Raw genomic sequence first — 288,358 nt, 5'->3', positions numbered from 1 at the left:
ACTGTCACTGATCATAGCTCTCTGTGATCGGGAGCTATGATCAGTGATGTGTCACACACAGCCCCTCCCCCTAACAGTTAGAATCACTACCCAGGACACACTTAACCTCTTCCTAACCAGCTAGTGGTTAACACATTCACTGCCAGTGTCATTTTTACAGTAATCAGTGCAATTTTATAGCACTGATCGCTGTAAAAATGACAATGGTCCCAAAAATGTGTCAAAATTGTCCGACATGTCCACCATAATGTCGCAGTCCCAATAAAAAGCGCCGCCATTACTAGTAAAAAAAAAATAATAATAATATAAATAAATAATAAAAATTGTCGCTCTTTTTTTGTTTATGGCGCAAAAAATAAAAACTGCAGAGGTGATCGAATACCAACAAAAGAAAGCTCTATTTGTGGGTAAAAAAAGGATGTCAATTTTGTCTGGGATCCACATCACACGACTACGAAATAGTCAGTTAAAGTGACGCAGTGCCGAATCACAAAATGTGCTCTGGTCTTTGGCCAGCAAAATGGTCTGGGACTTAAATGGTTAAGGAGAACTCCAAGCCAGCATTTGATGGGCACAGTGGCAGCATTTGATGGGCAAAATGGTGACATTTGATGGCACAGTGGCTGCAATTGATGGCACAGTGGCTGCATATGATAGCACAATGGCTGCAATTGATGGCACAGTGGCTGCATTTGATGACACAGTGGCTGTGTTTGATGGCACGGTGGCTGTGTTTGAGAGCACAGTGGCTGTTTTTGATTGTACAGTGGCTGCAATTTATGAGCACAGGGGCTACGTTTGATGGGCACAGTGGCTGCATTTGATGGGCATAGTGGCTGTGTTTGATGGGCACAGTGGCTGCATTTGATGGCACAGTGGCTGCGTTTGATGGCACAGTGGCTTTGTTTCATGGACACAATGGCTGCGTTTGATGACACAGTGAGGCTGCAATTTATGGGGTTTTTTTTCTGAATTTTTCAGATTGTTTGCGCCCCCCAAACATTTTGAGCACCAGCCTCGACTGGTATTGAAGTGGTTAAGGGAACCCTATGACAGAATTAAGTAAAAAAATGGCATGGGTTCCCTCCCCAGTCCATACCAGGCCCTTTGGATTTGGCATAGATTTTAAGGGGAACTCCCAACCAAAATTGAAAAAACAAATGGCGTGGGGTCCCCCCAAAATCCACACCAGGTCCTTTGGGTTTGGCATAGATTTTAAGGGGAACTCCACCTCAATTTTTTAAAAAAATTGGCGTGGGACTCCCCCCAAAATACATACCAGACCCTTATCAAAGCAAGCAGGCCAGGACAGGAGGGGGGCCTCATCCCCACATCCCTTGCCTGGGTTGTGTGCCATCATAGGGTTAAGTCAGCGGGTGGCCCCACCCTTGCCTATATAACAGATGTCACAGCAAAAAGACAGCAGTCAACAGGACGCCTTCCATGGAGGTGGAGTATTTTCGTTTTTTTTTGTTGTTTGTTTGGGTCCTTTGAGTGGCGTGATTGAAGATGGATGGACATTGCTGGACACTTTTTTTTCTTTTTTAATAAAGAAATTGTCAAAAACTGTATTGTGGTTTTTACTTTTTGATACTTTTTCACATGGGAGGGGGGCGAAATCTGGGGGCCCTCTGGTTTAACATGGGGACAAGGGGCTTATTGAGGGCAAGTGACCTGGTATGGTTCAGGAGGGGGGGGGGGGTGCTGGCTCGTCCCCCTGCTTTTCTGGCCTGCCAGGCTGCTTGCTCAGATAAGGGTCTGTTATGAATTTTGGGGGCGACCCCATGCCATTTTTTTTTTAAATGTTGGCGTGGAGTTCCTCTTAATATCCATACCAGTCCCCCCACGCTGATTTTTTCCTCAATTTTTAATCTAAAGTATCTCACAAAAGTGAGTACACCCTCAAATTTTTGTAAATATTTTATTATATCTTTTCATGTGACAACACTGAAGAAATTACACTTTGCTACAATGTAAAGTAGTGAGTGTATAGCTTGTATAACAGTGTAAATTTGCTGTCCCTTCAAAATAACTCAACACACAGCCATTAATGTCTAAACCGCTGGAAACAAAAGTGAGTACACCCCTAAGTGAAAATGTCCAAAATTGGGCCCAAAGTGTCAATATTTTGTGTGGCCACCATTATTTTCCAGCACTGCCTTAACCCTATTGGGAATGGAGTTCACCAGAGCTTCACAGGTTGCCACTGGAGTCTTCTTCCACTCCTCCATGACGACATGACAGATCTGGTGGATGTTAGAGATCTTGTGCTCCTCCACCTTCCATTTGAGGATGCCTCACAGATGCTTAATAGGGTTTAGGTCTGGAGACATGCTTGGCCAGTCCATCACCTTTACCCTCAGCCTCTTTAGCAAGGCAGTGGTCATCTTGTAGGTGTGTTTGGGGTCGTTATCAAGTTGGAATACTGCCCTGCGGTCCAGTCTCCAGGGAGGAGACCATGCTTTGCTTCAGTATGTCACAGTGCATGTTTTGCATTCATGGACCCCTCAATGAACTGTAGCTCCCCAGTGTCGGCAGCACTCATGCAGCCCCAGACCATGACACTCCCACCACCATTCTTGACTGTAGGCAATACACATTGTCTTTGTACTCCTCACCTGGTTGCAGCCACACACGCTTGACACCATCTGAGCCAAATAAGTTTATCTTGGTCTCATCAGACCACAGGACATGGTTCCAGTAATCCATGTCCTTAGTCTGCTTGTCTTCAACAAACTGTTTGCGGGCTTTCTTTTTGTATCATCTATAGGAGAGGCTTTCTTCTGCGACAACAGCCATGCAGACCAATTTGATGCAGTGTGCGGCGTATGGTCTGAGCACCGACAGGCTGACCCCACACCCCTCCAACCTCTGCAGCAATGCTGCACTCATACATCTATTTCCCAAAGACAACCTCTGGATATGTCGCTGAGCACATGCACTCTAATCTCTTTGATCGACCATGGCGAGGCCTGACCTGAGTGGAATCTGTCCTGTTAAATAATTGTATGGTCTTGGCCATCGTGCTGCAGTTCCATTTCAGGGTCTGTAGAGTAAAAAAAAAAAATTTCAGATCCTCACAGAGTTCTTTTCTACAAGGTGCCATGTTGAACTTCCAGTGACCAGTATGAGAGAGTGAGAGCGATAACACCATATCTAACACACCTGCTCCCCATTCACACCTGACAACAATAACGAGTCACAAGACACCAGGGAGGGAAAATGGCTAATTGGATCCAATTTAGACAATTTCTTTTTTTTCTCAATCAAAGATTTTATTGAAAATAAGATCAGGTTTACAGTCAATGTCTGAATACATATATCATTGCAATCAAACTGTAAACAACAAAACATAACATATAAGTACATCTCCACTGTGTTCAGATTCTGTTAGCGGCTAGGTTGGGGTAAGGACACAATTGAAGACGTAAAGTAGTGTATGAAGTTTGGGGACAGTTGAGAACGATATGAAGGGTGTGGGGAGGGGGGGAGGTAGGGGGTAAGGAGAGGGGGGTGTGGGGTGTGATCATCCCATCGCTATCATTCATAACTCCATTAATTAGAAAGGTTCTATGTCTGCTTAAGCTTTGCTCCCACCGTGATAAGGGTCAACAGATGCTAAAAAGTTTAATCTCTAAGCGTGTGGAATTCAGGGGAGAGTGTGAAGATCAGCCATGGCTGCCATGTTTTAATAAAGTTCGTGCTATTTTCATGTTTGGTAGCCACAATCTCCTCCATCTTGTAAATGTATTGCACTCTGTCTAACCAGTCTGCAATGCTCGGTGTTTTGGTTGTTTTCCAATGTATTGGTATCAGTGTTTTGGCGGCCGTGAGTAAGTGTCTGGACAATGATTTTTTGTAGTGGCTTAGATTGGTGGGGACCAGATTGATCAAGCACATAGCCGCGTTCAATTCTAGGCGAGTTTCTGTTATGTGTTTTATCCAGGATTTGATCGCATCCCAATAGGCTTGTATTAGCGGGCATTCCCACCATATGTGCAGAAAGGTACCTTTGTGAGTCTTACATCTCCAGCACAAGTCTGAGGTGGAGGGAGACCATCTCCTGGTTTGCTGTGGCGTAATATACCATTGAGTTAAAATTTTGTAGGATATTTCCTGGTATTTGGAGCTTAAGGAGCACTTGTGTGCCAGCACGCATGCCTTATTCCATTGCTCCACAGATATGCTTGTCTGGAGATCATGTTCCCACTTTGTTTTGAATTTGTTTTTGTCAGCTTGTGATGCTTGAATTAGCAATGAGTATGCAAGAGATGTGGTGTTCATTATTGGTGATCTCTGTAGACATATATTCTCAATCCGAGTCAATGGGAGGCGGAATTGCTTTTTGTATTTGTTATTTACCAGGAAATCCTGCAATTGGATGTGGAACCAACTTCCAGGAAACAGCTCCCCCACCTCCTCGGTCAAAGTTTCGAATGACTTAACTTGTGTACCTGATATACATGTATGCACTAGGAAGTCTTGTGGTAGGTTATGGTGCAGGCCTGGAATGAAGTCGGGGTTATTCGCGAGTGGCGTCAGGGGGCCTGGGTTTGTTGCGATCTTTTGTGATTTTACCAGTGTTTGCCAGATATTTATTGTTGTTTCAATTAGTGGGTGATCTATAAGTTTGGGCTGTCTGGCATGAAACGACCATGGAAGGTAGAGGATGCCGCGTCCCGCCAAGTTGTTTTCTATTTGGACCCAATCCTTATTCAGGCCATGGCAATGCCAGTCTATAACTCTTGTGACATGGGTAGCCTGGTGGTACTTTTTGAAGTCGGGCAAACCTATACCCCCATCTCCTTTAGCCAGTGTTAAATGTCGGAATTGGATTCTAGGTTTCTTATCGGCCCACAAAAATCGCCTTTGAATTTGGTGTAATGTTTTAAAGAAGAGTTCCGGGATTTTAATTGGTAGGGCGTTAAATATATACAGAAGTTTAGGGAGTACCGTCATCTTTAAAATGGCGGCCCTCCCAAACCAGGAAAACATTTTTGCATTCCACTTAAGGAGGTCTCTTTTGATTGTGGCAAGTAGGGGTTTATAGTTTGCATCATATAATTTTTCAATGTCGCTGGATAAATTTATACCCAAATATTTAAGGGCGCCCCGTTCCCATTTATAGGGGTGATTGGTTTGTAAATTTTCAAGGAGGTTCTGTGGTAGGGTGAGGTTTAGGGCTTCCGATTTAGACTGGTTTATTTTAAAGTTGGATATGTATCCAAATGTTTGAAATACTTTGTGTAGGTTGGGTATCGAGACGTGAGGGTTGGTGAGAAAGAATAGGAGATCATCAGCATAAGCAGCAATTTTATATTCTCTATCCTTTAGTGTAAATCCCTGTATGTCCTTGTTTAGGTTAATAGTTCTAATTAAAGGTTCCAGGGTCAGAATAAAGAGAAGTGGTGACAGGGGGCAGCCTTGGCGTGTACCGTTATGAATGGATATGGGTTCTGAGAGAATATTGTTAATTTTGATTTTGGCCTGGGGGTTCCGATAGAGAGCTGAGATCCATGACAACATGTTTCCTCCAAGGCCAATGTGCGAGCATGTAGCCATCATGTACTCCCAGGAGACCCTATCAAAGGCCTTCTCGGCATCGGTAGAGAGCAGCATGCCCTTGGTGCCGGATTTGCGTGCAAAATGTATCAAGTTCAGGGCCTTAATGGTGTTGTCACGGGCCTCCCTCCCCGGCATGAACCCCACTTGTTCAGGGCCGATCATGTTCGCTAAAAGGGGTTTTAGTCTATTGGCTAGTATTTTGGCTAGGAGTTTTAGGTCTATGTTGAGGAGTGAGATGGGTCGAAAGTTTGCGCAGTCCGTGTGTTCTTTGTTGGGCTTAGGAATCACAGCTATGTGTGCCATGAGGAAGGATTGGGAGTCATGTTGGTTTTTTGCCAAGAAATTAAAGGCTGAACGGAGGGGCTTTATTAGGGCAGCAGTGTAAGTTTTATAATATTGTGATGTAAAGCCGTCGGGTCCGGGGCTCTTCCCTGTTTTCAGGTCTGCAATCGCGTTTGAGATTTCAGTGGCAGTTATGGGGTCCTCAAGTGCGTTTGTGTCCTCCACTGTCAGTGATGGGAGTCTGCTATTCCGTAGAAAATCATGTATATTATCCCGTTTCGTGTGCGTAAGGTGAGGCGGTCTGTGTTGGGCTGGAAGATTATACAGTTCAGAATAATAGTTATGGAATATACGTGCTATTTCTTCCGGGTTGTGTTTCAAAATGCCTTTCCTATCTTTTAACGCGTGGATATGGTTCGCCAGCGTGGCGTCTTTTAGAGCTTTGGCTAGTTGTTTACCCCTCTTGTCTAACAGGAGTCTTAGGGCGGTCCTGTGTTGAGTTAATTGACTTTCTACTTTGAGTGATTGGGATTGTTTGTGTTGCAATTCAAGGTTTGCTATTTGCTGGGAGAGTTTGTTAATTTCATTTTCCCTTTCCCTCTTTTTCCTGGCACCCCATTTAATAAGTTCGCCTCTAATTACAGATTTGTGTGCTTCCCAATTATTCAGAGGGGTTGTGTCAGTGTCAATGTTGTGAACAAAATAGGTGTTGATGGCGTGTAGTATGTCTTCTTTTATAATTGGATCAGTGAGTAGGTTGGAGTTCAGTCTCCAGTTAAATACAGACTTGCATGGCGCTTTTAGCTGGAGTGTAACTGCCGTAGGTGCATGGTCGGAGAGGGCCATAATGCCTATTTCCGCTGAGAGTAGGTTACCAAGGTCCCTTTGCGAAATTAATATCATATCTATTCTCGAATATTTTTTGTGTGGTGCGGAGAAAAAGGAATAGTCCCTGCCTGTGGGGTGCATGGATCTCCAAGAATCCACTAGTGTTAGTGATTGCAGGAGGGCTTTTATTTTTTGAGTGTTCTATACGGCACTTGCGTGTGTCCTGTGGAGGTGTCTTTCAGGGGTGCAAGAGGGACATTAAAGTCTCCTCCAAGGAGGATGCATCCTTCAGCAAACCATTTGAGTTCCCCTACGATTTTATCGCAGAAAGATATATGGGAGGTGTTAGGGAAGTAAACATTAGCGAAGGTTATAGGGGACCCTTCCCATGAGCCTTTGAGGAATAGGAAACGCCCCTCGGGATCGGCCAATTGTTGCTTCAGCACAAAGGGAGCGTCTTTGTGGAAGAGGGTGGATACTCCTTTAGTTTTGGCCAGGGAGTTGGTGGCGTGATATACTGTGGTAAAGGCGTTGTCAGTGAGCCTAGGAATATTACTGCTTTTAAAATGGGTTTCTTGTAGGAAGACAACTGAAGGTCGGGCTTTTTTAAGTTCCCTCAATAGTTTAGACCTCTTTTCAGGTACATTTAGACCGTTCACATTATGGGAGATAATGGTAGGAGCTTTTCCCAGGAAAGCGTACGCCATGGTGAAGGTGTGACTGCTAGCGTGATATGTTTTGAGGGGACACAGTAGTCAGCCAATATAATCTGGACCCACTGTTATCGTGAGGTGTAAACGGGTAGGGGTAGTGTAGAAGTAAGGGGGTGACTATGTAAATAGGGGGTAAGGGTAAGTAGGGGAGGGGGATGGAACAGGTAGGGTGGTTTGGTGGGGCAGATCGATCTGCCCACTTTGTGGAACTGGTCAGACCAGCGTCTGGCTCGTTCCAAAGTACGGTGGTACTTCCCCTGTTGGGGTAGTGGGAGGTGTATTAGCAGGTAGTGGTATGAGTTGCGCTGTGTAGCAGCGCAGTGTGATATTAGAAGTAGTTAACCCTATGGAAAGGTCCGGTGGGACCTGAGGACCAAAGAGTTCAGGCTGGGGGGGGGGGTTCCCCCATTGCGATTAGGGTGTCTGGGATTAGACGTAAGGCTAAGTTGGTAAAAAGTATTGGCTGCAGGTGGTATCGCTTGGGGTAATGACATTGCACATGGGCATTGCCCAAATTAACCGTTAATGTTAAGAAAAAACCGTTATCAACAGTACATAACCATGAAGAACGTATAAAATCACCTAAGGTAATGGACCTAAAAGAAAAATTATTATAACAAGCTCAGGCAGGAGTAATTCAGGTCAAAGGTGGTTGAGACATGCACATCTGCCAGCCTAGAATGGTATCATAACAGTCTGCAACCCGGAATGTAACAATAAACAGTAAGTAGTTTAACCTTTTAACAAACCAACGAACCCATTGAACCAATTGACCAGGAGTGTAGGCCCGAGATATACACTCAATACGGTGCAGCTGCAGTCCCGAGTATACATCTTAAGTCTCCACTAAGGCAGGATCAGAGTGGCCCGCATAAAGTTCAGGAAGCTGTAAGAGGAACCCGGTTGTCTGTGTCAGGTACATACCCTGCCAGGCTGCACCGGGGAGACAGCAGCTGGCGTGGCATTTGGTACTTACAGTTCAATTGGAAGCAGAAGACCAGGTGCGGTCGTAGGTCACTCTGACTAGTGGTATACTGCGTGTAATTTACACATGAGTGCAGTGTTCACATTAAAATTGTGCACATCGTCCGTAGGCAATCGGGTGGTCACAATGTTCAATGGATGGCAACAGAACACGGGTTGCAGGGACAGAACTTATGAGCAGCCCCATCAGGTCAATAGTCCCTTGCGTCTCTCCCTCTTGGGCTTCTGGCATTTCTGGAGGGGTACGGGGGCTCGAAACTGTTTCTGTCCGGATTCCTGCGGTGTCTACCAGGTTGGTAGGGCGACTGCGTATGTGACGGTCCCGGCGAGAATTGCGGATTGTTCACTTCTGGAGGTGGGCGGAACTCGGCATACCACTCTGGGAGCTCTACGGTGTCAATCTGAAGCTCATCACAAAATTTGTTGAGGTCCCCTGGTACTTTGAGTAAGTGTTGTTTCCCCAGGAAGTTTGCTTGAAGCGCGAACGGGAACTTCCATCTATAACTAATTCCTTTGTGCCGTAGTACTTCCAGGAGTGGCTTCAGGGCTCTCCTGTTTTTGAGTGTAATTGGCGACAGATCTTGGAAGAGTTGAATCACAGCGTCTTCATGTACTATCCGCTCTCTGGCCCTGGCCTTTTGAAGAATGTCTTCCTTCAGGCAGTAGTTGGGTAAACAGCAAATGATGTCCCTCGGGGGGTTTCCATCTTGTGCCCTAGGCCTGAGGGCCCTATGCGCCCTGTCAAAATCAATAGGGGATTGTTCCGGCCTTTCCATGAGGGTATTGAATATGGCTGTGAGAGTCGGCTTAATTTGTTCTTGGGGGACAGTCTCAGGTACTCCTCTAATTCTGATGTTATTTCTGCGTCCTCGATTGTCTAAATCTTCAATTTGTCGATTCATGTCAATCAGGTGTTGGGAATGTGTGGCTGCGATGTCATCCAATCTTATCAGGGCTCTGTCTCTTCTCTTCCCTGCCCGGTCGGTTATCGCCAGTTGTTCCGTTAGGCGTAGAATTTCGGTTTTAATGTCCGTTATGGCAGCTGTGAAGGAGCTTTTAATGTCGGCCGCAATGTCAGTCATGGCCGCATAGGTGAGCAGGTGGTCAGTCTTATTGGCCCCAGCAGTAGAGTCTTCAGAGGCAGGTAGAGAGACCGTCGTCCTCCATGTCTTCTATGATACCGTTGTCCTGCGGGGGCGTCTGTTTGGAATGTTTACCGCTGCCCGAGTATTTAAATTTGCTCAGGTTTGCGGATGATGGTTTGCTCTGCGGGGTCCCCAGAGAGCGCAGGGTATGGGTATGTGTACTTCTCCGTGAGTGCGTTGACATAGTCAAGATGATCCGTTTTCACTTCTCAGGTCCCCAGGTCACCAGGGTTGTTTTACATCAATAGCATATAGGCTATACACCAGGCCGCTGCCCCTATTGCCAGTTCTGAAAATATGTGGCAGGTTAGCAATGGAGGGGGGTGTATCCTATGTACAATCCTTACAGGTGTACTTTTGTATCCCGGTGAGCCAGGTCAGTCTATTGCAGGTGGGTTTAGGAGTGTGGTGAGTAAGCAGGGTGTAGCAATATGGCCGCTGGTGTTCTTTCAATAGGCCTGCTGGCTCTTGTTGTCCCACTGGTGGCTCTTGTTCCCCAAATGACCCAGGGCTTGTAGGGAGGGGTGACAGGGGGAACCGGGTGCTGGGCAACGTTGTCTGTGAGGGTGAGGGGGGTGAGATGGGCTCTGTATCACTTACTGTGTGCCCAGGTTGAAGGCCCAAGTCGTGGCTGGCTTTTCAGCGGGTCCTGGTTGTGTCCTGGGGCTCCTCAACAGCGGTCGTCGGGTGTTCAGGGTCTGCTGATGTGGGATGCCTGTAGCTCAGGTGCCCAGCGGTGGAGGTCCGGTCGGAACAGCCGGTTCATAGGCCCCAAGATGGCGCCTGTGGGAGTCTGCTGCGGCCTACTTCGTCTCTCCGGGTGTAGAGAGGGGCCTGTCGGCTACGCTCCACGCCTGTTCAGAGTCCCCTTTAGTTGGTGGGTCAATGTAATGCGGAGGCTCCGGTATTCGTTGGTGGCGTGTGGCGCGATGCGGCCTGCCCGTAGGCCGCAAGATGGCGCCCGGCCGTCCCTATGCCTCGCGGCGTTCCGCAGCTCCAAAGTCTTCCCGGCCTCCAGACGACCCCGTGGGGAGTCGTCCAATGGCCGGTACAGTAGCCCCGTATAGGATGGACGCTTGTCCCGGTCGTTCGAGCTCCGGATGGCGGCGGATAGCAATCACCGTCCCGGAGCTCTGTCTCTGCACGTCCGCACTCGTCCGCGGCTGGCCACGCCCCCCCTAGACAGTTTCACTCAGGGGTGTACTCACTTTTTTTGGCAGTGGTTTAGACATTAATGGCTGTGTGTTGAGTTATTTTGAGGTGAGCAAATTTACACTGTTATACAAGCTGTACACTCACTACTTTACATTGTAGCAAGGTGTCATTTCTTCAGTGTTGTCATATGAAAAGATATAATAAAATATTTACAAAAATGTGAGGGGTGTACTTACTTTTGTGAGAAACTGTATATTGCCGGGATCTGGCAATACATTACAGCCACGAGCAATTTGAAATTACATTGTTTCCTTTAGAAATGTTGTTTTGCTGCGGCACAGTAAAACACATCAGACAGATGCGCCACTTTACAAGCAGACTAAGGGGACCCCCAGCCATGATATTTAAAGGAATATTTTATTTTTATTGTTTCACTTTAAACATTATTAAAATCACTGCTCCTGAAAAAACATCAGTTTAAAAAACTTTTTTTATCATTGAAAAATGTCCTCCGGGGCAGTACCCAGGTCCCCAAACACTTTTCATGGCAATAACTTGCAAATAAGCCTTTCAAATTAACACTTTTGTTTTTTCATGTTCATGTCCCATAGGCTTTAATGGCGTTCCCATGTTTGCACACATTTTTTGACTGTTCACATGTTCTAGTGTGAACCAATTTGGGGGGTGTTCAGCTCATCACTACTTATCAGGACTAAGATGCAAGATTATCCCCTTCACGTCAAGCATACACATATATTTCGGCCTTGGCTTTCGGGGGTTATACCGGGAGGATGCCGACAGCTGCAGACATCAACCTGGTACAGTTTTTTAGAGCGGGCGATCGGCTTTCCAGGGATAATAACCAATGTGGAGAAACGCCACTTGATTGTTATCCTTGAGGAGCGGGAGTGGACAACCCCCCTCCCGCCGCCTCCCACCACTCTGACCAGGTCTCCCGTCCCACCAGGAGACCCGATCCGCGATCCGGTACTTCCGGCGTCTAGCCGCAGACTGGAACAAAGCTGTAAATGGCTTTGTTCCAATGTCCTGAATGTATTTTTTGTAATTTTTTTTAATTTTTTCAAAACACAATTTAATCATATAAAAATGAATAGAATAAATAATAATAATAATAAAAAAATTAAAGCGCCCGCGTCCCCGCGAGCTTGAGCAGCAAAAAAAACGTGGCAGTCACGTCCGAATATCTAAACGGTGTTCAAATAACACATGCGAGGTATCACCGTGATTGTCAGAGCGAGAGCAATAATTCTAGCACTACATAAAAAAACTTAAAGTGTCGTCTATGGAGATTTTTAGGTACTGTAGTTTGTCGCCATTCCACAAGTGTGTGCAATTATAAATCGTGACATGTTTGGTATCTATTTACTCTGTGTAACATCATCTTTCACATTATACAAAAAAATTGGGCTAACTTTACTGTTTCATTTTTTTAAAAATTCATCAAATTGTCCCTTTTCCCAAAAAGTTGTGTTTAAAACACTGCTGCACAAATACCGTGTGACATAAAATATTGTAACAATCGCCATTTTATTCTCTAGATTCTCTGCTAAAAAATATATATAATGTTTGGGGGTTCTAAGAAATTTTTCTAGCAAAAAATACAGGTTTTAACTTGTAAACACCACATCTCAGAAATAGGCTTAGGTATGAAAGGGCTATACTGAAAAGATGGATGAATAAATTGTCTATTAGTATATGGTGCCCTCTAGGGAAAGGAGATAACAAGAATGAGTCAATTACTTACAAATCAACTCATAGGCTGTGCTTCTGTATGGGAAAATTCAGTGGCATGGGATATGATGTCTCACCCAGGATTGCGGCAGGAGACCTCCCCCCCAAAAAAAAGGATCAAGGGGAACATATTATTATTATTATTCATTGTTATGCTATGCTTCTCAAAATCATGGATATTCTACATACAGTGGTGTGAAAAAGTGTTTGCCCCCTTCCTCATTTCCTGTTCCTTTGCATGTTTGTCACACTTAAGTGTTTCGGAACATCAAACCAATTTAAACAATAGTCAAGGACAACACAAGTAAACACAAAATGCAATTTGTAAATGAAGGTGTTTATTATTAAAGGTGAAAAAAATCCAAACCATCATGGCCCTGTGTGAAAAAGTGATTGCCCCCCTTGTTAAAACATACTATAACTGTGGTTGTCCACACCTGAGTTCAATTTCTCTAGCCACACCCAGGCCTGATTATTGCCACACCTGTTCACAATCAAGGCATTACTTAAATAGGAGCTGCTTGACACAGTAAGGTCCACCAGAAGATCCTTAAAAGCTACACATCATGCCGAGACCCAAAGAAATTCAGGAACAATTGAGAAAGAAAGTAATTGAGATCTATCAGTCTGGAAAGGGTTATGAAGCCATTTCCAAAGCTTTGGGAATCCAGCGAACCACAGTGAGAGCCATTATCCACAAATGGCGAAGACATGGAACAGTGGTGAACCTTCCCAGGAGTGTCCGGCCGCCCAAAATTACCCCAAGAGCGCAGCGACGACTCATCCAAGAGGTCACAAAAGACCCCACAACAACGTTCAAGGAACTGCAGGCCTCACTTGCCTCAGTTAAGGTCAGCGTTCATGCCTCCACCATCAGGAAAAGACTGGGCAAAAATGGCCTGCATGGCAGAGTTCCAAGGAGAAAACCACTGCTGAGCAAAAAGAACATCAAAGCTCGTCTCAATTTCTCCACAACACATCTTGATGATCCCCAAGACTTTTGGGACAACATTCTGTGGACCGATGAGACAAAAGTGGAACTCTTTGGAAGGTGTGTGTCCAAGTATATCTGGCGTAGAAGGAACACTGCATTTCATAAAAAGAACATTATACCAACAGTAAAATATGGTGGTGGTAGTGTGATGGTCTGGGGCTGTTTTGCTGCTTCAGGACCTGGAAGACTTGCCGTCATAAAAGGAACTATGAATTCTGCTGTCTACCAAGAGATCCTGAAGGAGAATGTCCGACCATCTGTTCGTGTACTCAAGCTGAAACGAACTTGGGTTCTGCAGCAGGACAATGATCCTAAACACACCAGCAAGTCCACCACCGAATGGCTGAAGAAACACAAAATGAAGACTTTGGAGTGGCCTAGCCAAAGTCCTGACCTGAATCCTATTGAGATGTTGTGGTATGACCTTAAAAAGGCTGTTCATGCTCGAAAACCCTCTAATGTAACTGAATTAGGACAATTCTGCAAAGATGAGTGGGCCAAAATTCCTCCAGGACGCTGTAAAAGCCTCATTGCACGTTATCGCAAACGCTTGGTTGCAGTTGTTGCTGCTAAGGGTGGCCCAACTAGTTATTAGGTTTAGGGGGCAATCACTTTTTCACACATGGCCATGATGGTTTGGATTTTTTTTCACCTTTAATAATAAACACCTTCAATTACAAATTGCATTTTGTGTTTACTTGTGTTGTCCTTGACTATTGTTTAAATTGGTTTGATGTTCCGAAACACTTAAGTGTGACAAACATGCAAAGGAACAGCAAATGAGGAAGGGGGCAAACACTTTTTCACACCACTGTATGTGATTGTGATGTCAAATTATATTAATCTTATTTATATATATATTTAATATATCATCATTTTCAATGACATGCCTCATGTAAAATCCCATCACTTTTCCATCTTTTCGTACTAACTCATTAGGGATGGAGGCACGCTATTGCTGGTCACGTCAGGTAACATTCATTTTTAGTTGTCCGTAAATTATTTTCTACCCTTAATCTTTAAAATGCATTAATCAGGTTTCGCTGGAAAGGAAAGTAAGGACCCTACTGAATTTATTACCTGGTATGTTCCATACCTTTTTCAGATTAGCTTCAGCATCCAGTTCTTTTCAAGACTGATGTTCTCAGTCCTCCAGAACATACAGTCCTATCTGGATGACGTAACTTTATATAGCCAAACTCTTGATCTTCACAATAGGTACCTTAAAATTGTTCTAAAGTGTATTCAATGTACGGGACAAAAGTTGAATCTTTCTAAATTCTGCTTTAGATTATCTCAACATAAGTCCATAAATCTATCCCCTAGTTTGTAGATGCTATAACTTTTGTGCAAACCAATCAAAATACACTTATTGTTTTTTTTTTTTTTTTACCAAAAACATGTAGCAGAATACATACTGGCCTAAATTGATGAAGAAATTAGATTTTTTTTTTTTAATTACCGGATGTGTTTTATAGCAGAAAGTAAAAAATATATATATTTTTTGGTCTTTTCTTATTTATAGAGCGAAAAATAAACACAGCAGAGGTGATCAAATACCGCCAAAAGAAACCTCTATGTGTGTCAAAAAAAGGAAATCAATTTTGTTTGGGTACAGTGCCGCATGACTGCACAATTGTCAGTTAAATTAAAGCAGTGCCATATAGCAAAAAATGGACTGGTCAAGAAGGGGGTAAAACCTTCCAGAGCTGAAGTGGTTAAAGATTATTGTTAAGATGAATGCACTAGGCTAGTGTGCCCTCTGTTTTGTTTTATGGTTTCAGTGTTCCTAGACTTCCCCAGCCTAATGAGGGCAGCAAGGCAAGACATATTCAGGAAAGCTAGAATGGCAATATAGAAAACTATCATTTCTGGGCCCACTCTCAAGCGCAGGAGAATTTCATTTTTACGATTTACTCAGAAGAACTTAGTTAAGGGCTATATTGTCCATGGATCTCATCATCTTTATAAGTACCAGAGGCTTATACAACTTAAACAAGAGAATCACCAAGGAATTGTAAGAACAAAGCAAAAACTACATTAACTATATTGGTGGCCAGGCATGGATGCTCAAGTAATAACTGACATTAATTTTTGCGTTACTTTTAGAGTCATAACAAATCTTCTGTCACCACTCCAGCCAGTGCCATTCCTTAATTATGCTTGGAGACACTTGCTATTGATAGTGTAGGTCCTTTCACAGAGGAAACTATAGACTGCCAATTTTCTACAGTAATAAGGGATAATTATAGTAAATGGCCAGAAAAGGCATTTATCTCATATATAACATCTGTGGCTATAATTACTGTATATTTCTCACTACAGTCTTCAGCCGGGAATATAAATCAAAGGAACATGTGAAAAAACCTGAGTAAAAACCTGGTTCAACTCACCCACCTCTGAAAAAATGAATAAAAGTGTTTTATATAGAAGAATGGTCATCCACTCACTGAGCTCATTTAAATGCAATATTGCATATCAAATATAAACTTTAAAATGGCACCACAATAACATATACCTGCAAACATACCTAAAAATATGCCAACCCGTGGTGGTAGAGGAAGTGGGAGGCGTCAGAACAAATATAAGAAACATGAAGAAGTAAACTCACAAAAACAGGAAGAGTATACTACTAGAGTGTGAATAATGCGACAGTGGTGGACTCAGGACGGGTACAACGGTATAGGCCTCTACCAAAAAATTATGTGGAGCCCCCCCGTAGGCACAGAAGCAGGTGATGCAGACAAGGACCTGTCACAACCGACTATCGTTATACGGGTACCTGATACATTAAATCAGTAATCAGAAGAAATATGATATGGATCAATATCTGAACTCAAGGGGGGACAGGACGAACTGAGCAGAAAAGCAAATTAACCGAACTGCCTTTCCACCAACCAGGTAGTGTGGGTCTGATACCCGTCACCCGACAGGACAGGCGCTGCTATTGGACGCCTAGCAAGAAGCAAGAAGAGAAACATGAAGGACATGGCTCGACGCTGCCTGACCTTCCACCAAGATGGGGTAAGTGGCGGTCAGACAGCGGGAGAGCGGGGGTCAAAGTGGCTGCATTTGATGGGGCACAATGGTGGCATTTGATGGGCGTGGTGCCAGCATTTGATGGGTGTGGTGGCAGCATTTGTTGGGCAGAATGGCATTTGATGGCCACAGTGGTCGCATTTGATGGGCAGAGTGGTCGCATTTAATGGCACAGTGGCTGCATTTGATGACACAGTGGCTACATTTGATGGGGCACAGTGGCTGCATTTAATGGTACTAGAGTATGAATAATGCGACAGTGGGGACTCGGGATGGGTACAACGGTATAGGCCCCTACCAAAAAAAATGATGTGGAGCCCCCCCCCCCATAGGCGCAGAAGCAGGCAATGCAGACAGGGGCCTGTCACAACCGACTACCATTATACGTGTACCTGATACATTAAATCAGTACTTCCCTGTCCCAATGTTTCAAAATACACAAATGTTGTCAAATCCCATAATGAAGAAATACGGTAGATCAAGGGGGGACGAACTGAGCAGGGGCAGCCAGGCCATTAAGGGCGCACAGGAGCCGCCCCCTCTCTCCAGCCACCCCCTCTATGTAGAATGGATAGATTCATGCATTGCTTGAATCTATCCATGGCCAACTCCATAGGCTCTAATAGGCTTCAAAAAAGGTGGACTCGGAGTGCAGAGCATTGCGCTCGGTGCCCACCCAGGTGTTTTAGAAAAGCAAATGAATATTTGCTTTTCTTACACTGAACCGTCTTTCCGTCAATCAGGTAGTGTGGGTCTAAAACCTGTCACCTGATTGGCTGAAAGGGCAGGCACTGTTTTCTATATGCCTAGTAGGAAGCAAGAAGAGACACATGGGGGACACAGCTCAGGTCTGCCTGACCTGCCACCAAGATGGGGTAAGTGGCTGCAAATAATGGTACAGTGGATGCATTTGATGGCACAGTGGCTGCATTTGATAGGGAACAGTGGCTGCATTTGATGGCACAGTGATGGCAATTGATGGCACAGTGGCTGCGTTTGATGGCACAGTGGTTGCAATTGATGGGCACAGTGGCTGCATTTGATGGCACAGTGGCTTCAATTGATGGCACAGTGGCTTCAATTGATGGCACAGTGGCTGGATTTGATGGCACAGTGGCTGCATTTGATGGGCACAATGGCTGTAATCGATGGGCACAGTGGCTGCATTTGATGGACACAGTGGCTGTATTTTATGGGCACAGTGAGGCTGCAATTGATGTGTTTTTTTCAGTATTTTTTAGAATTTTTCAGTTTGTTTGTGCCCCTTCAAATATTTTGAGCACAAGCTGCCACTGGAACTTGGGGCGATCAGTTTATCCACTCACAATCTAACTGGGGCAGCTTCACTATTAGTTGCAGCACTTTTACACTGAAGTTTGTGTATAAGCACCAGAACTTTATTCTTTGGATTCAAAGTACAATCACCCCGTGCACCTTAAGCCGCGTACACACGAGCGGACTGTCTGGCCTACTTAGTCCGTCTAAACACATTTCAGCGGACAGTCCACTCGTGTGTGGGCTTCAGCTGACTTTTTCAGCGTGCAGTCTGGCGGACTAAGTATTTCGGAATTTCCGTAATACTGTCCGTCATACTTTGGTTTCAGCGGACAATCCGCTCGTCAGTAGGCTAGTCGGACGGACTAAGTATGACGCATGCCCAGAAAGGATTTACAGGGCGGAAGCGCTCGGTCTTGTAAAACTAGTGTTCGTATTGAAGCTAGCATATTCGTTATGCTGCTAATTTTGTGTTTTTTTAATATAGCCCATTCTTTTCTTCTTCATAATGCAAGAAAAGTGAAGTAGCTTTGCTGCTTATATTCACACAGAGTTATCACAAATGTTTTTATTCATCCTCATCCTATGATTAATATTCCAATTTGAGAAAAATAGAAAAAAAAAAAAATATATATATATATATATATATATATATAATTTTATAATTTATCTATTACTATATATTTTTGGAACTACTATTGTCAGTTTAAAATAATTTTTTTTTTTTTTGTGGGGGGGGGTTTAAACAAGATGGACTTGCGTTTTTTTTGGCCAAGCAGACTATGTAAGTAGAGATAGATAGATAGATAGATAGATAGATAGATAGATAGATAGATAGATAGACACCCAAACCAGCATTTTAGCTTACACATGATTGAATGTTCAAAATCAGCAGAGCTTCCCCTCATTTCAAATGTTAGCCTCAAATTTTCAGCGACTGCACTTCCAAGTGCACTTGCAGTGCTTTAAAAATTGCACTTGAAGTTAGCATATTTATATTAACATGAACGTGTGTTTTGTAAATAACCCCCAGAGTCTTTTGACATGTACCTGCCTACTCACAAATAAACTCTGTTTTTTTAAGCCAAAATAACAAAAAAAAACATACAATATTTTTGGAAATAATAAATATTTATTTTTCATCTGTACAAAACAAAATCAAGAGGGAGGCAACACTGGAGACAATTTTGAAGTTTGTGAAGCCTTTTGTCCCCCAGGCACACATCAAGTGAGTGGCCACCAAAATTCAGAACCTGTGTAACATGAAAATAGGGAGCACAATATGGTCCTAGAATCCCAAAGACCAGGAACAGCAGCAGATGAGATCTATGTCCCCAGACTGTGGTACTACAACAGCCTGCGTCTTCTGTCAGAGCAGACTGAAGCCAGGCAGTCACTTCCGACTCTTCTGTCTAGCCTTCCCTCCACGCTTCGCTGGAGGCTGTGCCTCTGGTGGTGGACTTGTGGTAGGAGGAGGAGGAGGAGGATGAGGAGCAGTAGGGTCTGTGTTGTACAGTCTGGTGGTTGGTGTTAGCTCACCCTTCAGACCCCGTTGAATAGTGTAAAAAAAAATGGCTTCGCACAAGTTGCGCTGTGCCTTCTCCATTTCAAGAAACTTGCTTGCCAAATATGTAGCGTAGGCCTCCTCAGGATTGGGGGGTTTACTCAGCACTTGGGTGGCTTGGCGTATAAGCGCCAATGACTCCTCCTCTGTCTGCGTCATCCTCCTGGGCCTTTTGCTGGCTAGGCGGAGGGGAGGGACCTGACTTTCGGTCCGACTCCTGCTGGGCCCAGCTAGCTCCTGCGTGTGGCTGGTCTCCTCCTCCATACCACTGGTCCCGGCCTCCTCCTGGGTGAGCTCATCCTGTGTAAAAAATAAAGAAATAAATAAATAAAATATGTCTATATTTTGAAATCATCAATCACTGACAATTTTACAGTTCTCACTTGCAAATACATTTGTCTTGAAATACAAAAGGCTATCATTTTGACACCATCATTTTTCCATCAGTTCACCAAGATTTGAGCCACATTTGTGGAAACTACTGTATCCTTATATCTAATTTAATTTGTGATGAAATCCTAGATTTGGAAGCAATTCAAACATTGAACTTTACATCATTAATATTTGAGCAATCCTAACTTTAGAAACTAAAATATACCTGGCTCCAGCTGGGCGCATCAACTTCGTCCAGCAAGGAAGGGTCTGGATCTTCCAGGGATGGCTCACCTGAGGTGGAGGGAAGGGTGGAGGGAAGGGTAGACGGAAGAGTGGAAAGTGACTGCCTGGCTTCTGACGTGTCATCCAGAAAACGCAGCCTGTCATAATACCACAGCTTAGGTACATAGATCTGATCTGCTGCTGCTCCTGATGTTTGGGAGTCTAGGACCTTTTTGCGCTCCCGCCTATACACGTTATGCAGGTTCTGAATTTTGGAGCTCACAAAGTTAAGGTCTGCCTGGGGGAGTCGGGTTTTCACAAACGTCAAAATTGTCCCCAGTGTCTTCCTCCGGCCAGGACGGCTGGAATATTGTGGGTGCTTGGAATCCCACAGGCTCCTGTGCATCTCTAACATATCTATAAATGTGGAGAGGAAGGCCTCCTCCTTAAAGGCGTCTGGAGTGTGCTTTTGCATTTTGATTTCTGAAAAAAAAAAAAAACATAAATACTAATGTCAGACCAAATGCACACTATTTATATTGGGACAATGTAGGCGAGGCACACACTACACCCACACTACCCCCACACACACACTACCACACACACTACCCCCCCACACACACACTACCCCCCCACACACACACTACCCCCCCACACACACACACTACCCCCCCACACACACACACTACCCCCCCACACACACACTACCCCCCACACACACACTACCCCCCCATACACCCACCCCCACCCCCCCACACACACACTACCCCCCCATACACCCACCCCCACCCCCACACACACACTACCCCCCATACACCCACCCCCACACACACACTAAACCCCCATACACCCACCCCCACACTACCACACAAAACACCAACCCCACTCAACCACCAACCCACATAAAAATCAACTAACCATCCACAAGGTGAAATCCCACTATATACATTCCTAACGCAGGCCTAAAACCCTAGAAATAAAAAGATAACCATCTTACCGTCGCGTGTAGCACTCGCTGCTTCGGTTCGGACAAACGTACGGCGTTGCGGTAACGCTTTATATACAGCGCATGCGTTCAAGCTCCGCCTGTGTCGCCCACGTTGCCCGCCCCTGACGTTCCGTGTGACCGTATTTCCCCGCCCCTTTTACCCTCGTTCCGCTGTGAGAGATTGATAGATGAAAATGGCGGACGGAATTTCAGTGAGCAGCGCGGAGGAAAGCCCTGAACCCCATGCTTCCGGAGCAAGGAAGAGGTATAAGGCCACAAACATGGCCTTTGAAGAGATGGTGGAGATGGTGGATATACTGAGAAGGGAGGATTACGATGGGGAAAATGGCCCGTATCCCAAACCCAATATCAGAAAAAATGGCATCATGAATGTAGTTGTAGAAACTTTGGAAAGCAAATTTGGGGTCCGAAGAGCCAAAGATCAGCTCCGGAAACGATGGTCCGACATCAAATCCAGGGAGCCTGACCAATACCATAGAATCAAAAAGGCCCTGAAAAAAAGTGAGTACTCTGCGCTTATCGTGACGGTCGGACATAATCGTTCGTATAGGTATACGATATATTTGTAAATCTGGCGAATTTGATCGTTCATGTGGTTAATAGTCCATGTAATGAGTGAATATGCTCGTTTGTATATGTGGACGTAAATAGCATGAATTTGTATATGGTGTAAATTTATCTGGTGTTGGATTAGATTTTAATTAGTTATTAATGTTTTTTGTATTGTTCATGATAAACTGAATTGTCACACTCAGTTTAGGATATCTTTGTGTACATGTCTTTATAGCTGCAGCTGTTTCATAAATTTATTCAGTGTAATGTAGTCTAAATAAAAAAAAGAGATAGATAGATAGATAGATAGATAGATAGATAGATAGATAGATAGATAGATAGATAGATAGATAGATAGGTAGATAGATAGGTAGATAAAATGCTGGTTCAACATCTGGACTGGGAATCATTTAGTGTAGTTTGGGACATCATAGAACATTTTTTGACATAATCACACACAGGTACTCCAGGGGATGATTTGAGTGTGTCCGTCTGTGAAACTTAGACAAAAGATATAAAGTATCGCAGTTTGGTTAAAGGCTAGGTTCACACTGCTGCAATGTACGAGATCGAATGTGATTTGCACCGCACTGCAGTGCAAATCACATGTGATCTCTGTTTGATGCGATTTCAGCCATACATATAGTATGGCTGAATTCGCATCGCAATCGGGCCCAAACTTGTACATGGCCCTTTTTTTAGTCCACAGCAGAATCGGATCACATGGGTGTTCACACCATGTGGTCCGATTCCTGTCCGAGTTTAAAGATTGCACTGTGATATGAGAAATAATTTGGAGGTGTCAATAAAACTTTACACTGACACTCCCAGCAGGTCACATAGGGCAGTGTGAACTGCCTCCGGGAGGCATGCGATGCGTGAAACCACAGTAGATTTGCAGCGTTCGCACATCGCAGCAGTCTGAACACAGCCTAACTAAAAAAAATGTCATTTTAATGATGTATTAAACTAGGATCTTGTAATAACCAGCTAATAATTGTACACCGCTCCAAACCAATGTTTCATATTCCAATTTCTGAACTCAAATATCACTGTGCTTAAAAGTATACCTTTTTTTTTTTGTTTTTTTCATTCTCATAGGGAAACAAAGACTCAGACAAGAGGCGGAGCAGCCCAGGACCCCCCGACCTCACCAGCCTGATTGGGCAGTTAGCCCAAGCCCAGTGTCCGAGATGGAGCAGCCCAGCCCAGTGTCAGAGCTGGAGCAGCCCAGCCCAGTGTCAGAGCTGGAGCAGCCCAGCCCAGGGCTATATGTGGAGGAGGAAGAGGTGGTGGAGATACGCACCCCACAAAGTGAGTGTCTGACAACCCAGCTTAAGGTAAACAATTAATGGCTGTATATTTTAACAAATTTTTTATCTACACATGTTTTTAGGTGATGATCTGGTTGTGGAAGGACAAGCCGCGGAGCCATTTACCTCTGACAGTGCCCAGAGACTGATTGGTCAGATCATGGCCTGGAATGGCAAGATCGATCAGATGCAGAGCAAGATGATTAACATGCAACAAGAACTGGACACTATGAGGCAGGAAATGAAGAACATGATCGATGTTTTAGGGAGAATCTAAGCCCCTTTTCCCTAAAACGAAAGATCATGTTCTTCATTTCCTTGTAAAAAAGTTTTTAATGTTTTTAGAACATTGTTTTTAGAGGCCAAATTTTGAAGATGCACACGGTGTGTCAACATGTGCTATGTGCCATCAGAGGATCGCAATGTACGCATTTTGTGTTTGTAAACCCTTCCTCATTCTAGTATGTGAGAGGAAGGGATTGCACCCACCAAACACGTCCATTGATCACTCATGATGGTAGATGGCACATGTTGACATTACCAATTTTTGGTGTGCATCTTCAAAATTTGGCTTTACCCCTTGTTTTCTGTAAATAGTTAAAAATTCGATTTTATGTATTTTTTTAAATTTTATTTTATATATATATATATATAGATATATATATATTTATATGTTTACAAAAAAAAATGTTTACAAAAACAAAACAAAACAAAAAGAAAAATATCTAAAAAAGAGGCACTGGTTGGAATGTGCACTATTAAAAATTTAAAAAAAAGATGTGTGTGTGTGTGTGTGTCTACTTCTTTCAATACTCAATACCAGTTTGGGAAGTCATTTTGTGTTTTCTGTCACAAAGGGCCTTATTTACTATTGGCAAAAACCACTTTGCAATACAAATGCACTAGGACAGGAATATGCAATTAGTGGAAATCCAGCTGTTGCAGAACTACAAGTCCCATGAAGCATAGCAAGACTGACAGCCACAAGCATGAGACCCAGAGGCATGATTGACTTGTAGTTTTGCACCAGCTGGAGGTCGGCCAATTGCATATCCCTGAATTAGGAGAATGTAGGAGACAAGCACCGTGAAAAGCAAACAAGAACCAAACTTAAAAATTTGATCAGACAATACATATTTAAACAAAAATAAATTTTTATTGGTCAGCTGGCATTGGAATAGCCCCCCTACCATTAAAATAGGTGACATACCGGTCACGCACCTCACGTGCTGTTTGGTGGGCTAAGCCAGGATGGGCATGATCCAGCCCTGTGAGTTCAGGTAATATTAGTCTGGCCTCAGGCCCAATTGGTTGCAGGTACTGGTTTCCAGAAAGTTTGCGTAAAAAATTGTGCAAAATGCAGCAGCAAAGAATTAAATAGTTCAGTTTATACTCTGCTAAGTTGATTGCTGTCATAAACAGACGGAACCGGCTGGCAATAATACCAAAGGCATTCTCCACAACCCTTCTTGCTCTGGCCAGCCGGTAATTAAAAACACTCCTCTCCGGGGTGAGGGTCCTTTGGGGGAAGGGTTTCATCAGATGGTCACTCAGACCGAACGCTTCATCAGCAATAAAAACAAAAGGTAGACCCTCCACATTATCGGCATCTGGTGGCAAGTCCAGGCCACCAGTGATGAGACGGTGGCAGAACTCGGTCTGCCTAAACACTCCTCCGTCAGACATCCAGCCGTTCTTCCCCACATCCACATACAGAAAGTCACATTGTGCTGACACCACCGCCATTAACACCACACTATGGAACCCCTTATAATTCCAATATTAGGACCCCGAATGGGGTGGGGGCACAATCCTCACATGTTTCCCGTCGATCGCCCCTCCACAGTTGGGAAAGTCCCAACGGGCAGCGAATTGGAAAGCCACAGTCTGCCATTCCTGTGGCGTGGAAGGAAACTGGGGAGTCAAACACAGGAAAAAAAATAATTAGTCATTAAATCCAAACAATTCATAACAAAGAAAACTCAAAAACATTTTGGAACAACAGTTAAACAGAAATATTGAAAAAAAATTTCAGCAAAAAAAAAATAAAAAGACGGCCCAATTCACAGATTACTCAGCCCTCTGATGGACCAGGGGACATAAGTTAGGTGGGTGAGTGGGGTGGGGGCCTAATTAATGAGTATACAATCCCTGCAACCAATTTGAGTGGGGTGGGGGACTAATTAATGAGTATACAATCCCTGCAACCAATTTGAGTGGGGTGGGGGCCTAATTAATGAGTATACAATCCCTGCAACCAATTTGAGTGGGGTGGGGGACTAATTAATGAGTATACAATCCCTGCAACCGATTTGAGTGGGGTGGGGGCCTAATTAATGAGTATACAATCCCTGCAACCAATTTGAGTGGGGTGGGGGCCTAATTAATGAGTATACAATCCCTGCAACCAATTTGAGTGGGGTGAGGGCATAATTAATGAGTATACAATCCCTGCAACCAATTTTTAGTGGGGTGGGGGACTAATTAATGAGTATACAATCCCTGCAACCAATTTGAGTGGGGTGGGGGACTAATTAATGAGTATACAATCCCTGCAACCAATTTGAGTGGGGTGGGGGCCTAATTAATGGGTATACAATCCCTGCAACTAATTTGAGTGGGGTGGGGGACTAATTAATGAGTATACAATCCATATATATATATATATATATATATATATACATACACACAAAGGGTGTATACAAAGAGTATACAAAGGGTGGGGGGGGGGCAGTAAAACAGTACAATGGAGCTGACAATATGAATTAGAGAAAAACAGTCTCGGCTGTGGGTGTATAGGGGCCCAGGATTGCATGCTGGGGACGTTAGTGAAAGCAAATATGCACGTGGGACACAAAAAGGTAAAAAGCTCTAAAAAAAATGACACAAAAAAAAAAAAAAATACATAAAAAAAAAAAAAAATGCATGCATTCATATAAAGGGGACATTCACAGCATATTCCTGTCATGGATATTAAAAGTCATGATGAAATTAATACAAACATACAATGCATATAATGCAATATTAAAAGAACAAATTTACCTTCATATATTCCTTCTGCAGGACCCGAATAATGGCAGAACAGGTCTCTGGAATAATGATCCCCAGAGCCTGGGGGGAGATGCCTGTAGAGAACTTGAGGTCCTGAAGGCTTCTCCCTGTCGCCAAGTAGCGCAATGCGGCGACGAGCCTCTGCTCCGGAGTGATGGCTTGCCGCATGCAGGTATCCTGCCTGCTGATATAAGGGGTCAGCAAAGCCAGCAGACGGTGAAAAACGGGGTCCGTCATCCTGAGATAATTCCTGAAATCATCAGGATTATTCTCACGGATCTCACGGAGTAAAGGCATATGCGAGAATTGGTCACGCTGGCGCAACCAATTCTTTGTCCATGAACTCCTCCTCACCCTGTTCACAGACTGGGCTCGGGTCAAAGTATTAACCCTAACACCAAGCCCCAATATAGCACGAACTCGTTCCCGAGTACGTCCACTCTCCATGGCTTTGAAACGGTCGGCTGGACAAACAAGCTCAACTGAACGCACTGAAGAACAGCCAGACCTATGAAGAACGACCTGAAACCCAGAAACGAGCGGACCAGAAGCGCCTAACAACAGGTACCAACTGATCCACGCGTACCGAAAGACAGATACAAACCTCACAGGTAGACTGCGCCGCAGAAAACGGACAAATTAAGCTGAAGTCTGAAAAGCGTGAATCGTCTCTAACCAAACTTCTACTAACGCAAAGTCAGCAGAAGGAGCCCAAAGGGTGCTTTGCTGTGTCTTGGACTTCCTATTTCTAGTCCCGTCGTACGTGCTGTACGTCATCGCGCAAGCTTTCGGCGGACTGTTTGGCTATCCGTGTGTGGTCAAGTCCGTTCAGTGGAAAGTATGACGGACTGTCCGTCGGATTGTATGACGGACTAAGTTGGCCATACAGTCCGCTCGTGTGTACGCAGCTTTAGAATTTCCTTACATTATTTTTGTTGTTATTTTTCTAATTTGCCATTTTTGTGTAAACAGGCATGTATGAAAGCATAACATACAGAACACAGGAACTTACAAAGTTCAACTTTGAAAAGTGAAGACAATATCAGACACGAGTATATACAAACTGTGCTGATATTGCCTTCATCAGATGAGGTGTCACCCCTGTAAAAGCCAAATTTGGAAGATGCACACAAATTGAGAATCAAAGTAGCCAGTTTCCTCCTGATCCCATGGCTAATGTCAACATGTGCTATCTCCCATCATGGGGTATCAATGTAATTGTTTTGGGGGTGCAACCCCTTCATCTCAGCCACTTTAGTAGCAAAGAAGGGGTTACAAAACGCGTACATTGATCCCCCATGATGGGAGATAGCACATGTTGACACACTGTGTGCATCTTCCAAATTTGGCTTTTCTAAAAATATTAAAGTGTTATTGCAAAATTAAAATGGATGCTAGCTAAAATTTGGGTGTTTCAGATTCTCCCTAAAACATCAATGATGTTCTTCATTTTTTTACTGAACATCATTGATGTTTTTCTGGATATTCTCTAAATCGCGATTGCACCCCATTATCTCTCCAATGAGGATCTGGGCACTTTAACTGGTAAAATGTGATTCTTCTTCCACAACATCCACATCACCTAAAAATAAATAAAAAAAAACCACTGTGTATTATAAATATGCAGGCATACATTGATTAGCTTACCAGAATCTGTGGTCTCAGACACTTACCTGTTGTGGTGCCAATTTCGCCAATCTCTACAATCTCTCCTTCCTCCTCCTCCTCTGCTTCTGGTGTTGGTATTTCCCCTTCTTTGGGATGTGTGGGGTCCCTGGTGTCCTCAGACGTCCTGAGTCTTCTCTCCCCTATGAGAATGTAAAAAAGGAATACTTAGCACACAGATATTTGGGGCTGTTTTGCTGCTTCAGGACCTGGAAGACTTGCCGTGATAAAAGGAACTATGAATTCTGCTGTCTACCAAGAGATCCTGAAGGAGAATGTCCGACCATCTGTTCGTGTACTCAAGCTGAAACGAACTTGGGTTCTGCAGCAGGACAATGATCCTAAACACACCAGCAAGTCCACCACCGAATGGCTGAAGAAAAACAAAATGAAGACTTTGGAGTGGCCTAGCCAAAGTCCTGACCTGAATCCTATTGAGATGTTGTGGTATGACCTTAAAAAGGCCGTTCATGCTCGAAAACCCTCTAATGTAACTGAATTAGGACAATTCTGCAAAGATGAGTGGGCCAAAATTCCTCCAGGACGCTGTACAAGCCTCATTGCACGTTATCGCAAACGCTTGGTTGCAGTTGTTGCTGCTAAGGGTGGCCCAACCAGTTATTAGGTTTAGGGGGCAATCACTTTTTCACACAGGGCCATGATGGTTTGGATTTTTTTTCACCTTTAATAATAAACACCTTAATTTACAAATTGCATTTTGTGTTTACTTGTGTTGTCCTTGACTATTGTTTAAATTGGTTTAAAGTTCCGAAACACTTAAGTGTGACAAACATGCAAAGGAACAGGAAATGAGGAAGGGGGCAAACACTTTTTCACACCACTGTATATTGGGACAAGATTAGGAGAGTTTAGCCTGACATTAGGGTTTGTCTTGTGTTGTGTCTTGCAGATAAAATAATATGGATGGGTTTAACGACCCCAGCTTTCTCCCCTTGTTCATCGACAAGTACAGGGAGCTGCCCTGTCTGTGGCAAGCTACACATCCCCACTATAGCAACAAATTAAAGAGGCAGGCAACGATGGAGAAACTGCTGGAGTTTGTGAAGCTGGTGGTCCCCAGGGCAGACATCACCTATTTAAGAACGAAAATTGGTGGCCTGCGGAGTACATATCTGAGGGAGCACAAGAAAGTGCTGCAGTACCTGAAAACTGGAGCAGCAACAGGTGAAGTTTATGTCCCCAGGCTGTGGTACTATGAGAGTATGCATTTTCTGTCAGACCAGGCTAAGGTCAGGAAATCCCTCTCTACTCTTCCTTCCACGCTTCCTTCTACGCTTCATTCCACCCCTGCTGAGGCTTCCGACGCCCAACCTGGGCCTTCCAGATAGGAAGAACTGGAAGAGCCCAGCTTGAGCCAGGTATACTATTCTACATATTTTTGGAGTAAAAATGAATGATGTTAACTTGATTTTTGCTCACTAATTGCTGATTTTAGAAAGCGATTCATATATCAATAGACAGTAGTGGCCAAAATATTTGGGCCAAGAATGAAAAATGCTTGGCTCAGAATGATAGTCTTTTCTATTTGTTAACAATTTGCAACAGTCAAGAGCTGACAATTGTGTGTGTTTGATGAACCAAAAACTAAAACTATGTCCCCTTTTCATACACAGGAAGACCTCAGCCAAGAGGAGGGTGTGGAATGCGGCAGCCAGGAGGTGGCTGTGAAACGTGGCAGCCAGGAGGAGGCAGGGGTAAGTGGCAGCCAAGAGGTGGGCAAGCCTAGGAGCCTGACTGAATCACAAGTCCCTCCCCTCCGCCTTCCACCCAAAGGGGCCAGAAAGGGGGGGGAATGTGGAGGAGTCGGCTCCGAAGCTAATTGAGGAGGCTTCAGCGGCCCTCAAAGCCACCCCCACATATCAAGAGGTCTTTGCCGCCTTGGCTGCCTGCTAACTCCAGCAAATGGAGGAGGGGCAACACCTCATGTGTGAGGAGATAATTATCCAAACACTCAATAAGGGGTTGAAGGGCCAAATCCCACAAACAACATACTTGTGTGATTTGGACCATGCTCCTCCTCCTCCTCCTTGTGCCACACCTCCAGCACCACAGCCACAGCCTGGAAGGAAACGTGGAAGGAAGACCAGAGAGTGATGACATGGGTTCAGTCTGGTCTGACAGAAGATACAGGCTCTTGTATAACCACAACCTGGGGACATAGATGTCATCTGCTGCTGTTCCAGGTTTCTTGGAATTCAGGACTAGACTGTTCTCCCTCAGATATGTACTCCTCGGGCCACCAATTTTTGCGTTTAAATAGTTGATGTATGCCCTGGGGGCCAAAGGCTTCACTAATTTCCCCAGTTTCTCCATCGCTGCCTCCCTCTTTATTTGTTTATGACACCTAAGTAAAGGTTTTTTTTGGTCCAAGAAATACTTGCCTATGTGTTTTACTTCAAAAAGGACAGTTTATTTGTAGTAGGCAGGTACATTTCAAAAATACAAAGTCAAATTAATAACAAGGGGCACCAAACAACCTCCTAGAGATTAAAAAAGAAAACAATAAAATAAAAAGATAATAATGGTGTTGTGGTAAGTTGACACACAAAACACACACAAAAAATTATGAAGATGAGCAAAATGTCAAAAAAGGAGATCTCGATTAAAAAAACCAACAACAAAATTTAAACAAAAAAAAAAAAGATTGGGGAGATGTGATAAATTAAAACATTGTATTCATGAAATGAGGAAAAAGAATAAAGAAATACGTTTGGGAGAAGTGTGTGTGAATATGAGCAGAAAAACAACTTCATTCTTGTAGCATTATAAAGAAAAAGAGAATGCGCTGCATGAAACAATTTTTTAACATTGCAGTGTGACGAGTGTGCTATATCGAGCTATATATTGAAATTTATTCTGAGCATGCGTGGCACTTTGTCTGTCGAACTAGGCTACACATGATCGGAACTGACGCCCATCAGATCATGTTGTCGGAAAATTTTATATCCAGCCTTTAAACTTTGTTGGTCGGACATTCCGACAGAAAAAGTCTGATGGAGCCCACACACGGTTGGAATATCCAGACATTTTCCGTCGGATTTTCCAACCATGTGTGCAAAGAGTAAGAGATGTGATAGTTCTTTGGGAAGAATGACATGTGGAACAAGACAACGATATTTTGTCTTCACTGATGACTCCAACCGTTCTTAATTATGACTTTTTTTTTGTTGAATATGTCTATGGTGGTAAAAATTAGGAGGATGATATGGAGAATCAAAATGAGTGTTTTTGTATTTCAAAGGAGCAAGTGTCTGACTACAGGCCACAATTTGTTTTGTGTGAGTTTGAATCTTTCCTGAAAGAGGGAAATATTGTACATTGGAAATCTTCAGTTTATTACCCTAAGCAAATGTAGTAATTGACTGATTTGAGTTGAGTTGAGTTGACAGGAATCTTAATATAGCGCAGTCTTACCCCGAAGGGTCCCGATGTGCATAGCAAAGATCGTGGAAAGAAAGTTATTGTGTTTCCAGCGTGACAGTATCGCGCTGGTTCCCGGCGACAGGCTTCTCTAACCAGGGCGATGCCGTTGCACTGGCTGCAATAGGAAAATTTAATTTTCCTATAGCAGCCAGAGCGAGGCGATAATGTCGCCTCGCTCATGGAGTCTGCATGACTTTCTTGGCAGCATACCAGGCCCTTAGGTCCGGTAGGGATTTAAAGGGGAATCCCCTTCGCCGAAAAAAACGGCGCGGGGTCCCCCCCAAAATCCATACCAGACCCCTATCCGAGCACGCAGCCCAGCCGGCCAGAAAAGGGGGTGGGGAACAAGCGAGCGCCCCTCTCCTGAGCCGTAAGAGGCCGCGTGCCTTCAACATGGGAGGTGCCTTGGTGAAGGGGGGCTGCGTGGCCCCCCCACCCCAAAGCACCTTGTCCCCATGTTGATGAGGAGAAGGGCCTCTTCCCGACAACCCTGGCCGTTGGTTGTCGGGGTCTGCGGGCGGGGGGCTTATCGGAATCCGGGAGCCCCCTTTAATAAGGGGGCCCCGGGATCCCGGCCCCCCACCCTATGTGAATGAGTATGGGGTACAATGTACCCCTACCCATTCACCTGTGAAAAAAATTTACAAAAAAACACAACACACAAGGGTTAAAATAGTTCATTGCACATCTCCGGGGGTCTTCTGTCTTTGGGGGTCTTCTCGCTGGACTCCTCCGCTATCTTCTGCTAGCTCTTTTGCTAGCGGGGGAGCCCGGCTTTTATCTTCGTCGCCGCCCTCTTCTTCCGACTTCGGGGGTCTTGTCCCCCTCTTCGCTTCTTCTTCCAGCTCTTTTACTAGTGGTGACCCGGTCTTCTGCCACCGCCGCTGCCGCCTTCCATTCTTCTTCTGTGAAAAGTTTGGCCGTGCTGTTGGCTGTCTTCCTAATTCGCTCCCAGAAGTAGGTCTTTTTAGCCTCTCTAATGGACCTCTTATAGAGATAGAGGGCCACCAGATGCAGCTTTGTCAGCCTCCAGGAGGAACTTCTGCCAGCGTCTCTCCCTGGACAGAATCCGCTATTTGAGGAGCCTAAGCTCCTCGGTAAACCATTGCGGGCTCTTGCCCAGGGGACGGGGGTTAGATCTCATCCTACGGGGTGCTAACACATTGAGGACCCCTTCAACCGACTCCTGAAAAATACTCAGCTTCTCTACCGGGTCGCCCAGCTCAAAAAAGTGTTGGCTGGTTGATACCTGTAGCCACCAGGTTTCCGAATCTGTCTGGGCTGACTTTTGATAGATTGCTTGAGAAAACCTTGGGGCCAGAGCAATCTGGGATATGTGGAGGTTTCCCTTCCAGTAGGGCCAGACTAAAGGAAATAAACCTGTGGTTCGACCAGGTCAACTCCCTGGGCAGCGCACAGGTTGCCGACAATCCACTGAGCAGGAGCCAGTCCAACACATGACCAGCAGTATGGGTAGCTGCTGTCACATGTTGCCTATAGCCCAAAAGCAATAGTTCTTGGATAAGGGATTGGGTGGGGGAATCACTTAGATCCTCCGCCCAAAAGTTAAAATCACCCAAGATGCAGAAGCCCTTAAACACAATGGACATCTGTGAGGCCAAACTGAGAAACTCAAAAACAAAATCAAGTTTTAAAGCAGAGGGGGCGATAAATCAAGGCAAACCCATAAGTGAGCTTGCTGGCTACTTGAAAAGAAAAAAATAAATTCTCAAAAGATTTATGTATAGTGTTAAAGCGGGAGTCCGCCGTTTTTTTTTTTAAAGCCAGTAGCTACAAATACTGCAGCTGCTGACTTTTAAAATAGTGACACTTACCCGCCCAGCGCGCCCGCGATGTCTGCACCCGAAGCCGATCTCTCGATCGTCTCTCGGGTGCTGCCGCCACCATCTTGGGTATGGGAATTGGGAAGTGGAGCCTTTCGGCTTAATTTCCCGGTTCCCTACTGCGCATGCGCGAGTCGCGCTGCGCAATAAGGATGGTCCCCGCTGTCTCTGGGATCTGTGTGTTTCCCAGCAGGCAGCGGGGGACTTTCGAAAAGGGGCGTAGATTCTGCGGAAAGGGGCGTACCTTCTGCAGAATCTACGCCGGAAGTGGGTGCAGATACTTTAGGGTGGACCTCTGCTTTAAACTTCTCTGAAACTAATACTAAAAAATGTTTTTAAAAAAATCACAGCTACCCCCCCCCCCCCCCCCCTGCCAGTTAGGCAGTTACAATGAAATATTTTATACTGGGGAGGGACTACCTTGTCCAAGATAGAGGCTTTAAAATCTTGAAGCCAAGTCTCGATGAAATAAAGAAAATCCAGATCCTCATCCATAATAAGGGCCACGATATTAGCTGCATTGGCCACTGCTGACCTGCAGTTAAGAAGACCCCCTGTTAAGGAGGATTCAGGAAGGTTTCTTAATGGATGAGGAAGTGTATTGGAAGCATTGACCCGTGAAAGTGATCCGTGAGGAAGTAAAGTGTGTAGATTATAACCAGTGGCCTCAAGCTGAGGAATCACATTAATATGCAAGATACAATTAGTGTCATCAGATAATAAAAGTGATAGGGAAAGCAGGTCCTTTAAAACAGAGGCTGATCGTGCTATGGTTTTACCAAAGGGCCAGATCCACACCCAGCCATGTTGGCTACTGTTGTATCTAAAAAGTGCAATAAACACTATGCTAACAGGAAGTCTCAAAAACCAACCCAGGAGTGCTCATAAACATAGTAAAAGTGAACCCAGTCCCTTCAAATAGTTGCAATACTATACTATGCTACAATACTACATAATACACAGTGTGGCGAATCAATAAAACAAAAACAAACAGTTTGAATTGTGTGACAACCTATAAAGCAAATATAGTCTCTAGAAGCAACTGTGATCCTTATCAGCCGCCTGGTGCCCTCCTTCACAAGGACCTCACAGCCGTTGGGCCCCGCGAACTGCCGTAAATGGCCTTGTCTCCGAAGAGGTCGTCACGTGCCCGCTGCGCAGCAGCAGCCGACGGATGAAGGGCCAAGTCACGTGATCAAGCTGGTAGATGGCAGGTGCACCTACTCACAGAACAGAAGCATGCAGACTGAGCAGGGCTGTGCTGAGATTTGGGAGGATTTGGGAGGAGCTGTAAAGAATTTCTTTAGACTAGAAATCTTATGGGGAAATCTTACAGTTTTTATTTCAGAGATCTTACATGTCTATACAAGCATCACCAACTCAATTACTGTGGCAGAAAAACGTGTACAAAACTACAGGTTTCAGACATGCAATTCCTTCAAAGTCCGGTGCCTCTGAAAACATTAATTTCTCAGACTGATAAAAATCAACAGGATGTGTTTCTTCATTCAAGGTACTCTGGGTAATTCTGTGGCACATTTTGGTACTTGAATGGAATAATATATGTTTGCACCTCAAAAAGTTTTTGATGAAAAATCAACATGATAAAAGCAAGGCTTATACTGATCAGAAACATGGTGGAAGATAAGTACACTTTCTGCCTGGAACTCCTGCCTAGAGTTAAGAAACATGGCTTACTGAAACAGCAACACATATTCCTATCTGCTTGGAGTGACAATTAACATTTGAACTATCTGATGAAAGCAAATTGAATGCCATAGGCAGCAGGGCCAGATTAAGAACAGCATGGGCCTGGTGCTGAGGATTTTGGTGGGGCCTTTTATAAACAATAAATAAATAAAAATGCAAACTATTTTTTGTTATAACAAATTCAATTAAAGAGAGAGAGGGAGGATGAGAGAGAAAGGGGATGAAAGAGGTGTGAGGGGTAAGGGAGGGAGGATGAGAGAGAATGGGGGGGGGTGGTGAGAAAGAGAGGATGCACATGAGCATGTGTGGGAATGACATTAAAGCAGCCTGGCCAAGGCAAGTGACCAAAGGCACAGAACCTGGAAGGAAGACAGGGTGAAGATGGAAGTGCCCGGGCCCCGCCCGATTAATCACAGCACAACACTGGAGGGCTCAGTCTGACAATTTAAGTGTACCCTAATGTGCTAATATGCTGTGCATACTTGTACATTATGGCATAACCTACCCCAGGGCCTCTAAAAAGTAGTAATGTTAGAAAAGTTTACTACTGCTTTAATATCACAGGAGCCTCTCATGGGTCCCCTACTGACCCTGTGGCCATTGGCCATTGTGGCCATTGGGCAGTGCCTAAGTGCATAGTTGTCAACATTTCAAAAATAATTTCAGGGACACTTTTTTCTACAAGTGCTATATTAAGAGTAGCTGACATCCCCTGTGTTCCTCTATACATCACAATAGTATTACAAAATTAAATAAGTACTAATAATGGGGCAGAACAAATATGAGGACTGTGAGATTTCCTTTAGTTGAACTGACAAAAGTGCCCATTCTAGAGCTGGTAACATTGAGGATATTCAGTATAATTTTAAAGAACAGTTTTTGTGGGTAAGAGGCACAGGGGAGGAGTATAAGTGGTATAAAAGTGGGAAGTACTGTATGTGCAGGTGAGGGAGAGGAATATGGAGGGTCTAACGTGGGCACTATGTACAGGAGAGGAGTGTGGAGGGTATGGCAGAAGGCACTATGCACAGGAGAGGAGTGTGAGGGGTATGACAGTGGGCAGTATGCACAGCAGAGGAGTGTAGAGGGTATGACATTGGGAACTATGTATAGGAGAGGAGTGTGGAGGGTATGACAGTGAGTAGTATGTACAGGAGAGGAGTGTTGGAGGTATGACAGTGGGAACTATGTATAGGAGAGGAGTGTGGAGGGTATGACAGTGGGCACTATGTATAGGAGAGAAATGTTGGAGGTATGACAGTGGGCACTATGTATAGGAGAGGAGTGTGGAGGGTATGACAGTGAGTAGTATGTACAGGAGAGGAGTGTGGAGGGTATGACCGTGGGCACTATGTATAGGAGAGAAGTGTTGGAGGTATGACAGTGGGCACTATGTATAGGAGAGGAGTGTGGAGGGTATGATAGTGAGTAGTATGTACAGGAGAGGAGTGTGGAGGGTATGATGGTGGGCACTATGTATAGGAGAGGAGTGTGGAGGGTACGACAGTGGGCACTATGTACAGGAGAGAAGTGTATGACAGCGGGCACTATGTACAGGAGAGGAGAGTGTAGGATATGACGGTGAGTAGTATGTATAGGAGAGAAGTGTTGGAGGTATGACAGTGGGCACTATGTATAGGAGAGGAGTATGGAGGGTATGACGGTGAGTAGTATGTACAGGAGAGGAGTGTGGAGAGTATGACAGTGGGCACTATGTATAGGAGAGGAGGATGAAGTAATCTGGGAAGGAAAAATGTAAAGGTTTGTGGAAGGATGTTTAGGGGCTGCGTAGTTAAGTGGGTCATACAGGGATTGAAATTACATCATTTAAGCAGAGACCAGCCATAGTTGATCTATGTATGGGCTAGCTGGTTTTACACAAGTCAACCTATTAACCGACTTGAGGACAACCAGCCTGTCAGTTTTTCCCCAAAACAATCAGTGCTGCCAGCTATAGTTAGCAACACTAATCATTGTATTCACTGGCAGAACACAATAACACTGCAGGAGTGATTGCCCAATTCACAGCTCAGCAGGTGAGAGGGCAGGGCTCAAGTCCTGCGGGAACGCATTGGGAACGGAGTTCCTGTACTTTTTCCACAACAGGAACTCAGTTCCCGTTAGCAGCCATGTCCTGCAAGCAGGTGCCGACACAGCTCGCAATAGTAAGTGCTGCAGACCTGACCATTCAGGCATTGCCAGTAGGGGGCCCCATGACAGCTTCTGCTTCGATCTACCTGTCAATCACAGCTAGCTGACGGGTAGATCAGGTCTAGCTGACGGATAGATCAGGTCTAGGTCTAGGTGATAGGTAGATAAGGTCTTGGTCTAGATGACGGGTAGATAAGGTCTAGCTGATGGGTAGATCAGGTCTAGCTGACGGATAGATCAGGTCTAGGTCTAGGTGATGGGTAGATCAGGTCTTGGTCTAGATGACGGGTAGATCAGGTCTAGCTGACGGGTAGATCAGGTCTAGGTCTAGGTGATGGGTAGATCAGGTCTAGCTGATGGGTAGGTCAGGTCTAGCTGACGGGTAGATCAGCTATTCTGCTCATAGGACATGCAGGGAGAGAGGTGAGCTGAGGGAGGAACATCAGTTTGGGGTGGTAAGCTGAGCACAATACCTGGAAAAGTTTAATGCCAGGAGGGAAGCTTATGTGGAAATATGTGAAGGGTTCGAATAGCAGCGAGTGTGTGTTGGAGCTCATGCCGAGTTTGCAGCCCCCCAAGCTAACATACATCTCCTAAGCAGGAACACATCACTATCTCCCCAAGCATTCTCCCTAGATAATGTGCAGTTCATTTATGACCTTTCCATTTAACCCTGTGTTATCCAAACTCTGTTCAATGAAAAGTGTAAACTCACCTCATAAACACACTATATACAAAATAACATTCCCCAATAAAGATCAGAACATGATGTTCACATTTGCATGGAAGCACAATGGAATGAATGCTTATTATTCAGAGAATTACCGTATTTATGTTTATTGAGGATTGTTTTTTTTATGTACTAACAGTTAAGCTTCATACACACAATATGAAAATTGGATGAAAAATACCACTTTTGAAGTGTTCATGCATATGAGCGTATCATTTTTTATTTTTTTGGTGGGGGAGGGGATCTTGGGTGGGAGTTCCCACACTTTTTTCCCCAGGACTTGACCCCTGTGAGAGGGTGTGTGGGGACAGGCTGGGGAGAGATACTAGTCAGTAGGGATGGCCGAACTGTTCGCCCGGCGGTCGGTTTGCGGCAAATTTTGCCTGTTCGCGATTCGCCCGATTGGCGGACTATTGCCGCTGTTCGCCCGGCGGACTTATGTGTTTACAGTGTGAAAGAACTTTGACCCATGATGACACATCCATCATGGGGTACAGGACAGCCAATTGAGACATTTCAGCACATGGACAATTGGACATTCCACCTAACTTATAAATATACCCGATCCGGCGGCCATTTTACATTCTTTCTTCTGTCACTATAGGGAGAGGTTGCTGTGTGGAGCAGGGAGAGACTGCAGTGACACAAATCGCTAGCTATTAGGTCCACAAAAGTCATTTTAAGGACTGGTATGGTGTAGGTGTAGTACAGGATATAGGGTTGAGTGCACTGCTGTGCAAGTGATTGTTGCAGCAGCCTGTCTTTTGTCAGTGTAGAGAGGGACAGGATGCTGTGTGTAGCAGGGAGGGACAGTCAGTTTAATCATTAGCTGTTACTATTAGGTCCACAAAGGTCCTTTTCAGGACTGGTATGGTATAGGAGTAGGACAGTATATAGGGTTGTACACGTATAATATTCTTTCTTCCAATTATAGAAAGAATATTATACTTGTCTGCTGCCCTATTCTGCAGCAGTCCTTTATCAATATAGGGACTGAGGTACAGTCTGCTAATCCCTAGCTACTAGTTCCACAAAGGTCCTTAAGGACTTGTATAGGTCCACAATATATAGGGGTGTGGTGCACTACTGCTGACTGCTGCCCTATTCTGCAGCAGTCCTTTATCAGTATAGGGACTGAGGTATAGTCTGCTAATCACTAGCTACTAGTTCCACAAAGGTCCTTTTAAGGACTGGTATGGTATAGAGTAGTACAGTATATAGGGTTGAGTGAGGTACAGTCTGCTAATCACTAGCTACTAGTTCCACAAAGGTCCTTTTAAGGACTGGTATGGTATAGATTAGTACAGTATATAGGGTTGAGTGAGGTACAGTCTGCTAATCCCTAGCTACTAGTTCCACAAAGGTCCTTAAGGACTAGTATAGGTCCACAATATATAGGGTTGAGGTGCACTACTGCTGACTGCTGCCCTATTCGGCAGCAGTCCTTTATCAGTATAGGGACTGAGGTACAGTCTGCTAATCACTAGCTACTAGTTCCACAAAGGTCCTTTTAAGGACTGGTATGGTATAGAGTAGTACAGTATATAGGGTTGAGTGAGGTACAGTCTGCTAATCACTAGCTACTAGTTCCACAAAGGTCCTTTTAAGGACTGGTATGGTATAGAGTAGTACAGTATATAGGGTTGAGTGAGGTACAGTCTGCTAATCACTAGCTATTAGTTCCACAAAGGTCCTTTTAAGGACTGGTATGGTATAGATTAGTACAGTATATAGGGTTGAGTGAGGTACAGTCTGCTAATCCCTAGCTACTAGTTCCACAAAGGTCCTTAAGGACTGGTATAGGTCCACAATATATAGGGTTGAGGTGCACTACTGCTGACTGCTGCCCTATTCTGCAGCAGTCCTTTATCAGTGTAGGGACTGAGGTACAGTCTGCTAATCACTAGCTACTAGTTCCACAAAGGTCCTTTTAAGGACTGGTATGGTATAGATTAGTACAGTATATAGGGTTGAGTGAGGTACAGTCTGCTAATCCCTAGCTACTAGTTCCACAAAGGTCCTTAAGGACTGGTATAGGTCCACAATATATAGGGTTGAGGTGCACTACTGCTGACTGCTGCCCTATTCTGCAGCAGTCCTTTATCAGTGTAGGGACTGAGGTACAGTCTGCTAATCACTAGCTACTAGTTCCACAAAGGTCCTTATAAGGACTGGTATGGTATAGATTAGTACAGTATATAGGGTTGAGTGAGGTACAGTCTGCTAATCCCTAGCTACTAGTTCCACAAAGGTCCTTAAGGACTGGTATAGGTCCACAATATATAGGGTTGAGGTGCACTACTGCTGACTGCTGCCTTATTCTGCAGCAGTCCTTTATCAGTGTAGGGACTGAGGTACAGTCTGCTAATCACTAGCTACTAGTTCCACAAAGGTCCTTATAAGGACTGGTATGGTATAGCGTAGTACAGTATATAGGGTTCAGTGAGGTAGTCTGCTAATAACTCGCTACTAGTTCCACAAAGGTCCTTTTAAGGACTGGTATGTTATAGAGTAGTACAGTATATAGGGTTGAGTGAGGTGCAGTCTGCTAATCCCTAGCTACTAGTTCCACAAATGTCCTTAAGGACTGGTATAGGTTCACAATATATAGGGGTGTGGTGCACTACTGCTGACTGCTGCCCTATTCTGCAGCAGTCCTTTATCAGTATAGGGACTGAGGTACAGTCTGCCAATTACTAGCTACTAGTTCCACAAAGGTCCTTTTAAGGACTGGTATGGTATAGAGTAGTACAGTATATAGGGTTGAGTGAGGTACAGTCTGCTAATCACTAGCTACTAGTTCCACAAAGGTCCTTTTAAGGACTGGTATGGTATAGAGTAGTACAGTATATAGGGTTGAGTGAGGTACAGTCTGCTAATCACTAGCTACTAGTTCCACAAAGGTCCTTTTAAGGACTGGTATGGTATAGAGTAGTACAGTTTATAGGGTTGAGTGAGGTACAGTCTGCTAATCACTAGCTACTAGTTCCACAAGGGTCCTTTTAAGGACTGGTATGGTATAGAGTAGTACAATATATAGGGTTGAGTGAGGTGCAGTCTGCTAATCCCTAGCTACTAGTTCCACAAATGTCCTTAAGGACTGGTATAGGTTCACAATATATAGGGGTGTGGTGCACTACTGCTGACTGCTGCCCTATTCGGCAGCAGTCCTTTATCAGTATAGGGACTGAGGTACAGTCTGCTAATCACTAGCTACTAGTTCCACAAAGGTCCTTTTAAGGACTGGTATGGTATAGAGTAGTACAGTATATAGGGTTGAGTGAGGTACAGTCTGCTAATCACTAGCTACTAGTTCCACAAAGGTCCTTTTAAGGACTGGTATGGTATAGAGTAGTACAGTATATAGGGTTGAGTGAGGTACAGTCTGCTAATCACTAGCTACTAGTTCCACAAAGGTCCTTTTAAGGACTGGTATGGTATAGATTAGTACAGTATATAGGGTTGAGTGAGGTACAGTCTGCTAATCCCTAGCTACTAGTTCCACAAAGGTCCTTAAGGACTAGTATAGGTCCACAATATATAGGGTTGAGGTGCACTACTGCTGACTGCTGCCCTATTCTGCAGCAGTCCTTTATCAGTGTAGGGACTGAGGTACAGTCTGCTAATCACTAGCTACTAGTTCCACAAAGGTCCTTATAAGGACTGGTATGGTATAGATTAGTACAGTATATAGGGTTGAGTGAGGTACAGTCTGCTAATCCCTAGCTACTAGTTCCACAAAGGTCCTTAAGGACTGGTATAGGTCCACAATATATAGGGTTGAGGTGCACTACTGCTGACTGCTGCCCTATTCTGCAGCAGTCCTTTATCAGTGTAGGGACTGAGGTACAGTCTGCTAATCACTAGCTACTAGTTCCACAAAGGTCCTTATAAGGACTGGTATGGTATAGATTAGTACAGTATATAGGGTTGAGTGAGGTACAGTCTGCTAATCCCTAGCTACTAGTTCCACAAAGGTCCTTAAGGACTGGTATAGGTCCACGATATATAGGGTTGAGGTGCACTACTGCTGACTGCTGCCCTATTCTGCAGCAGTCCTTTATCAGTGTAGGGACTGAGGTACAGTCTGCTAATCACTAGCTACTAGTTCCACAAAGGTCCTTTTAAGGACTGGTATGGTATAGATTAGTACAGTATATAGGGTTGAGTGAGGTACAGTCTGCTAATCCCTAGCTACTAGTTCCACAAAGGTCCTTAAGGACTGGTATAGGTCCACAATATATAGGGTTGAGGTGCACTACTGCTGACTGCTGCCCTATTCTGCAGCAGTCCTTTATCAGTGTAGGGACTGAGGTACAGTCTGCTAATCACTAGCTACTAGTTCCACAAAGGTCCTTATAAGGACTGGTATGGTATAGATTAGTACAGTATATAGGGTTGAGTGAGGTACAGTCTGCTAATCCCTAGCTACTAGTTCCACAAAGGTCCTTAAGGACTGGTATAGGTCCACAATATATAGGGTTGAGGTGCACTACTGCTGACTGCTGCCTTATTCTGCAGCAGTCCTTTATCAGTGTAGGGACTGAGGTACAGTCTGCTAATCACTAGCTACTAGTTCCACAAAGGTCCTTATAAGGACTGGTATGGTATAGCGTAGTACAGTATATAGGGTTCAGTGAGGTACAGTCTGCTAATAACTCGCTACTAGTTCCACAAAGGTCCTTTTAAGGACTGGTATGTTATAGAGTAGTACAGTATATAGGGTTGAGTGAGGTGCAGTCTGCTAATCCCTAGCTACTAGTTCCACAAATGTCCTTAAGGACTGGTATAGGTTCACAATATATAGGGGTGTGGTGCACTACTGCTGACTGCTGCCCTATTCTGCAGCAGTCCTTTATCAGTATAGGGACTGAGGTACAGTCTGCCAATTACTAGCTACTAGTTCCACAAAGGTCCTTTTAAGGACTGGTATGGTATAGAGTAGTACAGTATATAGGGTTGAGTGAGGTACAGTCTGCTAATCACTAGCTACTAGTTCCACATAGGTCCTTTTAAGGACTGGTATGGTATAGAGTAGTACAGTATATAGGGTTGAGTGAGGTACAGTCTGCTAATCACTAGCTACTAGTTCCACAAAGGTCCTTTTAAGGACTGGTATGGTATAGAGTAGTACAGTTTATAGGGTTGAGTGAGGTACAGTCTGCTAATCACTAGCTACTAGTTCCACAAGGGTCCTTTTAAGGACTGGTATGGTATAGAGTAGTACAATATATAGGGTTGAGTGAGGTACAGTCTGCTAATCCCTAGCTACTAGTTCCACAAAGGTCCTTAAGGACTGGTATAGGTCCACAATATATAGGGTTGTGGTGCACTACTGCTGACTGCTGCCCTATTCTGCAGCAGTCCTTTATCAGTGTAGGGACTGAGGTACAGTCTGCTAATCACTAGCTACTAGTTCCACAAAGGTCCTTATGAGGACTGGTATGGTATAGAGTAGTACAGTATATATGGTTGAGTGAGGTACAGTCTGCTAATCACTAGTTACTAGTTCCACAAAGGTCCTTTTAAGGACTGGGATGGTATAGAGTAGTACAGTATATAGGGTTGAGTGAGGTGCAGTCTGCTAATCCCTTGCTACTAGTTCCACAAAGGTCCTTAAGGACTGGTATAGGTGTACTATTTGGTGTGCAGTATATAGTTGTGCAATACACGTATAAAATACTTGCACATATAGAAAGCATAGTATAGTGCGTTTCCACTGTGAAGCATTGTGACTTCTGAGCGGTTCTGCAGCGATACTACAAAAAGTGACAAATGCAATCCTAAAAAAAAGTATTGTAACTGGTGTGATAGACCAGTGGCCCCCAAAAACAACAGATTGAAGCGGGGTATTATATACCTTCTTCCACATACATACTGCACTTCTCTAGAGACTTTTGTCACAGGGTCATTTAAAAAATGACAGGCAGAGGAAGAGGCAGGCCCTTCCGCAGGGGTGGTAGGGGTAGGGCAGGAGCAACAGGCTTGAGCCAAAGTGGGAAATTGCAGAAGGTGCGTGCGATTACGTCAAAGGAAGCACCAGACTTGGTTGAGTGGCTCACTCAGCCTTACTCTTCTGCACCCTCCTCATCCTCTAGATCTGCACCCTCTTCTTCACTCTCTGCTATGTGCACCCCCAAAGACACTACTACCAACACCACCAGCACCACATACCTGCCGCTTGAATCACAGGAATTATTTTCCGATCCATATCAAGACATATCTGATGCGCAGCCACTCTTGGCATTGGATCAGGAAGAGGAGGTAGCAACAACCACCACTCAGCAGTCTGACGACAGTACCCAGATCAGCCCAAGGAGGAGGTTGGTCCCCGGTGTTGCTGCCTACTCCGAGATCTCTAATTATAGTGGTGGGGAAGGTGACGTCGATGATGACGTGTCTAGTAATGTCACGTGGGTGCCCACAAGAGAGGAAGAGGAGGGGAGTTCAGAGGGAGATATGGAACAGCAGATAGGGAGGAGAAGCAGGAATAACTTACATTGCACAGGAGGGACAAAGCAGACTGCTAATGTATCAGGAGCGAGGCATCGACCACGTACGGTCACATCTGACGCTCCCAGGACACCGGCACATGGCTCCGCAGTGTGGGCTTTTTTTAACGTGTCCGCTGCTGACAATAGTGTTGCCATATGCAATCTTTGCAGTCAACGCATAAGTCGCGGTAAGCCCAACACTCACCTAGGGACGACCGCCTTAAGAAGGCACATGAGCTGCCATCACCGAGCCCAGTGGGAGCAACGGAACACACAAAGCCACACCCCAGACTCTCACCATCCAGCCTTGTCTTCTACTTCTTCTCCTCTCTCCTCACTATTGTCCTCCACTCCACCTTCCATCACGCCAAGCTCACGTTTTTCTGCAAAAAGGCAGGCTTCCGTGGGCCAAATGTTTGAGCGTAAAAAAATTATGACGCCGGATAACCCTCTTGCCCAACGGTTGATGGCTGGCTTGTCAGAACTCATAGCCCGCCAACTACTGCCATATAAACTGGTGGACTCGGAGGCCTTTCGAAAATTTGTGGCCATTGGAACACCACAATGGAAGGTCCCAGGAAGGAAGTATTTCTCACAGAAGGGCATCCCAGAGCAATATGGCCATGTTCAGCGGCAAGTGAATGTATCTCTGGCACACAGTGTTGGTGCCAAGATACATCTGACCACAGACACGTGGTCTAGCAAACACGGGCGGGGAAGGTATATCACGTTTACTGCCCACTGGGTGAACCTTCTGACGGCCGTCAAGCATGTAACCCGTGGCACCCGTGTAGATTTGGTTTTACCGCCACGGATTGCATGCAGGCCTGGCTCTTCTTCTCCTCCTCCTCCTACTCCATCCTCCTCCCTCTCCTCCTCGGCTGACTCCTCCTTTTCCGCTGCTAGCGTCTCTTCCGCTGCGCCGCCCAAGCTCCCCAGAACCTATTCGACATGCCAGGTGAGACGTTGCCATGCTGTGCTGCGTCTGTTGTGCCTGAAAGCCAAGAGCCACACTGGCCTGGCACTCCTTTCAGCGTTGCGTTCACAGGCAGATCAGTGGCTAACACCGCTCAATTTGACAGTTGGTAAAGTGGTGTGTGACAACGGTGCCAATCTGCTTAGCGCATTGAAACAGGGCAAAATTACGCACGTGCCATGCATGGCACACGTCTTAAACTTGGTCGTGCAGCGATTCGTTGTCAAATACCCAGGACATTTTGCAACAGGCAAGGAAAATCTCGGCCCATTTCAGAAGATCTTACACGGCCATGGCTCGCCTTGCTGACATTCAGCGGTGACACAATCTGCCGGTCAGACGTCTTATTTGCGATTGCCCGACGCGATGGAACTCACCCTTCTATATGCTTGATAGGCTGCTCCAGCAGAAACGTGCAGTTAATGTCTACCTGTATGAGCTCTGCGGCAGAACAGGTTCTGGGAGCTGGGTTTTTTTTCACCGCGCCAGTGGCTGCTCATGCGCGACGCATGCAGACTTCTGCGGCCATTTGAGGAGATCACCAAACTGGTCATTCGCAGCCATGGCGCCATCAGTGACATGGTACCTTATGCCTTCTTTATGGAGCGTGCATTGCGTCGTGTCATTGATCAAGCTGTGGAGGAGCAGGAGCGGGAAGATGAGGAAGTCGCAATGCTGGATGAATTCCCAGGGGGGGCTACTCTATCTGAGACAAGTGAACAACAGGAGTCTGAAGAGGAGTCAGAGGAGGATGGTGCCAAGGCGGATGAGGAGGAGCAAGAAGAGCATGCTTTAAACCTTTCTGGGATCCCTGTTGTTGTGCGTGGATGGGGAGAGGAGAATGAAGAGGACGACATTATCCTGGATGATGAGCAGGAGCCAGGCCACCACACCGCTTCCAGTTTAGTGCAAATGGGGGCCTTCATGCTCCAGTGTTTTAACAGGGACCCCCGTATAAAAAGCATAAGGGTCAAGGACCAATACTGGGTGGCAACGTACTTAGACCCCCGGTACAAACACAAAATGGCGGAAATGTTACCGCCGTCACAGAGGGCTGTCAGAATGGAGCACTACCAGGCCTTGCTTCGAGAAATGCTGCATTCTGCTTTTGCGTGTGCTGGCAGAGGAGCAATTCCCACTCCCAGAGAAGGAGTACCAATCCAACAGCGCCTTCAAAAAGAGGCCAGTTTGAAGATGTGTTGGTGACTTCTGATATGAGGTCATTGTTTCAGCCGACCCATCGACAGGTGTCATCCGGATCCAGCATCAGGGAACGCCTAGACCGACAGGTGTCCGACTACATCGGGTTAACGGCCGATGTGGATGCTCTGAGAAGTGATGAACCCCTGGACTACTGGGTGGGCAGGCTTGACCTCTGGCCAGAGCTTGCCCAATTTGCAATCGAACTGTTGGCTTGCCCCTCGTCCAGTGTACTGTCCGAAAGGACGTTCAGCGCAGCAGGGGGGATCGTGACCGAAAAGCGTACTCGCCTAGCTCACGACAGTGTTAACTACCTCACATTTATAAAAATGAATGAGGCATGGATCTCGGAGGAATTCAACACATGTGACCAGTAGACCATGTATATCTCTATAAACAATTTTTTTAATCGAGCACACAGACCTTCTTTCTACATTTGGCTCACTTCCTTGTACAAAAATAGCACACCGTACTATAGGCCCATACCCTCCTGGTTGAAGAGGTTGAGCGGTGTCATATTTTTGGGGCCCAGCAGCAAGTTGCTGGTATCAATGCTGCTGTTGGTGCTCTCTATCTCGGTGCTGATGCCAGTTCTCTCTATCATGGTGCTGGTGTCAGTGCACTCTATCAGGGTGCTGGTGTCAGTCCACTCTATCACAGTGCAGGTGTCAGTGCTCTATATTACGGTGCTGGTGTCAGTGCTTTATATCACGGTGCTGATGTCAGTTCTCTCTATCACGGTGCTGGTGTCAGTGCACTCTATCACGGTGCAGGTGTCAGTGCACTCTATCACGGTGCTGGTGTCAGTGCTCTATATCACGGTGCTGGTGTCAGTGCTCTATATCACGGTGCTGGTGTCAGTGCTTTATGTCACGGTGCTGATGTCAGTGCTCTCTATCACGGTGCTGATGTCAGTTCTCTCTATCACGGTGCTGATGTCAGTTCTCTCTATCACAGTGCTGGTGTCAGTGCACTCTATCATGGTGCAGGTGTCAGTGCTCTATATCACGGTGCTGGTGTCAGTGCTTTATATCACGGTGCTGATGTCAGTTCTCTCTATCACGGTGCTGGTGTCATTGCACTCTATCACGGTGCAGGTGTCAGTGCACTCTATCATGGTGCTGGTATCAGTGCTCTATATCACGGTGCTGGTGTCAGTGCTCTATATCACGAATTGTCAGAATTTCACATATAAAAAAAGAATGCTTGTAGTTGTCGATCCCAGATTCACTTCATACATGTGTTATGTCAGTTGCCATGTGGTGGGACTATGTGTGCACAGCTAGTAATTATTTTGTGGCTGGAAATATGACCTGTAGGTTTGTAAAGTTCGCCTGCCATTGAAATCAATGGGGCTCGCCGCAAACTTTGCGGTTCGCGAACTTTCGGCCGGCGCTCGCGTTTCGCGTTCGCGAAATGTCCTGTTGGAAGTTCGTCCATCACTACTAGTCAGTCCCTGGGTAGGCACTGGTTAGTATCAGAGCCAGATACACACAGGTTACATACGCCATGATCGTTAGAGCGAGAGCAATAATTCTAGCACTAGACCTCCTCTGTAACTCTAAACATGTAACCTGTAAAAAAAATGTAAAGCATCACTTAGTATACCAAAAAATTGTGCTAACTTTAGTGTTTTTTTTATGAATGAAACAGTTTCTTTCCAAAAAAACGTTTGAAAAATTGCTGCGCAAATATCGTGTAACATAAAAAGTTGCAAAGACCACCATTTTATTCCATAGGGTGTCTGCTAAAATAATATATAATGCTTAAGGGTTCTGAGTAATTTTCTAGCATAAAAAAAAATGATGACTTTTACATGTAGGAGAGAAGTCTCAGAATGAGCCTAGGTGGCAAGGGGTTAATTATCATAAGTAATATACAAATAATTATTATAAGCACTGTGAGTTCATCCTCTCAGTCTGCTGCAGAGTGTTCCAGCTTGTATTTAAACTGGCCGCTCTGTATGCAGCTTATGACAGGCTTTGCAAGGAGCACCGTATATCTGGAACCATAGATAGTTAGATAAGATAGTAGCCCCATATTTTAACCAGTGCTGGAGTGTGTCTTTAGCTACCTACCCCCCAAATGTGGGGTCTCTGTGAGTCCTAATCGCCGAGTTACAATCCTCGAAGTCGATCTTTTTTTTTTTTTTTTTTTTTTTTTGGGCAAATGGGCCTATCTTGAGAAAGAGGCCTGGAGCTGCAGCTCCAATAGCCCATATGTTAATCCGGCCCTGATAGGCAGGACTTTTCAGAAATCTCATAAGATGAAGAATATTTTCCTATCCCCAATGATAACAACCAACCTGTTTAGGGTTCTAGATCACGCCAGACTGACTCACTCAGTTGAGAGTCTGGGAGTGGGTAATAGTGGGGGTGGGTTGGAAGTGTTCTCTCCTGATGATTCTGGCCCAACTTGACAGAAAGGTGGCGGTGAGCCCCTTTGGGAGGCTTGGGATGAGGTAGTTTCCGCATATACTCGTAAGTGTAGATAAAAGGAGCACCCAATATCCAATAAGTGAAAGTTGAATTTGTAATTGTTTTATTAAAAGTAGCAACAAATGATCAAGCCTGTGTGTTTCAGGGGAACAGAGACTCGCCCTTCTTCAGGGCTGTTGCTGTATGCTAAAAATATCCCAAATTAGTGTGTCTGTGACACCGAAATCGGAATAGTTGCTGTTTCATCTTAGCATACAGCAAGAGCCCTGAAGAAGGGGAGTCCCTGTTCCCCTGAAACGCAATGGCTTGATCATGTGTTACTGCTTTATAAAACGATTACAAATTCAACTTTCACTTTATTTCTCATTGGCTATCGGGTGCTCCTTTTACCTACACTTACATAGACATATTCGCAGAACCAGAAGGTCTGTGTTGACCAATGATAATGTGATGTTATTAAAATGCAAAGTACTGTTTTGTGATATAATTCTTTACATTTTAGTTGACTGTATTTTTCCACATTGAGGAACAAGATTTTTGTACTATGAGAGGAATATGTGATGTTCATACTTCTAGTCTGTGGATGTCACTATTTACAGTTCTTACATGTATTATTCTTTCAGTACTATGTACAAGTTTGTTTCACTTCCGGCTTCTGTTGATGCATGCCTGAACTTGTTAATAAAGTACGCTATAACTACTCTGCCTCCCAGACAACAGGGCACAACACCCCCTTACAAAATATACAGCGAGATTAGCAACAAGCATACCGCAGCACAGGTAAAGATCATATTGGTCCACACAAAAATTTGTTTCAGGATTTATAGCAATCACATTTATTTTTAAAGTGAGGTAGTTCATGCAGCCATAATTCTATGCACGAGTATATCCAACATAAACACAACTTGGGTCCACACCCGTCAAGGCAACTATGCCTGAGCCAGCCATACATGGTTTGAATCACCACTGATTCAGCAGAATGGGCAGGTTGAATGTATCAGGTTGAAGTTACAAGCCAGCTGGATTCCCTTGCAATTATTGTTAGCTAGCTATAGCTTCTAGCAATAATCACTGGTTTCTCCCAGCTGAGACAGCTCCCCCCCACCCCCCCCCCCCCCCCAAGGCCAGCCATAAAGGAAACAAATTTAATTCCTACTGCACAGACAGTGTTGACAGCAAAATCCCTTCCGCTGAACCATTGTGTTCTCCCGATGGGGGTGATTTTGGGGTGTTCCCGTTGGGAGAACATAGTGATTATTGCTACCAACTATAACAGCTGCTAGCAATAATTGCATTAAAACATCTGGCAGGCTGGTTGTACCCAAGTCGTTCGATCTATCAACTTGGTACATTCAGCCTGCCCATTCATGGTTGGAATCAACTATAGCTGGTTTCATTAATGAATTTCCTGTTTTAAGCCCAATCAGAATGGCATGGCGGCCAGGAAGCCCACCCTCTTTTCTTCCTGTCCAGAATGCAGCGCCGTCCAATAGCAAGATTCAGATACCCGTCATACCCACAACCTTCTACTAGCAATTTTACCAAATGACATTCCTAGGCTCTTTTTTAACTTGCAGTGGTGTCATCCATTGTGAATTGCAGTTCATAGGACTGTGAAAAAAGATCCTCAGGCAATCAGTAAGCAATGCTGCTGCCTCCTGATGCATTTTTTTTCTTTCTGTATTTTATTGCTGATCTCTTTTAAAGAAAAGAAGTATTACTGCACAGGTTATAATAATAAGTGAAATAAAACTGTTTGCAATGTCACAATAGAACCAATTGTGTAAAAAGATAAAAAAAAAAAAATTGCCATGCTAAATAAATAATATCCAGAAGTTAATCATTAACCACTTGCTTACTGGGCACTTAAACCCCCCTCATGCCCAGACCAATTTTCAGCTTTCAGCGCTGATGCACTTTGAATGACAATTGCGCGGACATACAACACTGTACCCAAATTAAATTTTTATCATTTTTTTCCCACAAATAGAGCTTTCTTTTGGTGGTATTTAATTACAGCTGGGAGTTTTATTTTTTGCTAAACAAACAAAAAAAGATGCAAAAAATAAAAACAAAACAGTTATAAAATTTTGCAAACAGGTAATTTTTCTCCTTCATTGAAGTGCGCTGATGAGGCGGTACTGATAGGCTGCACTGGTGGGCACTGATAGGCTGCATTGGTGGGCACTGATAGGCTGCACTGGTGGGCACTGATAGGCATAGTTAAGGCGGCACTAATAGGCACAGATAAGGCGGCACCGATGGGCACAGATAAGGCGGCACTGATGGGCAAAGATGGGCACAGATAAGATGGCACGGATGGGTGGCACATATGGGTGGCACGGATGGGTGGCACTAAGGGGCACTGATAGGTACCACTGATAGATGGGATTGATGGGCACTGATAGGTGGCACTGATAGGTGGCTCTGATAGGTGGCACTGCTGGGCACTGATGGGCGGCACTGCTGGGCACTGATGGGCACTGGTAGATGACACTGATGGGCACAGATATGTGGCACTGGGGTGCAGCACCTTTGTTGAGGCAGATTGTGGGCACTGCTGGGTGGCACTGTGGGCACTGCTGGGTGGCACTGCTAGGTGGCACTGTGGGCACTGCTGGGTGGCACTGTAGGCACTGCTGGGTGGCACTGCTGGGTGGCACTGTGGGCACTGCTGGGTGGCACTATGGGCACTGCTGGGTGGCACTGACAGGGGGGACACATTTTTTATTGATGTGGCACTGGCAGGGGGCAGGTAGGCACTAACCTAATGTCCCTAACTAATGTCCCGATCACGGCCGCCGGTGATCGGCTCTTTTGTTTTTCTCCTCGCGCTGTCAGCGCGAGGAGGAATAATAGCCGATTACCGGCTCCGTTGTATCACATGATCAGCTGTCATTGGCTGTCTCATAGACTCGCCGATCACAGAGCGCAACGTAGTCCCGGCAAAGGAGATCCGCGCTGTAGCCGTCATTCGGCTATAGCGCGGGTCTCAAGTGGTTAAACAATAGTCCATAAATTGCTTTAAACATTGAAGTGAAAAGTGAAAAATAAATAAAAGAAGTCTATTGAAGTAAAATCCAAACAAAAGTTATGGTTTAGGTGAGTATCCACCAGGTGCACCTCCACTGGGAAAATGAATAGGATATAGGCTTACCACCCCTCTAGACTCCACGCCATAGGAGTGTAGACAAGCGTTTGGAAAATGATGGCACTTAAAACGAATCCCTCTGTAGCTAACTACTACTGGAAAGGATGGTAATATGGCTGGCCAAACAAGTTCTGACATGAACTAGCCACACATCCGAGCTTGTATACAAGTAGTTTTTATCCTGGGAACCACTATTTTAACTGCTGATTATTTACTGGATTGATGCGTTTATCAACTTTTTCTCAAATTAAGGTGCTTTACGATTTTACTCTATGTGGACCCCTTTTTCTTCTTTATTTGGTCACGTCTGAGGAACACTGGGGGCTTGTTTGGCCAGCCATATTACCATCCTTTCCAGTCTAACTACTGAGGGATTCATTTTAAGTGCCAAGTCATTTTTCAAATGTTTGTCTAGACTCCTATAGTGTGATTTTTTTATGTATTCTTTCGTTTCTGGCCATGAGAAGTCTTGCTCTTATGAATTTTTTTGTACGAAAACCATACTAATGAAACGAAAATCAGAGGTTGAGTTCATATCTGACAAAAAATGTATAGTCTGCACATCCAGCTTTAATCTGATGAAAAAATGAAATTGGCTGTCGAAAGCACCATACTAAACGGTAAGATTTTTGAACGATTGGTAGTCATAACACACAATTGACGTCCGAAAATCAAAGCGTGTGTACAGGCCTTAAACCATCACTCTTGTTTGGATTTCACTTCAATGGACTTCTTTTATTTATTCATCACTATTCACTTCGATGTTCAAAGCACCTTATGAACTATTGTTTAATGATTAACTTCTGAATATTATTTATTTAGCCTGGCAATTTTTTATTTTGATCTTCAATTTAGCATTTTGGTTCTCTTACACTATATTGTCAAAAGTATTGAGACACCTATCTTGAGACGCACATGAGCTTAAATGACATCCCAGTCTAAAGCCTCATTGTTGGCCAATCGAGCATCTGATTTTTGTCAAAAGGGTGTGTGCAAGGATCTTGTCTTGCATACTAACGTTACCAAAATTGTAATTCGACAACATGAACGTAGTGACGTATTAGACGTACTATGAGACTATAAAGAGGAAGTTAATTTCTCAAGCACCAACCTTTGGGCTCCTTCTGCTAATTTCATGTTAGTAGAAGTTTGGTGAGTGTTGATTTGCGCTTTTTTGTTCATGCTTTTCAGTTTGTTTCTGAGCAACCGTTTGTCAACCAGCCATTTTGCCTAATTGGAGGAGAGAACATGTGAGTATTGGGCTAGGAGTTATTGCTTCGACCCAAGTCCAGTCCAGGAACAGGAGGAGTTCTTGGACCAAAAATTGGTTGCTTAATCGTGACCAATTATGTCACATGCCATTGCTGCTGGAGCTCCAGGAGAATAACCTGGATGATTTTCGGAATTATCTCCAGATGATGCACCCCTGCTTTCACCACCTCTTGGCATTAGTGACCCCCTATGTTAAGAAGCAGGACACATGTATGAGGCTTTCCATCACTCCAGAGCAAAGGCTCATAGCCACCTTGAAGTATTTGGCAATGGGGAGAAGTGTCCAGGACCTCACGTTTATTACTGGGATCTCCCTCCAGGCTCTGGAAGTCATTAATCCAGAGACCTGCTCAGCCATCATTCAAGTCCTGCAGATGGACTATATTGGGGTAAGTTTTTACCTTTAAGATCACATTCTATATATTTATGTTTGCTAATGTACTTTATTAATTTGTTGATTACATAATTTTTAATATTATAATATGCTGTGAATGTCATCTTTGTCCTCATGCATGCTGCAATCTTTTCCTGCTCCTTTTTTGACCTGCATGCATACTTCACTTTGGCCCTCACTGTGACTCGTGTCAGGGGATTTGACGTCCACAATGACAATGTATGTACTGGGTCCAGGAGACAGAACCCATGGCTCCAAAGAAACACCCTGGGTGAGCTGACGACACTCTCTTTCCTCTAAAAAGAAATACTACACCATTCATTAAGCCACCCCAAGTCCCATCTGTATCTAGCATCCATTTTGCTACATTAGTTGACCAACCTTTTACTTGGTCTGATGTCAATGCTTGCTCCTGACTAGTGGACTCCCCCATGCTGCACTCTGTTTTTCTTTTTCTATGAAGAATGCATAAAAAAGGGAAGGCAATGGCATTTTTCAGAGGGCAAACACTTGACAAGTGCCAACATTGAAAAAGTCCTGCAGTTGCCACCCACCCCTCTTGTCTCCTATGGGATATTGGATATACGAGGACCATCCTAGCATGCATGACTCTGTGTGACTGGCATCCCTGGGGCCTCTCCTCTACTCATGGCTACACTGGCAAGGCTGCATTATTGATCACTGATGAGCCAGGCAGCAACCAGAAAGTGTTCTTTACCCCTTAAGTTCTGCCCTAAGCCTATGACATTTGGCTCAACTAGAAACACCCCTGTTGGTGGCTAAGTGAGTGTGTTTGAAGTTGGCACTTACGTTTTTTGGGGGAAGATGGCCTTGTTGCCTCCCCTGTTGGGGTCTGAGCGAGGGTAGCCTCCCTTCATCCCTTGTGGTGGCTTAGCTGGAGCCTCCTTTTTTTGTGCCTCCATAAATACCCAAAAAAATGGAATGTCCAAAAAAATGACCAAATAAGAATGTTCATTTATGCTTTATATTTACCTTCATCTTTGGAATCTCAAGTCATACAAAGATTTTATAAAAGCTTATATAGAATTCTCTAGAGCTACTTGGAGAAAGAACATATACAGACAATTAATTTACACATATAAATATTGTTTAGATCCAAATGTTGCTTACTTTTTTTTTTTTAACGTATGTTTATTGGATATTCTCAATATACAGAAATGTAATCACATAACAATCACTTTTACATCTTAACAGCTTACAAGTTAGCACATTCCACTGTTTATGTGTAGGTAGCTCAATTGCATTACATCTTAATATAATAGAAAAAGGAACAACATCACTTGAAACATGTGAACTTTTTATTAACTCAATCTTAACTTACTGCTGAGAGTCAAACACTAGCGCACAGTGGTTTGTGTCTAATCTTTCCAGGTGCATTACTATCTTGGCTCCGGGCCCGGGTATGATCAGGTTGTTTTGAGAATGACAGGTATTCTACCTCCTCCCCTCTCACCCCTATAAGGTTCTAACTGTGAGAGGGGTGGGGGTACTGGCAGCCGATTATAGGCACTCGAATTCCCTGCCTATGCTATATTTTACAAGTTTCCGAAAAACAGGTCCGGCTTGAGCCGAAACCCTCTCCGGGTGGTACTGCTACTGGAAGAGAGTACTGTCAGTGGAGTAGCGTGCTCTTCAGAGGCTTGGGGTGGGGGAGGGAAAGAAAAGGGCGGTAAAATAAGGGGGGTTGTAGGTAAGGGGGCCTGATTAAATTTCCAATTACGGATGCTTACTTTTTTTTATGATCTGATGTATGTACTCTATCTGGTCTTCTATTTGGCGTTTGAGATCAGACCATCTTTTTCAGATTTGGTCCTTTGAACTTACACCGAAAATTTGCAATGCAAAACAGCAATGACCTTCTCCAAAATTATGTCCTTTTCGGCTGTTGGGCCTTTTGTAATTGCGCAGCTTGCAGTCGTAATTGTGCTTCCGCCACTACCACGGGGCTGGCAGCAATCTGCCAAATCTGCCATGTTTTCCCTCCTGAATGTTCCGCCATGTGTGTCGGTGTGAGGAGGAGAACATCTCGTTACCGCGGTTTGTTTACATTTAGGCTGCTTTCACACTGGGGCGGAAGCAGCGTCGGCGGTACAGCGCCGCTATTTTTAGTGACGCTTTACCGTCGTTTTAGCGGCGGTGTGCGGGCGCTAGTGGTGTGGTTTTAACCCCCGCTAGCGGCCGAAAAGGGGTTAAACCCACCCGCAAAGCGCCGCTGCAGCGGCGCTTTGCCGGCGGTATTGCCGCGGTGTCCCATTGATTTCAATGGGTAGGAGCGGTATAGGAGCGGTGAATACACCGCTCCTTCACCGCTGCAAAGATGCGGCTAGCAGGACTTTTTTCACCGTCCTGCCAGCGCATCGCTCCAGTGTGAAAGCCCTCCGGCTTTCACACTGGAGTTAAAGGGGCCGGTTTTTTTCAGGCGTTACACAGGCGCTATTTTTAGCGCTGTAACGCCTGAATACCGCCCCAGTGTGAAAGCAGCCTTAGTGATCAGCTGTGAAATGATCACAGCCGATCACGTGGTAAACAGCTGCCGGCCAATGGCTGTTTACCACTGTTGGTGATGAGCAGTGTTCACTGGAATTTAATAATTTCTAATAGCAGGATAATAAAGCTACCTCCTTGGTCAGTATGCAGGTGAACAACTTTATAAGCTAGAGATTTGTTTAGCAAGATGGCCACCCCCCTCGCATAACTAGAGTATGTAGCATGGAATGCTTGTCTCACCCAGGGCCTGCGCAAGGCAAGGATTTTATTTCCCAGGAGATGAGTCTCCTGGAGAAAAAGGACATGTGGTATATGATTATTCAGGTATTTAAACATCAACGCCCTTTTAACCTTATCATTAAGACCCCGAATGTTCCAAGACACCAGTCTCAAAGTAATGTACAGTGGTGTGAAAAAGTGTTTGCCCCCTTCCTCATTTCCTGTTCCTTTGCATGTTTGTCACACTTAAGTGTTTCGGAACATCAAACCAATTTAAACAATAGTCAAGGACAACACAAGTAAACACAAAATGCAATTTGTAAATGAAGGTGTTTATTATTAAAGGTGAAAAAAGATCCAAACCATCATGGCCCTGTGTGAAAAAGTGATTGCCCCCTAAACCTAATAACTGGTTGGGCCACCCTTAGCAGCAACAACTGCAACCAAGCGTTTGCGATAACGTGCAATGAGGCTTTTACAGCATCCTGGAGGAATTTTGGCCCACTCATCTTTGCAGAATTGTCCTAATTCAGTTACATTAGAGGGTTTTCGAGCATGAACGGCCTTTTTAAGGTCATACCACAACATCTCAATAGGATTCAGGTCAGGACTTTGGCTAGGCCACTCCAAAGTCTTCATTTTGTTTTTCTTCAGCCATTCGGTGGTGGACTTGCTGGTGTGTTTAGGATCATTGTCCTGCTGCAGAACCCAAGTTCGTTTCAGCTTGAGTACACGAACAGATGGTCGGACATTCTCCTTCAGGATCTCTTGGTAGACAGCAGAATTCATAGTTCCTTTTATCACGGCAAGTCTTCCAGGTCCTGAAGCAGCAAAACAGCCCCAGACCATCACACTACCACCACCATATTTTACTGTTGGTATAATGTTCTTTTTATGAAATGCAGTGTTCCTTCTACGCCAGATATACTTGGACACACACCTTCCAAAGAGTTCCACTTTTGTCTCATCGGTCCACAGAATGTTGTCCCAAAAGTCTTGGGGATCATCAAGATGTGTTGTGGAGAAATTGAGACGAGCTTTGATGTTCTTTTTGCTCAGCAGTGGTTTTCTCCTTGGAACTCTGCCATGCAGGCCATTTTTGCCCAGTCTTTTCCTGATGGTGGAGGCATGAACGCTGACCTTAACTGAGGCAAGTGAGGCCTGCAGTTCCTTGGACGTTGTTGTGGGGTCTTTTGTGACCTCTTGGATGAGTCGTCGCTGCGCTCTTGGGGTAATTTTGGGCGGCCGGCCACTCCTGGGAAGGTTCACCACTGTTCCATGTCTTCGCCATTTGTGGATAATGGCTCTCACTGTGGTTCGCTGGATTCCCAAAGCTTTGGAAATGGCTTTATAACCCTTTCCAGACTGATAGATCTCAATTACTTTCTTTCTCAATTGTTCCTGAATTTCTTTGGGTCTCGGCATGATGCGTAGCTTTTAAAGATCTTCTGGTGCACCTTACTGTGTCAAGCAGCTCCTATTTAAGTGATGCCTTGATTGTGAACAGGTGTGGCAATAATCAGGCCTGGGTGTGGCTAGAGAAATTGAACTCAGGTGTGGACAACCACAGTTATTGTATGTTTTAACAAGGGGGGCAATCACTTTTTCACACAGGGCCATGATGGTTTGGATTTTTTTTCACCTTTAATAATAAACACCTTCATTTACAAATTGCATTTTGTGTTTACTTGTGTTGTCCTTGACTATTGTTTAAATTGGTTTGATGTTCCGAAACACTTAAGTGTGACAAACATGCAAAGGAACAGGAAATGAGGAAGGGGCAAACACTTTTTCACACCACTGTACGTAATTAATAATATGTTATAGCATAGCAAACCTTACACAATATCCCCTTATCCTGCCAGTGAGCATGGTACATGTCAGTATAACATTCAAAACAGATGCAATACTCAGTGGATTCAGAGCGTACAGTGAAACAAGAAAAAAGAAAATTAAAACAGCAACAGAAAAAAAAGAACAAAAAAATAACCCACAACTCCCTACTGGCCATGAGTGCCCTAATTGGGAAAAAACAAAAAACAAATTGAGCACTAAAAAGAATGGCCAGTTTGATACCCAAAACCTAACCAACACTTAAGTCTCCAGACTTCTTAAACAAACAAAAAAGTTCAGAAGTAGCGGCCACTCCAAGCCGCTTGCGCCTCTTCAAGGCGAATAAAAACCTGTAATAAGGGGGAAGAACTAATATGTCCTTGAGTGTTCTCCATCTGAGGAGCTCCGAGATAAAAGGAAATGGAGAAGAGGACAAACCCTGAAAATAAAAAAAAAACGATGTGGAATCAGCAAGGGTCAGCTCGGACGCTGGCAGAGTACCTCAGTGGCGGTGGAGGTCAGTACATCATCCGCTAGGAGTAAGGGTGAGAGTACCCCCGCCCGCCAATTGGATAAGTAGTGTCCCGTGAGTTCCGCAACAACAATAGCAACAAGCTGCAAACAAAACAAGAGTCAGGGAGCCCACAGCAGGACAACATTTCAGGCAAGCAGTACCCCCCCGCCCTGTGGATAGCAGTAAAGGATTAACGTAGAGTGAGCAGCCAGTCATTTACTTCCTCAGGTGTTTCAAAGAACTTCACCGATCCATTGTAGGGCACCGGAAGGCGGCTGGGGTATAGAATACTGTATTTAATATCCTTTTCCCGTAGGCACCTGCGAACATCATTAAAGGACTTCCTCTTGCGCTGTAGGTCTGCCGAGAAATCCGGGAACAGGAGGATAGAGGAGTTGCCATATGGAAGTGAAGGGTGTTTGCGAGCTGCAGAAAGGATCCTGTCACGGTCCCTAAAATTCAAGAAGCGGACCAAAAAGGGACAAGGATGCGCCCCAGGGATATAACGACCGGTGGGAACACGGTGGGCACGCTCCACCACGTAAGTCTGGGATAGGTCCGTAAGAGACAGCAACTTCTTGAAGAATTCTTCCGCGAACTCTGCCGGCCAGTCACCCTCCTCCCCCTCCGGCAGACCCAAGACCCGCACATTGTTGCGTCTTGCTCTATTTTCAGCATCGTCGGATTTGGCGACCAGCAAGTGCACCGTGCGTTGTAGCTCCGCTATGGTGTTGGTATGCGCAGTAGTAAGATCCTCAGTGGCGGAGATCCTGGATTCTGATTCAGTCAATCTGCCCCTGATCTTATCCAGGTCATTTCGTATAAGGTTACATTCTTCTGCAAGACGTTCAATTCTCACCAGCATAGAGGTCTTACTTTGCTCAATAGCCGCCAAGATCACTGCAGTACTGCCCTGAGAGGGGAGGGGGGTGGCAAAGCCACATTCCCGGAGGACCCAGACTCCATTTCTAATTCAGCAAGCAGCAACTGCAGCCTCCCTATAAGAGAAGGATCTGGCTGCGCGTCTGGTAGGGGAGCCGAACAGCTCGGTGCAGAGGAGCTCTTAGGTCGGTGCTTGGGGCCCATGAGGAAAATATCCTCGCTAGTGTTCTCGGACCCCCACTCCCCACACTGTATGACCGCCACTAGGAGAACTCAGCTGAAAAGTCAATGCAACAGGGATCCAGGGAGCTGGATGGATGGCTGAAGTGAGGCAGAGTAAAAAAGCAGGCTTCCCCAGTGTATTGCAGACCTGCCCTTTCACAGAAGCAATTAGCAGCCAGCACATAAAGAGAAAAGGATCTTGATAGGGGACAGGATCTCTGCAGACATCACCCCTCCTCCCCAGCTTCTGGTCAGGAAAGTTCCCAGGCTTACAGGTGTGCTTAGGCCGCGCTAGGCCGCAACCGTCACAGCATCCACAGCGGCCTCACCGTTCCTCCAGTGGCTCCAAAGGGAAGCCCAGGGATGTAGGAGCCCCCTCTCCAGCCGCGATGACCCCCCGCCGGTCTCCGGGCCATGTGCGATGTCCCCACACCGGTCGGCCGCTTAGGAAAGTCCGGTCCGCGGCAGGCTTCACTAGGCCGCACTAGGCCTCGGCCCCGACCGACAGCTCCAGCGGCTCAGCGGGAAAGCAGGCCGCTCGTTAGGGCACAGGGAGGGTGAGGGATGATGCAGGGGGCCCCCTACCTAGTCCGCAGTCCACGGATGGCTCTCGAATCCCGTGCAGGCTGAAAAGATGGCGGCGGGGTGGGCAGAATGAGCGGTCCGATCACAGGCTCCCAGGGTCCAGACAGGCTGCCAAAATCACTCCGGATACTAAGCAGGGGTATGGGGGTCCCTCCGATGAGGAAAGTTCTCAGCAGGTGCCAGTAAAACAGGAGGATGGAGAAGGATTAAGATTCGGATGGCCGGAGCTCCTCACACAGACGTCTGCCTGCTCTCACATCTGGACACGCCCCCGCACATTCCCTGTTTAAATAGGAGACCGTCATATGATGCCCTCCCAGAACGAGAGCTGCGTCGCTTGGCCGTCATATGACGGCTGGCGCGCGGCAATCGGTTAAAAAAAGATGAGAATGAGCACTGCATTTCGACATTTCCTCAATTGCTGTGTCACAAATGTTAATTCTAGATTACGAATGGTAGTTTACAAGACCAAACTCTTCCCAGTATTTTTTTGATTCTGAGCATGCGTGATTGTACTTTCGACTTTTGTGTGACGATTTCTGTACTGACCATACAAAAATCAGATGTTGAGTTCACATCCGACAAAATTATTTACAGCCTGCACATCCAGCTTTTGTTTGACGAAAAAGTCAAATCGGCTGTCGAATGCACCGTACTAACGATCCAAAAATCCGCAGACAGCTCGTCTTACGAATGGTCCCCTCTGATTTCGGTATTGTGTGTACGAGGCCTAAGTCTGTAGAGTTCAATATTGAGTTGGCCCACCCTTTTCAGCTATAACAGCTTCAACAGCTTCAAGGCTGTCCACAAGGTTTAGGAGTGTGTCTATGGGAATGTTTGACCATTCTTCCAGAAGCGCATTTGTGAGGTCAGGAACTGATGTGGATGAGAAGGCCTGGCTCGTAGTCTCCACTTTAATTCATCCCAAACTTCTGTTCTGTTCTTTCGGGTTGTGGTTAGGACTCTGTGCAGGCCAGTCAAGTTCCTTCACCCCAAACTTGCTCATCCATGTCTTTATGGACCTGGCTTTGTACACAGGTGCACAGTCATGTTGAAACAGGAAGGGGCCACCCCCAAACCGTTCCCACAAAGTTGGGAGAATGAAATTGTCCAAAATGTCTTGGTATGCTGATGCCTTAAGATTTCCCTTCACTGGAACTAAGGGGCCAAGATCAACCCCTGAAAAACAACCCCACACCATAATCCCCCTCCATCAAATGATTTGGACTAGTGAATAAAGCAAGGTCCATAAAGACATGGATGAGCGAGTTTGGGGTGGAGGAACATGACTGGCCTGCACCTCAACCCGTAGAACACTTTTGGGATGAATTACAGTACATCACTGAGAGCCAGGCCTTCTTGTCCAACATTATTGCCTGACCTCACAAATGTGCTTCTGGAAGAATGGTGAAACATTCCCATAGACACACTCCTAAACCTCGTGGACAGCCTTCCCAGAAGAGTTGAAGCTGGTATAGCTGCAAAGGGTGTGGCTGCACTACTGCTGATCTCCTGAGCTCCAGTGAGGCCTACTGATCCAGGGAGCTTGATTACTCCCTATACCCAGAGTGGATGCAGGAATCTGGGGTGGACCCAGGGGAGGATCCCCCAGATGGCCAGAGTACCGGTCCTCCTATACCAGTGTTTGAGGACCTGGGAAATGGCCCAGCTAAAGGTGAAAGCCTGTCGGCCTACAGAAAGAAGGTCTGTGCTAGGATTGCGAGAATCGCCAAGGAGGAAGAGGCTTTGGCGAAGTTAAAGTTGGATTTCAAGCATAAAAAAATTGCAAATAACCGGCTTCACAGCTCTAAGAGAAGACAGATGCGGCCTGAGTTGATGGCTTTGGAGGCCAAAATAGAAAAACAGAGTCGGCTGGTGGCCACATTAAAAGAAACCAGCGGTGCTTTCAAGGAGAAGTATGGCAATGATGATCGCTTCCGTACAATGCGCAGAGGGGCCAAAGAGGCCAGTGGAGGGCAGGCATCACCAGAGTGTGAAGAACCAAGGTCAGTGCAAACCAAAAACATTTCTGTGGGCTTGGACTGTGTTTCTGGCCAGCATGCTGGAAAATCTTTGCTTCCTGTGCCAAGTATCAATATGCCGGCAGAAAATGGAGAAAGCTCTGGTGCACAAGCTGCAGGTGATCAGCAGTCAAATGTTTTGACTGGCAATATGTCATCAGGCCAAGGAAGTTCTGTGCCCTTCTCACCGCAGCAGGAGGCTATGGAGCAAGACGATCCATCTGAGCCTGTGAAGGGAACAGGTATGTTAAAGCTAATTTCAGAAATGGAATCACCTTTTGCATGGTTGCAAGTGTGCCATGTCTGAATCATCTGAGGATGAAGAAGAGGATAATGATGTCCCCCCAAAACCTTTGAAACATCAGATGACAGAAAAATCTGGTTTTGTTCATGACTTGCCTGTACAACATAATGGAGGTGTAGTTCCTATGGATGGTGCAGTAGAGGGCAGCGGAGAGCAAGCGCATCTCCTGGCTGAGACTTCCACCTGTGTACAGCCAGTCAGTGAAGGGTGTACAGACTCTGCTGTGAAGAGTGCTGATAAGGACATCTCCACTGTTGGTAACCCTTTAGTTACTGGTAATGAAGTAAGAATTACCAAGGGTAATGTAAATATTTCTTTGTCAGAAGTCTCTACTCCATCTGTTCCTGACAATAATGTTGTTACTGCTTTATCTAAAGTGGGGTCTGTAACTAAAAGTGATCTACAGGATGTTGCAAGGAGTGCGATTATTTCCTATGCTGCAGCGCTGGCTGCACCTGTCCCAAGGGTGAGTAGGGCCAGTTATTCTACAGTTGCTAGGGGTGATGTGAGTGAAGCTCCAGCTAATCTAACACCATCTGGTAGCTCCTTTAAATGCCGCAATGTGGTCCAATTGAGGTGGACTGGAGAAGGCCCCCCCCCCCCCCTCAAATAGGAGAGATGTGGTGGACCATATTCTGGGGATGGGATTCAAAGCGGAGGAGAATTTTGCACTTATCAGCCCGGTTGGGTCATATGAGTATGATCTCTCCTTTGTCAAGGCGGAAGGGTTAGATGTCTTTTGGGAGAGGTATGAACAGAGGTGGAAGGAGTCCCCAAGATGGGCAGGTTTGTCACCCAAAGTAATTTCTCGCCAGCCATTATATAAGAACGTCACCATTCTAGTACGCAATGAGTCCATTCCTGCTGCAGATCTGGTGGTGTGGTTGGGGAGATATGCGGATGTCCAAGCCCCCTTGAGGAAAGTTGTAGATGATAGGGGGATATGGACAGGAGGATGGACAGTGTTAGTAAAACTGCATGTCACGGGTAATGTTGTTAAGCACATCCCTTCGTCTGCCTTTATAGGTCGTGACAGGATTATTACCTTTTATGCAGGCCAACCAAAGCTGTGCCATCGCTGTGGGGAAAAGGGGCATTTTTCCAGTTCATGTTCTGTGCAGAAATGTTCCCTCTGTCAGGGCTCAGGGCATGTTGCAAAAGACTGCAATAGTATTCGTTGTAATCTTTGTAACAAGTTAGGTCACCCCTATAGCCTTTGCCCTGAAGCCCTCCATAATCAGCCGGAGGTTGTGGAAAAACTGCTAAGGATGGAGGAGGAGGAACGTGGGGGGCAGCAAGGGGTTGGTGGAACTGTTTTAGCTAGTCCTGAGGGCTCCCCCCAGGAGTCAGTTTCCCAACCTGAAGGTGTGACCCCTCTTGTGTCTGTTCCCCAGTCTGTGCTCCCTACTGTGTCGGTGTCTACTTCTGTTGTGTGTTCTTCCCCAGTGTTTCAGGTGCCCAGTGTTCCAAATGTAAATAAGTCATCCAGATTGGCTGAGGCTGCCAAAGGGGCAGATTCATGCAGATCTGAGGTGGCAGCTTCATCGGGGCCTTCCCTAAGGCAGCATAAGACCTCTAGTGGGGGTTCTAAGGTGAAGAAGGGGGAAGTTGTCACTGCTAATGATTTAGATGAGGTCTTTCAGGGTAATGTTTCAGGGGAGGAGGGAGATTGGACCAAGGTGGGGAGAAGGAGGAATAAGGTAGTCCTGACCTCTGCCTCCTCGGTTACCTCTTTAGAGGTAGATGACCTACCTCTGGGAAACAAGTTTGGGTCCTTATCTGAGGGGGAGGAGGAGTCTTCCGTGTCTCAGATGGAGGAGGATGAGGTAGAGTGTTCCTTAAAGAGATTAAGGTCTCCAGTAAGGGGGGAGGGAGCTCAGGCTAAGAAACGCCTACCTCAATCATCCTGATGGCAGTTCCCACTCTGATAAAGGTGGCAACGATTAATGTTGCCAGCATAAAATCTGTAAGGGCTCGTGATATGGCCTTATTTTTGCTCAGCGAGATGGATGCTGATATTTTATTTTTGCAAGAGACCCGGCTAAACAGCCTTGCCGATGTCCAACTGGCAAAGAGGGAGTGGAGGCGTGGGCCCTCCTTCTGGTCTCTTGCGGCTGAGCCTTACAGCGGAGTTGCAGTACTTTTTTCTGGCATGGTAACGTGTCGGCGGGTTATCGAGGTAGAGATTGGAAGGTGTATGATCCTGGACGTCTCTGTGAAGGGGCATGATCTGCGTTTAATAAATATTTATGGACCACAAACTAGATGGGAGAGGAAATGCCTCTTTACAAAGATTAAGCCTTTCCTTTTTACATCTCGGCAAGTTGTCTTTGGAGGTGATTTTAACACCGTTACTAGGCCCAAAGACAGGAAAGGCTCCACTGACAGTCTGAGATATGATAGCGTCTTTCTCAATACGATAGCCAAGGAAGCAGGTCTGGAAGATGCGCATATTAAGCGTTGCCCAGACAGCACGGGGTACACGTTTAAGCGAGGCAGTTGTGAGAGCAGGATAGATAGGTTTTTTTTTTAAGGGGGACTCTGCCTTTTCGGCTCCTGAGTGTCGTATGGGGGAGTTCTCTGATCACCTTTTGCTGTCTGTTATTCTCAATGCTTCAGATATACCACCTAAAGGAAAGGGTATTTGGAGGATGAATTCGGCTCTGCTGGATGATGAGGAGGTAAGACAATCGTTTGAGGCTTTTTTTCAGGCTCAGGTAACCATCCTGGATTTCTGCAGCAGTAAGTCGGAGTGGTGGGAGCTTGCCAAAAGCCGGATTAGTGGGTTTTTCAAGGCCATAGGAAAAAGGAAACAGCTTGGTAAGTACATTGCCTACCAGCAGCTGCGGAGAAAACTTGATCGCCTTGTCTCGAGTGGTGGAGATTCAGGGGCAATCTCTGAGGTGAAACTTCTCCTTAGGAAGTATCAGTATGACCGGCACGCTTCTTTGGTTCTGGAAAGGGACTATGGGAAATATCACTCGCCCGACCCTTATCAGAACTGCAAACAAAGCGCAGCAGTTAAGACGGTTGTTGGGCTAAGGGACAGTACGGCTCTTTGACAAAATCCAGGTCAGGGATCCTGGAGGTCTCAAGGTCTTTTTATGTAGATCTTCTGGGAGAGAAGTACCTCGATCGGGCAAGGATGTCGAGTTTTCTGGATTCTACACCAGGTCTGGGAAATAACATTCCGCTGGCAAGTTTGACAGGGGAAATCAAAGCAGAAGAGGTAGTCAAAGCTATAGATGGTCTGGCTATTAAGAAAACCCCGGGTCCAGATGGATTGACGGCTGAATTTTATAAGACATTCAAATCCAGCTTGGTACCTTATCTTGTGGAGGTATTTAATGGCTGTCTGCAGGAGGGTTCACTCCCTCCATCCATGAGACAATCTACTGTGATTCTGTTGTCAAAAGGCAAAGATCCCTCGATGATTGAGAATTGGCGCCCCATTAGCCTTCTCAATGTCGATAGAAAGATTCTGGCAAAGATAATTTTCTGGCGCTTGTCGTCAGTAGCAGACAAACTTCTTTCTCGTCAGCAGCACTGGTCGGTCCAGGGCAGAAGCACTTTTTCAGAGGTGTTAGCTGTCCAGGAGGCTCTGGAACATTGCAGGGCTGAAGGCTGGGGAAAGTATTTGCTGGCATTGGATTAGGCAAAGGCTTTTGATCGTGTCAATCATGAGTACCTCTGGCTTCTTCTTGACAAGTATGGCCTGGAGGGTGGGTTTATTGGATGGCTTAAGACTTTATACAGAGAGGCAGAGAGCTTCATGCTTGTTAGCGGTTGGGTTGGACGGCCCTTCAGGGTTGGATCGGGGGTGAGCCAGGGGTGTCCACTGAGCCCTTTGCTATACGTGTTCACAATCGACCCCTTCATCAGAAGGCTAGAGAGCGGACCATTGTGCGGGGTGCCGGTGGGCATTACTGGTGAGCCGCCCTTGAGGGTTGTAGCCTATGCTGATGACGTTTCTGTCTTTATCTCTGGGACAGAGGAGGCGCAAGAGGTTGTCTCAGTTATAGAGCAGTATTCTGAGGCATCAGGCTCCAAGGTCAACCATGATAAGAGTAAAGTTTTTTTGGATGAGCGAGGGAGGTGAGAGCTTTGCACTTCCGGACACCTTCCCCAGGCCTCAGCAGAAAGTTAAAGTATTAGGCATCGAGTTTGGCCCTGATGATTACAGTAAGTCAAATTGGGAAGCCAGGCTGAATGATGCTGATGTCAAGGTGAAATGCTGGAAGGGGTGGCGGCTCTCCTTGAGGGAAAGGGTGGACTTGATTAAGACCTACCTGATTCCTACCTTTCTGTATGTCAGCTTTGTTTGCATCTTGCCAGAATCCTGCTATACCAGAATTTATAGTTGTTTCTTCCAGTTATTATGGGGGAACAGGCTGAATCTTTTTGAAGCACAATTTTGGTAACATGCTAGCAGAGAGGCCACCTGGATGGGTAGGTATTTTCCAGATCTGGTTTAGACCTTTTCTGGACTGTTGGGAGAGTGGCGGCCCAGTGAAAAGCCTAAGGATCAAGCATGGTAAGCTCCCGGCTTATGTTGCCCCGTGCCTGAAAATTCTTAGACGGTGGCATGTGACAGCGGAGGATATCAGGTCTCTTCCTAGGAGACTCCTGGGTGAGAAGATCGTGGGTACTGTCTTTCATGCGCCACTGGCCTTAAGGGATTACCCAGGTAATATTATGAGGGAGGGTTTACGTTTAATAAATTCTGAGCGGATTCCCTTGAAATTTAGGGACCAGGCCTGGCTCGCTTTTCACGGTAGGCTCTATGTGAGGGGGAACGTGAAGTGCCGCTCTTTGGACAATCGTGGTTGTCCAAGAGCGGAGTGTCAGGGTGAGGTGGAAACCATGGACCACTTCTTGCTTCAGTGCCCTTTCAATATAGAAGTCTATAAAAAGGTGGGGAGGGCTCTGAATATTCCTTTCCTGCCTAGCATGTCTTATGCTGAGTGGGTGTATGGAGCATTGCAGAATCGCATGGGATTTGATTTGGACACTCTTTTTTTTAGTCAGCTTAGTAGTCCGATATTACACCTGGAATGCACGGTGTCAGGTATCCCTTCGGCAGAAAGTCCTTCCTGTTCCGGTGGTGGTGTGTGAGATTCTTGGTGAGGTAGGGAAAATTTGGGGTCTCAAGAAAGACAGATGGCGGCAAAGGGTCTGGATAAAGGCGTGGAGGAATATCAGGCCTGTAGCTGCTGTTTGTTGATCTCTGGGTGTTGGGTTCTTTCCCTGTTTTCTCTCTGTACACTCCCTTAGATTTTCAAAGTTAAACATATATTTTTTTTTTTTTTGAAGAAAGGCTACATACACATGATAATCTATGTTTCTTGGTCTGAATGGTAATCAAGTTGAGTAATGGGTATGTATGTGTGTATATGTATATATAATGTGTATGTGTATATATGGTATAATACAAAGATATTTCTCTTGGTTGGGAAAAACCTTTTTGTTTCCCATATTATAGGTTGAAGTAAGCCTTTATTATTATGTTTGGTCGTGTATACAAGATGTTATGCATATGTGTATATATATGTGTGTGTGTATATATATATGTGTATATATATAAAAAAAAAAGAAAATGTGTATATATAATATTTATTTATTTTTGTATAAAAAAGTTGAAATGTGTTTCTTGTTTGCAAGATTCTCAAAATAAAAAAAATTGCCAACTCAATATTGAACGCTACGGGAAAAGACTGGAATGCCATTAACGTTAACGTGCGTGTAAAGGCAGGCGTCACAATACTTTAGAAAATATAGTGTACATGGGAGAGATTGACTGGCAGTGCTGCCTGTCAAACTTGGCTTGTAGCGGAAAAATTGCAGCACTGGAATGCAAACGATGACAGCCACCATAATGTTTACCCACTCAAGAGGCACCAAGTCTTTTATGTAGGTGGGCAGTCGGGCAGCAGTAAAAACATGGATCAACCGTCTGTGTTACCACCCCCTTCATTGTCTGTGTGAAAGAAACCTAAAAACGGAATGTTTCTTATGGGGTGCTGTGCGTAGCTGATTGTATTTTTAGCATCAGAAATACTGTAACAAATGCAAATCTGTAAGTGTAGAAAAGTATGAATTCTGTGTTGTGTCATCTAAAAACAAGTGTTATATAACCCTATCACTTACAGTGTGCAACCTTAGCACTAAAACAGCCGGAATAAATACATGTTAACAGGTAAAGTCAATGCCAGTGCAGTTTGTTGAATGTGAAATTGTATACTCCAATTGCAGACACCTTTCCTGCTGTTAGATTCCATTATAAACTTTTTGCTTGCAGCAGAAAGTAAGCCAAATAAATCAAGAGCAATGTCTGCAATGCAAGCCCACGAGAATCTAGAGGATTGATTTTTGTGACAAACTGTATCGGGTTAGCATATATAATGTAATGAGGAAAACAGGAAGAGAATAGTAAATCCTGCTCTGCTTTACTCCATTATAGCTGCTATTTAATGTATGCCACTAATCACTATATATCATAGTTCTACCTGTCGAAGGCACCGCACAGGTTATATTTAGATACAGATGAGAAAGCCTTCGGTGCATAAAAATATAACATATAAAAATCTACAATATAATTGATGTAAACCCTAACTGAATGTCATTTAATTTGCTAAAGCACTGTGTACCAATGGCAACTGTCATTTAAAAATGAAATACCTGTTTTCACCTTTTTTACACATTTTCTTACATCTCGGCATGCTGCTCTCCTGCAGCTCTTTTTCAGCTTTTTTTTTTGTCTGTTTGACCATTCTGAAATTAAGTAGAAAACAAATAATCATTTCTGTCATTGATCTGATATTTACAATTTTGTTTATTGAGTTTTTGGTGCTAATTTGCAAAGCATTCAATAGAACAATAAAGCTGAACTTTGCTTAAAAAGGAAGCTCCGCTAATCATTTTTCTTCCTCTCTCCTCTCTTGCTATTGTATTATTTACAATTACAAATTTTTTTTGGTCAAGAGCAGGTACCTCATTTTGACAGCTCCCACTTCTACTCAATTTGCCTAGGTGAAGTTCACCTCCCCTGCCGTCAACCTCCTGGGGCATGTCACAGGTCCCAAGAAACTGCAGGACTATTGAGATACAGTGGGGAGCTGGCTGTGAAGCCACAAAAAAGTCAACAAGGCAGCCCCAGGGACCCAAAGACTGGCGAAGAACTGGCCCAGGTCAAGAAATACTTGGGTTGGTAGTAGGGTTGGACCGATACCACTTTTTTAAGACCCAGTACAAGTACCGATACTTTTTTTCAAGTACTTGCTGATACAGATTACCGATGCTTTGGTGAGATATTAGGAATCTTCTTAACAGACCCCTGCCATCTCCCTTTTGAGACACAGAAAGGGACTGGGGACAGAGATTCCACAGTCCCTTTCTCAGCAGCCTCAGCTGCACTGGAGATGAATGGACAGAAGACAGAGGTGCCTCTCCATTTATAAACTGAAGTATCCTAAACACAGTTTACGATGCTCAGTTATGAATGGACACATTTGGAATAGGAAGGAGCCGACAGATTTACTGGCTTCTTCCTCCGCTCTCCATCCTGAAAGATTGACAAAGAGAGGGGACAGGAGCGGAATACACGGAGGGGGGACAGGAGCCATGTACACGGAGGGGGGACAGGAGTGGAGTATACAGAGGGGGACAGGAGCGGAATATACAGAGGGGGGGCAGGAGAGGAGTACATAGAGGGGGACAGTAGCGGAAAACACGGAGGGGGGACCGGAGCAGAATACATGGGGAGAGGACAGAAGCGCAGTACATGGAGGGGGGACAGGAGTGGAATACACAGAGGGGGGCAGGAGTAGAGTATACAGAGGGGGGACAGGAGCAAAGTACAGAGAGGGGGACTGGAGGAGCCTGGAGGAGGACATAGAGGGGGACTGGAGGAACATACAGGGACAGTCAGGGGGTGATCGGTGCGGCGGTGAGGGGACGTTACAGGCACCAATCCACCTGTATAGATTTCAATAAAGCAACTGCAAGCCATGGAGGGGAGAGGAGGAGAAGCGGCTGTCAGCTACTTTATTGAAATCTATACAGGGGGATTGGTGCTTGTACCTCCCCCCCACCGCTGCACTGATCACCCCCTGACTGTCCAGGTCTCAGATAAAGCATTGGAGCATTTGCCCGAGTACAAGTACTCAAGCAAATACTCTGTATTGGCAACGATACCAATACTAGTATTGGTATCGGTGCAACTCTAGCTGGTAGGTGTCTTTTTCTTAAATCATGCAACTACAGTATTTGTAGCTGCTCAATCAAAAACATGTATATGCAGCGCTTGTGTGACCAATGCGTTTCACAAGATAGTGCGTCCTCAGGTGCCCCTGAGGCGCACTATCATGGGAAACGTGCTGGATGGAGCGTACTGCGTGATGTCATGTCATCACATCGGAGGTCAAGTGAAGGCTTTGATGTAAGTGTCAGCGATTCGTTTTAATGTTTTTTATCTGGTGTATCTGCAATATATGTATATGCTCTTGCTGCTGCTCGTAATAAATAGGACAACATTATATAGTGCTTTCTTTGCATAAGTCAGCATCTCTCCTGCTCTGTTCCTCCACGCTCACTGGAGCGATAAGCTGTGGAGAGGCGGGGAGCGCCCATCTCAGTGGCTCGCTGAGAAGTTGAGACTGCGATCAGTCAAGGCAGCTGGCGGATCCAGACTTCCTAAGTTGGGATGACGTGGTGCCTCGACTGCAGTGACGTCAGCGGAGAGCGGACTTCAGACTGCTCTCTGCTGAAAACGTATCACAGGAGTGCAAAACGAATTGCACTCCTGTGACCCTTAGGAGAAGCCCAGCCTAAAAAGCTCCGGCTGGACTTCTCCTTTAAGCTCCATTAGCTGCACATTCACATGGTGAGTGCACATTGCATATGGGTGAAGGCTGTTAATTGGTCAAGGTTATCAATTGTTTGGACAATTTTTCCTTGTGGCACTATAATCACAGGTTTAACTGTTTAGCCATAACATTGTTAGACTATATGGCTTTTTACTTGAGTTCTAGTTCATAAAAGGACGCAGTGATATTGGGACTGGCTGGAAGAAGTAAAAGTGGCTCCCAGTGTTTGTGATCTTATGCATTTATGTTGCACTTAAGTGGGCAGCCTGGATCTCTAGTAGTCCTGCTGTCTGGAACAATCATCCTTTTTGAGCACTCACTCTATGAACTTTATGAACTTCACTGCATATATATTTTTATATACTTTTTCACTATTTTTGGCAACTTTATGAATTCTAGCACATTATTTATTTTTCTAATTATGATATTTTTTTTCACAAGCGCTGCATATACAGTTTATGTTTTTGATTTACCACTGAAGGTTGAGTATATTCATGCCTTTCCGCATGCCAAGCAGCTGTTTTTGGGTATATAGCGATGACTTCTATTTGTTTTTCTGATTTGTAGCTGCTGAATTTTCATTTTGGAAACCTGACAAAAGCTCCTCTTTAAGCCTACTACTTGTTTTTAACATCAAATCAGGTAAATAAAAAAAGGAATTTTCCCTAAAGTAGAACTTTAATAAAAAAATGGGAACATTTGAATTTTTTTTAACTCAGAAGGGACATACAGATAGTTCAGAAAACACTAGCATAACATATACAAGATCCTGTTGTGCAATAAAACATACAAGTTCAGACCATGGTTTGTTAGCTTAAAAGTTTCCCACATGTAACTCACCATTATTAAATTCTGGAAACACATTTTTTGGAGTGCTGGTAGCTTCCTTCCTTGCTACTGGTTCTAAATGATGCCATCTATTGAAGTCGCTACAGAGAACTACTCTGAATCACATTTGGTCCAGTATCATCAGAACTATGCAACTCCACACAAGACTTTTGTCCTATGAGTTTATGGCCCATTCACTCCACTGCACTGTGGAAATGCACTAACACACATCATGTATGTTGGTGTATAGCAGTGGCATTTATTTTGAATGGTATCACAACAAATTTCCACCAAACACTTGACTTAAGGATTGTAGTGCGTTACCATGCATTGAAGTGTGCTGTTCAATAGCTCATTCAATTAAATGCACTAATGTTAATACACAATAGCACACATATGATAAATTCACCACAACTGAGCTGACCCACTGTGAATGGACCTTTACCAGGGTGGGCATCCTTTAGTGAATCATCTCTTTTATTGTGAAAAAACACATTCACTTCTACAATATGCAGAACATAGTGTAAATGTGAGGAGGTGCAGCGTGGTGCAGCAGCAGTAAATACTCCAGAGTCCAGTTGCAGAAACAGAACTGTATTGAAGTTAAGTTCAACAAAGCACAACTACCTGGTGGAAGGACAATCCAACCAGGCACATTCACAGAATGATGCAGCAAAGAGCATAGCAGTAGGTCTCGGGTGCATCAACAGCATTTGTCTTGAAAGGTGGAATGCAGCCTTGCCAGTCCGTGTCCAATTGGGGAGGCTTCTGTGATGGATGCTCTTTTCCTACTCATCTGGAGCAGCCTCTTCCTGCCACTAATTACTGTCCCTGACAGACGGGTGACCTGTCCCTACACTACCCACATGTGAAATGCAAACCAAGCCTGGGATCCAGTTTCTTAAATAGACTCTGCTTAACCCAAGATGGCCACCAGTCACATAGGGTGCCAGCATCCAATCAGACAGCTCCCCCCATTGACCAGGAAACCATAGAGGAATCATGTTCCTCTTAACTTCCTATCCCTTTGCAATGGCACTGCAGGTGAGCATCTTACATCTTAGCATGACCGCACTTACATACATTGAAAGATATTGGAATCCCAAATTTAACACGCCAGCCAATACATTTTGCTTTTCTTGCTTTAAATTAAAGTGTTGGCTAGATTTGCTTCCAGCTCATTTTCATAACCCTTTACAAAGTCACTGACTTTTGTCACTCAAGAACTTTGTCTCCTCACCCCTTACATTCTTCAACTCTTCCTCCTGTGGCAACAGTTGTATTTCTGTTGCTGAATTCTTAATATAAAATATTAAATCCACCAGGGAATGTAATAACTGCAGCTGGTCAACAGACCTCAGATATAGAGTTGTCCTATTCCTAAGTAAATATGAAAGATTTTAGGTGGATGGATCCTTAATTCCACTTGCTATGGTAACAGGCCTCTGTAGAATAAAGTTAATTGGACTCCTTATTAATAATACATGTTAATTTCTCATATTTTCATTTAGCCATTTAAAATGGAACTGTTCTGAAATATCTTTTCATGCAAATCACTAAAAAGGTGTTGTTTTTGATAAAAGGTACAGCATAGCTGTGCTACAGCAGGGAGCTTTCGTCTTTGTTGGTAAGCTAGCACCACCATGTGGTCACAACAGTCATTAACTTCCAGGTTTATCAAAATGTGTACTCTAGCACTATTACCATACCTTCCAACTTTTCCTTATTTGGGGGGCTGCACCTCTTTTGGTGCCAACTCCCTCTGTTCCTATTTCTTCCTCGGTTGTTGTTCCTTTGCTTGCCCTGGTGTAAGAATTGTTATACAAATTTACTATTTACCTATCAAGTGTATTACGGCACTAAACCTTTTATCTGCCCTTTAAATTGATCTATTTGTCAAAATAGCCAAAATAAAGGAAAGGTAATGTTAAAAAGGTTTAAACCAATACATTTTGCACAATAATCCTCATGGTCTGTGTTACCGGATAGGTGTTCCTTTTCCAAATACTTTGTACTATAATAGGTCCCTCTTTCCCATGTCAAAACTATGGGAGGTATGCTATTACCAATGTCCGTTTTCTACAACCCTGTACAGATTCACATGTGAAATCATTTGTATACTTCTTTTTATGGCCTCACTCACTGTTTTTCCATGTGTTTACACTCATTGAAAAATTGCAAGTAAGCCACAGAACCAATGTGGTCACAATCTGTCCTCAGACCCAAACGGCATATACATAACTCTAATGCCACGTACACACGAGCAGACTTTTTGACAGACTTGGTCTGGCGGACAATCCGACGGACTTTGCAGCTGAGGTCCGCCAGACTTTCAAACGAACTGACTTGGCCACACATGATCACTCCAAAAGTCCGACGGATTTGAACGTGATGATGTAGAAAAAGGAAGTTCATAGCCAGTAGCCAATAGCTGCCCTAGCATCGGTTTTAGTCTGAAGGACTAGCACACAGACAAAATAAAAGCCGAGTCCGGCAGACAAATTTGAAGCCAGTCTTATTACTAGGTCTGCTGGACTTTTGGGAAGAAAAAGTCAGCTAGAGCCCACACACACGATCGAATTGTCCGATGGACTCTGGTCCGTCGGAAAGTCTGATCGTGTGTACGCGGCATTAGCCCCATACACACTATCAGTTTTTCTGCTGAGTTTTTCCTTCAGATTTACCAAAACCATGTAGTAAAAGGGCCTGCCTGATTGCATGCACATTGAAACTCCTAATGCCGCGTACACACGATCAATCAATCGGGTGGAAAAGTCCGGCAAACTCAAGTCCGCCGGACAATCCCCCCGTGTGTAGCCTCCGGCATACTTTTTTTTTTACCCAAAAGTACTTAGAAAGTAGTTTTGCACTCCAATCTTCCTGCCGGACTTGCATTTCGGCAGACAATCCGGCCGTGCGTATGCCAGTCCTCCGTACTTTCGAAATGAACGGACTTTTCCCGCCCAGAGAAAGGTCCGCTCATTTTGAGCACGTCTCCAAGTAGGCGGGGCCCGCAAAGGATGCGTCGCTGGCCCCGCCACCTGGTATGGACTTAAAAGGGGAACCCCAACGCCGTACCAGGCCGCGTGCCCTCAACATTGTCCCCATATTGATGAGGACAAGGGCCTCTTCCCGACAACCCTGGCCGTTGGTTGTCGGGGTCTGCGGGCGGGGGGCTTATCGGAATCCAGGAGCCCCCTTTAATAAGGGGGCCTCCGGATACCGGCCCCCCACCCTATGTGGATGAGTATGGGGTAAAAAAAAAAGTATGGGGTAAAAAAAAAACAGGGTAAAAATAGTTTATTGCACAGCTCCGGGGGTCTTCCATCTGGCACGCGGCCTGGTATGGCTCAGGAGGGGGGACGCTCGCTCGCCCCCCCCTTTTTTGGCCGGCCGGGTAGTGTGCTCGGACAAGGGTCTGATGTGGACCTGGGGGGACCCCCACACCGTTTTTTTTCAGCGTTGGGGTTCCCCTTTAAGTCCATACCAGGTGACGGGGCCAGCGACGTCTCCTTCGCGGGCCCTGCCTACCTGTAGACGCGCTCGAAATGAGCGGACTTTCCTCCGCGTGTTGGCCGAGTCCGTTCATTTCAAAAGTACGGCGGATAGTACGGCGGACTTAGTACGCCGTATTAGTCCGCTGAAAAAGTGCCGTGTGTGGGCAAGTAGCCTGTTCGGAAAGTCGGACGGACAGTCTGGCGGGAAGTCCACCAGACTAAGTCTGCCGGATAGTCGGCTACGTGTGTATGCGGCATTAGGTTTGACCTCACATTATATGGTTTTAGTAAATCTGAAAGAAAAACTGATAGTGTGTATGGGGCTTAAGATACGGGAGGTGCTCAAAGGGTGTAACCTCATGCAACAGTACTATTCCCTGTACACTGCTAGGCACGCTTTGCACATATAAGCTTTCTAGTGATGACTATTAGTGTATGCTGTTAGGAGCTTATCATTGACATATTTATGTGGGTATATGTATCTGAACTAATGCTATTGCTGGCAAATTGCACATTTACACTGCAGCATAAAATAGAAAATAAAATAAAAGAGTGGCGTGTTTCCCAACTACCACTTGCAGTAAACCAGGGACGTGCGGTGAGATGAGTGGCTGATGAGGCACTGGCTAGTATCAGAGCCAGATACACACAGGTTACATACGCTGCAATTGTTAGAGCGAAAGCAATAATTCTAGCACTAGACCTCCTCTGTAACTCTAAACATGTAACCTATAAAAAAATTTAAAGCGCACCTATGGAGATTTATAAGTACTGAAGTTTGGCGCCATTCCATAAGTGTGTGCAATTTTAAACTGTGACATGTTAAGTATCTATTTACTCAGCGTAACATCATCTTTCACACTATACAAAAAAAATCGGGCTAACATTAGTGTTTTTTCATTTTTTTTATTCATGAAACAAAAAAAATGCGTTTAAAAAAATTGCTGCGCAAATATGGTGTGACATAAAAAGTTGCAACAACCACCATTTTATTCCCTAGAGTGTCTGCTAAAACAATATATATAATGTTTGGGGGTTCTGAGTAATTTTCTAGCAAAAGAATTATGATTTTTACATGTAGGATAGAAGTGTCAGAATTGGACTGGGTGGCAAGGGGTTAATTACCATAAGTATGTAATATACAAATAATTATTATATATTGTTTTTAAGGTAATTTACTATATTATCAAAATTTGTACTCAAGCAGGTAGCTTTAGTGGACAAATTACTGAAGTTTGAAGTTATAACTTCCAACCAGTAATTTCAAAGTAAATAGATAAATAATAAATTATTATGTTATAGCATATAGCACATAAATATATGATTTAGCTTGAATATAACAGTACCTTTTCAACTGAATCAGTTTCTCCCTCTTAAAGGGGAGGGCCACCCTGAAAAACAAAAATTTTTTAAAAATGACAAAAAATCGAAAAAAAAAAAAATGAAAAAAAATTTTTTTTTTTACTTACCAGAAATGCCTGTTGCTAGGCACTTTATCCTAATCTTCCTCTTCCTCCTCCGCGGAGATCTTCTGTCTTCTCTCTTCGTCGCGGCGTCTTCTGGGTAATGAGTCGCGCTGTGTTCTGGGAACTGTGTATTCCAGAACACAGCGCGTCCCATTCAGAAAGCACTGCGGGACTCGCGCATGCGCAGTAGCTGCGGGACTCGCGCATGCGCAGTAGGAAACGGGCAGTGAAGCCATAAGGCTCAGCTGCCTGTTTCCCTTACAAGGGATGGCGGCGCCGGGACCCGAGAGCCGAGGGACGGGTCGGCCTCGGGCGGCCGACATCGCGGGCGCCCTGGACAGGTGAGTGTGTTTATTAAGTCAGCAGCTGCAGTGTTTGCAGCTGCTGACTTTTTTTTTTTTTTTATAACCAGCCCTCCGCTTTAACTGTGTGAGAAAAACAGGGGACCAGGGGCGGCCGCCTAAGGCCTCGCAATCACAGCGGCCTCGCGCCTGCCTAATTTGCCTGTGATCTATACTAATGTTGGCACTGGTGGCTCCGCGTCCCATTGCCGGGAGGAACTGACCAATCGGGCACTGTCTGAGGGCCCCCTGGCCAAGCATGGAACATCCCAATCTGGTGGCAGCAGGTGCGGGGAGCGGGAGGGCAAAGACCTCTAGGTGCCAGCACCTGAATCCAGGTGCGATCTCAGCAAGACGTGGGTAGCCATAGGGCACACAGCTGCTGAGGTAGCTGGGCTGCTCCTTCAGTCCGCACTGCTCCCCCGTGACCTGACCACCAATTCAGTTCAGCATTCAGGGACAGGAACTACCCAGCAGCACAGCCCCATGACTGTGAAGGGGAAGGAGCTTCAATCGATCCGATCTTCTGATGCTGCCTGGCCATCCGGAAAGAAAGTGAGTGCCTAACAATGCAGCCCTTCTATGCTCCTGGATAGGAGGCATGGCGTGGCCACTGCATATAGAAGAATTGATCTTTCCATATTCCTCCTGCAGCTGCTAAATGTTTGCAGGGGGGGAGGAGACACTAGCATTCACCAGCTGCAGGAGGAATATGGAAAGATAATTTCTTCTATATGCAGCGGCCCCGCCGCCCCTCCTATCCAGCTTTTTTTACTGCCCCCGGCTCCGACCCCCACAATCTCCCCGGGCCCGACCCCTGTGCTCTCCACCCAGCCCCATTCTCTCGGTTCCCCTATGTGCTCCCTTGTTCTGCCCCGATGATCTTCTCTGGCCCCTCCTGTGCTCTCCACCCCACCCCATGCTCACGGTCCCCCCATGTGCTCCCTTGTTTTGCCCCCATGATCTTCTCTGGCCCCCCAGTGCTCTTCACCCCACCCCATGCTCTTTGTCCCCCATGGGCTTCCTTGCTCCGTCCCCATGATCTTCTCTACCCCGCTGTGCTCTCCACCCCACCCCATGTTCTCGTTCGCCCCATCTGCTCTCCGCCCCCAAGTGCTCTCCACCCCACCATGCTCTTAGGCCCCCCATCTGATTTCCGCCCCCATGCTTTCCACCTCACCGTGCTTTCCAGCTCCCCACACAGTGCTCTTCGGCTCCCCCAGTGGTCTCTGCCCCCCCATGTGCTCCCTGGCTCCCCTCCCTAGTGCTCTCCACCGCACCGTGCTCTACAGTTTCCCCCATGTGCTCCCTAGCTCAGCCCCTCTGTGCTCTCCACGCCACCATGCTCTCGGTCCCCCATGTGCTCTCTGGCTCCGCCCCATGATCTCCACCCTCCTGTGCTCTCCCCCCCACCATGCTCTCGGTCCCCCCACGTGCTCCCTTGTTCCACCTTCTATGATCTCCTCCAACTCCCCGTGCTCTCCAGCTCCCTCCCCAGTGCTCTCCACCCCACCATGCTCTCGGTCTCCCATCTGCTCTGCACCCCCCCGGTGCTCTCCACCCCACCAGGCTCTCAACCCCCATCTGCTCTCTGCCCCCCCCCCCCCATGCTCTCCACCTCCCCTTGCTTTTCACCCCCAGTGCTTTCTGCCCCATGTGTTCCCTGGCTCCCCCCAGTGCTTTTCACCGCACCGTGCTCTTCGGTACCCCATGTGCTCTCTGGCTTCCCTCCTTAGTGCTCTCCACCCCACCATGCTGTCTAGTTCCCCCATCTGCTCTCTGCCCCCCAGTGCTCTCCATCATCATTCTTTCTGTGCCTATAAGGAGGGGTGGTCTCCCTCCAGGCATAACTGCCCTTAATTTATCAATTTTTATATGTGCTCCTACTATGGAGGCTCTGGAAATTTAGCGTTAGGACTTCAGTATATATAGAGGTCCCTTGGTGTGGGCACTGTGGATTACACAAATATTTGCAAATGTGTGCAAACAAAACCCTGTTTTTAACGTAAACTGTTATGCCCCGTACACACGGTCGGACTTTCCAATAGAAAATGTGCGATCAGATCATGTTGTCGGGAAAAAAAAAGATCGTGTGTGGGCTCCATCTGACTTTTTCCGTTGGAATTTCCGACACACAAAGTTTGAGAGCTGGATTTCAAATTTTCCAACAACAAAATCCGATTGCGTAAATTCCGATCGTGTGTAGACAATTCTGACAGACAAAGTGCCACGAATGCTCAGAATAAATTACAAGAAGAAAGATATTGACTACTGGCCTCTTTATAGTCCCGATGTATGTGTTTTATGTCACTGAACGATCGGATTTTCTGACAACTTTGTGCGACCATGTGTATGCAAGACAAGTTTGGACCAAAATCCGTCTGAAAAATCTTACAGATTAGATTAGACAGGCCCAAATCAGGTGTTTTGCGGGCTGAACGGTAAGTGCGCTTTGAAATCCTTTGTTTGTTTGTAATGTGCATTGCCCTTCCATGTGCACCTTGCTGCAAAGGCCAGTTATAGATTGGGGTAGTTGGCACTTTTTTGTACAATCATAGATGGAAGACATGTTAAATGAGACTGCTAGAGATCACTGCTAGTACAAGCCATTTACAAATCAATACTTCCACATTAATGCTTCCTACAGACTCTTAACCACTTCATTACCGAGCTATAGTCACATGACGTCCACAGATGGGATCTCCCATCCTGGGCGGGCATCATATGATGTCCTCGGTTTTTTGCCGCTCAGGCGGTCCGCAGGAGCGGGTGGAAAAAAAATGAACTATTCAAAAGACTCATTATGCTTCATAGAATTTCAGGCTGTGTAAAAGTCACACACATGTGGTATCGCCATATTTGGGAGGAGTAGCAGAATGTATTTTGGCGTGTAATTGGAAGTTTCCATATGCTGTGTGTGAGAAATAACTTGTTATTATGACAATTTTGTGAAAACAAAAAAAATCGTAATTTTCCCTAGAATTGTGGGAAAAAATTACAACTTTAAAAAACTCCCCATGCCTCATATTGAATACCTTTTGACTGTCTACTTTTCAAAAAGGGGTCATTTGGGGGGTATTTGTACTTTCCTGACATTTCTGGGCCTCAAGTGCATCAGATGTGATCAGGTATGATCAATTTTCAATGATTTGCTTCATAGCTTGTAGACTCTATAACTTTCTTTTACAAAAGTTTTTATTATTAATTAACAAGTTTACATTCCAATACAATAGGCTTGCATTCGGATTACAGTACAGGTGTTTCACAGTATAGTGTAAATTAAAGCAGGCTGCTGCCTAAGTAAATGCCAACATTTCCTGTGCCTGGCGAACCCGGGTTTTCACGTGACTGCAACAGAAGCGTGTCGTACAATACATAGACAGCCCATAGTAATCATCTGCAGTAAATTGGTAAGACGAAAAAAAGAAGAGGGAGGGAAGAAGATGTTCTAAGAGTCAAGAGCTGATTAGAAGAGATTGTAGAATGAAAAGCAGGGCAGGAGTAGTGAGGGTCAAAAAAAATAAAAAAGAGAAAGAAGAGGAGTCGGGGATGAGAGGGGGGAAAGAGGGAAGAGAATGGGTTCACAGGGTGTGCCCAATCGGTTCTTACATTGACAATATAGCAACATCGAATCTAGGAGAATAATGGTATGTGATCCAGGGTTGCCAGACCCGTAGGAACTTGGCATGAGTGTCAGAAAGAACAGAAGACAATTTTTCATTGACCATAACATCATTCAGTCAGTTCTTGACTGCCTCAAAACTCAGGGCTGGGGTTCTCCATGCTCTAGCTATTGTCAACTTAGTCGCAGTAAAGAGATGTTGCGCCAGCTGTCGTTCTGGGTGTAATAGTTCAGTGATTGGTTTGCCAAGAAGTGCCTCGAACAGATCTCTTTTAAGATTTACTCGAAGTAGGGTACGGAGCAATGCATACACCCTGACCCATAGTCTGCACACCCGCGGGCACGTCCACCAAATATGGGCCATAGTGCCCTCTTGGGCACATTCCCTGAAACAGAGAGGGGAACAGGTTGGGACAAAGCGAGCCAGGCGCATCGGGGTATAATACCTGTTAGGAACTTCCCTTGTGATCAGTAAAAACTCCAGGTGTTCTGAGAAGCAGGCAATTTATTTCTGATGTGGCCCACAACAGAGAGACATGCTTACAGGACAAAAGCTGAAGAAAGATGTCTCCCAAAATAAAGTGTCCCGCCTCCTCATACCCCACAAGAATAACATCTCTATGCTTCTATTGGCTGAGGAAACATAAATAACGTTGTCATGGTACGAACTGGTACCTTTTATTCTTTTTAGCTATGTTTCCTGTACATTCTTAGGCTATCATATTTAGTTAAATCTAATGATTCTACAACTTACTATGGAGTTAATTAAGACAAAACAATACAATGAGTTAATACAATAATGTGCTCAGAAGTAAGCTTTTTAACAAATCAGTCTCAGGACTATTGTTTTTCTAATAGTCACACAATAAACTTTTAAAACTTTTCTAACATACCACCGGTACAATACCTTATTTGCATTTTCCAAAATTACTACGTTGCGCGAGCAGTTGGATATGGCAAGGGTCATTGCCTGCCAATCCTCCGGATCAAGCTTCTTCCCCAACTCTCTTTCCCACTGCAAATGATAAGACTGCACTGGAGGTCTCCTCTTAGAGATCAGAGCTGAGTATATCATAGATATCAGACCAGGAGAGCGGGGCCTGGATCTACAGATGCTCTTAAACGGTGTCAACCTGTATGGGAATGACGGATCTGTAGATACCTGAAATGCTCTCATAAAGGTATGTCATGTGACGAGCGTAAAACTTCAAATGATAAGATCCTAGTGGGAGTAAGCAAGGAGTGTACGTCCCCGAATCCATTCATGGTCCACCACTTGAATTGTGCTGGGTTATCAAGGCCCGGGGGAAAAAGTGTGCAACGAAGAAGTCGCAGAAATGGAAGATGGGGAGAAGCCAGCCCTGCCTAGTACTTCACCGAGTCCCAAACTCGTAGCGTGTGATTCATACAACGCCCTGTAATCTTAGGGCGGTGCATAGGTGGGAGCCATGGTAATGAAGAGATTGGGACAGGGTCAGTCTCAAGCAGATCAATAGTAGCCCATAGTGGGAGTTGATACGTCTCGTAGAGGTAAGAGAGCGGAGCAATGGTAGCAGCTGCGTAGTAGTCTCTTATATTCGGGACCGAGAGGCCCCCATTACTTCTGTTGGCGAACATGATTTGTTTATTAATACGGGGGCGAGACGATCCCCAGATGAATTGCAGGATCCTACGCGGATGGGTATTGAGGACATGTGAAGGAATTGGGATAGGAAGAACCCTAAAATAGTATAGTAGCTTTGGGAGATACGCCATTCTGGTGGCTGTTATTCTCCTGAACCATGAAAGAGGTAAGGAGGACCACGCTGACAACATATCCGTTAATTTTTTGAACAATGGTGGATAATTCGCCTGATATGTAGATGTGAGACGGATTCCCAAATAAGGCAAGGAGGAGACCCACTGGTAAGGAAAGGCCGACTGCAAGTCCGCCAGGAACTCCATAGAGAGGTTAGTCGACAGTGCCTTCGACTTTGATGAGTTAATCTGGAGTCCTGAGAGAGATGCAAAGGTCTGTAACAGTGTGTGTAAGTTTGGCAGGGAAGTTCTAGGAGAGGTGACAGAAAGAAGAATGTCATCAGCGAATAAGGAAATCTTATGGGGACAACCTGCTATTTCAATGCCCCTGATATCCGGATGAGCTCTTATTGCCTCCGCCAGAGGTTCCAGTGTCAACACAAAAAGAAGGGGTGACAGCGGACATCCCTGGCGGGTTCTCCTGCGGATATCAAAAATGGGGGATTCAAATCCGTAATATTTAATTTTTGCTCGGGGGGAATCATATAGGGCTGACATCCAAGTCATAAAAGAGGTCCCGAATCCATAGTGCCATAGGACAGACATGAGGTAGGGCCAAGATAAGGAGTCAAAGGCCTTATTTATATGGAGGGATAGAAGCATGGATTCCAGAGAGCGAGCGTGGGCTATATGTTGGAGTTGTACTATACATCGAATTGCATCGCCCGTCTGTCTCTGTGGCACAAAGCCAACCTGGTCTTTTTTTATCAAACGAGGGAGAAAAGAGTTTAGACGAGTCGCCAAAATTTTTGTCAGGAGTTTCATATCTACATTGATGAGCGAAATAGGCCTGAAATTGGCCCAAGATGAGTGGTCACGGTTCGGCTTAGGAATCATCACCACATTTGCTGTCAGAAGATCTGGGGTGAGAGGATAGCCGTTTTTCACCGAATTGTACATTGCTACCAGGTGAGGAGCTACTACCGATGCCAACTTCCTATAATAAAGCGCGGTGTACCCGTCAGGCCCAGGACGTTTTCCCACCTTAATTTCTTTTATTGCTTGTAGAACTTCGGAGAGCTGAATATCCCTATCCATGAGGGTAATGTGAGCCCCCGTTAAAGATGAGAGCGAAAGGCTCTCAAGGAAGTCCGCCGTACTCTGAGCAGCATTTCCCTCCGGCGCCGCGTACAGCTTCGCAAGACGAAACCCAAATTCCTCCAGGACATGTTTCAAACTTGTAGGGTGATTGGGTTTAATTTAGGGGCAAAGGTTCGGAGTCTGATGGCTAACATATGATTTGGCTTATTTGCTCTCATATACCATCTCTGACGGGACCAGCGTAGAACATGCTCAGCACCCTCAGTGAGGCACAGATCGAGCTCCAATCTGGCTAGTTCCAGCAACTTACGGTTGCCCGGGTGGGAGATTGCTTAAACTTCTCAGATAGTGACACCAATCGGGACTCAAGCTCTTTCTGTTTTGTCTCCCTAGCTTTCTTACGGGCCGAAGCCAGACCAATTATCCGACCCCGTAAATTTTCACGAAAGTAGTCCTCCGAAGCCTTAATAATTTCTTCTGTCACCCCTGCATGGGAAAGAAGTGAATCATTCATCACCCAGGGAGAAAATCTGGGTCTATCTAGGATAGAGTGGCAGACGACTAGCACTGGAGCGTGATCCGACCAAGGGACAGCCAAGATTGAGGCCGAAATCACTAACGGAAGGTGACGTCGAAGCATAAACATATGGTCTATCCTTGAGTGGACCTGATGGGGGTGAGAGTAATGGGTGTAGTCCCTGCCCTGAGGATGACACTCCCTCCACAGGTCAACTAGGTCATGTGTTTGCAAAGAGGACGTGAACTTTTTAGCCCCTGCCGACTGACCGTTTCTCTCGGGCGGGTGCTTATCTAGTTTGGGGTTTAATATGAGATTAGAGTCACCCGCAAGAAGGAGGGTGCCCTTGCAGTGGCACATAAGCAGGGCGCAGACATGGGTCAAGAAGGGCCCTGGATTCACATTCGGGGCATAGTACGTCAGTACGGTAACCTCCGTGTCATAAATGGTGCCTTGGAGCAGTAGGTACCTTCCATCAGGGTCTGCGATCTGTTTAGTGCAACTAAATGGAACAGATTTGCGAAAAGCCACGAGAACCCCCCTTTGCTTAGTTGGAGCATTTGCCAAAAATACCTGAGGGAACTGAGCATCAAAGTACCTAGGATGGGAGGTCTCAGAAAAATGCGTCTCCTGTAAACAAGCAATGTCATTATAGTGGTAATTGGGCTGTTATTAGGCGTGCAATCTACTATATACTATGATTTGTAGTTATGCTTTGGGTTCAACTTTCCTACTAAAGGTTTTATTCACTTGCAAATATAGCAGGCTCATTTATATATTTAGATGCCTCCGTAGATTCATTTAATAGATAAACCCCTCATAAAGTGTGCCTATATGAGCTCAAAAGCAGGCACCAAGAGAGAGATGATCTCTGTCTCCTGAATGTGAATAATAATAAGACAATAGTTATGGATTTTCAAAATACATGCTGTAAAACCCACCCACTCTTTTTTTTTCAAGCTCCAAAAAAGGTAAATGTGCCCAAACTACTGTGATATTAATGAATTGAAAATATCCGTTAATTCTTTTCTAACATTAAAAATCACATTAAGGCCCCTTTCACACTGGGGAGGTAAAGTGTTGCTATTTTTAGCGGCGCTTTACCGTCATTTTAGTGGCGGTATGCGGCCGCTAGCGGGGCGGTTTTAACCCCTGCTAGCTGCCGAAAAAGGGTTAAAACCGCCCGCTTAGCGCCGCTGCAGTGGCGCTTTGCCAGCGGTATAGCCGCGCTGCCCCATTGATTTCAATGGGTAGGAGCGGTTTAGGAGCGATGAATACACCACTCCTTCACCGCTCCAAAGATGCGGCTAGCAGGACTTTTTTCACTGTCCTGCCAGCGCACCGCACCTCCGTCTTTCACACTGGAGTGCTAACAAGCGCTGTAGCACCTGAAAACCGTCTCGGCGTGAAAGGGGCCTAAACCCAGACCTTAATAGTTTTGCACTTGGAAGCACATATACACTAAAATGTCAGATTTTAGCAAGGAAATCATTTTTAATAAGTCAAAGTCTCAGTGTACCCTTGCAGTGAAAATACTTTTTTTTTTAAATTTTGTAAACTACTTACATCTACAGTCATGTAGTAGAGATGTACAAAGGCAGTTAGAGCCGGTTCACACAGGGGGCGACACGACTTCCAGGACGACTTTGTGAGGCAACTTGGAGACGACTTGAACACGACATAAAGTCGTGTAGTAAGTCGCCCCAGGCGACGAGGCAACATCTGAAGAGCACAAGAGAAGAACAGAAGAACAGAAGATGGCGACCGGACCGCCTGTAAAAGAGCTAGACGAAGGCGCGTGGCCCGGCAAGAAGAACCGAAGAGGGGGACAAGACCCCCGAAGTCGGAAGAAGAGGGCAGCGGTGAAGAAGAAAGCCGGGCTCCTCCGCTAGCAAAAGAGCTAGCAGAAGATAGTGGAGGAGTCCGGCGAGAAGACCCCCGAAGACAGACAGAAGACCCCCGTAGCTGTGCAATAAACTATTTTAACCCTTGTGTGTTGTGTTTCTTTTTACTTTTTTTTTTTTTACAGGTGAATGGGTAGGGGTACATTGTACCCCATACTCATTCACATAGAGTGGGGGGCCAGTATCCGGGGCCCCCTTATTAAAGGGGGCTCCCGGATTCCGATAAGCCCCCCCCCCGCCCGCAGACCCAGACAACCAACGGCCAGGTTTGTCGGGAAGAGGCCCTTGTCCTCATCAACATGGGGACAAGGTGCTTTGGGGTGGGGGGGGCCACGCGGCCCCCCTTCCCCAAGGCACCCCCCCATGTTGAGGGCACGCGGCCTGGTACAGCTCGGGGGGGGGGGCGCTCGCTCGTCCCCACCCCCTTTCCTGGCCAGCCGGATAGCGTGCTCGGATAAGGGTCTGGTATGGATCTGGGGGGACCCCCACACCGTTTTTTCGGCGTAGGGGGTTCCCCTTAGAATCCATACCAGACCTAAGAGCCTGGTCTGCTCTCGGAGGGGGAACCCACGTCAAATTTTTTTCATAAATTGGACGTGGAGTTCCCCCATCAGAGCTGATAATTCCGTGAGAGTCGCCTCCGTATAGACGGAGATCCGACTTATAGGCGACCTCCATTGAAATCAACGGGTACCAGTCGCCTACAAGTCGGATTGAAGTAGTACAGGAACCTTTTCGGAAGTCGGAGCGACTTCAGTAGTGTGCATTAAGATGGCTCTCATTCACTTGCATTGATTTTTACATGTTGTCCGACCTGAGGCGACTAGGGGCAACCTGAAGTCACCTGTGTGAATCGGCTCTTATGTTTGAAGTTCAAACTGTGAGGTTGATTTGCTAAAATTGAAGAGTGCAAAATCCATTGCAGCTATGCATGGTAGCAAATCAGCTTCTAACTTTAGCTTGTTCAATTAAGCTTTGACAAAAAAAAAACTGAAAGTTGATTGGTTTCCATGCAGAGTTGCTCCAGATTTTACACTCTCCAGTTTTAGTAAATCAACTACTGTGTGATAACCATGGCTATTACCTTAGAAACAATGGACAATTGAGTGTAGTCATCAAGGGATAGGTAGTGTGTTTAGGTGAAATAATGAGAAAAAAAAATTATAACAATAAAAGGAATGCAGCTACCACATCAAAGGACTGGTAAGCTGCATTATATTCAAATTTTGCTTTGCTTTCAGATTAAAGATAGGCTTTAGGATGTTTCAAACTGTCCAAGATTATGCATTTACATGTATCCACTTCCTGACCGGCGCATGACGATGTACATTGGCAGAATGGCACGGGCAGGCAAATTCGCGTACAGGTATGTCCATTTGAAATTGCCGCCGTGCCATCGCGTGCGCGACCGCTGGTCGGGACCCACCTGAGTCCGGTCGCGGGTCCCGCAGACTCGATTGCTGTGGGGATACCCGCAATCGTCTCACGGGAAGGCTGAACGGGGAGATGCAGAAGTAAACAGCATCTCCCCGTTCTGCCTAGCAACAAGTGATTGGAGCAGAGATCAGTGTTCACTAACACACAGCCACGCCCCCACAGTTAGTAACACGCCCCTAGGACACACTTAACCCCTACACTGCCACCCCCTGGTTAACCCCTTCACTGTCAGTGTAATTTACACAGGAATCAGTGCATTTGTATAGCACTGATTGCTGTATAAATGGCAATGATCCCAAAAATGTCTAAAAAATGTCTGATGTTTCCGCCATTACTAGTAAAAAAAAAAATATTAATAAAAATTCCATAAAACTATCCCCTATTTTGTAAATGCTATACATTTTGCACAAACCAATCAATAATCGCTTATTGCGATTTTTTTACCAAAAATATGTAGAAGAATACGTATCGGCCTAAACTGAGGAAAATATTTTTGGGCAATATTTATTATAGCAAAAAGTAAAAAATAATGCGTTTTTTAAAAAAAAAATTCGCTGTTTTTTGTTTATAGTGCAAAAAATAAAAACCACAGAGGTGATCAAATAACACCAAAAGAAAGCTCTATTGGTGGAAAAAAAGGACGTCAATTTTGTTTGGGAGCCACGTCGCATGACCGCACAATTGTCAGTTAAAGTGACACAGTGCCAAATCGCAAAAAGTGGTCCTGTCTTAAGCCAGGAAAATGGTCCGGTCTGAAAGTGGATATACATCATCTGCAATCCAAAGCTTTTTTTTTTTTTCAATCTCTTTATTAACTTTCGGTATATCATATAAAATTCAAAAAAAGTCCAGACACACTTCTCGACCTTAGATCATGTGTTACAAAAATATGTTATTCCCCATCCCACTCCTCCCCCCCTCTCCTCTCTGGGCTTAGTTAATCCATTTCACGCCCTCATCTTTTCCTTATCTCTTTTCCTCTCCCCTTCATTATACACCCATCTTTTCAACTAAACGTATTGTGTGCTTATACTTATGACCCAAAGCTTTAAAGACAAATGCCTGTACATGTGGAAAATATCTTCCCCGAACTACGTGTGCATTTTCTTGCTATGAACCACTGAGATCTTTATAATCTTACAGACTGCTGCTGGAAAGGAATTACTTTTTAAACAGATATGTGATAAACAAGTAAAAGAGATTCTAGAGCAAAATTATATGCATGAGAATATGCATATTAAAAACAATTTTAACCAATATAATACCTGAGTGAGATCTGTAGAGCAGTGGTTATAAACTTAAAGCGGAGTTCCACCCTGAATTTTTTTCCATTAACAGACTCGTTTTAACCTATAAAGAAACACTTTGAGGAATTTTTTTTTAAAGTTACCAGAAATGCCCTGTTGCTATGTTGTCCTCCTAATCTGCCACTTCATGGTCCGTGGAGCTCCTTGTCACTTATGCTCCTGGGAAATGATGTGTCATCATTTCCCAGGAGTCTGTGGGCAGTACTGTGATCAAAAATTGCATTATTTCCTGACAGGAATGACGCGATTTACGGTGGATCACAGCACAGAGATGTGTTTATCTATGTTGCCATAACAACAGAGCAGGACCTTCCTTCGTCGCCGCCTGTTGGTATGGCAACTTTAGAAACAATTGGCGCTACGGCCGCTGGTGAATCGATCATGCCAACGCTTATCTAGGAAGAGCTATCGATTGGGCTTCACATGCCCACAATCATGACGGCAACGGCTACCACAGGAGGGAGAAAGTATAGCAAGGGGTTGTTTTTCAAAGTGATTTCTCAGTAAAAAAAAGCATGGACACATAAATGGATGGAGGAGTTTGCTTTGAACATTAAAAAAAGGAATTTTTGGTTTGTAGTGCTCAGATGCAGTGCAGTTCCACTTTAGGTAACACAGAAAAGGAAGTAGAGACTAGTTCAGAATGAACAATGGTTTAAAAAGTTAAATTAGAATCAAACAAAATTACAAACAAAACATTATATATGTTCTTCGTAAACTCTCTAAAATAATAATATAAAGAGATAGATATATAAAATATGTAAATTTTTAATTATATACAGTTACAGAATGTCACAAAGACTTGCAAAGTATGCACCAAGAGTGATGCAAGACATTGGAGAGCTTGAGTATGGAGAACGTCCTACAGTCCCATTTGGTGGCATTTCAATAAGCTCCACACATTTTGGGTACTGGTTTTTCTTTTGAGAAAATATTCTATTGGGAAATATAAGCAATTAGTTGATCTTCAACTATTAAATGCAGTTAAAAGTCTAACGTGAAGAACAGAGCTCCCTTCCAATAAGGTCTAGTTTAAAAAAAATGCAGAACAAAAATATGGAAAAACTTGGGGGTGCCATCCCTCCAAAGGGCCCGTTCTTCAGGGAAACCACATGTCATGGATTTGTTGCTATGGACTCTAGTTACTCTAGATGGATAATTAACTGGTCAGGTATGGGCAGCACCAGTTTCTTATGCTGCGTACACATGACCGGACTTTCCGGCAGACTAGGTCCGATGGAATCAGTCCATCGGACAATCCGATCGTGTGTGGGCTAATCCGATCATTTTTCATTTTAAAAATCCAACGGACCTAGAAATAGAACATGTTTCAAATCTGTCCGACTGACTCAATTCCTATCGGGAAAACCGTTCGTCTGTATCTTTTTAGTCCCGTCGTATGTCATCACGTTCAAAACTAACTGACTTTTTGATGCAAAATGAACAGACTTTAGTCCGTACGTGTGTGGGCAAGTACGTTCATTCAGAAGTCCATTGTAACTCCGTTGAAAGTCCATCGGGAAGACTGTCTGACCTTTTCTGCCGGAAAGTCCGGACGTGTGTACACCAATACCGATTACACACCAATACTTGTATTACCGTGTAATGATCAGACAACACAACCAACACAGCCAATCTGCCTAGCTTAAACACAAGTGTATGCAAAAAATTTTTACCATTTTTCTTTGAATGTAAGCTGTATACTTCACTATTTTGAAAAGTAAAATATAACATTAAGTTCAACAGGGAAGTGTCTTTACAGAAGAAGGAGATATATAAGCATAGACTCTTGGTGTAACTATGGTGTTTCGCAAGAACATAATACTGGGAGTTAAAACCATTTAAAGTGGTTGTAAACCCTTACAATCCACTTTTTGCTACAGGTAAGCCTATAATAAAGCTTACCTGTTGCTACCCCGGATATCTCCTAAAACAGTTTAGGAGATATCCCCTGTATCTGCATGTGCCGACATCAACGACATCATTGGCACATGCGCACTGAAGCAATGGCACACACGTGACGTTTGCTTCAGTGAGTGTGCCTTTACCGGCGGCTCTGGCACTAATGCGTGGGAGTGGCTTCATCACGGCTCCAGCCAATCACAGTGCTGGGGCCGCAATACCCGGAAATAACTCCAGGGAGAAATGTCGCCGGCCGGTGTACGGGCATCGCAGCGAGGGCTTCGATCTCAGGTAAGTATTACATAATGAGCTAGTGTGCTATGTCTTCCAGGTGTTAGTTTTTTTTTTTTTCAAAGTTGGTTTACAACCACTTTACTCTTCAGGTTAAGATGCGCTTAACAGGTGTGTTAAATTTGGTGTTATACTGGTCACTGGAAGTTCAGCATGGCACCTCATGCCAAAGAACTCTCTGAGGATCTGAAAAAAGAATTGTTGCTCTATATAAAGATGGCCTAAGCTATACGAATATTGCCAAGACCCTGAAACAGAGCTGCAGCACGATGGCCAAGACCATACAGTAGTTTAACAGGACAGGTTCCACTCAGAACAGGCCTTGCCATGGTCGACCAAAGAAGTTCAGTGCACGTGATCAGCTTCATATCCAGAGATTGTCTTTAGGAAGTAGACGTATGAGTGCTGCCAGCATTGCTCCAGAGGTTGAAGGGGTGGGGGGGTCAGCATGTCAGTGGGGGGTCAGAAGGGGTGGGGGGGTCAGCATGTCAGTGCTCAGACCATACGCCACACACTGCATCAAATTGGTCAGCATGGCTGCCATCCCAGAAGGAAGCCTCTTCTAAAGATGATGCACAAGAAAGCCTGCAAATAGTTTGCTGAAGACAAGCAGACTAAGGACATGGATTACTGAAACCATGTTCTGTGGTCTGATGAGACCAAGATGAACTTATTTGGTTCAGATGGTGTCAAGCGTGTGTGGCGGCATTCAGGTGAGGAGTACAAAGACAAGTGTGTCTTGCCTACAGTCTGGTGGTGGGAGTGTCATGGTCTGGGGCTGCATGAGTGCTGCCGGCAAAAGGGAGCTACAATTCATTGAAGGAACCATGAATTCCAACATGTACTGTGACATACTGAAGCAGAGCATGATCCCCTCCCTTTGGAGACTGCACCACGGGATAGTATTCCAACATGATAACACAACTCCAAGACGAACACTGCCCTGCTAAAGAAGCTGAGGGTAAAGGTGATGGACTGGTCAAGCATGTCTCCAGACCTAAACCCTATTGAGAATCTGTAGGGCATCCTCAAATGGAAGGTGGAGGAGTGCAAGGTCTCTAACATCCACCAGCTCCGTGATGTTATCATGGAAGATTGTAAGAGGACTCCAGTGGCAACCTGTGAAGCTCTGGTGAACTCCATGTCCAAGAGGGTTAAGGCAGTGCTGGAAAATAATGGTGGCCACACAAAATATTGACCCCTTGGGTCCAATTTGGACATTTTCACTTAGGGGTGTACTCACTTTTGTTTGCCAGTGGTTTAGACATGAATGGCTGTGTGTTGAGTTATTTTGAGGGGACAGCAAATTTACACTGTTATACAAACTCTACACTCACTCATTTACATTGTAACAGTGTTGTCACATAAAAAGAGATAATAAAATATTTACAAAAATGTGAGGGGTGTACTCACTTTTGAGAGATACTGTAGATAAGGATGTATATCCATCTGTCTTCTTGACTTCTGGAGTAGAGACAGAGGTCTGCTTTACTTCTTGAGAATCCCTCTCTGGTAAGTACTTTGTTCACTTTCTCATTCTACATCTACATTCTCATTCTACATCTACATTCTACAGATTGCTTAAAACCATAGATGCTCTTCTGTAGCTTACACACAAGGTTGTCTCCTTGCTCAAATACTGGTGGTTGCTCCATGTAGAGATCATCCTTATGTCCTGATATAGAAAAGCAGTTTTAATGTCTAGGTGTTTGACTTGCATGCCCTTCCCGGCTGGTTCAGGTATGCTGTGTGTTTTGACAATTTATGTCTCTTGCACAGGTTTGCTTTGGTTGACCTTTTCTTCTGGTTTGCTTGGCATTTTAATTTCACAGCTTTCAGGGATTTGTGTTTCTGACGTGGGAGTTTTCATTGGACAGCATACGTCACTGTGTATGAACTGCAGGGGGTAGGCAGTTTTTCTTTCGGGAGCCTAGGGAAGGGGAGCACATGCGACTTTTGCACCAATAAGGCATTTGCATTTCATGAGCTGTTTGCAAGGTGCTATTGTTAAATCTTCTGATAAACCTATTTTTATAATGTCCTGTATAGCTTCTGGGCTTCTGTGCACCAGCCGCCTGTGCCATAAGTGAATGCATTTTCTGTGTAGGTCATTAGAGACTATATTGGCTTGCTGGTCTATGGTGATGAGCCTGTATAGGTGATCATCCAGTTTTCCTTTTGCGAGGAATCGCTTATTATTGTGAATGGTGCATTCGTCATCCTGGAACTTAACTGTTATTTGTGGCTTGTCACACCTGAGTCTATGCACCAGCCACTTGATTTGCTGCTCTGTGTCACTTTAAAGGTGCCACTCCATGATGTGTCTTCAGGTTCCTATGTGATTGCTTCGACTCTTTCTTTTGTGAATAGCTCTAGCTTTCGCTGCTTGGCTTTCCAGATAGAACAGTCATTTTTCTCTGTTGTGTTTTGTGCCTTTGTACATCTTAAGAGCTTTGTGATCATGGTGCATATTTTCTTTCCTTCTGTCATAGTCATCGATTAATTTCCCTTTGACATATTCCAGTGTCAGCTCCTGCTTGGGTCTGGTTTCCAAAGCATTAATAAGAGCAGTATATTTCTCTGGAAGGCTGCAGAGGAGCAGGGCAACAATATGGTTATTTTTGATGTCCTCTCTGATGGTGCGTAGCTGCTCTGTGATCTCTAGTAGGGACGAGCCCGATGTTTGAGTCGAACGTAAGTTCGACTCGAACATCGGGTGTTTGTTCACCGAATAGCAAACAATTTGGGGTGTTCGTGGCAAATTCGAAAGCCGCGGAACACCCTTTAAAAGTCTATGGGAGAAATCAAAAGTGCTAATTTTAAAGGCTTATATGCATGGTATTGTCATAAAAAGTGTTGGGGACCGGGTCCTGCCCCAGGGGACATGCATCAAAGCAAAAAAAGTTTTAAAAATTGCAGTTTTTTCGGGAGCAGTGATTTTAATAATGCTTAAAGTGAACCAATAAAAGTGAAATAGTCCTTTAAATTTCGTACCTGGGGGGTGTCTATAGTATGCTTTATATATTTATATATATTTCTACAGGAAAAAAAGTAATTTAAAAGTACTGCTCGCAAATCGGGGGTGTTTGGCTGATCCCTAATCTATAGCATAGTTTTCACATAAAACAGTTTGCTGTTTAGACTTGAACGCTCATGCAGCTTTTGTAATGAAGTACCTATGGCTCTTTTCTCTGTTTTTATGTGGATAAGCTGGTCGTCTTCCACTAGTAAGCTTATGATCTATTTTCCTTGTTTATCCTTCCTATCCCAGACCCTATCTCCGTCTGTGGGTCTGTCTGTATTTACAACTTGCCAAAAGTCTTCCATGTTAAAAAAACATTTCCAGTTCAAACTTCCATAGCTGGCAATTGCCATTGTTCAGCTTTGCAATTGCAAACTTCACATCTGAACCACTTGTCATCTTTCAGTAGGTTGCATGCAGTACTCACTGATTCACTATACTCACTAAATGAAGTAACTGATAAATAATAACTAATATTATCTATCAATTTATATATTAATTTGTCTAGTCCCTATAGATTAGTTAATCTATTAACACTATGAGCACATGCTATCGTTACTATCACAATACTACAAAGTTACCTATGAAACCAAGCACACGGTCTAAGATCAATCAAATCTCATTTATTTCCCAAGGAAATAAGAAAGCTTATATATGGTATTATTAGAAATTATAAGAGTACATAGCATACAATCAGAGTACAATACAAGCAGTATACTTAGCACGTCCTCTGGCTGTCCTCATGATGGAGAAAGAGAGGAAGCTGACAAACACACCTCACCCATACTGCATCGCATTGCCCACCCCCCTTTGCTTGTGGACGAATCAGTGTCTCTGGGGTGTCTCCTCCCCAGGCTAAATATCTCTTACTGTTCTGCCATAATTGGCCTCTGAGGGGCAGTGTCTGTCCATGAATTGCAACTACTCCGACTGGGGTCACATCTTGGGTATCGATCTGCGGTGCTCCGCCTGCCTGTTAGGCTTGTTTTTGATACTCACAGACAGATCGGAGACAGCATTGTCATGCAGAGTGGCTCTCATAGATAAATGGGAGCCTCTAATTTGAAATCACAATAGAGGCTTAACTGGTTACATTCCCACCGGGGGAGGGCATTCTCCAGGACAGTGCACCATTGGGACTGAGAATCAATGAGTTCATACTTAATCCAACACTAAGTATCCTCTCCAGTGCCTGGACATGTAGTATCCTCTCCAATGCCTGGGTGCCTGGGCCCATAACCTATTAGCTGAGTATTGAAATCATGCTTTGGAAGCTTCTTTGATACAGAAAACGGCTTTACTTTTATGAAGAAATATATTACATGCCTTTATCATCATGGAGACAGACAGGAAGAGAACACAAACTAGTGCATTGAACTTAGACAATACATCCTGTTATATCATAGAACATAAGAACTATACACTATAATACCACAGTGCCACCTGCTGCATAGATAGGTATAATGCATATAGTATTGTCAGTTTATAAAAGAAAATGTACATGTTGTTGCTGTTTACATGTTGTTGTTCTTCCAACAAAGAGTGGGTCATGTTCAGCACTCTCTGGGTGAGAGCTTGAGACTACAGTGTCTGCAGGCTTCCACAAACAGGCTAATGCCTTGGAGGAATTGTGGTGTGGAGTTCTACTTAAAACGGCTTGTAAGTGCATTATTTGCCCCTAGGGGGGGGGGGGGGGCAACCTCCCAGCACCCAATGGGATGTGTTTTTCTGGTTGGATTAATCTTTTCTACTCTTGGTTGTTTTTCCTTTTTTACATTTCCCATGTTAAATTTAAAGCTAATTATCAGATAAAAGAAACAGAGTGGGCTTAGTAATAACATCCAAACATTACATACTCGTTTCTAATTAATACTGTGAAAAGCTGTATCAGATGTGTTTGTGAAAGACCGTAGGAGTAACTTTTACTGTAACTCACTTATGCTGAAAGAAAGATTACAATAAAAAATCCAGACTAGGTGCATGTCACATAACTCAGAGTTAACTGCCTTCTTTTTCCATCATTTGAGATTACAGTAAACATTATGATTTTATGCAAAAAAAAAAAAAAAAAGAATGTTGATTGTCTTATATTGGAGTGGGTTCACTTTGACGCATAAAAGTGTAGATGGGAGCACAGGTGTGTTAAAGCTTAGTTTGAAGCTATACTATGGCATGTTAACAGCTACAGTACTTCAGCAGCACAGTTGCTTAATGGTTCACACTTCTGCCTTGCAGTATCTGTATCTGATCTAGGAGCCCCCTTGTGAAAGGGGCTTCCAGATTCTGATAAGCCCCCTGCCTGCAGACCCTCACAACCATCACCCAGGGTTGGCAGGAAGAGGTCCTTGTTCTCATCAACATGGGAACAAGGTGCTTTGGGGTGGGGGGCAGAGCCATTCAGCTGTACCTACCCCCCCATGTTGAGGGCATGTGGCTTGGTATGGTTTAGGAGTAGGGGCGCTCAATTGTCCCCCCCCCCTCTTTCCTGACCTGCCAGGCTGCATGCTCGGATAAGTGTCTGGTATGGATTTTGGGGGGGGGGGGGGGGCCCACACTGTTTTTTATTTTTTTTTAATTCTCTATTGCCAGCATTGTTTTGTTTACATTTAAGCTGTCAGTGGGGAAGTCAGCTGACAGCTGATGACTCATCTGTTGTTAAGGACACGGCAGCCGGCTTCCTGGCCCGCTGCTATTCTTCACACAGAATTCAAATCAGTCGATCATTTTCAACCTCATCCGAATTCGAATCATTTTAAAAAAATGTTAATTCGTCACAAAAGGAATAAATTAAACAAAATTTTCCGAATTCCGAAACCACACTAAACAAATTCCAAAATGAAACTAAATTAGTAACATAATCACAAAAACGAAACTAAATTAAACCAATTTTTCCATTCTGCACTACTGGCCACCCTGTGACACTGCTCCATGGGGACTAGGATCTGGGGTCACCAAGCACCTACCCACAGCCTGGATCACTTTTGCATGTTAACCCTGAGCCTTCTGTAATGCCATCATGACCCTCACCCCCACAATGAGGGGTTCCTAGCGGGTTCTGTCCTTTTTAGGGTGCCAACCTACCTTTACAATCAGTGCCCACCTCCCCTCCCTTACCCTTCCAGTGGTTTCCATTGCTAGGAAGGGTGATCATGGTGAAAGCTCTAACATACACCTGTCAGTGGCAGCAATGAGCATAGCCAAAATCTGCCTTCCATGGGAAAATAATTATTAGGTAGGGAGAATGGCGACACTATATTCTACCGCACCAGGTGACACCAACCCTAGTGATGGCACTGCCTCGTGAAAACCTGCTGTTAGAGGACTCTACTAGCAGGTGATGTAGAGGAGAATGGCAAGAAGGTGGCCATTGTAAAAGAGGCAGGGGCTACGGACATTCCACAGAAGCTTGTCATGGCATGGAAAATTGTACAGAAGACAGTGAGGGAATGCAGACATTTTACAGAATATTATAAGATATACTACCCTCTCCATTCATCCCATCTCATTATTCTCAAGCATAACACCTGAACAAAGACAACTCTGACAAAGGAACCTATAAGATTCTGAGTCTATAAACACAAACTGCAAGTCAATAAAGGCAGGGCTTCTCCAGATGTCAGAAGCAAAGGTACATGCAGAAAGAGTTTAGAAGGCAGGCATATTAACTAAAGACTAGTACAAGACAGTTGCCCCAGCCTCTCGAGTAAGGTATTCATTAATCTTTTTCTCTGCTTTGAAACCACTGGGTATTAGGTGCTTATCCACTATAAAGAAAGTCCCGTAGCTGGCAGCCGCAGGGACGGCATGACATGTGCTGGACCGCACAGTCGCCATTTTAAGGGAGGTTAAGGGGGCCGATTTAAGAGGAGGGGTAGGTGGAGATAGTGAGCGGAGCCGCAGCGTAGTCCGTGTTAGCCTAGGGGGATGTAATCAGTCGGAGAGCGGAGGAGGAAGTGATCAGATGCACCCTCCCGCTCTGCATCCTCGTTCATGATTGTGACAATAGAGAGTCTCATGGCGCAGTTGCGCTCAGTGGTGGCTAGTCAAGGCGCTGCATGGCTATAGGACCAGATCATGGCCGTTGCGGCGGAGGGGAGCTCGGCGGCCAGTGGGGGATCGGAAGTGACACCTCGGGCGTGGCGATCCAGGGCGCCTGAGCGGTTCAGCCCAGATGCCGGCCCGGGGGGGCCCCAGCAAGCAGTGCAGGTTACACCCCGGAGGGAGATTGGACCAGCGGCTAGCAACACCTCGGCAGGAGACCCCAGCCACCACCCCGGCATGGGATCGGAGGAGCAGGTACGCCATGCGGAGTGGGGCAAGGAGGAGAGGCCAGGGAACAGCATTGGGGGAGCCAGGAACCTGACAGAGATCGGCGCCCCCCAGGTCGGCGCCAATGCATGGGACAGCTGAGGGGTGCAGGACGGGCTGAGCAGCAGCCAGCCCAGGCAGCGGGGGAAGGTTATATATATTACACTGGGCCTAAGTCCTACAAATGTCATGTATACAGAGCTATTTTTCCACACAGAACATAAAAACACTGTGCAGCACTGAAAGGACTGAAGGGGAGGAAAGATGAGGAGCCTACATCCACCTCAGCGCCAATGCATGGGGCGGCTGATGGGCGCAGGAGGGGCTGATGGCAGCAGCCAGCCCAGGCAGCGGGGGAAGGATTTTCAGTGGGCGGGGGACCAGGCTGCTGTCACCACCCCCAGTCCCAGGCAGCCCAGAGGCAGGCAGAGAGGATACAAGGAGGCCGGAGGGGTCACCACGGGGACAGAGGTGGTAAGGAGTCGGATTGACAGGAGGCGCAGGAGCCCTTCACCAAGGCCTGGGAGCGGGGCTGGCAGGAAGGGGAGCAGGGAATCTCGTTTTTTAGCACCGCAGACCCTTTTCCGATGGAGCAGGCACGTCTGAGAATCGCACTCCACGAATGTAGCTGGATGTCAACAGCGGAAGGTTCGAGGGCGAATTACCGGAGTCAGACGGAGGTGAAGACCAGGGTCGGTCGTCTGCGTTGGGTCCACGGGAGGCAGCTGTGAGGCTCTGTCCTGGGCAGCCCGGTGAGTGTAATCCTTCTATTTCAATTTCTTCCTTGTTACATGATTTGCTGGCACTGGGTAGTTCGCAGTGTTCAGATGCTGCGGGGGGACAGAGCTGTGGGGACGGTAGTTAACCCCCTGGTAGTGAGGGAGCAAGAAACAAGGATAGGGTAGGAAGGCCTGGGGGGCCTGTTGCTGGGGCTCAAGGAGCTAGTTCGGAGATTTGAACACGGGGCTGCAAGTGAGCCGGCGCAAGCATCGGCACAGGCGGCTGGGCCCGTCTCATCCACGGCTGGAGAGGGGACCGGGGTGCAGGCACCTGTGGCAAATTCAGAGAGGATAGCAGTCAACGTGATGCCGATAGCTGGCCCCCGGTCAACGGGGGTACGAGTAAGTCAGCGAATAAGAGCGCAGACTCTGTGCGGTTAGCAGATGCGGCGAACAGCGAGGTCTATGTCTACTTCGAGGGCCCTTTGGGTGCACATATAAAATCTGAGGTGAAGTAGAAGATATGGAAGGGTGAGTATATCGAAATCTTCACTTTATTGCCACTGGAGAAGTTCAACCTTGATAGGTTGCAGCCCGAAGAGAACAAGAAGGAGTATGAGGAGAAGTGTAGGTATAGGTTGATTCCTCGTACCTTTGCCAATTGGCTGCAAGTGTTTGCCATATTGGCAAGCGTCGTGGGAGAGAAGACTCCGGAGCACTGTTCGGCGCTGTTTGTATATTTGGAAGCCATCAGTGAAGCGCATAGGACATATGGAGGGACGGCATGACTCCAATACGATGAGCAATTCAGGCAGCGAATGGCAGTCCGACCGTCTCTTTGCTGGGACCATAAGGACATCAGCCTGTGGATGAAGCTGATGACGGCGGCACGGGCCCCTAACCAGTTTTTTCAGACGGGGGTCAGAGGTTCAGCAACCTCAGGGCAGCCAACCGAAAAACGATGCTGGCAGTTTAATGAGGGACCAAACTGCCGATTCAAGCACACATGTTCCGGCTGCGGGGGAATCTCATGCACTTGCCAAATGCTTTAAAAAAGGCAAATGGCGTCCCGGAGATCCTGTGAACAAGAGGGGCGACTCCGGTGCGGCTGGAAAGGATGTTGCCTTTCCTCAGTAGATACCGCAACCGGGTGGGAGCTAAATTGTTTGAGGCTGGGTTTACTTTGGGTTTCAAGATCCCTTGTTCGCTGACCTCTGTACCACACATGGCAAAAAATTTGAAGTCCGCTCTGCTGTACTCAGCAGTTGTCACAGAAAAATTGGGTAAAGAAGTTGCCTTGAGTCGCATGGCCGGCCCTTTTCGGGAGGCGCCTTTCCCAGACTTGGTGGTTTATCCGCTGGGGGTGGTGCCCAAGAAAGAGCCCAATAAGTTCAGATTGATCCATCGCCTGTTGTTCCCAAAAGGGGGTTCCGTTAACGATGTCATTGCTCCGGAGGAGTGCGTGGTGACTTACACTTCCTTCGATGCGACCATTGCGTGTTATGGCTGGGGGACGTTGATGGCAAAATTGGACATTGAATTGGCCTTCCGACTTTTGCCTGTGCACCCAGATAGTTTTCGACTACTGGGCTGCACATGGGAGGGGGGTTCTACGTTGACCGCTGATTTCCGATGGGTTGTTCGATTTTGTGTACCTGCTTTGAGCAGTTTAGCTCCTTCTTGGAGTGGGCTGTCCGAGATGTGTCGGGCATCAACTCAGTCATCCACTATCTGGACGACTTCCTATTTGTTGGCCCGGCAGGCACCAATGTCCACGCAGTTCTGTTGGGAACGCTGCAACATCTGGTGGAGCTCTTTGGCATCCCTTTGGCTCCGGGAAAAACAGAAGGGCACACGGAATGCATCAAATTTTTTGGAATCGTAACCGATATCCGTGAAGATGGAGTTCAGGTTGCCGTTGGACCGTCGGAGTGCGCAAATTGCAACTGCGTCAGTTGCAGTCGCTGCTAGGGAAGCTGAACTTCGCTTGTTGGATAATACCAATGTGGCGTGTGTTTTGCTGCCGGCTGGCAGCCCCTACTGTGGGCATCCGGGCTCCGACCCATTATGTGACTCTGAAACAGGACCATAGGGAGGACTTGAAGGTCTGGCAAGGGTTCTTGGAGTCCTTTAATGGCTGGGCCCTTTGGATGTCCGGTCCCATTAGTAAATGTGACCTGGAGTTATTTACGGATGCGGCGAGGTCCACAGATTTCAGGGCCTTCTTTAAAAGTCAATGGTGTGCAGTTAGCCATTGGAGTGGTCCAAGGCAGGGTTGTTGAAGAACCTTGTTCTTTTGGCGTTCTTCTCCATTGTAATGGCCATGGAGATTTGAGGGAAATCTTTTCGGAACCTGAAGGTGAGGTTTAATTGCGACAACTTAGGTGTTGTGAATGTGGTCAATCGGATGACGGCGGCCTCTGGGCCGGTTGTCAGGCCTTTACGGCATCTAGTATTGCAGTGTTTACAGGTGAATGCTTTCATCTATGCTGTGCACTTGCCGGGGGTTGACAACACGCTGGCTAACGCTCTGTCTCATTTTCAGTGGGACAGGTTCGGGGGACTGGCACCGGAGGCGGAGCGTCACGGGATTGACTGCCCTGCATGGTTGTGGAGCATAGCGCTGGAGTCGCAGCAAGGTGGATCGAGCAATCTCTGAGTAAGGCTACATGGACTGCCTACTCGAGGGTATGGCAGGAAAGGTCGGCTTGCCTAGAGGCGATCGGCATGGCTCCGGGCGATGCGGGCATGGCCCAAGTGATATTTTACTTTCTTAGTGGTGCTATGGAAAAGGGGGTATCGGCAGCCACAACTGATCGAAAACTGGCAGGGTTGGTGTTTTTATTCAAATGGCAGGGGCAACGGGATCACACAAAGGAATTTTGGTTGAGACAAACGGTGAAAGGCTACCGGAGAGCACAGAAGAGAAGGGATGGGAGACGCCTGGTCTCCTTTAGCTTACTTCGGGGCCTGTGCCCAGTAGTTGTGAATGTCTATAGTACAGCTTATGAACAAGCGCTATTCCGTGTGGCATTTGCCCTTGCTTTCTTCTGGATGTTCAGGATCAGTGAATTGTTCAGCCCGTCAAAACGCACCATAGGGGGTTTAGCGATGGGGGATGCGGAGCTAGGCTAGAATATGGTTAGAATCTGGATCTGGAGGTCTAAGCCCTTGTACACATGGTCGGAGATTCCGACGGAATGTGTCCTATCAGACCGTTTTGTCGGATATTCCGACTGTGTGTTGTCTCCATCGGACTGTTTCCGTCGGAATATCCGACGGACCGACTTTTCCAACTTGCTGGTAAAATTTTCAGACAAAATGCTCCAATCGGACATACTCTGATCATGTGTAGCCTACTCCGACGGACAAAGTGCCACACATGCTCAGATCAAATTCCTAGACCAAAGCTATTGGCTACTAGCCTGAATGTAGTCCCGTCCTAACGAAATAACGCCATCACGTTATGTACAATTGGATTTTCCGACAACTTTGTCCGACCGCGTGTAAGCAACAGTTTCAGATAAAATCCGTTGGACAAAATCCGTCAGATTTGGTTGCCGGAATGTCCGACCGTGTGTACAAGGGCTAAGACTGATCAAGAGGACAGGGGGTTACAGTTTGAGGTTATGAAGTGGGCCTCATGTGGATTCTGGGCCATTCGTACATTTTTTGGGGTGCGAAGAGAGCTGACATTTGGCCAAACAGCAGACAAATTTGCATACCCTGGCAGGAGGCACAGGTTCGGTGGATCGGGGTCCCGGGCATGCGATGGAACAGGGTGCTGCACGAAGTTCATAGATTTTCTCGCCTGGACAGGCCACCAAATGTTTTGCTACTACATGTGGGGGGAAATGACATGGGGGCCAGGTCGAGGAGGGACCTTATTAGGGATATTAAATGCGATTTCCTGAGGTTGAAGTCTGCTTAACCTGATATGGTAATGGTGTGGTCTGATATGGTGGGTAGGATGTCATGGAGATGTATTTTATCCGATAAAAAGGTGGACATGGCCAGGGTGAAGGTGAACAAAGAGGTGAGCGGGTTCTTCATTAGGAATGGGGGCCTGGCCATATGACATTGGGAATTGGAAGTAGAAACATGGTGGTATTTGAGGAGTGCCTTGGAAAAGTATTCGGCCCCCTTGAACTTTTCAACCTTTTGCCACATTTCAGGCTTCAAACATAAAGATATAAAATTTTAATTTTTTGTGAAGAATCACCAACAAGTGGGACACAATTGTGAAGTGGAACAAAATCTATTGGATATTTTAAACTTTTTTAGCAAATAAAAAACCGAAAAGTGGTGCGTGCTAAATTATTCGGCCCCTTTACTTTCAGTGCAGCAAACTCACTCCAGAAGTTCAGCGAGGATCTCTGAATGATCCAATGTTGTCCTAAACGACTGATGGTGATAAATAGAATCCACCTGTGTGTAATCAAGTCTCGGAATAAATGCACCTGCTCTGTTATAGTCTCAGGGTTCTGTTGAAAGCGCAGAGAGCATCATGAAGACCAAGGAACACACCAGGCAGGTCCGTAATACTGTTGTGGAGAAGTTTAAATCCGGATTTGGATACAAAAAGATTTCCCAAGCTTTAAACATCCCAAGGAGCACTGTGCAAGCGATCATTTTGAAATGGAAGGAGTATCAGACCACTGCAAATCTACCAAGACCTGGCCGTGCCTCTAAACTTTCAGCTCAGACAAGGAGAAGACTGATCAGAGATGCAGCCAAGAGGCCCATGATCACTCTGGATGAACTGCAGAGAACTACAGCTGAGGTGGGAGAGTCTGTCCATAGGACAACAATCAGTCGAACACTGCACAAATCTGGCCTTTATGGAAGAGTGGCAAGAAGAAAGCCATTTCTCAAAGATATCCATAAAAAGTCTCGTCTAAAGTTTGCCACAAGCCACCTGGGAGACACACCAAACATGTGGAAGAAGGTGCTCTGGTCAGATGAAACCAAAATCAAACTTTTTGCCCACAATGCAAAACGATATGTTTGGCGTTAAAGCAACACAGCTCATCACCCTCAACACACCATCCCCACTGTCAAACATGGTGGTGGCAGCATCATGGTTTGGGCCTGCTTTTCTTCAGCAGGGACAGGGAAGATGGTTAAAATTGAGGGGAAGATGTATGCAGCCAAATTCAGGACCATTCTGGATGAAAACCTGTTGGAGCCTGCAAAAGACCTGAAACTGGGATGGAGATTTATCTTCCAACAAGACAATGATCCCAAACATACAGCAAAATCTACAAAAGAATGGTTCACAAATAAACGTATCCAGGTGTTAGAATGGCCAAGTCAAAGTCCAGACCTGAATCCAATCGAGAATCTGTGGAAAGAGCTGAAAACTGCTGTTCACAAACCCTTTCCATCCAACCTCACTGAGCTCGAGCTGTTTTGCAAGGAAGAATGGGCAAGAATTTCAGTCTCTCGATGTGCAAAACTGATAGAGACATACCCCAAGCGACTTGCAGCTGTAATCGCAGCAAAAGGTGGCTCTACAAAGTATTAACACAAGGGGGCCGAATAATTTTGCACGCCCCACTTTTCATTTTTTTAGTTAAAAAAGTTTAAAAAATCCAATAGATTTCGTTCCACTTCACAATTGTGTCCCTCTTGTTAGTGATTCTTCACAAAAAAATAAAAATTTTATATCTTTATCCACTTGCCGACCGCTGCACGACGATGTACGTCGACAGAATGGCACGGGCAGGCATAAGGGCTTACATGTACGTCCTTGCCTGCCCGCGGGTCGGGGGCCCGATCGGGCCCCCGCCCGGTGCCTGCGGCGGTCGGTATTCGTTCGGGAGCGATCCCGGACGAGGGGACGGCCATTCATTCATGGCCACCCCCTCGCGATCGCTCCCGACGAATGAAAATGTCCGGTGACATCACTTCCTCTCCTGTAATGTAAACACAGGAGAGGAAGTGATGTATTCTCTCCTCCGTGTTGGTATTTTTCGTTCCGGCACCGAGGAGAGAGCATCGGTGAGTTGCACAAACACTACACTACACAGTAGAACATGCCAGGCACACTCACACCCCCCCTTTACCCCCCGATCACCCCCCAATTACCCCTGCCCCCCCAGTCACAGTGACACCAATTGCTTTTTTTTTTTTTTTTGCATTGGTGTCATTTGTGACTGTAATAACTGTTAGGGCAGTTAGAGTTAGCCCCCTTTAGTTCTAATGTGCCCCCCTAACCCCCCCAATAAAGGTTTAACCCCGTGATCACCCCCCCCTCGCCAGTGTCACTAAGGCTGGGTTCACATTGCAGCGGTTTATGAGAACGAATGTGATTTGCACCGCACTGCAGTGCAAATCACATCCGATCTCTGTGCGATTCGAGTTCAGCCATACAGATAGTATGGCTGAATTCGTGTCGCACCCGCCGCACCCGCCGCAAATTCGCACGGGACCCTTTTTTTGGCCCGCAGCAGAATCGGATCGCATGGGTGTTCACACCATGCGATCCGAGTTTGCAGATCGCACTGCGATATGCGAACTGATCTGGGGGTGTCATTAACATTTCACTGACACTCCCAGCAGTTCGCATAGGGCAGTGTGAACTGCCGCCGGGAGGCATACGATGCGGGAACCCGCCGCGGATTCATGGCGTTCCCGCATCGCTCCAGTGTGAACCCAGCCTAATAAGCGATCATTTTTCTGATCGCTGTATTAGTGTCACAGGTGACGCTAGTTAGGCAGGTAGGTATTTAGGTTCGCCGCAGCTTTTTATAGCGCCAGGGACCCCCATATACTACCGCATAAAGCCCCCTGATTTCCCCCTAGTTAACCCTTTCACCAGTGATCACCATATAACTGTTACAGGTGACGCTGGTTGGTTAGTTATTTTTTTATAGTTTCAGGGCACCCGCCATTTATTACCTAATAAAGGTTTAACCCCCTGATCACCCGGCAGGTGTCATTTGTGACTGTAATAACTGTTAAGGCAGTTAGGGTTAGCCCCCTTTAGTTCTAAGGTACCCCCCTAACCCCCCCAATAAAGGTTTAACCCCGTGATCACCCCCGTCGCCAGTGTCACTAAGGCTGGGTTCACATTGCAGCGGTTTATGAGAACGGATGTGATTCGCACCGCACTGCAGTGCAAATCACATCCGATCTCTGTGCGATTCGAGTTCAGCCATACAGATAGTATGGCTGAATTCATGTCGCAACCGCCGCAAACTCGCACGGGACCCTTTTTTTGGTCCGCAGCAGAATCGGATCGCATGGGTGTTCACACCATGCGATCCGAGTTTGCAGATCGCACTGCGATATGCGAACTGATCTGGGGGTGTCATTAACATTTCACTGACACTCCCAGCAGTTCGCATAGGGCAGTGTGAACTGCCATCGGGAGGCATGTGATGCGGGAACCCGCCGCGCATTCGTGGCGTTCCCACATCGCTCCAGTGTGAACCCAGCCTAATAAGCGATCGTTTTTCTGATCACTGTATTAGTGTCACAGGTGACGCTAGTTAGGCAGGTAGGTATTTAGGTTCGCCGCAGCTTTTTATAGCGCCAGGGACCCCCATATACTACCGCATAAAGCCCCCTGATTGCCCCCTAGTTAACCCTTTCACCAGTGATCACCATATAACTGTTACAGGTGACGCTGGTTGGTTAGTTATTTTTTTTATAGTTTCAGGGCACCCGCCATTTATTACCTAGTCTCACTAGTGTACCCCTAAATTTAGGGGTGTCTACTTTCCAAAATGGGGTCATTTGGGGGGGGTTTGTGCCATCTTGGCATTTTATGGCCTTCAAAACTGTAACGCCCTTAGAAAGCCTGAAGGCGGTGCTTGGTTTTCGGGGCCCCGTACGCGGCTAGGCTCCCAAAAAGTCCCACATATGTGGTATCCCCGTACTCAGGAGAAGCAGCAGAATTTATTTTGGGGTGTCATTTCACATATGCCCATGGCATGCGTGAGCAATATATCATTTAGTGACAACTTTGTGAAAAAAAAAAAAAAAAAAGTTTGTAATTTTCCCGCAACTTGTGGCAAAATATAAAATATTCCATGGACTCAACATGCCTCTCAGCAAATAGCTTGGGGTGTCTACTTTTTAAAATGGGGTCATTTGTGGGGGTTTTGTGCCATCTTGGCATTTTATGGCCTTCAAAACTGTAATAGGTAGTGAGGAGTGAAGTCAAATATTTACGCCCTTAGAAAACCTGAAGGCGGTTCTTGGTTTTTGGGGCCCCGTACGTGGCTAGGCTCCCAAAAAGTCCCACATATGTGGTATCCCCGTACTCAGGAGAAGCAGCAGAATTTATTTTGGGGTGTCATTTCACATATGCCCATAGCATGTGTGAGCAATATATCATTTAGTGACAACTTTGTGAAAAAAAAATAAAAAAAAATTAAAGTTTGTAATTTTCCCGCAACTTGTGGCAAAATATAAAATATTCCATGGACTCAAAATGCCTCTCAGCAAATAGCTTGGGGTGTCTACTTTCTAAAATGGGGTCATTTGTGGGGGTTTTGTGCCATCTTGGCATTTTATGGCCTTCAAAACTGTAATAGGCAGTGAGAAGTGAAATCAAAAATTTACGCCCTTAGAAAGCCTGAAGGCGGTGCTTGGTTTTCGGGGCCCCGTACGCGGCTAGGCTCCCAAAAAGTCCCACATATGTGGTATCGCCGTACTCAGGAGAAGCAGCAGAATTTATTTTGGGGTGTCATTTCACATATGCCCATAGCATGTGTGAGCAATATATCATTTAGTGACAACTTTGTGTAAAAAAAAAAAAAAAATTATTTTTTGTCATTATTCAATCGCTTGAGGCAAAAAAATAAAATATTCAATGGGCTCAACATGCCACTTATCAATTTCCTTAGGGTGTCTACTTTCCAAAATGGGGTCATTTGGGGGGGTTTTGTACTGCCCTGCCATTTTAGCACCTCAAGAAATGAGATAGGCAGTCGTAAACTAAAAGCTGCGTAAATTCCAGAAAACGTACCTTAGTTTGTAGATGTGACAACTTTTGCGCAAACCAATAAATATACAATTATTGACTTTTTTTTTACCAAAGACATGTGGCTGAATACATTTTGGCCTAAATGTATGACTAAAATTGAGTTTATTGGATTTTTCTAATAACAAAAAGTAGAAAATATCATTTTTTTTCAAAATTTGTGGTCTTTTTACGTTTATATCGCAAAAAATAAAAATCGCAGAGGCAATCAAATACCATCAAAAGAAAGCTCTATTTGTGGGAAGAAAAGGACGCAAATTTTGTTTGGGTACAACATTGCATGACCGCGCAATTACCAGTTAAAGCAGCGCAGTGCCAAATTGTAAAAAGACCTCTGGTCATTTACCAGCAAAATGGTCCGGTCTTAAAGTGGTTAAGTTTGAAGCATGAAATGTGGCAAAAGGTTGAAAAGTTAAAGGGGGACGAATACTTTCGCAAGGCACTGTAAATGATGTTGGGAGGGACCTGTGGGCGTTGGGACTTCAGGAAGGTATTCAGCGAGGGCGGCGCGTGTGGAGGTGCTAGAAAGGGTAAGGCTTTACCCCTTTCGGGCTGTGGCAGTTCTTGGGGTCGTTAGAAGAGGTGAAGTGATGTACAGGTAGAAAACACGTTGTACCCATCCATGGGATGGGGGTGGTTTGATGGTACTTCCGGGTTATGAGGGGTTAACCTGGAAGAGTTAAAAGAGGTAGGTCACTGCAATGGTTTGGGTATAGCCTCCGAGACAGGGGATTCCGTCTGGAGGTCAAGAGGTCAAAAGTTGGAAGTCGTTTGCAGTGACCAGTATGTTTGTTATGCTATTTACCCATGACCCATTACAAAGGCTGGGAATGTTTACAGTTATTAAAGTTATTTATGGAATTTTATTAAAGTATATTTTGTTAATAAATTAAGGCCGATTGGCCATTTACTCCAAATCTAGTCAAGTCGTTTGTGAATATGGGATGGGTTTGGAGAGAGTGTGCCGGTTATGGGGGAAGGTTATATACATTTTACTGGACCTAAGTCCTACAAATGTCATGTATACAGAGCTATTTTTCCACACAGAACATAGAAACACTGTGCAGCACTGAAAGGACTGAGGGGGAGGAAAGATGAGGAGCCTACATCCAACTCACAGTGATGTGGGCAAGCTGGCAGCAGAAACTGGAGAAACAGCAAGATTGATAGGCTTCCAAAATCACCAGGGGATAGGGTTTCTGGTAACCAGCAGCTTAGAATACTGCAAAAGATTCTGTTATGTAGCCAGATGCCGGCTACATTGCCTGTGTCATGGGGGGAGGGGGGGGGGGCATTTTACAACATCAGCCACAGTGAGGCTGTTCCCTCCAGTGCTCAGCTTAGACACTATGGGAGTTATTTACGAAAGGCAAATCCACTTTGCACTTTCAAGTGCCCTTGGAAGTGCAGTCACCCTAAATCTAAGGGGTAGAGCTGAAATGAGTGAAAGCTCTGCTGATTTTATCATCCAATCATGTGCAAGCTAAAATGCTGTTTTTTATTTTCCTTGCATGTCCCCCTCGGATCTACAGCGACTTTACTTCCAAGTGCACTTGCAGTGCAAAGTGAATTTTCCTTTCGTAAATAACCCCCTATATCTTCATATCCTGAATGCAGAGCGAGACCCGACAGAAGAGCAAAGGATCTTGGGGCATGTAGTCCAGAGAGCCATGTTTACACTGGGGATGGATTGACAGCCGACTGGAGGGAGAGAATAGAATGCTGGGAGAGGTGATATATACCTGCACTGAAGAGGAGTCGGCCTCTTGGGACCCCAGCCTTCAGCTGGGAACAGGGACCCAGACGCTCAGTAGGTTATGAGGAGTGCCGTGGTCTAGTCAGTGTCCTGGCAGGCCATGCTGGACATTTCTGTTTGCCCGTTTTTCCATCTGTCCTGTTTTGCACTGCTGGCCCATTTTGGATCCTTTACCCACAGCTCCCAGGTTGCACGTCTCCGGTGACTACCGGTGGGAATTTGGCATGCAGCATCCTGCATTTTTGTGAGTATGGATCCCTTCATTACTATGTTATATTTTTTAACAATTTTTACTTTATAGATTATGTCTATGCATCAACCCCTGAAGAGTGAGACTGAACTCACAAAACATGGGTCACCATAGATGCTATGACACACTTACCATGGACTATTTGCTTACTGTATGAAACCATGTAATGGATTTGTATATTTGGGCCAACTGTTTGGCATTATGACACCTTTTACCAGTTCTATTGCTGCCATATAGTCAATAAACCTATACTATGGTTTTATTACTGGCTGTGTGGCATTTCGCCTAAAGTCCCAATGTGCAAAATTCTGTATATGGACTTCCTATTCCCTTGAGCCTGGTATCATCTGAATTGGTGAGCTGGCAAAAAAAAGCCCACCCTCTATACACCCTAAGAGACGCTGCATGCAGACACCATAACCCACTTATTTTCACCAAAGTTTTAACAAGGAGACATTCTGCACATGCTATTTACAGTATTGGATGCCATTACACAGAGATCCTCTCTGGGCCTTTGTTAAGCTAGCTGAAGGCATTGGGCATCTTCAGGGCTTGTTCCCCATCCTCCTACTCCCCCCCCCCCCCCCCCCCACTCAAAGGACTTTGTGCATAATATTTACACACATTTACGGGGAAATCTTATCATTATTAAGTTCTATATCTTTGGTAATTTATTGTTTGATATGTAGTCACAAAGGTTGTGGGCCCTTGATACCAGGAGTTGTCGGGAGCAGTCTGATAAGAAAAAAGGTCTGTGGACAGAGACAGTCCTGACCCCTTCCTCCCACCCCCTGCTGGTGACATCATTACCTTTTCCGGTTCAAGCTGGACAGCATGAAGCTGGCTACTTCCTGGTGTTCCTGAATGTACAGCTATTCAGCACAACATGACACCAGAACGTCTCCCAGTTACCCGGATCATGCGAGGAGTCTGTGGGACATAGTAGAACTGCCAGGACTACATACTTATAATAAGCATTACTCCCACTTACAGTATCTCACAAAAGTTCGTACACCCCTCACATTTTTGTACATATTTTATAATATCTTTTCATGTGACAACACTGAATAAATTACACTTTTCTACAATGTAAAGTAGTGAGTGTACAGCTTGTGTAACAGTGTAAATTTGCTGTTCCCTCAAAATAACTTAACACACAGCCATTAATGTCTAACCCGCTGGCAACAAAAGTGAGTACACCCCTAACTGAAAATGTCCTAATTGGGCCCAAGTGTCAATATTTTGAGCAGGCATTAATATTTTCCATAACTGCCTTAACCCTCTTGGGCATGGAGTTCACTAGAGCTCCACAGGTTGCCACTGGAGTCTTCTTCCACTCCTCCATTCTGACTTTAGATTTAATTCAAATAAAGTAAACATAAATGTTAAAATATCTATTTTTTCGAAATACTTAAAAAATAAGTAAACTGGACAGAATACCGAAATATGTATTGGTTTTAGCATTGTCAGGTAGTAGCTAAGCTATAGGAATAATGGCTATACAGGTGACATTTCTGTTTTATTCTTCAACTCTTCTGGAAGAACCTGTTATCAGTAATTACCCAGAATGTATGGACCTGCACACCAGAGTGTACTTCTGTGCAGGTCTGTTACACTGATCAGAATGCAGCCTGTCTGCATTCCATGCATTGCACCTGCACTGATCTACACCTCAGGATGCCAATGGAGATCTGTGCAGGTCATATAGTCACCCACCTGTGAATGAGGTTCACTGTAAGGCTGGGTTCAGACTGTTGCGAATTGGATGTGGGTTTCCCCATCTCTTCACACATCTCTGGAGCGGCTCTGGTGCGAATTGCACAGGAGTCCTGTGCGTCTTATGGTCCATTTCAAATCCAAATTTAGCCAAGAATGCAGCATAGAAAACACAGCATTTTCCTGTGCGTGGAGAGCTGCAGGTGGGGTGTACAGCCAGCAATAGAAGTGAAAGGCTGTATGCTTCTATACTTGTGTAAACATTGATGCTTCTGTGCATCTCCATTTACCCAAGCCTGCATGTACAATGGAAGACATTTGTCAAAACTGGAGCAGCTAGAAACTGCAGCAGCTGTGCACCAATCAGCTTCTATCTTTCATTTTCAAAGATTACCTGACAAGCTGAAGATAGAAGCTGATTGGTTGTTACGCATAGCTGCTCCAGATTCTAGCTGTTTCAGTTTTGATTAATTCCTCCCAATAGATGTTTTGAACACAAAACTTCCATGAACAGGAAAATACGTTGTATGCTCAAGTGCGTGAAAAGGCTGATGTATATAAGCATTTGTGTTTACACAACTACAGGAGGCCTACAGCCATTATCTTCTATGGCTTGCTGTACACCCTACCTGTGGCTCCCTTGGCATTGTAAAACGCCATGCTTTTTAAAGTAGGCATATTTTATGCCTACAAACATCTGAGCACATGAAGCCTGAATTAAACAAAACTTTGGCTTTATTGAATAAAACAGTGAGATGCATAAATAAAACAGTGGGATGCATAATGGCGTGCCCTTATCAAAGATTCAATTTCAACAGCCTATCTACAGTATGCCATTATGGAAGCTTATCAGTTACTAAGTCTGCCAGAAAAATACAGATTGACCTCATAACAGATAAGATAAGTGGAAGTCCATGCAAAATCTAAAATTCCTGCATCTATAGACATCAGGGATCTAACAATAACCTCTCTATCCCTATAAAGAAATATTGAGTAATACATACCTTTTTGGAAGCCGATCTGACCCACTCCGACCAGATCTCCAGCACCGGAAACTCTTCAGAGGACACAGACGAAAACAGCTGTGAAATGAATGGGAAGTGACATCACCCATAGAGTTACTATGGGGCTTCCGTTGTCGTCCGTCTCCTCTGCACAGAGAAGCCGTGGCTGACAGCTCAGCTTGGGATCCGGTCAGAGCGGGTCAGATCAGCTTCCAAAAAGGTATGTATACTAATTTTTTCTTTACAGGGATAGATAGGTTGGTGTTAGATCCCTGATGTTTATAGAAGCAGGGATTTTAGATTTTGCATGGGCTTCCACTTTAACTGAAAAGACCTGAAACCTATAATGGTGAATACCGGGATTCATTGCCAACATTATTTTTGGCAAATTTGATCCCAATACATCATGCAGCATAGATCACACTGAACAATGAATTACTACGCTATACTCGGATGTCTTTTTAACAAAATAAATGTCTGTAAATAGAAGTATGGCTGTAAAAATGACAAGCCTGGCACGTGTTATTGTGCCATAAACCTTTATGAATATACAGAGAAGAGCTGTGTGCCATCCCTCAAAAGTACAAAGCATTGCTGTGATTGATGTCTGTGGCTTTGTACAACCTCTTACATTCATCTGGCAGACATTACCTGGTGCACAGAAGCTGAATTTGATTTGTCTGGTACATTGGGAGTTTATTATCTGTAACCAGCCCATCAAAACATTACATCTTTGAAGCAGTGCATACTCCAGCTACTAGCAGATGGAGAGACATAAACCCTAAATTGCAGACCTATTAAAAAAAATGACTTCTACCTGGAGGCTTTGTAAAACTTTGTTTTAAATGCATGCTTTGAATTAGATAAATATTTTCACATGGGGAATAAAGGATGAAAATATACGTTTTTTGTTATAGTATTTTGTTATATAACAAGTAATTTATCATCCATACTTACCCTTGTTATTGAACAGTTTGGAAATTTACTTTTACATTTACAGTAGAAGCATGAAAGGCAGTATGTTGGTTCAGTATCACATGAGGCTCAGTTTACAAAAAACATAATGTGTGCTGCAATTTTATTAGCATACGTTGTTTGCTTTTTTATGATTAAGAATTCATTTTTCATTTAACTAAATTCATCAGTCGAATCTACCACACACATTGAGGGGTGGTCATTAAAGCATTTGCCACACTTTACTGGCCGTTTGGTCCCTTAAAAAGTTCTGCTCTTAATTCATGAAAGCTTTGCAACAATTTCTGACATGTGTGACAGATTCCATTAGTTATTATGTGCGCCACTTTCACATTGTTTACTGCAGCAAATTCAAGAATAACTGTCAGTTCGCAGATAAGGAAATTAAAGGTAAAGGCAACTCTATGTTGGCATACAGAGACAGGACAGTTACAAAAGTGATTATTTATTATGCATAATAATATAATAATCAATTTTAAAAATATTGTATGATTGCATTGTTAATTAGCTTCATTGGTTACGAGGATGCAGGCTGCCAGTGTCTTAGCAACCAATGACGTGATGGCTGAAAACTGACAATGGGTGGATCCTGATAGGGAAAGGGTCTCTCGGAATCTCTTATAGGTCCACCTAATTTGTGACAGCAGTGAGTGAATTGGAATTCACCCTTGCCTCCCACTGTCAATAATAAGGAAGAAAGACCAGATGGGGAACCATTCTCTCAGAGTTCCCCATCAGGTCCACCTCTCTTGTGATTGATGTTGGACAAAAGTGGGCACATTCCATAGCCACTATTGGGCTGTCTGGCAGTTATGGAATCTGACCACTGCTGTCCGCTGTCAATCAAAAGGGAGGCAGATCTAAAGGGGAACCTAAAAGCTCAGCTCTTCACCCTCACACTGACAGGTGCAGTAGCTGAGCATTAAACAACACTGAGCCAGCTCTACACTTCAGGATTAAGGTCTGCTTTTAATGCCATTAAAAAAATAATGTCAGATCTTATTTAATGATAGATAAATAAGAATGGAACACCATTAATTTGTGTCTTTTACATCTGCCTAAAGTTCATTTTAAACTATAGTCTGCTCAGCAATACCAGTATTACTAGTGGGCGGGCCATTTCTAATTGTAAAATAATTGTAAATTAATTCCAAAGAGCTGGGAAATCCAAATAGAATTGCTAGGAAATAAAAATGATCACGTTGAATTGTCATATTTGCAAAAGTACATGCAGCCTCACGTATTTAATAGGAGTTCCTGTAATAATCCCGATTGCACTAGCTGAAATTCGGAGGACACATTTACAGTTTTTTAATTATTTTTACACTAACGTACACTAAATAAGAATGTTTCAGGATAACATGTTCCAAATGCCTCCACAAGTCAGATGTAATTTAGAGATTTCAGCCCTGTAAAAAAATCCCTGTTGTGATTAGAGTCTCAGCAGGGGTTGATATCAAAGTAAGGTTTGGAAGGGGATCACTTTACACTTTCTCATCTTACTGCTCTCCTGCAGACTCAGGCTGTGTTCTTCCAACACTGACCTGGAAAGAAGAGAAGTACAAAATCTACAGCTGCTGGTGGGAGACCAAGACAATGTACGAGCTTCATAGAGAGCACTTCTAATGACTGTCACTTTCTCCACTCCATTGCCTCTGACTTTGGCAGAAGAGGGTCAACTTTAACAGCCCCCAACAGTAAGGCCCAATTCACACCACTGGGTCTGTTTTTTTAAATAAATTTGCTATGTGACGGTTTCATGCATTTGCACAGCCATCACAAATAATCCTATATCATGTCTGTTTATTTCCTATGATTATCTGCTCTAGCTAGTAGCCATATTGTGGCAGTATTTTCTTGGGACTTGGTACTTAATCCCTTACACTGCCGCCCCAGGCACTTGCTAATAACTGACATTATATTAAGTTGTGCTTATATGATTCGTTCCTGCATTGTAGTATTCTCCTGGCATGCCAAATTATATTGTGAACCTGACAACTTTTTGATTGATGGCTAATGAGGCCAGTCAGACACAGGAGGTAGCCCCCACCACTCCACTTTAAAGGACTTGCAAATGGGGGGTTTTCAGGGGTATTTTAACAGGAATGTATTGACCAAGAGTTTTACATAGAAGCCCCAGGTAAGGAGCACATGACCTCAAAGGCTTCTGGACAACTGCAAATTGAAAGCGCATTTATTGAAAAACAATCTTATTTAACATTTTATATTCAACAGTTGCATTTGCAAGTCTTATGCCAATAAAATATGGGGTAGCCAACTAAGACAGTTTTACAAAGATCAACATAAGATTAAAGTGGATGCAAACTTCTCTATCGTTTTCAGCCAAGGAAGCTGCCATCTTTGCCTCTGTTTAACCTTCAACTGCTATGGTGCTGCACATGTGATTCGTTATGACACCAGCCATTGGATGGTTTGATAGTTTGACTGAGAGCACAGCCAATGTGCAGTTAGCATTCCCGGCATGCCTTTTTTGTTCAAATCCATGGGTTTGCTTCCACTTTAACTGCCTCCCACCTGCTGTATAGACAAATGACGAAGGGTGGGATCCCCTCTTGTTCTGAGACAACGTTATATGGCACTACCCAAATCTCACCATGTTCGCATGCCCCCGGCAGCATGGCAATTGAGGGTGTGCTGTGTCCCTGGTACATGGTGTGACCCTGATCTTGGTAAAGAGCAAATGATGCGGCTCGTTACCCATTTGATTGGCTGTGATTGGACACGGAAGTGGCATTAATCGGCTCTCCTTGCCTCACACTGACAGAGTGTGAGGAGAGGAGAGCTGATCAGCAGCATCTCCTCACAGGAGAGACCTGTACTGATCAACAGGGCACTGATTATCAGTGTCCTGATTATCAGTGCAGCCCAACAATGCCCAGCAGTGATGCCCACTGTTCCCATCAGTGACAACAATCTGTGCCCCTCAAATAGAGCTTTCTTTTGGTGGTATTTGATCCCCTCTGCGGTTTTTATTTTTTGCACTATAAACAAAAAAAGAGTGATCATTTTGAAAAAAAACTATATTTTTTACTTTCTGCTATAATAAATATCCCCAAAAATATATAAAAAAATGAATTTCTTCCTCAGTTTAGGCGAATATGTATTCTTATGCATATTTTTGGTAAAAAAAAATGCAATAAGTGTATATTGATTGGTTTGCGCAAAAGTTATTGCATCTACAAAATAGGGGATAGAATTATAGCATTTTTATTATTTTTTTTTTTTATTAGTAATGGAGGCGATCTGCAATTTTTTTATAGTAACTGCGACATTGCGGCAGACAGATCACACACTTTTGACACTTTTTTGGGACCATTGCCATTTATACAACGATCAGAGCTATACAAATGCACTGATTACTTTGTAAATGTCACTGGCAGGGAAGGAATTAAACACTAGTGTGTGATCAAGGGGTTAAGTGTGTTCCCTCAGCATGTTCTAACTGTAGGGGGGATTGGCTCATTAAAACATGACAGAGATCACTGCTCCCAATCACTGGGAGCAGTAGATCCCTGTCATGTTGCTAGGCAGAACAGGGAAAAGCCTTGTTTACATAGGCATCTCCCCATTCTGTCTCTCCGTGACACGATTGCGGGCCACTGGCAGACATCGAGTCCACGGGACCCACAGACACGCTCCCGCAGCAATGAAGGAGTGATGTACGGGTACGTCATTTTGCACACCCGTGCCACTTTGCCGATGTATAACGTCGTGAGCCAGTCTGCAAGTGGTTAAAAGCTCACGCACAATTAAGAAGTGGTCAGAGTCAGGTTTCATTCTGTTGCAGTGCTACTTTAGAATTTATAAATAAAGCTATATTCTTTAGTAAAATCATTCCATAATATGTCTCACTGTTCCTGTTCAATGCTGCCTTGTTGCGCCATATAATGGATAAATATCCAATGAGAGGTCCACACCACGTACAGCTGCTCATATAACTTTTGCTCTTGAGATAACGAGTTTTCTCCATTAATCAATCACTTTTTTATTGGTTTTTTTACATTTAAATATTCTCAAAAAACAAACAAAATATCAAATCTGTAATAAATAAGAATAGTTGCTTATTTGTGTCCATATCTTTCATTTGGATGTAGTTTGTTAAAAAGCTTCACACATTCAATCCACATTTGATTAACGGCCTGCTGGCATTTGTATCTGTTCAGGACTGGGCCACTATGGTTTTGAGCATGTGCAAACATCAGCGAAACATAGACCAACATCGACAAAAAATGTAAACCTGTTATGACTTTTTCTCTGTGGTCCAAATGATGAGTGTATTCTATGATTTCGCATTATACAGACATGCCATTGCAGTGGCGGCTGGTGAAGTTTTAGGATGGGGGGGCCAGACTCCACCCTTCCTTTTCACCCCTCGCTCTTGGTGAAATGTGGCGTGGTTTTAGTGAATAGTGGGCATGGCTCTAAGGTGGTGTGGTTGGCATCTGAGATGAACGAGGGATGGAGGGAGAGGGAGAGAGGGATGGAGGGACAGCAGGTCCAGATCCTACAAAACAATAGAAATATGTGTATTCCAGAAAGTTTAACAATCAGCAGATAAAGATATTCCAAACACCTGGTGTTAGCACCATGATTGAAGTGCATTATTTCTATTATTACATTGTAATATAAAATGAAATCATTCAACTCACCATAATGCAAAATCAGTGGGAGCTCTGAGCCTGTCACTAGCCACGTTGCCCGCCACCAGATGCCATCAGGTGCCCCCAGTGGAGTCCCTCCTTACATGAAGCCTGTGTCCCATCAACTGTAGCGTGTGCCACATCAATTGCAGCCTATGTCACATCAAATGCAGCCTGTGTCACTCAAATGCAGCCTGTGTCATACCAAATGCAGCCTGTGTCCCATAATATGCAGCCTGTGTCCCATAAAATGCATCCTTGCCTGTGTCCCACCAAATGCATCCTTGCCTGTGTCCCATCAAATGCAGCCTTGCCTGTGTCCCATCAAATGCAGCCTTGCCTGTGTCCCACCAAATGCAGTCTTGCCTGTGCCACATCAAATGCAGCCTTGCCTGTGTCACATCAAATGCAGCCTTGCCTGTGTCACATCAAATGCAGCCTTGCCTGTGTCACATCAAATGCAGCCTTGCCTGTGTCACATCAAATGCAGTCTTGCCTGTGTCACATCAAATGCAGCCTTGCCTGTGTCCCAAAAAATGCAGCATTGCCTGTGTCACATCAAACAACCCACCCGCCCCCCCCCGCTCCGTATCCATGGGAGCACATCGGTACTTACCTTGCTGTGTTGTCCTCTCCTGCGGTGTCTCCTTCCACTGGCAGTGGCGATGGAGGAGTCCGCTCCTCATACTTCCGGCTTTCTCTCTCTCAAGCGCAATGGGAGAGAGAAAATAGGAAGTGACATCTAACTCAGGTGTCAATCAAACCGCCCAGCTGTAGTTATATATACTACAAGCATCGGGCGGAAGCTACTTAGCGAATCGGAAAGCACCGCAAGGCGGGACAAAAGCCTGCAAATGAAGTGCCGCATCTGCAATCTCGTTATTGCATAGACGTGGCATTTCCCATAGTGCACTGTGTCCGGCATCCGAAAACAGTGCACTTAAGGACCTGTTTCCATATCTTTTTATTTTAAAGTGCCGGTTTGACCTTTATTTTTTTTGTGACTGCCTGGGGGGGGGGGGGTCCCTACGGATGGGCCGCCACTGTGCCATTGCCCACAACTACTAATTTTGGCAATATCAGGTTGGGATCATCTAACTGTTCTGGATGCTTTAGAACAATGGAATAAGTACTCCATCTACAGTAGCTTGGAAATTATCATTAAATCATTAGTAAATATTTTGCTTGTTGTATCCTTCTAGACTTTTCCACCTGTAGGAGTATTGGCTCCACGATGACCAAAGGACTTTTCAAACTGAGGAGTACTGGTCAGAAAGTAATTTCATTGTTTAATCCTTGCACTAGCCTCAATTGGAAAAAAATGTCTGTGAACGCTTCTTCTCACAAGTGCATTTTTTAGAGCAACTTGTGACATCCTATTGAGATTAGATGAGCTGCATACTTTGCACCCCTCTGAAAAACGATTCACGATGGAGATGTTGCCTATAATATGTTCCCCCCCCTCACCATCTGTTTTAACCCTGTAAATGCTGCACCCCCCCCCATCTGCAACTGTGTGCATTACAGTGGTGTGAAAAATGTTTGCCCCCTTCCTCATTTCCTGTTCCTTTGCATGTTTGTCACACTTAAGTGTTTCGGAACATCAAACCAATTTAAACAATAGTCAAGGACAACACAAGTAAACACAAAATGCAATTTGTAAATGAAGGTGTTTATTATTAAAGGTGAAAAAAAATCCAAACCATCATGGCCATGTGTGAAAAAGTGATTGCCCCCTAAACCTAATAACTGGTTGGGCCACCCTTAGCAGCAACAACTGCAACCAAGCGTTTGCGATAACGTGCAATGAGGCTTGTACAGCGTCCTGGAGGAATTTTGGCCCACTCATCTTTGCAGAATTGTCCTAATTCAGTTACATTAGAGGGTTTTCGAGCATGAACGGCCTTTTTATGGTCATACCACAACATCTCAATAGGATTCAGGTCAGGACTTTGGCTAGGCCACTCCAAAGTCTTCATTTTGTTTTTCTTCAGCCATTCGGTGGTGGACTTGCTGGTATGTTTAGGATCATTGTCCTGCTGCAGAACCCAAGTTCGTTTCAGCTTGAGTACATGAACAGATGGTCGGACATTCTCCTTCAGGATCTCTTGGTAGACAGCAGAATTCATAGTTCCTTTTATCACGGCAAGTCTTCCAGGTCCTGAAGCAGCAAAACAGCCCCAGACCATCACACTACCACCACCATATTTTACTGTTGGTATAATGTTCTTTTTATGAAATGCAGTGTTCCTTCTACGCCAGATATACTTGGACACACACCTTCCAAAGAGTTCCACTTTTGTCTCATCGGTCCACAGAATGTTGTCCCAAAAGTCTTGGGGATCATCAAGATGTGTTGTGGAGAAATTGAGACGAGCTTTGATGTTCTTTTTGCTCAGCAGTGGTTTTCTCCTTGGAACTCTGCCATGCAGGCCATTTTTGCCCAGTCTTTTCCTGATGGTGGAGGCATGAACGCTGACCTTAACTGAGGCAAGTGAGGCCTGCAGTTCCTTGGACGTTGTTGTGGGGTCTTTTGTGACCTCTTGGATGAGTCGTCGCTGCGCTCTTGGGGTAATTTTGGGCGGCCGGCCACTCCTGGGAAGGTTCACCACTGTTCCATGTCTTCGCCATTTGTGGATAATGGCTCTCACTGTGGTTCGCTTGATTCCCAAAGCTTTGGAAATGGCTTTATAACCCTTTCCAGACTGATAGATCTCAATTACTTTCTTTCTCAATTGTTCCTGAATTTCTTTGGGTCTCGGCATGATGTGTAGCTTTTAAGGATCTTCTGGTGGACCTTACTGTGTCAAGCAGCTCCTATTTAAGTGATGCCTTGATTGTGAACAGGTGTGGCAATAATCAGGCCTGGGTGTGGCTAAAGAAATTGAACTCAGGTGTGGACAACCACAGTTATAGTATGTTTTAACAAGGGGGGCAATCACTTTTTCACACAGGGCCATGATGGTTTGGATTTTTTTTTCACCTTTAATAATAAACACCTTCATTTACAAATTGCATTTTGTGTTTACTTGTGTTGTCCTTGACTATTGTTTAAATTGGTTTGATGTTCCAAAACACTTAAGTGTGACAAACATGCAAAGGAACAGGAAATGAGGAAGGGGCAAACACTTTTTCACACCACTGTATATGCAGTTGCAGGGGGTTGAGGCATGAACCCATTCACCCGAATGGGTCACATTCCACAGTAGTATACTATACCTCCATCTGTCTGCCTTTGCAGTTTAAGTAGGGTAGCGAAAGAGGAGTGGTCAAAATGCCCTTACTGGTTATTGCTAACTTAACAATGTTTAGTACAGTTAGTCATAAGGGTAAACTAACAAAGATAGAACACCAGAATAAGGATTTTGTTTTATTTAAAAAAAAAAAAAACTTTCAGCTATTTTCAGAGTCCAGTAAGAATTGAAAACTACAGTCACATGCAAAAAATAAAGATGCTCATTTTGGTTATTTGAATTAGCCCTACAGTCATTTACACCAAAGTCAAATATTGGTGAAGTCACAAGGATAATTCAAATCAATATTCATGTCAATGCATCTTGTCGATACAAGTACTCATCATTACCTACAAGGCTCAAAGATTAGTGATGTCCAATATAACGATGTAATCACTCAGGATCCTGTGTAACATTCCATCAGTGAGGCAATCTGGTAATGTCAACTCTGATGATTTAATCAGTGCTTGCCATCTGCTTGTTTTAATCTGGGCTAGGAGATGTAACAATGACAAAAACATTGTTCTTGCCAAGCTGTAAGACTTTAACCTTGGTAGGGTGAGGCTGGGGCCCTAACAAAAACCCAAACAGTTTCAAGCAGCTGATAGATGCTCCCACACCATCCAAATTTGTGAAATCAGTGCTTTCTGGTTTCTTATAAAAAAGCAGAGGAAAATTACTTAGTTGTCTATGTTGTCTTTTTAATGTATTTTTGGCCAGTGTAATGGTCATTTTTAAAACTTTGTGACTTAAATCACATATTTGTATGGTTGCTCAGAACTAGAGATGAGCCTGATGTTTGAGTCGAATGTAAGTTCGAGTCAGCAATTAAAAACATTATGGGGCGTTTGCAGGAAATCCGAGCTTCCGTGGAACTCCCCATAATGCACTGCGAGATTGCAGTGCATTAACGGTTGCTGATTGGCCAAAGCATGCATCTGACCTGCATGCTCTGCTGTGAGAGCCATGATTGGCCAAAGGCAGGGTGCGACTAAATGGATTTAAGACCACCATGTAATTTCACCTTAGGAGCCTTGACCAATTTTGGTTGTTTAGTGAGTATTAAGGCATTTGTATAATTCTTTATACTTATCCTCTACCTATGTAGAGGACCCTTTAAGGTAATAAATTCATCTTAAATAATTAAAAAAAAATGTTTTTTCCTCCCCTTACCCAGTTCATACCTACATGCATCTGACTCCTGACGATTGGTACAAAACCATGAAACGCGTAGAGTTAACATCTAATGGATGCATTCATTTCCTCATAAAATTATCAAATTTAATGTCTTGTTTACTATCTATATGTGGATATGGCTGTACTAATTATATTATATGCCTTTTGTATGATTTATTATTTTTATCAATTGTACCATCATGTCCAATGATTACTTATATTAAATAATTTTATATGAATATTACTATGTAAATCATGTGATTACGGTATTATTATATGTATTATAAATCTATTGGTATGGTTATGTCTCTTTGGAACATGGTTCAATATGACCTTAATATCTAGGCATTAGAAACAGCTTATTAATCATTGACCAGCCTCACTCAAAGTCCCATTCAAATTCAAACCTTTTTATATGAATAACAAATTAGAAGGACAAAACTATAAGTTTTCATACACTGGATAATTAGGGTTATGCAGGGAATAGTGACTTGGTTCACTGCCAACATCTATGGGTGATCCTGAATGGGAAGATAAGGGTGAAGAAACTGGGTGTGGCTGCACATGCATCCTTTGATAACCAGGATTAGATAGGTAAGGTGTATACAGCGGTGGGGGTCCTGCATAAGGGTTAATGGAAGGTGTGGTGTCATGGCACTGCTGACTGGGCATTGGTCTACTGAAAGAGCCACTAGGTGTATTAAAACCCATAGCTGTCAGGGCTGGCTTAGCCCTTCCTCCTCTGGGCTGGCCGCTCAGCTGTTGGCTATTGTCAGCTCTCTTCTCTCTCCACAGTTACCAGCTGTTTCTGATGATGCTTGTCTGGCCTGCCTATTTAAAGTCTTCCAGCTAATTTCTCCATTGCCTTCACGTTTGGTCACATCACTAGGAACCATCTCCTGCTGTTGTTTCAAGACTGGCTTGCGAACGTCCCTCCTGGCTTCTATCCTGCCTGCAGTTGCTCTCCTTGGATCCCTGACGTCTGGACTGGCTGATTACCCAACCTGGTTTATGAACTTTGGACTGGCTGACTATCTGGCTACTGGACTCTGGCTTGCTTGACTACGCTTTTTCATATTTTTATTTTAATTAATAAACAAGTGTGATTTGATTGTACTTCTGTCTCTGTCTGTTTCATGGTTCCTGACAATAGCCCATGGCTGAAATTTTGGATATGGGCGTTGCTCTTTGCAAGCGGACACGATATACGTTAAATAGGCAAGTATATCACCCCTAATCTCAGTGCGCTTATCTGGAGGAATCTCCCTGATTACACAAAGCAACATTCTCAAGAACATAACATCTGGGTCTGAGATGTTGAGGAATTCATCATCTTTGGCCTGGTTTTGTGATTAGCTTCTCATTTCTTCAATAATGCGGTTGAAATAATCCTCAAAAGGTGTCTCTTGTTGAGTAAGGCACGTTCGACGGGTGGATGAAATAGACCGGACTCTCCTATCTGTATTTGCCTGCAAATAGATCGAATATATAGATGATGCTTCTGATATTGAGGTCACACTTTAGTGAACAGCATATGATGCTTGTACAAATATTGAAGTTGTGTCAGCACCTGTTTAGAATAGATCAGACACAGGCACTTGTTTTAGCCCCAAAAACCTGATGTCACTGTATTAGCAGCAAGACCTCCAAAGCCAGAAGTACTAAAGTGGTACTTTGCCCAAAAAGTAAGCCGTTGTTTCTCTTCTAAAGAACATATGTACCAACACCAGCTGCCCTTTCAAGATGTAAGTAATAAGTTTTTTGTGGACAGAGATTGTGACGTTTTGAAAATACATACCTCAGGTTCTTGAGTGGATGGATGATATTCTTGGGATGAAACTGTCTCTGTGGTTTCTTGACTGGTGTCAGCGTCTCCTGATGGTGATGGTGACGAACTTTCACGCCTTGCGCTTGCTCTCGCAGGAACACTTGACACAGTTCTAGGTGACAATAACAACATTACAAGTTTAAAAAAAATAAACATGAATACTGTTATGTGTAAACTACATTCTCTATATGGAGCTGGGGGAACATTAAAAAGGGGGTTAGCCCATTCTAATCAATTGGACAGTGCGGCTATACTGGCCACAAAGAGTAAATTAACATAAATAATAGATATACTTACACGCGCATCTCGGTGGTGCACCTCAAAAATGACAAAGCCTCTGCATGGGGGTTAGGCCTGCGACGATTTGAGGGTGCTCCGCTTTTCTCCGCAGCCTTCTCTTCATTGACTCTTTTTTGTACCGGTCGTGAAGGGACCTCCAACACGTATAAACCTCCTTTCCTGCAATATATAAAAAACATAACACATGTTTGGAACAAAAGCCGAGAGAGATCTGCTCTCTCCCCCCCTCCCCCACCCACAAAACACTATAGGGAAGACCCCAACTATTTGATTTCCCATTCAATTTAGTTTGTTTGCAGCATTGCACAATTGTCAGTGATGCAGTGCTGTATTGCTATAAAATGGCCTGGTCCTTTAGGGGGTAAATCTTCAGCTTATGGCAAACAGCTATGATGTATGTGTACCCTGCTGCATAGACACAACAAACCTTGCACTCCCCTCGGTTATCCTGTTCAGTTGCAGACATCTCTTCCCAGGCATTCTGAGTCCCATAACTCCGGTCGGGCATGCACCAGTGCTATAATGGCCTCATGTGAGATGTATTTTGCCGCCTTCTCCCCTTTCCTCTATCCCTCTCCACTTCCTGTGTCATTTTCCCAGGTACACCTGCTGATTATGATGTGCTTCCGGGTTGTTTTTTTTCTCTTTCATGCTGCTATCCGCAGTTAACACAAAAGACTGCGACTACCTGCGGTTATGTGCATATAGCTGCGCTACATCGCACCTGGACGCATTCAATTCTATTTTTTCTATTCGCACCGAACCGCACGTAACAAAATCACAGCTAAACGCTGTGTGTGAATGGGGCCATAGGAAAGCATTGTGTGCTTTTAGCTGCGGTAGAAAATGAGAAAATCCGCAGCTAAAAGCATCATTCTATCTGTCCGTGTGAAAGGGGCCTAAGGCCCATATGACTTCTAGTTTATGATCTATGTTTATTTGGATGTTGGAGTAAAAAATAGTTTTCAACAATATTGTTTGGGTTCTACTCCTTTTGTATATCTTCTGATGTTACTTATCTTGGTGCTACTTAATAATTTTGGGATTGCACAAAGAATTTTCTATAATTCCATTATAAATCAGCAGCCCAGAACATTGAAAATTGGCACCTATGCTTGATTTTACCATCTGGTATTTCAAATGACATAGAGTGAAATGTTAACTATCTAATCTTTTAATTCCAATAACACATGAAAAGGGGAACCTCACAGTTTATCAAAAACATTTTTCATTCCATTTTTAATTTCCTGCAAATATACTCACATTGTAACTCCCTTGAAATTCCTTTGGAAATCCCCAATGTTAGTACGGTTTTAGCCAGATAATGGGAACAATTAACAAGAGTTAGGTGAAAAATGAAATCCTAAATTATCTTCAGGCCATAAATTCTTAGCTCATTGAAATGTCTAGCTGCATAGTAATGAAATATTTATACACAAAAGAAAATTGCCCATGGGACTTTAATGAGGCACAGCCACAAATATAAAATATACAAGGAATGTTATTACATAAAACAGATATTAAATACATACATTTTATTTGCTTTCCATTCCTGAAAGACAAAGCCATCTTTGTTTAGGTATTAGCTGGGGTAAGCCTCTACATCCTGGATTGAGATGACACAATCGAGTATTCCATAGTGCCTTGGAATACTTGGCTATGTACACACGTCTGACACAGATCAGTCCCAACCTTTCAACCTTGTGACATCTTTTGAAGATATCATTTGGCAGGCTGCACTAGGGGAGAAGTGATGAAGGAGAAACTTCCTCCTGTCTGCAGACAAATTACATCATTTTTGTATAGGCAAAGTCTCTTGAGTGGAGCTCAAGGACACTTTTTTTTTTTTAATGAAAAAAAATGTAATTATTTTCTGTACAATTTGGAATGCAATACATTTATTTATGCAGACTTGTAAAGTTGTTGAAAGGTCTCATGAAGTAAAACCCGGTAGGTTATAGGACGTGCTAGCAGTTACTATCAAAAATGAGTACAAGAAAATATCTCGATCTAATGAATACAAGTTAAAAATAGGTTAAGTATTTAAATAGCGGGAAAGAAGAAAAAGATCACACAAGGGTGAAGGAGACAAGAGACTGGAGGTGGGGAGGGAAGAGGAAATTTATCTGTTAAAGAAGATTTCGTGATGAATAAATGCATAAGTAATTTTGTATAAATGTGAAAACGAATAAAATGTTTATAAATAAAAAGAAATGAAAACCGTCACTTTAAGCTACATGTAAACATAGATACATAGACTCATGTTGTATTATTAGCAAAACTGGCTAAACCCTTTTCCATTCTTCTCAGTAATGTGGGTGAAAATGTTTTGCAATATATACTGTATGTTCTAATAAAGGGAAAAAGAACCTCAATTACATCTTGTAATGTGTACCATTATTACTGACATTGCTATGAAAAGTTGTCTTTTAGGTATTGCCTTAAACAAGCTCATAAATCTGCAATGTCCCAAATAGTGGGTGAACTTCGGGACGTTTTGCGAACGCGGCCAAAAGTTTGCGAACCGCAAAGTTTGCGTCGGACCCCATTGACTTTAATGGCAGGCGAATCTTAAAAACCTCCAGGTCATATTTTCAGCCACAAAATACTTACTTGCTGTGCACACATAGTCCCACAACATGGACACTGACATAACAAAAGTATTAAGTGAATCTGGGATCGATAACGACAAGCATTCTTTTTTTATCTGTGAAATTTTGACAATTCAGGAGCGCATGAAGGCCATGGAGGAGAGGCAAGGTCAGGGCAGGCTATGAAGGGGGTGCAGGAGATGATCAGTGCCACAGTCAGGGCCGCACAGTCCTGTGCCAGTGTCCCAGTGTGCCAACCTGTGCTTGATCCCCTCCCTCTGCCTGGCCCTTACCCCCACCTATGCAGGGCTCCACTGCGGTGGTCCGGAGGTGCCAGTCCAGTGCTGATTCTCAGCCATGGTGCTGGCACTGCCTGCTGATTGGCTTCTCCGCTGCTATCTCCCTCACTGTCTGAAACCAGCACCATGATAGAGACTGAGCACTGACACCAGCACCGTGATAGAGAGCACTGACACCAGCACTGTGATAGAGAGCACTGACACCAGCACCATGATAGAGAGCACTGACACCAGCACCGAGATAGAGAGCACTGACACCAGAACCGAGATAGAGAGCACTGACACCAGCACTGAGATAGAGAGCACTGACACCAGCACTGTGATAGAGAGCACTGACACCATCACCGTGATAGAGAGCACTGACACCAGCACCGAGATAGAGAGCACTGACACCACACCAGCACAGAGATAGAGAGCACTGACACCACACCAGCACAGAGATAGAGAGCACTGACACCACACCAGCACCGTGATAGAGAGCACTGACTGACACCAGCACCGTGATAGAGAGCACTGAGACCACACCAGCACTATAGAGAGCACTGAGACCACACCAGCACCGAGATAGAGAGCACTGAGACCACACCAGCACCGAGATAGAGAGCACTGAGACCACACCAGCACTATAGAGAGCACTGCGACCACACCAGCACCGAGATAGAGAGCACTGAGACCACACCAGCACCGAGATAGAGAGCACTGAGACCACACCAGCAACGAGATAGAGAGCACTGAGACCACACCAGCACTATAGAGAGCACTGAGACCACACCAGCACCGAGATAGAGAGCACTGAGACCACACCAGCACCGAGATAGAGAGCACTGAGACCACACCAGCACCGAGATAGAGAGCACTGACACCACACCAGCACCGAGACAGAGAGCACTGACAGCAGCACTGATACCAGCAACTCGCTGCGGGACCCAAAAATATGACATCGCTCAACCTCTTCAAACAGGAGGGTACATATAGTATGGTGTGCTTTTTTTGTACAAGGAAGTGAGCCAAAGGTAGAAAAAAGGTCTGTATGCTTGATTAAATAAATCGTTTATAGAGTTATGCATATACATGGTCTACTGGTCACATGTGTTGAATTCCTCCGAGATCCATGCCTCATTCATTTTTATAAATGTCAGGTAGTCAACACTGTCATGAGCTAGGCAAGTGCGCTTATCGGTCACGATCCCCCCTGCTGCGCTGAACATCTTTTCGGACAGGACACTGGACAAGGGGCAAGCCAACAGTTCCATTGCAAATTGGGCAAGCTCTGGCCAGAGGTCAAGCCTGCCCACCCAGTAGTCCAGGGGTTCATCACTCCTCAGAGTGTCCACATCGGCCGTTATCCCGATGCAGTCGGGCACCTGTCAGTCTAGGCGTTCCCTGATGCTGGATCCGGATGAGACCTGTCGATGGGTCGGCTGAAAGAATGACCTCATATCAGAAGTCACCAACACATCTTCAAACCACCCTCTTCTTGCAGGCACTGTTGGATTGGTACTCGCAACTCTTTCTCTTGGAGTGGGAATTCCTTCTCTGCCAGCGCACGCAAAAGCAGAATGCAGCAGTTGTCGAAGCAAGGTCTGTAAGTGCTCCATTCTGACAGCCCTCTGTGATGGTGGTAACATTTCCACCATTTTGTGTTTGTACCGGCGGTCTAAGTACATTGCCACCCAGTACTGGTCCTTGACCCTTATGCTTTTTATTCGGGGGTCCCTGTTAAAACACTGGAGCATGAAGGCCCCCATTTGCACTAAACTGGAACCGGTGTGGTGGCCTGGCTCCTGCTCATCATCCAGGATACTGTCTTCCTCCTCGTTCTCCTCTCCCCATCCATGCACAACATAAGGGATGCCAGAAAGGTTTAAAGCATGCTCTTCTTGCTCCTCCTCCCCATCCTCCTCTGACTCCTCTTCAGACTCCCGTTGACTTTTCTCAGATAGAGTAGCGCCCCCTGGGAATTCATCCAGCATTGCGACTTCCTCATCTTCCTGCTCCTGCTCCTCCACGGCTTGATCAATGACACGACGCAATGCACGCTCCATAAAGAAGGCATAAGGTACGATGTCACGGATTGCGCCATGGCTGTGACTGACCAGTTTGGTGATCTCATCAAATGGCCGCAGAAGTCTGCATGCGTCGCGCATGGGCAGCCACTGGTGCGGTGAAAAAAAAACAAGCTCCCAGAACATGTTCTGCCACAGAGTTCGTACAGGTAGTCGTCAACTGCACTTTCTGCTGGAGCAGCCTATCAAGCATGTAGAAGGTTGAGTTCCATCGCATTGGGCAATCGCAAATAAGACGTCTGACCGGCAGATTGTGTCGCCGCTGAATGTCAGCAAGGCGATCCATGGCCGTGTAAGATCTTCTGAAATGGGCCGAGATTTTCCTTGCCTGCTGCAAGATGTCCTGGACCCCAGGGTATTTGACAACTAATCACTGCACGACCAAGTTTAAGACATGTGCCATGCATGGCACATGCATAATTTTGCCCTGTTTCAATGCGCTAAGCAGATTGGCACCGTTGTCACACACCACTTTACCAACTGTCAAATTGAGCAGTGTTAGCCACTGATCCGCCTGTGAACGCAAAGCTGAAAGGAGTGCCGGGCCAGTGTGGCTCTTGGCTTCCAGGCAGACAGACGCAGCACAGCATGGCAACGTCTCACCTGGCATGTCGAATAAGTTCTGGGGAGATTGAGCGGCGCAGCGGAAGAGACGCTAGCAGCAGAAAAGGAGGAGTAAGCTGAGGAGGAGAGGGGGGAGGATGGAGTAGGAGGAGGAGAAGAAGAGGCAGGCCTGCATGCAATCTGTGGCGGTAAAACCAAATCTACACGGGTGCCACGGGTTACATGCTTGACGGCCATCAGAAGGTTCACCCAGTGGGTAGTAAAAGTGATATACCTTCCCTGCCCGTGTTTGCTAGACCACGTATCTGTGGTCAGATGTATCTTGGCACCAACACTGTGTGCCAGAGATACATTCACTTGCCGCTGAACATGGCCATATAGCTCTGGGATGCCCTTCTGTGAGAAATACTTCCTTCCTGGGACCTTCCATTGTGGTGTTCCAATGGCCACAAATTTTCAAAAGGCCTCCGAGTCCACCAGTTTATATGGCAGTAGTTGGTGGGCTATCAGTTCTGACAAGCCAGCCGTCAACCGTTGGGCAAGAGGGTCATCCGGCGTCATAATTTTTTTACGCTCGAACATTTAGCCCACGGAAGCCTGCCTTTTTACAGAAAAACGTGAGGATGGCATGATGGAAGATGGAGGACAAATGTGAGGAGAGAGGAGAAGTAGAAGACGAGGCTGGACGATGAGAGCCTGGAGTGTGGTTTTGTGTGTTCCGTTGCTCCCACTGGGCTCGGTGATGGCAGCTCATGTGCCTTCTTAAGGCGGTCGTCCCTAGGTGAGTGTTGGGCTTACCGCAACTTATGCGTTGACTGCAAAGGCTGCAGATGGCAACACTATTGTCAGCAGCGGACACGTTAAAAAAAGCTCACACTGCGGAGCCATGTGGCGGCGTCCTGGGAGCGCCAGATGTGACCTACATGGTTGATGCCTCGCTCCTGATAGATTAGTAGTCTGCTTTGTCTCTCCTGTGTAATCTAAGTTCTGCCTGCTTCTCCTCCCTATATGCTGGTCCATATCTCCCTCTGAACTCCCCTCCTCTTCCTCTCTTGTGGGCACCCACGTGACATCACTAGTCACGTCATCATCGACGTCACCTTCCCCACCGCTATAATTAGAGATCTCTGAGTAGGCAGCAACACCGGGGACCAACCTCCTCCTTGGGCTGATCTGGGTATGGTCGTCAGACTGCTGAGTGGTGGTTGTTGCTACCTCCTCTTCCTGATCCAATGCCAAGAGTGGCTGCGCATCGGCAATGTCTTGTGATGGAACGGAAAATAATTCCTGTGACTCAAGCGGAAGTTATATGGTGGTGGTGGTGTTGGTGGTAGTGTCTTTGGGGTGCACACAGCAGAGAGTGAAGAAGAGGGTGCAGATTGAGAGGATGAGGAGGGTACAGAAGAGTAAAGCTGAGTGAGCCATTCAACCAAGTCTGGTGCGTCCTTTGACATAATCGCAGTTGCCTTCTGCAAATTGCCACTTTGGCTCAAGTCTGTTGCTCCTGCCCTACCCCTACCATCCCTGCGGAGGAGCCTGCCTCTTCCTCTGCCTGTCATTTTTTAAATGACCCTGTGACAAAAGTCTCTAGAGAAGTGCAGTATGTGGTAAGGAAATTATACGTGTACAAGCCTATATACTGTACACCTATAAAAGGATCTTTGTGGACCTAGTAGCAAGTGATTTGCAGACTGTCCCTGCTCAGAACACCAAACTGTCCCTCAGTCCCTACACTGATAAAAGACAGCTGCAGAATCGGGCAGCAATCAGCTCAGCAGCACAGCAGTCAAGTATAATATGCTGAAAAATAGAAAAAATCTGCGCTTGGTAAAAAAAAAAAACAGATAAACAATCAGCAGCTGAACACCATAACCAGGATACTGGGCACAAAGAAAACAAAAGAAAAAAAGTGCAGCGCTGCACTTTGTTTCTTAAGTATAATAGGCTGTCTATATTTGAAAGAAAGTATAATATACATGTACAACCTATAAAAGGACCTTTGTGGACCTAGTAGCTAGTGATTTGCAGACTGTCCCTGCTCAGAACACCAAACAGCAGTCAGCAGTGCACCATAATATACTTTGTATATTTGAAAGAAAGTATATTATACGTGTACAATAGAGATGGCCTTGCGGTTCGCCCGGCGGTCGGTTCACAGCGAATTTTGCGCGTTCGCGATTCGCCAAACTGGCGGACTTCTGGTGCTGTTCGCCTGGCGGACATATGCGTTTACATTGTGAAAGAACTTTGACCCATGATGACACATCCATCATGGGGTACAGGACAGCCAATTGAGACATTTCAGCACATGGACAATTGGACATTCCCCCTACCTTATAAATAGACCTGATCTGGCGGCCATTTTACATTCTGTCTTTTATCAGTGTAGGGAAAGGTTGCTGTGTGGAGCAGGGACAGACTTTAGTGACACAAATCGCTAGCTATTAGGTCCACAAAAGTCCTTTTAAGGACTGGTATAGGTGTACAGTATATAGGGTTCTGGTGCACTGCTGTGCTGGTGATTGCTGAGTGCACTGCTGACTGATTCTGCAGCTGTCTTTTGTCAGTGTAGGGACAGGACACTGTGTGGAGCAGGGACAGTCAGTTTAATCATTAGCTATTACTATTAGGTCCACAAAGGTCCTTTTAAGGACTGGTATAGGTGTACAGTATATAGGGTGCTGGTGATTGCTGAGTGCACTGCTGCCCGATTCTGCAGCTGCCTTTTGTCAGTGTAGGGACTGAGGGACAGTCTGCAAATCACTAGCTACTAGGTCCACAAAGGTCCTTTTAAGGACTGGTATAGGTGTACAGTATATGGGGTTGTACACGTATAATCTACTTTCTTTCAAATATAGAAAGAATATTATACTTGACTGCTGCCCGATTCTGCAGCTGTCTTTTATCAGTGTAGGGACTGAGGGACAGTCTGCAAATCACTAGCTACTAGGTCCACAAAGGTCCTTTTAAGGACTGGTATAGGTGTACAGTATATAGGGTTCTGTTGCACTGCTGTGCTAGTGATTGCTGAGTGCACTGCTGACTGATTCTGCAGCTGTCTTTTGTCAGTGTAAGGGCAGGATGCTGTGTGGAGCAGGGACAGTCAGTTTAATCACTAGCTATTGCTATTACAGCACGAGATAGAGAGCACTGACACCAGCACCGTGATAGAGAGCACTGACACCAGCACCATGATAGAGAGCACTGACATCATGGATGTACTCCATGATGGATGTGTCATGGGTCAAAGTTCTTTACAATATAAACAAATATGGCCGCCGCAAACAGCGCCAGAAGTCCGGTTTGGCGAATCGCAAACGAGCAAAATTCGTCGCAAACCGACCACCGAGCGAACCGCAAGGCCATCTCTAGTCCCAAATAGCTAATCTCTAAATTTCCTATTTTTTTCTAAGTTTTCTATTAGATGTATTGTGTTATGCACAATACCTTGATTAGCAAAAAACTGGCAATGGATAGGTTCCTATTCATTACCATGTTCATTACTCACATACTGAAAAACATAGTAGAACAATACCACAAGAAGGAAACATGAAAACCGAGTTTGAATACTGTAGATTTTAAAAGTAGATGCATAGCAGTCATTCTGAACATCTACAGAATGCTCCTCCTCAACCATAGAGTCAGATACACTGGGCAAAAGTACACAATCTCCTGGGATATCATGGTGTTGCATCATCTTGAATGGTGATATACAGGCTACATTAGCACTTTCCTACACTTGAGGATAGGCATGTGCCACATACAGCCTACTATACAAGTGAATGGCTGTGCGTGGTCATACTCTTGTAAATGCCAATGCTTTTTTTTTTTTTTTTTGCATTAGCATTTACTAGCATTTACTGTGCATATGAACCCCTAAAAAAGTATGTAAGAAAATATAATTAAAAATTATGTTACATCTTACTTACATCGGTGGAAAAATATTGTTTATTGGCTGCTATGTATTTCTATGTTTATTTGCCAGTTCAATAAGCTTGATGGAATCTGTTATTGCTTCCAAACAAGCAAAAAGTTTCTATGGTTATCCAAGTACTGGAAGATACATCACATAGCTGCCAGTAATTGTGCTGATAAAGGATACAAGTATCCTCCTACCAAAAAATCAGACTGCGTGAAAAGACAAGGAGTATCTCAGCAAGCAGCTTCAAGCAGCTGATAAATGCTCCCACACCCATCCAAATTTGGGAAATCAGTGCTTCCTGGCGTCTCATAAAAAAAGGCAGAGGAAAATTACTTATTTGTCTTTGTTATGTATTTTTGGCCAGTGTAATGGTAATTTTAAAACTTTGTGACTTAATCACACATTTGTATGGTTTCTCAGAACTAGGGATGAGCCTGGTGTTCAAGTGGAATTTAAATTCCACTTGAACATTGGGTGTTTGCCCATTCGCCGAATTTAGAACATTATGGGGCGTTCGTGGGAAATTTGAGCTCCCGCGGAACGCGGCCGTACATAGTGTAATGAATGAGAGCAGCAAAATTACATTTCTAAAGGAAAAGTAATTTAAAACTGCTCGTGGCTGTAATGTATTGCCGGACATCAGCAATATACATACAAATCATTGAAAAAAACAGCATGTGTGTCCCCCCCCCACCCCCCAGTCCATTACCAGGCCCTTTGGGTCTGGTATGGATATTAAGGAGAACCTTGCGCCAAAATTGAAAAAAAATGACCCCCCCCAAAATCCATATCAGACCCTTATCCAAGCACACAACTGGCAGGCCACAGGAAAGGGGAGAGACAAAAGAGCGCCACCCCCCCCCTCCTGAACTGTACCAGGCCACATGCCCTCAATATGTGGAATGGGTATCGGATACATTGTACCCCTACACATTCACCAACAAAAGTGTCAAAAAAGTAAAACTGACAGGAGACAGTTTTGAATAATTCCTTTAAATAAAAACAAAAAGTGTCCCACAATGTCCATTCATCTTCAATAACAGCGCCGATGACCCGAGAAAAAAAAAAGAAGGAAAAACTCCACCTCCATGGGAGGCGCCCTACCGACTGCAGCCTTTTCATGATAACAGCTGTTATATAGCTGAGGGCGGGGCTACTCGGTGACATTACTGGGTGCCCCCTGCCCCTTTATGACATCATGTGACATCACATGACAGGCATGTCCAAAGGTTGGGTGCTTGAGTGGTTGAAGGAGAGCAAAGAGGTGTGTCCAGAGGTTAAGGATCAATACTTGAGAGTGTGTAGCAGATAAGAAGGGGAAATAGAGATGACAAACCTCTGGATTTTTAAGGTGTTGGGTATAGAAAATGTAATGAACAATTACACAATAGATACAATTTAATATTTATTACAAAAATAAAAAAGATGAGAACAATGCTTTATTCATATCCAAAATCAACTGTTCTATAGAAAGGCATATGAACAGACACAACATGTTTCGCTTTAAACAAAGCTTCCTCTGGAGATTCCGGTGTGTTGTGTTATATGCTATAGACAACAAAAAGATTGGAATAAGTACTCATGTTCATTTGTTTTGAAGCACAAAACAAAGTTTATCAACTACATTGGCATAAAATAAATATGCAAGTGTTCAAAGACAATATGATCAATATCATTGAATATCATTGGAAATGTATAGATATAAAGAAAGATGAACCTTACTCAGACTGCTATAGATCAATGTATAGCTTGAAATTTAAATTTCAAAGTACATGTCCCATATATGCACAGAATGCCCATTATAGAAATGACATCTAGTGTTTGCAAAAGGAATATGAACTGATGTCTGACTTCCTAAAAACAAGACAGGAAAAATATATATGTAATATAGTAAATGTATAAAACATCAGTTTATGATGTTGAGTTAAATACATCCCATGCAAACAATAATTCAGAGCAAAATTGTTGGGGTGGATTACCTTCATAAAGCTGGAAAAGATTGAATCAATTTGTAACTTGTTGTTCCTGCTGGTCAGAACTGATGTCCAGCATAACATGTCAATCCAAAAAGAGTGAATATCCAGCTGGAATGCAGTTCATACATATACAGCCAGATAGACTCAAGGCAAAATAAAGTAGTTCAAAGGCTGATGCTCCCAAAGGAAAATCTGAAATATAATAATAGAATAAAGAACACACTTACCAGGGTGAAGGATTGGGAGAGATGTTTCCTCTTCCTCTCACTGGATGCCTCTGACAGTGTGGCGGCGCATTGCCGCATTTATAGATTCCTTTCTTCCTGGCGGCATCTGACGTCACCGATGGGTTGCGGACATTATATAGAGATACCCGCGCATATGCGCCAAGGAGTGAGGCGGCGCATATACTACTACACTACTCTGGCACGTCATGCATATGGCCACCATTTTGGAAAATCTGATGCCCTTGTTAGATTAATATTTTTGGAAATAGCCAATGCTGGCAAAGGTGGGCAGCAACATTCATTTGCACACCCAACTCTGCCATGCAAAGGGACAAAATAATGATAGAGAGATCTTTAGCCTAATGGGCAGGACCGGGACTAATACCCCTTCCGCTTGAATCAGAGGTTGGGGATCTGCACATGAAACTGGATTAAGAAGGAGGGCGAAGAGGCCCTCCTTCTAAATCTGCTAGTCCATCTACCCTGTTTCCCCTAAAATAAGACCTAGTGTGATTGTCGGTGATAGCTACAATAAAAGCCCTACCCCCAAATAAATTTTGAGGAAACAGAGTAGGGCTTATTTGGGTGGTAGGGCTTATATTGCAGCCAACACTGACAATCACGCTAGGTCTTGTTTTAGGGGAAACAGGGTAACACCACCCTCTCCCTAGACTGATAATGGGGGAAAATGGTCGGTAAGCTGCAATATATTACATTTTCAATTTGGAATGTAATACTACTTAAAACAACAAGGTGCTCAAGCTTTAAAATTTGAATGGCCACTTTTTTAGGTATAATTTAATTGTACTTAATGTCTGCAATTTTAGGTTTGGCTGTCCTGATTCAAGCTTAACTCCAAGAAAACAGCTAAAAACACAGTTGAAATAAATATAAGGGAGAAGATTTACCTGGCAAAGGATTTGCATTTCTGTCAATTTGGTCCTAATATATAAGCAGGCCAAACATTATACAATTTTCCTGCTGATCCAGTCAAATTTTGATTCGTCTATTGCTGGCCTTACACAGTACAGTCCTGTTAGGGCAGGGCAGAAGACAATTACAGGTTTTATCATTTCCCCAGCCAGTGACACAGGGAAGTAAGGCACTGATGAGCCTATTCTCACTGTTACTCCTCTGTGAGCACATTCACTATTATCCTATGAGCACCACAGCACAACTGATTGGCTTTTTGTGCTACTTCGTCCTCTCTGAGTTCTGCTGTCCAGTAGACTGCAAGATCAAATCTAGGTAGTTACACTGCTTGCAGTTACAGAAAGTGTGTAATTACTTATTTATTAATAAAGAAAAGCATTGATTTCTGTCTTTTATACAGTATCTTTCTGGATTTCAGCTTTTAGCCAGAAAATGAATGCCAGCAATAAAGCTTTTTATACTATAAGGTCCAAATTACTTTTAGTTTATGATCTATGTGTATTTGGATGTTGGCGTAAAAAAGGGTTTTCAATCATTTTATTTGGGTTCTACTCTTTTTGTATATCTGCTGGTGTTAATTATCTTGGTGCTACTGTATATTTTTGGGATTGCACAAAGAATTCTCTATAATTCCATTATAAATCAGCAGCCCAAAACATTGAAAATTGGCACCTATGCTCATTTTTACCATCTAAATGACAGAGTGAAATGTTAACTAACTAATCTTTTAATTCTAATAACACATGAAAAGGGGAACCTCATAGTTTATCAAAAACATTTTTCATTCCATTTTTCATTTCCTGCAAATATGCTCTGTTCACATTGTCACTCCCTTGAAATTTCTTTGGAAATCCCCAATGTTAGGATGGTTTTAGCCAGATAATGGGAACAACTCTTTTAAGAGTTAGGTGAAAAATCAAATCCTAAATCACCTTTACAAACTGCAATGGCAAATTAAAAGCTACTCTCAGATTAGGCCATAAATGCTCAGCTCACTGAAATGTCTGACCACATAGTAAAGCAATATTCATACACAAAAGAAAATTGCCCATGGGACTTTACTGAGGCACAGCCACAAATATAAAATATACAAGAAATGTTATTACATAATACAGATATTACATACATTTAAAAACATATTTACCAAATATATGTGTACATGAATAACCATCAGTGAGCAAATCAAATGTTGAGTTCCAATGAAGTAGGCAATCTGCACTAACTCTTGCTACGCTTTTCACGAGATACAGATGGATATCTACAAGTAAAGACAAAATTAGGGCTGTTACTGATTAAAATGTTTGTGTTCGATTAAACGATTTATTTCTAATCGCTTAATCGACTAATTTTGATTAATTATAACGCACATACAGATCCAACTACTTTTAGCTCATCTCATTGCATTGCAACTCTGCATTAGTCAGTGCTAATTGTAGTATACACTATATACATTCACCCGACACTAGTTAGTTTCCACAATCCATGACTTAACTTCACAGTTCACACAAATATGTTTTAAATTCAAACTGCAGCACTGACGTAAGTAATTTTTTTTTCCACAGTAGCGTGACAATCCCTCCACCTCCGTTCTAAATATACACATTATGGCATGGACCCCTGTGCAAACAGGTGGTCATGCAAGTGGGTATCAAAAGGGTTAACACAGACCATAAAGTTCTCTCACGTCTCCTTAGATCTCAGCAAGGACGCCAGGTCATGGGTAGAAAGAAAAGATCTAAGTCCTCACCACTTAAGTATAAGATTACATTTTTGTGTTCAAACATAAACTACTCACATAAAGATGATAAAAACACAGCATGTAAAGCCGACAATCATGTTAGTTCTGTAGGACAGCAGCGGGTGACGTCATGTGTAGCTCCTCCTCCGTACGCGTTATGTTCAATCAGAACTTCAACGTCACCGGACTCCTCCCCCTTCCCTTTGTTAGCAGACGGAGGCACTTGGGGAAGGGGGGAGGAATCCAGTGACATCACCGGATCTCCAACGGAACTCCTTGAAGACCCGAAAGCCGGCGAAGAGGTGAGTACCGATCAAAAGAATTTTGATTGATCAAAAAAAATAATCGAGGCATTAATCTTTAATTTCCACAGCCCTAATGATAAGTGTTTAATGGGATAGGATATTCATTTTTTATATGATGATAAATATCTAATTGTTTACTTATATTTGGAGTCTACGTCCACAGTTGGTTGTGCAAACAAGGATTATGTTATTATGTTTATATGTGTATATATATATGTACATAGGCTTATGTATATATTCTTTGGAACATATCTGACTTTATGATGTACCTATTGCATAGACAACAACAGAGATCTGGTGGATCTCATATAAGAGTATACACACAGGATTGGGTCCTGCAAGGACGCTATGTTTCCCCTCTGTTTGGACTGTGGTCCCTTTAACCACTTCCCGACCAGCGAACGACGATGTACGTCGACAGAATGGCACGGGCAGGCATATTGGCGTACAGGTACGTCCAATATTCGATGCCGCCCTGCCATCGGAAGCGCGCCGCCGGCGGCGCGCTCCGCACTGGTCGGGACCCCCGTGAGTCCGGTCGCGGGACCCGCGGACTCGATCGCCGCGGGCATCCCCGCGATCGTCTCACGGAGCGGCCGAATGGAGGAAATGCTGTGTAAACAACATTTTCCCATTCTGCCTAGCAACTAGTGACGCTGATCTCTGCTCCATGTGATTGGAGCAGAGATCAGTGTACACTAAATGAAAGCCCAACCCCCCCACAGTTAGTAACACACCCCTAGGAACACTTAACCCCTACACTGCCACCCACTGGTTAACCCTTTCACTGCCAGTGTCATTTACACAGGAATCACTGCATTTATATAGCAGTGATTACTGTATAAATGACAATGGTCCCAAAAATGTGTCAAAAATGTCCGCTGGGTCCCCCACAATGTCGCAGTCACAATAAAAAACGCAGATCGCCGTCATTACTAGTAAAAAAAAAAATAATAAAAAATTATTAATAAAAATGCTATAAAACTATCCCTATTTTGTAAACGCTATAACTTTTGCGCAAACCAATCAATAATCGCTTATTGCGATTTTTTTTACCAAAAATATGTAGAAGAATACGTATCGGCCTAAACTGAGGGAAAAAAATGTTTTTTTATATATTTTTGGGGGATATTTATTATAACAAAAAGTAAAAAATAATGCGTTTTTTTCAAAATTGTAGCTCTATTTTTGTTTATAGCGCAAAAAATAAAAACCGCAGGGGTGATCAAATACCACCAAAAGAAAGCTCTATTTGTGGGAAAAAAAGGACGTCAATTTTGTTTGGGAGCCACGTCACACCACTGCGCAATTGTCAGTTAAAGCGACGCAGTGCCGAATCGCAAAAAGTGGTCTGGTCTTTGACCAGCAAATTGGTCCGGTCTGAAAGTGGTTAAGGGAACAAAAGTGGTTAACTCACCTGTCAGAGGAAGTGGGTTTAAAACAAGACAGGAAGTTGTACATGGGTGTGGAGGAGTGTAGAGAAGATGGTAGATGGTGTTTTGTGTTTGGTTTGGTTGGCAGCAACAAAAGTGGACAGCAGTGTCCGGCCTGGAAGCCTCCTGGCAGGGGAAGCTACCTGCAACAGAAATCAAGGACTGTTTGCTTGCGATAGCAATTCTGGACTTTGCAAGTCGGTGAAACTGAAATCTTTTTTGTTTGTTTTTGCTGCTATAAAGCTATTTAAGTTCAATAAACCTCCTTTTGTGTGACAAGCCTGTGTCCTGCGATCTAGCTGGTCCTCCGAACTTTACAAGTGGTGCTCGAATGCGGGCAGGACAAAGTAACAGGCGTTTTTCTTGCTATTTTTTTTGCATTGGATTTAAACTGACATTTAAAGGGACAATACAGTGAATTTATGTCCTGGGTTAAAGCCGCACAACTGCTGAAAGCTGAAACAATGGAGGAGCTAATTAAACAGCTGTCCTTGGCTAATATGCAAGCGCAGACTTGCCAGGAGGAAGCTAATCAGTGCTTAGCAACCCAGCTGGAGGTACAAAAAAACGCACCGCAATGAGGCGCTGGCTCTGCAGAAAGAAAATACTCGCCTGTTGTTGGCCCAGTTGGCAGCCCAGCAAGAGACCCAATAAGGGGTTATGCAGGCTCAGGTGGCTGCCTTAAAAGAAGCAGTGCAGCAGCTTTCTCAGGGCCGTGAACACTAAAGGCAGAAATACTGGCTCGGTTGGGGGTGACTACGGCTTTTCGGCCCAACGAGTGCACCAATGGAAGTTTCGTCCGGATCCGCCACCACGTTCTCAAATGCAAGACCTGGTGCAACTAGTAAAAAAATGGCTGCAGCCCAAAGTGTTGCCTGGCCCCCAAATTGTGGAGCGGGTCGCGCTGGACCGATACTTAAGGTCACTGCCAGACGACCTTCAATGGTGGGTCAGCCATGGAGACCCCAGAACTGTGAACCTCCTTGTCGAGATGGTGGAACGATATACAGTGGTGGAGGATCTGCTTGGCCCTACAAAGCATTAAGGGCCTAGTCCACCACGGCATTTCTGATCGATTGCCGCCCTTCGAAAGGACGTCCCCAGGAGCCCTGGATCCAACACCCCGGAAGCCCAAAAGTCACTCCCGTTACCCCCTCAGCGATCTGTTCCTGTTCAGAGAGGAGGGGATGTACAATGTTGGCGATGTCATGCCTGGGGCCATACTCGGGCCTACTGCCCATTGCAAGAAGAGCCCATGGAATGCAGGGTTCTTCGGAGGGGACCTTTTTATGCCCATAAAGCGTGTACAACACATCTTCACCTTGGAACAGGTTGTAGTAATAAATGGGGATCCCCAAGAGCCAGGTGCGAATGAGCGGTGGCCACACTTTGCAATATGTAATGAATTGCTTTACTGGGTTACCAAAGTGAGAGAAAATGTAGTAGAACAATTATTGGTACCCCAACAGCATAGACGCAAGGTTCTGGACCTGGCCCATGAGGATGTTTTAGGGGGATACCTGGGAGTTGAAAAGACGGAGGCACGGATCACCGACCGTTTTTTCTTGCCAGGCCTGAAAGCAGAGGTAAGGAGATACTGTACCTCTTGTCCCACCTGTCAGTTGACCACTCCGGAGACCCACTTCTGGAGCCCGTTGGTCCCTCTGCCCATAATTGAGGTCCCATTCGAGAGTATAGCCATGTTTATAGTGGGTCCCTTGGTAAAATCGGCTCGAGGTCACTCTTACATACTGGTGATCCTTGACTATGCCACTCGATATCCTGAGGCGCTACCCCTGCGGAATACCTCCTCTAAAGCTATTGCCTGGGAACTATTCCAGTTGTTTACACAGACTGGTTTTCCCAAAGAAATACTCACAGATCAGGGCATCCCATTTATGTCAAAGGTTATGGCTGATGTATGCAAACTGTATCGGATTAAACAGCTGCGCACATCGGTCTACCATCCCCAAACAGATGGATTGGTAGAACGTTTTAATAAGACCCATAAGTCTATGCTCAAGTGAGTGGTACAAAGGGATGGGAAAGACTGGGACTGCCTGTTACCAGCTCTCCTGTTTGTTATCCAGGAAGTGCCCCAGGCCTCCACTGGGTTTTCGCCCTTTGAATTGGTATATGGGCGGAGACCTCACGGACTACTGGACTTTGTTAAAGAAGAATGGGAAAGGGAACAAATTCAGCATAAGAGTGTTCTTGAATATGTCTCCCAAATGCAGGAACGGATCCAAAATGTGATGCCACTAGTTAAGGAATAATTACAAAAAGCCCAGGAGGCTCAACAACGGGTCTATAATAGGGCTGCCAAAATTAGGAACTTCCAAGTGGGGAATCGAGTAGCAGTGTTGATTCCCACTGTGGAAAGTAAATTCTTGGCCAGATAGCAAGGCCCTTTTGAGGTTGTAGAAAAAGTGGGAGAGGTAAATTATAGAGTCCACCAGCCGGGCAAGAGGAAACCCTATCAGATATATCATGTAAACTTCTTAAAGCCCTGGACAGACAGGGAACCTGTGACCTCCCTGGCTAGTGCAAAACTTGAGCCTCGAGTTGGGGTAGAGAGTGTCCAAGTAGCAAATACCCTGTCTAAAACCCAAAGTCAGCAGGCAAAGGAGTGCTTGCAGAGAAATAAATAAACATTTTCAGACTTGCCAGGGCTCACTAGTGTCATAGAGCATGATATTATCATGGAACCAGGAGTCAAAGTTTTTGTCCGGCCCTACGGCATCCCAGAGGCTCAAAGAAAGGCCATTTCAGAGGAAGTGAAGAAGATGTTAGACCTGGGGATTATTGAAGAATCGCAGAGTGAGTGGTCAAGCCCGATTGTGTTGGTACTGAAGCCCAACGGGACTCTGCGATTCTGCAATGATTTCCGGAAACTTAATGAAGTTTCACTGTTTGATGCCTACCCTATGCCCCGGGTAGATGAGCTTATTGAGAGACTAGGTCCAGCCAGGTATATCACTACATTAGACCTTACCAAGGGGTATTGGCAAATCCCGTTGACTAAGGCTGAAAGAGAGAAAAATGCTTTTTCTACCCCAGAGGGGAGTTTTCAGTACAAAAGAATGCCTTTTTGGATTGCAAACTGCTCCAGCCACCTTCCAGAGAGCAATGGATAAGATTGTACGACCTCACCGGGAGTATGCCTCAGTGTACTTGGACGATATAGTCATTTTTAGCAAAGACTGGGAATCACATTTGCCCAAAGTTCAAGCAGTGCTGGACTCTCTTTGGAAGGAGGGGTTTACAATAAATCCTGAAAAATGTGCTTTGGGAATGGAGGAGGTGAAATACCTGGGTTATATCATGGGTAGAGGGGTAGTGAAACCTCAGGTCAACAAGATAGAGGCTATACAGAATTGGCCCCGCCCCCTCACAAAAAAGCAGGTACCTGCATTCCTGGGCATGGTGGGATACTACAGGAGGTTTGTACCCAACTTTGCCATGTTGGCGGCTCCATTGACCGATCTGACAAAGGGTCGGAAATCAGTCTTGGTGGAGTGGAATGCAGACGCTTAGAAGGCTTTTTTTGGAGCTCAAGTTGGCACTGTGCCAACACCCTGTCCTGGTAGCACCCAATTTTTCAAAAGAGTTTGTTGTCCAGACTGATGCTTCCCGATGTAGGATTGGGAGCGGTGTTGTCACGGGTTATTAATGGTGAGGAACACTCGGTAGTCCTCCTCAGCAGGAAGTTGACACCAGCGGAGAAAAACGACACTATAATTGAACGAGAGTATCTGGCCATTAAGTGGGCTCTGGAATCCCTCAGATATTACCTTTTGGGGAGGAAGTTTAGGCTGGTTTCTGATCATGCCCCTTTGACATGGCTGAAACAAGGAAAAGGGACTAATGCCAGGGTTACTTGGTGGTTCCTGGCACTCCAGGAATTGAAATTTGTAGTGGAGCATAGGCCCGGGAGACTGCATCAAAATGCAGATGCCCTCTCCTGAGTCCATTGCTTGAGCTCCACTGTTGCCTCCACCTCCTTGGCGTTGGGGCACGAGGGGGGGGGGGGGTGCTATGTACAGGACGCCATGGCTGGGTCCTGGAAGGACGCTATGTTTCCCCTCTGTTTGGACAGTGGTCCCTTTAAGGGAACAAAAGTGGTTAACTCACCAGTCAGAGGAAGTGGGTTTAAAACAAGACAGGAAGTTGTATATGGGTGTGGAGGAGTGTAGAGGATATATACATATATACATATATATACAGATTTTTTTTTTAATTAATATTTTTTATTAAAGTTTACATTTTTATCAAGACAAATGACAGAAATTATGACTAAATAACAGATCAGTTACAGTATTTAGATACATAGATAATAGTATCCAAAAATAATAAAAAATATAATATAAAGAAAACCATATTAATTATCTCTATTATAATAGGGATAATAAAGATAACGATCAGGAGGTTATTAATACATCCATTGTGGAGACAATACACAAAAGTAATATAAATATTATCTTCATATATTTATATACTGCCAATTCAAGTAATTCAAAGAAGATGAACCTAAATATATTCCCGAACACCCCTATGGGTGCTAAACTGTGTTCGAGCTAGTAATACAAAACAAAGATTAAAATATTAGAGTGGGGTAAGTAATTTTTTAATTCAAGTTACCTAGGAACCAAGAACTCGTGCAGTGTTTTGGGGACTAGCCCATTTTAACCATGGCTGCCATATTTTATGAGTATGTTTTTTTTGTGAGGCAGAAGAGCTAGAATTGATTCATAAATGTAATGAGTTTGAGTCGATTCTATCACTTCTTTAATGGAAGGAGGATCGGGATTTTTCCAGTTCCTCGTTATACTGATCCTGGCTGACAGCAAAATATGTGTAAACACATTTCTAAACTGGATAGGATATCGATCAAGATCGATGGATAATAGAGCCAGTGAGGGATTTGGAGGAATGACTGTTTTGGTAATTTCAGACATAACTTGAAAGATTTATTCCCAATACTTCCCAAGTTTAGGGCATGTCCAAAATGTATGTAACATATCTCCAACATTTGTCGTCAAATGTGCCGTTGAATTTAGATATTTTCTCAGGAGTAAGATACCAGCGTTGAGTCAATTTAATGGATACTTCCCATAATGTAGAGCAGCATGTGGCTTTATATGTGGTGTTACAAGCTTTTTCCCATTGGTCAACTATATAGGTGTATCCTAAGTCTTCTTCCCATCTAATTAAAGGGATAGTCTTTGTAAACACACTTTTTTGTTGAAGAAGATTATAGAAAAGAGAGATCCTTTTTGTTGATGTATGGGGATCTTAAGGAAGGACCAAGCCGATTGGGGAACATTATAGGTCCATGATGGGAGGTTGGAAATGCAATTCTTAGTTCGGATGTAGAGGAATAAATCTGAATTTGGCAATTTAAATTTCTTTTGAAGTGTAGGAAATGGTTTGATCACCCCATTATCAAGTAGATCAGATAGATATTTAATTACCTTCTCTATCCATGGTGTAAATGAGGTTGTCTTCATGAAATTATGTAGAGTATTTAGTGGAATTTGGACTTTGGTAGGAAGAGGGTGTGAGGAAGTTAGATGCAGAAATCTAACCCAGGATTTAAGTGTTGCTAATATTGTTGGGAAGATGCGAGAAGGTACCTTGGCTCCAAGTGCCATGGAAGGAATCCATATTGATAGATTATTTCCTGGGATCTTAGCAGTTTCCATCTTCCCCCAAATTGTAGATGGAGGAGATAGAAACCATTCCTTAGACTGTGTGAGAACCGAGGCTAAATAATAATCTTGGAAATCCACATACCCTGTTCCCCCAGCTTGTGTCACAGATCAGATGCGGAGCTGATCTGTGTCTCACCTTTACTGCAGTGGGTCGGCTGGCATCTGTTGTCCACTGTCAGGTGTTCAGCTCTGTGCACTCGGCAGCTATGGGCGTCAACGCCCTTCACCTGTTGCCTGATATATGTTTCCTTCCTGCTACTTCCTGTCCAGCCCCTCATGTGCTTCTCTATTTAAATCCCTTCCTAACTTGCTGCCATTGCTTGAGCAACGTTTGTTCTGAAGCTCCCCTGTGTAACCTGTTTTACCTGACTTTTCGTGAACTGATCTTCTGTGTACCGACCCGACTTGTTCTGATTACGTTGTCTGCAGCTCGCCCTGACCTTGGCTCACTACCTGGCTTTCCTTGCTTCATCCATCCATCCTTGTCTACAGTGTCTTCTGGTACTTCCCTAGCGAGCAGGGTGAACCCGGAGGTCGTGACCTGGGGCCAGCACGCAGGTAAGTCGAAACCTTCGTGAAAGGGTCACTGGCGGAACACCGGCTGACTCTTAGATTCCACGCCCTGGGGGATCCCGTGTCACCTGCTTGCCTGTGGGTTCGCTGTAAGTAGTACCGTGACAGTTTGCTCAAGCCATGAGCGTCTCTGAGAATCGGCCATTGACCGACGATCCAATGCAACATCTAGTTCAGAGACTTAACTCCCAGCAAGCTAATCAAGAGCAAATAATGCTGGTTCTCCAAAATGTGTCAGTTGATTCCTCTCCTCTCCCAGGCCTACCTTCTGCTCCCAGTCTGGCCACAACTTTCATTAAGGAGATCTTTCGTCTTCATGGGATGCCTTCCCATATCGTCTCTGACAGAGGAGTTCAATTTACTGCCCGGTTTTGGAGAGCCTTGGCCAGCTCCTTTGGGATTAAATTGGATTTTTCATCTGCCTTTCATCCTCAGTCCAATGGGCAAACGGAACGTGTCAATCAAAATGTAGAACATTTTCTCAGTGCTTTCATTTCTGCTCACCAAGATGACTGGGTGGACCTTTTGCCCTGGGCAGAGTTTGCCTTAAACCATCACGCCAATGCCAGTTCTGGGAAATTTCCTTTCTTCACAGTTTATGGGCAGCATCCATCTGTTCCCTTTCCTGTTCCCATTTCTCCTGTGGTACCAGCAGCAGCCGAGACCCAAAGGTCCTTCAACTCAATCTGGAAAGAAGTCTCTTCATCTTGCTGCTTCCAGGCATAAAACGGCGGCAGTTCCTGCCTGGCGATAGAGTTTGGCTCTCTACCAATCACATCCGACTCCGGGTACCCTCGATGAAATTTGTTCCTCGCTTCATTGGTCCATTTCCTATTCTCCGCCAGATCAATTCAGTGGCTTTCAAGTTCTGTCTACCCTCTCATCTCAGGATATCCAACACCTTCCATGTCTCCCTGCTCCGGCCACTGGTCCTCAATCGCTTTTCTCACACTTCTTCTCACCCCGCTCCTGTGGCAGATACCTCGGATCAGTATGAGATTAAAGTAATATTGGACTCTAAGTACTCCCGGGGGAGGTTATTCTATCTCATTGATTGGAAAGGCTATGGTCCAGAGGAGAGGTCTTGGGTCCCTGCCACGGTTGTCTCTGCCCCACGTCTGGTGACCAGATTCCATCAGAAATTTCACTCCAAGCCAGCCCCCCGACGTGTAGGGAGGCCTCGTAAGGGGGGGGGACTGTCACAGATCAGCTGCGGAGCTGATCTGTGTCTCACCTTTACTGCAGTGGGTTGGCTGGCATCTGTTGTCCACTGTAAGGTTTTCAGCTCTGAGCACTCTGCAGCTATGGTCGTCGACGCCCTTCCCCTGCTGCCTGATATATGTTTCCTTCCTGCTACTTCCTTTCCAGCCCCTCATGTGCTTCTCTATTTAAATCCCTTCCTAACTTGCTACCATTGCTTGAGCAACATTTGTTCTGAAGCTCTCCTGTATAAACTGTTTTACCTGACTTCTCGTGAACTGATCTTCTGTGTACCGACCCGGCTTGTTCTGATTGCGTTGTCTGCAGCCCGCCCTGACCTTGGCTCACTACCTGGCTTTCCTTGCTTCATCCATCCTTGTCTACACTGTCTTTTGGTACTTCCCTAGCGAGCAGGGTGAACCCGGGGGTCGTGACCTGGGGTCAGCACGCAGCTAAGTCCAAACCTTCATGAGAGGGTCACTGGCGGAACACCGGCTGACTCTTATATTCCACGCCCTGGGGGATCCCGTGTCACCTGCTCGCCTGTGGGTTCGCTGTAAGTAGTACTGTGACAGCTTGATGTTTCTTCACTAAGTTTGAATGAGCACATCTAGATTTTTTTACCCTGCCAGATGAATCTAGAAAACTGAGTCTGAAGGGATTGCAAAAATTTTTACGGAATTGGAATCGGGAGAGTTCTAAAAAAATATCAAAGTTGTGGAAGGTGAAGCATTTTAAAAGTGGAATATAATTATATTGGAACAGTGTTTTACATGAATTTGATAATTGAATACCCAAATATTTAATTGGACTTTCAGTCCATGTATAAGCCCTTGTACACACGGTCGGAGATTCCGACGGAATGTGTCCTATCGGACCGTTTTGTCGGATATTCCGACTGTGTGTGGTCTGCATCGGACTGTTTCCATCTGAATATCCGGCGGACCAAGTTTTCCAACTTGTCGGTAAAATTTTCCGACAAAATGCTCCTATACTCCGAACATGTGTAGCCTACTCCGTTGGACAAAGTGCCACGCATGCTCAGATCAAATTCCTAGACCAAAGCTATTGGCTACTAGCCTGAACGTAGTCCCGTCGTAACGAAATGACGTCATCACGTTATGTACAACCGGATTTTCCGACAATTTAGTCCGACCGTGTGTATGCAACATCACTTCCAGACCTATTCCGGAATTAATCCATCGGAATTACTCCGACGGATTTGGTTGTCGGAATCTCCGATCGTGTGTACAAGGGCTAAGGGAATTTTAATTTAAGATGTTTAGTAGTATTTTCATCTATCCCCAAGTTCAATATACAAGATTTATTTGCGTTAAGCATGTAATAAGAAACTTTGCTGAACATATTTAGTGTTTCCTGAATTTCCGGTAAGGATTTCACAGGATCAGTAATCATAAGAACAACATCATCTGCAAAAAGGTTGATTTTATGTTCTTGTTCAGCAATGGTAACTCCTAGAATTTTTTTGTTGGACCTAATACTCTCAGCTAGGGGTTCAATAACAAGGTTAAAAATTAGGGGGGATAAGGGGCATCCTTGTCGTGTACCATTTGTTATTGGGAATGGAGGAGATAAAGAATCCGTAGTATACACTCGAGCTGAGGGGACAGAGTACAGGGCTAATATTGCTTTGTTGATTTGACCCGTTAAGCCAAATTTAGTCAGAACTGATGACAGATATCCCCAATGAACTCTATCAAACGTTTTTTCAGCGTCAAGCGACAGAAACAGGGATGGCGATTTGGTGAGTTCTACATGGTGTATTATATTTATCATTCTTCTAGTAGCATCCGATGCTTCTCTTTCTTTGGTGAAACCCGATTGATCTCTATGGATAAGAGAGGGTAACAAACTATCTAGTCTTTTGGCTATAAGTTTTGCATAAATTTTAACATATAAATTGAGTAAGGAAATTGGTCTAAAATTTTTAGGTGAAGATGGTTCCTTATCTGGTTTTGGAATAGTTACAACACGAGCATTCAGCATTTCATTGGGAAATGATGAAGAATTGGCTGCTAAATTATAAATGTCACATAGTATAGGTGCTAGAGTACTTTGAATTTTTTTTTAAATATTCCCCTGTAAAGCCATCTGGACCAGGTGATTTCAAGTTAGGAAGAATACGGATAGTTTGTAGAATTTCAGGGATAGTAAAGAGAGAATTGAGAAATTCTAATTGTTGTGGGGAAATAGATGGAAGTTTGACACTCTCCAAAAAGGTGTCAATCTCCTCCTGAGAAGGTTGATGGGTATCGCCATCGTTCTTAATGTTATATAAATCATTATAATATGAGCTAAATGCTTCAGCTATTGAAGAAGGCTTAAGCAATTTTTTATTAGTGTGAGGATGGTAGAGGAATGGAATTTTAGTCTTAGATCGATAACCTTTAATGCGTAATGCCATTGTTTTCCCTGCTTTGTTCCCTGTTGCATAAGTGGTAGCTCTGAATTTTTTATAGGATTTCTCATGTGTCTCTAGAAGTAGGGTTCTTAATTCATTACGTAACTGGAAAATTTGTGTTTTAATCAAAGGAGAAGGATCATTTTTATTGTATTTCTCAGCTTTGGCTATCTCCTTAGTAAGTTCATCCATTCTCTGAGTTCTCTTTCTTTTAGCTTTAGAACCTAATTGCATAAACACCCCTCTCATAACAGCTTTATGAGCATTCCATAATATCATTGGGTCAGATATAGACGTCGAATTAATTGAAAATAATTCAATAAGGTGTTGTTGGAGTGTTGTGGAGTAATTTTCATTTTGGAGAATATAGTTATTAGCTCTCCATATATATGAATTTGTTTGGGATGATGTGGTTGTTATAGACATGCTAATGGAAGCGTGATCCGACCACGTGGCCATATGTATATGGGAGGATGAAATCTTGTCAAGCAGCCATTTATCTGTCAAGAATAAGTCAATTCTGGAGTAGGTATTGTGCCGTGGTGACAAATATGTGTAATCCCTTTCATTAGCATGTCCACATCTCCACACATCAAATAAGTTGTTCGAAGTTATGAACTTATCAAGGGGAGAAGCATAGCGTTTGGACTTAGCAGAAGAATCCATATCATTGTTTGGAATCAAATTGGAATCTCCACATATCAGGAGGTGTCCTTTTTGAACTTTCTTCACCTCCTCTATAGTTTTTTTTTAATGAAATGCATTTCCTCATATTCGGAGCATAAATAGATACAAGGGTGTATTGAATATTGTTAATGGTACAAATCAAAAAAATATAGCGACCTTCAGGGTCAGTGATACAATTATATAATTGAAATGTAATAGTATCTCTAATAGCTATTAACACCCCTCTTTGTTTTTTAGAGAATTTTGTTTGAAAAATATGAGGAAAATGTTTATGTTGACATTTGGGAGATGTATCTTTAGCAAAATGTGTCTCTTGAACACATAATATGTCACAATTAAAGGATAAGGCAGACCTCCATATAGAGGTTCGTTTCGCTGGGTGAACCAGTCCCCTTGCATTTAGGGACAATATTTTGAAAGACATATTAATATATATCAAAATTAGATGTTACTATAATTCTATATATTCCTAAAAGAATATGCTCTAGTTTCTATAACGCTTAAACTAAATATCTAAGTATTTGTTATATGATCAGTTCACAGTTACTATTAAATCATGCACACAACAATGTAGATTTTTTTTTCAAACCTATGAAAAAACGAGTTATTACTCTATTAGTTGGGTATTTGGCAATATATATTGCAAGAGGAAAAAAAAAATGTAATTAATTTAAAAAAATAAATAAATAAAAAAAGGAGAGAAGAAAAAAAATAAAGTAAAGAAAAAAATATTTTCCAAGAGTCAGCAGTAATCCACTCAAAGGAATGCTGACCAAGATAGGGGGTGAAGTTCAAGTAGTAAGGTATTGAGCATCAAACCAGACCGTATATGTCAGTAATGCATATGAGTTAACAGGCAGGAGTAGTTCATTTGTATTTAATTCTATTTTGTTCACGTTTTTGCCCAAAGTGGAACAAATTTGGTTTTTCCTTCAAGGCAGGGATGTTATGTGGAAGATCAACTATAATACCCCATGTTTGGAGTAATTGCATGCCATCTTCAATGGTAGATATAGCAAAATGTTTCCCGTTGTAAGTGGTCAAGATAGTGGCTGGATGTCTCCATTTGTATGTGATCTTATGATTAGATAATGCATTTGTTACAGTTTTGAGCTGTCTTCTCATTTGTAGTGTAAATTGCGAGAGATCTGTGAATAATTGTATATCTGAGTATGGTGGTGGCAGAGTAGTTAGCACCCTCACTTTGGAGAGAATCTGCTCTTTAGATGGATCAAAATGAATTTGCAGAGTAACATCTCTGGGAATTGATTCTTCTAGATGTTTTGGTTTGGGAATTCTATGAATATGATCGATTGTAAGTTCAATCTGCGATAATTCTGGCAATAATGTAGAAAATAGTGTATTTGCATAGTTACGTAAGTTCATAGGTAGAACTGACTCTGGTATTCCTCTAATTTTAATGTTGTTTTGACGTGAGTGGTCCTCAAGATCTGCCAATTTCATCTTGACCCACATGGAATCATCTTTTTGTTCTGTACATGCATCCACTAGCTCATTCACTGTTTCAGTGCATTCCTCCATTTTGTTTTCAACGTATTGCAGTCTACCATCCATATGTTTCATATCAAGACAGAATTTATGAATCATGGAGGATAGATTAGATATAATAGATGATTGTAATGACACAAGCATTTCTTTCATAGTGGTATCTAGTATTGGCTGACCTGATGTTGGGAAAGCAGCTATAGATGTCTGTAATGAGGAAATAGCATTATCACTATGCAGAGCTGTGTTCACAGTATCAGCTGCCTGACAAGATGAATCCAGCTTCATTCGCGATTTTGCGGGTCCCTGAGATGTTGGGGATAGTTGAGAGGAGCCATTAGAATATGAGGATGATAATTCCTCATTCATTTCAGGTGGATGGCTATCAGAAAGGTTTGTGTGAGTTTTATTATTTTTCCTCACAGCTCCGACGGCGCCATCTTGGATTTTAGTCAGCTCACTGCTCTGTTTAAATGTAAATAATGACAGCTTTTTTGGTCCCCTTTCTTGTTCTCTTTTGCAAGAAATTATTGCCCCTACTGTCCCAGGAGTACTGCAGAGTATTTAGGTATGTTTTTAGAGGAGAATACCTGCCTGTCTTTTGCTGTTAAACGGCCGGCCGTGGAGAGCTCTAGGCTTAAGCAGCCATCTTCTTCAGCGCGCAAGCCACGCCCCCAAAAAAGATTTTTTTAAAAGAAAATGTTGGCTTACTGAAAAATGTGTCTATGTACAGTATAGTATGAACTCAGTACTTGGTCTGGGCTCCTTTTGCATGAATTAATGCATCAATGCAACATGGCATGGAGGCGATCAGCCTGTGGCACTGCTGAGGTGTTGTGGAAGCCCAGGTTGCTGTGAGTCCTTCAGCTCATCTGCATTGTTGGGTCTTCCTCCCTTCTCTATGGGGTTTAGGTCAGGTGTGTTTGCTTGCCAATTAAGCACAGTGATACCATAATCATTAAACCAGGCATTGGTACTTTTGGCAGTGGGGACAGGTGCCAAGTCCTGCTGGAAAATGAAATCAGCATTTCATTAAACCAGGCATTGGCACTTTTGGCAGTGGGGACAGGTGCCAAGTCCTGCTGGAAAATGAAATCAGCATTTCCATAAAGCTGGTCAGCAGAGGGCAGCCGACTTTGGACTTGATAAAAACACAGTGGACCAACACCAGCAGATGACATGGCTCCCCAAATTATCATGGACTGTGGAAAATGTTGCATTTCATTTGAAAATCAGGGTCCCATAGTCTGGAGGGAGAGTGGAGAGATACAGAATCCAAGTTGCATAAGGTCTAGTGTGAAGTTTCCCCAATCCGTGATGATTTGAGGAGCCATGTCATCTGCTGGTGTTGGTCCACTGTATAAAACCTTTTTTTTTTTTACTTATATAATATTCAAACTTTCTGAGATATTGAATTTTGCGTTTTCACTAGCTGTAAGCCGTAATCAGCAAAATTAAAAGAAAGAAATGCTTGAAATATATCACTCTATGTGTAACACATTTATATAATATATATGAATTTCACTTTATGAATTGAATCACTGAAATGTGTACACTGGTCTAAATCATTTGGTGGAGGGGGGATTATGGTGTGGGCTTATACCAAGACATTTTAAACAATGTCATGCTCTTTCCTGTTCCAACGTGACTACGCACAAGTGCACCTATTAAGGTCCATAAAGACATGGATGAGTGAGTTTGGGGTGGAGGAACTTGACTGGCCTTCACAGAGTCCTGACCTCAACCCAATATATAACACCTTTGAGATGAATTTAAGTGGAGACTGTGAGCCAGGCCTTCTCGTCCAACATGAGTGCCTGACCTCAAAAATGTGCTTCTGGAAGAATGGTCAAAAATTTCCCATAGACACACTCCTAAACCTTGTGAACAGCATTCCCAGAAGAGTTGAAGCTGTTATAGCTGCAAAGGATGGGCCAACTCAATACTGAACCCTACGGACTAAGACTGGGATGCCATTAAAGTTCATGTGCGTGTAAAGGCAGGTTTACTGATACTTTTGGTAATATAGTGTATATACAGTGTGTGTATGTGTGTGTGTATGTATATATATATATATGTGTGTGTGTGTGGCGCCGGGCTCCTGAAGAGCACGCACAATGTTTTTTGTAAATTTAGTTTTTCCTAAGACCATAGTTGGGTCTTAGGGTTAATTTCAGTAAATGATGGACTTGGCATCAGTTTAGCTGGACTTTACTATGTTCTGCCTGGTCATAGGTATAGGTATCACCTATGACAGACATTGAAACACAGTCTGGTTGGACACATTGGGTACCAATCTTTCTCTCGGAGCCAATCAGCGGGTGCGTTGTCTCGCTGTGTATTCTGGAGAGGGTACTTAAGGTGCTGAGATCACGTGGTTCGGGGTTCCGTTCCAGAAGTATGTTCTGACTCCGTGGCCCTGGTCCTCCTGACCAGCCCCCAGAGGCCCTCATGGCCTGGGTTGCGGATCCACCCATTTCCGAGTCTTGGGGCTGGCTAGCCCGAGGCACAGTAACTGGAAGGAGGGTTCCAAGGTGGTCCGGTGCCATCTCGGGTTTGGAGAGGCCCAGTAACTGAAAACGCAACACGGGGAGGATGCTTCAGCAGAGGGCCACGCCCGAGGCTGGCTGCTCGGTAAGAGCCTGGAAGCTAAGCTGAAAGTGGAAGTAAACTCCCCTATCGTTTTCAGCCAAGGAAGCTGCCATCTTTGCCTCTGTTTAATCTTCAACTGCTATGGTGCTGCACATGTGATTCGTTATGACACCAGCCATTGGATGGTTTGATAGTTCGGCTGAGAGCACAGCATACTGTATGTGCAGTTCGCATTCCCGGCATTCCTTTTTTTTTTTTAACTGTTTAAATTGATGGGTTTACTTCCACTTGAAAGGACACCAAGTGAATCCGCATTCCTACGGTATCGCCGGACAGGCTGCAAGATACTGGTACCGTAAGAGAGTTCCCAATTTCATCCTTCAGTTACAACTAAGTTCTGTGGCAGAGACTTTGCTAAGTTTAAATCACCTGTCGGCAGCTAAATTCACAAAAGAGGATTTATCCGATAGTTGAAATATCCAGTTGCGAATGGCTATTCCCTGGATTACTTAAAGAGAGACATTTCAAGTGTGAGCAGTTCCTGAGCATACCTGAGCTTCACTACCCATACCTTCTATTCCCTCCTGAGAGACTGTGTTCTGTTCAACGTTTTTTTGCAAATAAAAATTCCTAAAAGGATTCAAGTGTGGGTCTCTACAGTTGAGATGGCCTTATGGTTCGCCCAGAGGTCGCTTCGCGGCGAATTTTTCTCGTTCGTGATTCGCCAAACTGGCGGACTTCTGTTGCTGTTCGCGCGGTGGACATATGCATTTACATTGTGAAGAACTATGACCCATGACACATCCATCATGGGGTACAGGACAGCCAATTGAGACATTTCAGCACATGGACAATTGGACATACCCCCTACCTTATAAATAGACCTGATCTGGTGGCCATTTTACATTCTGTCTTTTGTCAGTGTAGGGAAAGGACACTGTGTGGAGCAGGGACAGTCAGTTTAATCACTAGCTAATAGCTATTACTATTAGGTCCACAAAAGTCCTTTTAAGGACTGGTATAGGTGTACAGTATATAGGGTTGTAACACACTAATATACTTTCTTTCAAATATAGAAAGTATATTATGGTGCACTGCTGTGCTGCTGAGTGCTGACCGATTCTGGAGCTCATGGAGAATTTAAAGCATAGCAAGGTAAAAGTAACAGGATCCCAGAGGTCTCCCTCTCACCCCCTTGACGAATAGATTTGTATATAGAGTATAAGTGCTTATTACACTTGCAAATGGTCATTAAGAGACACATTAATACATCTGCTTAACAATTACTATTTGTAAGCGTAATAAGCACTTATACTCTATATACAAATCTATTCGTCAAGGGGGTGAGAGGGAGACCTCTGGGATCCTGTTACTTTTACCTTGCTACGCTTTAAATTCTCCATGAGCTCCACAGCTCTGAATATTCTGACACTTTTGCCTATTGGACAGAGTGTCTGAAGCAATATGCATCTAGGGGCAGCTTGTCAGCCAAACCTCCTGAAGCAACCGACACTCAAATGCATCTGGGCATGTATCTGGGCAGCGTGCAGTGTCCGGTCCTCCTCCTGAGCAACCAAAGAGTAGTGATGGACGAACTTCCGACGGGACGTTTCGCGAACGCGAAACGCGAACGGGCACAAACGTTCGCGAAAACGACCGTTCGCCGCGGGCTCCATTGACTTCAATGGGAGGCGAATTTCGCAAACCTTTAGGTCGAATTTGCGGCCACGGGGTAATTATTAGGGGGTAGCACGCAGTCCCACCACCTGGACAATAGCATAATACATGTATGAGGTGAATTTGGGATCGATAACTACAAGCATTTTTTTTTTATTTGGGAAATTGTTCTGACAATTCAGGACTATGGAGCTAATGAAGGCAATGGAGGAGAGGGAAGGTCAGGGACCAGGGTAGGCAAACAAGAGGGTGCAGGAGATACAGAGCACTGACAGCAGCACCGTAATACAGAGCACTGACATCAGCACCGTGACATACAGCGCTGACAGCAGCTCCGTGACATACAGCGCTGACAGCAGCTCCGTGACATACAGCGCTGACAGCAGCTCCGTGACATACAGCGCTGACAGCAGCTCCGTGACATACAGCGCTGACAGCAGCTCCGTGACATACAGCGCTGACAGCAGCACCGTGACATACAGCGCTGACAGCAGCTCCGTGACATACAGCGCTGACAGCAGCTCCGTGACATACAGCGCTGACAGCAGCTCCGTGACATACAGCACTGACAGCAGCTCCGTGACATACAGCGCTGACAGCAGCTCCGTGACATACAGCGCTGACAGCAGCACCGTGACATACAGCGCTGACAGCAGCTCCGTGACATACAGCGCTGACAGCAGCTCCGTGACATACAGCGCTGACAGCAGCTCCGTGACATACAGCACTGACAGCAGCTCCGTGACATACAGCGCTGACAGCAGCTCCGTGACATACAGCGCTGACAGCAGCACCGTGACATACAGCGCTGACAGCAGCTCCGTGACATACAGCGCTGACAGCAGCTCCGTGACATACAGCGCTGACAGCAGCTCCGTGACATACAGCGCTGACAGCAGCTCCGTGACATACAGCGCTGACAGCAGCTCCGTGACATACAGCGCTGACAGCAGCTCCGTGACATACAGCGCTGACAGCAGCTCCGTGACATACAGCGCTGACAGCAGCTCCGTGACATACAGCGCTGACAGCAGCACCGTAAGCAGCCCCAGGAGGAAGTCAGCACAGCACAGGGATGGTGTGATCCCCTCATAATAAGAACCCCCAGGAGGAAGTCAGCACAGCACAGGGATGGTGGGAGCCCCTCATAATAAGAACCCCCAGGAGGAAGTCAGCACAGCACAGGGATGGTGGGAGCCCCTCATAATAAGAACACCCAGGAGGAAGTCAGCACAGCACAGGGATGGTGGGAACCCCTCATAATAAGCAGCCCCAGTAGAAATATGACACCGCTCAACCTCTTCAAAGAGGAGGGTAGGGGCATATAGTACGGTGTGCTTTTTTGGGTCAGGGAAGTGAGCCAAATGAATTAAGAAGGTCTGTGTGCTTGATTCCAAAAATTGTTTATAGACATATACATGGTCTACTGATCACATGTGTTGAATTCCTCCGAGATCCATGCCTCATTCATTTTTAGAAATGTGAGGTAGTTAACACTGTCGTGAGCTAGGCGAGTACGCTTATCGGTCACAATCCCCCCTGCTGCGCTGAACGTCCTTTCGGACAGGACACTGGATGAGGGGCAAGCCAACAGTTCGATTGCAAATTGGGCAAGCTCTGGCCAGAGGTCAAGCCTGCCCACCCAGTAGTCTAGGGGTTCATCACTCCTCAGAGCGTCCACATCGGCCGTTAACCCAATGTAGTCGGACACCTGACGGTCTAGGCGTTCCCTGATGCTGGATCCGGATGACACCTGTCGATGGGTCGGCTGAAAGAATGACCTCATATCCGAAGTCACCAACACATCTTCAAACCGGCCTCTTCTTGCAGGCGCTGTTGGATTGGTACCCGCAAATCCTTCTCTGGGAGTGGGAATTGCTCCTCTGCCAGCGCACGCAAAAGCAGAATGCAGCATTTCTCGAAGCAAGGCCTGGAAGTGCTGCATTCTGACAGCCCTCTGCGACGGCGGTAACATTTCCGCCATTTTGTGTTTGTACCGGGGATCTAAGTACGTTGCCACCCAGTACTGGTCCTTGACCCTCATGCTTTTTATACGGGGGTCCCTATTAAAACACTGGAGCATGAAGGCCCCCATTTGCACTCAAGCGGAAGGTATGTGGTGGTGGTGGTGTTGTTGGTGGTAGTGTCTTTGGGGGTGCACATAGCAGAGAGTGAAGAAGAGGGTGCAGATCGAGAGGATGAGGAGGGTGCAGAAGAATAAGGCTGAGTGAGCCACTCAACCAAGTCTGGTGCGTCCTTTAAAGTAATTGAACGCACCTTCTGCAACTTCCCACTTTGGCTCAAGGCTGTTGCTCCTGCCCTACCCCTACCACCCCTGCGGAAGGGCCTGCCTCTTCCTCTGCCTGTCATTTTTTAAATCACCCTGTGACAAAACTCTTAGTCCCTATACCGCTGAAGGACTGCTGCAGTATAGGGCAGCGGTCAGCAGTAGTGCACGTCAACCCTATGTATTGTGGACCGATAGCGGTCCTTACAGAACAGCAGACTGTACTGCACTCAGGCCTATGTACCGTAGCACCCTATACCAAGTTACCAGTCCTTATAAGAACTTTTGTGGACCAAGCAGGTTGTGTGTTAGTGATTAGCAGACTGTACGTCAGTCCCTATACCAATGAAGGACTGCTGCAGTATAGGGCAGCGGTCAGCAGTAGTGCACGTCAACCCTATGTATTGTGGACCGATAGCGGTCCTTACAGAACAGCAGACTGTACTGCACTCAGGCCTATGTACCGTAGCACCCTATACCAAGTTACCAGTCCTTATAAAAACTTTTGTGGACCAAGCAGGTTGTGTGTTAGTGATTAGCAGACTGTACGTCAGTCCCTATACCAATGAAGGACTGCTGCAGTATAGGGCAGCGGTCAGCAGTAGTGCACGTCAACCCTATGTATTGTGGACCGATAGCGGTCCTTACAGAACAGCAGACTGTACTGCACTCAGGCCTATGTACCGTAGCACCCTATACCAAGTTACCAGTCCTTATAAAAACTTTTGTGGACCAAGCAGGTTGTGTGTTAGTGATTAGCAGACTGTACGTCAGTCCCTATACCAATGAAGGACTGCTGCAGTATAGGGCAGCGGTCAGCAGTAGTGCACGGCAACCCTATGTATTGTGGACCGATAGCGGTCCTTACAGAACAGCAGACTGTAACGCACTCAGGCCTATGTACCGTAGCACCCTATACCAAGTTACCAGTCCTTATAAGAACTTTTGTGGACCAAGCAGGTTGTGTGTTAGTGATTAGCAGACTGTACGTCAGTCCCTATACCAATGAAGGACTGCTGCAGTATAGGGCAGCGGTCAGCAGTAGTGCACGTCAACCCTATGTATTGTGGACCGATAGCGGTCCTTACAGAACAGCAGACTGTACTGCACTCAGGCCTATGTACCGTAGCACCCTATACCAAGTTACCAGTCCTTATAAGAACTTTTGTGGACCAAGCAGGTTGTGTGTTAGTGATTAGCAGACTGTACGTCAGTCCCTATACCAATGAAGGACTGCTGCAGTATAGGGCAGCGGTCAGCAGTAGTGCACGTCAACCCTATGTATTGTGGACCGATAGCGGTCCTTACAGAACAGCAGACTGTACTGCACTCAGGCCTATGTACCGTAGCACCCTATACCAAGTTACCAGTCCTTATAAAAACTTTTGTGGACCAAGCAGGTTGTGTGTTAGTGATTAGCAGACTGTACGTCAGTCCCTATACCAATGAAGGACTGCTGCAGTATAGGGCAGCGGTCAGCAGTAGTGCACGTCAACCCTATGTATTGTGGACCGATAGCGGTCCTTACAGAACAGCAGACTGTACTGCACTCAGGCCTATGTACCGTAGCACCCTATACCAAGTTACCAGTCCTTATAAAAACTTTTGTGGACCAAGCAGGTTGTGTGTTAGTGATTAGCAGACTGTACGTCAGTCCCTATACCAATGAAGGACTGCTGCAGTATAGGGCAGCGGTCAGCAGTAGTGCACGTCAACCCTATGTATTGTGGACCGATAGCGGTCCTTACAGAACAGCAGACTGTACTGCACTCAGGCCTATGTACCGTAGCACCCTATACCAAGTTACCAGTCCTTATAAAAACTTTTGTGGACCAAGCAGGTTGTGTGTTAGTGATTAGCAGACTGTACGTCAGTCCCTATACCAATGAAGGACTGCTGCAGTATAGGGCAGCGGTCAGCAGTAGTGCACGGCAACCCTATGTATTGTGGACCGATAGCGGTCCTTACAGAACAGCAGACTGTAACGCACTCAGGCCTATGTACCGTAGCACCCTATACCAAGTTACCAGTCCTTATAAGAACTTTTGTGGACCAAGCAGGTTGTGTATTAGTGTTTAGCAGACTGTGCGTCAGTCCCTATACCGCTGAAGGACTGCTGCAGTATAGGGCAGCGGTCAGCAGTAGTGCACGGCAACCCTATGTATTGTGGACCGATAGCAGTCCTTACAGAACAGCAGACTGTACTGCACTCAGGCCTATGTACCGTAGCACCCTATACCAAGTTACCAGTCCTTATAAGAACTTTTGTGGACCAAGCAGGTTGTGTGTTAGTGTTTAGCAGACTGTGCGTCAGTCCCTATACCGCTGAAGGACTGCTGCAGTATAGGGCAGCGGTCAGCAGTAGTGCACGTCAACCCTATGTATTGTGGACCGATAGCGGTCCTTACAGAACAGCAGACTGTAACGCACTCAGGCCTATGTACCGTAGCACCCTATACCAAGTTACCAGTCCTTATAAGAACTTTTGTGGACCAAGCAGGTTGTGTATTAGTGTTTAGCAGACTGTGCGTCAGTCCCTATACCGCTGAAGGACTGCTGCAGTATAGGGCAGCGGTCAGCAGTAGTGCACGGCAACCCTATCTATTGTGGACCGATAGCGGTCCTTACAGAACAGCAGACTGTAACGCACTCAGGCCTATGTACCGTAGCACCCTATACCAAGTTACCAGTCCTTATAAGAACTTTTGTGGACCAAGCAGGTTGTGTGTTAGTGATTAGCAGACTGTACGTCAGTCCCTATACCAATGAAGGACTGCTGCAGTATAGGGCAGCGGTCAGCAGTAGTGCACGGCAACCCTATGTATTGTGGACCGATAGCGGTCCTTACAGAACAGCAGACTGTAACGCACTCAGGCCTATGTACCGTAGCACCCTATACCAAGTTACCAGTCCTTATAAGAACTTTTGTGGACCAAGCAGGTTGTGTATTAGTGTTTAGCAGACTGTGCGTCAGTCCCTATACCGCTGAAGGACTGCTGCAGTATAGGGCAGCGGTCAGCAGTAGTGCACGGCAACCCTATGTATTGTGGACCGATAGCAGTCCTTACAGAACAGCAGACTGTACTGCACTCAGGCCTATGTACCGTAGCACCCTATACCAAGTTACCAGTCCTTATAAGAACTTTTGTGGACCAAGCAGGTTGTGTGTTAGTGTTTAGCAGACTGTGCGTCAGTCCCTATACCGCTGAAGGACTGCTGCAGTATAGGGCAGCGGTCAGCAGTAGTGCACGTCAACCCTATGTATTGTGGACCGATAGCGGTCCTTACAGAACAGCAGACTGTAACGCACTCAGGCCTATGTACCGTAGCACCCTATACCAAGTTACCAGTCCTTATAAGAACTTTTGTGGACCAAGCAGGTTGTGTATTAGTGTTTAGCAGACTGTGCGTCAGTCCCTATACCGCTGAAGGACTGCTGCAGTATAGGGCAGCGGTCAGCAGTAGTGCACGGCAACCCTATCTATTGTGGACCGATAGCGGTCCTTACAGAACAGCAGACTGTACCGCACCCAAGCCTATGTACCGTAGCACCCTAGACAGACCAAGTTACCAGTCCTTATAAGAACTTTTGTGGAACAAGTGAGTTGTGAATGATTAGCAGACTGCAGCAGAAGGGCAGCAGTCAAGTATAATATTCTTTCTATATTTGGAAGAAAGAATATTATACGTGTACAAGCCTATTACCGTACCACTGATACCAGTCCTGAAAAGAACCTTTGTGGAACTAATAGTAACAGCAAGTCTTTAAAATTATCCTCACTGCCTGACACACTGCTTCCTGCCTGTCCCTATACAAATTGGCAAAAAAGAGTAGGCTGGAACGATTAGCTGGAACAGCTCTTTTGTGGACCTGATAGTAACAGCTAATGATGATGATGATGATGATGATGAAGAAAGACTAATCTGGCTGAGCTGTCCCTAAAATAGCAGCATACAGCGCTCTGTCCCTTTATCTAAACTGACAAAAGAAACTCAGGCTGCTGACCTAACACCTATACCAGTCCTGAAAAGAACTTTTGTGTACCAAATAGCTAGCGTTTTCTCTGTCCCTACTCCACACAGGATCCTTTCCCTACAGTGACAGAAGAAAGAATGTAAAATGGCCACCGGATCGGGTGTATTTATAGGTTAGGGGGAATGTCCAAGTGTCCATGAGCTGTCATGTCTCAATTGGTTGTCCTGTAACACATGATAAACGTGTCACGAAAGGTTAAAGTTCTTGTATACATTAAACACGTAAGTCCGCCGGGGCGAACGACGGAAAAAGGCGTTCGAACCCGCGGACGGCGAAAGTCGGAAATTCGCCGCGAAACGACCGCCGGGCGAACCGTTCGGCCATCACTACCAAAGAGGACAAATGCGCTTTGGCAGCTACCATCCGGTCCTCTTTATAACCCTTAACCTGCTTTGAGTCCGTAATAGGAGGGCAACTAAAAAAGTGGCCTCTACCTATCCCACTTTAACTGATATCAGTGAACTGTAGGGGCTAAATTCTATCATCGGTCTCCCTCTTACCTTGCCTTGGCTCAGGGCCCTGGAAGTTCTGCTTAAATCAGACACAGACACAAACTGGAACGAAGAGCAGAGACTTATTTATTTTGGGTTGTACAAGATCTTAAGTGCACAGGATGAGATGTGTTATTAATTATTTTCCACCAATAAGGGGTACATGTTTGGATGACATATTCCCTTTATAAAAAGGGAGAAGACCTCCTTATTAATTTACCCAATCATAGAGATACACATATTAGAACATATTATTTATTCATTATTCAAAGAATAGTCTTAAGCTCAAAATTTCTATCAGACAGCTTCCTTTAGCTGTCTCAGTACTAGGCTAATCTTGAATTTATAAGTTCCTCGTTTAACCACATACCGACCGGCGCAGGCTGATATACGTTGGCAGAATGGCACAGACAGGCAAATGGGAGTACAGGTACGTCCCTTTAAATTTGGCGCCGTGCCATCACGCCCGCGCGCCGGTTGGGACCTCCATAAGTCCAATCGTGGGTCCCGTGGACTAGATCGCCATGGGAATACCCGTGATCGTCTCATGAGGAGGAAGAACGGGGACATGCTAATGTAAACAAGCATCTCCCCGTTCTTCCTAGTGACAGTGTCACTGATCTCTGCTCCCTGTGATCAGAGCAGAGATCAGTGACATGTAATACACAGCCACACCCCCCCCACAGTTAGAAACACTCCCCAGGGCTCACTTAACCGCTACACTGCCACCTAGTGGTTAACCCCTTCATTGCCAGTGTCATGTACACAGGAATCAGTGCATTTGTATAGCCCAAAAATGTGTCAAAAATGTCTGATGTGTCTGCCATAATGTCGCAGTCACGATAAAAATCGTTGATCACCACTACTTAAAAAAAACAAATTATTAATAAAAATGCCATAAAATTATCCCCTATTTTGTAAATGCTATAACTTTTGCGCAAACCAATCAAGACTCAGTTATTGCAATTTTTTTTTACCAAAAATATGTAGAAGAATACGTTTCAGCCTAAACTGAGGAAAAAAACTTTTTTTATATATTTTGTGGGATATTTAATATAGCAAAATGTAAAAAATTAGTTATTTTTTCAAAATTGTGGCTCTTTTTTTATTTATTGCGTAAAAAATAAAAACTGCAGGGGTGATCAAATACCACCAAAAGAAAGCTCTATTTGTGGGAAAAAAAGGACATCAATTTTGTTTGGGAGCCACGAGGCACGACCGCGCAATTGTCGGTTAAAGCGACGCAGTGCCGAATCGCAAAAAGTGCTCTGGTCTTTGGCTTGCAAAATGATCCGGGGCTTAAGTGGTTAAGTTTCATTTTTACTAATACATATTTTCAAATATGCTTAGAACAAAGGAATGTGCTTAGAACAAACATCATCAAAAAAGACTCTTATGTAGCACTCTGCAACGTGAAATAATATTCATCATTGTATTAAACAACTATTTAACCCTTCAAAAGGAGTTTATTCCATAAAACAAGTTAACAAACTGCTTGTCCAGGGTGATGTAACCTTGAATTCAAGATCCAGTTTTGTATATCTTTATCCAATGCATTTTGAGGGCTGACCTGCTTTATCAAGGCCTGAGATCCTGTCAAATACTGTAACCACATGTACAAGATATGACAATCAATGTTTCATGTAGTAAAATCGCAAATGTATTTCTTTACACACAGCATCATCTTTTGTTATCAGAAAAAATGTACATATATTTTCTACATTCATTGCGACATTCCAGATAGCGGGGCAAATTATATTTCATGCTACAAATCAATATATTCTAAAAGGTATGTATCACAAAAATGTTGTCAGCAGACTGGTTGGTGGGTTGAGCTATGGAATGTTCTGTTTTTGTCTTTAATGCATTTTCCCTTCCATGTGCTCCTTGCTGGGAAGGCCATTTATAGGTGGAGGCAGGGGCCATTTGATTGTTACTGGTGTAAATATGGTTCGGGGACACACTGGGCTCTTTTGCTGCCAGTGTGCTACGTGCTGGGTGTCCAGTGTGCTCCTGTTCCTTTAAGGTAGATTGGGCTGCCTCCAGGCCCACCTGCCCCTCATCTACCCGTTGAATGCATGTGCTCCCACTGTGAAGATGCTCATAAATTCAGTAGTGTTTAGGACTGCAAGCATCCACAAGGTGCCATGAAGAAGCCTTGCAGCTTACGCATGCGTTTGTAAATGTGTGCTAAATAAACCCCTGTTTTTAACGCAGACTGTTGGACAGGTTAATTTGGTTGGTCAGCAGACTGTAGGAAAAGGAAATTGCTGCTCTAGGTGAGTGATGGGACCAAATAAGCTGGCTAATGGACTGGCCCCAAGGGTGCTAGCCACGGCTCGCCGGCCGTGCAATAGGATAAGAAGAAATGGATGGCTGCACTCCGAGGTATGTTAAGTTAAAAAAAAAAAACTGTAAAACACACATACACACATAATATCCCTTTTTCTGGCATTTCTGGGACGAGCTGTGATGGAAAAACGTCCGCACTTTCCTCCATGGATGGCGTGCGTTCCACGAGCTCACGTCGCTAACCAGAGGAACCGGATATTCTGCGAAGTAACGTGACCAGGCACTGCCTCCAACATACGTGTCATTTGTTTAACATCTTCAGGGGGACACCCCCCTGAAGACATCCCTGGTCAGGTTACTTCACAGGATATCCGGTTCCTCTGGTTAGTGGCGTGAGCGTGTGGAACGCAAGCCATCAGAAATGCCAGCAGCCCTAGTGTCGGGGGAAAAGGCACTTTTAGAAGTAAGGAGCCATTTGGCTTAACATTTTTTATAACTTTTAATAAAACTGTGTTACGCTATGGAGGCTCTCTATCTCTTTATCATATCCCATATTTGTCTGTGAGGAGGAAGGTCTTAACCATCTTCAGGTCATCATATGTGAGCAGGCACAATCCTACATAGGCGATTATTGACTATCTTTTTCAGTAAAGTAGTCAATAACATCTGGTAAGCAGAACTATATTACAGTCACTTTTGGGTGTCGATTACCTAGGCTGTGGTGAAGGATCACGTGGAAGGTGTTGGAGTCAGTCTTCTATTTTAAAGGCATATCGTCGCTTTGTGTATGGTGGAAAAACAATTACGCTTAAAGAATTTATACATTAGGACACTTTGGAATACATAGGACTTTATTTTTACTTTGTGTCACCAGGGTGTTATGCATGGACTTTTGTTGAAACATAAATATTCAATTATTATAATGGAGTCAATTATGGATCACTCTATAACTTATATTTGTTGAATAGTGGTAAAAATATTATTGATTAGGAGTGATAGAGGATTTAATCTGTTTAAGAAACATGCATGAGGAAGAAATGCAAAACAATATATATTTTTACACAAAACATGTGCAAAAACGCACAAAAATTGCACGAAGATGCATAAAAATTGCATAAAAAAGAAAAAAAGAAAAAAAAACGGAAAAAAGGTTGACCACAGAAGAGTCCGCAAAAAACTTCTGTGCTTGTCTGTGTTTTTTTGTGTTACTATTCTCAGCATGAAGTAATGAAGTCCTGATTGATCTAATAAAGTGTATAGTTGGGAGTGGTTTCAGATTCTCCGATGACGCCATCCTCACCTGTATTTAACATGAGGCTGGAGTCCTATTTAAGGGATGTCAGCGGAACATGTCAGGGTAATGAATAAGCGCGGCTGTCTACCTGTACCTGCTTTCTTGTCCTGTGGTGTAATTTATTATTTACAAATTATACATCCATTTTATCATACCTTGGAGTGCAGCCATCCATTTCTTCTTATCCTGCAGACTGGTTGGTTAGTTGAGCTACAGAATGTTCTGTTTTTGTCATATATCCCAAAATTACCTATATAATATTACATCAGAGAGTGGTGGCAAGTAGCCTGGGGAGCCCGTGGGGAACATCTCCAAAACTTCAAAAAAGGAAACATTCACATAGGAGCAAGGACAATACCATGTATCTGGATGTTGGAAATATATACTGTAGTGTTATAGTGCATCACATGGGGGCATAGACATTTTTTTTTTATATTTTTCATTCCATCCAATGTATTTGATAATTTACTCGGTTGGATAGGTATTTATCTTTCTATGTATATATGTGTATACGTGTAATGCCATTCCAATTCTCTTTCATTTATACAATCAATTATGTATGCAGGTGTGTGCACTACTATCTTAATCTCTTTTTTCATTGATAGGTGGCATCTGCCTGGCCCGTGTCTCCCCAGCTTATTATGGGGCAGAGGACACGTTCATTGGTTCACCCCGGGGTTGTTTTCGGACCACCCACATCCCATAACATGTGCGTCCCAGTTTCTGGAATGCACATGGTGCAATCAGAAGTAGCACAAATCCTTTACGCTTCGCTTCCAAGACATGCTTGCAGGCCGTGGAACACAATATTCATGACGATGGTGCAGCCCAGGGAAAGGGATTCGTCCACAGGCCGCGCGATAATCCCGACCTCTACCACTGGTGGATCCTCCCCAAGGAGATGTCCATGTATTCTCACAAACCTTAGTCTGATTTCTCTAGTTGTCTCTCAAGGGATGGTACTTCCTTAGGGTGCATTTTCATTCACACTCTACCCCCACACAGGACAAATTTTGACTATACTCACAGGAACTTAAGCAGCAGCGGGAGCCATTGGCAGCTGCTGTCAATCAAATGCTATGTGGAGGGAGCCAGGGGCTACGATGTGCTGTGTGTGTCTATGGACCAAGCCCACACAGCTGCCTCCATAGCAAGCTGTTTGTTATGGGGACAGACACAGAATGGACCCCATAAGAGGAGGTTCAGGGCCGCTACCATTACACAGAGAAGGTAAGTATAAGATGTGCATTTTAATTAAATAATTTGCCTTTGAAACACTTTAAAGAGGTCTGCTCACATAATTTATAATAAAAACATCTTTGCCATTCTGAAGCTTCCCTTCAACCACTTTTTATATTATTTTATATATACTGTGATTCTGTACTTGCCAAATATGCTGCAGAAATCTCCCTCCAATAAGTCTGGCTGCAGCCATTTTAACTGTGGGCAGCTGAAGCTGCTGCCTGTTCACTTCTTGGATTTACACAGACACACAGAGGCACACCTCCAGCTCTGCAGCCCTGCAGCTTTCATTGGCCCTCTTATGACTCACCCCCTCCCTTCCTGGCAAACTCTCAAAGGAGTGAGAGAGAGTGAGCTGTTCATGATGTCATAAGCCTAGGCTAATGATCAGACAAGAAACAGGAAGTGGACTGTATAAGGTATTTATTGGCAGAAAAAGAATGTTTTACTATCCAAAGTTAAAACAACAGGGCAGAAGATTTAATAGATGGAAAGTTGAAAAAATGACTGAAGGTCCGCTTTAAATATGATTTTGGTATATTGTAATGCAAGAATGAATCTTACTGTTTAGCTAATCTGAGTCCCTTTTCAGCCAGAGGTTTAACCATATCAGCAAAGATGCTGGCATTCTCCCCACTGGAATTTCCAAGAAGAAACCTTGCATGAATCCCCTACATAACAAAACAATTATGTTAAGAGCTATATAAATATCAGTATTTGTGAAGAAGTTATTAGAATTAAGTAAGCTAAACACAGTGGATGGTGAAGTAATATGCAAAATCTTGACTTGTTATGTAAAAATCCAGTAAAATCTAAAAAACTGCACTATCCTAAAAAAAAATTCAACTAATAAAAAAGGCTGCAATTTGAGAGGGATAAACACAGCAAACAATATAAATAACAAAATAAAACTGCGCCCGTATTGAGTCCAAACAGATCCGGCTGACCTGAAGGTAAATATCATCCAAATTGGGTATTAAACACAATGAATTTGAACCATTACAGAACAAAACGTGTGTTCAAATAGATGGCTGAATAGAAACACCTCTGTGATCCACACTTTGAATGTGAAGAACCACCAACACATGGGAAGCTGCTTACCAGAGGGCCAACCCACACCAGCATTCGGCTATAACCCAGCCACGGCCTCTGACATCTGGATAGAAGGTCCCAGGGATGCCTCTCAGATACTGCAGGGTACTAGGCTTTGTCCATAGAATGTACGGTCTGTGAAATCATACATCATATGGAAAAGAGGGGGACCATAGGGTAATTCCGTAATGCAGGACAATTTATTATAAAAAATATTGGTACTTACAAACATTACTAGATTAGAAGCATGTAAAAAATGCCCATAAAGAGACATTCCTCATTCAAATCAACGCGGTGACATCACTGCACGTCCTCCCAGATGCGTTTTGTCATACGCAGACGTTTTCAATGGGGATAGGGAGATACACTGACTCACCGCATTAAATAGAGCCAAGCCTTGTTCTGGCATACAAGGAAATGGGTAAATGGCGCCATATTAGTTATGGGAACAGCTGCCAATATCACATCAGATTAAAAACGATGCACTCTGGAAAGAAATAAACCTTAATCCAAGCATCCAAATTAGACCAAAACTTAAATTTGATACCATAACGACCCACAATCTGGATAGACCTCCAAATAAAGGAAAAAACAAAAACAAACACTGCATGTCCAGACTAAGAATAAACTTGGAACAAATGACCCCTAGTGGAGACAGTCTGGATTGCAGTTTAAAAAGAATTTTATAATAGTGAAAAACCCAAACAATAAAAAAATATATATATTGAAAGTATATATCCAAAAAATATTGTGTAGTTAATCAGTGAAAATATGTATTGTAAAAAAATAAACCCATACATTTTTTTTATTAAAGTGGACCTAATTCGATAATCTACAAAAAATCCATAAATAATTACTTAGTGTAATGTAATATCCTACCCAGGATAAAAATCAAATCAGAATTACATGAAATATATAATACCGTAAAAGCATCAATATTTTACAAAATATTATTTCTCCGTGATAATTAGTGTTAGGTGATAAATACTAGTAATAATATTGATTAGAAATATATAAAAAATATTAAAAAAAAGAAACAATAAATATATGAATGAAAAAAATTTTTAGGCCCATCCTTGCATGTCAAAAACAGGCATCAAGGCCCACAAATGCGTACCATTAACCCATATCATATAACAAAGTATGCAAAAAACTGTTTCTTAAGGCCATTCCTATATAGCCTAACATTCATCAAGGCATACAGATATAGCAATATCGCCTTATCAAGCATTATTGATGAAAGCGTTTACATCCGTGTCTATATTTAACCCATAGGGTGTATATGATTTTAAACGATGTATCCAAGCCATCTCTAACTTGGAGATTTCTCTCACCAATAAACTGCCCCTTCAGTTTGGCCTAAACTTATCTATACCTAAAGATAGGGTATTAGATGGATCTCTGTTGTGTGCTAGAAGATAGTGTTTAAACACAGAATGGTTTTTGAAACCCATTTTAATATTTGTAATATGCTCGTTAAGATGTGTTTGGAGGGGGTGTTTTGTCCGTCCCACATATTGCAGTCCACAAGGGCACTGCAACATGCATACCACCCCTACAGTATCACATGTAATACATGGTTTGATATTATACTGTTTATGGGTGGCCGTGGACGTAAAAGTAGTAGTCCTTCTTTGAGAACACGAATTCAAAGAACAGACCGACCCTACATCACCTACACTGGTAAAAACCAGTGAGCTGGTCAAAGAAACCCCTAATTTTGGCAGGAGGGTTTAGAACATTAGGGGCCACATGATTACGTAAAGAGGTTATGCCTTTAAAAATCACCCTAGGTTTCTCGGGTAAGATATTTTTCAAGACTACATCATTAGTGGCAATATGCCAGTGCTTATTGATTAAATGTTTGATACCTCTATGCTGTATTGAATACAAGGTAATGAAGGGGACCCCCAAAGTGAATTGATCCCCCCATTAGGCTCCCTTTCGACAAGTCGTTCTTCTCAGTGGCCAAAACAGTCTGCGGAGTGTCTCTAAGGGACTCACTTTGATAACCTTTTTCCAGGAAACAACCTCTCAATACTTCCGCCTGTGCCAAAACTCCTGGGGGATCTGAGCAGTTCCTCCAGAGCCTAAGATACTGGCTCTTAGGCACCGTCCCGAGCCAGCTTTGATGGCAGCTATCAACCAGGATTAATGAATTCTGGTCAGTAGCCTTGAAGAAGGTAGAGGTGACAAATTGGTTTCCTTTAAATCTAAGTAGTGAATCTCAGATTGACTAGCCTCATATTTAAGCTGTATGCCTCTCTGGTTATGATTAAGGGTCACCATAAAATCGACCAAATCACGATGATGGCCATCCCATAGGAGGAGAATGTCATCAATGTACCTAGCCCAAAGGGTAATTTGGGGAACACTCTGAAGATAGATGACATCCTCCTCCCACTTAGCCATAAATAAGTTGGCCAGGCTGGGGCCATATTTAGCCCCCATGGCAACTCCAGTAATTTGTTTGTAAAAACATACATCAAACCAAAAATAGTTTGAAGCTGCAGCAAACCTCAACAGAGACTCAACAGGGTTTATTTTTGACAATACATATTTTCACTGATTAACTACACAATATTTTTTGGATATATACTTTCAATATATATAAAAAAATTTATTGCTTGGGTTTTTCACTTATAAAATTATTTTTAAACTGCAATCCAGACTGTCCCCAATAGGGGTCATTTGATCCAAGTTTATTCTTAGTCTGGGCGTGCGGTATTTGTTTTTGTTTTTTCCTTTAACCACTTAACAACCGGCCCATAGCTGAATGACCACTACAGGGCGGTTGTTTAACTCTGAGAGGCCCTCATATGACGTCCTCCCAGAATTCCGCTCTCGCGTGCCCCCTGGGTCGCGCACTTGAGAGCATCACGGATCACAGTAAACGGCCGCTCGTAGCAGCCGTTTCCCACGTGATTGCTCCATCAAATGATGGAATGATCACTTGTAAACAAACCGGCGTCATGTTATGATGCCGGTTCCTCCCTCCCCTCTCTGTACCGATCGGTACAGCGGAGGGGGAAGAGATCGGTGTCAGCAGCGCTGTGGGCTGCATCTGCAGTGCCCACATCGTTGCTCACCAAAATGTAACCCCTCAATTCCCTGCCAATACTCTGCAATACCCTGCCAATACTCTGCAATACCCGCCAATACCCTGCCAATACTATGCAATACCCTGCCAATACTCTGCAATACCCTGCCAATACTCTGCAATAACCGCCAATACTCTGCAATAACCGCCAATACTATGCAATACCCTGCCAATACTCTGTAGTACCCTGCCAATACTCTGTAGTACCCTGCCAATACTCTGTAGTACCCTGCCAATACTCTGCAATACCCTGCCAATACTCTGCAATACCCTGCCAATACTCTGCAATAACCGCCAATACTCTGCAATAACCGCCAATACTATGCAATACCCTGCCAATACTCTGTAGTACCCTGCCAATACTCTGTAGTACCCTGCCAATACTCTGTAGTACCCTGCCAATACTCTGCAATACCCTGCCAATACTCTGCAATACCCTGCCAATACTTTGCAATACCCTGCCAATACTCTGCAATACCCTGCAATACCCAGACATACTCAGTGATACCCTGCAATACCTAGCCATAGATGTCCCCCCCGCCACCCTCTGGTGCTTCTACCGACTCGCCAATACGATCAAAGCCAGAATCTTTTTTTATTTTTTATTTCAGGCTTCCCAGCTTAGAGGTGAGATGTGGGGTCTTATTGACCCCATATCTCACTGTAAAGAGGACCTGTCATGCCATATTACTATTACAAGGGATGTTTACATCCCTTTTGGAAAATTGCTGCGCAAATACCATGCGAGATAAAAAGTTGCAACGACTACCATTGTATTCTCCAGGGTGTTTGCTAAAAAAACATATATAATGTTTTGGGGTTCTATGTAATTTTCTAGCAAATAAATGATGATTTTTACATGTAGGAAAGAAATGTCAGAATTGTCCTGGGTGCTCCAGAACGCCTGATGGGGCTCCTTGCATGTTGGGCCACTGTATGTGGCCACGCTGTGTAAAAGTCTCACACATGTGGTATTGCCATACTCGGGAGTAATAGCAGAATGTGTTTTGGGGTGTAATTTGTGGTATGCATATGCTGTGTGTGAGAAATAAACTGATAATATGACAATTTTGTGAAAAAAAAAAGTAAAAAAAATCTTGATTTTGCAAAGAATTGTGGGAAAAAATGACAACTTTCCACATACCTTGGAATGTCTTCTTTCCAAAAAAGGGTCATTTGGGGGTATTTGTACTTTTATGGCATGTTAGGGTCTCACGAATTGAAATAGGCCGTCAGTACTTCAGGTGTAATAAATTTTCAGATATCGGCACCATAGCTTGTGGGCTCTATAACTTTCACAAAAACCAAATAATATCCACCAATTTGTACTTATTTTTACAAAAGATATGTAGTGGTAAAAATTTTGGAAAAATTTATGAAGAAAAATTACTAATCTGCTAAATTTTATAACAGAAACAAAGAAAATTTTATTTTTTTACAGAATTTTCGGTCTTTTTTCTTTTATAGCACAAAAAATAAAAAACCCAGCGGTGATTAAATACCACCAAAAGAAAGCTCTATTTGGTTCTTCACATTCAAAGTGTGGATCACAGAGGTGTTTCTATTCAACCATCTATTTGGACACACGTTGTGTTCAGAGACTGTAATGTTTCAAATTCATTGTGTTTAATACCCAATTTGGATGATATTTACCTTCAGGTCAGCCGGATCTGATTGGACTCAATACGGACACAGTTTTTTTTTCTTATTTATATGTAAAAATCCAGCCTGACTCAGACCCTCCCACCTCCCTATCAGTCAATGAGATCTCTTGTAGAGCAATGAGGGGAGAGGGGAGAAGCTAGGCCAACTTTTAAGAGGAAAAGTCAAGAGTTGCATATATTTTCAGCTCACTATATATATATATATATATATATATATATATATATACTGATTCCAACAAGAAGATAAAACTTTACCTGGCAAAATGACAATACAGGCATACCCCACTTTTAAGTACACAATGGGGTTTATTTACTAAAGCTGAAAAGTGCAAAATCAGGCTCACTTCTGCATAGAATCCAATGAGCTTCTAACCCCAGTTTGTTCAATTAAGCTTTTGTAATAAAACCTGGAAGCTCATTGGTTTCTATGCAGAAGTGAACCTGATTTTGCACTTTTCAGCTTTAGTAAAAAAAAAACGCATTGTGTACTTAAAAGTGGGGTATGCCTGTATATTAAGACTTTGTCAATATATATTAATCCTTTTTAACAGTAAAAAAGTGCCAATCCTTTAACTTTTTTAATCACTCATGCCTACATGGCATAATTCTCAAAAACAGATTTAGAATCTGCTGACCATGGCAATTCAGAAACAAATGCATGCTTATGAGTGACTCATTCCCATCATGTCCATTAATCTGCATTAATGATGGCTGAACACCCACCATTTCGGTTTGCAACAGAACGTGTGAACAGGCAAAAAAATTTGTGTGAACACTGTTAAAGTCTATGGGACATGAACGTTAAAAATCAAAAGTGCTAATTTTAGGGGTTAATATGCAAGTTATTGTCATAAAAAGTGTTTGGGGACCTGGGTCCCGCCCCAGGGGACATATATCAATGCAAAAATAAGGGGGACCCCTACACCATTTAAAAAAAAATTGGCACAGGGTTCACCGTAATATTCATACCAGACCTGAAGGGCCTGGTATGGAATTTGGGGGGACCCCCACACAATTATTTTCTTTTTGGTTCTGGGTTCCCCTTAACGACCGCCGCATGCCATTGTACGTCAACACAATGGCATGTACAGGCACAAGCACGTACATGTACGTGCTTGCCTTCCAGTGGGTGGGGGGTCCGATCGAACCCCCTCCCGTTGGATGTGGCGGTCCGGTTCGCTTCGCTTCAGGAGCGATCCGGGATGAGGGGATGGCCGTTGGTTTCTGGCCATCCCCTCTCGATCGCTCCTGGCGAATGAGAAGCTTCCTCCCACTGTGTATTGTATACACAGGCAGGGAGGAAGTGATGTCATTCTCCTCGGGGGCGGTCTTATTGACCGGACTACGAGGAGAGGACACAGTAAGTCTGCACCAAACACTACACTGACACTAACTAACACACAGGCACACAACCCCCCCCCCCCCCGATCGCCCCCCGCCCCCTCCCCCCAGTCACAGTGTCACTGATTGCAGTGATCATTTATTTACTGATCACTGCATTCAGTGTCAGTTGTAAAAGTAAAAAGTGTCAGGGCAGTTAGTGCTAGGTCCAGGGTAGCCCATTACCACCCCCAATAAAGATGTAACCCCCTGATTGCCCTTAGAGTTAACCCTTTCACCCCCTTTGCCAGTGTCACTAAGCGATCATTTTTCTGATCGCTGCATTAGTGTCGCTAGTGTCGCTAGGTAGCTAGTTATTTTTTTAGGTTCACTGCCAGGTTTTTATAGCGCTAGGTACCCTGATATACTACCCAATAATGGTTTTAACCCCCTGATTGCCCCTAGTTAACCCTTTCACCCCCTTTTGCCAGTGTCACTAAGCGATAATTTTTCTGATCGCTGCATTAGTGTCGCTAGGTAGCTAGTTATTTTTTTAGGTTCACCGCCAGGTTTTTATAGCGCTGGGTACCCCGATATACTACTCAATAACGGTTTTAACCCCCTGATTGCCCTTAGAGTTAACCCTTTCACCCCCTTTTGCCAGTGTCACCAAGCGATAATTTTTCTGATCGCTGCATTAGTGTCGCTAGTGTCGCTAGGTAGCTAGTTATTTTTTTAGGTTCACCGCCAGGTTTTTATAGCGCTAGGTACCCCCATATGCTACCCAATAATGGTTTTAACCCCCTGATTGTCCCTAGTTAACCCTTTCACCCCCTTTTGCCAGTGTCACTAAGCGATCATTTTTCTGATCGCTGCATTAGTGTCACTAGTGTCGCTAGGTAGCTAGTTATTTTTTTAGGTTTACCGCCAGGTTTTTATAGCGCTAGGTACCCCCATATACTACCCAATAATGGTTTTAACCCCCTGATTGCCCCTAGTTAACCCTTTCACCAGCGATCACCGTATAAGTGTCACTGGTGACGCTGGTTAGCCAGTTAGTTATTTAGGTTCCCCGTCAGGTTTTTATATAGCGCCAGGGACCCCCATATACTACCTAATAAAAATTTGAACCCCCCTGATTGCCCCTAGTTAACCCTTTCACCAGTGATCACTGTATAAGTGTTACAGGTGACTCTAGTTAGTTAGTTTGCTTTTTATAGCATCAGGGCACCCACCATTTATTACCCAATAAAGGTTTAACCCCCTGATCACCCGGCGGGTGATATCAATTAGGTTTTAGTGTCAGATAGGGTCTGCGTCGCCCCAAGGCAGCGCTAGGCTAGTGCCAGTACCGCTAACACCCACACGCAAAGCATAAACCTCCCGTAGTGGTATAGAATCTGAACAGATCAATATCTGATCCGATCAGATCTATACTAGCAGTTTAGGGTTCCAAAAAAATGCATTGTTAGCGGGATCAGCCCAGATACCTGCTAGCACCTGCGTTTTGCCCCTCCGCCCAGCCCACCCAAGTGCAGTATCGATCGATCGCTGTCACTTACAAAACACTAAACGCATAACTGCAGCGTTCGCAGAGTCAGGCCTGATCCCTGCGATCGCTAACAGTTTTTTTTGGTAGCGTTTTATATTTAAATCCGGAAGGCAGTGCTTGGTTTTCGGGGTCCCGTACGTGGCTAGGCTCCCAAAAAGTCCCCCACATGTGGTATGCCTGTACTCGGGAGAAGCAGCAGAATTTATTTTTGGGTGTAATTTGACTTATGCCCATAGCATGTGTGAGCAATATATCATTTAGTGACAACTTTGTGCAAAAAAAAAAAAATTGTAATATTCCTGCAACTTCTGGCAAAATATAAAATATTTCATGGACTCAACATGCCTCTCAGTAAATATCTTGGGGTGTCTACTTTCCAAAATGGGGTCATTTGGGGGGGTTTTGTGTTATTTTGGCATTTTATGGCCTTCGAAACTGTGATAGGTAGTGAGGAGTGAAATCAAAAATTTGCACCCTTAGAAACCCTGAAGGCAGTGATTGGTTTTCGGGGTGCCGTACGCAGCTAGACTCCCAAAAAGTCCCACATATGTGGTATCCCCGTACTCAGGAGAAGCAGCAGAATATATTTTGGGGTGCAATTCCACATATAACTATGGCATGTGTGAGCAATATATCATTTAGTGACAACTTTTTGTAAACTTTTTTTTTTTTTGTGTCATTATTCAATCACTTGGGACAAAAAAAAAAATATTCAGTGGGCTCAACATGCCCCTCAGAAATTTCCTTGGGGTGTCTACTTTCCAAAATGGAGTCATTTGGGGGGGTTTGTACTGCCCTGCCATTTTAGCACCTCAAGAAATGAGATAGGCAGCCATAAATTAAAAGCTGTGTAAATTCCAGAAAATGTACTCTAGTTTGTAGACACTATAACTTTTGCGCAAACCAATAAATATACGCTTATTGACATTTTTTTTTACTAAAGACATGTGGCTGAATAAATTTTGCCCTAAATGTATGACTAAAATTGAGTTTATTCGATTTTTCTTACAACAAAAAGTAGAAAATATCTTTTTTTCTCAATATTTTCGGTCTTTTTCCATTTATATCGCAAAAAATTTAAATCACAGAGGCAATCAAATACCATCAAAAGAAAGCTCTATTTGTGGGAAGAAAAGGACGCAAATTTCGTTTGGCTACAACATTGCAATTACCAGTTAAAGCAGTGCAGTGCAAAATTGTAAAAAGACCTCTGGTCCTTAGGCTGAAAATTGGTCCGGGGCTGAAGTGGTTAATATTGATACCACACCCAAAGAGCCTGGTAATGGACTGGGGGGATCCCATGCTGTTTTTTTTCAATTACTTTTATCTGTATTGCTGGGACCAGACAATTCATTATAGCCGCAAGTAGTTTTTTAATGACTTTTTCCTTTAGAAATGTAATTTTGTGCAGGGACTGTTCTAAACATGGGAAAAATACGCCACTTTACAGGCATACTATAGACACCCCCCAGGCTACAAAATTTTACGGAATATTTAACTTTTATTCTTTCACTTTAAGCATTATTAAAATCACTGCTCCTGAAAAACTACCGTTTTTAAATTTAAAGGAATATTATCTCCACTATGGAGAGTGCGGTTGCATTAATCCATGGGGGGTTTTGTTAATTTTTCGATTATTAGTGAAGTTTATATGTTCATCGCAGATACTGGTTGACCATCATGTCGCCTGCTGTGTATACAATCATTATCCTTGCCAGTCTACTGATTAGTGCCGGTGGTGATGACTTCTTTTAGTAGCTTTTTAATAGTGCTTTGTAGTATTGTTCTTTTTTTGTTGTCCCTAAACACAATCCACTGTGATACAGCGGTTGCACTATGTGGAGACATTCCGACCATTTAGATGAGAATTAAAAAAGGTGCATGTTTACTATTAGTCAGAACGCTTTAGGCTTTATGTGCAGAGCACTTATGGCATTAATATAATGTTTTTCCCTCATCCAAAATGGCCCCCCATAGCCAGTCACCCACGATTCAGAACGAGGCTTAGTTTTGTGTATATTAAGCTGTGTGTCAGTATGCCACCTGTGCCCCATGACGACGCCAAAGATGTGAAGAAACGCGTCGGGAGGAGCGACGTACTGATGTCACCATGCGCTACGTCCCATTGTTTGTAAGTACGGGCGTGTATATTGTAGCCGGCCGCGTATATTTTTATCTTTTTCCTGTCTTTACGCCTATTTGGCGTTTTGTATTTTTAACATTTAAATTAAAAAAACAAGCGGGTTTTACCTATGGCTATTTTATAGATTTTTTTCTCCAAGCCACGTTTGCATCACCATGCATTAAGTTGCATACAAGCTTCCAGTGGAGGATTTGGTCTGTTGAAGTCCAGACCAGAAGATCCCCCCACAGATGCAGTGATCGATATTGGAACTCCACTGAGGAAAAGGCCATGGCTGTGTGTTAGCCACAGGCATTACTTGTCTGTGCAGCTGGTCACCTTGATTTCTTGGAATTGATCACAAGCCGATATCCTCACTATTTGTTCGAGATTGGAAGTCTGACTGATTGTCATTGGAATCTCTACTTAGGGTCACTGAACACTTATAGAGTTATACCAATTTATTTGTGGGACTTTTTTGAAGTTATATCTAAGCTATCATATACTAATATAGGTATAGAGCGCAACCATCTTAGTTTTTTATTTATATTTGTGTGTATTCCACTTTGTGTTGCAGCTTATTTGTAAGGTTTTTTCCAGCGCAGTTTTTTTCTTATTATTTCACTTTTATTGTTTCACGTTAAACATTATTAAAATCAGTGCTCCTGAAAAAACGTCAGTTTTTAAAACTTTTTTTTGCATTGATACATGTCCCCTGGGGCAGGACCCAGGTCCTCAAACACTTTTTATGACAATACCATGCATATAAGTCTTTAAAATTAGCACTTTAGATTTATTCTATAGACTTTTAAAGGGTGTTTCGCGGCTTTTGAATTTGCTGTGAACAATTGTTCGCTATTTGGCAAACACCGGATGTTTGAGTAGAACTTGCGTAAGACTCGAACTTTGGGCTCATCCCTAACCTGCATTGATCTGCATAGAACAAAAGCAGGCTCAATGTGAGAGTACATAGAAAGGATTTGTTTTTATGTGCCCTGTTCCCAACATAACACTGAGTTGGGGTGCACTGAATAAAAATGCAGCATGTCTAAAAAAAATTTGCAGTGCATGTCATGTCAGGTCACCTACTGTAGCGTAATTTTGTGACATTTCAAAAAAAGAATGGAAAACAGTGTGGTGCTTGGTAACAAAGCATAGCACCACCCATATCCCACACCAGTACGCCTTGTGTTGTATGATGCATAATGCGTGGGGGCTGGTTTGAATGGGCCCTTACTCTTCTAGAAACTAGTAACTTAACCACTTCAATACTGTGCACTTTCACATCCTCCCTACCCAGGCCAATTTTCAGCTTTCATGACTGTTGCACTTTAAATGACAACATGGTCATGCAACACTGTACTTATATGAAATTTGTATAGTTTTTTTTCCAAACAAATAGAGCTTTCTTTAACTGGCATTTAATTACCACCGTATTTTTTTATTTTTTGCTACATGAAAGAAAAAATACCAAAAAGTTTGAAAAAAAAATGGGTTTCTTCCTTTCTGTCATAAAAATTTGCAAATAAATCATCTTTCTTCATACAATTAGGCCAAACTGTATTCTGTATTCTGAAAGTAACCCAAATCAGTGTTTATTATTTAGTCTGTAGGTAAGTTAGTGAGTCCACAAACAATTGTATATAAAGATGATGCACAAGAAAGCCCTCAGTTTGCAGAAGACAAGCAGACTAAGGACATGGATTACTGGAACCATGTCCTGTGGGCTGATGAGACCAAGATAAACGTATTTGATTCAGATGGAGTAAAACATGTGTGGTGGCAAGGTGAGGTGAGGAGTACAAAGAAAAGCATGTCTTGCGTATTGTCAAGCAGCTGCCAACACTGGGGAGCTACAGTTCATTGAGGGAACCATGAATGCCAATATGTACTGTGACATACTGAAACAGAGCATGATCCCCTCCCTTCAGAGACTGGGCTGCAGGGCAGTATTCCAACATAACGACCCCAAACACACCTCCAAGACTAACACTGCCTTGCTAAAGATGCTGAGGGTAAAGGTGATGGACTGGCCAAGCGTGTTCCCAGACCTAAACCCTATTAGGCATCTGTGGGGCATCGTCAAACGGAAGGTGGAGGAGCGCTAGATCTCTAACATCTACCAGCTCCATGATGTCATCATGGAGTAATGGAAGGGGACTCCAGTGGCAACCGTGAAGCTCTGGTGGACTCCATGCCCAAGAGGGTTAAGGCAATGCTGCAATGCTGGAAAATAATGGTGGCTACACAAAATATTGACACTTTGCTCCCAATTTGGACATTTTCATTTAGGGGTGTACTGACTTTTGTTGGCAGTTTAGACATTAATGGCTGTCTGTTGAGTTACTCTGAGGGGACAGCAAATTTACACTGTTATACAAGCTGTACATTGTAGCAAAGTGTAATTTCTTCAGTGTTGTCACATGAAAAGATATAATAAAATAATTACAAAAATGTGAGGGGTGCACTCATTTTTGTGATATAGTGTGTGTGTGTGTATATATATATATATATATATATATATATATATATATATATATATATATATATATATATAAAATATGAAAATTGTACTGATGGTAGACAGCCCAATGTATTTAGTAAGGGGCATGGCAAATTTTTTGAAGTCCCAAATTTTTGGAAAAATTAAGAATTTTTTTTAAAAATCGTTTTTTTTTTGACAATCTTTTATTTTTTTTACATTTACTGTCACCAGTGCAGTACAGTATCATCATATAACATGTGTGGTGGTGATCAGGGACACTGGTGACAATATGTAAATAAAAAATAAATTCTTTTTTTTCGTACTTTTTTTTTTTTTAACACACTGTGACCAGAGCAATAAAGTGTTACTATAGTAACACTTTACTACTCTGGGGAAGTGATCAGGATAGTTTTTTTTATACACATCATTATTGCTTATACCAATGAATTTCGCTAGTATAGGCAACCATTTTTTACTGAATGAAATCGATTCAATCATTGTATATTGTTGTCATTACCCACAGCTAATCACAGATGGGCTGTAATTGACCTTGTCTGTACCATGTGGTCACTGTGACAAACACAATTGTACACAGTGAATGGCATGAAAAGAAGGCATCCAATGTTTACAATTCTCATGTGATCTGCTGTGATTGGTCACAGAGATCACATTGTACCAGGCAGCAAGACAGTACAGTGATCAGTCGGAACCACAGACGGTAACAGATCGTGTCACAGCGTGGCCTCACAGCCCAGCGTAAGGAGCATTGCAGAAGGACGTCATATGACATCCACCTGGAACAACGAATGCCGCACTGAGTCATCATTTGACAACAGACTGGGTGGGAAATGCTTAAACACATATGAGATAAAGTGGTTCACTCTGTTACCTGTGTTATTCCAGCAATCTTAAAGAAGCTAAGTGCAAGAAAAAAGTTCCAGTCATGCACTGGCGAATCCACACCTCGATGCCGGCAATAAATGCTCATCAGATCCTCATAGGGTGGTATTCCTAACAAATAAAGAACACATGCAGCTGTTTAGGATTACAGCTCACTTTTCACTTTTCACACAAGAACAGAAAAAAAAGATGTGCATTTGATTGGGAGTCCGGGATTGGTAACCAGCCTGTAATATAAATTATAATTTAGCCGACTTTAATATTTATATCACTTTAAACACTTCTGTCACCAGGTCCTTATACACGCTCATCAGGAATCTCAGGTAAAAAGTCACAGCAGTTCACAAATATAAAAGGTCCTTTATATTAAATCAAAATGCTTACCATTGTGTGCACAATATACAGTACATATCTGCAGCTCAACATAGAAGTATGTTAGCAGATATGGGGTAAGGAATTTTTTTGTACTCACCATAAATTATTTTCTCCACTGGGGGACACATATTATTGTTTTTTTTGTAGTTGATGTCCAGTTACAAAGTTAAGGTGTTTTCTTAGGGAACGTTTTATTATTATTATTATTATTATTAATTACGGGTATCTATATAGAGCCAACAATTTCAGCAGTGCTTCACATATATTGTACATTTACATCAGTCCCTGCCCTCAAGGGGCTTACACTCTAACATCCCCAATTCACACATACACTCACACATTAGGACCAATTTAGAAAGGATTCAAAACTACCAGCATGTTCTCAGAGCATGGGAGGAAACTGGAATACACAGAAGAAACTCATAGAAGCATAGGGAAATGTGCAAACTCCATGTAGATAGTGTCCTAACCTTAAAGTGGTTCTAAAGCCAGAGTTCTTTTTTTTTTCCCTTAATGGTTTACCTGCTTAAAGGTAAAAAGCCTTCCATTAGTTGATCCCCCCCCCCCCCCACCTATATACTTACCTGTATCGATCCATTGCTGTGCCCATCTGAAGCAGCTCTGGTTCTCTCTCTCCCCTCCAACAGGCTCAGATACAGCAGCATTGGCCATTAGCTTCTGCTGCTGTCAATAAAATGCTTTGAGGGGGGAGCGGGGGTGGGGCTGAGCTGCGCTGTATGTTAAAATAGACAAACACAGTCTGGCTCAGCAGCTTCCTATTGGTGTGCGCAGGGAAGAGGAAGAGCCGACAGCACCAGCGGGGACCCCAGAAGAGGAGGGTCAGAGCTGCTCTGTGCTATAACATGTGTGCTATTTAAAAATATATATATATATACACAGCATTTCATATACCATATATATATATATATATATATATATATATATATATATATATATATATATATATATATAATGTCATATACCCTGTCAGGCTGTAATTTTAGTATTCAGGTGGGCATCTTGGGGGAGGCAGTAAAATTACGGCTCAGCTGCCTGTTTTTACCACCACCAATATGAAAGAGCCCAACAGTTCAATCAATCCCTGTGTTGCCTCCTGGAAAGTATTCACATGAAAAAATTTCAGCTTGTAGCACTATTGCACTTTGTTTTTTTTTTCTTTTTGATAGCAAGTGAAAATATACCAACATTTTTGAAAAAAAAATTTTTTCTTAGGTTCTGTTATAAAATGTTGCAAATACGTAATTCTTCTTCTTCATTGATGTGCGCTGATGAGGCTGCACTGGTGAATCTGAACTGATGGGCACTGTTTGGCACTAATGGGGCTTCACTGATAATCAGGACACTGATTATCCATGTAAACAATGTGCTGACAGGCTTGCCGGTTAACGGCTCTCCTTTCCTCATATAGACACAACATGGGGGGAAAAAACTGCAGATAACCGGAAAGTCTGTTTAAATGTGATCAACTGTGATTGGTGATGATCACAGATGATCACATGGTAGAGGGCTGCTGTTGTTGGCCCTTTACTGAGATCTACGTTCAGCTGAGTGCCAAGGGGGGCATGCAAGAGGTGGGGTTCTGAGGGGCCATCCATGGATGGCCTCCCAGAACTAGAAGCCCACACTGTAGCCATCTTTTGGCTGTAGTGTGGGTGGGAAGTAGTTAAAAAAAAAAGATATGTCCTTACAAAATACGGATAAGAATCTAGCACATTGCAATTACACTGCTCACCTGAGCAGGTATGATATCACCACTAAGCTCTTGCCGAAGCAATTCATCACAAAGGATGTTGTCCAAGGGCACAGGAGTAGCAGTGCACTGGTGCTCTGGTGTTTAAGAAGGCTAACGATTGCAATCCAAAAAGGTGCCACCTTCACTTACTATTCTCATTAATCACATGATCCTTACAAGTAAACCCAGGCATTATTGCTTAAGGCTCGGTTCATACCTAATGCTGATGCGGCTCCCAGCAGGGGTTGTGTGCATCCCCATTCACCGTTTCAGGTCCAATTTCAGACAGAATTTTGGGCTGAATTCGGACCCGAAACAGACCAAAACACGCACAGGTCTCCTGTGCAAATTCGTACCAGAGCCACATCGGAGATATGTGAACCAGCTCCATAGAGAGCCGGTCACATTCTCCTGTTATTGCAAATGGGATGTTGAGATCCCCCATCCCATTCACAATAGTGTGAACCCGGCCTAAAAATTAACAGGACTCCCCTCACATTTATAAAATAAAATACAATAATTTTTAAATATTCAAATATGTCATGTCATGTCTTATGTCATGGTGTATGTTCATAACAGACACTGCATTGTAATGCAGCAACTTGTGTGTGGTGTGGTCTGGCTGAGATCAGTGCAGCAATGATGTTTCTTTGTTTTTTTAAAGGAACTTTATTGAGATGTCACACAGACAAGTTCGCTTACTGGCCGCGCACTGTAAAGCAGTGGAGTGTCTCGCACTACACTGCTCTGAAAAAGGGTATTGCATGTAGGTACATGATGTCACATTACTGCTGTAATTTGATCACTTCAATAAACATTTGGAAATTATTATGAAGATCCATGGTGTGCTGGTGAAATATGCATCGATCTGTGCTTATGTTTGGTCTGTTTTTTTAAGTATTGGAACCACAGGCAGACAAGCAACTCGCATTTTTAAAGGTGTTCAGCAATGGTAACCCCCATAATTCTGTCCGTTCAGGTTGCCTTTAATTCATACCTTCAATATCGCCAATGGATTTGTCACCACCATAAATGGGTTCTTCGTGAGGCCAAAAATAACCGATAAGAAAGTAAGCCAAGTCCGATATAGGATTTCCAATTGTGGACAGTTCCCAGTCCAGGACAGCAATCGCACGAGCCTAAAAGACAGTAAAGTTTGCTTTTAAACACCAAGAAACAAGCTAGAAAACCATTAGGGCTCATTAACACTTGCTTCGGCTTGGACACACATTAAATCACCCACTGTACCGCTTCAACATGCTTTTATGATGCATTTTTTGATGCTTTAGTGTTGCTTCGATGAAGCTTTGGTGATGCTTCAGTGAAGCTTCGGTAAAGCTTTAGTGATTCTTCGGTGATCTTTGTTGAAGCTTCGCAGATGCCCTGTGTGTGTGTGTGTGTGTTTGTGTATGTGTGTCTATCTATCTATCTATCTATCTATCTATCTATCTATCTATCTATCTATCTATCTATCTATCTATCGCAAGCTTTGCCATAGACTTCTTTGGCGGCTTTGAAGCACCAATAAAGCTACGTGGGGCAGAATTTTTGAAGAAAAAGCAAGGTGTAAACAGGATTGTAAGCTAATCATTTTATTTGAGTACAGGAGTTTGGCCTGGTGTTCAGAGAGCTTTAACGAAGCATGTTCGAAGCCATATTTTGAGTGTAATAGTGTAATCTAGCCCTTATGCCCTGTACACACAATCAGAAATTCTGTCAGAAAAAACGTGGATGTTTTTTTTTGACGGAATTCCACTCAAGCTTGCCTTGCATACACACGGTCACACAAAAGTTCTCTAAACTTTCGACCGTCAAAAACACAGTGACGTACAACATTACAACAAGCCGAGAAAATTAAGTTCAATGCTTCCGAGCATGCGTAGGAATTTTGAGCGTTGGAATTGCTACAGACGATCGGAATTTCCGATCAGAACTTTATCCGATCGAAAAATAGAGAACCTGCTCTCAATCTTTTGCTGGAGGGAATTCGGCCAGCAAAAGTCAGATGGAGCATACACATGGTCGCATTTTCCAACCAAAAGCTCTCATCAGTCTTTTGCTGGCCAAATTTCCAATCGTGTGTACGGGGCTTTACACAGTAAATGTGATGTTTGTAGTCTGCACACAGCTAAACATATGTGTAAATATATATATATATATATATATATATATATATATATATATATATATATATATATATATATATATATATATATATATATATATATATATATATATATATATATATATATATATATTTATATATTATTTATTAATTAATATTTTCCTATATATAAAAATGTCTGTTTAGTTACGAATATATCTGCTGCAGGGAATATATCAGGAAATAATAATTCCATAGGAGGCTCGGACAGGGTGCCATCCTATGATCCCCACGCCAGCTCCAAAGTCCTCGGAAATGTCTATTTATGAAGCTACAGTATCTCACATTTTTGTAAATATTTTATTACATCTTTTCATGTGACAACCCTGAAGAAATTACACTTTTCTACAATGTAAAGCAATGACAGTACAGCTTGTATACCAGTGTAAATTTGCTGTCCCCTCAAAATAACTCAACACACAGCCATTCATTTCTAAACCGCTGGCAACAAAAGTGAGTCCACGCCTAAGGCCCCTTTCACACATGCGGACAGTATGTCCGTATTTCATCCATCCGTTTGCGGATGAAATACGGATATACATGCATCCCTATGGGATAGCGGGTGTCTGCGGATGCACATCTGCAGACACCCGCTATTGTCCGCCTCCGCTATTGTCCGATTCTGCAGACGGAGGAAAATCCTATTTTTCTATCCGTCTGCAGAGCGGATCGGATGAACACGGACAGACGGTCCGTGCTCATCCGATCCCCATAGAGGAGAGCGGAGAGCTGACAGGGCGGTCCCTGCACAGTGTGCGGAGACCGCCCTGCCCGCTGCCGGCTCAGCGGGGACAGCGGAGCGATCCCCGCTGAGCAAGCGGATCATCACCGGGTGGATCATTACTGATCCGCCCCGTGTGAAAGGGGCCTAAGTGAAAATGTCTAAGTTGGGTCCAAAGTGTTAATATTTTGTGTGGCCACCATTTTTTTCCAGCACTGCCTTAACCCTCTTGAGCGTGGCGTTCACCAGAGCTTCACAGGTTGCCAATGGAGTCCTCTTCCACTCCTCCATGACGACATCACGGAGATGGTGAATGTTAGAGACCTTGCGCTACTCCACCTTCTGTTTGAGGATGCCCCACAGATGCCTAATAAGGTTTAGGTCTGGAGACATGCTTGGCCAGTCCATCACCTTTACCCCCAGCTTCTTTAGCAAGGCAGTTGTCTTCTTGGAGGTGTGTTTTGGGTTATTATCATGCTGTAATACTGTCCTGCTGTCCAGTCTCCGAAGGGAGGGGATCATGCTCTGCTTCAGTATGTCACAGTACATGTTGGCATTCATGATTCCCATAGTTGCCAACATTGTAAAAAAAAATTCGGGACGCTTTTTCGGCAGTAGGTGGAGTCATGGTATAATTAGGGGGCGGGGCAGGCGTTTCTAGGTGTGGCATAGAAAATTGTAAAAATATGGCGCGCATAGCACGTCGTGGCGAAAAATGGGCGTGGTTTATGTAAAATGGTGGGCGTGGCTTACACGGGGCGTGGCTCAGAGGGGTGTGGTTAGAGTCTGAGATGAATGCGGGATGGAGAGGGAAAGGAGGGGGATGGGGAGAGGGAAAGGAGGGGGATGGGGAGAGGGAAAGGAGGAGGGGGAGAGGGAAAGGAGGGACAGCAGCCCCCCGATCCTACACCACAATAGCAATATGTGTTTTCCAGAGTTTGAGAATCAGCAGATAAAGATACTCCAAATACCTGGTGTTGGCGCTTCAATCATCCCGGCGCCATGATTGTTATGGTGTCAGGATGATTGAAGCACATTATTTCTATTATTACATTGTAATATAAAATGAAATCATTCAACTCACCATAATGCAGAATCAGTGGGAGCCCTGAGCGCGTCACTAGCCACGTTGCCTGCCACCAGGTGCCGTCAGGTGTCCCAAGCGGAGTCTGTCTTTACATCAGGTGCCCCATCAGAGGTACCTTCCTCACATCTGTGTCCATCAGCGGTGCCCCTCCTTACATCTGGTGCCCCTCTGACATCCACAGACCGCCCCCCCCACATCCACAGACTGCTCCCCCACATCCTGCACATACCACTGGCCCCCGACATCCACAGACTGGCCCCCGACATCCACAGACTGGCCCCCCACATGCCACTGGCCCTGACATTTACAGACTGGCCCCCGACATTCACAGACTGGCCCCCGACATCCACAGACTGGCCCCCGACATACCACTGGCCCCCACATACATCCACATACCATGACTGGCCCTCGAAATCCTACTGGCCCCCGCCTCGACATCCACATTGACAGACTGACCCCCGACATGCCGCCGTTACCGCGCAGAGACATTTAACTGTGGTGCCGCCCACCGCACTTTACACTGACACAAACACACACTGGCAGCGGGGATGGGCGGCGCCACAGGTATAGACCAACTTCTGGTCTTCTTAAAATGGAGGCCGGCGGCAAAAACCCGGGAAATTGATTTCCTGGGACAAACTGAATTTCCCGGGACATTTCACGGGACAAAATTAATTCAGCACAAATGTCCTAATCCCGGGAATGTCCCGGGAAATTCGGGACAGTTGGCAACTATGGATTCCCTCAATGAACTGTAGCTCCCTGGTTCCGGCAGTACTCATGTAGCCTCAGATCATGACACTCCCACCACCATAATGCTTAAATCTAGGCAAGACACACTTATCTTTACACTCCTCATCTGGTTACAGCCACACACTTGACACTATCTGAACCAAATAAGTTTATCTTGGTCTCATCAGACCACAGGATCTGGTAATCCATGCCCTTAGTCTGCTTGTCTTCGGGGCATTCTTTAACCACTTCTCGCCCAAGGTACATCATGTGATATCATGGAGTTTATGTGGGGATATCTGAATGATGCCTGCAGGTACAGACATCATCCAGATATCATTTTTTTTTCAGCTGGCGATTTCCTGCACCCTAAGAACAATCATAGTGGCATTTCAGCCACCTGAACGTTCTTGTGCCCCCCCCGGTGCTTCTACTTCTGGCAGTGACCAATTTATTTCCCGGCTCACCAATTGCACGGGCGAGCCCCAAAACTAATCAGTTACCACCAGAAGTTGAGCATAGAGATTTCTGGTGACCAGATGGTTCCCAGTCATCTCTATGACCATCGAAGGCCTGGACGCAACGTTATGACATCACGTCAGGGCTGGCGGAAGTAAACAATGCCAGGGACGTGGCTGGAAAAGCAGAGACAGTTTATTTTTATTTTTTTATATCAGTCTTTCCAGCCTGAAGGAGAGATGTGGGGTCTTATAGACCCCACATTTCTCCATAAAGTAGGACCTGTCACGCAGTATTCCTATTACATTCCTTGTAATAGGAATGAAAGTGATCAAAATTTTTTTTTTAAGAGAAAGTGTAAAAATAAAAATATAAAAGTAAAATGTAAAGCACCCCCTGGGGCGTGGCTTGGACGAGCTCAATGGCGGACCCAAAACTCGAGAGCTCCGGCACCTCAGGCTATCTCACATCAGCATTCCGAGGTACAATCGTATCATTTACCCCCTAATGATGGGTACGGCTTCCCGGAACTCCTCGGCTTCACGGTCCCGCTCCCCATGCAAACATACAGGCGGGCAGAGCCATATCATCCCCGAGATGTTCCGCTCGCAGAGGGGGAACATGGAGCCATCCCGTCAGGGTGCCTCACAGGCCTCACTGACACATCCTCCCCCGCAGGCAACTATTGTCCTGTCAGAGACTTCTCATCATACAGCTTCCCCTGAACACAGGCCCAGTGGCTCTCAGCGATCAGGGGACACATCCTCACCACAAATCAGCATGCAGAGGATCTGTGTCTGATTGCCTCAGACATAAAAGACACCCTGTCGGCAGACATTGCAGAGCTGCGATTAGACATTAGGGCTCTCTCCGATCGTGTGCAGACTGTGGAGAAAATGTCTGACCAACACGACATTGTGCTGCGCAAAACAAACAGGAAGATAGATGGGCACACCTTACAACTTAGGGAGATGCAAAGAAGCATGGAGGATTTGGACAACAGGGGGAGACGCCATAACCTCAGGGTCAGAGGCCTCCCTGAGTCCGTAGAAGGTGAGCACATCTCCTCAGCCGTGGTTTCCATCTTTAACAGTATGCTAGACAGACCCCCACAGACGGCTATCAATATGGAAAAGATTCACCGTGCCCTGCGGCCTAGAGGGAGAGACACTGACATAGTATGTTGCCTGGTGGATTTCCAGCTCAAAGAAAGCATCTTAAGAAACGCCAGAACCATGTCGCCAATTACGTACAAATCAGCCCCTGTTCAAATCTTTCAAGACCTCTCAGGAATCACACTACAACAATGCAGAGACCTGAGGCCTCTATTAGAGGCGCTGAAAACCAGAGGTATTGTTTCATAAGTGGAGGTTCCCATTCTGCCTCACTGTATCTCATCAAGGCCGCACTGCACACCTTAAAATGCCAGAGGACTTACCCAACTTTTGTGCAACACTGGACATCTCAGAGATTGCAGTCCCCAACTGGTATGCCAATTTTCGCCCACTAGCCTACAAAGCGACCAAACATCTACCGGAGAGGATGGAAACCCAAGATTCCGGACACCGCAGGAGAAGATCACCCTCAAACTTCAGAGGACGCCGCTACAGTGACAACGCTTCCAGGGACATCAGCCCTTCTACCTCTCCGTTAGCTAGGAGGGATCACTGAGAGCCACGGTTACCTTGAATAGAAAGCCCCGTACACACGAGCGGACTTTTCGACATCCAAACTCCGACGGACTGAGTCCGTCAGACTATCCGATCGTGTGTGGGCTGCAACAGACTTTAGCTTTGCTAAAGTCTGACGGACTTTAGAAATGAAGCATGCTTCAAATTTTCCCGACGGAACTCCGCCGGACCCGGTCCCCTTCGAAAAATTCGCTCGTGTGTGTGCTACTCTGACGGACTAAAACCGACGCTAGGGCAGCTATTGGCTACTGTCTATGAACTTCCTACGTCGAATCCAGTCGTACGTCATCACGTTCGACTCCGTCGGAGTTTGGTGTGATGGTGTGTGGTCAAGTCCGTTCGGTCGAAAAGTCCGCCAGAACTCCGTCGGAACTCTGTCGGAACTCCGGCGGAACTCCTTTGGAGGTCTGTCAGACTTAATCCCTCTCGTGTGTACGGGGCAGAAGTGTTTGATTTCCTATCTGCCCGGAGCCTAACTCCTTTCCTAGGAACTCAGACACAAACGTTTCTTCACGGAGGACACACATTGCTATACCACCTCCCAGGGTCTTATGTGTACTTTAGCCTGCATTGCTAATAATCGTCATTTTCCTCATGTGAATGTTGGCAAATACTATAAACTACACTTCCCTGATTGCCCCTGATAGGGGCGAAACTCTACTGAATACAACCCCAAGAGGACACTGTGAGGTTTGTCTGCGTTGCTTCGCCAACCTCGGAGTGATCTCTGGTAACGTTTGGATGGGTGGACATGGCTAACGCAACACGCAACATGCCTTTCCTGACATCACATATTTTGGAGTTGTGGCGGCACTTCTCTCTCGGGCACGAACTTTGAACTAGTAAATTCCATTTAACATGTATGCAGAGGGATAGTACAACCGACTGCTCGGAGTAGTTGTGGGGGCCACCTTTTCTGATGACTGCTATATACAAGTGCTTACTCCACACATTTTATACTGGCCACAACCCCCTTCTGGCAAGTTTCTGTCACAACCAGCTCCCCCTGAGTGTGGCCTAAACGGACACCATTAACTTGTCCCCAGTGGACTGAATGCGCCAACCGCCTCAATATCTAGTTGTGACACATGTCCTTAGTGGAGCTTAGCTGAACGATTGATGATTAGTGGCCTAGTTAACCACCCTTAGCTCTACGCACTATACCTCCTTTTTTTTTTCCCATACTGCTGGATGGTGGTCCATTACAATGTGTGTCCTCATTATTGTGATCTTAAATAAGTTCATTACACCAGTTTTCGTTGTCATAGCACTCCTGTTCACCACGCACGCGGCTTCTACCCAGTGGGGTAGGAGTGCTGTTATACACTGACTAGCGGGTTATGTCAACCAGTGTATAATATAGTTTGATAAACATGTGGTTTACTTTATTTACCTTGTATGTGGTGCAGTTTAACTTGGTTGATGCTATGATTCTTGCCCTTGACTTTCTATAGTGAAGGAATTTACCGATATGAGGGGCACATGGGGAGTCCCCTGACCGCACGGTCTATTATAGCCTATTACACACGTTGGTTTATTATGCTACCATGAGGAGCGCCCACATAAGGTTACCCAACCCAGGGATCTACCACACAATGACGGGCCTTAGGCCCCATAACATATCTTTTAGGGGATCAATTTTAATTCCTACATACACAGATTATACCCGATTAAATTTCACGTATCTTCTGAATCCTGGGGTGCCGAGTCACCAATCCATCTCTTACTCTACTTTCCGTCCGCAGAGGGTATTGTACTCACCAACCCCCACGTCCGGGTGGCCTGAAGGGATCCCAGCCTATTTTGGTGTGGGACCCCTTTAGCCACTTGACATCCTATATTGTATATATCCTATATTGTACTAAACCACCTCAGACGGTGGTAAATATTTTCACCTTGTGAGTATTATTTCCTCTTCTGCACGCTATCTTCCTTTATAGCCCTTCGCCCATTACTTAAGCGCCTCCACACCTCAGTCCCCATTCCCTTTTCCTTACCTCCCCCCTTCCCAACATGACGGACGTTACATCTTCTAACTGCCCTTCCTCGTCTCATGCTAGTACGCACAGCACCACTAACCTTTACTCACTCAATCTTAGAGGCCTCAATACGCCCGAAAAGAGAGCTCAAATGCTATATACCTTACGCAAGGCTAAGGCTCACATAGCTCTCATACAGGAAACACACTTTAGGACAGTTGCGGTTCCCAAGCTCCATAACAACCATTACCCGACGGTTTATCATGCGACAAATGCCCAAGCAAAATCTAAAGGGGTCTCGATATTGATTTAGAAAGATTGCCCCATTACCATCACGGATACTCAACGAGACCCACTGGGTCGTTACTTATTCATCAAAGGTACCATATATCAACGGCCCATCACTATAGCTAAAATCTATGCCCCAAATTCTCACCAAGTGACCTTTTTTCGTGAGGTCATGTCCCAACTCACTGCCTTTCAGCAAGGGATTCTCATCTTAATGTACCGCTAACACCTTCTCTTAACACATCCAATGGCATAACGTGCTTGAAATACAGCGCGTTACGGGACATAAAATTACAACTGCAAACATTGACTTTACACGACACATGGCGTACTTTACACCCAACGGAGAAGGATTTCACCTTCTTCTCTCCCCCACATCATAAATATTCGAGACTTGACCACTTTTTTAATTCCCAGGCTGACATTCACTGCCTAAAAAGGGCCTACGATTGAACCTCTGCTCCTATCTGATCATAACCCAATCACTATTTCACTACATCTTACCCACAGCCACCCCCGGTCTAACATATGGCGGTTGGACGAGTCCTTACTGTTAGATGAGGAAAACAAAGCTTCCATTGTAGAATGCCTTTCTCATTATTTTAAGGAAAATTCCTCGGCTGAGACACCCCCTGCATCGGTATGGGCAGTACACAAATGTGTAATACGGGGGTCTACTTATATCCTTAGCGGCAAAGAGAAATAGAATTATAAAAGCGCGTGTGGACTCGCTCTATGCACGCATTCAGTCACTCGAACGAGTTCACAAGCGCACTTTAGCCGATACATGTCTCGCCGAACTCACTAAAACCATAGAGGATCTTTTAGACGAACTTCAAAAAACTTTGAAACGAAAATTTATTTTGTGGAAAAAATCGTTTTATGAATTTGGCAATAAGTCTGGTAAGCTCTTAGCGAGAGCTCTTCAAAGACAGAAAGCTAATTACACCATACATAAGATTGTGACCCCTACGGGAGATTCCATCATTGATTCAGACGTTATTGCTCAGCACTTTGTGACCTATTTCCATTCACTGTATAACCTTCCACAACACCCCCCGCGGACAGCACGCACACTAGAGCCGACCTAATAACAGCCTTCCTAACGAAACATTCCCCTCCTCCCATACCTCCCGCCAGGGCTAGTCTGGATGCCCCTTTGACTGTAGAGGAAGTGACTTGCGCCCCTTAAACAACTAAAAGCAGGCAAGAGTCCGGGTCCGGACCGTCTATCACCAGCATACTATAAATCTTTAATTAATACCAAACTTGCTCAAGACCTTCAACGCCCTCTCTTCTTCTACCAGACCCACGACTGACCTTTTGGAAGCACATATTACATTAATCCCCAAACCAGGCAAAGACACCACGCTGATTCCAAATTACCACCCCATTTCCTTACTCAACGTAGACATCAAGCTATATGCGAAAATATTGGTGAACCATATCTTGCCCCTCCTCCCAGAAGTCATATCAACAGATCAGGTTGGATTCATCCCTGGCAGGGAAGCCAGGGATAATACCATCAAAACCCTGAACATTCACCACTGGCTAACCTCAACTCAAACCAAAGGATTTTTCCTATCATTGGACGCGGAGAAGGCGTTCGATAGAGCGGCTTGGGACTACATGAAAACGGTATTGACACACCTGGGACTCCCCCCACTGATGGTCCAAATGATTTTGATCCTATATTCGTCCCCTACTGCTAAAATACGGGTCAACGGCTGGCTATCGAACACCTTCTCCATTGCCAACGGAACCCGTCAGGGTTGTCCCCTTTCCCCGATCATATTTGTGCTTACCATGGAGCAACTCCTTCGCATGCTCAGGGAAAACCCAAATATTAAAGGGGTTAACATTAAAGACTCACACTATAAAATTGCCGCATAAGCGGATGATATCATGCTATTCCTCTCAGATCCCATAATCACTTTACCTAATCTCCTGAAAGACTTAGACACTTTTCATATACTTTCCAATCCCAAAATAAATTTTGAGAAATCGAAGGCGCTGAATATCTCCCTACCTGACAATGTTGTGGATCAATGCCGCCAAAACTATCCCTTTAGCTGGGAACGATATAACTTAACATATTTGGGCATCAAAATCCCTTCTGACTTGTTGCAGCTATATGCTAAAAATTTTGGTCCAGCACTTTCCAAAATTCAAGAAGACCTTCAGAATTGGCACAAGGGTCACCTTTCCTGGTTCAGCAGAATAGCGGTTTTAAAAATGAATATCCTCCCTAGACTACTTTATTTGCTTCAAACTATCCCTATCACGATCCCTAAATCCTTTTTTAACACATATAAAACTATTTGTAGACAGTTTCTTTGGTCCCTTCATTCCCCAAGACTGAGCTGGGCTAAACTCATCCTCCCCAAGCAATGTGGTGGACTAGGTCTACCAGACATTCACACCTACTATAATGCCTGTTTACTCACTAGAGTAGTAGATTGGCACATACATCACAAAGATAAGGCATGGATTCATCTCGAACATGCTGTTGCGCACATCCCACTATCCAATCTTCCTTGGCTCTCGAAGCAGGCAATCCCTACAGACTGCTGGTCGCACCCTTTTATAGGCCCCACTCTGAAGGCATTCATAAACACATGTAAGTCCCTGAACATGGCACCGCCGCACGGGCCTATGACCCCACTCTCGCGAAATCCTGACTTTCTCCCGGATCTATGGGATATGACTCTAGTCTCCCATATCAGGGACCAACCTACAGAGCGCATCAATTTTTCGAACAGGGCAAATTACTCTCACACCCCGCAATGGTTGCTAAATTTCCAAACTTAAGCCTCCCGTTCTTAAAATTTCTCCAAATCAGACACTTTCTGACTTCAGCAAAACCACTTTCACAATGGCACTGGGATCTAACCCTCTTCGAAACATTATGTAATAGCTCAGAACCCCAAAAACACTTGATCTCGCTTATTTTCACAATAATTTTCAATAAACTTCTTTGAGGAAAAAAAAAATGTAAAGCACCCCCTTCCTCGTATGCTCGCTCACAGAAGCAAATGCATAGGTAAGTTGCCCCCGCATATATAAACAGCATTCAAATGACACATGTGAGGTATCGCTGCATGTGTTAGATGCAAAAGCACCAATTATAGTCAAAGATCTCCTCTGTAACTCTAAACAGGGGTAGCAGGTACCTCCAAGGCTGAGCTGATGTAATCCAAAGGGGAGAACTGTTTGCAGCAGCAGCGTGGGCTTTTTCAACCCCCCCCCCCCCTTCTCCTCTCCACACAGACACTCAAAGCTGCTGTGTAAGAACCTCCCTATTGGGAAAGACTGAGCCAATCACCAGGTAGAAGCAAATGACTGTGGAATAGAAAGTCCAGCACAATGCAGCCTGACTGACTGAAGTGTGTAACAGGACTACAAATTCCAGGCTGCATTGCGAGTGTCAGGAAGTTGGAGACAGGGGATAAGGTCACAGGAATTGGACCTGGAAGTTCTCTTGGTTCCTGGACTCCATGAGGGGAGCATTTCCTCAGCTGTCGTGGAGGAGGATTGCGGCCTACCAAGGGACACACATCTACAACTCCAGCCCAGAGGAACAGATAGGGTTGCCACCTGTCTAGGATTCACCCGGACAGTTTGGGTTTGGAATTATGCGTCCGGGTTTCAGACTGTCTGAGACCCGAACACATTATTTAAACTGGACTATGGCCTCCAAGCAGTCTTCTAAGCTGAGAGTGTCTGTAACACTCTCTTTCATGCTGCCCAAAGCCGACACTAACAATTCCCCCTCCCCCCCAAAAAACAAACAAACAGACAGGAGAGGAGAGAGGGCTCAATCTGCACCTCTTCCCCCACCCCCACCCCTCTGTGTCTGCCCACACTCCAATCCCTGGTGCTGTGCCTCAGAAAAGGAAAGATTGGGCCAGAAATTTTAAGTCAACAGCCTCAGATACATCTGGATGAGAAATGCTGACTGCCAAAAGGTGAGTGAGCTCACCAGCCATCCCTGTCTGTGACTGAAGTCTCCCTCCTTCTCTCTCCTGCCTCTGAGTGAGTACACTAAGGCAAATCAGCGTTCTCAGAGCACCCCTTACATCACAGTTCCCCGTTACACCAGAGGCCACAGTGCCCACCCCTTTACATCAGAGTTCTTACCATGTATCAGAGTTCTCAGTGTTCTCCCTTAAATCAGGGTTCCCAGAGCATCCCTTATGTTAGAGTCCCCAGAGATCTCCCTTACATCAGAGTCTGCAGATCCCCCCCCCCCCCCCCTTACAGTGAATGTGAACTCTGCGAGTTCAGATGTAAAAGGGGAACTCTGTGGACTCTGATGTAAAGGGGGACTCTTGTTATTAACTTCATATGATTATAAATGTTATTTAATAGCAAAATATATCTATAGTTTATACTAAATTGGCGTGCGCCACTAAAGTGTTCGGGTTTGACTTGAAGAAAAGGTGGCAACCCTAGGAACAGATTGACCAAGCTGCCTCTCCTGAGACGTACCGCAGGGTGTAAAGCAGCCCTGCGGCCCTGCGGTATGTCCCAGGAGAGGCCCTTGCAGCAGCTCAGAGACTGAATGCCACTGCGACACACCTGCATCCCAGGAGAGATGATCGATTGCATGTCTGAGGACTGCTGACTGTATACAGGATTTGGTGAGAGGGCTGCAACCCAGGAACCTTTATTGCTTTTCCTAAGACATCACATTTAAATAACATGCACAAGCACCTGTTAGCTGGATCACACAGAGCTCCTACATTACATTCACAAGGTGAAGATAATAAATGCAAAGCTTTGCTCATCGACCATTGTTGCTGTGGCTCTTAAAGAGGACACTAGAGACATCACAGGCCAGCCTGGGGTTCCCCTTTATGCATAGCATATATATACATCCCGGCTATATGTGAGTGTGTGTGTATGTGTATATATATACATACACACAATTTTTTCTACCACTGTTCAACAATGGCATGTAATTACAATTCTTGATATAATAGTTCACAGCAGGGCGCTCCAGCGCCCACCCAGAGACACTTTGAGGGCTTACAGTGTTAACTGGTGGCAACACCATCACCTTAGGCCCAAATTTCTGCAGAGCATATAGGGCAGGCCCCTACTTTCAAACATCCAATTTACGAACGTCTCCTACTTGCAAACGGAAGGAGACAACAGGAAGGGAGATTAAATCTACCCCTGGGAAGGGAAATTCTCTCCTGTAAGTGTTGATATGGGAAAAACATGTCTCCTCTCCACTGATGCTTTATCCCAATCCTTGTTTTACTAAAACCCCCAAATTTTCAAAAAACATTGGTCATTGGGACAGAAAGTGAGTTGAAATCTTCTGAAGAGGTGCACAGACGGAAAAAAAAATGTTACAGGGGTGACAACCCTTCCCTATGTTTTCAAAAAAGCTTAAAAATAGATTTTTTGACTGGAGCTACACTTTAAAAATGTACCAGTTCAAAATTACAAACAGATTCTACTTAACAACAAACCTACACAGTCCCTGTCTTGTTTGTGCCGCCTGTATACTGCTATTCTGAGTATATAGGGCCTGGGGGCCCCACGCCTTTCCTTTTTTAAATTTTTGTACGGGGTTCCCCTTAATATGAACACAAGACCCAAAGGGGCTGGTAATGGGCAGGGGGGCTACCCATTACATTTTTTATCAATGATTTTCATCCATATTGCAGGAACCATACATTACATTAAAACCACAATCCGTCTTAAATGACTTATTTTGTGCAGGGACTGTTCTAAACACAGGGAGCATGTGCCACTTCACAGGCATACTATAGACACCCCCCAGGCACGATATTTAAAGGAATATTTCACTTTTTCTTTTTTTTTCTTTTTCACTTTAGGCGTCATTAAAATCAGTGCTCCTGAAAAAACAGCAGTTTTTAAAACTTTTTTTTACATTGATACATGTCCCCTGGGGAAGGAGTCGGTCCCCCAAACCCTTTTTAGGACAATAACTTGCATATTAGCCTTTAAAACTGGCACTTTTGATTTCAAACGTTCGAGTCCCATAGACTTTAATGGGGTTCTAAAGTTCGTGCAAATTTTCGGTCCGTTCGCAGGTTCTGGTGCGACCCGAACGGGGGGGTGTTCGGTTCATCCCTAGTGAATAGATATTTACAGTTATTTTAGCATGATAGTTATGTTTCTCGTATCGTTAGAAGAGGGACCCATTGTAAACATCACTACTGCTTCTGGAGTATATGGAAATGCTACTTGTTATGAAAGGATTAATGCACCTTCGTCCTATTAGTAATTAGAAATTTGGACAGTTGTGGAGGCAACATGGACTCTCGTGGTATGATATAAACTTACAACAGTCAATTTTTGAGACACTGCATTTCAATTTTCTTCTTGTATTGTTGGGATCTCTTGGCAGAATAGACCTTCATGGTACGGCACAGACAGGGTTTAAGTCTATTAATCAAACTAGTGTGGAATCATGTAAAAAAATATGATGGTGAGCTTATTCTGTATTTGGGTAGAATCCAGGGTTTGCTTAAACGAAAATCCCATCTTTATTGGCATATTGAGTATTTCCAACAATATATTAGGGAGAATATTAATCCTCAAGGATTGCGTTTTCCGACCTTCCCTAACATTAAAAATCCTACTGGCATTTTTTAAGAAATCCTGGGAACAGGTTCTTACAACCACCAGTAGGGAGCTGATGTTATTACTGGTGGATAACCACACTACTGATATGGATCTTTTGGACAAAGAGATTGATTCCCTTAACCGCTAACCCGTCCGGCGCACAACAGGGTACGTTGGCAGAATAGCATGGACAGGCAAATGGGCGTACAGCAGTTGGCGATCGTTTACTGAAGATATTTATTTGGGACTGTATTTATGGGAATTTTTTTCACTTTTTCTTTTTTGTGATGATGGACTGTCACTATTATTAGGTCACATTTTAATTTGATTTTGAATTGTGCTCTCACAGAGAGGGACTGGTTGGTATAGGGGGATTTTTTAATATCCATTATTAATTTTATAATCTATCACTAATAATTTATCGTTAATTCATTTATTAATAAATTTAGTGTTTGTAAACTCACCGGTGGTATTTAGCATATTTGCACATTTTTTTGTGATCACGTAAATATTTGATACAATAATTATATTGCAAAAGGTGTACCACAACTATTGTGGATTAGTTGGTTTGATTGAGAAGGGGTGTTAAAGTACACTGATTCACAGCAGAGGTTGGAATATAATTTTCTTGTAAGGTTGGCGCAGTCCACATATTCTATATATAAAAACATTTCTTAGCCCATCTAAAGGGGTGACTTTGACTGCAGCAGACCCAATTGATATTATATATCTGTGCGCCGGTATCTCTTTTTTAGATATCTCTCTTAAATGGGCGTACAGGTACCCTTGGTCCCTTTGAATTTGCCACCATGCCATCGCACGCATGCTGGTCGGGACTCCAATGAGTCCGACTGCGGGTCCCACAGACTCGATCGCTGCCAAGATACCCGCAATCGTCCCACGGGGAGATGCTGCTGTAAACAGCATCTCCCCGTTCTGCCTAGCAACAAGTGACACTGATCTCTGCTCCCTGAGATTGGAGCAGAGATCAGTGATCTGTAAAACACAGCCACAGTTAGAAACACGCCCCTAGGACACACTTAACCCCTACACTGCCACCTCCTGGTTAACCCCTTCACTGCCAGTGTCATTTACACAGGAATCAGTGCATTTGTATAGCACTGATTGCTATATAAATCACAATGGTCCCAAAAATGTGTCAAAAATGTCCGATGTGTCCGCCATAATGTCGCAGTCACAATAAAAATTGCTGATCGCTGCCATTACTAGTAAAAAAAAAATATTAATAAAAATGCCATAAAACCCCTATTTTGTAAACGCTATAACTTTTGAGCCACCCAATCAATAATCGCTTATTGCGAAATGTATGTAGAAGAATATGTATCGGCCTAAACTGAAGAAAATAATTTTTTATATATATTTTTTGGGGATATTTATTCTAGCAAAAAGTAAAAAAATTTTTTTCAAAATTGTCGCTCTTATTTTGGTTATCGCGCAAAAAATAAAAACCGTAGTTGTGATCAAATACCACCAAAAGAAAGCGCTATTTGAGCAGGTGCGTTACATCAGAGGGGGGCGGGGTCACTCATACGTCACTGGGGAACCCCATGGCTTCCCTCACCACCAGCGTCAGAGGGGGCGTGGTCAGGTGATGGGTGGCCCCGCCCTCCTAATGTAAGAAACGTCAGCGCTGGGATCCCCTCAGTGTCTCTGCAGTGGAGACAGAAGACGGATGCATGTATGGACAGCGCTGGAGTGAAAATCACCCGTCACTGGATCAGATCAGCCATCGCTGGACCCCGGAGAGATGATCATCCATCGCTGGATAGCAAGAGTGGATTACCACCGCTGGAATCTTTTTTTTATTTTTTTTATTTTTAATAAAGGAATTTTTCAAAAGTGTGTTTGTCTTATTAACCATTTTTACACTTTCTTTGTGAAATGGTAGGGGTATCCCCTTACCATTTCAAACAGGGGGGGCGGGATCTAGGGGTCTCTTGTTAAAGGGGGCTTCCAGATTCTGATAAGCCCCCCCACCCGCAGACCCCCACAACCACCAGCCAGGGTTGTGGGGATGAGGCCCTTGTCCACATCAACATGGGGACATGGTGCTTTGAGGGGTCACAATGTTGAGGGCATGTGGCCTGGTATGGTTCAGGAGGGGGGGCGCTCTCTCATCCCCCCCTCTTTTCCAGGTTGCGTGCTCGGATAAAGGGTCTGGTATGGATTTTTAGGGGGACCCCCACGTCAATTTTTTTTTATTTGACGAGGGGTTCCCCTTAATATCCATACCAGACCTGAAGGGCCTGGTAATTGAATTTAGGGGAACCCCCATGCTTTTTGATACCAATGAATCAATTGTCGGCTAATACAGAGAACACACATTGAGTGTTCTCTGTATTACAGGAGCCGACAATGGAAAGTGATTTTAAAAGACTTTTTTTCCTTGCGAAATGACACTGTCTGCAGGGACAGTTCTAAGCATGGTAAACATGCGCCCCTTCACAGGCATACTATAGACACCCCCCAGGTATGAAATTTAAAGGAATATTACACTTTTATTGTTTCACTTTAATCATTATTAAAATCACTGCTCCTGAAAAAACGGCCGTTGTTAAAACTTTTTTTTGCATTGATCCATGTCCCCTGGGGCAAAACACTTTTTAGGACAGTAACTTGCATATTAACCTTTAAAATTAGCACTTTAGATTGTGAACGTTCGAGTCCCATAGACTTTAATAGGGTTCTAAAGTTCACACGAAGTTTAGATCTGTACGCAGGTTCTGGTGTGAACCTAACAGGGGGGTGTTCAGTTCATCCTTACCCCCTAGAAGTCCAAAAAAGAGGGGTTCTCATTGCCATAAAAAACACTGTAGACTTCCACCTGAACCAAGAGATCTCAGACTCTCATGGCAGATATGTCATTTTGATCTGCACCCTAAACAAGCCCAAATACACTATACTAAATGTGCATGCCCCAACACCCTACAGATGACCTTTATTCAGAAAACCAGGCATAAAGCTCATGCAGCCAGACAAGGACATCTGCTCATATGTGTAGATTTCAATCTGGTAGCAGATATCCATATGGACACCACCTCAGCGGCAAAAAGAAGAGAATCCCCCCTGAAGCAATTCCTCAACGCGCAAGATGTATATGATGTGCGGAGATGTCACCATGGTTCTGAAAAGAACTACACCTACTTTTCCCCACATTATAAATCTTACTCGAGAATAGACATGATCTTTACTGATAAGTGGTTACTACAAACAATCAGCGCATCTCTGATCCACACCATGACGTGGTCGGACCATGCTCCAATCACAATCTCCATCAATGACACAGGACACCAGCGAAATACATTTCTCTGGCGAGCCAACAATTACATACTGCAACACCCAACCTACTCCCAGGAAATGAAATCTCAACTGAAAGAATACTTTGACCTTAACATCGGTTTGGTGGGCGATCCCGCCATGGTGTGTGGAATGCGCATAAAGCGGTTATGCGAGGGGTCATAGTGAAATTAAGTTCACTATGTAAAAAAAGAGGATGCAGCATGTTGGTGTTTTGACTTCCCAAATTGCTAACCTTGAGATCGTACACAAAACTAACCCTAACATACTGGCCCAACTACTATCCCTGAGACAGGAATTGAGATTACTACTCCTCAACTCCTTGAACACATGCAGCATAAATTCAAAGCCACTTCCTACTCTACCTCAAACAAAACGGGTAAAAGGCTGGCGAAACGCTTGAAATGGAAAAGACTTAAAACTAAAATAACCCACTTGCTTCACCCCACACTAAACAAAAATGTATTAACCCACAGGACATAGCCAATGCGTTTAGTGACTACTCCGGTGATCTCTATAACATCAGACATGACACATCTACATTTCAACCCTCAAACAAGGACATAGCTGCATTTTTGCATCAAATCACTCTTCCCAAGCTGACCGAAACACAACTAAATTCTCTAAATGCACCCTTCATGGACCAGGAAATTATCTTACCATCAGGGAAGGCTCTAGGTCCGTATGGGTTGACAGGAGAGTATTATAAACAATTCTCCAGTCAACTGATCCTGCACCTAACACAAATTTGTAACAAAGCTGCCTCCTCTTCCACGTTTGCTAAAGAATCAATGAGTGCTCTTATTATTACAATTCCAAAACCAGGAAAGGATCCGACCTCCCCTCAGAACTTCCTTCCTATAGCCCTTTTAAACCTAGATTTAAAAATGGATGCCAAATCCATAGCCAGATGCTTAATGGAGATCCTGCCATACCTCATACACATGGATCAATCAGGATTTACTAAGGGGAGACAAGCACCAGATGCCACCAGGCGTATGATCAATTTAATACACCATGTTGAATCCAGTGGAAGGCCTTCTCTGCTGCTATCTTTAGATGCAGAGAAGGCGTTCGATAGGGTACACTAGATGTATCTACAGAAGGTACTACTTACATTTGTTTTCAAAGACAACATATATAAGGTCATAATGGCACTCTACACCACTCCATCAGAACAAGTGTATTCAGTGGATATGCTGTCTCAACCATTTAACCTAATGAATGGCACACGACAATGGTGTCCTCTTATACAGTATTTAACCTACTGATGGGACCTTTAGCACAGGGATCACAAATTGGCGGCCCTCCAGCTGTTGCAAAACTACAAGTCCCATCATGCCTCTGCCTGGGGGAGTCATGCTTGGAACTGTCAGGCTTGCAGTGCATCATGGGACTTGTAGTTTCACAACAGCTCGAGGGCCGCCAGTTTGAGACCCCTGCTTTAGCAGAACATATGCGTTCAAACCCTCTGATTACAGGCCTGTAGATAGGTAGAACCTCCCATAACATAAGCCTCTTTGCGGACAATGTAATTCTGATCCTGACTAACCCAACCTCATCTCTGGCAGAAGCCCAAAAATTGCTTGACTGGTTCGGAAAGGTCTCCTTCTATAAACTAAATAAATCTAAGTCACACATACTAGACCTAAAACTAGACGTCACAAAAAAAACTTACTACAGGCCAAATATCCATTTGCCTGGTCAGATAAAAGTATATCATACCTTGGTGTTCAACTTACAAGGTCGCTCAAACATCTCTTTGTGGTCAACTCTAAACCCCTTCTAGCCAAGTTGCAAATTGAAACCCAACCAATAATCAAACAAGAACTCTCTTGGTCGGGTAGATTAGCAGCATTCAAAATGCTCCGTCTGCCAAAAATTCTCTACCTATTCAGGACTATCCCCATACCCATGTACTTTTTCAAATCTCTCCACGCTCTGTTCAACAAATGAATATGGAAAGGAACTAAACCTAGGAGCGCACATTCGATACTTATGAAACATGAACTAGCGGGGGGGGATCAGGGACCATTGACTTCAGGATTACTACACGGCATCAGTGCTGGAGCAACTTACTGAGATGTTCCAGCCCCACCCAATTAAGTTGTGGAGCAAAATAGAAAGTCAATCACTACTATGCCCCAACTTAAAATGGTAGTTGATGAGCACCCCTTAGGACCCAAGTTACCTTTGGTGCTATCCCCCACTATGATAGCATCAGCTAATGCATGGAAATGGCTAACCCAAAATAGTGCTCCCTATCCCAACCTTCCTAAGATACCAATTCCAACTGAAACCCTTCACCTCTCACCTGACCTATCTTTGCAACGTTGGGTCAGAAAGGGCATCAACTATATATCCACAATATACTCCAGGGCTTCAACATGAAATCCTTCCCTCTCCTCCAAAGCGAGTTCAAATTACCCCAGACAGACTTTTCTTATATCAGAGTAAAACACTGCATTGATACACTCAAATTACCTTTATACACGGTTCACCCAAAAGCTTGGGAATACCTGACAACCAGGTACCCCAAAAAGAAAGGGATTTCCTTACTATATAATTCCGGTATATATGGATGAACTACGTGCTCTATGTACAAATGCCTATCTTAAAGGATTGATTGACCAAAAAAGCCTGAAATACCTGATCTCCAAATTTCCAAAATTGGCTACTTTTTATGCCCTCCCCAAGATTCACAAGAATTCAAAAAATCCCACTGGGAGACCTATTATTTCTGGAAATGAATCCTTAACGGAAAAGGCTAGTAGATATGTGGACTAATTTTTAATGCCACATGTCGCTTGCCTTCCATCTTACAATGGGGACACACAGGACCTGTTGAGACATATAGAGGGGACTCATGCCCTGCTCGTAGCCTTGGATATAGAGTCTTTGTACTCTAGTATCCTTCACAAGCAGGGTATCCGGGTGATTGAGTCCTTTCTAAAAGAGCAGGATCATACCACCTGGTCCTATAATGTATTTCTCTAGTCGTCTGTCCAGGAAGGCACTAGAGACATAAGGCTTCTCCTCCGGAGGCAGGAAACACATCATCAGACCTTTGAAGGGTGGCACCAGTCTCTTCTCCTTCAGTCTTTGTGTTTCCTCCACTGGAGGAGGAGGCTGGATTGGAGCTCTCCTGCCCCTGAAACTGAGAGAGCCCATTATAGAAAGGGAAGGAGGTCTGCGTACCTGGGTCAGGTTGGTGGACATTTGGGGTCCCCCGGTCAGGCTGAGAGCAGTTTTGAACCAGTGTCCTCCTCCTTGGTAGCCCGGGGAGGACTGGTGTTGCCCGCCTGATGATCGGATTGAGATTTAGCGCGGGTCTGGCAGGGGGCGGGCACAGGCAGTGAGTTCTGGCCTGTGGAACGCAGGAGGAGGGCAGGGACTTCCGGCGAAACACTTCTGGTTCCGGTCGCACGGCGAGCCTGGACAACAGAACCAGGGCGGCTTTTTTGAAAAGTGCCAGCCACAGGACACAGTGCCGCACCTCAGGAAAACCTCCAGGCGGTCAGGCAACTTCCGAACGGATGGATGCAGCGGATTGTGGCAGTGGAGCCGAACCAGCTCAGGTAGGCAAACACAGGGGTGTCTTGTACCTACAGGGCTGGGAGAGGGGACGGGGGATGGGGGAAATGATGGACTAATCGATGCAGAGGCACTTAGAAATGGTTCATCTTTATGTCCCCTTCCCCTCTCTATTTTAACAGGATCCGGACTAGCATGTCTTGCGAATCCTGTTAGTGGCTGGTGGGGTGCACATTGGTGTTTGGTGAAGGCATCCTATTTTGCTACGGTTACGCTGATATTAGCTTCTCTGTCTCCCTTCCTTTTTCTTCTCTCCTTCTCTTGTCTTAGGCTCTGTCCATAGAACCAGAGAGGTCGGGGGGGAAGAAGAAATGTCCATCGTGTATGAACAAATTTAAAGAAGGAGGGGTTAAGCCCCTCTGTAAACCCTGTATAGATAAATTGGTCTACAAGGAGGCTACGGGGGCCTGTAAGGAACTGATTTCTGGAGTACAGAAAGAAATGCAGTCCATCAAGACAATGCTAGCGAACCTTGAGACCCCCAAAACAGCTGCAGTCCCCCCTGCTTCTACCCCAGAGGAGGGTGACGAATCAGGGGAAGAGGAATTAGATTCTCTGGATGGCCTAAATGAGATGGCATCATCCAGAGATATTCCAATTAAAGGGACAAGCTCTTCCAGATACAGGCTCTCACTAGAGGAGGTTGATGCTTTATTGGGGGTTATTTATGAGACTCTTGAATTAAGGAAGATCAGGTCTCTCTGTCCTTACATGACCGGATGTATCAAACCCTGAAAGAAGATTCAACCAGGGTTTTCCAGGTTCACAGCACACTGGTGGACTCGATTAAAAAAGAGTGTCTGGAACCAGAGAAAAAACATTTTTTTCCTAAAAGTATGAAGAGGAGATTTCCCTTCAGTGAAGATCCCACCTGCATCTGGAACAAAGTACCCAAGGTAGACGCAGCTTTCTCCCAGTGCGCAAAATAAACAGACCTCGCCTTTGAGGACATGGGTGCCCTCAAGGAACCCATGGACAAAAGAATGGAGGTGCTGTTAAAAAGGTCATGGGAAGTCGCCATGACCAATTTAAAGCGATAGTAAACCCGCAATGTTTTTTTTTTTTTTTTAAACCTGCAAAGCAAAAGGCATAATGAGCTAGTATGCACCGCATACTAGCTCATTATGAAATACTTACCTTAGAACGAGGCCCCGACATCTGGCCCGATCCACGCCGAGGGAGCCGACATGCTCCCTCGGCGTCTCTTCCGGGTATCGCGGCTCCGGCGCTGTGAGTGGCCGGAGCCGCGATATCGTCACTCCCGCGCATGCGCGCGGGAGATTTCAGTCCGGCCGCACGAGCGCTGCCGGATTTTCACGGAGAGAACCCCCTTGTGCGCATGCGCCGCTGCAGTCAGCGGCGCATACCGAGGGGAATATCTCCTAAACCGTACAGGTTTAGGAGATATTTTTTTTACCTACAGGTAAGCCTTATTATAGGCTTTCCTGTAGGTAAAAGTTAAAAAAATGACCATACTACCACTTTAAAGCCTGCTATGGCCACAACAATAGTGGCTCGCAACCTGGAGGTCTGGCTGGAACAATTTCAAGGGCCTTTAGAAAGCGGGATCTCTAGGAAGGAAATCTTAAATTCCCTTCCTATGTTGCACAAAGCAGCGGGTTATATGGCAGATACTTCTTCAGAGTCAGTCAAGCTTTCAGCAAGGACCGCTGCTCTTGTGAATTCATCTCGCAGGGCACTGTGGCTAAAATCCTGGTCAGGGGACCTAGCTTCAAAGGTGAGGTTATATTGTATCCCCTTTGAAGGAGACCTCCTGTTTGGGCAGGATCTAGAAAAATGTGTATATAAGGGCTCCTGCGCTGTATATAGAAATTAAAAATAAACAGAAGGGAAAATTCTATCTGACTGGGTGCAGTAAACACTTTATGAGTTGGCTCTCATCTAAATGCAAAATAAGTAAAAAAATGGCGTTGTGCTCCCAAATAAAGCGAAAGGGCTACTAAATACGAGACTTATATCTTAAAAACAGATATCATAAATATAATAGTGTGAATAAAAACTAAAAGCAAATAAGGCAAAGTGCACACGTGTATAACATATCTACAGTATTTAAATGTTAGGATCAAACATAAATAAAATAAAGGAGCAATTGATGTGTCAACAACAATAGTGCTGTGGTAAAGCAGTGATCCACAAAAATAAAGTGCTAAGGTGCATATAGCAAAACGACTTCAAAACCAATTAAGTTAATCAAGGTGACCAATAAATAGTCCAATCGTGAATAATGCAGTGAAATATCACAACCAATTAATAAGGTTAAAAATGGTGCAGTTGTGTGTTCACAGTGCCAAGCCAACTCTCTCCGTTTGGGTGATCTCCACGTGTTTAAATGGGCACACCAGGTAATTACCTTACTGCTGTAAGGTATACAGCCAGAATAGCCTCTAACAGGGAGCACTTGGATTCAGGAGAAAAAAGGGGGGCTTCACACTTCTCTAGCATCACCGTCATCCATCAAATTCGTGGGTAATGTCAGCATATACAAGTAAATGAAGGTTTGATCTAGGTCAGTGCAAGGGTTAGTGCTTGGGTCAGAGTCAACAGTCAACTATTTTGGACCAGATATCCATTAACATTTACCACCAATTGAAAGCCCAATTTGTCCTAGAAAAAAATAAGGTATAATCCACCTTAATGTGTAAAAACTGCGCTTATCACAGAGGGGGAGACCTTTTATTGGGGCTCAAATTGGTATTGCTGCATACATAGGGGAAAAAAGTGTGCCCCTTTTTTGCTTTGTGTGGCCCAGACCCATGTGCATACTAACTTACATAGAGGGACGTAGCACGTAGCACTAACCCTTGCACTGACCACCAGGTTGTTCATGGCCTCCCTCGATCTGAGGGATACCTACCTGCACGTCCCCATTCAGGAGGACTCTCAAAAATATTTGAGAATAGCGATTCAGTGGGGAAGGCAGACCCGACACTTCCAGTTCAGGGCCCTGCCTTTCGGCCTATCATCCTCCCCCAGGATATTTACAAAAGTCCTGGCGGAAGCATTGGCTCCCCTGAGTCTGAAAGGAATCGCAGTCATACCGTACTTGGACAACCTTTTATTCTTCACCCCCTTAAAAATCCAACTTCAGGGAGACCTTAGGGTAGCCATGTCCTGTCTAAAAAGACTAGGGTGGTTAATAAACGAAGAAAAATCGCACCTGATACTGACACAGGCCGTACAGTATCTGGGTTTCTTGGTAGACTCGGTGACACAAAAAATTTTCCTCAGAGGAGAAAGCAGAAAGGGTGAAGGACACAATTTCCCTTCACTCAGCCATGTCGGGACTGGGTCTGTTAGTGGCAACAATTCCTGTGGTTCCTTGAGCAAGGGCCCACTTCAGGTCCCTGCAGACCAACATCTTGAGCAGTTGGGACGGAACACAAGACTCCCTAGACTCGACTATCCACCTATCTTCAAAGACCAGAAGTCTCTATAGTGGTGGGGAAAAGAGGAGAACCTAGTACAAGGTCTTTGGTGGTCTCCCCCAGTGTCTGTCCGCATAACTACAGATGCCAGTGCTTGGGGCTGAGGGGCCCATTTGGGGTCAAAAATAGCCTAAGGATGTTGGGAGAAAGCACAATCCCAAAGGTTGGCCAATTGGAGAGAGTTGCAGGTGATCTGGGAGGCATTGTAAAGTATTTGCAGAAGTGGGGTCTCCCAGAGGTGGATCTGTTCGCCAGCAGAATGAACACCCAAGTTCCAGTATACTTCTCACTAGAGAGGGAAGCAGGGGCCAAAGGGATAGACGCTTTGGCACAAAGAAGGGCGTTTCGCACTTGCTACGCCTTTCCCCCATTCAAACTGAATCCTCTAGTCCCGATATTAGTGGTCCTGTATTGGCCAAAGAGACCATGGTTCTCAATTCTGCTGGGCATTTCAGAAGAGCCTCCCCTCATACTGCCCGAGAGGGAGGATCTCCTATCCCAGGGCCCAGTTCTTTTGCCAGAAATACAGACCCTGAAATTATCGGCCTGGTGCTTGAGGAGAGCCTCTTGAAGTCTAAGGGGCTCTCAGATTTCTCTTTCCAGTAGGAAGAAGGTAACCCAAGCAATTTATGTTAAGTTTTGGAATGTATATTGTTCATGGTTATACGCTAAAAAAGTGTCTGTGAGTATCCCCGCAGTCTTAGCCCTTTTACACATGGTCGGAACATTCCGACAACCAAATCCGTCGGATTTTGTCCGAAACTGGTGTTGCATACACACGGACGGACAAAGTTGTCAGAAAATCCGATCGTTCAGAACGTGATGACGTTATTTCATTACGACGGGACTATGGTCAGGCTAGTAGCCAATAGCTTTGGTCTAGGAATTAGATCTGAGCATGCGTGGCACTTTGTCCGATCGGAATTCTCTACAAACTTTGTCCGATCGGATCATGTTGTCGGAAAATTTTATAGCCCAGCTCTAAAACGTTGTCGGTTGGATATTCCGACGGAAACAATCCGAAGGAGCCCACACACGGTCGTATTATCCGACAACACGGTCCGATCGGATATTTTCCGTCGGAATGTCCGACTGTGTGTACAAGGGCTTAGAGTTTTTGCAAGACAGCACGGATAAAGGACTGGCCATTAGTACTTTGAAGGTACAAATTGTGGCCCTGTCTGTGTTTCTAGAGCAACCCCTGGCATTAGACCCGCTAGTTAGCAGGTTCTTTAAGGGGTTAGCCAGAATTAAACCGGTTCCATTTAAAATTTTACCCAAATGGGACCTCTCAGTTGTATTACAGGGATGGGTAAAATTGTCACAGGAGGTAGAGCCCTCCTTAAAATGGATCACACTCAAAAAAGTGTTTCTGGTGTCTATATCCACAGCTAGACGTATTAGCAAACTTCGGGCACTTTCTATAAAAGAGCCATTTTTGCAGATTTTTGAAGACAGGCTGGTGCTACGTACAGACTCGGGATTTTTACCCAAAGTGGTGACAAAATTCCATTGATCCCAGGAAATTATTTTGCCTTCATTCTGTGGGTCCCCCACCAATCCAAGGGAAGTAGAATTCCACCAACTGGATGCGAGAGCCTGTGTCTTACAGTATCTGGAGATGTCTCAAAGCATTAGGAAATCAAATGCACTATTTATTTTACATGCGGGTAAAAAACTGGGGTCCCAGGCTTCGAAAAACACAATTGCAAGATGGATTAAACAGGCTATTGTGGAAGCTTACAAATTTATGAAAATGGAATGCCCTTTTTCCCCCATGGCTCACTCCACGCAGGCACTATCGGCCTCCTGGGCAGAGCGAGCTGGAGTGACACCAGAACAAATCTGTTGAGCAGCAACATGTTCAAACTACTCGACTTTCATGAAGCATTATAGATTGGACCTTATCTCAGCGCAAGACCAAGCATTTGGGAGAAAAGTCCATCAAGCAGTAGTCCCCCCCGCTAATCTTGTTAAATTCTCGTTGATCCTCTGTAGTGCTATCCTGGACAGACGACTGGAGAAAACCAGAGTTAGATTTACCGGTAACTCTGTTTCTGCGAGTCGTCCAGGACAGCAGGGACTCCCTCCCAATATTATGTTATAATGTTGGACGAGTATTTGTGTTGTTTCAGAAGCCGTTCCGGGGAAGTTCTCGGTTAAGGACTGAAGGAGAAGGGACTGGTGCCGCGCTTTAAAGGTCTGATGATGTGTTTCCTGCCTCCTGATGTGGAGCCCTATCTCTCTAATGCTGTCCTGGACGACTCCCGGAAACCGAGTTACCGGTAAGTCTAACTCTGGTTTTATTCTGGATCTACTTAGATTTATCCAGAAATCATTTTGTCTTCTTGAATAAAGCCTACTTACAAAGGCAAGGAGTGGCAATGGACTCTTGTTGCACCCTCTTATGCCAGTTTATATTTGGGGGGAAGGAAGAGGTGGTTTTTCTCAGATGAAAGATTTCTACCTTATTTTTAATCATGTATAATTTTGGTTTCGGTTCATTGATGATCTTCTGATTGCGTGGACAGGGTCTAGAGATGAACTGTTGGGGTTTCTCGATGTCCTTAACATCAATTATTTCAATTTGAAATTTACACACACATTTAATGCTGTTGAAATCCCATTCATGGATTTGTCAATCTGTATTTAGGAAAATGGCTACATCACAACTGATTTATATGGTAAGCCTAGATCAGGTAATACTATCTTGCATGCCCAAAGTTCTCACCCTGCTCCACTCATCAGAAGCATACCATATGGGGGGACGTCATGCGGCGTACGTGAGAGGGGAGGGGCCTAACTGCGGCTTCCACGCGAAGGGATGGAGGAGGACTCGCCGTACCATCCGGAGCTGAGCGCAGTGAGAGAGCGCGGCGCTCCTAAATGATGCCTGCTCCAGCCCCAGCGCCCACACTCGAACGCCCGCTCGCTTGGGCCAGAGAGCACTCCCAGCGTGACCCGGAGGGACACCGGTAGACGGCACGGAGGACCTCGCTGGAGCGAGCGGAGCCCTCGGCTCTACCCCCCCCCCCCATACTCTTCCACCAGACGCTGCGGAGCGAGTACAGCCCCTGTGAGCTGAAGAGCCAAAATAGCGAAGAAGACTACAAACAGGTCAGACTCAACCAAATCGTTTTTTCTTGGACTGTTATATTTTCTCCAGTTAAGTATAGAGCAGTAGCAACTAAGGAGCAAGCTGACGGACTTAAATACCATTTAGATCCTCTGAATAGCAACACTCTGAATACACATATTAATACTCATATGCTATTCTATGCCCTGAAAAGTACAGCCCTGGACACTGATTATACATGGCAATTTTTACATGTTATTTAAGCCTTGAAAAGTACAGCATTGGACTCTGATACACTTTTGATTGGTGGGTCTTTTTTTTTTTCTTTCCTCCGTCCCTTTCTTTGCTGCCTCGGCTTGAGCTGATCTAAACTAAAGACAGCCCAGTTTAAGGGTCCCCTCTGTGTTTAAGGCCGTTACGGGCCAGATCATATGCCCCCGCTTTGAATGAGTGGAGAAGCCGGGGACGACAAAGAGTGAGAGTCGCATCAGGATTCCCCTATTGCAGGAGGGACCGAAGATCCCAAATATAGCGTCTGGTAATCCCTCAGTATTAGAAGATCACACTTTCAGTCCCTTTTTTTGCTGGGAGAATACACCTGAGTGTAAAGTGTAAAGGGATAAAAGGGGACCTCTTGTGGTTCGTTTGGTATTATCTCTTTTTTTTCTTTTTTTTTTTTTTTTTTTGACCCCTACCGCTCAAGACTTGGACATTTAAGGGAGATATTCTGGCCCACGGAGAAGTGCAGTAGATCTCTCCCTTTGCCTACCGTGATCAGAGAGCTCAATTGGCTGATTATTAGTGAAGAGCTTGCTGTCTCATAGACAGGCCAATAGCCAGCTCAAAGGAAAGGATTTAACTATCTTATTTTTATTCTTCTCAGGTGTCACCAAACGAAAGGGAACCCTGGGGAGGAGAAAGCCAAAGAGGGACAACATGAGGGGTAGAAACCCAAAAGTTAATGACTCTAAAGCCCCTAAAGAGAGCTTAAATACAAGCTCGATCCAGAAATACCTTAAAGAGACAAGCCAAAAAAGTCCAGGCCTAGAAAAAAAGCAACTGGGCAAGCGAGAGAGGAGGAAGGAGGCTGGAAAACCAACTGGGACCCAGGGCGATTCCTCTGGCGAAGAGACAGAGTCAGACCTGGAAGGTAAAAATAGAGAGCAGACAGATATCTCCCAAATACCTACAAAAGGTGAAATACAAGAAATGTTTTTGAAACTGGAAAATATAATTAAGTCAGAGATCTTAACCGTTAGGGCGGATATGGGTCACCTGTTAAGGAGGATAGAAGAAACGGAGGACCTAATGGGTAAACAGGCTCAGGAAATACTAGACTTAAAAGCGCAGTCTAGAAAAATGCAAGAGGCTCACAGGGACATCTTATACAGACTGGAGGAACAGGAAAACCAGAGCAGACGTCAGAACCTGAGGATTAGAGCCCTACCTGAACAACAAGGAGAAGACCTTGGTGTAAAAATGAGGACGTTTTTCAACCCTTTATTAGGAAGAGCGGAAGGTGAAGAATTAAAGATAGATCGTGTCCATAGAGTGAGGAAACCTCCAGGACTAAGGGTAGAGGTACCTCGAGACGTGATTGTAAAATTTCATCTTTATGAGGACAAAACCAAGATTTGGAGTAAACTAAGAGGATCGCCCTCATTACAATATGAAGGGACAACTCTACAAGTTTTTGCAGATCTTTCCGCAGGGACCCTGGCACGGAGAAGACAACTTAAACCCCTACTGGAACAATTGAGAAGTGCCAATATAAGATACAGCTGGGGGATTCCGACAGCTCTGATAGTCCAGAGAGAGGGAAGGACTTTCAAGTTAAAGTTCCTAGATGAACTTGAGGACTTCTGTAATAACTTGGGAATCCCACCCCTTAAGATCCCCCGAGACTCTCGTGAAAATGAATGTTAATGGTAGCGGATCTATTAGGAGGGGAGGAGGGGGTTGCCAGTGCTTCTCGCTTTGGCCCTTTGGTTATTCGATTGTCTCTGGTTATTTTTTTTTTTTTTTCTTTCTGTCTGGTTTTTTTAGGGTGGGGGCGGGGGGGGGGAGTCTGGGGGGGGGTGCGGGGGTGGGTTGGATAGGAAGATGGATAGGTAGGGCGGATCCGGGCTCCCCCACTCCTTGTCCGGAGACGTTGTCTCTTCCCCCCTAGGGTTGGGGGGACAGGGGGTGTTGAAGTGGAAGACCGCAGTTGGAGTCACACCCTGGAAGGTATTACTTGCAGAGGGGAGCTGTGCCACCCAATGTCAAGTATAGGCCAGGATCGGGCCAGTGGTGGGGGAGGGGGGTGGGTGAAGGGACGGGGGGGTGGGGGGAGGGGTGGGTGGAGAATTGCCTTGCAGAGTGGGGGACCGAAAGAGACATGGAAATCATGGGTTGGATAAATAGGTACAGATTAAGCATGCCAGTAGCCAGTTCAGGACGACTGAGGTAAATTTTATATCCTACAACGTAAAAGGATTAAATGCCCCAAACAAAAGGTATAAACTTTTAAAGGAACTGCATCAATGCAGAGCTGAAGTGGTATTCTTGCAGGAGACCCACCTATCCCAGGATTCGAATATTAAGTTATATTCAGACAGCTTCCCGACCTGGTTTTACGGAGATTCCCCAATTAGGAGGGCTAAGGGGGTGGCAATTGGATTCGAGAAACATACACGATTCACTCTACTCGACAGACTGACTGACCCCGAGGGCCGATACCTGTTCCTCAAAGGAGAGCTAGGAAACAGGGTGTTTACTCTTGCTAATGTATATTGTCCAAATAACAATCCCTTAGGATACATGAAACTGATCTTACGAAGATTAGCAGATTTTAAATCTGGTGATGTAATCCTAGCAGGGGATTTTAATTTTTGTATGGATCCCGCCATGGACAGTACGTCCCGCGCAAGGGGGACGAATGAGAGGACTCTGAAAATATTTAAACATCGCCTGAAACAACATCAAATGGTGGACGCATGGCGGACACAACATGAAAAAACGAAGGACTATTCTTTCTATTCCCCAGTGCACGGGACGTATTCCAGGTTGGATTACATATTGGTGGACCACAGGTTGTTAGAGGACGTCGCAGAGACAGGGATAGGAATAGTCTCCCTGTCAGATCATTCTCCCGTGACAATGAAGATGAGGATACCAGGGCTGTACAGACAACCCTTTACTTGGCGATTAAATGAAAATCTTGTACAGGACAACGATACCATCGAGATAATCCGGAAAGAATTAGAATTCTACTTCTCGACGAACGATACAGGGGACACTTCGGGTGCCTCCCTATGGGAAGGACATAAAGCATATATTAGGGGTATCCTCATCTCCATTGGCGCAAATAAAAAAAAAGTTAAAATACAGAGAAGGGAGAACTTGATTAAAGAAGTCCATAGATTAGAACAAGAGCATAAAAAACAAAAGGTCCAACAGCAGGAACTTTTTCACCTTTTGATTAATAAAAGGGAGGAACTTAAGGACCTTATGGATCAGGAAGCAAGGAGGTCACATGATGGGAGAGTCAGAGAGAGACACTATGGGAAAAATAAAACTGGCAAATATTTAGCGAGACAGTTAAAAGGGAGGAGGGGGACTAACTTTATTGATAAAATCCAGGACAAGAACGGGAAGATGGTCCATACCACTAAGGAAATTGCGGAGGTATTTAGACAATACTACAATGCCCTTTATAATGTAGGCCAAAAAGGGAGGTGTGTAAAAGGGGATAAGGAAATTATTAAAGAATTTTTGTATGATACCAACTTACCCCAATTACAAGAGAGCGAAAGAGATAATATAGACAGACCTATTACTGAGGAGGAAATCTATAGAGCATTAAAGGAGACGGAATTGGGCAAAAGTCCAGGGCCGGACGGGTACACGATAATTTACTATAAAAAATTCAAGGAAATCTTAGTCCCAAGATTATGTAATTATATGAACGGGCTCGGCACAAAATACGATATGAAAGCAGAAGCTTTGCGGGCCTCAATTACGGTAATACCGAAGGAAGGGAAGGATCATTTACTTTGCTAAAGCTATAGGCCAATAGCATTATTGAATGCGGATACAAAATTATTCGCCAATATACTGGCATCTAGGCTAAAGAATAAGATGAGCGAACTAGTGCACCCAGATCAGGTCGGATTTATACCCGAGAGAGAAGGCAGGGATAATGGGGTGAGGGCACTACTCCTCCTCCAGGCCCTAAAAAACAGCGGGTCCCCAGCTCTATTCCTGTCTATAGATGCAGAGCAAGCATTTGACAGGGTAGACTGGGGACTTATGATAGAAACGTTAGAAGTTATGGGTATAGGCCCGAGAATGATCCAATGGATCCAGGTCCTCTATAACCATCCGCAGGCCTCAGTCAAAATTAATGGAGAATCCTCCTCTCAATTCCAAATGGGAAACGGTACCAGACAGGGGTGCCCACTGTCCCCACTTCTCTTTGCTTTATCTCTGGAGCCGTTATTGACTTATATCCGAAAAAATCAGGACATAACGGGGATCAAGCTGGGAGGGGACGAACATAAATTAGCCGCCTATGCGGATGACGTGCTATTTTTCATCACTAAGCCTAGGATTACGATCCCGAACTTGCTGAGGGTGTTGGAAAAATTCGGCAAAATATCGAATTTGAAAATAAACCTCGGCAAGTCCGAAGTTATGAATGTCAATATCAGTATCCAGGAAGAGGAGAAGCTTCGGGCAGAATTCCGCTTCCCCTGGCGTAAGGAGATCAGATACTTGGGAATTTATCTGTCGGACACCATAAGGAAAATATTCACGAATAATTATATCCCCTTACTCGATGAAATTAAAAGAGAAATAAAAAAAATTTCAACATGCCCCCTCTCTTGGTTAGGGCGTATCAATGCAGTTAAAATGATACTGATCCCGAAGATTATATATAAGTTTCAAATGCTGCCCATTCCGCTCTCTTCGGCCTATTTTAGATTAATGAAAAATTTAATTTCGAAGTATATATGGCAACATAAAAAACCGAGAATTGCTATGGCGGTGTTAAGCAGGGGGAAAAGACAAGGGGGATTGGCTGTCCCGGATCTAAAAAGATACTACAATGCAGTGGTTCTGTCTCGAGTAGTTGAATGGGCGAAAGAGGCAAATGAAAAGAGGTGGGTGAGTGTAGAGAACACAATGAGTCAAGCACTTTTAGGACGCACGATATGGAATCCTCCACAGTTCAGGTCCATTGGACCACACGCACACGAGATAACACGCTTAGCTTTAAAGATTTGGGATCGAACACATTCACAAAATAAGTGGGGATACAATTCACCCCTGATTTTTCTTAAAGAAAACGATTATTTCACACCGGGTAAACAGGAGGTGGGGGGCAATTGGATAAGGAAAGACACCGCACAATTAAAAGACATACTAGTTAATGGTAAAATAGCTTCATTTCAAGCACTATGTTCGGACACAGATCTTATGAAGATTGATGTGTGGCGGTTCCTCCAGCTAAGCCACTTCATTTCAAACTTACCTCAGCCAATTCGTAGCGAAGAGGAACTGAGACCTTTGGAGCGGCTATGCCTGAGAGAAAAATCAAAAAAAAACATAACGCATTTATATAAGATTCTCTCAGAGGGTGACGAGTTGGAGGACCCGCCATACATCCAAAAGTGGGAAACAGAGTTGGGGTCACAATGTAGCACACAAACCCGTAATAAGATTTTTAAATTAATTCACTCGGGGGTAGTAGATAATAAACTGATAGAAACGAACTACAAGTGCCTTGCAAGGTGGTACGCGACACCCGATAAAATGGCCAAATATGTAGTAGAGCAATCTTCGGATTGCTGGCGCGGGTGTAAAAAAACTGGGACTATGGCCCACATTTGGTGGGACTGCCCCATTATTAAAATATACTGGAGAAAAATCTTAGAGATAATTAAAGTTGTAACTAAAAAGGAAATAAGAGAAGATCCGTGGACGGTCCTATTTCATGGGACAGACGAACCCATAAAGCAATATAAAACCTCGTTAATTCCAATCCTGCTAGACACCGCCAAAAACGTAATCCCAAAAAAATGGAGAGAAAATGAGAGCCCTAAAATATCGGATTGGATTTTCCGTATAAATGAAATACAAAAAATAGAAAATCATAACGAAGGGGATGCTGACCTAATAGTAGAAGAGGGAGGCTCAAATAAATGGGCATCGTGGGAAGAATTTAAATCGTCCTGGAGATATGTGGAGGAAATTACACAATAAACTTCAGAAGAAAACAATACCCGGTTAGAAACAACGGTCACAAAGAGGAAACCCACCAGTTATCCTGCAAGGAAAGGGGGGGGTGGGCAGGGGGGGGGAGGGGGATAGCAGAGGGGTATTTAATACTATGATGGCATAGGTTTAAACTACTAAGAAATTAAGGATTGAAAGCATACATGTATTATAAGGTTCTTTTTCTTCTTTTTGTTTCTTGGTGGAACATGTTTAAAATACACTCTGTTGGAAGGAAAAAACATTTTTTCTGATAAAAAAATGTTCTGATAAATAAAGAATATAAAAAAAAAAAAAAAAAAAAAAGAAGCATACCATATGCGCAATACCTGCGTATTCCCAGGGATTGCTCATCTGAAGAAGATTTATTTCATCGGTCTGATCTTTTAGGAGCAAGACTATCTGACAGGGGATATTATAGAACTTTGTTGAGGAAAGCCTTCAATAAAGCTAGAATAAGACCCAGAGCTGAACTTCTATTCAAAAAAATTTCCAAAACTGAAATTAATACAGTGAAATTCATCACCTGTTTTTCTGCTCATGAACATTCTTTAAGTTCGATGATTTCTAATAACTGGCACCTTTTAGCCAAAGATTATACCCTGGCTAAATACGTAAATTCTACCCTGGAGTTGGTATTTAGGAGGGTGACCTCACTGCGTGATACTTTGGCTAGCAGCCATTACCAACCTAATTCGGAGACCTTAGCTCGCCTCTGTAAGGGAACCTACCATTGTGGTAGAGGTAGCCGCTGCCCATGGATCTGTGAGGGTGCTGGCATATATCTACCTAATGGCCAATGGTTCCAATCAAGATGACATGCTGATTGTGCTACTCGTGAAGTTATTTATTTTATTACTTGTCAATGCCATGCATTTTACATAGGCAAGACCATTCATGAGCTCGGATTAAGGATGAGGGATCATCTTTACTATTGCAGTGGAGGTAAAATTATGACACCAGTCACTCGACACATAGGTTTACATCACAGATTTGAGAATTCAGTGATTTAATATTTTGTATTGGATTTTGCCTCCTCTAATCGTAGGGGTGGCGACAGGGACAATGCTATTTTAAGGGCCGAGATTTACTGGATTGAAAAGCTTTCTGCTCTTAATCCCCCAGGGATTAATGAGGTCAACTCCTACAGACCCTTTTTGTAGGCATTGATCCAATGGGACCAATTGGTATCCCTTAAGACCTCATGGCACTATCCCTGTCTCTTATTATATAATCATTTTTAAAATTGTTGTTTGCTCTTTCTATAGAAAATCCCCCTTCTCTTTCCTTTCCATTCTGTCAGTGGTTCTAGCTTTATGGTACTCCAAATTTTGGATACTGCGATATTGTAGGGTTAGAATTTTATATAAACAATGGTTATCTGGACACTTTGATATTGAACCTACATAGTTAATACTATCTAATGGCTTAATATATATTTTGTATTTTTAGATTTAAAAAATTCTTTATCCCCTCTTTATCCTTCAATTATATTCCTCGGTCTTGGATTGGATCCTTGTGAATAAGGGCCATTACTCCCCATGTCTGACTTCCGGTTGTTTTTGGAGGTCTATTTCTCCTGGGCGAGTGTGTGATTCCACACCCTCTTGTCTTCTGTGTTAGATCCACTAGATGGCGCACACAGATATTAGACTTGTGGATGGGCCTCGTTTTTGTTTTTTGTGTTTCACAGTTACAAATCGTTGTGCAGTACTACGCATGTGCACATGCACAGTCTGGAGTCGTATCCGTTGATGTCATATTGCAGCTCCTCGGTGCACACTAATGACGTCTCAACGGATAGGAATCAGGTGTATCTTATGGTATTTATGGGGAACTGTTTTTCAGATGTTCCCTGTTGCAGTTTGCATGGTGGTGGAGAGACATTCTGCGGAGTTGATCGACTGGTATGTATCCTGTTATATGCGCTGGTATGACCCTTATGATGTGTTCCTGTATGAACCACTTCTAATGATATGTTTGTCCACAGATCCTGGTGGATCTGGTGTTTGTCTGAGATCCTGTGTAATATTTCATTGTGAATATTCTTTGAAGCTTGGATCCCTATTGAGTATACCCAATATGCTTGATGTGATCCTGACATTATACCTTGAGATCTCTCAGATAGGTTGGTGTTTCTTTTGATTACTCTCATTAGGATTAGATTGGTGCTAAGATGTTTCAACCATTCTAACAATAACTTTCTTTAATGCTCTTCATATATTACATAGAATCTATATGTGGCTTTGGATGATTCTTTGGACTATTTTAATCTACAATATCCATTTTGATAACACACTCTCTCCCCGCCCAAATTACATGCACTGTTTAGTGAAGACTTCATAGGTATGCATCACCAACTGAAATGCTTTGATTGTATCCTTTGAATTTAATTATCTGAATTATGATGGCTGTGAGATAGATTTCTCCACCCTATGATTTTTTTTAAATATCAGTTTTTTATTTTTAAAGTATTTTTCTTTTTTACGCAACAGTCTCTTTATGTGATTTCACTTTTCCTGGTTCCCGCCCCTCGCCCCGGGAGATTGCCAATTTTCAGCCTTGTGACGCCCAAATTCAAGTGTCGGCTATGTGGGTGAGTTTCTTTTTTTGCTCTAAAATCAACCATTTCACATGGGCTTAATCCTTAATATTGAGGGATATAATGAGGGGCATATTAGACTCTATGTTTATTAATTTAAGATGCATGACAGTATACGGTAAAGGTTGGTTATTGGTTATGTGTTTTTGATTTACTGTATTTATTGGCCTATAACACTCACTTTTTCACTATGAAAATCGGGTGCAAATAGCGTGTGAGTGTTATATGCCAATTCATATGCCAATACTTAAATTTTAGCTGCCTTTAAAATTTAAGGTTTTTTTTCCTGAAAATGTCCTCTTAAAAGGAATGTGCGTGTTATACGCCGATAAATACCATATATGCTTTCTTGTAGATCATTTTCTGACCTAATACAGTGGTGTGAAAAAGTGTTTGCCCCCTTCCTCATTTCCTGTTCCTTTGCATGTTTGTCACACTTAAGTGTTTCGGAACATCAAACCAATTTAAACAATAGTCAAGGACAACACAAGTAAACACAAAATGCAATTTGTAAATGAAGGTGTTTATTATTAAAGGTGAAAAAAAATCCAAACCATCATGGCCCTGTGTGAAAAAGTGATTGCCCCCTTGTTAAAACATACTATAACTGTGGTTGTCCACACCTGAGTTCAATTTCTCTAGCCACACCCAGGCCTGATTATTGCCACACCTGTTCACAATCAAGGCATCACTTAAATAGGAGCTGCTTCACACAGTAAGGTCCACCAGAAGATCCTTAAAAGCTACACATCATGCCGAGACCCAAAGAAATTCAGGAACAATTGAGAAAGAAAGTAATTGAGATCTATCAGTCTGGAAAGGGTTATAAAGCCATTTCCAAAGCTTTGGGAATCCAGCGAACCACAGTGAGAGCCATTATCCACAAATGGCGAAGACATGGAACAGTGGTGAACCTTCCCAGGAGTGGCCGGCCGCCCAAAATTACCCCAAGAGCGCAGCGACGACTCATCCAAGAGGTCACAAAAGACCCCACAACAACGTCCAAGGAACTGCAGGCCTCACTTGCCTCAGTTAAGGTCAGCGTTCATGCCTCCACCATCAGGAAAAGACTGGGCAAAAATGGCCTGCATGGCAGAGTTCCAAGGAGAAAACCACTGCTGAGCAAAAAGAACATCAAAACTCGTCTCAATTTCTCCACAACACATCTTGATGATCCCCAAGACTTTTGGGACAACATTCTGTGGACCGATGAGACAAAAGTGGAACTCTTTGGAAGGTGTGTGTCCAAGTATATCTGGCATAGAAGGAACACTGCATTTCATAAAAAGAACATTATACCAACAGTAAAATATGGTGGTGGTAGTGTGATGGTCTGGGGCTGTTTTGCTGCTTCAGGACCTGGAAGACTTGCCGTGATAAAAGGAACTATGAATTCTGCTGTCTACCAAGAGATCCTGAAGGAGAATGTCCGACCATCTGTTCGTGTACTCAAGCTGAAACCAACTTGGGTTCTGCAGCAGGACAATGATCCTAAACACACCAGCAAGTCCACCACCGAATGGCTGAAGAAAAACAAAATGAAGACTTTGGAGTGGCCTAGCCAAAGTCCTGACCTGAATCCTATTGAGATGTTGTGGTATGACCTTAAAAAGGCCGTTCATGCTCGAAAACCCTCTAATGTAACTGAAATAGGACAATTCTGCAAAGATGAGTGGGCCAAAATTCCTCCAGGACGCTGTAAAAGCCTCATTGCACGTTATCGCAAACACTTGGTTGCAGTTGTTGCTGCTAAGGGTGGCCCAACCAGTTATTAGGTTTAGGGGGCAATCACTTTTTCACACAGGGCCATGATGGTTTGGATTTTTTTTCACCTTTAATAATAAACACCTTCATTTACAAATTGCATTTTGTGTTTACTTGTGTTGTCCTTGACTATTGTTTAAATTGGTTTGATGTTCCGAAACACTTAAGTGTGACAAACATGCAAAGGAACAGGAAATGAGGAAGGGGGCAAACACTTTTTCACACCACTGTATTCTCCTGAAGAAGGGAGTAACCCCAAAACATGTAGAGTGGGTAACTGGAAGAACAAATCTCTGCGTGTAACAGCACAGGAACATTAATATATCATATATATATATATATATATATATATATATATATATATATATATATATATGTGTGTTCTCCCAACTTGTGTCAGACAAGTGGATGCTCCATGATTAGTAGCATCTAATGTAATTTATCTACTATTGAAGGCTTTTTATGATGTGTGTATTTGTGTATAATATATTTTTGTAAATTTGATTGTTGTAAGTTTATACCGTACCATGAGAGTCCATGTTGCCTCCACACCTGTCCAAATTTCTAACTGCTTCTGGAGTGACCAATGTGGAATATTTACAACTCCATACAGCATCAATTGGATTGTACTCTATTGAAACATTTCAGACCAACCTTATAGTAGAATATGAGCATAATGCTTATTGGCACACACAAAGCCATCAATGTCCTAAATATATTCATTACAACAACTCAGTGACTGGTCTTGTTTAAATTACGATAAACACTGAACCACAATAAAATGGCCCCTGTTGGCCACATGATTTCCAGCCTATATCAGAGAAATGGCATCTAACACAACCAATCCGGTAACCCTGATGAAGTCATGTGCCGTAACGTGTAGGGCATCCCAGACCAGAAGTGATGTCGGAAAACTGTATGCTCCTTTGTGTTTGCACATAACCAAGCATTTTTTACCAAATTGAATGTAAGAGTTACTATTTTTTAAATAAATACTTTGGTTTTTTACCTATTACACTATGGGAGACCACTTTGTTTTACCTTACTATATGGATGGTGAGTAGTGGATGCAGCCTTAAAAAGGACCACTACCAAGCAGTATCCTAATGCCGCGTACACACGACCAGACTTTGACGGACTTGGTCCGGCGGACTGGAATCCGTCAGACAATTCGATCGTGTGTGGGCTCCAGCTGACTTTTTCTTCCCAAAAGTCCAGCGAACCTAGAAATAAAACTAGCTTCAAATATTTCTAAAGGACTCGAGTCCAGTAGAAAAATCTGGTCGTCTGTGTGCTAGTCCGACGGACTAAAACCGATGCTAGGGCAGCTATTGGCTATGAACTTCCTTATTCTATGTCATCACGTTTGAATCCGTCTGACTTTTGAAGTGATCGTGTTTGGCCAAGTCTGTTCATTTGAAAGTCTGGCGGACCTCAGCTGCAAAGTCTGTCGGACCAAGTCCGTCAAAGTCTGATCGTGTGTAAGCGGCATTATACATCCAAACACATCTGATAGACCTGGAATCCGGCTGAGATCAATGGAAAATTGCCCTGAGCACTGCTAGGTTCGTAATCAAAAAGTGTATTTGATTACTCACTGAGGTAAGAGCTCTGGGGGCACAAAGGTGTCACAATGAGGTTTATATATGTTATGTTGGAAATAAGTGATTACTTTAGTCACATCATTGCTGGAGAATGAACTGTTACACACTGAGATATATATTTGCACCTTCTGAAATGGACTGCACTATAGGTATGCACTTTATAAGTTATGATATATTTCACACCATATGAAATGTATATGATTGGTTGATACACATTATATATTTGAGTTTGCACAACACTTCACATGCAATCTTTGCACAACATGCTGTTTAATGCAAAGCACTTCAGCACATAGAAATACATACTATATGTACAATATATATAAGTAAAATAAAATAAAGGGGGAAAAAAACACTTAAAAACTATTAAAAAACACATGCGGTACGGTGTTAATAAGCCCTAACACCTAACTATGTACTACCTTGTAATACCCTGGTACAGGGCTCTATTTACTAGAAGCAATGATGGGTGTACTGTCATGCCACTGCGATGAAAGGTTGACAAGTTTTATTCATACACATCCTGTATTATGCATGTTTTTTTAAATACTTATATTGAAGATTAGAATATCCTTTTTTTATTTTTATTTTTTTATTTATTTTTTTACAAAAGAATTTACCTCAGTGGGATGGAATATGATATTGTCGATCTTAAAATCACCATGGACAAGACACTCTTCATTGTCTTTGCTTGGCAAGTTATTCATAAGCCAGTCAGCTAACTGGCTCATTTCTGGTATATCAGTGTGTGCAACGCGCTCATACTGCTTCTTCCATGTGGTTACCTAAAAATGGATTTACAGAAAGTAAGCCTTGTGACATACAATAGCGTTACATCCAGCTCTTGGAATAGTGCATTTGCTGAATGTTAAGATCAGGTATACAATAAGAGTAAAGTAACCAGAAAAGCACCTACCTACTGTATATTCCCCACTGTTAAAGCCTAACTTTTACCAATGCTGGGACTAGGACCCAAGGTGAAAAGGCCCCTCTTCCTCCATAAGCTATGAACTACTATAGCAACACAGTAATAGTCACATTACTTCACAGTCCCTAGACAGCAGGCAAACCATTTGCTGGAATGTGGGCGGACAGCCAATTTCCTCTTTCCAGCAACCAATTTCATCCTGATGTCATGGCCACTTGTCCTGCACTGATTACAGACCCAATGACATCAATGAGAAGAGTGGCAAAAAGATCAGAAATACTCTGCAGTAACCCATCCCCATACAAAAATTAGAGGGTGGAAGGAAATGTTGATTTTTATTTGCTGGAGAAAGGCTTTAAATTAAGATAGCCTTGAACTGACATTGCATGAAAAAAATAATTAGATTAAGCGTACAATCTATATACACTTACCACTTTGTAAAGTAAATTAGGCATGTAAAAATATTACTTCTATTATGTTTTTACATAGTGAGCTTGTCTCAACCTAATGAATGTTGTTGGTTTAATTGTTCTTTCATAGAATTTAATATTGTATATGAATATTTCATAATTACCATTTCCAGCCAGCAGATGAGCTACTTTTCACTTGTGTACCTGACTAACTTTACAAGCTTTGCTGAAAAAACAAAAAAACAAAAACTAAAACTACAAAGCACTAATGTACGAGTCAAAGGAATGACTCCTACTCCCTGATTTTTTTTATATATCATTAAAGAGACTGAATTAGAGAAAGATAGTGTCAAAGGTACTGTTTTTTTTTTTTTTTTCTTTAATACACACATTTAAATAAACCAGAACAAAATATCCATTTAAAAACCTGTAAGCTTAAAGAGGAAGTAAACCCTGATGGGTTTACTTCCTCTTTGTTTTCCTGCAAAGGTAAAGCATAATGGGCTACTATGCATCGCACAGTAGCCCATTATGTGTCACTTACTTGACAAAGAAGCGAACAATGTCACCGCTGTCCCCTCTTCCACGGAGCGTCCATCTTCTTTCCGGGGGTCGTGGCTCCGGCGCTGTGATTGGAGCCGCCACTAATGGCAGTAATGGCCGTAGACAGCGGTGCCTGTCTTTTTGCAAATATCTCCTATACCGTTTAGGTTTAGGAGATATTTTTTGGAACTACAAGTAAGCCTTAATCTAGGCTTACCTGTAGGTCAAAGTGGTCTGTAAGGGTTTACAACCACTTTAAAGAATAAGTTCATTTTTTGTAGCATGTTACACCTATATTTAAGGTGTAACATGTTAAAGATGAACCAGCCTCGGCTCCCCCTGATCCCCTGTTTTGACAGCTAGCAGAGGATCTTCTCCCCCGCTATCTGTCACAATCTAAACAAAAACGCGGTCGTGCAGGAGTCCGCCAGCCCGGCCTTGTCATTCATTTACAGTATATACAAACAGAAAATTGCTGCGCTAAAATGACAAAGAAATAAAGTCCCATACATGTTACAATCCAATTAGAAGTGATATAGTCCAGTCATGAAACTAGTAGATCATTCCAAGTAGAATGTAAGGTATTAAGTATTCATTATATATGTAAAAAACACCTTGATAGTGAATATGGTATAAAAAAGTGAAACCCCCAGGTGCACTTCCACCGTATAATATTAGATGGCCACTTACCAGAGGAAATGGACTCTAGATTATAAGAGTCATGAGCGCAGTATGATAGAATATCTTTAAGACAGGAGTCATCAACCCTCTTTCCTTTGCAGCGAGGCACAAATACATTCACATATTTTTTCATGTGTCTTTCGCCACACTGTATATGTGTGTTAGGTTGCCATTTAAAGTGAATTAGAAAAGACACACAGAATACCGCATGAACGAGTGTATGCAAAAGTGTGAGGGGTCCTTATAGCATTTATTTATTATGTAAGCTCCCCTCACCTCTCTCTGGCAGTATCCTTTTCCTTGGCCATATCCTGTAAGATTTAGCTTGTGTATGTTATATGAATGGAGCCTGGAGAGTGTTTCAATGAGAGCAACACACAGCGCTGATCTCTCTGCAGGGCAGACATCAATATGAAAGACATTTCGGAAAATACGACCCTGTAAAAAGGGAAAGTAATACTAGTTTTATGAAGTTGCAAAAAATTTACTAATAGCACATATGCACTCATGAATAGCAGCACTTTGTGAAAGCAAGTAAAACAACATAGTCTAATACTTGTGTGACTTGGCTAACCTCCACATGTGCCATCACATAGAATTCCGTTCCAATCACGGTCACATCATTACAGTATAATAAAGTCTTTGGTACCGGGAATCCAGCATCAAATAATGCTTTTTGGACTTTATATGTGCGCTCAATCTAAAAACAAAACAAAATGTCAGTCTTGGTTTTATGCAGAATCATTAGCATACTCATTTACAAAAAATGGCATGGGTTCCCCTTCAAGAGCATACCAGGCCCTTCAGGTTTGGTATGGATATTAAGGGGAACCCAGCGCCAAAAGAAAAAATGGCGTGGGGGTCCCCCTCAAAATCCATACCAGGCCCTTCAGGTCTGGCATGGATTTTAAGGGGAACCCCGTGCCAAAAAGAAAAAAAAATGGCGTGGTGGTCCCCCTCAAAATTCATACCAGGCCCTTCAGGTCTGGCATGGATTTTAAGGGGAACCCCGCACCAAAATAAAATGGCATGGGGGCCCCCCTCAAAATCCATACCAGACCCTTATCCGAGCACGCAACCTGGCAGGCCGCAGGAAAAGAGGGGACGACGAGAGAGCGCCCCCCCTCCTGAAACGTACCAGGCCACATGTCCTCAACATTGGGAGGGTGCTTTGAGGTAGCCCCTCAAAGCACCTTGTCCCCATGTTGATGAGGACAAGGGCCTCATCCCCACAACCCTGGCCGGTGGTTGTGGGGGTCTGCGGGCGGGGGGCTTATCGTAATCTGGAAGCCCCCTTTAACAAGGGGACACCCAGATCCCGGCCTCCCCCCTGTGTGAAATAATAAGGGGGTACAAAAGTACCCCTACCATTTCACCAAAAAAGGGACAAAGTGTTAAAAATGACAGGAGATGGTCTTTGACAATTCGTTTATTAAAGTCTTCTTTCATCTTCTTTCTTCTGGTCTTCTTCCTTCTTCTTTTATTCATCCTTCGGTTTCTTCCTCCATCTTCTTCTTCCTCTGATCCTCTTCTTCCTCCGATCATCCGCTTCTTCTTGGTCCGATGTGCCTGACCGGCATCTTGCTCCACGGCGTCTCTTCTTGGTTCACGGGCCGCTACGCACAATGGGAGGCTCCCGCTGTGTGACGCTTCTCTTCTTCTGACAGTTCTTTCATAAGGGAGGGCGAGGCCACCCGGTGACCCCGCCCCCCGCACGGTTCCATGTGTCAAAGGGAGCTTCCACAACGGCCTTTAACCCGATGTAGTCGGACACCTGTCAGTCTAGGCGTTCCCTGATGCTGGATCCGGATGACACCTGTTGATGGGTCGGCTGAAACAATGATCTCATATCAGAAGTGACCAACACACCTTCAAACCGCTCTCTTCTTGCAGGCGCTGTTGGATTGGTACCCGCAACTCTTTCTCTGGGAGTGGATATTCCTCTGCCAGCGCACGCAAAAGCAGAATGCAGCATTTCTCTAAGCAAGGCCTGTAAGTGCTCCATTCTGACAGCCCTCTGTGATGGTGGTAACATTTCCAACTTTTGTGTTTGTACCGGGGGTCTAAGTACGTTGCCACCCAGTACTGGTCCTTGACCTTTATGCTTTTTATACGGGGGTCCCTGTTAAAACACTGGAGCATGAAGGCCCCCATTTGCACTAAAGTGGAAGCGGTGTGGTGGCCTGGCTCCTGCTCATCATCCAGGATAATATCGCTCTCCTCTCCCCATCCACGGACAACAACAGGGATCCCAGAAAGGTTTAAAGCATGCTCTTATTGCTCCTCCTCATCCGCCCTGGCACCATCCTCCTCTGACTCCTCTTCAGACTCCTGTTGTTGACTTGTCTCAGATAGAGTAGCCCCCCCCTGGGAATTCATCCAGCACTGCGACTTCCTCATCTTCCTGCTCCTTCTCCTCCACGGCTTGATCAATGAGACGACGCAATGCACGCTCCATAAAGAAGGCATAAGGTATGATGTCACTGATGGCGCCGTGGCTGCGACTGACCAGTTTGGTGATCTCATCAAATGACCGCAGAAATCTGCATGCGTCGCACGTGAGCAGCCACTGGCACGGTGAAAAAAAGCCAAGCTCCCAGAACCTGTTCTGATGCAGAGTTCGTACAGGTAGACATTAACTGCACGTTTCTGCTGGAGCAGCCTATCAAGCATATAGAAGGCTGAGTTCCATCGTGTCGGGCAATCGCAAATAAGACGTCTGACCTGCAGATTGTGTCACTGCTGAATGTCAGCAAGGCAAGCCATGGCCGTGTAAGATCTTCTGAAATTGGCCAAGATTTTCCTTGCCTGCCGCAAGATGTATTTGACAACGAATCGCTGCACGACCAAGTTTAAGACGTGTGCCATGCATGGCACGTGTGTAATTTTGCCCTGTTTCAATGCGCTAAGCAGATTGACAGCTTTGTCACACACCACTTTGCCAACTGTCAAATTGAGTGGTGTTAGCCACTGATCTGCCTGTGAACGCAAAGCTGAAAGGAGTGCAGGGCCAGTGTGGCTCTTGGCTTCCAGGGACAACAGACGCAGCAAAGCATGGCAATGTCTCACCTGGCATGTCGAATAGGTTCTGGGGATCTTGGGCGGCGCAGCGGAAGAGACGCTAGCAGCGGAAAAGGAGGAGTCAGCTGAGGAGGAGAGGGAGGATGGAGTAGGAGGAGAATAAGAGGCAGGCCTGCATGCAATCCGTGGCCGTAAAACCAAATCTACACGGGTGCCACTTACATGCTTGACGGTTGTCAGAAGGTTCACCCAGTGGGCAATAAAAGTTATATACCTTACCTGCCCATGTTTGCTAGACCACGTGTCTGTGGTCAGATGTATCTTGGCCCCAACACTGTGTGCCAGAGATACATTCACTTGCCGTTGAACATGGCCATATAGCTCTGGGATGCCCTTCTGTGAGAAATACTTCCTTCCTGGGACCTTCCATTGTGGTGTTCCAATGGCCACAAATTTTCGAAAGGCCTCCGAGTCCACCAGTTTATATGGCAGTAGTTGGTGGGCTATCAGTTCTGACAAGCCAGCCATCAACCGTTGGGCAAGAGGGTTATCCGGCATCATCATTTTTTACGCTCGAACATTTGGCCTACGGAAACCTGCCTTTTTCCAGAAAAACGTGAGGACGGCATGATGGAAGGTGGAGTGGAGGACAATTGTGAGAAGAGAGGAGAAGGAGAAGTAGAAGAGGCTGGACGGTGAGAGCCTGGAGTGTGGCTTTGTGGGTTCCGTTGCTCCCACTGGGCTTGGTGATGGTAAGTCATGTGCCTTCTTAAGGCGATCGTCCCTAGGTGAGTGTTGGGCTTACCACAACTTAAACGTTGACTGCAAAGGCTGCAGATGGCAACACTATTGTCAGCAGCGGACACATTAAAAAAAGCCCACACTGCGGAGCCATGTGCCGTCATCCTGGGAGCGCCAGATGATCGTACATGGTTGATGCCTCGCTCCTGATACATTAACAGTCTGGTTTGTCCCTCCTGTGCAATGTAATGCCGCGTACACACGGTCGAACTGTATGACGTACTTAGTCTGACGTACCTTCCGCCAGACTATCCGTCAGACTTTCCGAACGGGCTACTTGCCCACACACGGCACTTTTTCAGCGGACTAATACGGCGTACTAAGTCCGCCGTACTATCCGCCCTACTTTTGAAATGAACGGACTCGCCCACACACGTGGAGGAAAGTCCGCTCATTTCGAGCTCGTCTCCAGGTAGGCGGGGCCCGCGAAGGAGACGTCGCTGGCCCCGCCGCCTGGTATGGACTTAAAGGGGAACCCCAACGCCGAAAAAAATCGGCGTGGGGGTCCCCCCCAAGTCCACAGCAGACCCTTGTCCGAGCACGCTACCCGGCCGGCCAGGAAAGGGGGGCGAGCGAGCGCCCCCCCTCCTGAGCCGTACCAGGCCGCGTGCCCTCAACATGGCACCTTGTCCCCATGTTGATGAGGACAAGGGCCTCTTCCTGATAACCCTGGCCGTTGGTTGTCGGGGTCTGCGGGAGGGGGGCTTATCGGAATCCGGGAGCCCCCTTTAATAAGGCCCCCTCTTCGGTTCTTCTGCCGGGCCACCGCGCCTTCTTATAGCTCTTTTACAGGCGGTGGCCCGGTCTTCTGTCGCCGCCGCCGCCTTCCGTTCTTCTTCTTCTTCTTCTCCTTCTTCTCCAGGAGATGTTGACTCGACGCTCTCTCCGGCCACAATGCCAGGGACGCGCTGCGCGGCCACTTATATAGGGACAAGGGGCGGTGTCACATGGCTTTATGTCACATGGGTTGGTGTCATATGGTGACCCCGCCCCCTTACGATGTCATAGTCCCCATGTGACATCAACCCATGTGACCAACCCATGTGACATAAAGCCATGTGACACCGCCCCTTGTCCCTATATAAGTGGCCGCGCAGCACGGCCTTGGCATTGTGGCCGGAGAGAGCGTCGAGTCAACATCTCCTGGAGAAGAAGGAGAAGAAGAAGAAGAAGAACGGAAGGCGGCGACAGAAGACCGGGCCACCGCCTGTAAAAGAGCTATAAGAAGGCGCGGTGGCACCGGCAGAAAAACCGAAGAGGGGGACAAGACCCCCGAAGTCGGGAGAAGAGGCAGGCGGCGAGGAAGAAAAGAGCTACAAGAAGATAGCGGAGGAGTCCGGCGAGAAGACCCCCGAAGACGGAAGACCCCCGGAGCTGTGCAATAAAGTATTTTATCTCGTGTGTTGTGTTTTTTTTTGTACTTTTATTTTACAGGTGAATGGGTAGGGGTATATTGTACCCCATACTCATTCACATAGGGTGGGGGGCCGGTATCCGGGGGCCCCCTTATTAAAGGGGGCTCCCGGATTCCGATAAGCCCCCCGCCCGCAGACCCCGACAACCAACGGCCAGGGTAGTCGGGAAGAGGCCCTTGTCCTCATCAACATGGGGACAAGGTGCTTTGGGGTGGGGGGGCCGCTCGTCCCCCTTTCCTGGCCGTTTATCTCTGGGCGGGAAAAGTCCGCTCATTTCAAAAGTACGGCGGACTGGCATACACACGGCCGGATTGTCCGCCGAAAAGCGAGTACGACGGACAGAATTTCGAAAAAAACGAAATTCTTAGTACGCCGGACTGCACGCTGAAAAAGTCAGCTGAAGCCCACACACGAGCGGACTGTCCGCTGAAATGTGTTTCGGCGGACTAAGTACGCCATACAGTCCGCCCGTGTGTACGCGGCATAAGTTTCACCTGCTTCTCCTCCCTATCTGCTGGTCCATATCTCCCTCTGAATTCCCCTCCTCTTCCTCTCTTGTGGGCACCCACGTGACATCACTAGACATGTCATCATCGTGTCTAGTGAAGTTAAAGTTCTTCACAATGTAAACAAATATGTCCGCCGCGAACAGTGCCAGAAGTCCGCCGGTTTGGCGAATCGCGAACGAGCAAAGTTCGCCGTGAACCGACCGCCGGGCGAACTGCAAGGCCATCTCTAGAAGGAAGAAGACCAGAAGAAAGAAGATGAAAGATCACTGTAATAAATGAATTGTCAAAGACTGTCCCCTGTCATTTTTAACACTTTTTTGTCACTTTTTTGGTGAAATGGTAGTGGTACTTTTGTACTCCCTTACCATTTCACTTAGGGGGAGGCCTGGATCTGGGGAGTCCCCTTGTTAAAGGGGGCTTCCAGATTCCGATAAGCCCCCCCTCCCGCAGACCCCCACAACCACCGGCCAGGGTTGTGGGGATGAGGCCTTTGTCCTCATCAACATGGGGACAAGGTGCTTTGAGGGGCTACCTCAAAGCATCCACCCAATGTTGAATGCATGTGGCCTGGTGCGGTTCAGGAGGGCCTGGTATGGAATTTTGGGGGACCCCCACGCCTTTTTTTTTCTTAATTTTTTTTTTTTCTTAATGCTAATGCTAACATGACCTGTGTGCAATGCAAAAAAGTCATATAGCTATAAAAAACCCATAGAAGACGTACAACATTAGAATCCTACTATAGCTTGTAGTCGAAATATTCGATCGGGAATGAATGATTGCAGCATCATAAGTGAGTTTTGCTGTTCCGTCGAATCTTCTTTAAACATTCCGACAGACACCATAAGCCTTCAATGACAGATTCGACCATAATTCATTTGTATTTTCGGACGAATGCAATTTTTTAATGAAAAACAAAATAAATAAAAACGAATTTCGGGAGTAACTAAATAAATAAATTTTTCAGACGAAAACGAAATTCTGAAACAAAATATTTCAGTCTGCACATGTCTACTAATCACTGGTATTGTGTGTGGTCTCCATGCAGCTGATCTTTTTCCAATTAATGACCTACCATGCCTTGTTCTGCGCTGTATCTCTGTGAAGAGGATGGCTTTGTTTCCTCATGTCAGAGTCTCTCGAAAGGAGAACAGTGAGCAACACAGTAGTAATATCACCAAATCTCTTGATTCTAACAGTCAGAGGCAGCTATGTCTTAGATCTCACAGGACAGATATACAGTTGTAAGGCTGTATACACAGGAGTGCCTAGGTACCCTCACAAACAGTACCAGGAGGTACACTGATATTTTTCAAGAACAAATCCAGGCAAAGGGTATTTTTTTTTTTCAGTGTAGGCACAATTACTATATTTAGTTTTTGCAGCATTTGGGTAGCGAAGCAATACAAAAATAAACGTGTTCAGTTTGATAGTACTCTCCATGTGAAGTAACAACCTGACAGCAATGGAGGCTGCTCAGCAACTTTAAAGGTTCACTCTAAAGTTCTGCTTTAAAGTGAACCTGTGAGTTATCACTGCAAACAAATGAAATGAATAAAAGTTGTGAGAGTTTTGTGCAGTTTTCACAAACTGTGTGTCTTACAGGTGTGATTTCCCTAAAAATGTCCTAAATAACTAATATTGTAATATTAAAATGCATATGTTTTTTGCCAGTATACTTTGTGTGCAAAATATTTTAACTGCACATTTTCTCTGGGGTTTATTTATAAAACAGATCACTGTCATAAATATTTCTACAAGGTGGATGAATTTCCCTCATATTTTCTGTAACAAATTAATTCCTACAATTGTCACCGCCATCTAGTGGCCAAAATGTGATATGTTTTACCATTGAGGTAGTTCAGAAAACTATACTGCATTTTGACCACTAGATGCAACTGAAGATCATATGAATTAATCTATTGGCTCCTATCTAAATTAGTCCTAGTATGTGCATATATCTCTGTGAGATAAGCACTATATAATGTAAGCTTTTGTGGGCAGGCACTAATGTGAAAGTACTGTACAATATTTAAAGTGTTGTGTAAATTGTCGGCACTTGAAAATGCCTGCCTCTAATATTAAACTGTAAGCAATTGTGCAAAAAGATCCTCAAGAGAGAAGTATGGGATTTTTTTTTAATTTTAGAATCATACTTACCTAGGTCTGATGATCTAAGACTGAGAACCGAGCGATCAAACACCATTGCTCGGTTCTCAGAGCTCTTTGAGCAGAGAGTTGGTGACTGTTAAGCCCCGTACACACTATCAGATTGTCTGCTGAGTTTTTCCTTCAGATTTACCAAAACCATATAATATGAGGTCAAACCTTAGGAGTTTCAATGTGTATGCAATCAGGCAGGCCCTTCTACTACATGGTTTTGGTAAATCTGAAGGAAAAACTCAGCAGATAATCTGATAGTGTGTACGGGGCTTTAGTCACCACTGTCTGCTCTGATCCTCCAGCACTCACTGGAGCGCTAAGCTGTGGAGGGGGTGAGAGAGGCCGACTCAGGCTCTCAGCAGCCCGCTGAGAGTGAGCTGGGTGCCACTCCAGGCATGTGGGTGGATCCCGACCATATGTTTGCGATCTTTACCGAGCCTGGACCGGCTTCAGCCCTCTGTCTGCTGAAAACGTGTCATAAAAACTGGTCACAGAAGTGCAGATCGAACTGCTCCTCTGTGATCCATAGAAAAAGTACCGCCAAATGAACTTTGGCTGTACTTCTCCTTTAAAGAGGAGCTTCAGTCAATTCTGGAAAAATTAAAAGTCAGCAGCTACAAAAACTGTAGCTTCTGACTTTTAATAAACAGACACTCATCTGTCAGGGATCCAGCGCTGTCCTCAACTGAGCCAATTCCTTATAGGTCTTCGGTCCCCAGTGCCAGCCTGTTAATTTTGAGCAGCTGGCTTTAACTCCTTGTGACCTCACAGCCAGATGCTCACTGCACATATGCAAGTCGAATGGTGAATGGTCCGAATGGTGAATGGTCCCACAGCCTTCTGGGACCAGTGACATGTTTTAGAGGGTTGCAGGCAGGGTTGGGGAGGTAGAACTTTCGGTGGATCCACAACGGCTATCCGACCAGAAGTGGGAGTGCTTAACTGTCAAAACCAGGTACCCCTCCCAAAAAAAATAATTTCAAATATGGCAGATGAGGGAGGGAGAGAAAGAAGAGAGGAACTTCCAATTTGTGTGAATTTCCACTTTAAGTCTATGGTTAGTTTGATTGGAGATAAAGACAAGTCCAATATGCGTTTGAGAAAAGAAAAGATTATAATAAAGGTTCTAACATCAACAAAATCGACCTTACCAGATTATCTCCTGGCACAACTGATTCATGAGCTTTCTTTCGAAGAACACATTTATTTGGACCCTTCTGTAGAAAAAACGTAGCGCTGGACTGGCCTGATCTATAAAATAAATGAAATGTTTCTCATTTATTATTCATTTTATATGGCAGTATTTTCCAAAGAACAAGATACAAGTACATCCATTTTTAAAGTTAGGGGTAGAGTAAGGAGGGGTTAAGACCCTTTTTAGGTCATTTCTGCCATAGGGAAATTTCCCATTGGGGAGATTTGCCTTTACTTCCTGTCCCATCAGGAAGTGAAAAGAAATCTCTCCAAAATCTTAGACAGTTGTCACCACAATGTTATCATTGGGGGCCTTTAACACACATTACATAGTTGACAACTGTCCTGATTTGGCTGGGACAGTCACTGATTTTCAAGCACCTTGTCCTGGGCTACATCCCAGAAATCAAGGCCAATCAGAGAGAGTGACAGTGGGTGCCTGCAGATGACAGAAAATGTGTTTCTCATCCTGTTACACATACAAGTCAGAGAACCCTACCTCTACCTCCTCCCCCAGCAGATGATAAGGCAGAGCTCAGGGAATCACTCAATGCCACAGATGCACAATGGCATGATGTTTCACATCATGGCACACATGCTGGGGACACAGATCCTCCCCCCAGTAACTGATCAAGGCACTCTAGCACGCACAGCCAGATTAAACAGTTCAACAGCAGATGGTGAGGCTTGCAAGAATTGCTCAGTGTGTAACTGTCCGGCAGAGTATGGGCTTGCATGGGGTGAATGCCAGCTATCAAAACTGTGCGGTGTTGTCAGGGGTGGGCGGGACCGGAGCTACTTTCAAACACCAGCTAACAGGATGGGGACAACGCAGGCCTCTACACAGGCCTTTACACGTGTATGGGGCTCTGCCCCCTTTCTCAAGCAGCCCAATCAGGGGAAAGGCAAGGATTTATACAAAATCAGCAATAGGAAGCTGGAAGATGACAATAGCAGAAGGGATTTAGCAGAACAAAAGGTGTATGGGAACAAGTTAATTAGAGTGCTGCTGCATGTGTATTTCACAAAGGAATATGTAAACAAGGCAGAAATATGGATAGAAAAGAAAGTTCAAACTAAAAAACAAATGCATGCTGATCTGCCTTCACCCCAGATAAATGTATGCACACCTCCACCCTTAACTGAAATCAAGGAACCTCAGCATCTCCACCACCATACAATTGTCACACTTCATTCCTCCTTCACTGAAGCATGCAGTATACTTCAGAGGAGAAATTCTGACCATTGTATGGTGCTGGAAATACTGAAGATTCCTGGATTTCAGTTAAGGGTGGAAGTGTGCATGCTTCAGGGGAGGAGGAATATATTGCAGATTGAATTGACTCCCTGGATTCTAAACTGTACATCATTTATGAACCGGGATATTCATAGAAGCAAACCCTAGTATATAAAGCCCTGCAAAAATTGTAGGCGCTATATACAGTATATGCCTGCAATAAATAAATTAATATTGGAATGATATGCTTCTTGTGAAACCCCACCTATATTAAATGAAAGCTCCACCCCAAAGTATATACTCCACCTACAGTGGCTTTCTGGACACATAGAAAAAAAGCTGTCCTTAAAAACTTTTTTCAAAGATTAGCAACTATGGCATTATGTAGCGTGTTAACATGTCTTGTGTTAAAGTGCTCCCCAACCCGAGAGGCTGGCATCTGTTGTTACCACTTTCCAGGTAACTGGTAAGAATGATTTCCTTTTCCGCAGATTCTCGGGCATCAACCACCAACTGAGGCTCTGAAGCACTATTGGCGATAAACGCATCAGAAAATCTAGTGCCTGGACTTTCTTGTTCCAGGCAGACAGGATACTGTTTTTCAGCAGTCTTGAATGAAACTGAGCATAGGGAACCATTTAGAATGAAGCCACCATCTTTCCCAACAACCTCATACAAAGGGGAATAGAAGGACCCTTCGCCCTGACTACCTGAACCAGCTAATTTATGGTGCTGATTTTTGCCTGGGGTAAAAACATCCTATACTGGGTTGTATCTATAACCAGACCCAAGTACTCTAGTCTTCTTACTGGTTTTAAAGAAGACTTCTCTAGGTTGAGGACCCAACCTAGGTATTCCAGGTAGTTGACTGTGGTGACCAAGCTTTGGTCTAAGCGGGCTACCGACCGATCTGTTAAGAGCAGGTCATCTAGGTAAGCTATAATCATTATACCCTTAATCTGGCCAGAGGAGGGGCCAGGACCTTTGTAAACACCCAAGGTGCAGTAGCTAGACCAAAAATTAGAGCTACAAACTGAAAATGAAGTTTTTGCACTTTGAAACACAGATATTTCTGATGAGCGGGGAAAATAGGTACATGCAGGTATGCATCCTTGATGTCTATTGATGCCAAAAGTTCTCGTTGTAGGATGGAGACTACTGATCTGATTGATTCCATGCGAAAAGATTTAGGAAGCAGTTTAGATCTTTGAGATCTAGAATGGGTCTGACATCTCCATTTGGCTTGGGCACCGTGAAAAGGTTTGCATAAAACCCCAGCTCTTCCATGGGAACCCCCATGATTACTTTTGTGACAAAAGTCGCCCCAACACTTGAAAGAGAGACTTCTTTTTCTCTGGGTCTTTGGGAATATTTGATCTGAGGAAACGAGGAGATGGGAATTCTCCGAACTCTAGTTTGTAACCTAGAGTCATTGTGGAGGCCACCCATCTGTCCTGAAAATCCTTCTGCCAGACCTTTGAGAACTGTAGCAGTCTTTCCCCCACTTGAATGAGGCTTTAGCACTCTGTCTTGTAGATTTCCTCCCCCAGGACTTCTTTTGTCCCTGGGGTTGACTCTGAGTTTTGCCTCTTGAACCTGATGGTGAGGGCCGTTGCGACTGCCTGGAGGCTGATGCCCCTGGCACTGGAGAAAGAGCCAGTTTAAATCAGGGACATTTACTCCTTTTCTTAACTGGCAAAAGGGTACTTTTCCCACTTGAAATCTTTTGGATATAATGGTTCAAATCATCCCCAAACAGCCTTAAACTGCGAAAGGGAAAAACAGCCAGGAGCTTTTTGCATGGGCTTCGGCTGTCCAATTTTTCAACCATAGAATTCTACGCATATGCACCAACCCAAGAGTAAGGCGAGAGGTCTGAAGGCTAGAATCACTGATTGCATCAACTCCAAAACACAAAGCCACTGGCAGCTCAGCTAACTCTTGGGCCTGTTGTTCAGGGAAAACCTTGAGCACCTGTTTCCAGTGGTATCTTAACGATTGACATACCCCAATTGCCGCCACTGCAGGTTCAGCTACTGAACCTGCCAAGGAAAAAATGTTTATTACCGGAATTCCAACTTTTTATCAGTTGGATCCCTATACATTTGAGCGTTGTCAACAGAACAAGTCAAACTTTTATTTACAGAGGATAGAGCAGCGTCAATTGCTGGTATACCCCACATCTTTGTAAATTTCTCCTCCGTAGGATAAAGTGTTGAAAACTTTTTAGGAGGGAAAAACTGTTTATCTGAGTGATCCCACAGAATAAATAAGCTTTTCCAGCAATGAATGAATAGGAAAAGCATGCACAGCTTGAGGAGGCTTCAGTGAACCAAAAGAAGTGGGCTTTTCAACCGACTCAGTTACGTGTAACTTAAATGTGAAGCGGACCTCTTCAGTAAGAGAATGCACCAATAATTTCCCACCCTATGAAGCTGAAGAGAGTCCTTCCCCACTTGATTCCCCAGAAGAGGAGTCACCAGTCTCTTTCCGGTCCCCTGAGGGGGATTTGTCTCCCCTTTCCTAGAGTTCCTCTGTTTGAGGGTCCTGAGTGGTCGAAGAGGACCTAATGCATTTTCTTCCACTTTGTGAAGATTTGATTAAGGCCACTAATATTTCCTATAATCTACTCATGGCAGAGGAAAAAAACCTCCTGATTAATATATACAGGGGCTGAAATTCCAGAAGCAGTTGCAGCCCCTATCCCAGATAGCTCACTCTGACCAGCCTCCCTAGGTCTTTCAGGGGGAGATGGCATTGCTGAGGGGGGTCCTAGGAGCCTGAAGGAGATCCCTCTGGGCCCCTATTTCTCGGGGTATTTGTACCTCCCCTTCCGCCAGGGGAGGGCTGGCAGCCTTAGGCCTGGGGGGCAAGTCCAGTCAAGTGGCCCATTGAACCACTGAATCAGCTCACCACCCATCTACACCACATTCCCCGTACAGAGAGAGAGGGAGACTGCTCCACATTGCCCCAAAGAGAGAGAGACTGCTTGACACTGCCTGCACAGAGAGAGAGACTGCTTGACACTGCCTGCACAGAGAGAGAGAGACTGCTTGACACTGCCTGCACAGAGAGAGAGAGACTGCTTGACACTGCCTGCACAGAGAGAGAGACTGCTTGACACTGCCTGCACAGAGAGAGAGAGACTGCTTGACACTGCCTGCACAGAGAGAGAGAGACTGCTTGACACTGCCTGCACAGAGAGAGAGAGACTGCTTGACACTGCCTGCACAGAGAGAGAGAGACTGCTTGACACTGCCTGCACAGAGAGACTGCTTGACACTGCCTGCACAGAGAGAGAGAGACTGCTTGACACTGCCTCCTAGACATGTGCAGAGTAAAATATTTTGTTTCGGAATTTTGTTTTCGTCCGAAAACTTAATTTATTTAGTTACTCCCGAAATTCGTTTTTATTTATTTCGTTTTTCGTTCAAAAATTGCATTCGTCCGAAAATCCACATGAATTACGGTCGAATCTGTCTTGGAAGGCTTATGGTGTCTGTCGAATGTATAAAGAAGATTCGACGGAGCTAGTATATAGCATACTTTAGAACCCTATTAAAGTCTATGGGACTCCAACATTCAAAATCTAAAGTGCTCATTTTAAAGGCTAATTTGCAAGTTACTGTCCTAAAAAGTGTTTGGGGACCCAGGTCCTGCCCCAGGGGACATGTATCAATGCAAAAAAAAGTTTTAAAAACGGCCATTTTTTCGGGAGCAGTTATTTTAATAATGATTAAAGTGAAACAATAAAAGTGTAATATTCCTTTAAATTTCGTAGGGGGGGGTTGTCTATAGTGTGCCTGTGAAGGGGCGCATGTTTCCCGTGCTTAGAACTGTCCCTGCACAAAGTGTCATTTATGCAGGAAAAAAAGTCCTTTAAAATCACTCGCAGCTATTATGAATTGTTGGCTCCGTAATACAGAGAACACTCATTGAAAGTCATTGATAAAAAAATAAATAAATAAATAAATAAAAAAGCGTGGGGGTCCCCCAAATTCAATTACCAGGCCCTTCAGGTCTGGTATGGATATTAAGGGGAACCCTGCCTCAAATTTAAGAAAAAATTTGACGTGGGGTTCCCCCTAAATATCCATAACCAGACCCTTCAGGTCTGGTATGGATATTAAGGGGAACCCCGCATCAAATTTAAAAAAAAATTGACGTGGGGTTCCCCCTAAAAATCCATACCAGACCCTTTATCCGAGCACGCAACCTGGCAGGCCGCAGGAAAAGAGGGGGGGACGAGAGAGCGGCCCCCCCTCCCTCCTGAACCGTACCAGGCCACATGCCCTCAACATTGGGAGGATGCTTTGGGGGTCCGTGACCCCTCAAAGCACCTTGTCCCCATGTTGATGAGGACAAGGGCCTCATCCCCACAACCCTGGCCGGTGGCTGTGGAGGTCTGCGGGCGGGGGGCTTATCAGAATCTGGAAGCCCCCTTTAACAAGGGGACCCCCAGATCCTGGCCCCCCCCCTGTTTGAAATGGTAAGGGGGTACAAAAGTACCCCTACCATTTCACAAAGAAAGTGTAAAAAATGGTTAAATAAAACAAACACACTTTTGAGAAATTCCTTTATTAAAAATAAAAAAAAGATTCCAGCGGCGGTAATCCACTCTTGCTATCCAGCGACGGACGATCATCTCTCCAGCGATGTCTCATCTCATCCAGCGCAGCGATCCTCCATCCTTCTTCTGTCTCCTCCACGGAGACACTGCAGGCATTCCGGCGGCTGACGTTTCTTATATACGGAGGGCGGGGCCACCCCTCACCTGACCCCGCCCCCCTCTGACGCAAGGGGAAACCCGGGGTTCCCCGTGACGTATGGGTGACCCCGCCCCCCTCTGATGTAACGGAAACCTGCCTGTGTTACATCAGAGGGGTGCGGGTCACCCCTACGTCACAGGGAACCCCGGGTTTCCCCTTGCGTCAGAGGGGGGCGGGGTCAGGTGACGGGTGGCCCCGCCCTCCGTATATAAGAAACGTCAGCCGCCGGAATTGCCTGCAGTGTCTCCGTGGAGGAGACAGAAGAAGGATGGATTCGCTGCGCTGGATGACATGAGACATCGCTGGAGAGATGACCGTCCGTCGCTGGATAGCAAGAGTGGATTACCGCCGCTGGAATCTTTTTTTTATTTTTTTATTTTTAATAAAGGAATTTTTCAAAAGTGTGTTTGTTTTATTTAACCATTTTTTACACTTTCTTTGTGAAATGGTAGGGGTACTTTTGTACCCCCTTACCATTTCAAACAGGGGGGGGGCGGGATCTGGGGGTCCCCTTGTTAAAGGGGGCTTCCAGATTCAGATAAGCCCCCCGCCCGCAGACCTCCACAACCACCGGCCAGGGTTGTGGGGATGAGGCCCTTGTCCTCATCAACATGGGGACAAGGTGCTTTGAGGGGTCACAGACCCCCAAAGCATCCTCCCAATGTTGAGGGCATGTGGCCTGGTATGGTTCAGGAGGGAGGGGGGGGGCGCTCTCTCGTCCAACCCTCTTTTCCTGCGGCCTGCCAGGTTGCGTGCTCGGATAAAGGGTCTTGTATGGATTTTTAGGGGGAACCCCACGTCAATTTTTTTTTAAATTTGATGCGGGGTTCCCCTTAATATCCATACCAGACCTGAAGGGTCTGGTTATGGATATTTAGGGGGAACCCCACGTCAAATTTTTTCTTAAATTTGAGGCAGGGTTCCCCTTAATATCCATACCAGACCTGAAGGGCCTGGTAATTGAATTTGGGGGACCCCCACGCTTTTTTTTTAATTTTTTTTATCAATGACTTTCAATGAGTGTTCTCTGTATTACGGAGCCGACAATTCATAATAGCTGCGAGTGATTTTAAAGGACTTTTTTTCCTGCATAAATGACACTTTGTGCAGGGACAATTCTAAGCACGGGAAACATGCGCCCCTTCACAGGCATACTATAGACAACCCCCCCCCCCTACGAAATTTAAAGGAATATTACACTTTTATTGTTTCACTTTAATCATTATTAAAATCACTGCTCCCGAAAAAACGGCCGTTTTTAAAACTTTTTTTTGCATTGATACATGTCCCCTGGGGCAGGACCCGGGTCCCCAAACACTTTTTAGGACAGTAACTTGCAGAATCTTTTCTCTCTGTCAAATCTTTTTTCTCTGTCGAATATTTTCTCTATATAATCTTGGACTAATAGAGGTAAGGTTAGGCACATTCGACCACAGGTTCTATAGACACAGATTGTTGTCAGAGTCATGTCGAATCTCCTATTCTATATCGAACTGTTGTAACAATGAAAACGAAAATAAAGCATTTATTTATGGCGGATCTTTCGGATTTTGTGCTTTCGTTATCGTTTGTCAAAACGAAAACGAAAATAGCTGAAATTCGGACGAAAACAAATGCACATGTCTACTGCCTCCACAGAGAGAGACCGCTTCACACTGCCTGCACAGAGAGACCCCGCTTCACACTGCCTCCACAGAGAGAGACCCCGCTTCACACTGCCTGCACAGAGAGAGACCGCTTCACACTGCCTCCACAGAGAGAGACCGCGCTTCACACTGCCTCCACAGAGAGAGACCACTTCACACTGCCTCCACAGAGAGAGAGACCTCTTCACACTGCCTCCACAGAGAGAGACCCCACTTCACACTGCCTCCACAGAGAGAGACCCCGCTTCACACTGCCTCCACAGAGAGAGACCCCGCTTCACACTGCCTGCACAGACCCCGCTGTACACTGCCTGCACAGAGAGAGCAGTCAGTCTCTGTACAGGCAGTGTGAAGTGGAGCAGTCTCTCAGAGAATGGAGCAGTCTCTCAGAAAGAGACTGCATGATTGCCCCCAGAGAGACTGAGAAAAAGAGCTGGCCCCTTCCCCACACCCAGTACACAAACCAATGAGACTGCAGGAAGATGAAGACTAAAGACTGTGCTGTCACTGCCACCACACTAAGCACTACCTGTGGAGTCCGGAGCTTCTCTGGTGAGTGAGCACCACACCACTGGGCAAGCCAAGCAAGCAGAGTAGCTGAGAGTCACAGTGAGCGCAGCAGGCTAAACACGCAAGTCCTGCTGTCTCCCCGGCATGAACACCAGATTCACCAGGGTGCAGGTTCCTCCTGTTTCAATTGCGGATAGTAATAAATGCACATGCAGGTGCATGCCAGAGCACCGGCCAGATTAAGGGCATTGTGGGCCTGGTGCTGCAGTGGAGCAGGTTTAGGAGTGGCAGGGATATGAGGTAAGTAATGTCATATCCCAGCTCTTGCCCAGACTTGGTCACAGCCCCACAGGGCTGTAATATTAGGGAAGCCCAGAACTTGAATTACCAAGCTTCCATAAGAGCCGTGTGTCGATGTGTGCTCTGAGGTGAAAGTTTCCAAGCCATCAGAATACAGTGATTACTGCTGGCAGCTATAGCAGCCAGCACTGATCGCTAAAAAACATTAAGACACGCTGGTTGTACTGTCAGTTGATGGAGTCAAATTCTGTACAACCAGTCTGCACAGAGATAGATTGAAATGTCTGCTGAACCAGCAGAATTTCAATCTGTCTATTGTGGCCTAAGTCCACCAGTCTCTAGGTTTAATAATATCCTCAAATCTTCTGAAAGGGGGGCTCCACTTAGGTGTAGAAATTCACTTTGAACTCCACCTTATTTCCAGAACTCTCTTTAGGGTCCTTTAACACTGAAGGCGCTGTACAGGCGTTTTAGTGCTAAAAAATAGCACCTGTAAAGCGCTTCTTATGCCACCTCAGGTTTCCCACTGGGGCGGTGCGCTTGAAGGACATTCTGAAAAGTCCAGCAAGCAGCATTATTGGGGCGGTTTGGGAGAGGTGCCCAGCCCATTGAAATGAATGCAACACAGCCGTTTTTAACACTTTCTTTGGCCACTAGTGGGGATTAAAAGTGCCCCGCTAGCGCCACTAAAACAATGATAAAGCGCCACTAAAACGAGCAGCGCTGTACCACTACCGCCCACATTGCCCCAGTGTGAAAGTACCCTTTGGTATTAGATGTGCAAACAAAAAAGGTGAGACCACATCTAATACCTACAGAGAGTAATGGAAATAAGGTGGAGTTCAAAGTGAACTGTGTCATTACCTGCAGGGATTGGCATTTAGGGGGGTTAAAGCAGGCAGGGATGAAATGTGATATCAACTATTCACTGCCTGTCAAATGCCTCTGAAAAGTGACCTGAGCATGGATCACTTTTCAGAGAAGTGGCAGTGGCTGCTGCAAGTGAATAAAAGCATTTAGGCTCACACTGGTGTGCTGCGGTTTGGCTGCAGTGCGGGTGTACTGGCGGGTGTCACACCCCCTTCTTTTAGGTTACTCATTGTTGCTGCATGTTCTGAAAGTGCACCAAACATGCAGCATGCAGGACGTTTTGTGCACTTTCAGAACATGCAGTAAAAATGTGCATCCTCTATGTCCCAGGGGCAACATGCAGGATGACTGCCAGTACACCAGCACTGCAGCCAAACTGCAGCATGTCAGTGAGAGCCCTCATCATACCACCTAGCCCTAGGAGGGCAAAGTACTGGCACAGGCTGCTAGAAAAAAAACTCTTTGACTGCAGAGAGGAGGAGAGAGGAGGAGCTTACTTACTTGGATGGTCCCAGCCTCCCAGGAGCCTCACTGGATTCCAGCCAACTGCTCAGATTGAGCAGACAGCAGGTCCAGCCTCTGCCAGCCAATGGTATGTAGTAGGGAGGGGCTGGGCGGGGCTGTGCTGTGTAACACAGACTGTCAGCCCTGACATGAAGACATCGCTGGCTCACAGTACTGGACTCGGCCAGCTCAAGAACTGTTCATGTTGCGGTTTTGAGCTGACGACACAGCAGCCTTTGCCACCGCATATCAGAGCAGCCCAGGGGGCAATTGCATCCCTGCCCCCTGGCCCAGCCCTCCCCTGCCTTCCGCCCATAGTGTTAAGCACAAATGCAGAGGTACTAAAGAAATGCACCCACTGCTGAGCAAAATAGTTAAGTAATTGCCGCTGCTATCAAGGCTAAACGTGCCTGGGAATGCCTGTGCCATCCACACTCACATGCCATCCATCTGCTCTGTATCCCTCCTTTAGCTGTGTGCACCTGCAAAAAGTGCACCTTTATAGCTATGCATGGTCTGTATTGTGGGCGTTTGAACCACGCCGACGCCATGCTGATGCTCCGCCCCCTCCTCCGACCTCCCTTTCTGCCCCCTCATCTTTTTTCAAAAAAGACCACTTTCCCCCGTGAACGGGGGCTCCAATCCGACCGTATTGCACGTGGAGGGGGGGCTACTTCTACTTCTGCATGCTTTACCATCAATCAGTGTTTAATGATTTAAATATTTATGCCATTTATTTGTTGTTCTAGCGCTGCACTATTCGTATATACTAAAATCTAAAATCTTATGCCTTGTACACACAGTCAGAAATTTTGACGGGAAAAGTCCGATCGGATTATGTTGTCGGAAAATCCGATCGTGACTGGGGTCTAGCTGGCTTTTTTCCGTCAGAATTTCCGATGAAAAAATTTGAGAGCAGGACCTAAAATTTTCCGACAACAAAATCCGATCGGACTTTTTCCAATCGTGTGTGTATAGAATTCCAACACACAAAGGGCCACGCATGCTCAGAATAAATTTGTGGGTCAAACGCTATTGGCTACTGGGCTCTACGTAGTCCCGTCATACATTTTGTACATCACCTCGTTTGTAACTATTGGATTTTCCGATTAACTTTGTGCGACTGTGTGTATGTGACACAAGATTTGGATAAAATCCGTTGGAAAAAATCAGACGGATTTTGTGGTCGGAATGTCCAACTGTGTGTACAGGGCATAACGGTGTGTCCATCATATACAATTGCAATATTTTTGGTTCCAACTTTTTTTTTTTTAATACTTTTTTCCCATATCAGTTCTGGTGATCTCCTTCAAAATTTTCCTTCAAAAACTCCCCAACCAAAGACCAAGAGGTCCATCAAGTCTACCCATTTATTTATTTTATTAATACATGTTTTGTATTTTTTTGTATTTGTTTTTTTTGTTAACTTTGTCCCAAGCATGTTTAAAACCACTTATGGAGCGTACACACGACCGGACTTTCCGGCAGACTAGGTCTGGCGGGATCAGTCCGTCGGACAATCTGATCATGTGCGGGCTAGGCCGACTGTTTTTTATTAAAAAAAATCCGACTGACCTAGAAATAGAACATATTTCAAATCTATCCGACGGACTAAAAATCGGGAAAACCGTTTGTCTGTGTGCTAGTCCGACGGACCAAATATGACGCAAGGGCAGCTATTGGCTACTGGCTATTGAACTTCCTTGTTTAGTTCCATCTTAAGTCATCACGTTCAAAACGAACGGACTTTCGTACAGACTTAGTCTGTTCGTGTGTGGCCAAGTCCGTTCATTCCGAAAGTCCATCGGACCTCCGCTGAAAGTCTGTCGGGAAGACCGTCGGACCTAGTCTGTCAAAGTCCAGTCATGTGTACGCGGCATTACTGTTGTCTGACTACCTCTGCTAGAAGACTATTTAAAGCACCAACCATCCTTTCAGCAAAATAATACTTTCTAAGATTACACAAAAGGGATGACCCCCCCACCTTGCCAACATCCAAATATTAGAAAAAAGGATTGAGAGAGTAAACTTAACTTTTCACATGTTAAAGCTTATATGAGTTTTTGGATTTGGATTTACCCCTACAGTATTCCCTGCAGCTCAGTAATTTCCTCAGCACAATATTTCCAAGGAGAACGTTGACATTCTTAACTGAACTGCATTTTTAATCTAGCTAGCTGCCATAAACCTGGTATCTTTATTTACAGTAGGGGGCCGACAGAGTAAAAAAAATGCAATATGTCTACCTGGAGGCATTATGTACACAGATGGTGTACAGAACAGTCCCCAGATATGTCATTTCCTTTTTGGTATCCCCTGCAACAAAAATGTCATTTTTGATGATATACTCCCAAAGGGAAATCACATCTAAAGGGATACAGACCCTGACACTTTACTCATTGGAGTCTTGCAGGTGACTGATAATTATCCCATACAGATTCACTGAGCGGCAGTGGAAGCCCTTCAATTAGGGGCGCACGGGCCTTACCCCCCCTATCAATGCATTTGGCCCCCTAATCTTCATGCTGGGCGCCAGACACATGGAATTCAATGGAGGTTTTTTTTTAAGCACGTGATTAGAGCCAGAGGCTCTGATAGGCTTCAAAAAAGGGTGATAAAGTACCACCCCTCTGGGATGTAACGTGTATGGAACTACGTGAGTGTTGTGACATCACCCATACCCATCGTTGATACTTGTGTTTTCCTATGCCCAGTGGGGTTCTGTGCATTGAGGGTGCATTGGCGCCGCCCCTCCTTTCCATGCTGCCGCCTCCCTATCCATGCGCCCGGTGGCCCCTTTCAGTACGTCGGACACATGGATTCCTGTGGCGGGGGTGGGAGGGGGTATTTTTTTATTTTTATTTTTTAAGCACGTGATTAGAGCCAGAGGCTCTAATCGGCTTCAAAAAAGGGTGGGCTCGGGGTGCAGAGAGTGCGCTCTGATCCCACCCAATTGTGTGACCATAGCGAATGAATTTTCACTATCTTCACACTACAGTGCCTCCCTGCAGGAGGCAGGTCGGTGAGACCTGTTTCCCGATTGGCCAAAGTGCCAGTCAAACCTATTGGATGCCTAGTTGCACTTTGGCAAGTGGAGGAAGCTTGAGAGTAGCAGACGCCTCTGCCGCTGCTGCTGCCCTAGTATGGAGGAGAGTGGATGGAGACAGAGGATGCGAGTCTTCAGGTAATTACTGAACCTCCCATGGGGGTGGGGGGAACTAGACCTGTGAGCCCTGGGGGGGAGAGGGGTGTTCAAGTAACAGCAGCTATGAGCCATGAGCAGAGGGGTGTGTTTATTGCCAGGGTAAGTGGCTGCATTTGATGGGCACAATTGGCTGCATTTGATGGGCACAAATGGCTGCATATGATGGGCACAAGTGGCTGTATTTGACGGGCACAAATGGCTGCATATGATGGGCATAAGTGGCTGCATTTGACGGGCACAAATGGCTGCATTTGATGGGCACAAGTGGCTGCATTTGATGGGCACAAGTGGCTGCATTTGATGGGAACAAGTGGCTGCATTTTATGGGAACAAGTGGCTGCATTTTATGGGAACAAGTGGCTGCATTTGATTGGCACAAGTGGCTGCATTTGATGGGCACAAGTGGCTGCATTTGATGGGAACAAGTGGCTGCATTTTATGGGAACAAGTGGCTGCATTTTATGGGAACAAGTGGCTGCATTTGATTGGCACAAGTGGCTGCATTTGATGGGCACAAGTGGCTGCATTTGATGGGAACAAGTGGCTGCATTTTATGGGAACAAGTGGCTGCATATGATGGGAACAAGTGGCTGCATTTGATTGGCACAAGTGGCTGCATATACTGGGCACAAGTGGCCGCATATGATGGGGACAAGTGGCCGCATATGATGGGGACAAGTGGCTGCTTATGATGGGCACAAGTGGCTGCATATGATGGGCACAAGTGGCTGCAATTATTGATTTTCTTAATTGTCTGCGCTGCACTGCCTTTTATATATTCAAAAAAGGGTTGGCTCGGGGCACAGAGCATTGCGCTCCGAGCCCACCCAGTTGTGTGAGTGACAAGAGCGAATGAATATTTGCTTTTGTAATACTGATCCTCCTCCCGGCCAATCAGAAAGTGGGTCCTGAGACCCATCACCCGATTGGCTGAAAAGACAGGTGATCTTATTGTCCCTTTACCCCCTTCCTGTCCAGGCCAAGTTTCAGCTTTTAGCACTGTCACACTTTGAATGACAATTTCATGGTCATGCAACGCTGTGAAATTTTTGAATATGAAATTTTTATCATTTTTTTCGTGCAAATACAACTTTCTGTTGGTGGTATTTAATCACAACTGGGTTTTAATTTTTTGCTAAACAAACGAAAAAAGACCAAAAAATTGTTATCTTTACTTATCATGATAGAACCAGCTAGGCTACAGGTCATGCAGGCTAAACTGCCTAATATGTATATGTACTCTTATGAATTTTTATTATGCAATACCATGTTGTACCTATGTTTTTGTTATGTTGAATCTTCTCCAAACTGACATCAGCTAATTGTGTATTGATATTTTTAAACTTTGTATACGTCCACCAATTCACCGTATTGCAACCATATGCTTCATATAAAGTCCCGCCCTCTTGCCTCTTCGTTTTTTTAGATTAATAGGGATGGAAATACGTGGCCTTACCAGACCATAATTTCATTCAAAGTCCCAAATTCTTTTTTCCCCTTGTATTAAGGGATAAAAAATTGTTGAAGGGCAGAATGTGAGGGATAAAGAATTTCTGAAGGGCAGAATGAGGGGGATGAAGAACTGCGGAAGGACAGAATGAGAGGGATAAAGAATTTCTAGAGGGCAGAATGAGGGGGATGAAGAATTGCTGGAGGACCGAATGAGGGGGGCTGAAGAATTGCTGGAGGACAGAATGAGGGGGATGAAGAATTGCTGGAGGGCAGAATGTGGGGAGTACAGAATTACTGGAGGACAGAATGAGAAGGATAAATAATTGATGGAGGGCAGAATGAGGGGGCTGAAAAATTGCTGGAGAGCAGAATGTTGATAAAGAATTGTTGGAAGGCAGAATGAGAGGGATAAAGAATTACTGAAGGGCAGAATGAGGGGGATGAAGAATTGCTAGAGGACAGAATGCGAGGGATAAAGAATTGCTGGAGGGCAGAATGAGGGGATGAAGAATTGCTGGAGGACAGAATGAGGGGATGAATAATTGTTGGAGGACAGAATGAGGCGGGTGAAGAATTGCTGGAGGACAGAATAAGTGGGTTGAATATATGCTGGAGGGCAAAAAGAAGGGGATGAAGAATTTCTGGAGGACAGAATGAGGGGGATGAAGAATTGTTGTAGAACAAAATTACAGGAATTAATATATGCTGGAGGGCAAAAAGAAGGGGATGAAGAATTGCTGGAGGACAGAATGAGGGGGTTAAAGAATTGCTGGAGGACAGAATGAGGGGGATGAAGAATTGCTGGAGGACAGAATGGGGGGTTAAAGATATGCTGGAGGACAGAATGAAGGGGATAAAGAATTGCTGGAGGGCAGAAAGAGGGGGGTGTAGATATGCTGGAGGACAGAATGAGGGGGTGAATAATTGCTGGAGTGCAGAATGAAAGGAATAAAGAATTGCTGGAGGACAGAACGAGGGGGATGAAGAGTTGCTGGAGCACAGAATGAGGGGGATGAAGAGTTGTTGGAGCACAGAATGAGGGGGATGAAGAATTGCTGGAGGACAGAATGTGGGAATGAAAAATTGATGGAGGACAGAGTGAGGGGGGTGAAAAGTTGCTGATGAATGTGAACATAAACAACGGGGTGTGTATGATTCAGGGCCAGTTCACACCACATGCAGTCCAGTGCATTTTTCTGCATGAAAAATGCATGAAAAGTAGGTTATATGGTTGCCAATGACATAGTTCACACCAGTGCAGTCAGTTCCAGGGCTTTCCAGTTCCATAAAAAAAGAACATGCTGCCTTTTTCCTGCACTGGACTGTACCGGAACACAGTAAAATGCATCAAAAATGCACCAGGATGCACGGGAGCACATCAAAAACACACCGGACCCCAGTACAGTGAAAAAAACAGAAAAAAAGAAGAAAAAAAAGCATCTGGAATAAATCCGGAAACGCATCAAAAACATGTTACAAACGCACATGCAAAAACGCACCCAGCATGGATCTGGAGTGCATTTTTGTGGTGTGAACCAGCCCTAAGAGTTCTTGAAGGACTTCATTGTGGGGGATGAATACTGTATTCTGCTGACCTCCAGCCTCTATTAATGAACACTCTTATGTGCAGAATTTGCCCCATTCTATGACAGGCTGATCAGTTCTGGGGTACAAGGAGCACTTCCCCTCTTCCTTACCTGTACTGCCTGACGGTGAGGGCTTCCCCTGGTCTGAAGCTGAAGCCCGGCAGGTGGGTGCTCAGGTATTCATCCAATCTCTGCTCATCAAACCTGTGTTTAGCTCTCACTTCACTGGTATCAGTCTCCAGCTCTGCCATCTCACTCTCAAGTTTAAGGTAAAGTCCTCTTCTGATCTTTGTAACTCTTTAACTTCAACACAGTTTACTCTCTTGTAATTTTTTAACTGCAACTAAACTTTACTTTGGCTGTTCACATACCTCCCAACTCTTTGAGATGGGAATTAGAGACACCTTTTAGCGAAAGTATGTAGGCATAGGGCACACCCCTGCCACGCCCCCTTAAAGGAGACATCAAAAAAAATGATTAGTTAAACATACAAGTGCTTTTTTTACCACTACTATTCCTTTTTACTGTCTTTTAAAATTTACAAAGGCAGCAATTTAGAATTCGGATGTAAGGTTTAGCACTGGGAAACTTTCCCGGTGCCTCCATGGCAGCATTCCTGTGATAGAGCTCCACCCCGACTCCTCTCTCAGGACTAGTGAATAGCATAAATTAAAGGCATAGTCCCTCCCTCAACATTCTCCTTTTTCTCCTTTTTTTCCTCATACCTCTTGTGCCGGTGAAGAGTAGCAATACGTCTATACCTTTGCCTTTGGCAGCGTCCGCCGGGTTTAGCCTTTCCTGTGCGCAGTCCCTGTTCTTGGGCCGCTCACAGCACTGATAAGACTGGGAACCCCTCTGTGGATCTGTTGGGGTCTTCTCGTAGAGTTTTCTCACAGGAACGCAGTCTGCCATCTTATGTCATAATGAATACAGCGGAGTCGCAGAAGGATCAGCTCACATTTTCCAGACTGATGGTTTTTCTTTTTCTTTTTTTCTCTTGTACTCTCTCTCTCTCTTTCTACTTCCTTCTTATATGTTCTCTTATGATTGCCGGTATCGTATATTTGCCCTCTTAAAATTTATATATATTGCCCTCTATGTATAGGGGGCAGCGGGCGCGCTCCCCTTACTTTCCAATTGCTTTCCAGGCTACAGGTGGCTCTGTGGATCGGCGTCCTCACCGCCATACTGACACATGCGCAGTCCAGGGTTGGGGACACAATGCCGACTAGTGAGGGATCTGTATAGAGTCCTCGGCACCGATTGCTACTACGCATGTGCGGGCGCATGCGCTGATGCCTATTCGGCCGGCGGCCATCTTGGTTACTGGAAAAGTTTTGCTCTCTTTTTTTTTTCTAGGTCAGGTGGACTTTGGGATTAGCCCACCCACCTTGTTTTGTATTTAAAGGTCAGCTTGTAAGGGTGGTTGTGTGTGTGTGTGTGTGTATGTATGTGTATGTGTGTGTGTGTGTGTGTGTGTGTGTGTGTGTGTGTATATATGTGTATATATATATATATATGTGTGTGTGTGTGTGTGTGTGTGTGTGTGTGTGTATATATATATATATATATATATATATATATATGGATAAAAAGAAAAAGGGGGGAATAGGTGGGTTAGCCTATATATGGGTATATACAGTGGGGATCGAAAGTTTGGGCACCCCAGGTAAAAATGTGTATTAATGTGCATAACGAAGCCAAGGAAAGATGGAAAAATCTCCAAATGGCATCAAATTACAGATTAGACATTCTTATAATATGTCAAAAAAGTTAGATTTTATTTCCATCATTTACACTTTCAAAATTACAGAAAACAAAAAAATGGCGTCTGCAAAAGTTTGGGCACCCTGCAGAGTTAATATCTTGTACTGCCCCCTTTGGCAAGTATCACAGCTTGTAAACGCTTTTTGTAGCCAGCCAAGAGTCTTTCAATTCTTGTTTGAGGTATCTTTGCCCATTCTTCTTTACAAAAGTGTTCCAGTTCTTTGAGATTTCTGGGCTGTATGTCACGCACTGCTCTTTTAAGGTCTATCCATAGATTTTCAATAATGTTGAGGTCAGGAGATTGTGAAGGTCATGGCAAAACCTTCAGTTTACGCCTCTTGATGTAATCCCCCCGTGGATTTTGAGGTGTGTTTAGGATCATTATCCATTTGTAGAAGCCATCCTCTCTTTAACTTCAGCTTTTTCACAGATGGCATCAAGTTACCATCCAAAATTTGCTGAAATTTTATTGAATCCATTTTTTTTCTACTCGTGAAATGTTCCCTGTGCCACTGGCTGCAATACAACCCCAAAGCATGATTGATCCACCCTCATGCTTAGCAGTTGGACAGAGGTTCTTTTCATTAAATTCTGTGCCCTTTCTTCTCCAAACGTACCTTTGCTCATTCCGGCCAAAAAGTTCTATTTTAACCTCATCGGTCCACAGAACTTGTTTCCAAAATGCCTCAGGCTTGTCTATATGTTCATTTGCAAAGTTCAAACGCTGATTTTTGTGGTGATGACGTAGAAGAGGTTTTCTTCTGATGACTCTTCCATGAAGACCATATTTGTACAAGTATGTCTTTATAGTGGAATAGTGTACTACAACTCCAGTGTCTGCCAGATCTTTCTGGAGGGATCGTGCAGTCAAACGCAGGTTTTGAATTGCTTTTCTTACAATCCTGCGAGCTGTTCTGTCTGATATTTTTCTTGGTCTTCCAGATCTTGCTTTAACTTCCACTGTTCCTGCTGACTGCCATTTCTTAATTACATTCTGAACAGAGGATATTGACATCTGAAAACGCTTTGCTATCTTCTTATAGCCTTCTCCAGCTTTGTGAGCGTCAACTATTTTCAGTTTCAGTTTTCTAGACAACTGCTTAGAAGAACCCAAGGTGCTGATATTTGGGGCAAGGTCAGATGAGTCTGGCCATTTAAAACCTTTGAGATTGACATCACCTGGTCTTCCCAGACAATGATTGAGAACAATCCATGACACTGGCAGGTCTCAGCTTTGCAAAGGGGGCAGTGCATGCTATAAATTCTGCAGGGTGCCCAAACTTTTGCAGACGCTATTTTTTTGTTTTCTGTAATCTTGAAAGTGTAAATGATGGAAATAAAATCTAACTTTTTTTGACATATTATAAGAATGTCTAATCTGTAATTTAATGCCATTTGAAGATTTTTCCATCTTTCCTTGGCTTCATTATGCATATTAATACACATTTTTACCTGGGGTGCCCAAACTTTCGATCCCCACTGTATATATATATATATATATATATATATATATATATATATATGTTTGTATATATGTATGTATGGGTTATGTGTGTGTTTACAGTTATTCTTTTTTTTTCTCTCCCCACTCCCTGTCTTACTATATTTCCAAAGCCTTCTGCCCAACTACGCAATGAGTAATTCATCTCATAATAAAGATCCTCCTACTTCCATTAGGTATGAGGCCAACTGTACGCAAGTATAAAAAAAAAAGGGCGCTGCCTAAATCTAACATGGATTCCTTGCATTGTAGCCCTGCCCGCTCCAAGAGCACCAGAAAATCCTCAAGACACCGCGATGATGACAGCCCAGACCGCAGGTCCCATTCTTCACATCATAGGTCCCGTTCTTCATGCCCTAGGTCGAAGAGGTCAAGATCCAGAAGATGAGATCGGTCTCCCTCTCCTAGGGCTTATGCAAGGAAGAAGTGCTGGACATGTGGGGCTACGCCGCTACTGGACAAACTGGGTTTGTAAAGACTGCTTTAGAGACTATGCAGCCAACTGCGTGCTTGAAAGTCCGCAGGATGTGGATCTGCTAAAGCGGACAATGAAAGACTCATTCTTTGAGCTAGCGGCCCTGGTTCCTGCTCAGTCAGTCCCACAGACATCCCAGGTACAGGAGACAGATCATGAGGTCCCTGGTCCCTCAGCAGTTAGTACCCCTTTGCCTCCGTCAGGCCGGCCGGCTAAACAGTTACCACCTGAAGACCTCTCAGGGGACTTTTCAGAGGAACCAGAGCTTTCTGGGTTCAGTTATTCCTTGGTCCCACCATTCATCCAAGCAGTCAAGACTGCGATCGCCTGGGAGGATGCAGAGGAACTGCCTAAAAAATCTAAGAGCTTTTTCCCATTCCTCAAAAGGAAGCAGATTCTCTTCCCGCTGATGGGCGAGGTCATTCAGAATGAGTGGTCAAAAACCGATAAAACCTTTATTTGGGCCAGTTCAATACGCGTTACCCTTTACCGGAGATCGAAACTCAGTCACTAAACTCTATGCCGGTAGTAGACACAGCCTTTGTATGCCTTGCAAAGAATATCACCCCTCCAATGGAGGATTCCACTTCTTTTAAAGGCCCTCTAGATAGGCAGATCGATCTGGATCTTAAGAGGAGCTACTTGGCCGCAGGAGCAGCCTGTAAACCAGCCATTGTCCTCACTTCTGTGTCAAACACCATTAGGGCCTGGACAGACAACATCGAGATGGCCTTACGCCAGGATGTCCCCAAGGAAGACATAATTAAGGCCTTAGAAGAGCTTAGATTATCAGCAGATTTCGTCGGAGAAGTAGCCATCGACATCATTAGGTGTTCAGCCAGATCTATGCTGCACTCTTTAATGGTGAAGAGAGCCTTGTGGCTGAAACCCTGGACGGCTGATCTAGCTTCCAAACAGAACTGGTGCAAGATCCCATTTGATGGGAAAGCACTATTCGGAGATAAGTTGTGACAGTGGAGAAATCCGGCATGCTCCCCCAGGACAGAAGGATGCAAAGATCCAGAGGAGGTTCTTCTAGGTTCCGCCAGTTGAACCCAAGGGATTTCAGACAATCGAGGCACTTTAGAGATAACAGAAGGCCTTGAAAGGGCACCCAGGCATCCTTTCTGAGCAGGAAGAATAAAGCCCTTACGGCTCCACAGGAACAGAAGCAGTCTTTTTGATGCCAGATTAGCCCAGACACTCCTGGTAGGAGCCAGACTAAGGTCTTTTGTTGCCAGGATCCCTGGGTTCTGTCAACAATCCAGTGGGGACACTTTTAGAGTTTTTCTCATCCTCCACCTAGCACATCTTTCAAAAAAACTGAGATTCCATCCTCTCCGCTGAAGGCTCAAGCTCTAATACGTTTCATAACATCTCTCCAGCTTCAGGGGGCGGCATTTCTCCCAGGGTATTCACCAAGATATTGATATCTGCTCTGGCCCCCTTGCGGGAGACAACATTAGACAACATTCTCCTGCTAGAAAGCAGTCTGGAGCAGTTGGTATATCACTGGGAGATCCTTCTACAGTCCCTAAGAGATCTAGGGTGGCTGATAAACTTTGACAAGAGTCAACTAACACCGACTCGGCGGATGATCTTTCTGGGTGCAATGTTCGACACTCAGGAGGGGACAGTGTAGTTACCTCCTCCGAAGGCAGAGATCATCATCCAGAGAATGTTCAAAATCATCCGGAGCCCGTATTTGACGGCGTCACAATGCCTGAGCCTCATTGGCACAATGTCTTCCTGCTTCCCCCTGATTCCTTGGGCCCATTGGCACTTGAGATATTTCCAGACTGTTTTCTTGGCACAGCAGAAGAAACAGCGTCTCTCTCAGACGATCCTGCTGACGGGAGTAATGCGCAGGAGTCTCCACTGGTGGACAGTTCCAGAGAACCTCTCCAAGCCTCATAACCTTGGCTCCCTCTCCTGGATCACAGTTACATCTGACGCAAGCGGACATGGCTGGGGAGCCCATTGCAGGGGAACCAGGATACAGGGAAGATGGTCATGTTCCACCCAGGGGGTGGTATCCAATATATTGGAGATGAGGGCAGCATTCCTGGCACTGACTTCTTTTGCATGTCAAATCAGAGGCCAGTGGATACTCCTATGCCTGGACAACAGGGCAGCTGTCACATATCTGCAGAAGCAGGGAGGCACCAGCAGCAGATCATTCCTCATAGAGGTAGAGCCGATCATGCTCTGGGCAGAGAAGAACCTCATGGACCTCAGAGCAATGTACCTTCCAGGCAAGTTAAACATGGAAGCAGACTCACTGTCAAGGAACTTCCGGGACAACAGCGAGTGGGCCCTCCATCCCCATGTCTTCCATCAGATAGCCAGCCTGTGGGATCCCCCTCAGGTAGATCTGTTTGCCACTCCGGGGAACGTGAAACTGGCCAGATTCTTCTCTCGCCTGCCACATACACAAGCAAAGGCAGTGGATGCCCTGTCATGCCCCTGGAGGGTCACCACGGCATATGCCTTTCCTCCCGGCCATTAATATTCAAGTTCCTCCTGAGGCTCCTCAGAGAGTCAGTTCAAGTGGTAGCGGTACTTCCGTATTGGCCAAAGAGACCCTGGTTTCCTCTAGCCATGTGTCTCATCGTGAGCTCTCCGATCAGGATCTCTCCTTTCTCTCAACTTCTGTCGCAGGGCAATCTAGTTAATCCAAACCCGCAGAAGTTGGATCTTCGAATTTGGAAATTGAGAGGCGAAAGTTTGAGGCCTTAGGGTGTTCCCCAGGCATCATATCAACCCTGCTAAAAGCCAGAAAACCTGCAACTAATGCTATTTATTCAAGAATCTGGAATAAGTTCTTGTCATTTGCTGCTGGTAATAACTTTGATCCAATCCTTCCCTCCACGTCCAATATTTTGGGTTTTCTTCAGACAGGTCTTGACCTGGGGCTTGATCTAAGCTCCCTCAAAGTGTAGGTAGCAGCAATTTCTGCAGCAACAAATAGAAGATGGACAGAGGATCCTTTGGTGGTCACTTTCCTCAGAGGAGTATTAAAGATTCACCCTCCTGTCAGACGATCGTTTCCTAAATGGGCTTTGTCCCTAGTCCTTGAAGTTCTATCTGACCATCCCTTTGCTCCATTAGAACAAGTAGCAATATGTAATTTAACACTGAAAATGGCTTTCCTGCTAGCCATTACATCTGGCAGAAGAATTTCGGAACTTCACTCTTTAGGGATAGGTGATGACCATATCTCCTTCTTCCCAGGCAGCGTGGAACTTTGTGCCCTTCGGGGGTTCACACCTAAGGTCGCTACTACAAGCCACCTGTTGGAACCTTGGGAACTACCAGTTTTTACAGATGAAGACTCAGAGTCTTGTCACGAGCTGGACATCTCCAGAGTGCTCAGAGCTTACCTAGAAGCCAGTGGACCCTTCAGAAAATCTGAGAGACTTTTTATTGTACCGTTCGGTAGATACAGAGGAAAAGAAGCTTCCATCAGAATTCTGGCATCTTGGGTTGTAAAGCTGATCCAGAAGGCCTACAGAGTGAAGAATATGGAGCCTCCATCCAAAGTGAATGCTCATTCTACAAGGGCAGTCTCAGCTTCCTGGGCAGCAAGGGCTAATGTTTCATTGGAGATGGTTTGCAGGGCTGCCACCTGGTCTTCTCACCATACTTTTCTCAGACACTACCATATTGATCCAGGAGCTCTCACAACTGTTGAGTTCGGAAGGAGAGCTGCAATGCCTGCAATGTCCTTTTCTGATTAAATACTTATTAAGCATTATCCCACCCTTGTCAGCTAGTTATTTATCACATGTATGCTGCCATGGAGGCACCAGGAAAACGGAAAACATTGTATCATACTTACCATAATTTTCCTTTCCTGGTGCCTATCCATGGCAGCATACGCTCCCACCCTTGGTATTCTATATTAAAGAGAATGTTGGGGGAGGGACTATGCATTTAATTTATGCTAGTCACTACTCCTGAGGGAGGAGTCAAGGCAGAGCTCTATCACAGGTATGCTGCCATGGATAGGCACCAGGAAAGGAAAATTACGGTATGATACAATTTTCAGTTTTTTGAGATATAATAGGTGTATTTTTTATACAACTATATAGATCAGACCAAAATGAGGGACAAATGAGGAGGAAAGAGGGACAGAGGGACTTTGTTCCAAATCAAGGACAGTTGGCAGCTATTCTGTTAATAAACCTCGACTAAACAAAGCCAGTTTAGTACACCAATGCAGAGGGAGGAGGCTTCAGCGGCCATATTGGAAGCTGCCTTTTATTTCAGTCATCTTTAATAACACGTATTAGTTGTGGTGTTTAGTGTAATGGTAGAAGTTGCACTAAATGGTAATACATATGAATGATGCGACCTAGATGGGGAGATGATCATCCTTGTCCCCTGTCTTCCCTTGGATTTAAGGTTAGGCGCCAACATTGGGCCGCATTGTAAGTTACACACCTTTATACCTTTATTTTGAGAGATTTTTCTCCATCTAAAGGATATCCTATATATTCATAGATATTTTTGATTTAATTTCAGAGCATTTACTCCTGATGATTGGTATGAGCCATGAAACGTGCGTCGAGTTATATGAGTTAAATCGAACTGATGCTTTGACAAGTTTGGCTCACCATGAGCAATCGATTTTTATATTCATTGTATTTATATAAATGGATGAGTGTTTTCATGTAATTGTCATGCTGATTATGTTTTACCTTACTCTGTTTAATAAATATGTATTTTTACAAGTATATTATAGTAAATGGTGTCCTTTTAGATTGACACTCTCTATAGTTTGATAGGTTATTAATATATAATTGTATTAAATAATTTGATTAAGGTATCCATTCAAGTAACCTGCCTAACTCAAAGTCCCAATTTTCCTTTACTTTTCTGCTGCTTGGTAGTATATATGAATGACTGGCGTTTGTGTAGCAAGGTCTCTGGCCTGGTCCAGTCTAATGAGAACTCTACCTGCGAAAGATTGCAGACATCCTTCTGTATGTGGTGGGTTGTGAGGCATAGCGGGTGCAAGGTGGACAAAGTTATTGGGCACCAGACACTTCTTGGATGCTCTCTGCCAGATATATATTTATTGAATAAAAAAGAGAATAGCACTTACAAACAGGGCAGTGAATCCCAGTGCCTGGTATTTAAGCATGTGTTTACAGAGACAACAGTGGCCGCGGGTAACGTCACATGATTTCCTTCCGTCCGTACACGTTACTTCCCAGGGGACGAGACTTCGTCAGTGGATGCCTGACACACATCATAACCTGGCAGTGAACTAGAGAGCCCAGTAGTGGCACGGGAGCCAGTGTGTGTGGCAGAGTGTGGAGGAGCAGTGAGTAGAGATGGCTTCCAGCAGGGAGGTGGAGGAGCTGCATATCCGGATCAGAGAGCGGTAAGATTAGCCGAGGAGAGTACAGAGAAAGCAGGACACACACAGGAGCAAGATAGACAAGATAAGTGCTGAGGTGGTGGACTCCAACCCATACAGGTACAAGGACCATATGGGCTGTACATCCTATAATAACACAGTGACACCACCAGCTCAGATCACCCTGAGATCTTGAGGTCACCCTAGGGTTGCCACCTCAGACCTTTAAACCCAAACACATATTAATTAAACAGGTTCTGAAGCTAATTTAATGCAGATAAGGCATTAAGTGACTTTACCCCCTTCCTAACCAGGCCATTTTTTGCAATACAGCACTGCGTTGCTTTAACTGACGATTGTGCGGTTGTGTGACTCTACCCAAATAAAATGGATGTCCTTTTTTTCCCACAAATAGAGCTTTCTTTTGGTGTTATTTGATCACCCCTGCATTTTTTATTTTAAGACCGCCAATTTTGAAAAAAAAAAACTATTTTTTTTACTTTATGCTATAAAAGAAAACCCAACAAAACAAATGTAAAAAATCTAATGTATTCATCAATTTAGGCCAATATATATTCTGCTACATATTTTTGGTAAAAGAAACCCCAATAAGCGTATATTGATTGGTTTACACAAAAGTTATAGTGTCTACAAACTATGGGATATATTTATGGATTTTTTTTTTACTAGTAATGGCGGCGATCAGCGATTTTTAGCGGGACTGCGACATTGCGGTGGACAAATCTGAGACTAATGGCGCGTACACATAACCGGACTTTCCGGCAGATTAGGTCCGACGGTCTTCCCGACGGACTTTTCAGTGGAGTTCCGACAGACCTCCGAATGAACGGACTTACCCACACATGATCACTCCAAAAGTCTGCCCGTTTAGAACGTGGTGACGTACAGCATGTATGGCGGGACTAGAAAAAGGAAGTCCAAAACCCAGTACACCACCCTTTTGGCTCCTTCTGCTGATCGCATGTTTATCTCGTGTTAGTAGAAGTTTGGTTAGAGACGATTCGCGCTTTTCAGACTCCAGCTTATTCCGATCATTTTACTGCGGTTCAGTTTGTGCTTGTGGGGTTTGTATCTGGTTTTCAGTGTGTGTTGTTCAGTTTGTACCTGTATATAAGGGCGTTCTGGTCCGCTCGTTCCTGTTCTTCAGCTCGCTCTTCACAGGCCTTGCTGTTCTTCAGTGCATTCGTGGAAGTTTGTTCTGACCAGCCGACCATTTCGAAGCCATGGTACGTGGACATACTCGTTCTCGAGTTCGTGCTGTGTGGGGGCTTGGTGTTGCTGTTAATAATTTGGCCCGAGCCCGGTCCATGAACAGAGCAAGGAGGAGTTCATGGACCAGCGTGACCAATTCTCACACATGCCTTTGCTTCGTGAGATCCAGGAGAATAATCCTGAGGATTTCAGGAATTATCTCAGGATGACGGACCCTGTTTTTCACATCTGTTGGCTTTGCTGATCCCTTATATCAGCAGGCAGGATAGCTGCATACGGAAATCACTCCGGAGCAGAGGCTAGTTACCAAGTTGCGGTACTTGGTGACTGGGAGAAGCCTGCAGAACCTCAAGCTCTCGACAGGCATCTCCCCCCAGGCTCTGGGGATCATTATCCCTGAGACCTCGTCTGCCATAATTCAGATCCTGCAGAAGGACTATATTAAGGTAAATTTTATGCTTTAACATTACATTATATGTATTTAATGTTTGCTAATGTATTGCATTTATTTCATCATTACCTAATTGCCATGATTGGAATATGCTGTGAATGTCCCCTTTATCCTCATGCATGCTGGAAGCTTTTTTAAGACTCCTTTTTTTTGGCCTACATGCATATTTGCCTTCACTAACCTCCCCAGCGTGCTATCCTGGGCCCATATACACCTATAGCCTAGTCCCTTTAACAATGTATATTGCCAGCTCCATTGTACTGCTTTCCCTTAAAATGTGTCCTTACATTCATTTATAACCCTCCCTCACCCCCTAAAATGTGTCCAAATGTAATGTGTGTCCTTAAATTCATTTATAACCCTCCCCAACCCACTCATACAATTTTATCAATGGGCCATCAGAGGGGGTGAGGAATCTGATAAGTGGGCCTTATATTTTTGTCTTTTTAAATACTCCTTCAAATAAATGTTATACTGATGTTGTGCAAGAATGTTTTTGTGTAATCTGCTTGCCATGTTATGTGCAAAAGTACTTATATTTCTTTTTCTTGTTTGACTCCATAGTTTCCTTCAACGCCACAGGAATGGCAGACTGTGGCCTCTCATTTTGCCGACCGTTGAGACTTTCCCAACTGTGGAGGGATAATAGATGGGAAACATGTACACATTGTGCCACCACCCCATTCGGGGTCTTACTATTACAACTACAAGGGGTTTAATAGTGTTGTGTTGATGGCAGTGGTGTCGGCACAATATTAATTAATGTATGTGGTCGTGGGGAAGAATGGCCGGATGTCGGATGGAGGAGTCTTCGCCCAGATGAAGTTCTACCAGCGTCTCCAGACTAGTGGCCTGGCATTGCCACCTGATGCAGATAACGTGGAAGAACTCCCCTTTGTCTTCATTTCAGATGAAGCCTTCGGTCTGGGAGAGCACCTGATGAGGCCATTCCCCCAAAGGACCCTCACCCCGGAGAGGAGGGTTTTTAACTACCGGCTGGCCAGAGAAAGAAGAGTTGTGGAGAATACCTTCTGGATAATGACCAGCCAGTTCTGCCTGTTTCTGACAGCAATCAATATGGCTGACTACAACATAAACCACATCATCCTGTGCTGTTGCGTCCTACATAATTTTTTAAGAAACATTCTCACAATTATCGTTCTTCAGTTGGGCCTGAGGCCGGACTTATTCCTGATTCTTCCCTGACAGGCCTGGATACTGGCCGTACTGGCTTGGCTCCCAAAACGCCTGTCAAGTTCAGGAGAGATATGCCAATTATTTTATGGGTAGGGGGGCCATTGCAATGCCAAAAAATGTTTAAAATGTATCTTAATTAAAAATGTTTTTGCTGCTAAATACTAGAGTTTGATTTCTTGCTTGCTTTTCTTTTTGGCTGTCTCTTAGGTTCTACTAGTGCACATGTAGTGCCAAGTGGATTTCCCTTTAGTAAATAAGCCCCATTGTCACTGTAAACACAAAATTACTTACAGAACTGGTATTGTGTATTGAAAGAAGAAGCCACACATTGTTGTCTTTTAAAATGTTTACTCTGTGCACATGTGCACATTCACACATTCACACATTCACACATTTAAAATCTGGTTAAACGTTATTTTTGCTTTTTCACAATATTTTTTGGGGGTTTTCGATTTTTTACTCTATATAATTTAGATTTTTTTTTAGAAACAGGCATGTTTTAAAACATAACATACACAACTCTGGAACTTACAAAGTTCAACATATAAAACTTGAAAGCAATATCAGACGTTATAGTGTCAAAAATGTCTTGATATTGCCTTCATCAGACGGAGTGATGTCACCCCTGTAAAAGCCAAATTTTGAAGATACACAAAATTGGGAGTCCAAATGGGTAATGTCAACATCTTGCTATCTCCTATCATGGGGGATCAATGGACATGTTTTGTGGGTGCAATCCCTTCTTCTCACCTACTAGCGTTATGAGGAAGGGGTTGCACCCACAAAACGCATACATTGAGATCCCCTGATGGCAGATAGCACATGTTGACACATCGTGTGCATCTTCAAAATTTGGCTTTTAAAATGTAAAAAAAACTTAAAATCACAGAATGTGGTCATCTAAAAAGGAAATGAAGAACATGATCGATTTTGTTTTAGGGAAAAAGGTATTAGATTCTCCCCAAAACATCTATCAGGTTCTTCATTTGCTGCTGCATGATGTCCAGGCGATTGTGCATTGCATCGATCTCCCCATTTCAGGCCATGATCTGCGCAATGAGTCTTTGGGCGCTTTCACTTGTAAATGGTTCCGCTGCTTCCCCTTCCACAACCAGAACATCACCTAAAATTGATGTAAAAATATGTATTTAGAAATATGCAGGCATACATAAATTCCCTGAAGCTGGGGTGTCAGACTCTCACCTAGTGGGGTGCCCATGTCGCCCACTTCCTCCACCTCTCCTTCCTTGTAATCTTCAGGGGGAGGGGGCTGGGGCTTTATTGCCATTCAGGCTGGTGAGGTTGGGGGTCCCTGGGATCCTGTTGTCTGAGTCTTTTCTCCCCTATGAGAATGAAACAAAAGGTATACTTAGCACACAGATTTTTGAGTCCAGAAACAGCAATATGAAACATTGCTTAGAAGTGGTGTACAATTGTCTATTTGGGAAGAGATCCAAGTTGAAGACATGATTCAAATTCCCTTTTAAACAAACTGAAATACTTACCTTTTTTGGCCACGTTTCACAGATGGAGACACCCCAAGTATGCCCTGGAGCACCTGTGTGGGTTACCCTAAAAAATGTTCTCTGGTGTCCCACACTAGTGAGTCCTGATGTGTAAACAGCTGCTGAGTGTCCTCTCCTTACATTCCACTGAATCAAGTTTTTAAAATTCATTCTAATTTCCAAGACATCTACACAACAATATCCTAAACTTCTTTTAATAGGACAAATTAGCATGACTAAAATTTAGGTATAACCCAGTACCAGAACGATGTTTCCTACAAACAATGTTTCTATAAATGATTTTTTCTACGAACGACTGCCCAGGAACATGAATGTAGCCATTTCAAACTGTACAATAGTAAAGAAAAGCACATGGAACAGCAGCTGCAGTAATTACAGTCAGTGTATTGTGTCATCTGCACAGTGTGCACTTGTGTGCACAAAGCTACCCCAATTGCTGGTGTTCTCATAGTAATAATACTACAGGCAGGCAGTTGATTCTGCTAGCTGCAGTATAATCAGTATATACGTCCCAGCTTTGTGCAGCTACATCTCCCTGCAGACCATTAGTATGTCTGGAAGGTCAACAAGGAGAGGCAGACAGTCACAAGCCAATAAAAGAGGGCAAGCAGGCTCTGTGTCTAGAGGCAACAGTGCTGGTCGTGGAAACGGTGCATCCCCATCAGCATGTGGCCATGGGACAAGCTTGTCCTTATTTTCGGCAGCTGGACGTGTTGAGCCGCAACATGCCGAAGACTTGGTAGAGTGGATGACCAAGTAGTCTTCATCCTCCTCATCCTCTCTCACCCAGGCTCAGGGTACTGGCAAAGCATCTGCCAACGCGGCCTCTTCCCTCGTCTCTTCCCTCATCTCAGTGGCATCAGTCACTCCTTCCCTAACCCAACCATGTCCTCCTGAGGAGTCCCCCGAACTGTTTGAGCACAGTGTTGGGTACATGCTCCAGGAGGATGCCCAGCGTTTTGAAGGCTCTGATGATGATACTGAGTTAAAGGAAGGCAGTAACGTGAGCCCAAAGAGAGGGGATGCCCAAAAAGGACAGCAATCTGGCAGTCATGTTCCCCCCAGCTGCAGCATACTGCCAGGTTTGCTCCAGTGATGAGGAGGGAGGGGATGATGAGGTCACTTACTCCACGTGGGTGCCTGATAGGAGGAGGAGGAGGCACATCTCCAACGAGGCAGGATGCCCTCCAGGGGACAGCTTAAGGACAGCACACCAACTGCATCACACCGCAGAGCTCCGCATGTGCAGGGCGCTGCCTCTGCGCGTTATTCCAAAAGTGCTTAGGTGTGAGCCTTTTTTGAGATGAGTGCATCAGATCGCACCGCTGCTATTTGCAACATATGCCTCATGCGTATCTCGCGTGGCCAAAACATCAGCCGCTTGGGCACCATATGCTTGACCAGACATATGTCGACCTGCCATGCAGTTAGTTGGCAAGCGTACCTAAAAGACCCACACCAAAGAAAATATTTTTTCTGAGGTCCTTCAGAAGGGGTTGAGGGGCCAGCTTGCTGAAAACAGCCATATATATGAGCAAGCCCCTACTCCTCCTCCTCCTCCTGCCACAAGTCCACCACCAGAGGCACAGCCTCCAAGAAAGGCTGCAGGGAAGCGTGGAGGGAAGGCTGCAGCGAAGAGAAGAAAGTGATGGCCTGGGTTCAGTCTGGTCTAACAGAAGACTCAAGCTGTGGTAGTACCACAGCCTGAGGACAGATATGTAATCTGCTGCTTGTCCTGATCTCTGGGATTCCTGGACCAGATTTTGCTCCCCGATTATATGGACTCCTCAAGATCCCAATTTTGTTTATCACTGACTTGATGTGTGCCCTGGGGGCCAAAAGGCTTCACAAATTCCAAAGGTTTCTCGAGTGTTGACTTCCTCTTTATTTTGTGAACCAGAATAAATGGATATTTTATTTTCACTAAATACTTTCCTATGTGTTTTTATTCAAAAAAGACTATGGGGGTTTATTTACAAAAGCAAATCCACTTTGCACTACTTGGAAGTGCAGTTGCTGTAAATCTGAGGGGTAGATCTGAAATGAGGGGAAGCTCTGCTGATTTTATCATCCAATCATGTACAAGCTAAAATGCTGTTTTTCATTTTCCTTGCATGTCCCCCTCGGATCCACAGCGACTGCACTTTCAAGTGCACTTCCATTGCAATTTCAAGTGCACTTTGCACTTGCAGTTTGCAAATGATTTTGCCTTTCGCAAATAACCCCCTATGTCAAATTAACAAGGGACACCAACCTCCTTAAGGTTAAGAAAAAATACAAGTTAACCCTTTCATGACTAAGCCTATTTCTGACATTTGGTGTTTACAAGTTAAAATCCCTATTTTTTGCAGGAAAAACTACTTAGAATCCCCAAACATTATATATATATTTTTAGCAGAGAATCTAGAAAATAAAATGGCGATTGTTGCAATATTTTATGTCACACAGTATTTGTGCAGCGGTGTTTTAATTTTTTGGGAAAAGGGACACTTTCATGAATTTAGAAAAAATGAAACAGTAGTTATCGCAATTTTTTTGTATAATGTGAAAGATGATGTTACGCCGAGTAAATAGATACCAAACATGTCATGATTTATAATTGCACACACTTGTGGAATGGCGACAAACTTTGGTACTTAAAAATCTCCATAGGCGACACTTTTTTTACAGTTACCAGGTTAGTTACAGAGGAGGTCTAGTGCTAGAATTATTGCTCTCGCTCTGAGGATTGTGGCGATACCTCACATGTGTGATTTGAACACCGTTTACATATGCGGGCGCGACTTCCGTATTTCTTTGCTGCCCGAGCTCACGGTGACGGGGGCGGTTTGAATTTTTTTTTCTTATTTATTTTATTTATTTTTATATGATTAAATTGTGTTTTAAAAAAAAAAAAAAATTGATCACTTTTATTGCTGTCACAAGGAATGTAAACATCCCTTGTGACAGTAATAGGTGGTGACAGGTACTCTTTATGGAGGGATCGGGGGTCTAAAAGACCCCAAATCCCTCCTTTGCACTTCAAAGTATTCAGATCACCGAAAATGGTGTATCTGAATACTGTATATTTTTTTTAATCCGGCGCCATTGGCAGCCGAGTAAACAGGAAGTGACGTCATGGCGGGCTTCCGTGTTTACATCAAGGACACTGGCTTTGTTCCAGTCACTAGCCGCCGGAAGAGCCGGATCGCCGATCGGCTCTCTGGTGCCACCGGGAGGTCTGGTAAGAGCGGCTGGAGGTGGCGGGAGGGGGGGACATCCTCTCCCACTCCTCTGGGATAACAACCGAGCGCCTTTTAGCCGCACCGGTTGTTATCCTTGGAAAGTCGATCGCCAGCTTTAAACAACGTTATAGGGATGATGCCTGCAGCTGTGGGCATCATTCCGGTATAACCCCCAGAAGCCGAGTATGCACATCTGCGTACGCTCGGCGGGAAGGGGATAATAATACTGTGGTAACTTGAAACTCAAAAAAACTAATTATATGGAGATCACTAGAAAATCATTTTTAAATAATTGTAAAATAAATATCAATGAAATAAAAAATTATAAAAGATGAGTATAAAAAACAATTGTAAACATTATCGGGCTTTTAAAAACTAGAATATTAGTCATGAGATGAGGATAAATAATGAAGAAACAAGTTTGTGAGAACTCTGTGTGAATATGAGCAGCAAAACAACTTCATTCTTCTAGCATTCTAAAGAAGAAAAGAATGCACTGTATTAAAAGATCACAGAATTAGCAGTGTGAGGAATGTGCTAGCTTCAATACGAACGCTAGTTTTACCACACCGAGCGCTTCCGTCTTGTACTTGCTTCAGAGCATGCGTCGTTTTTGGTCCGTCGGACTAGCACACAGACGAACAGTTTTCCCGATAGAAATTTGAGTCCGTCGGACAGATTTGAAACATGTTCTATTTCTAAGTCAGTCTGAGTCTGCTGGAGCCCACACACGATCGTAATATCCGACGGATTGATTCCGTCTGACCTTTTCTGCTGGAAAGTCCGGTCATGTGTATGTGGCATTAACGACACTTTTTGGGACCAGTGACACTAATACAGTAATCAGTACTAATAAAAATGCACTGTCATTGTACAAATGACACTGGCAGGGGAAGGGGTTAACACCAGGGGCAATCAAAGGGTTAAATATCTTCTCTATTAGAGCTTTCTAACTGTGGGGGATGTGCTTTGACTAAGGCCCCTTTCACACTGAGGCGCTTCTAAACTGCCAGTAAAACACTGAGCACTTTTGAAGAGCTTTTCAGGTGCTTTTGAAGAGTTCTCCATTCATTTCAATGGAAAGGGGCATTTTTCACTGCCCTGCCAGCGCACTGCCCCAGTGTGAAAGCATTCATTTTTTTTTTTTTTTACTTTTTAAATTCTTTCTTTTTATTCTTTTTCATATTGCAAAAATTAAAAACATACAGCGACATAGAGTAGCATATAATATTGCAAGTTACAAAAACATTATATTTATTCTATATCCCCTCACCCTCCCACTAACCCATCCTAATCCCCCCCCCCCCCCCCCCAACACACACCGCTCAAACATTAGCTATGACTGACATCATATCTATTGCCTATTTCTATAACCAAAGAGAGAGGGAAAATCCTCCCCCTGGGCAGATGGAAGAAAATTGGAGGATGCCACAGGATAGAGGGAGGAGAGAAAAAGAGAGAAAAGGCGGAGATGGGGGAAAATTCACCCCAGCCTGCCACCATCCCCTCGTACTGGACATCCCATCTCCTGCAGCCAAGGTTTCCACATCTTCTCAAACCTTCTAAGGTTGTCCTGTCTAATATTCAATGCGCTCTCGCTCCAAACCATGGAATTAATAGTTTCAATCCAGTTCTCCACCGCTGGGGGGGTCTGAGCCTGCCATTTTTGTGCAATTAATTTTCTCGCTTGAAACAGGCACCTCAGCACTGCATTAGAACCCGAAGGGCATGTCTTGGCCTCCGGTTCTAATGAGCTCCTAAAGGTTTTATTTATCCTAGTAATTGTCTCCCCCCCAGTATCTAAAGAGCTTTGGACACCTTCATGCCATATGGATAAGGTCTCCTGCCATCCTATACATGGGGCACTCATCATATTGTTTCCATCCAAGTTTAAACATTTTTTGGGGGGGTATAGTAGACTCTGTAGATTAGAAACAGATGGGAAAGCTTCTGCGAGGGGGAGATCGAGACCAGGGCTCCTTGTTCTAAGATCTTGTCCCATTGTGCCATAGTTATTGTCCCTACGTCTCTCTTCCACCCCTCTCTACTCTTTTTTTTTTTTCACACCTCTCTACTCTTAAGAGGACCCACTCCGCTTATGATTCTCTGCCCCAGACTAGCATAGATCTTAGAGATTAAACCTTTGGTAGAGGCTGAATTGATAATTTTCTGGAGTGCGGGAATCTGGGTCCACTCTATAATTTGAGACCTGAACTGAACTTGAATGACATGTCTAATCTGCAGGTATTTGTAAAACTCCTTGTTGGATATATTAAATTCTCGTCTTAGATCTAAAAAAAGACTTCATGACCAAGACCTCATACAACTAAATCAAACGGCTAATACCTTGCCTTTCCCATTCCCAGGGTCTCTCTATACCCCTTATTTCAGCTAAGCTTTTATTATGCCATAAAGTCGTATATTCTGTTACCCCATTGTACCCCGTTAGTGCCTTAGTTACCTGCCACACTTTACTAACTTATTTTATCGTCGGGCATCTATGAATAAAGGAGTCTTCTGCCTCTAGTGCCTCCACTAGTGTATTATGTGGGACCCCCTTTATCATCATTCTGTTGTTGGAATTCCCACCACCTAAGGTTCCACAGCCCACTAGGTGTTGCAGCTGGGATGACAAGAAATATAGTCTCGGAATCGCCATACCACCATCTTTAATCAGTAGTTGCAGCATTTGCAAGCTAATCCTAGATTGGCCCTTCTTCCAAATTAATTCCCTAAAAAGTGATTCTATTTTCTTGAACCACTTTTTGACCTATCCAGATAGGAGAATTGTGGAGCGTGTACAATATCTGCGGTAACCATATAATCTTTATTAAGTTACAACGCCCTGCAACAGATAGGGGGAAGTGGCACCAAGTACCTCCCTTTTGTTTTAATTTCAATCACAATGGAGCTAAGTTATTATTAGCATACTGGTTTAAATCACTCGTAATCCAAACACCCAGGTATTTCAACTTAGCCACTACTTTCAGCTAGGAAATTCTTGGTGGTGTCTGACCACCAAATAGGTCAATCGGTAACAAAGCCGATTTATCCCAATTGATGACCAGACCGGAAAGACGCCCAAACTCACCCCTCATTTGTATCACTGAGTTTAGCGAGGTTCCAACGTCCCCAAGAGAAAACAGGACATCATCTGCAAACAGTGCTATCCTGTCCTCCTCCAACTGCCGCTAGAACCCCTGTTTGTCTAGCCTTGATCTAGTCATGATTTCTAGGGGTTCCATTGCAAGTGCGAACAATAGGGGAGACAGGGTGCAACAGGGAGGGGAGACAGGGAGACGGACTAGCACCTTCCATAGGTAATCCCATTCTAGGCTATCAAAGGCCTTGGCAGGATCCAAGGCCAAAATGGCCTTTGGATCTAAGTTATCAATGGGAATCTGCATGTTTAGGAAGAATCTTCTAATGTCAATGCTTGCTGATCTATTAGGAATAAAACCCCGACTGATCCGGATGTATCAACCCTTGAATACATCTATTTAACCGAGTTGCTAAAACTTTCACCAAGATTGTTACATCAGTGCATAGTAATGAAATTGGGGTATGAGGGTATGAGGAAACATCCAATTGGTCTTTCCCCTCCTTGTGTATTACGATGATAGTGGCTTCTGTCATTGAAGTAGGAAGTCTCCCATTAGCTAGTGCCCAACCTAATGTTTCCAGCAGTTCTGGGAGAAGTGCCTCGCCATATCTCTTATATATTTCTACCAGAAGCCCGTCTGGGTGCGGTGAATTTTGGCTAGGCATCCCAGCCACTGTCCATTTTAATTCCTCTAAAGTCACTGGTGCCTCCAGGTGTGATCTATCCTGCTCTGACAGTAACGGGATTGATATTCCTTGGAGAAAATACTCTGCTATTTCTCCCCCTTCCCCCCTGTTGGATTTATACAAAGACTTGTAACAATTGCTAAATACCTGCGTTATCTGTATCGCATCGGTAGTGATGTCCCCGCTTGGAGTCCTAATCGCCGAGAAGGCAGAGGGGGAGAATTTGATTTAATCAAGAGGGACAGCATACAGCCAACCCTTTCCCCCTCCCCAAAATAGCACTGTCTCTGAAATATACATCTATTCTCCGTCCTCCTAGTGTTAGCCATTTTATACACTTGTTGCTAATCTAACCATTCCTTCTGCCTATCTGAGGTTGGATCTTCAACATATCTCTTCACTGCCAGTGTCACCTCTTTCCTAATATCCCTTTCCCACTCTCTGGATTTCCCCTTTGTCCTTGCCACCTGTTGGATCAGGAGTCCTCTAAGATAGGCCTTCAACGAGTCCCAAATCACGTCCGGTGATGCCGTACCTGTATTAATTTGTACATATTCATTAAGACTAGACACCACTTTTCCAGAATTGCCAATCAATTCCAGCTAACAAGTGCTTATTTTCCATTCTCTAAGATGGGTCTTACCCCCAGTATTTATTGTCAACACAAGCGGGAAGTGATCCGAGACTCCTCTTGGACCATACTCTATACTACTTATTGTTGATATTGCCTCCCAATTACCCAGGGCCAAATCGATTCTAGAGAGAGTGTGATGGGAACTTGAAAAGCAAGAAAACTGTCTTTCTTGCGGATTCGCCATATGTCACTCAATCCCACTTCCTCTAGGAATCTTGGAATCGGGATAGCCGACTCTCGCCGGTCGTATTGGACCTATGACTCGACGGGAGTCTATCTAGACTCCCGTCAAGTACTTAATTGGAGTTGCCCACCGCTATTATCATGGGCTGCTTTATCCAGCACAAACTCCAATAACTTATGTAAAACCTCTAGCTTAAATGGGGGGGGGGAGATATAAATGTTTGCCAACACAAATAATTTCTTTTCAATCGAGCAAAGTAGTAAAATATATCGGCCCTGTTTGTCAATACAACTTGCCCTGCAGGAGAACGCCACTCCTCTCCCAACCAAAATACGTACCCCCCTTGAGTAGGAATAGCCCTAATAGTATTGGGCTTGGAACTTCCGACTGTACAATTGTTTCGCCTTGTCATCAGTCAGATGCATCTCCTGCAGGCAAAGTAGTCCCGGCCCACTCCCCTCCAATGTCGACAAGACCGTGGGTTTCTTAATTGGATCCCCTAGGCCCCAGACATTCCATGAGGTTATGCCAACTCTCCTTTCTTGCATGATAAAATAAATAAAAATAAGTCCACACTAGAAAGCAATACAAAATTAAGTAAAAAAGTGATCAACTTAGCAATTACTCACATCTCTTAAACTCAAGTGGGCTTTCCAATCTGTGTATTTCTCCCTCTCTCCATAGCTTACCCCTCTCTCAATTTTTGCCTTACAAAATATTAATATTAGTGATGTGTGTATCTTGGCCCTCACCCTTCTCCCCACCCACCCTCCCAGAGCCCCATCCACCCTTTCCCTCCCCTCCTACCCATACCCCCCACCCATACCCCCCACCCCTGCCCATCAGGGCCTACCCTAAGGGTTTCACCTGTGACCTTATCATACCACTCCCATCTGACTCTCCACTTATTCCGAACCCGTGACTTTAATGTGAAGTATAACCATGGGAATTCCTTACACTCTCTTACTCCCCTACTTGTAGACATACACCCAAAAAAAAAGAAAGAAAAAGAGTGTCTCCCCTCCTCCACTCCCTCCAATCTGAATAATCAAACTCATTTCCATGATATAATAGTGATATCTCAGTGATACGTCAAAGTAGTGTAATCAATACCTTAAAAAGAAAAGTAAAAAAATAAATAAAAGGGAGGGGGTAGGGAGAGAGAGGGGCCTGCAGACCCGAAGAGGCCTAACCAACCTCAACAGATCGCCCCCCCCCACAAACAAAAATAGTTCCATGCTCGATGTCTTCTACAGGTCCTTCTTATTTTATCCCAGCAACTGCTCCGCTTCATGCGGTGGACCAAAAAACAAAGTTCCCCCCAGTGCAAGCGGGCTAGGTACAACGAAGCATATTCAAGCTTATATTTCTGCAAGGTTTGCTTGATTGGTATGAATACTGCCCTACGCTTCTGGAGCTCCGGTGAGAAGTCTGGGTACAGCGAGACCCTAACCCCATTGTACATAATGACCCCCATCTCTCTGGCCTTCCATAGTAGGATCACCTTATCGTTATAATTAACAAGTTTCAGGAGTAGTGGCCTAGTGTATTCGCCCGAATGGCGGGCCTTGAGGGGAACTCGTGGGCTTTTTCAATCACAAATAATGCTGTAAAGGTAGTGGTCCCAAAGGTTTCCCTGATTCATCCCTCAAGGAAAGCTATGGGATCAGGACCCTCGCTCCTCTCTGGTAGGCCTATCACTCTCACGTTGTGTGTACGGCTTCTATTTTCCATTTCATCGAGTTTAATAGCTTGTGCGGCCATTTGTTCCTGTAACCCCTTGACTACTTGCTTTAGTGGGAACAAGTTGTCCTCAACTGAACTTAGTCTCTCTTCTAAGGCAGTAGTCTTCTCTACAGTCTTACCCAATGCCCGGCTCATTGAGAGTAATTCATCTTTAATACTTTTTAGCTGACGATCAAGACTGACAATTGAGTCTTTGCAAGCGTTAATGGCAGAGAGAACATCCCTCAATGTCGGCTCTTCACTCACAGAAATGGTACTTGTCATAATGGCCGCCCCAGCCATCGTAGGTTTTGTTAATACTGGTCCTATTTTCCCTCCCCCTGTTCCCTTGATACTCGTGGTTTTGTTGCTGGATGGGGTAACAGGGTTTGAGGATATCTGGCCATGTCCTTAACTCCTCCTATATGGTACAGACCCCACATGGGTTTTAGCTTGTGCCGCTGTCTGCTGCTGACCCCCCTTAGTGGGTGAAAGGGAAACTGTATGGGCAAAACATTCCAATTTAGTTAGAGCGGCTTCTTCTGCCGCTGCCGCCTGATTCCCCTTCTCCTTCTCTTTTGTGGAGCCTGTCATTTGTGACCCTTCCTGGGGTGTCTGCTTATCAGCTGGTCGTTTTTTAGACGTCAAAAAAAAAAGGGGGTTTCAGAAACAATTCAGCAACAATTCAGTGGTTAAATTAGCCAAGAGACATTATAGGCTATTGATATAAGCGGTTATGAAAGCTACTAGTGCAGAGAGGGGGGGGGCTTGAATCTCCTAGGGGGGCTTCCCGCTTCCCCCGCAGTGTAAACTCCACTTACACCTCCCTCACCATGCCCTCCGCCCAGCTAAGCAGACCAGTGGTGTAGTAGCAGAAGCACAATCTCGCAGGATCATGGGAACACAGACAGCTCCGCAGGGCAAATGTTCTAGGGTGGCTAGAGACAGCCCCAGCGGCTTCAGATCCGGATACAGCTCAGCAGGGGAATCCACGGCAGAGACTAACAAATACACAGGATCTCCATTTCCTCCTCTGAAACGATTGGCGGGTTATGGCCGCCGGATCCGCTGATTGGCTCCTGCTGTGTCCAATCACAGAGGAAGCGGGTCACCAGCGGCACGTGACCCAGATAGGGTTGCCACCTCATTCCTTTAAACCCAAAAACATATGAATTACACAGTTTCTGAGGCTAATTTAATGCTGATAAGGCACCAAGTGAGTTTAATTATCACCTTAATCAGCCACAGAACCTGTGTAATTAATATGTGTTTGAGTTTAAAGGGATGAGGTGGCAACCCTAGCCCCAGACCCCATACACGAAATCACGTACAGGTACGTGATTTTGCACAGGAGGGCCACCCTGGTGCAGTATATCTGGGTTGGGAGGTCCACAAGTGGTTAAATACAACTGTGGAGGGGTGACCCCATGTCACACTGTGGATAAGCAATATATGCCTGAGGCTCGGTTCACACAGGGGGCGACGCGAGGCGACACGACTTGCCATGCCGCGACCTGACAAGTCGTCCCCGTTCTGTACTACGGAACCGTTCTAAGAGGAGCGACTCGAGTCGCTCCGACTTAGAAAAAAGGTTCCTGTACTACTTTTGGGCGACCTCGGGCGACTTGCATTGACTTCTATACAGAAGTCATTTGCAAGTCGCCGCTGAGGTCGCGGCAGGTCGCGGCGCGGCAAGTCGTGTCGCCTCGCATCGCCCCCTGTGTGAACCGGGCCTGATTGTGTCAGAAGCAGGCATGCTAATTACACACCTGTGGGCCGATTCATATGCATCCCAGGGATAGAGCTCAGGGCTCCCATTTAGAGATAGCTCCACCCAGAAATTCTGGCTGAGGAGTCAGGAGGACTCTGCCCTACAGACACGATGTCTGTGTATGAGTGTCAGGAGGATACCCATGTTTCCTAGGAGAAGGAGGCTGCAGCTGGCAGCGTGAGCATATGCTCTAAGGGTCAACCTAAAGACCTAGGTGTGAGGTCGGAAGCAGTGGTGCTGTAAGTGAGTAAGCCAGGAGGCTGAAGGTTTTAACTATGCAGTAATGGTGGAACCCCCTGCAAGGGAAATTGCTGTTATTTTCTTTGAACCTTTAAATAAAAGTCGACTGGCAAGCCCTTAAAATACAGTCTGGACTGGCATGTGTTCCTGAAATCACATACACAACTAGAGCTTAATCACCCCGGATTCTTACAATTGGTGGAGGAAAATGCTTTGGGCACAGATGACGCTGTTCCAGATCCTTGCATGCTGGAAACCATGTCAGAGTCATTTTATTTATTTTTTTGCTGGCCTGCAAAGTTGCTCTGTAGTGACTGGGAGTTTGGGGCGATCGAAGCTCCTAAAAAAAAAGCAAGAATCACTCAAATGAGAGACAGAGCTCTGTGGCTGGAGGGGTTTTTACCGCCTGATCGAGCCCCATACATGCATGAACAGAGTTTTCCAAGAAGAAGTGTTGCAGGGAGAGTGTGTTCTCTCATAGCAAACAGGGAAGTGGCGTCTGGATGGTGGGGCTGCCGTGAAGAGGTGGCTCACTATTCCCACAAAGGGTTGGGATGCCGAGAGTCTGTGATGCCTGACAAGACATGGAGCCAAGTGTGCTGTCTGCGGTGCAGTGAGTGGGGGCATGTTGTTAGAGTGTCAGTTGTCCCAGTTGTCAGTGCAAAGGGACGTGACCACCCAAAGCTCCGTGTCTGCAGTTGGGAAGCCTGATCTGAGTACATGGAAGGAGCGTCAGGCTGACCTGAAGTTCAGGAGGAGTACGGTTGCCCCTAGCAACGCCTGTAATTCCAAGTCTGCAGACTGGACGAGAAAGACTATGTGACTGTGCACACAGGAGTGGAAGTGACCCCAAATGGGAGATCCCCATGCTAAAAAGGACTTGCCTTGCTGCAGTGCCCTGTTCAGTTGGGAGGCAACTGTTAAAATCAAAAATGATGTGTGAAAAGGAAAAGCTTAATGTCTGGAATGAAACTCCATCTGCTTGCGGTGGTGAGGGTGGGGAACTGCAACATGGTCTGGTTAGAGTCTAAGTTCACTTTCTCCCCTCCCCCCTTTTTTTTTTTCCTAAATTCCAGCCCCCCTTTGCACCAATATAGCATTCATGTACTTATTTTGCAAAAATATCGAAGCTTTTCATAAAATCTACAGACGCGTACCTTACTGTCCTCCATCCATGATTCCAAACGTATCTATTGCTTCTGTCTTACGTCCTTACAGACTGTAGGTCATGACACAGGAAGGAGTTGACTAGCTGACCTCATTAACACACTCTGCATCATTCACTCTCCCACTCCCAGCTGCATGTTTTTTAAATGCAATGCAATCAATCAGGGATCACCCTTCTCACTAAATACACAATATACAATCAGATTGCATAGTGTATGGTCATCTTTATACAAGTACATAGGAGGGAGTGGACAGAAACACTCAGCTGTCATCCCCGTTTACATCTCTGCATAGTGGGAACTCACATTCCCACATGCGTTTTTTTTTTTTTAGCGAGGGGGGGGGGTGTTTTGGAGCATTTTCACTTATCACACATAAGGCAGTCCATCCACTTGAATGGGCTGCCCTACACACAGCAATCACCCTAAAGAAGCTTCAGAACTTTTTTAGAGCGGAGCTTGGTGTGTCTTATACTGCGATTTTTGGTGCAACGCATTTCTGAAATGCAAGGAAACGCACAGATGTGAATGGAGCCTCATTGTTCTTGTGTTATCGCACTGAAACGCGCGGGGGGGGATATGTGGAGAGGCGACCCTGTGCCATGCTGTGGATTAGCAATGTACGCCTGATTATGGCAGAAGCAGGCATGCTAATTACACACCTGGGGGCTGGGTTCATATGCATCCCAGGGAGAGAGCTCAGAGCTCCCATTTGGAGACAGCTCCACCCAGGCAGACAGGAAGTCTGGCCGAGGAGTCAGGAGGACTCCGCCCTACAGGCAGAATGTCTGTGTATGAGTGTCAGGAGGATACCCATGTTTCCTAGGACATAGTTGCCAACATTGCAAAAAAGTGTATAGGGACACTTTTTTGTCTGTAGGCAGTCTTGCTATAATTAAGGGGTGGGGCATTCATTTGAAGGCTGCACACAGCGAGGAAAGAAAATGTGGCGCACAAAGCATGGGCGTGGTTTAAACAAAAATTGGGTGTGGCTTAACAGTTTCAGCCCTGGAAGATTTTACCCCCTTCCTGACCAGAGCACTTTTTGCGATTCAGCACTGCGTCGCTTTAACTGACAATTGCGCGGTCGTGCGACGTTGCACCCAAACAAAATTTACGTCTTTTTTTTACACAAATAGAGCTTTCTTTTGGTGGTGTTTGATCACCTCTGCGTTTTTTTATTTTTTGGCTATAAACAAAAAAAGCGATAATTTAAAAAAAAAAATTATATCAATATTTTTAACTTTTTGCTATAATAAATATTCCCCCAAAATATATAAAAAAAAAATATTTTTTTCCTCAGTTTAGGCCGATATGTATTCTTCTACATATTTTTGGTAAAAAAATCACAATAAGTGTATATTGATTGGTTTGCGCAAAAGTTATAGCGTCTACAAAGTAGGGGATAGTTTTATGGCATTTTTATTATAATTTTTTTTTTACTAGTAATGGTGGCGATCTACGATTTTTATCGGGACTGTGACATTATCGCGGACACATCGGACACTTTTGACACATTTTTGGGACCATTGGCATTTATACAGCGATCAGTGCTATAAAAATGCACCGATTACTGTAAAAATGTCCCTGGCAGGGAAGGGGTTAACACTAGGTTGCGATCAAGGGGTTAATTGTGTTCCCTAGTGTGTGTTCTAACTGAAGGGGGAGGGGATCATGTAGTGGAGATGACAGATCACTGTTCATACTCTGTATGAACAGACAATCTGTCTCTTCTCCCCTCAGAGAAACTGTGTTTACACACACAGATCGCAGTTCTCGGTGTGTCAGCAGCAATCGCGGGAGCCTGGCGTTGATCGTGACCGCCGGGCACTCGCATCAGCTCCGGGGGAGAGCAGCAGGCATGCACGTACCCCCGGAGGCCACAGGGCGAAGCAACGTAACATAACATTGTTTCGCTCAGGCGTGCCATTCTGCCGCTGTGGAACTGCGGCGGCTGGCCAGCAAGTGGTTAAAAGGGGGCATGGCTCAAAGGATAGAGTCTGAGATGAGCAAGGGATGGAGGGAGAAAGTAAGAGAGAGAGAAAGAAAAAGGGAGGGAAGGAGAGAGAAGGAAAGAGAGGGATGGAGGAACAGCAGGCCCAGATCCTACACCACAATAGCAATATGTATATTCCATAAAATTTAACAATCAGCAGATAAAGATACTAAAAAAAAAATGGTTGTTATGGTGTCAGGATGATTGAAGCCCATTATTCCTATTATTACATTGTAATATAAAATGAAATAGTTCAACTCACCATAATGCAGAATCAATGGGAGCCCTGAGCGTGTCACTTGCCACATCGCCTGCCACCAGATGCCATTAGATATCCCCAGCAGAGTCCCTCCTTACACCAGGCATACCAGCAGAGTCCCTCCTTACTCCAGGCATCCCCAGCAGAGCCCCTCCTTACACCAGGCATCCCCAGCTAAGCCCCTTCTTACACCAGGCGTCCCCAGCGGAGCCCCTCCTTTACACCAGGCGTCCCTAGCGAAGCCCCTCCTTTACACCAGGTGCCCCCAGTGGAGCCCCTCCTTTAAACCAGGCGTCCCCAGTCCCCAAGTAAATCTTCTCATCCCAACACAAAGAGCTGCTAATGGAAGTATATGGATTCGGACTTTCAGAGAGATGAAGAGTTGCTGGAGGATAGAAGGAAGGGGGTGAAGATATGCTGGAGGACAGAATGAGGGGGTGAAGAGATGCTGGAGGACAGAATGAGGGGGGGGTGAAGATATGCTGGAGGACAGAATGAGGGGGGTGAAGAAATGCTGGAGGACAGAATGAGGGGGGTGAAGATATGCTGGAGGACAGAATGATAGTAGGCAGCCAAGCATGGTTGTGGAAGTGTCACGGTCTGGGGCGGCATGAGTGCTGCTGGCGCTGGGAGCTACAGTTCATTGAGGGAACCATAAATGCCAACATGTACTGTGCTATGCTATACTGGAGAAGAGTATGAGTATGACACTTGTCTTTGTACTCCTCACCTGGTTGCCTCCACACACGCTTGACACCATCTGAACCAAATATGTTTATCTTGGTCTCATCAGACCACACGACATGGTTCCAGTAATCCATGTCCTTGGGCCAATTACACACTGAGGCACTTAACAGGTGGTTTTGCGCTAAAAATAAAATAAAGTAAACTGCCTCTTCTGCAGCCCCAGTGTGAAAGCCCAAGTGCTTTCACACTGGGGGGTGCACTTGCAGGACAGGAAAAAAGTCCTAAAAGCAGCATCTTTTGGGCGGTGCGTGAGTGCTGTATACACCGCTACTCCACCGCCCCTGCTGAAATGAATGGGTGCCGCTTTCAAAGCGCATTAAAAGCAATTTGAAAGCAGCGCTAAGCTGGCGTTAACAGCAGTAAATCACTCCTAAAACTAGCGGTGGTTTACCGGTAAAGGACAATGTGCACTCAACTTCTTTGGTCAACCATGGCTAGGCCTGTTCTGAGTGGAACCTGTCCTCTTACACCGCTGTATGGTCTTGACCACCGTTCAGCTCAGTTTCAGGGTCTTATAGCCTAGGCCATCTTTATGTAGAGCAACAATTCTTTTATTTTTTTAAGATCCTCAGAGTTCTTTGCCATGAAGTGCCATGCTGTACTTCCAGTGATCAGTATGAGAGTGGGGGCGATAACACCAAATTTAACACACCTGCTTCCCATTCACACCTGAGACCTTGTAACACTAATGAGTCACATGACACTGGGGAGGAAAATGGCTAATTGGGCCTAATTTGGACATTTTCACTTAGGGGTGTTTTTTTCCAGTGGTTTAGAAATTAATGTGTTTTGAGATATTTTGAGGGGACAGCAAATTTACACTGTTATACAAGCTGAACACTCACTACTTTACATTGTAGCAAAGTGTAATTTCTTCAGTGTTACATGAAAAGATATAATAAAATATTTACAAAAAATGTGAGGGGTGTACTCACTTTTGTCAGATACTGTATGCTGGAGGGCAGCACGAGGGGTATGAATTGCTAGAGGGCAGCATGAGGAGTATGAAGAACTGCTGGAGGGCAGCATGAGGGGGATGAAGAACTGCTGGAGGGCAGCATGAGGGGGGATGAAGAACTGCTAGAGGGGAGCATGAGGGGGGATGAAGAACTGCTGGAGGGCAGCATGAGGGGGGATGAAGAACTGCTGGAGGGCAGCATGAGTGGGGATGAAGAACTGCTGGAGGGCAGCATGAGGGGGATGAAGAACTGCTGGAGGGCAGAATGTGGGAATGAAAAATTGCTGGAGGACTGAAAGTGAACATAAAGAATGGCTGGAAGACACAGGGTGTGTTTGAATAAGAGTTCTTGAAGAACTTCTTAGTGGAGGATAAAATACTGCATTCTGGTGACCTTCAGCCCCTCTTTTAATGAACTGCCACTCTTATGTGCAGAATTTGTCCCATTCTATGACAGACTGATCAGTCCTGGATTACAAGGAGCAGGTCCTTACACCTCCCCTCAACCTTACATGTACTGCCTGACAGTGAGGGGTTCCACTGGTCAGTAGCTGATGCCTGGCAGGTAGGGTGTTCAGGTATCCATCCAATCTCTGCACATCAAACCTGTGTTTAGCTCTCACTTCACTGGTGTCAGACTCCAGCTGCACCATCTCACTCCTCCACCAAGTTTAAGGTAAATGCATGGGAAAAAACAGAAAAGCACCTCGAAGTGTAGTATTTAATGGGATATAAAGTTGGCACAATGACAATTGTTCTCGAGTTGGTATCAAACACGTCCGTCCAGGTATGCAGGGACCATGGTATGACAGGGCAAAAGGCCGTCCAGCTCTGTGTTGTTCTGGGTGTAGGTGGTGGAAGGCAGCGTTGAGCGCAGAGCTGTAAATGGTGTGTGACATAACCAGGAAACAGGGCACACAACACATTTCAAAGCATATGCGAGGCTCGTACTGAGCATGCATGCTCCTTTTTCAAGACTCCCTGCAGAACTGGATGAACGTGTTTGTTATCAACTCTACTGGGAACCTTTTTACACAGATGAGCCTATTACCATGTCTATCATGTGAGTGTTCAATTGTCTTTGTGCCAACATTATATCCCATTAAACACTACACTTAGAGGTGCTTTTCTGTTTTCTTTCCCATGCATCAGCCTCACAGAGTTGATTCCACTCCTGAGAAGAGTTTCTGCCCTAAGTGTAAAAAAGGAAATGCTAGTGCGCTCCACCTGAGTTATCCTACAGAAAAGAAATAATGTATCTAGGAAGCAGCCAGCATAAAAAAGTGTTCTCTGCACCAGAATTAAATATATGAATTAGTAAAAATGCGGCGCTACCAAAAAATTGCTAAATAAAATCCGTGTGTAATAATCTCAAAATAAATGTGAATAAAATAATATCCACTAAATATAAATACAATAGGTGATGGATTAAATTCAAAAATTCAACAAATATACGTGAATGCAATAAATGTGCAAAAATAGTGAATAGAAATCCGTGGAAAAATATTCAGACACCTAAACAATCCACATAGACAATCCAGATGCAAACAAACATAATAGAATATCCATATGAAAATTATAAAAAACAATAGTGAAATAACGTGAAAAAATAAATATTTAGTCCATGATTAAAGTGCATTAGTGACTGATGCCATTGCAAAATAAATGGATAAAGTTCATGCAAAAAAATGTGATCAGACGATTCCCACAAGTGACAAATCACTGCAAACTTCAGTGCTTAATGGGTGCACCAACTATTTCCCCCAGCCTCTCACCTCCAATAACTGGTATACAGGCACTGTATAAAAGGGTAACTGCTGGCTTCTATTTCGTTCACACTGCTTCACCGCTGATTAAGTTTTCACTGTGAGGATATATATTACTTGCCCTCCCAATAGCTCCAGGATATCCAGACCATAAAGAGTAAAAGAACACAGAGGGCTCTCATGTGCAGTAACTTCGCTATTTTATTGAAAACAACAGTAAAATCCACACTTACATTTAAGATAACAGCAGAGTGTGCAGCAGACGCGGACTTCCGGTTTCGGCCGAAAACCGGAAGTGATGGGTCCGACACCAAATTCCTTCGCTGACGCGTTGCGTTACAGAACGTAACTTTTTCAAAGTTACGTTCTGTAACGCAACGCGTCAGGGAAGGAATTTGGTGTCGGACCCATCACTTCCGGTTTTCGGCCGAAACCGGAAGTCCGCGTCTGCTGCACACTCTGCTGTTATCTTAAATGTAAGTGTGGATTTTACTGTTGTTTTCAATAAAATAGCGAAGTTACTGCACATGAGAGCCCTCTGTGTTCTTTTACTCTTTATGGTCTGGATATCCTGGAGCTATTGGGAGGGCAAGTAATATATATCCTCACAGTGAAAACTTAATCAGCGGTGAAGCAGTGTGAACGAAATAGAAGCCAGCAGTTACCCTTTTATACAGTGCCTGTATACCAGTTATTGGAGGTGAGAGGCTGGGGGAAATAGTTGGTGCACCCATTAAGCACTGAAGTTTGCAGTGATTTGTCACTTGTGGGAATCGTCTGATCACATTTTTTTGCATGAACTTTATCCATTTATTTTGCAATGGCATCAGTCACTAATGCACTTTAATCATGGACTAAATATTTATTTTTTCACGTTATTTCACTATTGTTTTTTATAATTTTCATATGGATATTCTATTATGTTTGTTTGCATCTGGATTGTCTATGTGGATTGTTTAGGTGTCTGAATATTTTTCCACGGATTTCTATTCACTATTTTTGCACATTTATTGCATTCACGTATATTTGTTGAATTTTTGAATTTAATCCATCACCTATTGTATTTATATTTAGTGGATATTATTTTATTCACATTTATTTTGAGATTATTACACACGGATTTTATTTAGCAATTTTTTGGTAGCGCCGCATTTTTACTAATTCATATATTTCTGCCCTAAGTGCTTCAGTATTTTAGAGTGTCCCTTAAGCCCAATTCCTGGCCATCTCTTCATACTACCAAGGATATTCCCTTGAACTATTTAAAAAAAACTATTGGATTTGCCTTTCCATTGGCCTTGCATAGGTTATTCACTCTGTGCGCTTGCATTATATATGTTTGTACAAGTTCAAGGTAAAGTCTTCCTCTAAACATTGTTATAGTAACTCTTTAACTTTGACACAGTTTACTCTGTTGTAACTCTTTAACTTCGACTATTAACATACCTAACTTTTCAAGATTTTGAGAATCAGGGACACTATTAGCAAAATTATGTAGGCATAGGACATCCTACCACACCCCCTTAAAGGAGAAATATACAAAAAAATATTAGTTAAACCCACAAGTGCTTTTTTTTTTTTTTTTTTACCACTACTAAGCCTTTATACTGGCTTTTGAAATTTACAAACGCAGCAATTTAGAATTCGGATGAAGGGTTTAGCGCTGGAAAACACTTTTTGAGAGAT

At 44.4% G+C, this 288,358-nt stretch overlaps 1 protein-coding gene and 2 long non-coding RNA genes across 6 annotated transcripts in view; 1 reads left to right on the top strand and 2 right to left on the bottom strand.

Moving 5' to 3' along the window:
• Positions 1-124,093: 124,093 nt before the first annotated feature.
• On the bottom strand, positions 124,094-125,285 carry LOC143996479 (uncharacterized). Its single transcript, XR_013277557.1, has 3 exons — positions 125,130-125,285; positions 124,803-124,944; positions 124,094-124,473 (listed from the first exon to the last, which is right to left on the bottom strand). It is a non-coding gene; the product is annotated as an uncharacterized LOC143996479 (long non-coding RNA).
• A 13,465-nt stretch (positions 125,286-138,750) lies between these two features.
• Positions 138,751-255,083, bottom strand: LOC143996476 (acyl-CoA dehydrogenase family member 11-like). Of its 4 annotated transcripts, none has more exons than XM_077491535.1 (9): positions 254,807-255,082; positions 238,574-238,673; positions 230,091-230,216; positions 229,793-229,954; positions 227,575-227,739; positions 186,560-186,701; positions 183,424-183,545; positions 169,764-169,870; positions 138,751-138,968 (listed from the first exon to the last, which is right to left on the bottom strand). In XM_077491535.1, the coding sequence occupies exons 1-9, from the start codon at positions 254,944-254,946 to the stop codon at positions 138,929-138,931; spliced, it is 1,104 nt and encodes a 367-aa protein (XP_077347661.1). In that variant the 5' UTR covers positions 254,947-255,082; the 3' UTR covers positions 138,751-138,928. The 4 variants fall into 4 exon arrangements, with proteins under 4 accessions (XP_077347661.1, XP_077347664.1, XP_077347663.1 ...); XM_077491537.1 differs by lacking the exon at positions 138,751-138,968 and adding an exon at positions 164,436-165,974 and having other exon boundaries at positions 254,807-255,081; XM_077491538.1 differs by lacking the exon at positions 230,091-230,216 and having other exon boundaries at positions 254,807-255,083.
• Positions 255,084-285,837: 30,754 nt separating this feature from the next.
• Positions 285,838-288,358, top strand: part of LOC143998238 (uncharacterized) — a 6,920-nt gene continuing 4,399 nt past the window's right edge. Inside the window, exon 1 of the long non-coding RNA XR_013277799.1 lies at positions 285,838-285,969. This is a non-coding gene — a long non-coding RNA (uncharacterized LOC143998238). The remainder of the gene's footprint in view (positions 285,970-288,358) is intronic.

Source organism: Lithobates pipiens, unplaced genomic scaffold (assembly GCF_037356315.1).
Source record: "Lithobates pipiens isolate NorthernLeopardFrog02 unplaced genomic scaffold, aLitPip1_a1.2 Scaffold_19, whole genome shotgun sequence".
Taxonomy (NCBI): Eukaryota; Metazoa; Chordata; class Amphibia; order Anura; family Ranidae; genus Lithobates; species Lithobates pipiens.
The sequence above is the reverse complement of the archived record's forward strand: the minus strand, read 5'-3'. Positions and strand labels throughout refer to the sequence as shown.

Excerpts from the sequence above, each read along its gene's own strand:
- LOC143996476 (XM_077491535.1), bottom strand. The coding sequence starts at position 254,946 with ATGGCAGAGCTGGAGACTGATACCAGTGAAGTGAGAGCTAAACACAGG. Across the intron at positions 169,871-183,423 it reads AGATTGCTGGAATAACACAG|GGGATTCATGCAAGGTTTCT; the intron begins GTAACAGAGTGA and ends TTTGTTATGTAG. Across the intron at positions 138,969-169,763 it reads GGACTCAGATTAGCTAAACA|ATATCCATCTGTATCTCGTG; the intron begins GTAAGATTCATT and ends CTTTACTTGTAG.